At 33.9% G+C, this 226,472-nt stretch overlaps 4 protein-coding genes, 3 long non-coding RNA genes and 2 pseudogenes across 13 annotated transcripts; 2 read left to right on the top strand and 7 right to left on the bottom strand.

The window, feature by feature from the left end:
- Nucleotides 1-32,477: 32,477 nt before the first annotated feature.
- Nucleotides 32,478-35,040, bottom strand: LOC147909541 (uncharacterized). The gene is made up of 3 exons (XR_015545410.1): nt 34,916-35,040; nt 32,901-32,955; nt 32,478-32,810 (listed from the first exon to the last, which is right to left on the bottom strand). It is a non-coding gene; the product is annotated as an uncharacterized LOC147909541 (long non-coding RNA).
- An 11-nt stretch (nt 35,041-35,051) lies between these two features.
- LOC105155090 (uncharacterized) lies at nt 35,052-37,189 on the bottom strand. The gene is made up of 4 exons (XM_087407104.1): nt 37,052-37,189; nt 35,969-36,169; nt 35,635-35,774; nt 35,052-35,110 (listed from the first exon to the last, which is right to left on the bottom strand). The coding sequence occupies exons 2-4, from the start codon at nt 36,090-36,092 to the stop codon at nt 35,072-35,074; spliced, it is 303 nt and encodes a 100-aa protein (XP_087263230.1). The 5' UTR covers nt 36,093-36,169; nt 37,052-37,189; the 3' UTR covers nt 35,052-35,071.
- Nucleotides 37,190-42,771: 5,582 nt separating this feature from the next.
- On the top strand, nt 42,772-43,671 carry LOC147909542 (uncharacterized). Its single transcript, XM_087406820.1, has one exon. It carries the CDS (start codon nt 42,772-42,774, stop codon nt 43,669-43,671), a length of 900 nt encoding a protein of 299 aa, XP_087262946.1.
- Nucleotides 43,672-50,260: 6,589 nt separating this feature from the next.
- On the bottom strand, nt 50,261-61,142 carry LOC105155092 (uncharacterized). The gene is made up of 2 exons (XM_087407077.1): nt 55,169-61,142; nt 50,261-55,104 (listed from the first exon to the last, which is right to left on the bottom strand). Exon 2 carries the CDS (start codon nt 53,262-53,264, stop codon nt 52,890-52,892), a length of 375 nt encoding a protein of 124 aa, XP_087263203.1. The 5' UTR covers nt 53,265-55,104; nt 55,169-61,142; the 3' UTR covers nt 50,261-52,889.
- A 15,162-nt stretch (nt 61,143-76,304) lies between these two features.
- LOC105151378 (uncharacterized) lies at nt 76,305-88,825 on the bottom strand. Of its 4 annotated transcripts, none has more exons than XR_015545327.1 (5): nt 87,648-88,825; nt 78,714-87,033; nt 77,910-78,074; nt 77,043-77,820; nt 76,305-76,893 (listed from the first exon to the last, which is right to left on the bottom strand). It is a non-coding gene; the product is annotated as an uncharacterized LOC105151378 (long non-coding RNA). The 4 variants fall into 4 exon arrangements; XR_015545325.1 differs by lacking the exon at nt 87,648-88,825 and having other exon boundaries at nt 77,043-77,649; nt 77,731-77,820; nt 78,714-79,600; XR_015545326.1 differs by lacking the exon at nt 87,648-88,825 and having other exon boundaries at nt 77,043-77,649; nt 77,731-77,847; nt 78,714-79,600.
- Nucleotides 88,826-90,382: 1,557 nt separating this feature from the next.
- LOC105148814 (uncharacterized) lies at nt 90,383-206,518 on the bottom strand. Of its 4 annotated transcripts, none has more exons than XM_087407254.1 (4): nt 206,264-206,518; nt 201,034-201,192; nt 171,649-171,809; nt 100,065-109,647 (listed from the first exon to the last, which is right to left on the bottom strand). In XM_087407254.1, exons 1-4 carry the CDS (start codon nt 206,322-206,324, stop codon nt 109,612-109,614), a joined length of 417 nt encoding a protein of 138 aa, XP_087263380.1. In that variant the 5' UTR covers nt 206,325-206,518; the 3' UTR covers nt 100,065-109,611. The 4 variants fall into 4 exon arrangements, with proteins under 4 accessions (XP_087263379.1, XP_087263380.1, XP_087263378.1 ...); XM_087407255.1 differs by lacking the exon at nt 100,065-109,647 and adding an exon at nt 170,996-171,046; XM_087407253.1 differs by lacking the exons at nt 100,065-109,647; nt 171,649-171,809 and adding an exon at nt 90,383-91,154 and having other exon boundaries at nt 206,264-206,513.
- Nucleotides 172,613-176,176, bottom strand: LOC105151376 (uncharacterized). The gene is made up of 2 exons (XR_846825.2): nt 175,512-176,176; nt 172,613-174,526 (listed from the first exon to the last, which is right to left on the bottom strand). It is a non-coding gene; the product is annotated as an uncharacterized LOC105151376 (long non-coding RNA).
- An 8,722-nt stretch (nt 206,519-215,240) lies between the features above and the next one.
- On the bottom strand, nt 215,241-217,148 carry LOC147909543 (uncharacterized; annotated as a pseudogene).
- Nucleotides 217,149-225,408: 8,260 nt separating this feature from the next.
- Nucleotides 225,409-225,977, top strand: LOC147909544 (uncharacterized; annotated as a pseudogene).
- The last annotated feature ends 495 nt before the right edge of the window (nt 225,978-226,472 follow it).

Consider the following 226,472-nt stretch of genomic DNA (forward strand, 5'->3'; position numbering starts at 1 on the left):
GTAAAAATAGAACCTTTTTTTTGCCAATAGGCAAATTCCTAATGAAAAACATGCGTAAACCATTTTGAATGCCATTCTCGTTGTATTTGTAAGTATGATACTTAAATGCAGATTGTTACATTATCGTGCATAATTCATGGATAATAGATGAATGTGTGATGACCTAAAAAATATATTTCTGTTCGATTATATTCGAAAAATTATCAATAAGAATATGAATGAAGTCCTTAACAAAAAAAGAAGAGACTTAATCTGTCCTATAATTGCTCAGTAACTCAATCTTACAATATTCTCTTGATCTTTGATGATTTAAAATCATGTAATATCGATTTCTGTTTAACTTTGGAATTCAATCCTTTGCTCTTCCTTCTTCGCAATTCTTTCTTTACTTGAAATAACAGAAAAAATACGTGATATACATAGCTGGCAAAACATTAAACAAAATTAAATCTAAAGAGCATTTAAGAGTTAATCGCAATAAGATTTAAATATAAAAAATAACGGAAGAAACATGTGATATACTTAGCTAGCAAACTTCTAGTGTCTCATTTCGGTTTGAGATGCGCGCGCACATTTTACTCCGTTTTTAGTTGGCTATGTCTGTGTTTCCAGTTTCAAGATCTAACTTTCCCTATGATCTCAACTGAGTTATAATACTTAAGAGGATGCTGGAGCGATGACAAAACTTCATCAAAGTCAATATTATAGGTTTTCATTTTCAATGTATAAGATACTTACGCCCTCTGAGTTAATATGATCATGCAGGAAATTTGATCGATTCATTATCGATATTTTTTTCCGTTTCCTACATTACCATTTCAACAGGGACGAAAACATGTATTAGGTTCGGTTCCATAAATGTAAGATTTATTTTATTTTGGAAAATTGTCCAATTTTAAAATTGAAAAAAAAATAAACCGGAATTGAAGTTAATCTTATATTTGTAGAATCGAACCTTAGAAATACAATTGTATTATGTACACATGCAATGTAGGCCGCGTTCCAATATATACCAATACTAAAAATCTGTAATATACATAAAATACAGATTTTTAACTATTAGTTATATTGATACGAAGCCGTAGTAGCACTTTTTCCTTACGTCCAATACTATTTTAGGTTGCAATAATATATTATCAATAAATGAATACGACATTGCACTACATAATGTAACTCTTTTTGCTCTGTCTAATAAAAAGAGATAGACACTTACAGTACTTATATTACTAACATGTCGACTTATATATCTAATATAGAAAATTGTATGTATATTATACTATAAGAACACACACATATATGCACACATTATATAAACAAATAAAAGTTACTCATGTTGAAATAATCATGCAGATATTATCTATTTATATGCAATATTAGAATTTTATGTACATACATTGTATAACGTGTGTATTCACATCGCACAAATATAACATTTATAACGTATAAAAAGAGGAGCATAAAAAACCACCGCACAAGTTATAGTTTGTGACATTTAATTATCATTACATTAATAAAAACATTAGACGTTTCGGCCACAATCTGGCCATTCTCAGTAAATTCACAATATTCTTAAAACGCAGAGTTACATATAGCTGACGTTAAATTCAACCATCATATGATATAATTATGTATAAACGTGTTCTTTCATATGTGAAAGTGCCCCGTACAATAATGTTACACCACTAATTGACATATCACGAAAAGTGTAGAACGAGAATTTCCAGATTATAATTTAACAAATTAACGTATCATTAATATCTTCTAATTGAAATGTGTGAGAATAGAATCGTTACTTGTTTTACAGCAAAAAAATAATGATGAATCTTAAGTACATCCTTTGCACAGATGGAAATTTGTCGTGACATTGTGTGTTATTATTTGTCATATCATATATGTGGCCACTACTTATATGTATAACTCAAAAGTTTAGAAAGTTCTAGAATTATTTATTAAGTGTGAGAGAGATCTTTCTTAAGAAGAGGCAGATAAACATCAGGTAAACCTTCAGTGTCACTTTGCTTATTGATATTTAGCCTTTATATATTTGGCCTTTAATGTATATCATTTCAGAAATTCTTCTTTTCATTAATGATTGTTCTGTGTCTAAAATTCTTATGTTATCCCAATCCAATTCATGCATCTCATTCAACTGGTGATGTGAAACCACTGACATCTCAAAAGTGGATCTTCTTATGTCAGCCTTATGTTCTTTTATCCGAGTTTTTAATTTCCTTTTTGTTTGATCTACATAAGAAGATTCACAATTTAAACAATTTATTTTGTAGACTACTCCACGATGGTCCTCTTTAAACAAAGGATCTTTTCCAGTTTTTATAAATATATTCATTTTATTCATGGGTTTATAAGCGATATTAAAGCCATGAATATATGAAAGTTTTTTTAAATTTTTCAGATACTTTGCTTAAATATGGTATTGTGAAAAACTTTTTCTTTGAATTAGAATTAGAGTCACTTTCGTTATTATTGTCCTCACGATTTTGATCTAAATTAGTTCTACTTTCCAAAGTTTTTATACTATTTTTTATTGTTGAAAATATGAATTTAAGAGGATAATCATTCATTAAAAGAGTGTGAATTAAATCAGAGATGTTCTTTTCTTGAAATTTTGGATGGGATTAAAGCAAAATTCTATCTAATTGCCCGATGATTACGCCCCTTTTATGTACTAATGGATGATTCGAAAAATAATTTAAATATCTCCCAGAATTAGTAGGTTTTTTGTAAATATCGAAGATGATTCTTCCTTCTTGTCTCATTAATTTTATGTCTAAAAAATTTATGCCGTTTTCATCGCCAAAGTCAACAGTGAATCTAAGCCTTTCATGATATGAGTTAAACAATTCCAGAACCCCCTCAACCTTGTCTTTATGCAATAAAGGAAATTAAAAACTCGGATAAAAGAACATAAGACTGACATAAGAAGACCCACTTCTGAGATGTCAGTGGTTTCACGTCACCAGTTGAATGAGATGCATGAATTGAATTGGAATAACATAAGAATTTTAGACACAGAACAATCATTAATGAAAAGAAGAATTTCTGAAATGATATACATTAAAGGCCAAATAAGTGATATCAATAAGCAAAGTGACACTGAAGGTTTACCTGATGTTTATCTGCCTCTTCTTAAGAAAGATCTCTCTCACACTTAATAAATAATTCTAGAACTTTCTAAACTTTTGAGTTATACATATAAGTAGTGGCCACATATATGACATGACAAATAATAACACACAATGTCACGACAAATGTTCATCTGTGCAAAGGATGTACTTAAGATTCATCATTATTTTTTTGCTGTAAAACAAGTAACAATTCTATTCTCACACATTTCGATTAGAAGATATTAATGATACGTTAATTTGTTAAATTATAATCTGGAAATTCTCGTTCTACACTTTTCATGATATGTCAATTAGTGGTGTAACATTATTGTACGGGACACTTTCACATATGTATGAAAGAACACGTTTATACATAATTATATCATATGATGGTTGAATTTAACGTCATATGTAACTCTGCGTTTTAAGAATATTGTGAATTTACTGAGAATGGTCAGATTGTGGCCGAAATGTCTAATGTTTTTATTAAATGATAATTAAATATCACAAACTATAACTTGTGCGGTGATTTTTTATGCTCTTCTTTTCATACGTTTCGAATTATAAACCATGTTCGTTTTTATGATGTATAACATTTATAATTCTAACATTGTTGTAACATATATAAAAAAACATTATTAGTGAATATAAATTATAATTATCTGTATTATTTATAATGTACATATACGCATTAATGTATCCAAAAATACAATTTTAATATTGCATATATCATTAATTCATTAACATGTCTATATGCAATAATAAAATAATATTTTGTGTCATTGTGTGTGTACATTATAATATACATAAAATGTAATTGTAATTCGTATTCATGAATGTAATATGTAACATGTATTAGCTATATATAGATATATTACATATATAATATACATAACTACTCCATTTTTTGCTATGTTTAATGAAAAGAGAGAAAAAGTAGAAGTTACTCATGTTAAAATATACAGATATTAGTGGTGCGTGTACTTAAATATAACATATAGGTAATATTATAGTAATAATGTAGTACATATATATACTATAATGTATGAATATACACACGTTACAGATAGAAATTAATGCTAAGCTATTTATGCATTCTCTATGTTTAAATATGTAATATTAAAATTATGTGTGTGTGTGTGTGTGTGTATGTATATATATATATATATATATAAAATATAATGTATATATATGTACACATAACATTTAATTGCAACGTTTTATATAAATAAATATAGAAAATATCTGTATGAATACCTCAGTATAAATTACTTCTAGCTCTAATTTCTATAGATATTCACACATCATAATCACACACATGCAATAGTTTATATTGAAAAAAACAATTGTTATATAACTTTAAATCTATAAAATATATGTATAACTAACATAAATCAAGGCTAATGAGACAATATAGATATATAACGAAAAACTCATATACCCAAAAAGATTGTGTTACTTACAAATTGCCAAAGATGAAGTGATGTAAAATTTTAATAGATAGATTTGTATAAATGTAATTTTGTGATCGATTATGTATCAAAACTTCTTTGCAGAAATTTCTCTCTCTAGCTATTAAAATTTTACATCACTTCATCTTTGGCAATTTGCGAGTGACGATCTTTTTGTATTTGTGAACTTTTCGTAATATATCTGTATTGCTGAAGAGGACTTCAAAGTGAGTTGAAATGTACAAAGTAAAGAAGGTATTATTTATCAGAGGATTCGTAATTTGATTTTTTTTCGTAAGATGTTACGTCTAATTATCTGCGTTTGATTCTCATTAGCTTTAATTTATGTTAGTTGTATGTATATTGTGATATTGAAAATATAAAAGCATAAATCACTAATATCCGTATATTTGATCATAAAAAACATATCTCTTTTTATTAAGTATAGAAAAAAGAGGTCATTAGTATACTTTTTTTGTTATATGTAACAAAAATAGACGAAGTAGCTACATACGTATGTGAATATGAATTAGAAATATATTTTATGTTTTTCGTAATGTGTGTATATCATAATGCACGTAAAATATAATTTTAATATTCACTATTGTGTTTATATCGTATCATGAAAAGCCAAGTATGAGTAACTTCTCTTCTTATTATGGGTCTTCTATAATAAGCTATTAGTCATAAATTAGAAATCAGAAGCTAAAGCTTGACCAATGACAGTAGTCAATTTTTAGCGTCTGACTTCTAATTTATGACTGATTTATGGCTTATTGTAAAAGGCCCATTAAACATAATAACAAGAGATAGAATAGCTATATATGTGCAATGTATTTATGTATTGATAATATATGTTACATTCTAAGTTAAAATGGCATTGCGTACTAGGAAAAAGTGCCATTACGTTACACGTGTATACACGTATTTCAAATACATGTTTGCATTCGAAGATATACCTATGTCACAGTCAGAGTGTTCATTTAGTAAAAATATACTTATTGTAACTTGCTGTTAGTCAACATTGACCTAGAAGTGTATACATTTACTAAAACACTTTGAATATGATGTACTTATATAAATTTCATAAACGTACAGCGTCATATGAAAATTATGCATATAACTATTGTGTAATGTATGTTATATATATGTATAGCACATATATATGTATAACATATATATTATAGCATGTCCAAAAAGATCCCTTTATGAGCTGAACATAAAGGTGACTATAACTAATTATGAAGGAATGTCAATTGTACTTGTATCGGCATACATAGTACACCAAAATATAATGCAATGACCTATGACTACGATTCACGTTCTACGACTCAATTACGGCCATCCTTGTGCTATAAAGCCCTTACATAACGTTTTTAGAAAAAACGCTTCAGACAAAAATTGTAAGGTTTCAAAGAAGCTATTTACTGATATTCAGTTAGACTTTGGATGGTGTATACAAGGTCAGATCAAGGTCTCATCTATGTTTTTTTAATGACATGCTATTTTTATTCTATACTCTAATGTTTTCAACACATTTATTATTGATATGTTGATTTATACGGAGGATATAAGTTCGAAAAGTTCTCGATCTAATACAGAAATGATCCCATAAATATCAAACTGTTATAATTTTAGAAAAGTTTGATCCTTTACAGGATTAGGACTGTTAAAATTTCAGACAGATGTGATCATTAGTTTCTTGTTTTGGTCGTGTCAAGTAATCAGCTTTTGATTCCATTATCTATTCATATTTCTTAAATTGCAGATGCAAAATTCTACAAATTGATTCCGCAATCATATTTTACCAAATTTGATAATCGAAATGCCTCTGATATTTATCTATAACTAGCCAAAGCATGATTTATGACTTTGGCATTTTGTTATAGCTCGCCAGCCCACGATTAATGTCTCTAGCAATAAATTAAAAATAGTCAGTCCACGATGAACGCCTCTGACATTGGATTATTATATAATTAGCCAAAGAACAATTTATTGTTATAACATTTAACCATATCACTTGTATGATAAATAAAAGTGATATTTTCACGAATGATATAGAGATACTAACTTTTCCCATTCTGGCTTTAAAGGCCTTCTAATAAGAAACACATATCACAATAACCTTTTAATCAATTTTGGCTTTATAGAGTGCCTTCCAACAAGAGATACGGTGTGTTAAAACTGTAATGATGCATCGTGTCATACGGTATGACACGGTGCATCATTACAGTTTTGTTGTTCGCCAATACAAGGATGAGATAATCATTGTGTTGTACTGAGTGAGTCGTTTGTTAGAAAGCACCCATAATCTTCTCTTATCAAAGACAGATAATTTTCTACTATATTTTTTCTATTTTGTGGACACACAACACTACACTACACACACACACACACACACACACACACACACACACACATACACACACGTGCGCGCGCGCGCGCGTTCGCTATACTAAACAGAATTGACAGGTACTATTGCGGTTGTACTATTGCGCGGCAACGATATTGTGAACGCGGATCATACTGATTGATTCGTATAACGCCGTTGTTTTCTACACATACAGCGTCACGCAAAACGATATATGTGTACATATACGTATACACACATACATATAAAAAATTTTAACTTTTCACTCTAAGAAAAAAGATACATAATCGATATCATGGTCATATTATCTTCTTCTTATGAAGATTAATTTCTTCTTACTAATTAAGAAAAGGCGTTCATCGTATCTGGATCCACGTTATTAAAAACTCTCTATTATCATTGAAGTTCTATTATTGATACGTCATTTAAGTGCAGGTTTATTCCACTAAAAAAGATACAAGCAGATGGCCAGATATATGACGCGGTAAAGTAAAATTCTATATTATATTCTGTGGCACAAAAGTGTGATCAGTAGCTCTTTGAAAGAAATCAAATGTATCATAAAAATAACAAAGTAATATTTTAAAACAATAAGATAGGAAACAAGACCATTTATGTTAATAATAAATAACATTACTTTTAAATACGAAGCGCCACTACGGTCTGAGTGTTGAGATGTTGAAATAAGATATATATTTTCAAATAAATAAATTGATGAATTAATTTCAGAAATGATAATTACGTGCCGATATGGTTGTCAGACTTTCAACGCAATCAATCTGAAATATTAATAATCCCCCCAAATTTCCCAAATTAATCTTAAAAAACTGTAATAAACTTATTGCGGAAAAATATTACCTCGGCCGGGAGTCGAACCCGGATCTCTTGCATTCTGTGCGAGCGTCCTGAGCCTTTAGACTACCGAAACCTTAGCAATAATTCTTCGCAATAATCAATATGTATAGAGAATTACGTATTTTTTCAGCGCGCATGTACAGGGTGGGCCATCTATTGGTACGTTTTTAAAAATGCGATCAAATGAGCATACATTGATATTTTTTATTAATTTTTTTTTTGTTGTGAAGCTAAAAGTATCCGCGTCAAGAATGAAAAACGATTTCGTTCATGTGGCTCCCTCTACTGGCCTTACAGTATGCCATTCGGTCACCCCAATTATTAATGACATTTTGGACTACCTCGGCGCCAATTTCACTCAAAACAGTCATATAATGTCATCCACTAACATCCCTTTCTCACGAACTTTCCTCACCAATTTGCGTATAGCTCCTTCGGTGGGTGCTCTATCACGACCCATATTTCTTTTCAAAATTCGTACAGTTTCGGCGACACAGCACTGACTTTGAAAATAAGTTTTTAAAATTTCAAAACGCTCTTCAAGAGAAAACATGTTGTTTCGTGCCGCGGACGGTATGACTAATAAACTGTCAAAATTTCGGGTCTGTAGCTCGTTCGGTGTTGCCATACGACGAAATTCAAAAACGTAGCAATAGATGGCCCACCCTGTATAAACAATAAGATAGGAAATAAGACCGTTTATGTTAAATAACATTACTTTTAAATATGAAGCGCCACTACGGCCTGAGTGTTGAGATGTTGAACTAATATATATATTTTCAAATAAATGAATTGATGAATTAATTTCAGAAATGATAATTACGTGATGATATATTAATCTTAAAAAATTGTAATAAACTTATTGCGAAAAAATATTGTCTATTTATTTGGGAAATTTGGGAGGATTATTAATATTTCAGATTGATTGAGTTGAAAGTTTGACAACCATATCGGCACTCAATTATCATTTTTTAAATTAATTCATCAATTCATTTATTTGAAAATATATATTAGTTAATATATATTAGTAATATAAATATTAGTTATATATATTAGTTACTATATATTAGTAAATAACTTTATCATGTCTTTACTCGTATTCTGGCAATGCACGGCTCAAACGAATCAATTGTAGCCGATACCGATCGCCCGTAATAGAATCGCTAGGTTTCAGCAGCTCATAGTAAACAACACCCTTTTGGTCCCACCAAATACAGAGCATGATCTTCGAATCATGAATGTTCGGCTTTGGTGTTGATGTTGAAGTCGATGGCAACGATTGATCGGACTTAGCGTAATATTTTTTCTTCTTGGGATTGTAAAATATCCACTTCTCATCTCCAGTCACAATCCGATGCAAAAAAACTTTTCTTTGTTGTCTTTGAATCAGCTGTTCGCAAGTGAAAAATCGTCTTTCAACGTCTCTCGATTTCAGTTCATAAAGCACCCAATTTCCTTGTTTTTGAATTATTCCCATGGCTATCAATCGTGCAGAAACGGCTTGTTGAGTTACTCCCAATGATTCTGCAAGCTCCTCTTGCGTTTGGCTCTGATTTTCGAGTAATGCCTCTAATTCTTTGTCTTCGAATTTTTTTGGCTGTCCAGAGCGAGGCTTGTTTTCAACGCTGAAATCTCCATCTTTGAACCATTCTCTACATAATTTATCAGTTGGAGCAGTGTCACCATAAACTTCGACAAGCATTCGATGGACTTCAGCTGCACTTTTCTTCCAATTAAAGCAGAAAATTAGAACCTCCCACACATGCTGCTTGGTTAACACAAAATTCAACGTTTCAAACATAGTAAAAATCAAGATTTTTGTATGAAACTCAAAGCGATATAAACTGAATATTATTAGCAGATGTCTAACCTCTCTGAAAACGCCAAAATCAGCTGTTACTATGAACCATTCGCAACAGCCGGAGCCATCTTTTGGAAAACAGACCGAACTAATTTGTACTAATTTGTACTCCCAATATATATATGTTATTTTATATATGCATCAATAATTTACTAAATAAAATGTATGTAAAAGAACAGTGCAATTAAAATAACTATCTTGTATTCATATGTAAATAATATGTACGTTTCTTGTTTATGAAGAAATTATTTCAACAAAATTGAAATAACTAATATCATATTTATTTTATTATTATTTTTCCTCTCAAAAGAAAAAAATTTCGATCAGCACATGCAAGAAAGTTTTTTGATATGGTCTGAGTAGGTCGATAATTCAGATCATTTCTATGATTCAACGACGCACTTTTCATGACAGCGTCGCTGTCAGAATATCGAGGAACTAAAATACTACTCGGTTTCATAGCTTCACGTCAATTTCATTGGTAATATACAAACGAAATTTTCGGCGACTCTTTTCTCTTATACTAAAGCTCCTATCTCTAAAAGCGTTTCTAAAAGCATAGGATTGTTCTTTCAGGTTTTCTGCAATTCGCCAGCTACTTTTTATAAACATGCAAGGTCTGAAACTCTTATATGCAGCACATATTGTGATGTGTTGACTACAGAAGCCGATAATAAAACTATAAGTCTTCAATTTTCTTTCATTTTTCGTATTCAATTGTAGCTGGCGAATTGCATTATTGTCGATACTTTAATAGTGGAGAAGAACTTTTCAATCTATAAACACAATTAAGAGAAAAGAGTCTTTAATAATTAATGGTAAAACAGGACAGCATCCCATTAAGGGGATGCTGGAGCAAAGGCCGAAGTTAATCAAGGTCTATATTACAGGTTTTCATTTCCAATGTATAAGATGCTTACGCCCTCTGAGTTAATATGATCATGCAGGAAATTCAATCGATTAATTATCGGTATTTTTATTCCGTTTCCTACATTACCATCTTAACAGGGACGTGTATTAGGGTCGGTTCCACAAATGTAAGATTTATTTTGGAAAATTTTCCAATTTTAGAATTGAGAAAAAAATAAACAAAATTGAAGTTAATCTTATATTTGTAGAATCGGACCTTAGAAATACAGTTGTATTATGTACACATGCAGTGTAGGCCGTGTTCCAATATATATCACCAGTATTAAAAATCTATAATATACATAAAGTACAGTTTTTAATTTTAATAGCTATATCGATACGAAGCCGTAGTAGCACTTTTTCCTTATGTCAATGTCATTTTAAGTAATAATAATATAATATTAATAAATGAATACGACATTGCACATACATAATATAATTCTTTTTCATGAATATCCATATATATATATATATATATATATATATATATATATATATATATATATAATGCATATATACGTACACATAAAATGAGAATTTATCAGAGAATTCGTAATTTGATTATCTTTTTAAGATGTTACGTCTGATCATCTGTGTTTGACTGTCGTTAGCTTTGATTTATGTTAGTTGTATGTCTATTCTGGTATTGAAAATATAAAAGTATGTATCACTAATATCTGTATATTTGACCATAAAAAAATATATCTCTTTTATTGAACGTAGAAAAAAGAGGACATCAGTACACCTTTTTGTTACACGTATCAAAAAGAGATGAAGTAGCTACACACGTATGTGAATATGAATTAGAAATATATTTTATGTAATGTGTGTACAACATAATGCACATAAAATATAATTCTAATATTCATTAATGTGTCTATATTATATCTGCATGAAAAGCTAAATATGAGTAACTTCTATCTCTCTTTTATGGGCCTTCTACAATAAGCCATTAGTTATAAATCAGAAGTCAGAAGCTAAAAATTGATTAATCACAGCCAATTTTTAGCGTCTGACTTCTTATTTATGGCTGATTTATGACTTATAATTATAAAAGGCCCATTAAACATAATAAAAAGAGATGGAATAGCTACATATGTATATGCAATGTATTTACGTACTGACAATATATGTTACATCCTAAGTTAAAATGACATTGGGAATAAAGAAAAAAGTGCTATTACATTATACGTGTATACATGTATTTCAAATACATGGTTACATCCGAAGATATGTCTAAGTCACAGTCAGAGTGTATTTAGTAAAAATATACTTATTGTAACTTGCTGTTAGTTAACGTACACATTGATCTATAAGTGTATACATTTGCTAAAACATTTTGGCTACTTATATACATTTCATAAACGTACAGCATCGTACGAAAATTATGCATGTGACTATTGACTGTATAATGTATGTTATATATATGTATAATGTATATATTATATAGGGTGTCCAAAAAGACCCCGGATTTAAGAGCTGAACATAAAGGTGACTATAACTATAATCGTAAAGGAATGTGAATTATACTTGTATCAGCATGCATAGTGCACGCCAAAATATAATATGTTGACCTATGATTCACGTTCTCTTCTATGATTGAATTACGACCATTCTTGTGCTATAAGGCCATTATATAACGTTTTTAGAAAAAACGTTTCAGACAAAAGTTATAAGGTTTCAAAGAAGCTGTTTACTGATATTCAGTCTTTTTTTTCCTTCATTAGTTTCTTCTTCCATTATGTCAAGCAATCAGCTTTTGATTCCATCATGACAATGAAATTCACATTTCTTTAATTGCAGATGCAAAATTCTACAAGTTCATTCCGTAATTGTATTTCACCAAATTTGATAATCGAATGCCTCTGCCAGTAAATTAAAAATAGTCAGTCCACGATGAAGGTCTCATTTATCTATAACTAGCCAAAGCACGATTTACGGCTATGACATTTTGTTATAGCTAGCCAGCTCACGATTAACGCCTCTGACAGTAAATTAAAAATAGTCAGCCCACGATGAACGCCTCTGACATTTGTCTATAACTAGCCAAAGCACGATTTACTGTGGCATTTTGTTATAGCTAGCCAGCTCACGATTAACGCCTCTGGCAGTAAATTAAAAATAGTCAGCCCACGATGAACGCCTCTAACATTGGATCTAATTAAACAAAGCGCAAATTATTGTTATAACTATTTCACTTGTATGATAAATAAAAGTGATATTTTCACGAATGACATAAAGATGCTAACCTTTTCCATGCTGGCTTTATAGGATGCCTTCCAACAAGAAACACACATCACAATAAGCAATTTTGACTTTCTAGAATGCCATCCAACAAGAGACACAGTGTGATACAGTGCATCATTACAATCTTGTTCGCCAATACGAGAATGAGATACTGTATTGTACTGAGTCGCTTATTAGAAAGCATCCATAACCTTCTCTTACCAAAGGCAGACAATATTCTGCTACTACATTTTTTTTTATTTTGTGGACACAAAACACTATATAAATACACACACACACACACACACACACACACACACACACACACACACATATATATATGGTTATAAAACACTACTACACTACACTGAATTGACAGTTCTGTTGCGCGGCAACGATATTGTGAACGCGGGTCAGCTGATTGACTCGTATAACGCCGTTGTTTTCTGACACATACAGCGTCACGCAAAACGATATATGTATGCATATATATATATATATATATATATATATATATATATATATACACATACATACAAAAAATTTTTATTTTTCATTCTAAGAAAAAAGATACATAATCGATATTATGGTCAAATTATCTTCTTCTTAGCGACTAATTAAGAAAAGGCGTTCACCGTATCTAAATCTACGTTATTGTAAAAACTCTCTATTATCTTTGAAGTTCTATTATTGATACATCATTTAAGTGCATTCTCCAGGTTTATTCCACTAAAAAAAAATACAAATAGATGGCCAGATATATGACGCGGTAAACTAAAATTCTACATTACATTCTGTGGCGCAAAAATGTGATCAGTAACCCTTTGAAACTGAATGTATCATAAAAATAATAAAATAATATTTTAAAAATACATTACATTCAGTAAAATGCATTAAGTTATTATATTGTTCAATCACCATTATTAAGAAAATACAATATTATGTAGAAAGGAAAATATTTTATTTTATTTTATTTTATTTTCATGACAATTTGCTAGAAGGTATGGTTGGCAGCATATTGTTTCTTATACTGTGACGTTCTTGAGATGCACGTCCGCGCGTGAACGGTTCGACTGTCAAGCGTCAAGCGGTTGTGAAGAAAAAATAGGCAGCATTTCAGAAATCGGCTCGAAATGCGCAACTAATTTCGAGCACATTGAAGTACACGTATATAATTTCTGTAATTTTATAAAAAGTATATTTGGAATAATAGGTTTATTAATAACGTTATTTATTAAAAAAAAAATTATGAAAAAAGGAAAAAGCAGGATCGAACATAAGATCTTCAATATTCTGATCTTGCACCCAACGCCCGAGACCACACTGAGTTTTTGCGGATAACCTCGACGAACACGGTACATATAGCGTACGGAAAGTCTTAAACTATTGTATATCTCATCAATGTTTATGTTTTGAAATCATTTTTACATTTGCATTTTTGCTACGTTAATGAGAAAGATATATGATTAATATAATTTAATAAAAAGAAAATGGAAGAATTTTAATTCACAAACACGGTTGCCAGCTCTCCGTTTTTTTTTTGCCAGACTTCGGTTGCTTGGACTAATATTTAATATTGCAGCAGACGACAAAATTTGGAGATTTTCACATCTGCTGGAGTATTGAATATTAGTCCAAGAAACCGAAGTCTGTCAAAAAAAAAACGGAGAACTGGCAACCGTGTTCGTGATTTAAAATTCTTTCAATTTCTGTTATTTCGATAGAGCGAGACAGAGAAAAAACAAAAACAGATAGAAGCTCCGATTGTAATCGGTGAGTCTCCGCGCGGACATGCTGAACTGGGTTCGTCTAGCAAAACAATGAGTCTGTCTCTGTCTTTCTCTCTGTGGTCGCTTGTTTCTAGCGACCGAAAATATTTTCTCGACGATTTCGGCCGCTTGGCGTGTATCATAAGGAGGAAAGAGACATTCTAGATAATATATAATTTTTATTAAATTATGTTAATCCTTTGCCCTACGATTTAAGTTACGATGGCGTGTGCCATAATTAACAGCCTGGAACATGTTGTTTATGTTTGGCCCGATAGACGTACCACGGCTCTCATCAATGATACTTATGTTTGGCCCGATTTCTTTACCACGAGTCCCACATGATATTATAAGTGAAAGAGTTAACATCATATACCTTTCTCATTAATATATAATAGCTAAAATGATTTCAAAACGTGATAGTTAACGAGATATAGTTTACGATTTTCCGTGTATTTTATGTATCACGTTTATAGAGGCGGTCTGCAAAAACTCATCGTGGTCTCGGGCGTTAGGTACGAGATCAGAATGTTGAGTCCTATGTTCAATCCTGCTTTTTCATTTTTTTCTTAATTTTTTTTTTAAACAAATAACGTTATTAATGAACATATTACTCCAAATATATTTTTATAAAATTATAAAAATTATATGTGTACTTCAGTGTGCTCAGAACTAGTTATACATTTCGAGCCAATTTCTGAAGTGCTGCCTATTTTTCCTTTACAACCGCTCAACAGTCGACGGCTGAACCACTGGATCGCGCGCGGATATGCATCTCAGGAGCATCACAGTATAAGAAACATGCTGCTATCATACCTTCCAACATGAAAATTATCATGACAACATTTTAGCATGAAAATTATTCATAAAATAAATTTTCCTTCCTACATAATTGTTATTTTCTTAATAATAGTGATTGAACATTAATAAGTATGTACATTTTACTAAATATTATGTACTTTTAAAATATTTATTTTATTATTTTTATACATTACATTGATACATTCGGTTTTCTTTCAAAGAGCTACTGACCACGCTTATGTGTCACAAAATGTAATATCTTTTAATATAGAATACTGATAATATCAATTTAAGACTAATAAGAGTCGATACAGAACGAGATGCGTAATTTTAAACTTCAATAACTCCGTGATGTCTCCTTTATTCAACATGTGAATAAAGAAGGTATATTGAATAAAAAAGACATCACAGAAGACTAAGGAAAGTAAAGGATTAATAATTTGCTATAAGGTACGGAGCATATTTCTTAGTGCAACGCTCCTGAGATACACATCCGCGCGCAATCCGGTGCAGCTCAACCGTCGAGCATTGAGCGGCGGCGGCGGGGGGAAAGAAGGCGATGCTTCAAAAGTCGACCCAAAATTTAACATGTATTCCAATAACTATAGGAAGAATACCGAATCACTTTAATAGATAAATAAAAAATTATTTGTATATTGCATATAAAGGTACATATAAAGGCTTTTTGATTTGTTAATTGTAAAATTATATTGACATCATCCTTATAATTATATTAATCGCACTTTTGCGATTTGATTGATTATCAGAATTTTCATTCGGATGATAATTATAAAAAAAACATTTCACAGAAATTACTGATCGACATGTAACATTATTACAGAAACATGATTTTTTTTTGGATTTTTTCTAAAGATAAATTAAAACTTTTAGAAATACACATATAATTTCAATAATTAAATAAAAATATATTTAGCCTGTAATATATGTTTGTTAATAATGTCACTTATTTAAAAAAAAAAGAATTATGAAAAGAAAAAAAAGGAATTGATCATGAGATCTCTAACATTCAGATCTCGCATCTTACGCGTGAGACCACGCCGAGATCTTGCAAATCATTTCTATAAACATGGTACCGCTCATGGAAAATCATAGAAATATCAATGTCTCGTAAATTATCGTGTTTTGAAATTATTTTTGCTATTATACATAAATTGGAGGGATATAGGATTAGCATAATTTATTAAAACTTATATGTTATCTATAATGTTCCTTCTCCTCTTAATTATACATATTGAGCGGCCGAAATTTTCCAGAAAGCATTTTCGGTCGCTAGAAACAAGCGACCATATATACAGGTATGTATTGTGTATATTATACAGGGTGGGCCATCTATTGGTACGTTTTTGAATTTCGTCGTATGGCAACACCGAACGAGCTACAGACCCGAAATTTTGACAGTTTATTAGTCATACCGTCCGCGGCACGAAACAACATGTTTTCTCTTGAAGAGCGTTTTGAAATTTTAAAAACTTATTTTCAAAGTCAGTGCTGTGTCGCCGAAACTGTACGAATTTTGAAAAGAAATATGGGTCGTGATAGAGCACCCACCGAAGGAGCTATACGCAAATTGGTGAGGAAAGTTCGTGAGAAAGGGATGTTAGTGGATGACATTATATTACGACTGTTTTGAGTGAAATTGGCGCCGAGGTAGTCCAAAATGTCATTAATAATTGGGGTGACCGAATGGCATACTGTAAGGCCAGTAGAGGGAGCCACATGAACGAAATCGTTTTTCATTCTTGACGCGGATACTTTTAGCTTCACAACAAAAAAAAAATTAATAAAAAATATCAATGTATGCTCATTTGATCGCATTTTTAAAAACGTACCAATAGATGGCCCACCCTGTATGTATTATGCTATTATGTATTACTATTGTATTTTACACTTTTTTTTTACATTTATACAAGTATTATTATTTTTTTTTATGTATTACGATTATTGTACTTTCATATAATACATATCACATGTTTTTAACATTTATATACGTATTATATACTAGTATTCTAATTTACTTTACTTACTTTATGTGTCTCATGTTTTTTTTTGTATACTCCAAAACGAAGATGATGATGATGAATGGGAAGTAATAAAAAACGTTTATATTGATATATTTTATATACTTATATTGATATATTTTTTATATGTAGAAAAAAATACACGAAAAAATTTTATCAAATGACATTGTTTTTGTGTATCCAAGAATTGTGCAATCCATTGAATCCCAACTACTTGACGTACACCTTGTCTCCCTTCCTGCGCAGTACTTTCTCCACGAGATACACGTCCGGATGAGTAGCGTGATGCAACTCGTGCTCGTAGAACGCACCAGCGACGGATTGTCCGCGATAGTCTTCGAGTAGATAGGTTATGGGATTGGTACGCTGCATATCAACGATCGTAAATACCTCGGTGGTTCAATTTGGCGTGTAACCCTTCTCAAAAATCGTCTTGTACTTGCTCACGCGTAACGAATCGCCCACTTTGAATTTTGCTGAACCAGCGATTTTTATCACGCTGTACCGTGTCCAAGAGTCTTTCGGCGATCGCGGGAGTTACGTTGGCGAGTCGCATGCCGATAGTGCGATGCTTGCGCGCGTTGTAATCTGATACGAGATGCAGCTCGTCGATTCACTTGTAATTGCCGTTGAGCGTAAACATCTTCCACATGTCGCTTTTGAGCGTACGATTGAATCGTTCGACTATCGACGCTTTCAACGTCGAATACGTGGAATAGTGATTAACGTCGTGGTTTTTCAAGATTTTTTGCACATCGACATTGTAAAACTCCTTCCCCATATCCGTTTGTAAATTTTTAGGACATCTTCCGCTTGCTCGAATTATCTCAACAATAGCATCAGCCGTCGCTTCCACTCTTGCTCTTGAGCGGTACGGCCCACGCGTACTTGCTCAACACATCGGTGAGTATGTAGTGGTGGCCTCTGTTGAAGCTCGAATACGGACGCATCTCGACGATATCAGCCTGCCATAAATCGTCGTATCCTCGAACTATGACGCGTCTTCGTGGAAAATTTCTTCTCGCCGGAGCGTGCAATTCCTCGACGAGTCGACGTCTCTCGGAGCTAATTTTTCTCTTTTCGCTGGATTTCTTTTTCATGATTCGATGTGTAATACAAAGGACAAAAGTATTTTTTTTTTTCGCTGACACCACTTGACTGACTCGTTTCGTCGATACGCAATTTAATTTATAATAAGACCGGCTTCGCGAAGTTCTTTGATAATCGACAGCATCTCGTGACAGCATCTTGTCGTGAGCGTTGTTGCCTGCTCGGTGCGAAACATCGAGCAATCGTAGACGATCCACCAGCTCGTTGGAATCGTCCCAGTGCACGTAATCAATCGCGTTGTCATTTAATGTCATTGCGTGAGGTAATTCCTTTCCAGATTTCTTCTTCTGTTTCTTGGGTGTGATCGACATCAACGATGCGATTACGTATTTGTACTTGTATTCCCTGTTGCTCAATAATCGGTCCTGCGAATGATGCTTGTGTTTGTGCGCATTCGTCGCCAGCAGCATGCTTTTGTACTTGTTCATATCGTCTTCCGTGTAAAGGAGATCGTCGGAAATTCTCTTGAAAATTAACTCGTAAAAACTGGGTGAATCGGCATATCGTACGCCGTCGATAATTATGTTGTCAGCATCATCTACGTCGAAACGTTTATTGCCAAACATCAATCCATCCTTGTGTAGGTAAACGCCATATACATAATCTATACCACTCTTCTGTTTATCTCGCGCTCCCCTCAGGACAGCTCGACGTACTTTTGACTCAGTGGACCCAAGCCGTCTTGCAATGCCTCTCGACCTTTCGACGTTTGCAACTGATTTTGAATCTTTGTTGCTAGCGAGTCGTCCGTCGTTTCGAAAACGTTATTCAACGATTCTATCGTCGGTACGATCATCGTACGCGGAGTGGAGGTTATCGGCTGTACACGATCGTGCGATCGATCATCGGATTTATCTGGAATCGCGGAACGCTCGAACGTTTCACTCTCTTTCTCTCCCTCTTCCTCCTCCTCCTTCTCTTCTTCTTCCTTCCTCTCGCGCTTGGAGGCAGACTCTGCGCCATCGTCGCGCGACTGTCTCTTTATCGCGTGCACATCGGAGCTGTCAATAATTTGTCGCAGCAGTTTGATAATAGGCTTGAAATGTCTGTCCAATGCCATGTCTTCCTCGATTCTACCGGTTTTCAGAGCGCGATGTTTCTTACGGATCGACTCGCTCGTTTTCTCGATCTCTCTCGCGATTTTTTCACGCTTGCGCACATCAGCCATGTTCGTCTCTGGCGCAGTATTAACAACGACTAGTCACGTTACAGTATTGCGAACTCATTAAATCCCTTTCTGTATGTCCCGTCTTTAAGCGCACTATCCTTGTCTATTACTAAAAATCCATATTTTTATGTCAACAGTCGCGGCACAACGTGCAAAATTCTTCGTAGGACATGTCGGTGTTCACGTGATCATTGTAAACGTGTTTCAAGTTGGTACAATCCTGTTTCAATAGGATCAGCAAGTTCGCATTGTTGCGTATCAGATGTTTAGGTATCCTTGCATCTGACAAAGATAGAAGCAGTCAACGTTCGCGTGGCGATCCATCGAAAAGTATTCTCTCACCGCATCCTGCTTGTCGCATGCCACGTCATCAAAGATAAAAATAGAATTTGGATGCGCCTCGTTCGGTGGAACAATGTCGCTATTGTTGGAAAACGTAAAGTAGCCGATTTCATCGATAGATGTAAATAAATTTTCGAGATATCAATACTTTGGCTGTTGCAGTGATTTTGAGTAGACGTACACATACTCGAAACGTACGCCATTTGGACTCTCGAGCAAATTTATGAGAACGTTGGTTTTACCACAATTCGACGGGTTGCAAATGATCGCGCGTGTAGTACTCGGCAGCATTTCGCCGTGATTGCGGTTCTCCGCACTGCCTCCCATCATTTGTGATTTCACGTCACAATTTGTGACACGTATCGTCAGCGGTTGCACCACGAATTTCATGCTCACACTAAAGACTACGCGCTCTCGAACGATTATTTAAAGGCGCGCGAATCCGCGAATCGTGCAGTAGCAAAATGTATCTAGCGCTGTGTCATTCTTCCAATATTCGAGATTTGAGCATCGAGCAGTTACAATATATACCGAAGGTCGTACTCTTACGCGTGAACGGTGAATACATCGAACACATCTGGGACAAGCTTCCGGAACACGTGAAGGCAGATTCGGAGGTTCAAACTTATCGTCGCTGCGAGGAACACTACAATCAGCCGTGGCAGCGGACGCATACGGCCCCACACCGAAGATAAAGGATTGTAGCGAATGTCGGCGTCGCGCGGCAGTCTGCTAAATCGAGCGATAAACTTCCTTTCGAGTTACATATTCCGGGTTACCAGTTTTGCGGTCCGGGCACTCGACTTACGAAACGATTAACCAGAGGTGACGCAGGCATAATCCGTTGGACGCGGCGTGCCGAACACGACATTGCGTATTTTCGAAGCAACGATCTCATCGATAGACACACGGCGGATAAGGTACTCGCCGATAAAGCGCTAGGACGCTCGTCGCGAGAGATTCGGCTCTGAGCGAGAGAGCCGCCGCAGCTGCCGTCTGGGCAGCGATGAAAGCCAAGACCAAGATCGGCATGGGCATGAAACCGAAGAAGAAGACGACGAAGAAAAAGGTGACGAAAAAGCGGATACTTCCGACGGCGAAACGAGGTGGTGCGTTACCGTTTCTACCAATGTTGGGTGCACTCGAGTCCTTGATCGGTGGAGCAGCCACCGTGGCGAAAGCGGTAAACGATAGCAAAACCGCGCGACGTCAGCTCGAAGAGCTGCAACGTCACGATCGCGCGATGGAACAGGGTCGCAGATTGTATTTCGCTCCGTACAAATATGGACGCGGACTGTATCTCGATCCATATAAACATGGACAGGGCGTAGCTGCAAAGAAAAAAAAAACGTCAAAAAGACGATAAAAATGCCGTCTGGCGCAACTACCAATGTACAATTGAGCTCGCGAGATGTATGCGTGTATCATACTTTAGAGGCGTTTTCATGCGTAACACGTTACCGACGAGCGTGCGCCGAAACGAAAGCGGTATCGTGAATCTGGACGATGCGACGGGGCTTGGTATTCACTGGGTAGCGAAGAGGAACAATCGCGTCGTGTATTTTGACAGTTTCGACAATCTTCGACTGCCTAAGGAACTGGCGATATTTCGAGAACGGTGCTACGACGATAGAGTACAATCGCACGTCCTATCAGACATACGATCAAAGTTTCTGCGGACAGATGTGTCTGCGGTTTCTACAAACGGTAGACGCGCGTGAATTTAAAAAGCTCGACGAGGTGCTGTGAAATCTTAGTATTAGTCGAACGCTTTTTTCCGTTATGTCGTTGACGCTTACGCTGAGCGGAAAGAGCATCGTCCTCGCGGCGAATTACTTCCCCGCCACAGATTTGAGTGACGGAGATTACGAGCTCGTTTGGCGATTTTTGAGACTTATCACACGATACCGAACGCGAACGAATCGAACAACAAATTTTATTTCATCAAAGACGACGCAGAAATTACAATTCCCGAGGATTTGTACGAAGTGCGAGATATAAATGAATTTCTGAAACGCGCGATTTTACGAAAACATCCGCACCGCGACGCACTTGAAACCGTTGATGTAGTGGGTGGTGACAATAACAATAACACTGATGATGATGATGATGATAATGATGAGGATGGAGAATACCCGATTACGTTCCGCGCAAACTACAACACGATGAAATGTGAGATTAGATGTGCGTACAGAATAAATTTTGACAAGTCCAACAGCATTGGATTGCTGCTGAGGTTCTCGTCGAAGCGTATACTGCAGCCGCGAAGATGGCACGAATCGGACGTGTCGATCAACATAATGAATGTAAACGTTATCCGCGTAGAGTGTAACGTGACCGCGGGTACATACAGCAACGGCAAAAGCGCGCACACGATACATGAATTTTCGCCGAGTGTGGCGCCAGGATATAAGATATCGGAGAGGCCGACGCAAATCATTTACCTGTCGATTATCGCATGGAGCATTACAGATCTAACGATACGCATCGTCGATCAGAACGGACTATTGTTCGATTTTTGAAGAGAAGAGATAACCGTTAGATTGCACGTACGACGGCGACAGTAATAACGTGAGCATGAGATGCTCGTGCTGAATGGAACGGAGCGTACGCAGAGAGATAACGTATCCTTTATAAGGTCGGTGACGCCACAGCTCGACAACACTCGCTCATCTAGCTGCATCAGGAAGAAGAAGAAACTCAGCGCGACGAACGTTACATTTTTAAAGTCTTTGGGATTCACGGTGCGCAACATTTGAGATGACTGATATCTTAAACATTAAAGACGAGCCGATCTTCGACGATCACATCGTCAAGATTGAGACTCACACGTACAGCCCGTTCGCCAACACCACGTTTGGCAACAGCGACGAAATAAGAATACCCATACAGCAACAGGATCTGTACACACTACCGTACGAAAGTTTTCTATATGTCGAGGGAAAACTGACGAAGAACAAAGTGGTCCAGGGTGCTCATGTGGCATTGGGAAATAATTGCGTCGCGTTGATATTCGATGAGATTCGATATGAACTCAATGGTGTGGAAATTGACCGTAATAGAAATGTGGGTATAATTAGCACGATGTCAAAAACTATGTAACAGTGTCATCCGACAGATGCGTGATTCTACGGAATGCCGGCTGCGCAGACTACTGCAGCCGGATATTTTAATTTCTGTGTACCGCTCTACGTACTGCTGGGATTTTGCGAAGATTACAAACGCGTGGTGATCAACGCTCGTCACGAGTTGATTTTAATACGAGCGCGCAACGACAACAATTGTCTGACGGGAGATCCGGCGATAGAGCCAATGCTCGAATTATTCAAAGTACAGTGGCGAATGCCGCACGTGTTATTGAGCGAGATAAATAAGCTGTCGATGCTGCGCGCTTTGGAGAGCAGATGATATCTGAGCATGGTTTTTCACTCGTGGGATCTGTACGAATTTCCGCTCTTGCAGAGCACAACCAAACATTCGTGGGCCATCAAGACGGCTACTCAGCTCGAGAAGCCGCACTACGTTATTTTCGCTATGCAAACAGGTCGAAAAAATGTCATGTCCGAGGATGTAAGTCGATTCGACGACAAATTAACCAATGCGAAACTTTATGAATTCGGAATGTTATTCGTACGATGACTTGAATCTGGATTTTGACAAAAACAGATGTGCGATTCTGTACGACTTGTACGCGCGTTTCTGCAAGGGCTACTACGGATACGAGTATCTCGAGCTGAGTCTCATCTTTACAACTTTTTTACGTAATGGTCCATTCGTGATCATCGATTCTCGACAGAACGAATCAGTCAATAGTGGCACCGTGGACATGCGATTAGACTTTGAATGTAAAGAGGATGTACCCGCAAATACAACAGCCTATTGTCTCATCATACACGCGTGGTTCAGTATAATCCATTGACCAATGTTGTGCGCAAAATCACCTAAGATGCACCTCTAACACGATATAAGATTTACGATACGTTGCAATCGACCGCAGTCTTCTCGACAACATGCTCGTGCCAACGTTCGTGCAAGGATCTGCAAGGATTCATCGTTAACAAGAAATTTATCGTGAAGGAAGTGGCGGTGCTGAAACAGAGGATCGTTCTCACATATTACATTTTTACGAATTCCGTGCCATGGAAATTTTTGACAAGATCCGACAGGTTTTGCGCTTCCTGGTTGACTGCTTATCATCATGGATTGCGATGGGAGGACGGGATGGTCTCGTACAACAAGGCGAAACGTCTTATCACAGCAGCTGTATTTGAAGATGATGCTATCGTGTACGTTAAGGGACGCGAAAAACGAACGTGGCTGTGGAACTTGCTTTTGGACGATGAGCGAGAACGCATGTGCATCGAGACCTTGGATGTAGTTTACGAAGATCTGGAATCTTGAACCAAGCTGGATGTTGCTAATACTATGCGATGTGGACAACATGTTCAGAATTGCGCGTTACAAAATGTATCGAAAATATATAACTGGTGGTTGCAAAAGAATTTTTTAAATAAAAATACGTTAACGTATTTATTACGTATTTCTTTTTTTCTCTTCCTTAATACATGTACTCGTATGAATGAACGTATATGTATGAACGTATATGTATGAACATATATGTATGAACACATGTACGTATGTATATATCCAAAAACGTCAACGCTTCTGTTAAATGTGTCGCGACATGTCCGATCTGATAGTACATATATGCAATGCATACAGACAGTATATTAGACTTTTTTCATTCAATCGTAAGCTTCAGTTACGAGAGTTAAGACATGGACCGAATAAAAAAATATACGTCGAAAATCAATCGAGCGAAAGGTACTGTCCATTGTCGCCAAGTCCGTCAAGTCCACCGCCTTCGAAGGAAAAAGCGAGATATTGGGAATATCCTGGAAAAAAGGCATCAAAGTCACCAACGTCATCGATGCCATCGAAATATAAATCATAAAGTATAAGCATTGATAAACTCGCGAACAAAAAATAAAAAAATTAAAAAAACGTAGAAAGACTCGGTAAAACGTGTTGCGACAGGTTAGCAATTCTTAGAAAAAGAGGGGAGAGTTACCCCCTCTTCGATTCTAGAAGTTTTATATATATCGCAATTTACGCGGGTGCAATTAGTCTTGCGATACTCGCTTGTACGAACGGTTGAAAAAAAAAATGTACTTCGCTGAAGACAGCAACACATCGTACGAAACGAAGAAGAATTGCAATAACATGTAAGTTTTAACATTCTATATACAAAAGAAACGTTTTTAACATTATGTATATACACAGCATGGAGCATCGCAAGATGCGTTTATTGGGCAGACGTTACGATCTGACTACGGGCTACACATTTTTGGAAATTAGAATCAACGTTGGTCCACCGAGTTACGTGGAGATCGCCCTGGGAGATCATCGCGGACATGAACTGCTGCTGTCTCTCAAAACGTGGAAGGGTCTCTACGAGCAGCGATGGAATGTTTACAAGATGCTGCGAAACGAATACAAGGACACTTTTATAAGTGTTGGACCGCTGTCAGCATTTGCATGCTGGACGATGCTACGCTCGTACGTCTCAATTCTTCGTCCGTACGCATGATAATGACCGAAACGACGCTACGACGTATGTTTGAGTTTGACGAATGTATCGATGTAACGTTCGAACGATTAACCCGACTCGTCGATACGGTTGATGTCAAGTATATGCGATTCTCCAACATCGTCCAAAAACGCTATACGCGATAGTGATATCTTTAACAAACATCAGCTCGTCGATTGTGTTATTGGCTTTAGTTTTTGATACGTAAAAAAAAAGAAATGATATAATAATATGTGAATAAAAAATTTTTTTTGTTCATATCATTATATATATGTACTTTCTTTACTTCCCATTCTTTACTATCCATCCATCCATCCATTCATCCTATATCTCGACGCTATAGCGATAACTTTTTGTGACAGTACTTATGATCTAAAGTGTTTTATATACAACTGCCCCCCTAGATCCTAGGCAGGCTCACTTCTCAACGGCGAAGATCGATTCTCAACGTCAGTCTTTGTCTTGCTTTGTCCGCGCGTAAGACGTGTTAAGACGTGAGTGATATTTTTTTTTCCCCAACGTGCAACAATATTCTACCATTTAGCGTTAATGATAGAATATTGTTGCACATTTTCTGTGATTAAGTGAAGTGATAATTTTTTTATTGTGCAGCTATAACATGCAAAAAGAACAAAAAGTTGAGGAGACTGCCTCCTCCTCCTCCTCCTTCTCCTCTTTCTTAGAGGAGATTCAGAATAATATCATAGTTGATCTCACTCAATTAAATGTAGATCAATTAGGACTGTTCCATCGCCTCATCGAAATTGCCGATAAGGTGGATGATCTCAGGCATGTGCGCATTAATAGAATTGCGTTCAAACACCTCTTCGACAATCTCGATGAGGCTGTGGAAGAAGAAGAGGAAGTGGAACAAGAAGAGGAAGTGGAAGAGGAAGTGGAAGAAGAAGAAGTTGAAAAGGAGAGCGTCTTCTCTTCCTCTTTCTCAGAGGAGATTCAGAGTGATATCATAATTGATCTCACTCAATTAGACATAGATCAATTAGGACTATTCCATCGCCTCATCGAGATTGCCGATGAGGTGGACAATCTCAGGCATGTGCGCATTAATAGAATTGCGCTCAAACATCTCTTCGACAATCTCGATGAGGTTGTGGAACAAGAAGAAGAGGAAGTGGAAAAGGAAGTGGAAGAGGAAGTGGAAAAGGAAGTGGAAGAGGAAGTGGAAGAGGAAGTGGAAGAGGAAGTGGAAGAGGAAGAAGAAGAAACTGACGAGGAGAGCGTCTCCTCCTATTTCGCAGAGGAGATTCATGATAATATCATAATTGATCTCACTCGATTACGCATAGATGAATTAGGACTGTTCTATCGCCTCATCGAGATTGCCGATGAGACGGACGATCTCAAGCATGTGAGCATTAATAGAATTGCATTCAATTGTCTCATCTACAATTTCGACGAGGGTTTCGAGGAAGAGGAAGAGGAATAAGAATTCAGCGGAAGATGAGCAGGAGGAGGAGGAAGAGGAGGAGGAGGAAGAAGAGGAGGAAGAAGAGGAGGAGGAAGAAGAGGAGGAGGAGAAGGCGGTGGAGGAAGAAGAAGAGGAAGAGGAAGAGGACTAAGAATTCAGCGGAGGATGAGGAGGACGGATAGGGAGAGGGTGTGGAGAAGGTAGAATATTTTTTTTTTATTATATAGTTTTTTCTTTCTTTTTTTCTTTAATATTTCTTGTTCGCGTTATGATACTATCACGCATTTAGGGAGTGGACTCCGCAGTGGCTGTCTGAAACGCATTTTTTTTTTAAGGATAGACGCGAGGTCTACGATGGTGGCCCGAAACGCACTTTAGGATGGACGCGGGATCTGCGGCGGCGGCGGAGGCGCTGGCGCCTGCGGCGGGGTATGGGGTGACGGCGATGACGCCGACGCTGATAGAATTGCGTTCAACCATCTCATCGACAATCTCGATGAGGCTGTGGAGGAAGAGAAATAAGAATTCAGCGGAAGATGGGGAGGAGAAGGAGGAGGACGGAAAGGGAGAGGATGTGGAGAAAGTAAGAATATTTTTTTTTATTATATAGTTTTTTTCTTTCTTTTTTCTTTAATACTTGTTGTTCGCGTTATAATATTGCCATACATTTAGGGAATGGACTCCGCAGTGACTGTCTGAAACGCATTTTTTGGGATAGACGCGAGGTCTGCGGTGATGGCCCGAAACGCACTTCAGGATGGACATGGGGTCTGCGGCGGCGGCGGTCCCAATAATACGTGACACCACAACATGGCGATACGTATCATCATATCAGTAAACACCGATAGCGCCGGAACTTCCCGCGCCTCCCCTCTCTTCCCCGCGCCTACCAGTACTCCTCGCGCCTATGAGTATCCCCCACGCCCCGCGCCCCCCTCAGAGGACCTGGGTTAGAACTGCCACTATTATACTACTATACCACTATTATACTAAGGTCCTGCGCAGTAATAGTTACAATTCTAATTTGGAAAAAATTTTTTCTAATTTAGAAGAAAAATTTTTGAGCCTCTTGACACCAGAAGCTGGAATGTGGATTGATTTTTGCAGCATCGAATACAAATATTATTGTATATGTTTTATTACTATTTATCTTTCTGCTTTTTAGATAATATGTTTACAATGTTTTGTTTTGTTTTAATATAGATTAATCGTGGAACTGTAGAACCTAAAAAAATTGAACGTAACAAAGATAATGCCTTGTCGTAAAGATTCATTATCAAATTTCGTATTCACATCGGAGTCGATAAGCACGCGTCGCAAGACGAAAGAGAACCGCCGCGGGGTGAGCGGCATCTGCGTGCTCTGGATTAAGTAACCGTGTGTCTTCGTTTCCGGAACAGTCAGCGCCGTAATTGAAATTAGAATACTAGTATATCTGTTGATTGATCAATAGATGTCGGTACTGACTCGAATTCTAGTTACCTCCTGTATATACTGCTTGACAAGAATAAATTTCTTACAGGTATATCAAAAAATACAGAGGACATAGAAAATAATCTAACGTGATACCAAATATTGTGATAAAAAGCAAACATAAGTCAAAGTATAAGTTTAATAATGTTGTAAAAAGGCAATATAATGATATTAACTTTATAATATGTTCTCAATACATAGAAAAGGCAGATAAACATCGAGCAAACCTTCAGTGTCACTTTGCTTATTGATACTACTGATTTGACTTTTTATGTATATCATTTCAGAAATTTTTCTTTTCAATAATGATTGTTCTGTATCTAAAATTCTAATTATCTGAATCCAATTCGTGCAGCTCATTCAATTGGTGACGTGAAACCATTGACATCTCCGAGGTGGATCTTCTTATGTCAGCCTCTTCTTGGATCTTCTTATGTTTTTTTATTCGAATTTTTAATTTCCTTTTTGTTTAGCCAACATAAGAAGACTCATAATTTAAACAATTTATTTTATAAACCATTCCACAATGGTCATCTTTACACAAAGGATCTTTTCTAATTTTAATCTATCAAATAAATCTATTCAATTTATTTATAGATTTGTAAGCAATATTAAAGCCCTGACTATGTGATAATTTTTTTAAAATTTTTCCAATACTTTATTTAAATATGATATTATAAAAAATTTTTTCTTTAAATTAGAATTATAATCACTTTCATTATTGTTACACTCACTATTTTTATCTAAATTCGTTCTATTTTCTAAAGTTTTAATTCTGTTTCTTATTGAAAAGATGAATTCAAGAGGGTAACCATTCATTAACAGAGTGTAAATTAAGTCAGAGATGTTTTTTTCTTGAAATTTTGGATGGGATAAAAATAATATATTTTATCTAATTGCCCGATGACACCTCTTTTATGTACTAACAGATGATTCGAAAAATAATTTAAATATCTTCCTGAATTAGTAGGTTTTTTTATAAATATCGAAGATGATTCTTCCTTCTTGTCTCATTAGTTTAACATCTAAAAAATTAATGCCGTTTTTGTCGCCAAAGTCAACTGTAAATCTTAACCTTTCATGATATGAATTAAACAATTCCAGAACATTCTCTACTTTGTCTTTATGCACGGACAATACAATGTCATCAACATAACAGAAATAAAAAGATGAAATAATATTATTAATCGTAATAATTTCTTGTTCTAAGTCTTGTAGAATATTCGCTAATATAGGGGACAATGGAGAGCCCATTGGCATACCAAAAATCTGTCTAAATATTTTTTTGTCAAATTTAAAAAATGTATAGTTAATTATAATCATATTGCTTTAACAAACTCATGGAAAGGAATCGAAATCTTGTTTTCAATCAAGTTCCACCTACATTCAATACTCTTTAATACTAAATCGATCGGAATGTTTGTGTACATCGAAACCACGTCGAATGATATAATACTGAAATTCTTATCGATTACTCTTCCATTGAGCTTATTCACAATATCAAAACTGTTTTTGACATAACTGAAATTCTTTTTGTTATTATTGTCTATAATATCTTTTAAGAAGGTCACCAATGGATAAAAAACACTGTTTATGCAAGTAACTATTAATCTCAGCGGATGACCTTCCTTATGAATTTTTGGCAGTCCATAAGAACATAGTTTACACTCTTAATGAATGGTTATCCTCTTGAATTCATCTTTTCAACAATAAAAAACAGAATTAAAACTTTAGAAAATAGAACGAATTTAGATAAAAATAGTGAGTGTAATAATAATGAAAGCGATTATAATTCTATTATAATTTAAAGAAAAAGTTTTTTATAATACCATATTTAAGTAAAGTATCGGAAAATATTAAAAAATTATCACGTAGTCAGGACTTTAATCATTTACAAACCTATAAACAAATTGAATAGATTTATTAAAATTGGAAATGATCCTTTATGTAAAGAGGACCATTGTGGAGTGGTTTATAAAATAAGTTGTTTAAATTGTGAGTCTTCTTATGTTGGTCAAACAAAAAGGAAATTAAAAACTCGAATAAAAGAACATAAAGCTGACATAAGAAAATCCACCTCGGAGATGTTAGTGGTTTCACGTCACCAGTTGAATGAGACGCACGATTGGGATAATATTAGAATTTTAGATACAGAACAATCATTGAAAAGAAGAATTTCTGAAATGATATACAAAAAGCCAAATAAGTAGTATCAATAATCAAAGTGACACTGAAGTTTTGTCCGATGTTTATCTACACTTAATAAATAATTCTAGAACAATTTAAACTTTTGATCTATATATATCATAAATAGTGATAACATATATGATATGACAAACAATAATACACAATGTCACGACGAATTTCCATCTGTGTAAAGGAAGTGCTTAAGATTCATCATTTTTTCTGTAAAACAGGTAATGATTCAATTCTCATACAATTCGATTATGAGATATTAATGATAGGTTAATTGTTTTAAATTACAATCTGGAAATTCTTGTTCTACATAATTCGCAGTATGACAATTGGCGCTGCAACATTGTTGTACCATGCACCTTCATAAGATGAAAGAACACGTTTATACATAGTTATATTACACGACGGTTGAATTTAATGTCAGATATATGTAATTTTGCATTTTAAAAATATTTGTGAATTTACTGAAGATAGCCAGATTGTGGCTGAAATGTCTAATGTTTTATTAATGTAATGATAATTATAAATATCAAACAATATCTGGTGCTGTGGTTTTATGCTCTTCTTTTCATAAGTTATAAAAAATTATATAAAAAATGTATACGATTATCTTTTCCTTTTTAATTCATAAAATATTAACAAATGATGGTTTGACATGTCGTGCATTTTGATTGTACTCGTATGGTTCATTTCTTTCCAAGTCAATTTCATCGAGATAAATATCAGGATTCGGTACGTTGAAATGTATAGCGTAGTTATGCAACACATAAACAGCATTCACTATTAAAGCTGTAAGAAATGAAAATATATGTAATACTAAAAATCCGCTGATCTATGAATAATTATATTAGTAACAAAAGCGCTTATCTACATTTCATTGTCCAGTTTATACTGAATATTATATATACATATATATATATATAATATATATATATATATATATATATATATATATATATATATAATATTATATATTCTCTGTAGTTTGTCAATTTTTTAATTATTTGGATCATATTACCAATTCTCACTTCTTTAAACAAATGTTCAGAATCAACAAAAAAATTGATTGGTTGCGACAGAAAAATTTAAAATTATCTAAATCTAAAAAAATTAGATCGATTTCCTAATGACACAAATAATTATTCTTCTAATATTCAAATTGATGTTGATAAATTCTCACACAATATCCAATCTAAATTTGAAAGAATAGATATTAATCCGGATAATTTTAATGAGGCGCCTCCTTTGGCTACTCTGATGATGATAATTAGTTCATCAACTTGAGTGGCATTGACATTCCTTTAGAGGTTCAATACTTGTTACAACTCGGGGAAAAATTTGGGCTTTCTATCGACAAATATAATAAAGACGGTACATTGATTGAATTTATTAAACATATCGAGAACAATATAATTGATCATCCTAACAATGTTATTAACTTTGTTAGGAATAATTCCTTTCCATTACTCAACAGATTTTACAACAATTTTTCTTCTCCTACATTTACTGACAAACTGGTTTTTAAATGGTTACGTACAACCAAAAGATTTGTTGATAACCATCCCAATATTTTTATCACGAACGCCGATAAGGGTAATGTTACTGTTGCTCTAGACAAGGACGCATATCAAAAATGGAGGAGATTCTCTCAGACACTAACACTTATGCTTCTGTTAATAAAGATCCAAGTAGAAAATTGACTCAGGACTTACGCATTTTCTTGATGAGATGGAAGCGGGATCATTTTATTGACGAACAAACATATCGTAAATTATTTATTACTGATGGTGTTATACCTAGAGCTTACGGTTTGAAAATAAAATACATAAAGATGATAACCTGTTGAGAGTAATTGTTTCATCTGTCAACAGTCCATTATATTATTTTTCTCTTTTTTTACATAAATTGATTAGTGATAGTATACCAAAAGCTCCCAGTTAGATTAAAGACAGTCTCTATTTGGTTAAGCAATTAAATAGTACTGTTTTTGATCCTGAACCTGTATTGGCTTCGTTGGATGTAATATCCCTTTTTACTAATATTCCTGTTGAGCTAGCATTAAATAGCATTGATAGGAAATGGGTTCACATCTCGGCTAAGACAAGCATCCCAAAAAACGAATTTATTATTGCTGTTAAATTTATTTTAGATTCCAACCTTTTTTACCTTCAATAATATAACTTACAGACAGGTATTCGGCACCGTTATCTCCGATAATCGCCGACATTGTAATGTAAGATCTAGAAGAAACAGCACTTAAAAAATTGTCAGTACAACCTTTGTTTTATTTTAGATATGTGGACGATATTCTTCTTGCGCTTCCATCTGATGCTATCAATGATACTTTAAATATTTTTAACTCTTTATATACGAGATTACAGTTTACGTTAGAAGTTGGTACAAATAGCATTAAGTTTTCTTGATACAATGCTTGTTATAGATAATCAGAGAATTATATTTGACATTTATCATAAAAAGACCGGAAGATTCCTTAATTTCCATTCATCCTCTTTGCCATAAAAAAGGCACTATCAGTTTCATTGATAAAATTATCCTATTATCACATCCACGGGTCCAACAAAAAAATTTGATTGAGGTTATTCATACTTTTTTAAACAACTTTTATCCTCTTTCCTTTATTTTCTCTACAATTGAAAGTAGATTAAAATTTCATATACATAATAAGGATATTACACATTATTAACGTGAGAAAGACAAATATTTTCCTTATGTCAAATCTATTTCTGAAAGTTTCCTTCCTATTTCTAGTATGTTTCATTGTAAATTAACCTTTTCTATTCTCAATACATTAAAAAGCTTTATAAAGAGAGGAAAAGATAAGCTTGATTTCCTATCCAATCAGAATGTTGTTTATAAGATCTCCTGCGATGATTGTGAGGCGAGTTATGTTGGTCAGACAAAAAGAAAATTGAGTACGAGACTACGCGAACATATCTCTGACATTAGAAAAAATACGGGTTCTCCTACTGTCATAACTGATCATCGAATTAATTGTAATCATAATTTTAAATGAAACGATGTGAAAATTCTAGATTGCAAATCTTCTTATAATAAGAGATTGGTGTCTGAAATGATTCATATTAAAAAACAGAAACAGGATCTGAATAGACAAAAATGACACCGAATCTTTACCTGAAACCTACTCACAGATCATCCAATCTCTTTCTCCTTTTTAATTGCTTTCCTTCTTTTGTCTATCTTTTTCTCTCCCTACTTTCTCTCCCCTCTACTTTATTTTCTCCTTCTTATGTTCCTCTTCTTTTTTAGTTTTCCATTTCAACCTTCCTGTCTTTATATGTCACATTTCACTTTATCTTTTAGCTTCCTAGAGAGATGATCAATTTTGATTCCCATCGCATTGTCTAATTGATAATATACCATTTTGACACACATACATAAGGTATTTATTCTTATTTTATTGTACTTAACTCATTATACATATACAACGAATAATGGTTTTTTACTCTTTTTCTATCGACATTAATAATTCTTTTGTACATGTCTCATAATATCAAAAATAACTTTCGCCTCTTTCTATTAATTTAATTTTATTAATTGCGATCTTGTTTGTACCTTTTCTTTATTATTTGGTATTTTCGATTGTACTTTTCTTATTATTTTTATTTATTCCGTTTGTTAATTTATTATTACAATTTGTACTTGCTAACAGAAACATGTTCGTCCTTTTGCACACGCACAGTTCGGAGGAACACATTGGTATCAACTACAATCGTTTATTTGATTTTCTCTCAATTTGGAGCGAGTTTTATAGTTGATATTGTGTCCGTATGTGAATTTTATTTAATTTATATATATCTTATCTACGTCATATCCATTTTTATCTTGTCTTCACATTGAAAATGATCCAACAGGGATCGAAACGTTTGTTCTTGTTCACTTACTGTTTACTTTACTATTGTTAAATTATATTTCACGTTTTTTTTAATTTCATGACATTGTTTATTTTATTTTTTAACCGTTTAATGTAGATTGTTATTTTGTTGTTTGATTTTTAGGCTCGTAGCCCTTTATTCTTTCATTTATTCATATTAAAGAATTTTACAACAGTTGCAAAACTGCTTTCTCTGCTGAACGCAGCCAATGTTTCCGTAACTTTTGAGTGATTGTGTTCAAATCGTAACGTGATCAATTAGAATTTTTCCAAAAATAAATATCTACCTGCAAACTCTGATTGGTAATGTAGTGCTCATTCTTTTCGCAGACATCGTCATTGTCCTTTTAATTCTCCTATGCATCTTTCAATCCTATTTCGAATTGACACGTGCGCCTGTGTGTATCGTACAGATGCTCCAGATTCTTCATTTAACTTCAGTGTCAACAAGTACGTATATAATATAGGATATGCTGAATCACCTAGAATAATAAATTATTTTGTTAAAATTTGTTTTTTGTTTAAACTATACCTATATACACTATTACTGTATATTCTGCTTTTTTCATATTCTATAACTTTCAATAATATATTATATGTATATGTATACAAATTAACTGTAAGTTTATTGTGTAATATATAATATGAAACAGAATATAATTTAAGAATTTTATATGTGAATGAAGGAGAAATATTTAGATGAAATTGTTGCTTCTTAGATAATAACTTTAAATGGTGTAAAAAAATAACATTATATTCATACCAACCATGTACTAGTTTCACCATTTAAGAAACGTTCTTCCAAATAGACCGATAGTAAGAATGTATTCTAAATCCTAGTCATGAGTACCATATGGACAGGATTCATTAATAAATACATATGCATAAATAGAAATATAAATAGAAATATATATATATATATATATATATATATATATATATTTGTAAATAATACATCAAATTAATCTGTATGTCTATTCATGGATATACAAAATGATATACTAACAGAACATATCAATATAACATTCAAAGAATGGTACAGTTTTCTGTTTATGAACAGATATTCTCTTTCTGTGGTGATCATATCACTATATGTGTACCATCTATTGTACCAATGAGCCAGGAAATTTGGTATTGTCCCAAAATCTAACAAAAATTATTAAAATCAATATCATTGAAAACATGATAAAAATTAAGAAAAAACGTTATCTCATAATCTACCCAAAATAGAGCGCTTATAATATATTTACAATTGAAATTACTGAATTAAAAGGTTCACAAATAACATGATAATCATTTCTGTAACTGTATATTATATATAATATTAAATAAATAATTACATTTTTTAACATACTGCCGTTTTATTTTTTCTATTTCTTCTCTTTGGATAGCAAATTTAATCCACTGCGGCATATGGTTGTTCAATGCATTCACCACAGAATGCAAAGCTGATGTTTGGTTCATGCAGGTAAAAAATTTTGTCCAACCTGTCTTTGATAAGATCCAAATGTCATAAAATTCAATGCACACACATATATAACCTAAAATTTAATTAATTAAGATTTAATTAATTTTATTAACTTTAAAACTTTGTATACTTGCAAATAAACTAATTCCATGTAATGAAATATATAAATAAGAATATTCATTTTTTCAGTTCCATAGGAATTGCAGTTGATCGCACTCAAGGCTAAATTCTTTCAGATTTTCACAGAGGACTCGTGTTATTTTTCTTGATAATCTATGTAAATGTACATGTAAATGTACATGTAAATGTTTTAAACATAAAACAAATATTAATAATTAAATAACTTAATCTATATAAATAATGGAACCTCCATTATCCCTTTCAGGCAGATTAAAAAGATCACTAACGTCACGTAAATGTTTTCTTAATATGTGAAGCATATTAAGGCTTTCATCTGACAACTGCATGCTCTTCCTTTTCATTCGCAGCATTTATGGCAAAAAAACCACGCAATATCCATTTAAAATTTTCATAAAGTTCGAGAAACAAGTTAGTTTACATCTATTTACTAAAAAAATAACCTCATTTTAGGCACCTTGTTAATTGCCGAAAATTTTCCCGTGAATTCACGTTTTATAACAACCAAAAGTTACTTAATCATCCATTTATTACATTCACGTGAATTTTTTGTGTATTCGTTCCTAGAGGAAACCTTATATAATCGATATCCTGCACATCTATATTTAGTAATTCCTCAACATACTTCATAGATAAAAAATTGCATGGGAGCTTCTCGCTTCGAGCGAATTAATATGTCTTCAGACAATTCTATATTTTAATCATTATTCAGAAAATTGCGTAGATTTTTAAGATATGATGAATCATAAGATGACATACATAAAGACGAGCTTCCGTTCATTATCACAGGGATTGAGAACAGTAATTGACAACTTACAAATATTGTCCAGAAATTATTCCACAATTTCTGAGTAGCGCTTGATTTTGTCCTTCCATCACTATCTATAATCACAACATTAATACAGAGACTGGATTCACACAATTTTATCAAATCGAACAAAAATTCTTTTATTGTGTTAGGACAGAAAGAATTGGATGTAATGTGATAAACAACAGTTTGTTTCCAACGACTTGATAAACCATCTAACATGAACACTAATGCATGAGTGGCCAATTTGTCCATTTGTCCAGTCGTTGCGTTTGGTATGGTTGGTCGTCCGATAATAATATCAGAACATATATCAAAAGCGAGCGATGGCGTGAGTGCCATCTCGTCGATCATTAATACTGCCTCACGTTCATATTTATTCATATGTACAATCTACAAGAAATAATACTAATATATAATATATTGTATAAAATGTAATATATTTGTTATAATGTAATAATGCATAATTTATCCAACGTCAAATATTTGCACATAAAAAAATAAAAATAGAAAATACTTACTTTTCCTTCTAAAGCATCTGTGAAATTCGGTACACCAGGCCGCATTTTAATATTTTATAACTTTTTTTCTGAAGAGTACGTCACATAAAAAGGGGAATCCCTTAATGTGAAATAGTCTATATTTCCATAAATATTTCTCAATTTAAGAGTATTCTACAAATACTCTATGCTGATCCTTTTACGCTTTCACCAGATATTTTAATTAACCATCATTAAAAAATGATTTAATGGTAGATAGCCTTTTTTCTGTTTCAAGCCTTTTAATTTTTTTCTGTTGTAATTGTCTTTCAAAATAAATTTTGTTTTTCTTCAAATAATTGTTTTTCAGCCTCAAATAATTGTTTTTCAGTTTTAAATACACCGGTGTTCTGACCTGGTGATTCTATAATACCATTTAAAGTAACAAAATATTAAATAAAATTAGAAAAATTCAGATATTAATTAATTAAAAATTAGTAATTTTACTAATATTAATATTTTATAATATTACTTTAAAATTCGAAGCACCACTACGGTTTGAGTGTTGAGATGTAGAACTAATATATATATATATATATATTCAAATAAATGAATTAATTTCAGAAATGATAATTACGTGCCGATATGGTTGTCGGCTTTCAATGCAATCAATCTTAATAATCCCCCCAAATTTCCTAAATTAATCTTAAAAAACTGTAATAAACTTATTGCGAAAAATATTGCCTCGGCTGGGAGTCGAACCCGGATCTCTTGCATTCCGTGCGAATTCAATATGTGAATAAAGAAGGCATCATGGAATTATTGGAGTTAAGTCACCATTCCACATTAAAATTAAGCACTTCGTCCTATGTCGACTCTTATTAGCCTTAAATTATATTGTTATTATTTTAAGTAGTCTTATCTCTAGTATTATTTTAAGAGAGTCCGATTAAGATTTTCAATTTTATTATTTTAATATAGAATTTAATATAAAATTTTTCTTTACCGCGTCATATATTTGATCATCAGTTTATATTATTTTTTAGTGAAATAAACCTGGAAAATGCACTTAAAAGACGCATCAATAATAGAGTTGCAAAGATAATAGAGTTTTTTCAATAATGTAGATCCAGATACAGTGAACGTCAAGTCACATTATCCTTTTCTTAAATAGTCGCTAAGAAGAAGGTAACGTGACAATGGTATCAGTTATGTATCATTTTCCTTACGGCGAAAACGTGAAAAGTAAAAATTTTTTATATGTATGTGTGTACATGTACATGCATACATACATAAAAAAATTTTTCACTTTTCACGTTTTCGCTCTAGAGAAAAAGTTATTTGATCGATACCCTTAGCGTTTACCATATCTGGATAAACGGTATTGCAAAAACTCCTTAATATTTAAAGTTATTGTTTATTATAATTATCGTATTGTATTATTATCAATTATATTATAAAATGTATATATATGGGACCGAAAGTCTCATAGAAATCGGTCTTATCGACGATAGAGGAAGGCAGGAGAAAAAAGGAGATTGAGAAGATAGAAAGGAGAGAACTTTTTTTAGGATAACGCAAAAAATACGGACTAGATTGTAACTTACTGAGTAAAACTTGTTATCATAATAAATCATGTATTCGTTTCTACAATTTTGGAACTCAGCCGAAATATGAAAAAGTATAAGGAAAACTACTGCAAAAACGAAAAGACGACATTGGTAAAAATTCCAGAGAATATGACAACGATGGAAGTTTTTCTAAAAGGCGCCATTAAACCTGTGTTAACGAAGGAAACGATACGAATACGACAATGGCAATATATCCAGTAAAAGGTGGGAATTCAAATATTAATCATACAACGATGGAAAAGCTTGAACAAATTAAAATTATGGTAAGTAATCTCAAAACAAAAACTTGCTCTGCAAAGGCGATTAAAGCTCTGCATAAACTCATCTTTGAATAAGAAGGTGATAGAGGCAACAGAAAACGGTTGCGTGAATTTAGAGATTTCCTATTCGCTGGCAATTCAGATGAGTATAAATCGAAAGTAGCATTTGTAGAAACTAATCTTGGTTGGGGAGATCTAGTCACTGCATGTAATATTCTGGCGATCGATTATCCGGAAACAAAAAAAGAGTTGAGCCAACGTATATGTAATCTTTTAATAGATCTCGATTCCCTTAATAACGCCAGTGAATCTGGTGAAGGAGAAGACGCAGGACAATGAGCAAGAAGGGAAATCAGATAAGAACGAAAAGGAAGACGTAAGACGACGAAGAAGACGTACTGAAAATGAAGATATAAGACGACGAGAAAGGTTAAAAGAAAATGAAGTAACCACAACAGAAGACGAAAGAGAAAAAGACGAAGAGGAAGATGATGAGCAAGCAAGTGAGATAGACCTGAGGATGACTCGCACCAAATTTTCTATGACCTTTAGAGATGTTGAAGATTCCATCAGGCATTTTGACAGAGACGAAAAATACCCGATTGTCCGAACGTTGGATAATGGACATCGAAGAGTCTGTTGAATTATTCGGTTGGACAGACATTCAGAAGCTTATATTCGCAAAAAAGTCGTTGAAAAGTTTGGCAAAATTATTTATGCAAGGAGAAAGAGGCATAACCTCTTGGAAGAAATTAAAGAAATAAGTAAAAGTAAAAAGGGCTACGAGCCTAAAACATAAATTGACAAACTGTATGAGTAGTTAAAAAAGTTTTTTTGAAATAAAACTATGTCATAAATTAAAAACGTAAAATATAATTTGACAATCAGAAGTTGAACAAACGTTTCGATCCTGGTTGGATCATTTTCAATGTGACAAATAAATTAGTGTGACAAAATAAATTAACAACGGTAATAAAAGATCAAGTAAAATTCGCATTCGGACGCAAATTAACTGTAAAACTCGCTCCAAATTAAGAGGAAATCAAATAAATGATTATAGTTGACAAAAATGTGCTCCTCCGAACCGTATGTGTGTATAAGGACGAACATGTTTCTGTTAGCAAGTATAAATTGTAATAATAAATTAACGGTAGAAGTAAATAAAAATAAAAATAAAAATAATAAGAACAATAAGAAAAGTACGAATCGAGTGGCAAACAGTAAAAAGGAAAGTACAAATAAGTCGTAAATAATAAGTCAAATTTAAAGAAAGAGGCAAAAATTATCTTTGATATTATAAGGCAAGCACATAAGAAAAAAGAGTGATCGCCAACATGCATTGCATATGTATGATAAGTTTAGAACAAATAAATTCACAATAAATACCTTATGTGTGTGTCGAAATGATGTATTATAGATTAGGCAATGCGAATGGAATCGAAATTGATCGTCTCTCTGAGAAGCTAAGATATAAAGTACGACATATAAAGACAAGAAGGTTGAAATGGAAAACTAGAAAGGGAAGGGGGAAAAAAATAATAAGAAGGAAAGAATAAAGTGGAAGGGAGAGAAAGTAGGGAGAGAAGAGAAGGATGAGGAAGGGAAAGCAATCAAGAGGGAGAAAGAGACTGGATGATCTGTGAATAAGTATCGGGTAAAGATTCGGTATCGTTCTGTCTATTAAGGCCTTGTTTCTGTCTTTTAATATGAATCATTTCAGATACCAATCTCTTATTGTAAGAAGATTCGCAGTCCAAAATTCTCACATCGTTCCATTTGAAATTATGATCAAAATTGATTCGATGATCAGTTATGACAGTAGGAGAACCTGTATTCTTTTTGATGTCAGAGATATGTTCGTGTAGTCTCGTGCTCAATTTTCTCTTTGTCTGACCAACATAACTCGCCTCACAATCATCACATGAGATCTTGTAGACAACATTCTGACTGGATAGGAGGCTAAGTTCGTCCTTTCCTCTCTTTATGAAGCTTTTTAACGTGTTGGGAATAGAAAAGGCCAATTTACAATGAAACATACTAGAGATTGGAAGGAAACTTTCGGAAATGGATTTAACATAAGGAATATAATCGTAAAATATTTGTCTTTATTGCGTGAACAGTGTGTAGTATCTTTGTTGTATTTATGAAACTTTAATCTGCGTTCTATTGTAGAAAAAATAAAGGGAAGAGGATAACAGGATAACTTTTTTAACTACTCATACAGTTTGTCAATTCATGTTTTAGGCTCGTAGCCCTTTTTACTTTTACTTATTTTGATTTATTGAGCCTTATTATTTTATAATTTAATTTACGCGGGCGAAATTATGCGTTCTCAACATAAATACTTTCCGTTCACCTTCGCTTTCATAAAAAACCGATTTGGTTGTCACATTTGTAACTTACTAAAACAATTATGCAATCTCGTCAAATTGAGTGTAAATATTGAGACTCGTATAAAATTTATTAATTCATGCTTGAAATTAGAGTTAATTCCGCCGCATCTATATAAGTTTTCCAAATCCAACGGAATTTTGTTACACAACAATACTTGTTACAAAAGACTCGAAAAGATACAACGTAGCAATGTAAAGGCAATCATGCGATTGGAGTTGAGGGACGCTTACTGCCATTTGCACTCAACTAGAAATAACATCTTTTTACTTTACAACACAATTTTCCATAACTTACCATTCCTTGTATCTGGTCAATTTTTTAAATATTTAGATAAAATTAACGGTTTCCATTTTTCTAAACAAATGTTTAAAATAAATAAAAAAATAAATTGGCTAGGACAGAAAAAATTAAAATCATTAAACTCAAAAATTAAACCTATTTCTTACAACGTTACCGAAGACACTAATTATCCTCATAGTGTTCAACTTGTTGTTGATGGGCGATCGTACAATGAACAATCCATTTCCGAGAGAATTAATATTGCTCCCGACGGTTTTGATGGGGCTTCTCCTTTAGACACGTTACGAGAAAAATGGTTTGTCAATTTGAGCGACATTGACGTTCCCTTAGAGGTTCGTTACCTCTTGCAACTTGGCGAAAAATTCGGACTTCCTATCAACAAGTACAACAAAGACAGTTACCTTAATTGAATTTATCAAATATATAGAAAGTAATATCACTGGTCGTCCGAATAACATTATTAATTCTGTCAGACATAATTCCCTTCCAATCCTTAATAGAAATTCCAAAATAATTTTCCTTCTCCTACATCCACTGACAAATTAATTTTGAACTGGTTGCGCACTACAAAGAGGTTTATTAATGACCACCCCAATATACTAATTACTAACGCCGATAAGGGTAACGTCACTGTTGCTCTGAACAAAGACTCCTACGTTTCGAGGATGGAGGAGATTCTCTCGGATACGAGTACCTACGCCTTAGTGGATAAAGATCCCAGTAAGAAATTAACGCGAGACTTACGCGCTTTTTTGGTGGGATGGAGGCGAGATCAATTTATCGACGAGTTGACATACCGTAGGCTGCTTACTTCTGATGGTGTTACACCTAGAGCGTACGGCCTAACTAAGATACATAAAGAAGGTTACCCATTGAGAGTTATCGTTTCTTGTATTAACAGTCCATTATATAACTTTTCACTTTTTTTACACAATATAATCAGTGACAGTATTCCAAAAGCTCCCAGCTATATTAAAGACAGTTTCCATTTAGTTGAGCAGTTAAATGGTTCTGTGTTTGATTCTAATTATGTTTTGGCTTCGTTGGATGTAATATCCCTTTTTACTAACATTCCTGTTGAACGAGCATTGAATAGCATCGACAGGAGATGGGATTACATCTCGGCGAAGACAAGCATATCAAAAAATGAGTTCATTATGGCTGTCAGATTCATTTTAAATTCAACCTTTTTTAACAATAAAACTTACAGACAGGTGTTCGGCACTCCAATGGGTTCACCTTTATCTCCAATAATCGCGGACATTGTAATGCAGGATTTAGAAAAAGTAGTACTGGAAAAACTGTCAACACAACCCTTGTTCTATTTTAGATATGTTGATGATATTTTGCTCGCGCTTCCATCTGACATTGTCAATGACACTTTGAACATTTTCAATTCCTTACATACGAGATTACAATTCACCTTGGAGGTTGGTGCAAATGGCAGATTGAGTTTTCTCGATACAATACTGATTATAGATAACCAAAAAATTATATTCGACATTTACCATAAAAAGACATTTTCTGGAAGGTTCCTTAATTTCAAATCATCCTTTGTGCCATAAAAAAGGCACCATCATCAGTTTTATTGACAAAATCATCTTATTATCACATCCACGATTCCAACAAAAAAATTTGATAGATGCTATTCATATTTTCTTAAATAACTGTTATCCTCTTCCCTTTATTTTTTCTACAATAGAACGCAGATTAAAGTTTCATAAATACAACAAAGATACTACACACTGTTCACGCAATAAAGACAAATATTTTACGATTATATTCCTTATGTTAAATCCATTTCCGAAAGTTTCCTTCCAATCTCTAGTATGTTTCATTGTAAATTGGCCTTTTCTATTCCCAACACGTTAAAAAGCTTCATAAAGAGAGGAAAGGACGAACTTACCCTCCTATCCAGTCAGAATGTTGTCTACAAGATCTCATGTGATGATTGTGAGGCGAGTTATGTTGGTCAGACAAAGAGAAAATTGAGCACGAGACTACACGAACATATCTCTGACATCAAAAAGAATACAGGTTCTCCTACTGTCATAACTGATCATCGAATCAATTTTGATCATAATTTCAAATGGAACGATGTGAGAATTTTGGACTGCGAATCTTCTTACAATAAGAGATTGGTATCTGAAATGATTCATATTAAAAGACAGAAACAAGGCCTTAATAGACAGAACGATACCGAATCTTTACCCGATACTTATTCACAGATCATCCAGTCTCTTTCTCCCTCTTGATTGCTTTCCCTTCCTCATCCTTCTCTTCTCTCCCTACTTTCTCTCCCTTCCACTTTATTCTTTCCTTCTTATTATTTTTTTCCCCCTTCCCTTTCTAGTTTTCCATTTCAACCTTCTTGTCTTTATATGTCGTACTTTATATCTTAGCTTCTCAGAGAGACGATCAATTTCGATTCCATTCGCATTGCCTAATCTATAATACATCATTTCGACACACACATAAGGTATTTATTGTGAATTTATTTGTTCTAAACTTATCATACATATGCAATGCATGTTGGCGATCACTCTTTTTTCTTATGTGCTTGCCTTATAATATCAAAGATAATTTTTGCCTCTTTCTTTAAATTTGACTTATTATTTACGACTTATTTGTACTTTCCTTTTTACTGTTTGCCACTCGATTCGTACTTTTCTTATTGTTCTTATTATTTTTATTTTTATTTTTATTTACTTCTACCGTTAATTTATTATTACAATTTATACTTGCTAACAGAAACATGTTCGTCCTTATACACACATACGGTTCGGAGGAGCACATTTTTGTCAACTATAATCGTTTATTTGATTTCCTCTCAATTTGGAGCGAGTTTTACAGTTAATTTGCGTCCGAATGCGAATTTTACTTGATCTTTTATTACCGTTGTTAATTTATTTTGTCACACTAATTTATTTGTCACATTGAAAATGATCCAACCAGGATCGAAACGTTTGTTCAACTTCTGATTGTCAAATTATATTTTACGTTTTTAATTTATGACATAGTTTTATTTCAAAAAAACTTTTTTAACTACTCATACAGTTTGTCAATTTATGTTTTAGGCTCGTAGTCCTTTTTACTTTTACTTATTTTGATTTATTGAGCCTTATTATTTTATAAATTAAAGAAAGATGAATTCAGTCATAAAATGAATAGTGCTGAGCTGCACAATTATTGAGTAAGAGAAAGATCGAAAAAGATGAATCAGTACAAGAATATTTCTTAATCATTAAGGAAATAACTATTAGAGGAGAAATCGAAGATGAGGCACTGTTCCATTACGTTATCGATGGTATAGACGAATAAAAGTATTTTATACGGAGCAAAGAATATAAAAGAGTTCAAAGAGAAGATAAAGATATATAGAAGAATGAAAACGAAGGTATCAAATTCCAATAAATCTTTGAATGTAATTATAAATAAGAAAACAAATCAAAAGAAGAGGTCCGCTATAATTGTGGCATGATGAGCCACAGACGAGTGTAATTCTAAAAGTAAAGGCATGAAGTGCTTCAATTGCAACGAGTTCGGTCAAAGTACCCGAGTGCAAAAAGGAAAAATCTAAAAAGAAAAAAGAAGAATAAGTGTCAACGAAGGTTGAAGCAGTTTGAAACTATTAAGAAGTATGTATAAAACGATCAAGATACACGACAAGGAATTCAATGCACTTATAGACATCGATAGTCAATTCAACATCGTCAGGAAGGATACCTATAAGAAAATAAGATCGCCGGTTTTATCCAAGTCAACTCTGCGATTTTCAAGCTTCGGAAGGAATGAAGTAAAGCCTATTGGCTACTTCGAAGATAAAATCGAAATCGATGGTGAATATTTTCACGTGACTGTCTACGTGGGATCTAATGACGTCATGACGATAGACATTGTAATTGGGAATGAGTTGCTATCGTAAGCCGAGCTCAAGATTATAAAAGGTGATATCACTATTAAGAAAATGCACACTTCAGATATGATGCATCTGCCAAACTATGTGATAGAAGAAAGTATACAAGACGCCGCATCTATCATTACTTGCAAGGAAAGAAAGGAAAAAATAGAACACCTGCTGAAGAACTATAAGCCCTTGAAAACGAAGAATGCTAATAGAAATGACGATATCAATGAGAACCAGAAGATTGCCACTAGACCGAGACGCTTACATTTTCCGAAAAGAAAAATCGTGGATAATCAAGTTGAGCAATGGATTAAAGAAGGAGTTGTGGAACCCTGCTCCTTCGAGTATGCTGGCCAGATAGTAGTGGTAAAGAAATGAGATGGAACACCAAGAGTTTGCGTGGATTTTTGAGCACTGAAATATGAACAGAATAATAATCAAAGACCATTTTCCACTTTCACTAATTGAAGACATATTCTGGACAGGCTACAAATTCACGAATGTTCAGCTCTATTGACCTTAAAAACGGATTCTTTCATGTAAAGGGTGTCTCAAAATGACCTGACATTTTAATGTATTATAATAAAACATATTATTTATTTGAAAAGTATACATGTTTTTAGTTTAATATAAAGTACAAACATGGAGGTTATATGTGGAACACAATATCCGATAAATGGCCGCCTCGACTCTGTTTGCAAACGTTCATTCTTTTGACAAAATTTTCAATGACATTTTGGCATAATTACGGACTAATTTCATTAATGGTACGTCTAATTTCTTCCTTCAACTCCGGAATGGTCTGTGGATCATTGGCATACACTTTTCCTTTCAGAAAACCCCAAAGAAAGAAGTCCAATGGCGTCAAATCGCACGATCTTGGTGGCCAATTCACATCACCGCGGCGCGAAATAACACGACCATGAAACACAATTTGAAACACAATCACAATTTCTATGCGTTGCTCGATCGTGTAATTCTCCATGACTAAACCTCAATACTTCCTGATACCAGTTGTTAAAGGTTAGTACGTTACGTTCGCTGCAAAAAAAATGGCGCGCAATTTAAAATGTCAGATCATTTTGAGACACCCTTTACAAAGACAGTCGGAAGTATACATCCATTGTGACGCATAATAGCCAGTAGCAATTTCTAAAAGTGCCGTTTGATTTATGCAATTCACTGGTAGTATTCCAATGATTTATAAATGTAATTTTTCAAGAAATGGCCGCGAAAAATATAGCTTTGCCATACGTGGATGACTTAATAATACCAGGTGAAAAGGATGCTATCAAGAAACTTGAATTGGTACTCGAACAAGCAAAAGAGTACGGTCTCGAAATTAATAAAAAGAAGTGTAAATTGTTACAAAGACGTATCGAATTTCTGGGGCATATCATCGAGGACGGTAAACTATATCTCTCATTCGATAAAACAAAAGCGATGTTGAAGTTTTCTAAACCAAGAACGATGAAAGAGGTACAAAGTTTTTTAGGACTTACCGGATACTTTAGAAAATTTATTCCCAGCTATCCAAGATCGCCAAATCCCTAAGCGACATTTTGAAAAAGAATTCGACATTTCAATTCGAAGAGTCAGAAAAGAATGCCTTTAAAAAGGGGATGCTTGTCATAAGAATCAATTTTAAATATACAACCGAGATTATGAGATACTGAGGTCTATACGATGCCACAGGTACGGATGGGATGATCAGATTCGAGCCGATCCAGACTATCCGCCCGAGACGAAATAGCGCAAAGCGAATGCTAATGCCAAAATCATCGTAATCGCCCCGGACCCAAGCGTTGCTGTTCGCATATCGGCACCCCACTGTCCACATGAGTTATGATTTATTTTTAATAAATACATTAATAGTATAAATAAAGTTTATTATAAATTTCGCGTTGTTTTCTTTTTCAAGAGCGCATACTTATGAAAACTAGAGAGCTTATAATAAGAGAGTTGCCAATTCATCACGTGATCTGAATCGTGCTCTGATTGGCTCGCGGCGCATAGGCTCGAAAAGGTTAAACGATAATGACAAGAAGACAAAAGCCGCAACTTGTGTCACTGTCATTCTAACCTTTTCTGAGCGCCATTCGCCTCAAGCCACTTGAATAGTCGTGAACAATCTGGCATCACACATTGCAATCGTTTCGCTCAACCAACCTTGATCATTGATCTCCACTTGTCAGTCGACACACTTGACACTCTCGCTCTCTATTTTATCGACTTTTGTTAACAACCGTTAAACTGTTTCAATAGTATGGACAAAAATAAAGGAAGTTCTAAAGCCAAAGGAGGTGTTGAGAAAGAAAGGGAGAGAAAAAAGCGAAGAATAATGAATGAAGCAAAATCATGTAAAATATTAACAAATATGTTTTCTAAATCCCCAATATCTGAAAATGAGAAAAACGATTTTCCTTTGATCTGAAAGCCTTAGAATCCTTAAATACTGCTAGAGTTGAGAAAAACAAAGAAGCTAACGAGGAAATAAAACCTACTGGTATTAATAATTCTTTTAAAGAAATAAGTTCTGATAGCGAAAAAGGAAAAGAAGTTTCGGAGAAAGTAGAAAAAACTCTACATGAGCCAGATTTAGATGACTACAACTTTTTTAAAAGACTGGATTCTACGGAACTGAATATGTTTTTTAGTCATCATCCTATAGTTCCAAAAAGTCAAAAAGGATTGCTTTTCAAAATTGATAAAGCATGCAAATGAGAAAATACAAACGAGAAAATAAAAGTAATAGGATATGGTTAACTTACAGTTTCTCAAAAAAAGCTTTATTCTGTTCGGTGTGTTTGGCATTTGAGAACAGAGAAACAAGCAGCTTTAGGCTAATTCTATAATATGCTCTTTATTTCCTGTTTTTTGTCTCTGTTTGTCTCTTGCCTTTTTGGTCAATAAGATAAGAAACAAACAGCAAGAAACAGAAAACAAAACACATTATAAAATTAGTCTTAATTCTAAATGTGGCATGAAGGATTGGAAACATGTGTATCAGAGAATCTATGAACACGAACAAACAACGATATACGGAAATAATTATGATTCATATTATGCATTTTAAAAATAGGATACGTTATTATTTAATCAGTATGCCTATAAGCGCAATCAACAAGTTACGAACAAATATTAGATATTATTATTAACGTCATCAAATTCATTGATAAGACAGGTCTTTCTTACAGAGGAAATTTAAATAAGGCTGCATATTCAATAGAAAATGAAAATATAGACCATGGAAATTTCCTAGAAATTATCTTGTTATTATCTAAATATGATACAATTTAAAAAAAAATCTGGATGTAATCATCAAACGTAGCAAAAAAACACATAAAAAAGAGAATATACAACGAACTGACAATTTTTTAACATTTCTATCAAAAACAACATTAAATTCAATAATTTCTATTAACGAAAATGGTGAAAAAAAAAATGTCAGCAGAAATATTAGAAGCCAGAATGTTCTCCATTGAAATAGATTCTACGCAAGATATTTCTACAAGAGAGCAATGTTCGATTGTGATAAGATAATGCAGTGAAATATATTATATATCATTTAAAATGTATTATATATTATTGTAATATTCAAATTCCATTTATTTAATTTATTGCAGATATGTGTATATGGGAAATATTATCGAATGATTATTTTCTGTGGTTCAATGTGTCGATACAACTGGAAAAGGTTTCGAAACTACCATATAAATGTACTACAAAGCAATGGTTTGTATGTAAATCCCTAAAATTGTATTGCAAATTCAACAGATGGTGCGGCCAATATGTAAGACGAATACAATGGCTTTTCTACGAAAATGCAAATTCACAAGATCATGTATATTTATAGTCATATTTTAAACCTAGTGCTTTGTGATATGCCGAAAGCAAACATCAAGGCTGCTTCACTTTTTTCATTATTAAATTCGATATCCTCCTTTTTTAAAAAATCATATCAACGCAACATTTGAGAGTCCAGTTTTATTAATCTCAAACATAGGAAGGAGTATTGGCGCAACTTGTTGGTGGACCAAGGAAACAGCGTTAAAAAAATGTTTGGAGAGTTTAATGAATCCGAAAATAGTTTATATGTTGATGTCATTGACGCTTTACAAAGAATTGAAAATAACACTAAAATTAATCCTGAAACCAGAACTGTAGCTAAAGATGGTCTGAAATACGAGAATATAATAACAGCGCAAACATTTTTAAAAATTCTTAGTATAGAATTTTTTCTAGTCCTCTATCAAGATATTTGCAGACCAAAGATTTAGACCTACTTAAATCTAATCATATGATTAAGACTGCTATTAAGCAACTTAGGTCTATCTAGAGAGACTTTATCTCTATCCGAGAGGCAACAAAAGATTTATAGAGTAGGCTAAATCAAAATTCTATTCAAGAAATATAGATGCAAACATTTAGGAACAATTCTTTGAAGTGCGTCGAAGAAGTGTAGTAAAAAAATTTTTTGACGAAAAAGCATCTGACGATCGATCACAAACTGCAAAAGAAAAATTTAAAATATCTACATTCAATGTATTAATGAATACTGCCATTGAAGCTACGAGCAAAAGATTTTTGAAAAATATAGATATATGCAGGGATCTAGCAATATTAAACGCTAATCATTTTGAAAAAATACGCAATAAGAAAAATCTACCAGATAATTGCATGAATTATTTGTCCGCAAAAATAATAAAATACAATTCTTCAAAGTTAAAAGAGGAACTTGTAAATTTTGTAACTGTTTGAGATCATTAATTCGTAGAAAAGTAATAATTCCTTTGTTTAATTAATATTAATTGTTGTTGGACGTGTGTATAAAATAAATCTGTAAATTCATCTCTAGCACGATCTTAATTCTCACTAGAGCTACTAATTTGTTGTTTTTTTCCATAAATTAATTCATTACACACACACACACACACACACACACACACACACAACGGCAACGGACTATCGAAGGTTCGAGAACGATTCAATCACGTGCGCGAGCGCCGCGCTCCGACGAACACATCACGCGCGACTACCAATCCCACGCGCGGATTTTTTGTCGTGCATGACTGTTACGTCGAAAGTCGATAGAAAAGAATCCAAGGCGCCAATCAATCTTATACAACGAATGCCACGTAAAAATTACAATTGTGGCAAAATTTCATTGGACTTTATCAAGAGGAGATCCGGGCCACGAAGGCAATATATGCGCCGCTCTCTCTTTTTCTCTTAGTGTTCAGAGTCTCGCTATTGCATCATGTAAGAAAATCACCATGTAGAACCGCTGAAGATTCCTAAGGAAGATTCCTTCAAGAACCGCCGAGAAAATCGCCGCGATTTTCTATTGCTACTGAGTAAGAATTCGAAAAAGGGGATTGTGTGTAATACTTTGCGATAATTTTCAATTTGTGCTGAATTTGTTATTGTAAGAAATAAAGTGAATCTTTTATTATAATAAACTACAAAGAAACGTAATTCTTTTCACTTTTGTGCGTTGTATCAGCCATGTGACGTCCTTTCGCTTCATTCTTTCGCACGGTGCATTCGCACACATTTTCTGGTCCTTCGAGCCGGATAACCGCAGTGTCGGCTGCGTCGCGTTCAGTTTGTTAATGTTAATAAAGAAGAGTGAGGTGAGTGAGTGATGAGTGAAGATCTGCAAACTTTGCTGATGGCTCAGAGCGACATTCACGGTCGTATGGCTCGGTCAGTGTCGAATCTGAAAAAGCTCGGCACAGCGAGCATCACGCTGCCGAAACTAGCATCGTTCTTCCAGATCGATAAATCAAAAGAATAGAAATACATAATAGTAATACGCATAAATAAAAGAAAAAAAAGGATTACATTAAGTGTAAATTAAAATACTAGTAGTATATAATACGTATATAAATATTAAAAACATATGATATGTATTATATGAAAGTACAATAATCGTAATATATAATAAATGCTATTACATAAAACATACTAATAATACTTGTATAAATGTAAAAAAAGTGTAAATTACGATAATAATACATAATAGCAGTATATACATATAATACATATAATACATATATTATAAATATATTAGGTGTACAAATAAGTTTCCGCCGTTTGACAAAAGACGGCGCCACTAGCAAGCCATTATGGTTAAAATTGTCTGATGTAAAACATTATGTCGTAAGGTTGGACATCTGTCAACAACATAATCTTGAAATACTAGCGATTTTGTATCAGTATCATATATTTTTTTTTGTGCGAAAATGCCGAGTTTTGAGCTGAATAAGCGTCATTTGCGGGAACTTTTGATTTACTTCTTTAATTTGAAGAAATCTGCAGCTGAGGCTCATCGATTGCTTGTAGAAGCATATGATGAGGCTGCCTTAAGTGAGAGAAGTTGTGAATGGTTTCAAAAATTTAAGAACGGTGAATTTGACGTCGAAGACAAAGAACGTAGCGGAAGGCCGAAAGCCGAAAGTGTACGAAGACGCGGAATTGGAAGCATTATTGAATGAAGATTCGTGCCAAACGCAAAAAATAGTGGCTAGCGATGGACAATACTTTCAATAAAACATTATGTATCGTTTTTTCACAATAAATGCTTAATTTTTTATTAAAAACAGCGGAAACTTATTTGTACACCTAATATTATATTACAAAGGTATCCACCAATGCCCCCACGATAACGTCTCCGTTGAGTCTGGTACGATATATCGTTTATTATCATATGGTCTCAGAGCAAATTTCGATTCGGATATCGTGTACACCTCGTGTAATTTAGATCGTATACACGATTGACGGCGAGTCATTTCGATCTCTTCGTTCAAACACGTGTAATCGTCGAATGTTATCATTAGCGCTACGATGTTATTCTTTACGCCTTTCGCTTTTTTAGTGTCCTTCTTGTCCTCGCACCGCGTACATCTTCGCTTTGAATCCAACGAATTCGGTCATTATCATATCGTTCTTCTCATCCTTTATCAGGCCGGCTACTTTTTTGTTCGCGAGAGGCATACCGTACATATTATCTGCCGGATAATCAGTCGTGTCGAATTTAACGATATCGCGTTTCATAGTCTCGTAAACATTGTCGCATTCTATATAGTAAATGAGACTGTCCGTGTCGGTGTACATGATCTTGCATTTGTTACAATACATCAATGACATGTACTCGTGGTGAAATTCGTTCAAGCAGGCTTTAGATATGTCGAGTATGCACATACCTACGTAAATCGGCTTGTTGAACTTCACCTCGAGTTTGCGCATTTCAACGGCGATCAAATTTTCCGCTGTGGCTGTGGAGATTCGGTTTCGCGATTATTACCTCCGCGCTGTACCGTCCGTCCCATTTTGTTATTAATTTGACATCAACGTAGTTGCGCACATTCTTCATGGTCTTACCGAATACCGCGTTGTTCATTAGTTTATACAAATTATTTTCGAAATCGTTTTTCGCGAGCGTTCTAAATTTGAATTCAATGTAATCGCAGAGCCATGAAGATTGAGCGAATTGTAGCACCCGATGGATCTTTATTACGCGACGGTGACGAGTACATTGCTGCAGGTTGCGGTAATAGATGACGTAATGCTGCTTATCGTACAACGTCGCTAGAAGTTTATTTTCGCGCTTGCCGGGCGGTTTATCGCGCGTTGTGCAGTGTGTCGGTCGTGTAGATGCTGCGGATATACTCGAGATCGATCTCGAGAATATAACTGGTAGGTGAATCTAGAGCGATCGCACTCACAAAAAAAAAGTCAAAGTTCGCAACGTCTTCGACTCATCGAAATTCGGCGTATAATAAAGGTTGACACATCGCCCATCTGTACAGATTATTCACATCATAGTACATCAAGTACGACGATTCGTCGATTTCGATGGATCGAACATATGTACTTGTTATTAGTCTGCGCGTATCTGCCGAAGCATTGACTGAGGCCGCGCTCGATGAACATGACCATATTAATGTCAGTGAACAACTCGCATCTTACGCGCGTATGTTTGAGCATGGCGTCCCACGTGAAACCTGGCGATGTATAATAATACGCGGGATCGAGACAATAACTCGCGACGCAACTATTGCAGAAATTTTTAAAAATATCGGCTAATAACAAGACATCAGTTTTCAAGTACAGATTACTGTATTTGTTGTTGAGCGTTCGGATGGAGAATCGCTTCCAGATGTTCGCGGCGTAATCGCTCTTGGATACTGTATCGCCTGTCAACAAATTAAAAATAATAAATAACCTGAAAAATAATTTGCGCGTGTCCTGCAATTTTTCGACGAAATCAATCGGACACCTTTTCGTGTGAGTAATTCAAATTCTTCTAATAATATTGGAAATTCGAAACGTACAATTTTTAATTTATCTTTATCAAGATACGACGTCAATTTATCGAGGCTTGCATTTAAAAATTTGAAAGAATCAATGAATCTTAATTTTACGCAATTTTTCTGAAAATTCTTTTCATTTTTATCTTTGGTGCTATCGACATGTTTAGTGAATGAAATATATTTTTCTTTGGTTAGTACATCGGTAGTACATCGTACGCGATTGCAATTTCCTTAATTATAAAATGCGCGTCGTAGCCTGATAAATTGTGAAATACGACTGGAATATAAAACGAATTTTTATAATTTAAATTACAATTCTCAAATGCGTTGGATCGCGATATCTACCAGTGAGATGACAATGATCGCGGACCCGCATATCATCCGGCGCGAACGGTTTCTCGCAGATGTGACAACGCGTCGCGTTACAGTATGCCTCTCATTGCTATTTAGATAAATATGTTTTCATGGACACGTTGGCGGATAAATATTTTTCACGCGATGCGCCAAATCGTTGTCGCGCGAACTACGCTATACAGTCTTCACGACGGAAGTGATACGACGATAACGCGTATGCACATCGTACGTAGTAGCCTATGCTAAACGCATCATGCTGTTGATACGCATACGACGATGAACGGCACTCGTTCCCGGTTATTATAGTTGCTGAATTCGAACCACTTATCGACCTCGACAATTGAATGGCACAGTCGTTGATCTTCTGACAATCCACTTCGTGCGACTGCAATTTTTCGCACGATCTGAAGTAATGGAGGCTATAAATAGAGAAATCATTTTTTTTGTCTATTTCTTTTTTATTGGCTTTTTTATCATACTTACCGGTCGCAGAAATATTTCTTGTTCTTTTTTCCACTAATCTGCGAGCTCACGAGATGCGACAGGTTCTTGGTCCACGCAAAGTGTCTAATGTTGTCGTTGCGTGAATCTTGTAGCTACAGGAAATTGACATGTTTGTCCCTCTTGTCTCCTGTGTGCCGTAGAGGAAGAACCTGTTTATCTTCGATGCTGTACACATTGATCGATATGTTGTTGAGATTTTCGAATTTCGGAATGTCTTTGAACGATATCGGAATTTCGATATCTGCGAGATTTAACACTGTCGTATAATGCAGATACGACGATTTTCTAACCACATGACTTTTAACCGGGTATAGAGCGGCTACCACCGATCACGCGAAGAATGCATTATCCATCGAATGCACGTTGATCACCGCTTTCTTAAGTATAATTTCTCGCGGCACTTCGAAGTGATATCCCTCGCGCAGGGGATTTGTCCACATTAACTAATTGAGAATTCGCGACAATGCCCACCCGCTGTCACGTTTCTGGAACTCTTCGAGCGATGCTAGGATAGGCTCGACGACGTGTTGCTCGTACCACTCGCGCATATTGGCACAACGATATATTCTGCTGTTCTTTGTAATTATGCTCTTATTAGCACGTTTATCCTTCATGAACTCGCCGTTGAACGCGGTGTTCACTTTTACACTACCATGTTTTTCTACAATGCCTCATTCGAGCATTACATCGGCAGCGTCTTCTAAAAACCATTGCGACTCAATGTGATTAGAGTTTATCACCACACCTGTTAATATATGATTCTCGAACGCGGCGTCGGTCTCTCCCCAGACAAGAGATCATTCGCCACTCGCGTACTCACCATCAATGTGCACGAAACGTCGCTCCAATTGTGACTTTGCACCCGCGAGTCGCGCGACCACGGTCTGTGTCCAATGGCGAGGCGCTGACGCTTGGCACAAAGTTCTTCGAGCTTCTCAATGCACTCATCATTGTAGCCACGCGAAACACTCTATCAGAGTAGCGACCTGGCCGCACTATTCCAGCAGTTCCACTCGCTCGTGGTTTTCCATGTTTTTTTCACAGTCTTTAGATCACATTCTTACACGGAGCACTTGACTTGTTCACATACGTTGCAGCATCGCTTTATATCTAGAATGTCATAACGTTTTATCACCTTGGTATTATGTTCGTCTACTAAAGTGCATTTTTTACAGGGGGTAGCATAATTTACGAGGGCAAGTCAATAAGTTCTTAGAAAATCTGTCAGAGGGCACTCGCAGTGTCATGTCACATTACTTTTTGACAGTAGCATCTTTCAGCTGATTACTGTCAAATTTTGAGCGGAATTCATCACGTGGTTTGATTTCTGTAGACAATTAAAGCAACCTTTTGTATTTTTCTGTATTTTTTGCAAAATGGAAAAAAACGAGTTTCGTGCAGTGATTAAATATCTACATATGAAAGGTTTAACGCCGAAAGAAATCAAAGCCGAGTTGGATAATATTCAAAGCACATCTGCACCAGTTTGTGACTGTATACAATTGGGTGAATGAATTTAAACGTGCATCCACATGTGATGCACCTCATTCGGGACGTCCAATTGAGACTGCTACGCTAGAAATCGATAAAGTTCACAATATTGTTTTGACTGATCGACGAGTGAAAGTGCGCGAGCTTGTTGAGGCCATAGGCATATGGCACAGTATTTCAATTTTGCACGAACAATTATGAAAAAGCTATCGGCAAGATGAGTTTGCTCACTGTGGACCATAAGCGCGACCGTGTGATGATTTCAAAACAATGTTTGGAGATGTTTCAACGAAATCCAGATGAATTTCTGCGTCGATTCATTACTATGGACGAAACATGGATCCATTACTTCACATCCGAGATGAAGTAACAGTCAAAACAATGGACTTCATCGAGTGAACCAGCTCCGAAGAAAGCGAAGACCGTGAAATCGGCCGGAAAGGTGACCACAGTTTTTTGGGATGCACGCGGTATAATTTATTTCAATTATCTTTCGTCGAAGCAAAACGATCAATGGCGATTACTACGCAGCCTTATTGAACCGTTTCAACGACATTTTAAAGAAAAAACGTCCCCATTGACAAAAAAGAAAGTGCTGTTTCATCAAGACAATGCACGGGTTCACACATGCCCGGCACCGATGGCCAAATTCAACGAATTCCGCTACGAATTGTTTCCCCATCCAGCATATTCGTCAGATTTAGCCCCCTGCGACTATTTCCTGTTTCCAAACCTGAAGAAATAGTTCGGAGGAAAGAGATTCACCATCAGAGAGCAGCTCATAGCCGAAACAGATACTTATTTTGAAGGGTTGGACAAATCATATTATTCGGACGGCTTGAAAAAGTTGAAGAATCGTTGGGTCAAGTGTATCGAGTTGAAAGGAGACTATATTGAGAAATAAAAATGAATCGATCAAAAAAAATGTTTTCTAAAAATTTATTGATTTGCTCTCGTACTTATTATACAGAGGTCACGAAACACTTTTTTAGCAGGATTCTCCTCGCGGTCGTAGTATGGCATCACTAATCTATTTGTTATCATCACTTCAACGCACTTCTCACCACCCGCGGGAATCTTAATACACCTGCAGCTATATTGAATCTTTTCTTCACTTTTCATTGAGTGATAACACTGTTCTTTTTTAAACAGAAAGCTTTTTGTAAAAAATCTCTCTTCGAAGTCTCTCTTCGAATGTGCATCGTTTCATCTCCTAACCGTCCGAACCAATATTCTTTTTTATCGTTATCGTCATTGATGATGACTCCCTGTTTCGCACCACGTGTACCTATTTCTTGACCGCATAGGAACTGCACCGGCGATGTTCGTGCATCTTTGTCTCTCCTCCGCGGATCACAGTCTTCAGGCACTTTTTTCGCACTCATTTTTGTTTAATGTGTGCAATGTGGGCACATGCTGCACGAGAATATAATGTACAAAGGCACTCTGCAATTCGTGCACGATCTGCCGTCTAGACTACCGAAAGAACCGATCTTATGCTCCCTGACGTGATACATTCCTTCATCGTTAATGTCAACTATACGAATGAAGCATACGGTTAAAGCACCCGTTGTATAATAATTGTGGATTACATAGTGCTTAGGACGAGCGTACGAATTTCTGAAGACGACACGAATTTTTCTACGCGATCCATTTCATACTCGCTCATGTCACTAGCACATCCACTATCGTCGGACAACATTTCTTCGTATGACTCTTGGTCCATTATATTTTCAAAGTCTACTTCCATTTCATCAAATACTTCAAACACTTCGTCTCTAATATTCGCGAAGTATTCCTCATCCACATTTCTAATATATTCTGCTATGTCGATTTTGTCCTCAATATTTCAGATATTTTCGAATTCTACATCGTCCATTATGTCCTCAAATTCTATTTCCATTGCTTCAAATAATTTGTCTGCATTTACAACATCCATGTTCTCAACGTCTATACGATGGTCAGCCGTACTTTTCGCATTACACTTATTACTTGCGATCGATTCGGTAATCTTTAAAAGCAACTGAGGTGCCGCGCGCTTATGACCCATTATATATTCCATTTGCGACTTCTTTGTCCCTTTGTCTACCCTTCCTATTGGGTCACAGGATCGACGACGTGTCACTGACCACTTCTTAGAAAAAAATATCGTTATCGGCGTCTCTCTCTCTCTCTCTCTCTTAACGTGTCGCGACGTGTCACCGATCTTGCGGTTCTTCCTAGATAAATATCATTATCGACGCTTATGACCTTAAAAGAAAGAATTGTGAGAACACAGTTATGATTTCATCTACCCCTCACTGATTTATGTAGCAGCACATCGATGATATGCCACCGATTTTTTAGACGAAAGTCCACGTTATAGTACCGCGACGCATTTTGAGGTCAGTGTGAGGTCCGCGACGGCGGCCCGAAACGCACTTTGAGGTGAACGCAGGATCCGCAACGGCGGTGGCGGCGATAGCGGGGTGTGAGGTGGCGGAATGGCGGCGGTGACGGTAGCGGCGGTGGGGTGTGGGATGGCGACGATGGCGGCAGTCCCTAATGATACGTCACAACATGGCGGCATGTATCATCATATCGGTAAACACCGATAGCGCCGGGTATGCCTCGCGCCTTCTTTTAGTCCCATGGGACCCGCCTTGTAAGCGAAAAAGTTAATCATATACCTTTCTCATTAACAGCAAAAATGATTTTAAAATGTGATAGTTGATGAAATATTTACGATTTTCCGTGTATTTTATGCACCGCGTTCGTAGAGATGATTCGCAAAAACTCAGCGTGGTCTCGAGCGTTAGCTGCGAGATCAGAATGTTGAATTCTATGTTTGATCCTGCTTTTTTCTTTTTCGTAATTTTTTAAAAAAATAAATAACGTTATTAATGAACATATTACTCCAAACATATTTTTATAAAATTATAGAAATTATATGTGTACTTCAGTGTGCTCGGAATTGCACATTTCGGGCTAATTTCACATACACACACACACACACACACACACACACACACACACACACACACGTACGCACGCACGCACGCACGCACGCACGCACGCACGCACGCACGCACGCACACACACACGCACACGCATACCTTCATAATGTATTAAGTATATGTATAAATTTCTTATTCTTATGTAAACAAAAAGGGGTTTACTATGTGTAAAAATTTTAAATATTCCTTCTTTTTTATTATTAATAAATGTAACTTAGTATATTTCCCTAGCTGTCTTTTATTGATATCATCTCTCGCATTCACTTCCCTCTAATACCTGAGATTGCACGAGGTTCAGTCCCGGGTCAAAAGGATTAAGTTCCTTGACCCAAAAAGTAGGACCGACTGTCGCACTGTCCATCGGAACAGGTGTCATAGCGTCCCTTCGGATGTTAACCCATATTCCGGGACCTAAAAGGTACGTACGATTCACAGGTGTTCGCTTCTGCGCGTATACCTGTGAGATTGAGTCTAACCGTCCTTCCATACTCCCTCCATTCTTCCTCATTGTCTCCTTGACCAAATTTCCAAAGTTTTGGACATAACACTATCATAATTCTGAACAACATTCAAAAGATTTTAAATAGGACACCATTGGATAATGCTAATGCTTATAGTATTGTAACTGTCAAGTCTTATAACTCGAAACTTCATGAATAAATATTTTATTATAGTGTTTCGAGAAGCTCTTGAGGTAAACTACAAGCATATGAAATAAAAAATGAAATTCCATTTAACAAATTCAAAGTGATCTTTCACTTTGACAATGTCCAAAGTCAAATCAATGATACTGTTTTATGCCTCCCTTGAAGTTACAAAACTTTTGAACATTTTTCCCTAAAATGCACTGTTTAAGAAATTTGAGATCATCATTTAAAATGAGACATTCTTATACCCAGTTAAAAGTTTGAAAACAATTTTAATTTTTTTGCACTTCACGAAAAGTTATATCTCGATGAAAAAAGTTATAGAGAAGTATACAACCATGCATTTAAAATGCAAAGATACAACATGAAATCTGTGTTTGAATTCTTTTCTGCGATATTTTGTTCCTAAATTATATAAAATTAAAAATTGATATTTTTTGCAATAATTTTATTTTACTTTAAAGCGTTACAATTTGATCAAACATCAGATAAAATTTCATATAAATGTGTTTTAAAGTACACTTTCTAATCTTTAGGATGCTTTTCGAAAAAATCTAGTATAATGATTTTTGGAAAGATATCAAATTTCTTTTATTGTAACTATTATATTGTCAGATACAACTATTGTATTTCTACGTTGAATAGGATCCAAACCTAGAATTAAAGCATCTATTAAATATACACATGAAGACACAGTATTGGTTTATATTGATTTTATTTCTTTATAGTTTCAGTTATATTTGAAGTTTATTCTTTGGTGCTTTACTCAATTCTATTGTTCCAATGTATAAACCTCTTTTTTTTTTAATTGACACTCAAAGTGTTTAAATAATTTTGAAAAAAATTATATAAATGAAGCACAATATAATAAATATTTTTTTCTTTTTTGTTCGTATTCCATAAACTTTTTAGTTTCAAAGTTAAATATATTTTACAAAAAGTTTTTAGTAGGTATATAGGCCGGTTCTAACTCGGGTCCTCCGAGGGGTTAATGAGGGGAAGGGGGGTAGCGTGGGGGGATCCGCGAGGAGAAGAGCGGGTGACGTCATTAGGCGAGGAGATGACGTCACAGGGGTAGCGGGGAAAAAAAAAGGATGCAGTCCGTACGCTATACTTACCATGTATACTTACCATTTTTCCTCTTATGCGTCGTCATCTTATTCTTCTAGCACACGGAATATTTTATTTATTTATTTATTTATTACGTTATATTATATTATATTACATTTTATTTTATTTTAACGATTCGGAGAATGCGAACACACTATGCAATAAGTGCGATTTGTCGTACAAGATGTCGCGCGATACGTAGAGATAAGGTGGAAAAAAGAATGGAAAGAAGGAAAGAATAATTGTGGACATTGAAATATTTTTATTTTTATTTAGTTTTCATATAATGCATTATATACGAGTACAGCGTACTTTGTCAATTCGCATTCAATATATGAATTTTTATCATAAATCTTACGCAAAATATTTGTAGCATCATATTTGTTATTTATGCAGTTTTAACGTAAATAAGTCACGAAATATTTAAACTTTTCACTCATACCATTCATATATTGGCATAGTTCAATATATGTATTCTACACATTATTCAAGTTCGAGCATAAAGAGCATGGTCAATGGTTTCATATACAAACACTTATTACAATGATAATTTTACATTATCCACATCGCGTAATTTGATAAATTCAATTTGAGGCTCCTGAATCATTAACGATGATGAAATAGTCGACTGTACGTTCGATATTCGTTCGACTTTTTAGCATCCGAATAGCGTCCACATAACTTGAGGCAGGACGATGCGGTTGTCAATGGCATTTCCACGTAGGAAATAAGTCCCACGGCGATTCCAATTTCTAGAAATTTGTACGCTGTCGATGTCAATGTGAATATTCTTCTCCAAAGTACGAGGAGATGCGCTATAATAAAGAAGAACAAATAAATAAGCAATATATAGAGAAAAATTTTTCACAAACAAATATAATTGAAATATAATTATTTGCTCGACGATGTTGGACGTATGAATCCATAGCATTGGAGATCACTGCAAAACGAAACCAAGCAGTAAAAATCTCTGATGTTATACAATCCCTTTCTCAATATAACCTTTATGCCCATCACATAGCATCGGGCAAGAAGTATTAGTGCCAGGTCACACATTGTGGAAACCGAGTTCCCGATTGCTAATTAAATGCGGGAGCGATTACGGTCAGCCATTTTACACAAACTGACTTTCTGCAAAAATCCTCGCGGATATTTATATAATCATTTCCAATCAATGATATCAAAAATATAAACGTCAGATTTTATAACAAAAGATTTTTAGGTACATAATGACATTAATGTAATCTAACATCGCAAATTGCAGTGTCAGCAAATTTGTAAGTTCCAATGCGATCTTGTTAGCGTAATATAAGAAATTTTTTTCAAGGATATTTAACATGTTTCGCAATGACAATGATTAATGTAATATGATACAAATGCGACGTTGCCAAATAATAATAATACACATAATGTGATATAATTGAGATGCGACATTGCCAAATAGTACAATATCTGTTAATATATAGCTGCTTGTTAGCGTAATTTAAGATTTTTTTCAAGAATGAAGATCATTAATGTAATACAATATGATATACATGTAAATGCGATGTTGCCAAATAATATATTATGTGATATAATTGAAATGCGATGTTGCCAAATAGTGCAACATTTGCTAATATATAGCTGCATAATTTAAGATTTTTTTAAGAATGACAATCATGTAATTCAAGATTTTATATTTCAGCCAACATCTATATGGGGCTTGTTGGACTAATATCTCATAAGTAACCTTATAAACTCAACTGCTTAATTGAAATCTGTCTTTATCAATATTTTTATTTTGTGTTAATGATTATACATATTTTACGTTTAATTATTATTATAAAGAATTAAGATTTTAATTTTTTTGATTTTGTTAATTAAAGCATTTTAAAGAGTATTACAAATTATTATATTTAAGATGAAAGTAATAAAAACTTGATTAACATACATATGATCCTTTCTACGGATATAAGAAAGTAAGGATACAGTGTAAAGGATAAACAAAATGGCGACGAGAGTGAAGCCGAAAATCCGGAGAGGGAACATGCTCATTACCCTCACGAGTAACGCGATTTATCAGTGCCATTACTATATATCCAACTACACTTTATTGAGAAAAAAGATTTTGTGATCATATGAGGGCAAGTCAATAAGTTTTTAGAAAAACATAGTAAAACACATTTTTTTGATCAATTAATTTTTATTTCTCAACATAGACTCCTTTCAGCTCGATACACTTGATCCAACGATTCTCCAACTTTTTCAAGCCGTCCGAATAATATGATTTGTTCAACCCTTTAAAATAAACCTTTGTTTCGGCGATGAGCTGCTCTTTGGTGCTGAATCTCTTTCCTCTGAACCATTTCTTTAGGTTTGGAAACAGGAAATAGTCGCAGGGGGCTAAATCTGGTGAATATGCTGGATGGAGAAGCAATTCATAGCGGAATTCGTTGAATTTGATCATCGGTGCCGGGCATGTGTGAATCCGTGCATTGTCTTGATGGAACAGCACTTTCTTTTTTTGCCAATGGGGACGTTTTTTCTTTAAAATGTCGTTGAAACGGTTCAATAAGGCTGCGTAGTAATCACCATTGATCGTTTTGCTTCGACGGAAGATAATCGAAATGAATTATTCCGCGTGCATCCCAAAAAACTGTGACCATCACTTTTTCGGTCGACTTCATGATCTTCGCCTTCTTCGGAACTGGTTCACTCAGTGAAGTCCATTGTTTTGACTGTTCCTTTGTCTCGGTGAAGTAATGGATCCATGTTTCGTCCACAGTAATGAATCGACGCAGAAATTCAGGATTACGTTGAAACATCTCCAAACATTGTTTTGAAATAGTCACCCAGTCGCGTTTATAGTCCACAGTGAGCAAACACGACCCATCTGATAGCTTTTTCATATCCAATTGTTCGTGCAAAATTGAAATTACTGTGCCATGATATACCTGTGGCTTCAACAAGCTCACGCACTTTCACTCGTCGAGCAATCAAATATTTCTGGCGTAGCAGTCTCAATTGGATGTCCCGAACGAGGTACATCACATGTAGATGTACGATCACGTTTAAATTCATTCACTCAATTGTATACAGTCGCAAATGCTGGTGCAAATGTGCTATGAATATTATCCAACTCGGCTTTGATTTCTTTTGGCATTAAACTTTTCATATGTAGATATTTGATCACTGCACGAACTCATTTTTTTCCATTTTGCAAGAAATACAAAGATTGTTTGCTTTAATCATCTATAAAAAATGAAACTATGCTATGAATACCGCTCAAAATTTGACAGTAATCAGCTGAAAGATACTACTTGTCAAAAAGTAATGTAACATGACAGTGCCCTCTGAGAGATTTTCTAAGAACTTATTGACTTTCAAAATTATGAAAAGAAGAGCATAAGGAACCACAGCACAAGTTATAGTTTGTGATATTTAATTATTATTGCATCAAAAATTGATTATTATAATAAAACATTAAACGTTTCGGCTACAATCTGGTCATCTTCAGTAAAATTAATAATATCCTTAAGACGCAGAGTTACATCAAATTGGAATAAAATTCAACCGTCGTGTGTTATAATTGTAAAAAACGTATTTACTTCTATGCGACGCTGCTTCGTATAATAATGTTAGAACGTCAGAAGTCATATCATGAAAAGTGTAGAATGAGAATTTCCAGATTCTAATTTAAAATAATTTATTATATCATTAATATCTTTTAATCGGAGTATAATACAATAGAATCGTTACCTGTTTTACAGCAAAAATTATAACGATGAATCTCAAGTATAACCATTGCACAGATAGAAATTTGTCGTGACATTATGTGTTGGTCATATCATATATTTTAACGCTATTTATATCCATGAGTCAAACAGTTTGGAAAGTTCTAGAATTATTTATTAAGTACGAGAGAGATCTTTCTTTAGAAGAGAAAGATAAACATCAGGCAAACCTTCCGTATCACTTTGTTTATTGATACCACTTGTTTGGTCTTTTATATGTATCATTTCTGAAATTCTTCGTTTCATTAATGATTGTTCTGTATCTAAAATTCTTATGTTATCCCAATCCAATTCATGCATCTCATTCAAACGGTGACGTGAAATCACTGATATCTCAGAAGTAGATTTCTTTATATCAGTCTTATGTTCTTTTATACGAGTTTTTAATTTCCTCTTAGTTTGGCCAACATACGACGATTCGCAGTTTAAACAATTAATTTTATAAACAACTCCACAATAGTCATCCTTAAGCAAGGGATCTTTTCCTGTTTTTATAATTGTATTCAATTTATTCATAGGTTTATAAGCTATATCAAAACCATGAATATATGCAAGTTTTTTGAATTTTTCAGAAACCTTGCTCAAGTATGGCATCGTGAAAAATTTTTTCTTATTGGACTCATATTCATTATTATTTTCTTCGCGATTTTGATCTGGATTAGTTCTATTTTCCAAAATTTTTATTCTATTGTTAATTGTTGAAAATATGAATTTAAGAGGATAGCCATTATTTAGAAGAGTGTGAATTAATTCAGAAATGTTTTTTTCATGAAATTTGGAATGGGACAACAGTAAAATTCTATCAAGCTGCCAATGATTACTCCTCTTTTATGAGCTAATGGATGATTCGAAAAATAATTTAAATATCTCCCCGAATTGGTAGGTTTTTTATACATATCGAAAATGATACTTCCTTCTTGAATCATTAATTTGACGTCTAGAAAATTAATGCCGTTTTCATCGCCAAAGTCAACCGTAAATCTAAGTCTATCGTGATATGAGTTAAATAATTCTAGAACTTCTTCAATCTTTTCTTTATGTACAGCTAACACAATGTCATCAACATAACGCAAATAGAATGGCAAGATGATATTATTTGTTAGTAATAATTTCTTGTTTTAAGTCTTGTAAAACTATATTCGCTAGGGGATAAAGGAGAGCCTATTGGCATGCCAAAAATCTGTTTAAATATTTTTTTATCAAATCTAAAAAATGTGAAGTTAATTATAATTATAACTGCCTTAATAAACTCCTATAAAGGAATCGAAGTCTTATTTTCAATCCAGTTCCATCTACGTTCGATGCTTTTTAATACTAAATCCGTCGGAATATTAGTATACATGGAGACCACGTCAAATGATATAATACTAAAATTTCTTTCGATTACCTTTCCATTAAGTTTATTTACTAAATTATGACTATTTTTTACGTAACTAAAATTATTATTATTACAATTGTCTATAATTTCTTTTAAGAAGGTCGCCAGTGGATAAAAAGCGCTGTTAATGAAACTAACTATTAATCTTAACCTTCCTTGTGAATTTTTGGCAGTCCATAAGATCTCGGAAGTTCACCATCAGATACATATAATTTTTTGTATTATATATGTTTGGGTCAATATATCCCTTGTTTTTCCAATTTTTTAATGAGTTACTAATCTCCAAAGTTATTAGGTGTTGGAATTAATTCGTAGCGTTTTACAAGTGATGGGAAGTACTTTCATTAATGTATTTTTTAATGCTCATGTGAAATAAATAACATTCTTTCATTAAAAAACGCTACGAATTAATTCCAACACCTAATATTTTATTCGTAGCATCCTTCTTTATTAATTTATATGTAGTCTGATCATTAAGAATCTCGTACATCTTCTCTCGATAATTTTCCCGATTCATAATTACCGTGGTATTTCCTTTATCCGCTTTCGTGATTAGAATATCTGGATTCTCTGAGATGAATCGTTTAACCTCCCTTACACCATGTATAATTTTATTTTCAACAGATTTAGTATCACAATTGTTAATTGACTTAAGAATTTGGCATGTTTCATTCCTGACAGATTTACAAATTTCCTCGTCAGCTTTGAACAGATTGTGTTCGACGTGTTTTATAAATTCACGTATAATTCTTTCTTTGCTGGTCAATTTATTGGGTAAATTAAATTGTTGACCTAATTGCAACACTACTTTGGCTTTATTTGAAATATCAACATTACTAAGATTTATGAGCCATTTTTCGTTATTTGAAATGTCAAAATTTGTGTTAAAGCTATTAGGATCAATATTATAACTTCAATGTGTTTTATTTGATATCATATTTTTATTAGATACTTTTTTTGAAATCAAAAGTGCACTAGAGATATCGCCATTCATCTCAGAGTCCGACCGTTGTATTATATTGTAATTGATGTTCTTAATATTTGATAGGACTTCCGGTTTGAGCAGGTGAGTGGAATACACGCGTGCTTTGGAGCGCGGAAGCTTTTCTTAATTTTTGAGAGGATACTGTAGAGAATCTCCCTTCGGGGTTTGTCTTATAGCAGACGCGAGTCTTTAAAATCGAGAGCTGGGCAAAAAAAACAGCTCGCGAAGCACATCTGACGCGAGCTGAATAAAAAACAAAAGGAACGAGGAAACATAACCTTAATCCAGCCAGCTGCCTGTACTATCCGTCAAGCTGAAGGGCAGGAGGTTCCTGTCCGAGGAGGGGGATAGGAATCCGAAGAAAATCCTCTGGAACATCGGTTTCACACATCTCCGAACATCTGGAGATCCAAGGTAACAAACATCGGCTGCCATCCCGAATTTTACAGCTTGATATCGAAGTAAGAGGCAGCGTTAGAGAGCACGTGCGAAAGTACGGTCTTCTGCGCAAACGCGGGAGGAAGTGAAAATTGACCAGTGCCGTGCATCAAAACTGGTGTAACCAGGAGAGAGAGAGAGAGAGAGAGAGAGAGAGAGAGAGAGAGAGAGAGAGAGAGAGAGAGAGAGAGAGAGAGAGAGAGAGAGAGAGAGAGAGAGAGAGAGAGAGAGAGAGAGAGAGAGAGAGAGAGAGAGAGAGAGAGAGAGAGATGTTAGTCAAAATAGCGACAAAGAGAATAATTGGAAAGACTGGTGCGCGAGGCGGACGGGAAGAGGGAATGAGTGAGAGGAAGGAGGACAAAGTAGAAAAAGAAGAGGAATTCCTAGCGCCGCTGGAAGTGGAAAGCAATAGAGTCAAGAAGTGGATTGAAGGAGGCGACAAGTGGGGACAAGACTTTGAAAAGTGGAACAGAGTTGACACGAAGCAAGAGAGAGGGACGGAGAAAAGAAAACCGGGAAGACCAACGAAGGCAGAGAGTCTCGGGAAGAGTAGAAGGGACAGCACGAGTAGCATTATATCGCTGCTGTCGAAGACGGGAAGAACGAGTGACTCTGACAGTGGGAAGGAAGACGACAGTGGAACAACGCAGAGTGTGAAGCGAGTGAAAGAAAGCCAGTCGAGATAAGCCGTTATAGGTGACGGTATGAATATGGAGAAGATAGAGAAAATGATGGATAAGCAGAGAGAGGAGATTGTAAGAGAAATAAAGTCGATGCTGTCAACACAGAGAGAGGAGATTGTGAAAGAGTTAAAAAAGGAGCTAATGGAAGAAATAAGAAAGGAGGTAAAGAAGGAGATGGAAAAAGAAATAGAAAAAATTAGAGAAGAAGGAAGATATGCCCGAAAGAATTTGGAAAGCGAGTTAGAGAAAATGAGAAGGATTGTACAAGACTCGGAGAAGAGAACGGTGGAGCAAGAGAGAAGAGAAAGAAGATTAAATATAGTAGTAAGGGGGGAAAAAGTAGAGGGGGGAAGAGCGTTGGATGCGGTGATGAATGTGTTTGAGAAAATGGGGGTAAAGGACAGGGGGATTAAAATAAAAGATGTATTTAAATTAAGAAATAGGGGGATGACAGTTTAATTTTAGTAAAATTATATAGGATGAGAAAAGAATGATAATGGAAAAAAAGAATAAACTGAAAGGAACAACAATATATGTTGATGATGACCTGACAAAGAATGAAAAAGAGAGACAGAGTGTGATGAGAGTTTGGGCAAAGAGAGAGAGAGAGAAAGGTATGAGCGTGAAAGTAGGGTATGGAAGAGCATGGATGAATGGAAGAGAGTATGCATGGAACGAGGAAAGAAAATATATGTATGAAAAGAATTTTTAAGAAGAGCCCTCACAATAAGCGAAAGGAATATCAACAGAAGATGCAAAACAGAAAATAGAAGGAAGGAGAGAAATGAGAGAGAAAGAATGGTGAGAGGGATGATATGGAATGTGGCAGGGTTAAAAAGAAAAGAAGAGGACTTCTGGGAAATTCTTAAAAGAATTCGAAATAATTGGGTTGACAGAAACATGGGTAGACGAAGGGGAGTGGGGGAAATTAAAAGAGAAGATGCCAGAGGGGTGGAAGTGGAGATGCCAGCCGGCAAGTAAAGAATGTGCGAAAGGGAGAGCGAAAGGGGGAATTATAACTGGAGTGAGAGTGGAGTTGGAGGAGATAGACACTGAGCGTGAAGAAGAAGAGGGGTTTCAAGAAAGAGCGGTGAAGGTGGACTGAAAGAAGTGGAGAGTAGTAACAGTATACAATAGAGATGGAAATAAAGAACTGCTGGATAAGGTAAAGGAGTGGATTAAAGAGGGGGAAGAAGAGATTTTAGTGATAGCAGGAGATTTTAATGCAAGAATAGGAAAAAACGGAGGGTGGGAGAATAATGAGGGAGGGGACGGTGAAGAGAGGGAGTCAAAGGACGAAATTTTAAATGAGCAAGGGAGGGATTTAGTAGACTTAATAGAAGAAAGAGGATGGATAGTACTGAATGGGGGGAAATATGGGGATGAGGAGGGAGAGTGGACGTATGAAAAGGCGGGTAAGAAGTCAGTCATTGACTATGGAATAGTGAATTGGGAAGGATGGCAAAGAGTGGTCAAGTTTGAAGTAGGATGTAGAGTGGAATCAGATCATCAGCCGCTGATACTAGAAGTGAGGAACCAGTACGCAAGAAAAGAGGATAAAAGGGAAGAAGAGGGAAGAGTGCAAGATTAGTCGGAGGAGGGAATAAGAGAGTATAGGAAGAGGATGAAAGAAGTGAAATGGAAAGAGGATGACAAAGGGGTAACGGAGGAATGGGAAGAGTTGGAAAGAGAAATGATGAAGGCGGTGAAAATCAAGAGAAAAGGGAAGAGGAGAGGGATAGGGTGGTGCCCTTGATGGGATAAAGAGTGCAGAGAGAAAAAGAGAGAGGTGAATAGAGCGAGAAGATATAGAAGAGAAAGGGAAGAGGGATACCAAGAATTTATAAGATGCAGAAGAGAATATAGGAATTTGTGTGTGGAAAAAAAAGAGGAATATAAGAAAAGAGAAGAAATAGAGATAGAAAACATCAAGACAGAAGCAGAGGCATGGAATTTTATAAACAGAGGGAGGAAGAAGAAGGAGGGGGTGTGCAAAGAAATTAATATAGAGGAATGGGAAAAGCATTTTAAGGAGGTTTTGGGGGGAGTAGAGGAAAAGAAGGAAAATCAACAGAGAAATAACAGGAGAAAGAAGGAAGGAGAGGGGATAAGTCAAGAAGAGGTAATTAGGGAAATAAATAGGCTAAAAAAGGGAAAGGCGGCAGGAGTGGATGGAATAAGAAATGAGGCATGGAAAGAAGGGGGAGAAAAGATTAGTAGTAAGATAAGTGGATTAATAAAAAGAGTGTGGGAAGGGGACGGCTTCCCAGAGAAATGGAGAGTGGGGGTGGTGGTGCCAATCTGGAAGAGAGGAGACAGGAAAGAAACAGGAAATTACAGAGGAGTGATACTTACAAGTACTGGGTATAAAATTTATGCAAATATTTGCGTCATTAGCTCGTTGCCCTTCTTTTATACTACCTTTTGCTTATTACTACAGAGCCTTTTATATTACTTTTAATTTTATGCAAATATACTGAATAAGAGGTTGGTGAAAGATATAGACGAAAAAGGAGGATGGTGTAGATCGCAAGCGGGATTCAGAAAGGGAAGAGGAACAGTGGAAAATATAAAAATATTGAAGTACATGATAGGAAAAGGGATGAAGAAGAAAGAAAAAGTATATGCCTTGTTCGTGAATCTAAAGGCGGCCTTTGACAGATTGGATAGGAAAGTTCTGTGGGAAATGATGATGAAACGGAAGGTAAATGAAGACCTGATAGAGAGAGTGGAGGAAATATACGAGGAGACGCGATGCGTAGTAAGAGTAGGAGAGGAAATGTCGAAGGAATTTTGAGTGGAGAAAGGAGTGAGGCAAGAATGCCCGTTAAGTCCGACCCTATTTAATATATACTTGGCGGATATAGAGGAAGAGTTGAAAAAGGGAAGGGGAGGAGTCAAAATAGGGAACGATAGGGTGTGGTCGATTGAATATGCGGATGACATTGTGCTGGTATCAGACAGAGAGGAGGGACTAAGAGATATGATCAGGAGGTGTAAAAAATACATGGAAGGTAAAAAGTTAGAAATTAGTATAGAAAAATCGAAGGTCATGGTATTTAAGAACAGAGGTGGAAAGGAAAAAGAGAGATTTTGGTGGTGGGGAAAGGACAGACTGGAAGAGGTAAAAAAATATAAGTACCTGGGATACATAATGACAAGGAGTGGAGAAGATTATGAGCACATTAGGGAGAGAATAAGAAAGGCAAGAGTGGCAATGAGCTGGGTTTGGAGTTACGAAGAGAGGAAATTCAAGGGGGATGTGAGATGGAGGCTAAAGCTGTTTGACAGTATAGTTAAAGGAATATTATACTATGGGGTGGAGATATGGGGATACAAAGAGTGGAAAGAGATAGAAGTCATACAAGAAAAATATTTGAAATGGGTATTAGGACTGGAAAGGACAACACCAGGCTATGTTGTCAGGGAAGAACTAAAGAGAAATAAGCTCAGAGTGGAGACGAGTTGGCGGGCGGGGAGATGGGAAGAAAGGATAGAGAAAGGAGAAGGAGGAGAGATTGGGAAACGGTTTATGTTGGAGAGGAGGAAGGAGGAAAGGAAAAGTGAGATGATAGACGAGAGAGAGTCTAGAGAGAAGAGATTATCTATGGAAGGGAGGCGTTAGTGAGGAAAGTTTAAATGGATGGGGGGAGAATAAATGGGAGAGAGTGAGAGAGAGAGATATTGAGGTGGATGAGCAAGAGAGAGGGGAAAAGGTAAAGAGATCAAGATCGTGTAAGAACTATGAAAGAGTCCATGGTATACCTGAGTATATTCGAAAGTGCGGGAGGAAAGAAGGGAAAAAGATGGTAAAAATAGCAAAATGGAGGTGTGGAAATGAAGAGAGAGGAAACAAGTACTGGATGAAAGAAGAGGACAGGAAATGCAGACTGTGCGGAAAAGAAAGAGAAGATGTGGAGCATCTGAAGAAAAACTGTGAATACGTAAAGGAAAAAGGGGGAAGCAATCTGAGGGTTTTAAATGAGGATGGAAGGGGGTATGATTGGATGATGAGAATAGAACGATTAAGAGAAGAGAAAAATAGAAAAATAGAAAGATAGACAGAAAAGAGAAAATGGAAAATGTTGTGGATATTTTGAGTGTGTCGAGGGTAGGAGTGTATGAAATATATGAATGAATATGAGATGGAAGGAGGTGGGTGTGTGAGTAGGTGAGTGCGGGGGGAGAATACGGATGTGTATGAAAAGAGAGAGAGAGAGAGAGAGAGAGAGAGAGAGAGAGAGAGAGAGAGAGAGAAGGTATAAGAGAGTATGAATGAAAAGAAATTGTCAAGTAGGAGAGAAAGCGGAGGAAATGCAAAATGTGAAGTAAAATGTAAAACGAGAGAGAGGAATAAGATAGGGAAAGGAATGTAATAGAAATTAAGAAGCTAAGTTTAAAGTGTGATTTAATTTTTGGAAGTCTTTGTAATCACTTTGTGTGAAGGCAAATAAATACTACTATTACTACTACTACTTCTTAATATTTGATATTTCTCTAGAAATGTATTTCATAGGTAATGATTTTCTTATTAATTCTGTTGTGTTCTTTCCGCCATAAAATGTTAAAATTAATTTCTTGTCTTCGGAAGAAGGAATTAGCAATGTTGTTTGGTAAAATTTTTTCCAATTGTCTACATATACTAAACAATTCGGATTTAATTTGCTTCAGATGTTTATAAGCGTCTTGTAATTCAACCTGCAAATATTTAAAGATGAAATTGTGTTTAAGTCTGTTAATTCTTTCTTCCGAAGAGTGGAACAATTTATTGCTATCTTTGCGTGTAAAATTATACATATGTATAGGAATAAGACGTTCTTTTAGACACGTTTTTAAGAAATATATTTTTACTCGTTAATATTCGTTTTATGAGTTTTAATAAATTTCTTGTAAAACAGGTAACGATTCTATTGTTTTATACTCCGATTAAAAGATATTAATGATATAATAAATTATTTTAGAATTAGAATCTGAAAATTCTCGTTCTACACTTTTCATGATATGACTTCTGACGTTCTAACATTATTATACGAAGCAGCGTCGGATAGAAGTAAACACGTTTTTTATAATTATAACACACGACGGTTGAATTTTATTCCAACTTAATGTAATTCTGCGTCTTAAGAATATTATTAATTTTACTGAAGATGGCCAGATTGTGGCCGAAACGTTTAATGTTTTATTGTAATAATCAATTTTTGATGCAATAATAATTAAATATCACAAACTATAACTTGTGCTGTTGGTATAACTTATGCTCTTCTTTTCATAATTTTGAATTTATAACCACATTTGTTTTTTACGTTTATTGACTTTCCCTCATAATAAAAGTTTAGTTGAAATGTACTCAAAAATATCTTTTAATTTTTACAAAGAAATATTGCAGAAGAAAAATTATTTTTTGTAAGAACAACTAATTTTTTCTTATTAATTAACAAAGGATGATTTAATTGTTCTTACTAATTATTATTTTTCTACTGACATATTTCTTTGTAAAAATTACAATAATTTATTGATTGTATTTCAACCAATCCTTTATCACAAAATTTTTTTCTTGATGTAAATTTCGTCCTAAAATAAATTTAACATTTTTATATTAAGCCGACGAATTATATATTATCTCAGATATTAATTTTACTAAAAATAATACTTTAAAATATATAGAAAAGTAAATATGTAAGTTAAAACATAAAGTCTTATGAATAAGATAATTATAGATAATAATAAGATAATAATAAATAAATATTTATATATAATAAAAATAATAAACAAATGAAAATACATGAAATATTTATTTTCCTTTAAACAGTACAAGTTAATTGTAAATATGTCTATTGGAACATTAAATTGTTTAAAAATATGAAACACATGAACTTTAATATATTTTTGAGCAATTGCTCTTAATAGATGCATATAATGATTATCCATTGCGCATCATACATATGATCGCCTAAATTTTAAAAAATTGTATTTTTATCAATAAATTCATGTAACACTTTATTTGTCAAGAATATTTCGTCGTATTTTTTAGCCAATACTTTGCCACCACTTTTAAAGCGTATTTAATTATTATATCTTTTCGCAGACTTTACAGATGTTTATTACATTTTATATAGATAAATAGATAGATTAATCCTCTACTTTTAGTTGCAATCAAAATGTAATTAATTGATTTACGTCTATCTGGTGCAAGTTAAATTCATTTATACAATTCTCACATTCTAACTTATTCAATGAGTTTTTTTATAAATCTTGCAATATACAATACAATAATATTTGAAAATTGCGTTATTTGATCGAGAATCCGGAATATACGAATGCATATTGACAATATTAGAGATAGAAGAATCACAATTTAATATTGCATTGCGCGTAGAATTGTTAATAATTGTTATTGATGAGGTGTAAAATGCAATATTGAAATATGCTCTAATGGTATGCAGTTGCCTAATTTTCCGTCTCTTAATTCGGTATGGACGAGAATTTTTTTCATTGCTGTTTTAAATTGTTTGGCAGTAGAATTATTATTGCCTCCACCATGCGCTCGAATGGAACAAAATAAAAGTTCGATATGATCTTAACTTACTTTACACATAGGCAAATATGATAGTAACTTATTATCTACGCATGTTTTGTACGTATCCTTTAAACTGGCAATACATCTAAAAAACCGAAAAATCCATTCCGTTTTCGACAATCAAGAGTAGAGTGATCATTCACTAGTTTTAAATTTGAAATATAATTTTCACACTGTGTAAATTTTAAAAATATTTCGGATTTGTTTTCTTCATTTATTTAGGTTATTTAAAACTATGCTGTTTCATTGCTTGTATTCTTACTATTGAATATATCAAATAAATTATTAAATATATTGATAAATTCTATAGCCTTACAATTATCAAATTCTTTTATATTTAATTGATGTGAGCAAATTTCAAGAGAGTCTGCAACTGATTTGCTAAATGTTCGCTAATCGAACTTTCATTTTTTGTTTTACATAATTTATGTGCGCTGTTCGAAGTTTATTGGCAAGATGTAATCTCTCTTTTTTTTAAATTTCGTGTAGCTTTTCCAAAAATTTTCATGGTATAGTTTCGCTTGATCCGTTCATAAGCTACTTTAAGACTCCAAAAGAATTATGAACAAGTTTAATCATGTGGCTCCAAATATATGTAAATGTTACTATTTGTTTGTGGATTACGAAACCATGACTGCAATGTAATTAAATTATTAAAATTATAACCAAGCTCTTTAGCCATTTTTACATTTGAAGAAGTTCCATCAAAGATTAATGAAATTATTCGCATGCCATTATCATGCAAGAAAAAAAGACAATTTTTAACTTGACTTTTTGAGATTAACTTTTTGATCACTAGTTATGCCATTAATAAAAAAATAAGCTACAGAAATTTTCCACCATTAACACAATTAATTAAAAACTAGAGCATCATTAGCGACAGATAAACTGTTATCTTTATCCATTTCATTAAAACTACCCATATATCTATGTAGCCACTACATTTTTTTCCGTCATATTCGTCATATTCAAGATGTTGACGAATAGACATTTCATCAATAATTAATGGTCTGGGTAATGAGTAATTAGATTATAACTTTTTCCTTGATACAATTTAATGCTTCTTTATTAAAACCAGGTTCAGCACGCACGGATTGATATCACTTAGAAATTATAACAGGATACGATAGATAATTATGTAATTTGTTACGAACATAAGTATAAGCTTTGGGAGAATAATAGTGTAAAGTAAGTGCAAACGATCGTAGTTCTGGAGTATACGCCTTTGGAATAGATTTTTTTAAAGATTTTTTCAACAATCTTTTGAAAAGATCTTCAGATTACATTTACCTATATTCTCGATTATGTTCAATTCATTTTCTTGTAAATAATATTTATTTATCTTCAATAATTTTAATGGCTCGTTTAAATTTATGATCTTTTGTTTATATCTTCTTTCTTTTTGTTGCAGAATTTTTATTTTTCGTTTGTATTTTTCTATTTTCATATTTGCTTCTTTTCTTATTTGCGCATTCCGTAGTGTATCATAATTTGTACGTGATGACAATTGAACAGCAATATATTTTCTTCTGGACTCTTCACATCATCAATTGAATTCGATATTCTTTGTGGGTTCATTGCACAAACGATTAATAAATCGTTGTTCAGTAGTATTATCGGAAATGTCTAATAAATAAAAAAAGATAAATGAAAATATTACTTTATACTATATAAAGATTATGCATAATCTTTATATAGAAAGCACCCGTGGAAGTCTCAAGAATGTTATTATTTTATACTATCAGAAATGCTAACTTATATTTTAAAAAACTTACTTTCATGATTATGTTTATTGCCTTCTGTTAAATTGATGTTAATACATCTTTTTTCACCTTTTAAATTGAATTTTGAATCTAATGTATCAGATTCTTCTATATCTAACTTTCTTTTCGAAGCTTTTATTAAAACCTATATATATTAATGGAATGGGTTTATTCACATAGCAAACTTTTTCTTATAAATAAAAACTCCTGACTAATAGTTGTTAGGCCTGATTGCATTAACATTATTTTGGTTTTAAGCAATACAAATGCATATTTGTTTTTATTTATTTAGAAAGAAAGATAAAGATAGATACATATTTAAATCTTGCTTTAAATCGAAATAACGTTGGTGCAATTGAGCTTCAGTATATGTACATATACTGGGAAAAGTCCCGGACTCCTTAAATATTTTGAAAAGTAATTATTTTGGAGAAAAATGTTTTATATACAAAAGTTTGTAGGGTTGAAAATGATCTATTTACTGACCTTATCAATTTGATCTTGAATGGCGCCATTAAAATCAAGTCAAGATCAAATCAATTTTTTTAAACGAAACACCTTATTTTTGATTTTAGAATCTAATAACTGAGGTCGGGAGTTTTCCAAAACTCCCTTTACACTATAATAAAGCCTTTTTTTAATCAGTACTTTTTAAGTTATAAGAGTTGAAAGTATAGAACCGCCGCGGCATTAGCATTACCTAAGCTAAGGTGCTCGTATTCCTTTTAATGATGCGAGGATGAAATAGTCATAAGATGTCTTACGCAAGCGACAAGACTTTTCAATCAATCTTTTAGAAATAAAGACAATAGTATATCTAAATCAATTGTCATTCGTTTGAGCATTTGTCATTCCTTTAACCCAGCTCGCTTTACCTACCAGTTTTTAGTTACTTTCTCGGCTAGACTCCCATCAGGATCTGGAACTTCGTCAAGTTATATCGTTTAATAAATCGATAAATCTTTTTTCGACGGTGAATCCTTGCACATTCACAAATATTGGTATTGTTTGTGTGTTACAGCCCCGCATCGATAAATGGCCGAACTATAAGCGTAGAAAAGTGACGTTTTGACTACAAAATTTATGTTGCATGTCATTTTTAAATAAAGATAATTTGGATGAAACGAAATGACGAGATTACTTTAAAACACTTGTAAAAATCGATGAAAACCGTGTCATTCCTCGCTTTTGACATCACGATTCCAATATGGCCGCCGCGACTAGTTAGGAGCCTTAAGAATTAAGAAATAATAATAGGATCGACATCAATTCAATTTTTTTTATTTAAAATTTTTGTTATTCCTTTCTATTAAAATTTAAAAAATAGTTTTTATAGTTTTGCAACTCTTTTTAAATGAAAGAAATATATTTTTTATATGTAACAAAAAAAATTTTCTTAATTAAAAATAATTTTTTTATATAATAAAAAAATTACTGATGTATCAAGAAATAATTTTTTGTTATTATTACTTTTATTTTTTCAGGTAATTTATTATTTACTGTTTCGCATATCTATGTTCTGTCTTATTAATTACAATTAATTATTGAAAAACGCATCACACCGTTGCCAAAATTTAAACGACTTATGATTCCTAGAACGGTAGTCTAATACATTTATGCTGAACTAATCGTATGTTTGTGATCGCGTCAATGTTACTCATATATATATACATATATACATACCTTCTACTATAACCATTCTTAATTTCATGTCTCTGACAGTTTAATATTATTAATATTTGAGGAAATTACATAGAAACGAAATAATACGCTGGTATTTATTAATTTAGCAAATGATAATGACAAAATGATTGTCCTCAGTCTCGAGAAATCGTTCGACCGTGGCAGAAGTGGCGAACGTATCTCGTCTTGCTATGATCTAATAGCGTTTTCTGTTGGCTGCACTATCTCCCACTAGTGCAACACTCAGACAGTATACCGTGTTTCCATGGCTGGTGGTAAGCGAACTCATTCGGTGTACCGTGTTTCCATGACTACGGTGTAGTGCAAATTTTATGCGTGAAGTGGGATTTTACTACACCGTCTCAAAGGGATAGTGTAGAGCCAGTATGACATTTAAAATTTGAAAATGGAAATCAAGCGGAAATATATTTTAGCGCAATAATGATGTAGTATACCATTCTGGTATAGTGTAGCTGAGTGTAGTGCTTACATGCAACTGGTGCAATGCGAGGGCTGCACTCAGTGTATCCCAAGAGAAAACGCTATAAGTGTTGTTTTATTTTTGAGCATAAGTATGGCCGTGTTTGTGTTTATGTTCTAGTGTTTTCCTTCTCCAGTCTATTGCATCCTTGTTGCCATTCTTCCCGTTGAGAAGTGATTGTCCTCGGCTGCGGCACGACTAACAGATTTTTTAACCTGAATAATCGTACCTGTAATCCTTGATAAAAATTTCTTTGTCAATATCACGATTGTCATGATACTGACTAGTGCCACCGCTTCGTTACCGCTTCGTCACCGCTTTGTTACGCCATAACCTCTTTTAAAAAATCTGACATGGTCCATAAAAAGTTTAATCTTGCGCATGATACAGACTTGATATGGAAATAACTTAGCATACTTACTATCTACAGGGTTGGCCATATTCGACGGAAAGATGTTTTTTTTTTCAATCATGGGAAACGTCGTTACTCGATCTAACATCTCTTTCCCATGATTGAAAAAAAAACATCTTTCCGTCGAATATGGCCAACCCTGTATATTGGTTCAACAAAGTCGGCCAATAAATCGCGACTGTATATTTATCTATTATGATAAAAAAGAATCCGATAAGAAATGAAATATTATTAGATATCATTTACTCCATAAGTGGGTATTGTTCTCACATAGTAGAGGAAAGTTATCGATACTGACATAGGTTTCCTAAAGCGACCCTTATTTCTCAGAAACTAACTATTGCACTTTATTAATACTAATAAAATCATGATCTGTTTAGCTAATTAAAGAAGTACAAACTCGTAATTTGTATATTTGTGATTTGTTTCTATACCAAATTAACTACAAACGAATTCTACGAATGCAAAAATAAAATTTTTACTATTTTCTTTTGCAAATTGCATAGCTTAAATAATGACTGTATTATTGATAATATCACGTTGTTTTAAATGCTTGTAGTTTCCTAAATCAGTTTTATTTATATTATTTTTTCTCTTATATTATTTTTTTTATTACAATATTTTATATAATTTTTTCATAATAAGATTTTAAATTAAAAATTGGGGTACAGAGTAAACCGCCACACCTGTAAAATAGACCATGAGCTAACTTAATCTTTATAATGTTGCTTTATTGCTCTGTCAAATAGCTCTATTGGAATTGAAGGCAATCGTGCATATATGAAAAAGCTCTTGAAAAACTATTGTGTTACATATTTGCATCTTTCAGAACAGCATAAAATAAATATGCATATAATTTAATAAAAATGTTTTATAACAAAGTGAAAAGATTATGGAAAAAATCTTACATGCGTTCATTTGTAGATACTTTACACAGATAATTTCTGTATACGAAAAAAAAATAGGAATATTATAACATAGCATTATAATATAGCATTATTGCCTACTGTGTCAGTTTTGCAATCCATTTTGTCAGACGCTCATTTTTGCTTATCTTATGAAAAAATTGATTTTATAAAATTATAAACAATATTATAAAAACTGCTTATATTATCTAAAAGACATTTTTCAATTTATTTTATGTTTTTGAAATTTTATTTTTACCTTTTGTTTAAGAAATATTGTCTAAAAGCAAAATGGTATGTCGGTGACTTTCTTCTATGTTATTTTACTTCTTATATTGTATATACGGTTTTTTAATCACGATTATAAAACGCGAATACGTGAACGCGGGCTAGAAAGTGTTCCAAGAATAATTTCCTTTTAAGCCTTATTCGTAGAACTTTTTTATAAATAATTCTTCAATTTTTAGACATTGTGTTACTTGGTTATGACAAGTAATTCAGTAAAATTAGAGTTTTTTCGCGCAAAAATTGTAAGTTAACATTTCTCTTGATGAAAATCTTCAGAAGGCCATCAGAAAAGAAATGTATATATTTGGGACTCGCAACTCGTGTGGAAAATATGCGAAAAAAATTCGAATAGCAGGTTTTTTCGCTTATAAAACAAAAGATGTCGATTGCATGGAAAAAGGTTCCTTATAAAAAATGTAGGTATTCGAAATATCTACAAAATGAGACGTGGAATATTAAGATCAGTCTATTCATTAAATAGAAAAAAAAATAAAAATCATCTCAAAAGACCTTCTTTCACTCGTTCTCTGTTCATCGAAATTGAAACGCAAAGCTTTGAAATTTTCGTAAAATGTAGCTTTTGTGATAACGATCTAGCTCTAAACGAGCCTGAAATGTTCATTAATTTTTACAAAAAGACATTTGTTCAGTAAAAATCTGTCTGCGGAAAACTTAATTTCTTCATCTTTTAGCAATCGCATAGCAATTTACAGGGATGATTTTTTTCTTCAAAAGTTGCACTATCACGTACACTTAGTAACAAAACTATTTTTTACAATTAAACTATTTTAAAACAAATTTGAATAGTGGGTATTTTTTTTCGTATAAAAAAATAGAATAATTCCGTTAATTCATCATATCAATAGCCATATGAAGCATTCGAGAACTGACATTTTTCTACGAATTTAAAAAAAAGTTACTCTCCGATTATCAGGAGATAACAATTTTTTTCAAAAAATCACTGTGGCTCTAATTGTTAAGATTAAGAGTTCCATCTGGTAACAATTTGTCAAATAAGAATTGAATTTGCTGTTAAATAATTCTCGAATTTTTTACTATGGGAAAAGATTGTTTAAAACTATTAGAAAGTTGAAGATCGCGAGGCTCGCACCGACTTCCCCCACTCCGCTCGGCATGCTGCTTTGCTCGCGTTTCTCAACTTTCTAATAGTTTTTAACAAATTTTTTCCGCAGTAAAAAATTCGAGAATTATTTAACAGCAAATTAAATTCTTCTATTACAAATTGTTATCAGACGGAACTCTTAATCTTAACAATTAGAGTCATAGTGATTAAAAAAATTGTTATCTTGGCTCCTAATAATTGGAAGGTAACTTTTTTTTTAAATTCACAGCAAATTCAATTCTTCCTTGATAAATTGATGCCAGACATTTTTTTTTAAATTCCGTTCAAAGTTACCGCTCAAAATCTTTCCCCGCTCGAAGGGAGTTGGTAACAGTGCGCGGTATTTGAGCGGAATAAAGCGAGAACTTCTATGCTTGCTTTTCTTTCTTTCTGTCTACATGTGTTAATTCTCGTTCGTGTTCCTTGTTATGCTTTGTTAGCTTACTTTTATGTATTGTGCTGTAGCTAATGCATAACGCCTCCATCCGAAAAACTTTGTTTCCTTTTATGAGAGATGATACAGCGTCGAATGATACAATCATTACGTGGCCACAGTAAGATAACCTCTTGCGTATCCGAGATCCGTGCCTCACGAGCACATGTTCGACGCAACATTCTTAAGGCCTTCGTAGCACCTCGGATAGCATATAGCAATAGTATCCTCCTTTCAAGTAAATCATCGAGGATACTAATCACTTTTTGTACACATATGAATAGTAATCTTCCCTCCAAGTTCCTCAACGAGGATGCTATTCGCTAATTACATGTTATATTAGGTGTTGGAATTAATTCGTAGCGTTTTACAAGTGATGGGAAGTACTTTCATTAATGTATTTTTTAATGCTCATGTGAAATAAATAACATTCTTTCATTAAAAACGCTACGAATTAATTCCAACACCTAATATATATTAGTGTCATAATAAGGTTATATCTATGTTATCTTTCATTCGATAAGCCGGTAAATATTATCTATATCAATAGAATGTGAATTAATTAACATATTCCTGTTTTGGAAACCTGTATCCTTCTTTGCGTTCATATTGTTATAAGTTTGTACATTTTATTTCACAGATTAAATAAAGATTATATAAATTCATAGAAAAATATAGCTATCGAATGCTTACGATCGAATACGGCTATTTGATATGATGCATATTAACGGAATTATTCCATTTTTTTATACGAAAAAAAGATACCCACTTTTCAAAATCATTTTAAAATAATACAATTGCAAAAAATTGTTTTGTTACTAAGTGTACGTGATAGTGTAACTCTTGAAGAAGAAAAATCACCCATATAAATTGTTATGCGACTGTTCAAAGAAGAAGAAATTGAGTTTTCTGCAGACAGGTTTTTACTGAACAAATATTTTTTTGCAAAAACTAATGTACATTTTAGGCTCGTTCAAGACTAGATTTTTTCGTCACGAGAGCTACATTTTAGAGAATTTTAAAGCTTTGTGTTTAAATCTCGATGAGAGTGAGTGAAAAAAAGCCTTTTTTGAGATAGTTTTTATTTTATTTTATTTTATTTTTTAACCAACAGACCGATTTTAATATTCCATGTCTCATTTTGTAGGTATTTAGAGTACCTACATTTTTCATTTGGAACTTTTTTTTCATTCAATTGACATCTTTCGTTTTATAAGCAAAAAACCTGCTTTTTACAATTATTCGAATTTTTTTCATATTTCCCATGCGAGTTGCGAGTCTCAAACATATACATTTCTGTCCTGATGGCCTTTCGAAAATTTTCATCAAGAGAAATGTTAACTTATTACAATTTTTGCGTGAAACAGGTCTTTTTAAGTCTAATTCTACTAGATTAAAGTATATAATTGTGTGTGTAAAGAGAATTAAGATACGTGTAAAATATGTGAATCTAAATAAGAGTAAGTGAAAGAAAATGATACGAAAGATATAATACTTGTATTAGGTGTTGGAATTAATTCGTAGCGTTTTACAAGTGATGGGAAGTACTTTCATTAATGTATTTTTTAATGCTCATGTGAAATAAATAACATTCTTTCATTAAAAAACGCTACGAATTAATTCCAACACCTAATATATATACAATACATATATAGAGGCGTGCGCGCGCGTTTGTGTATGTGTAGTACATAGTTGGTGAAAAATATGCTTAAAACATGCTTTACCTATGTTTCGAACATATTTTAAGCATGTTATTTTTAAAATCTATTTCATAATTACACGTAAGCATAGTTGTAAGTTATTATTACGTCCTGACGACTCCATGACTCTTTTCTTTCGTAGAGAAAAACTATTTCCTTTTTCTCTCTTTAATTACGAATAATTTGCGATATTTCTAGGAGAGTTAACAACACGGTTGATTGAATATTGATTTTCAGATGAATTAACTAATTATCACCGTATGCAACAAATTCTCATATATTGGGTCATCTAAAAAGTATCCGCGGTACTTTGTCACTAGATATATGACCATCAACACACATCTAGTGACAAAAAACCGCGGATACTTTTTAGATAACCCAATATAATTCTTTTCCTCTTTTCTCCTCTACTTATGCCGTTCTCTCTGATTCCCCAGGATTCCATTCTCGGATCCTTACTCTTTAATATTTTTGTCTCTGATTTGTCTAATGTTTCTCTGTCCTTCGAGCTCTTCATGTATGCAGATGACGTAATTCTTCTTAAATCCTTTTACCCATTCGATGCTTTAGCAACCTATTTTGCTTTGAATACAGATTTAAAATCTATTGCCGAATGGTCCACTAATAATGCCCTGCATCTAAATCCTTTTAAATAATGCTTGCTTGTCATCAACTTAAATGTTTAAATCATGATTGTCGGTTCTTCAACATTGTTATTCCGTATTCAGTCCTTCGACATTTCTCTTAATTCTATTCAAATTCCTCGCTCTTCTTCTATTAAGATACTTGGTGTCTATGTTGACTCTTTATGGTCTTTCGAGTCACATGTGGTCGTCAAGTATCGGGCTGCTTATGCTCGTTTACGTCTTCCTTACCTCCTTCGTCACATCTTTTTCTACTCTCAAAAACTTCTCAATTTGTTATTTTTTTATTTGATTATGCTGATGTCGTCTATGTTCCAGCTCTTAACCAACATCTGCTAAATCGTGTACAGCGTATCCAAAATTCTTGTCTCCGCTTCTTTTATTGCATTCATAAAATACGACCATATATCTCCCTATTACCAGAAATCTAGGCAAATTTGGTAACGTTTTATTCTCCACATGTGCTGTCTTGTATTTTCTCTCCTTTGCTCCAATACTCCTCTATATCTGCGACATCTCCTTCAATTGAACTCTAAACATCATTCCCCTTTTAACCTTCTTGTCATCAGATACTAAGATTATCCTTCCTCATATATCGTTCCACTATTCCGTACCGCTTTCTCCTATATCTCTGTCAAATATTTTAATTCCCTTCCTGATTCAATTAAAATCTCTCCTTCTCTGTCCTCCTTTTGTTCCGCTGCCTCGCATTTTATCGCGTCACTCACAGTATTTAAAGAGACTGATGAAATTGATATGGTTGCAGGTGTATGCGCGTGAGTGTATGAGTGTGTATATAATTTCAGCTATTGGTTTACCTGTTATTGCATTGTTGTTTTATTTCGGTTTTGTTACTGATAGGCTTTATAACACCAATTTTGCTAACGGCTAACCATTTACAAGCTACTATTGTCTATTGTATTTATGTTTATATTAACTATAGTATATTGTATTATATTTTATGTCTATTATTCTATGACTATTATGTCTATTATGTTAAAATATAGTCTTTTTCATAAAGCTTTGCAATAAACTAAATTAAATTAAATTAAATTATCATAAATAATTGCATCATAAAAATTATATTAATTGTCAATATTTGATCGAGAGTGCATGTGCATGTCTAGTGGCCCTGTGATTCATAGATAAGACTAATTACTTTTCCAGTTCATACACAAACGACTCTAACAATTTCTATTTTTAGAAAATTTTTTCTAATAGTCCAAACAAATTTCATTAATCACTCCTATTATATATTTTGACATCCTAAAAAAATGAATCATCATAAACAAATTAAAATGAATTATTATCAAATCAAGATCAAATACCGAAAAACAATGCACCGCGTTCACGGTATATAAGACCCCTTCGCAAGGGCACTACAGCTCATTATATATAGAATCAAAGAGTGATCAAGTATACGCTGCTGTCTGTTCGATTAACTAATTGTAAATGAGGAGTTCTCGGTCGATGCGATTCAGGAATCGGCAAGTTATGAAGATCCTCCAGCTAGTTCCACGAATCCTGTGATTTTACTAAACTATCATCGAGGTTTTCCACAGTTATTCGCATCACATCTAACAGTAAGAAACATTTTCTTGTTAATTATTTGAAATTTCTCTTGACCATCAGTATTCCCTCATTTTTCTTGAGATTCTCAAAAACAGTGACACTCCAATCCATCCTATTCTGCTTCGAATTACTTAAACGGTAAAACGTTTCAGGTAATTCACCTCTTTTCTCTACTTCGAATTACTTAAAACGCTTCAAGTAGGAGAAACCGGGTTTATTCAGGACACTTTTTTTTCTTTTACGTCTTCTGAGTCCTGTAGTCATAAAAAAAATTATTGGATGGTTTGAAAGGTTGAACTTTACCCTTCACGATGTTGTTATAGATTAAACATGGAATAGTTCTTACTTCGAATTACATATAAAAATGTCGACCAATGCAACGTGTCCTGAATACTAGGCCCTAACACTTGTCCATTAAAACCCTTTTTTAATGTTATTTAATTTTAATGTTTTTAGTTGTTTTAATGTTTTTAATTGTTTTTTGTTTTCATAAATTTTTTTATTCAGATTTTTACTGCGAAACACAAACAGAATTTAATTGAAGTACATTCTTATGTCCTGGTCATGTGATAGAAATATTTTCTGTAGAAACATTTTCATCTGCCACATTCTGGCAATGACAGTGCGATGATGAGCGAGGTACGTTGAAGTGCATGGCAGCTTGTCTTAACATTATTTGTCTTTATTTCACATAGACAATGGCCTCCTTTAAATTTTCTTCGTCTATCTTTTTTTCTTGCATAATGTTGCACCATTTTGATCCTACAAAAATAACAATGTTAATAATTTATGTTGTCATAATAAAATTACAAAAATTCATAACAATTCCTGTACAGCACAGACCTTCAAGGAATATCCTAAAGATAGATCCCAGAGGACTTCTTACGTCCCAAGAATATTCTCAGGACATCCCTCGAATAAAGTGTAGCTGTATGGGTTTTGATAGATTAAAATTAAGATTAATATTTGAAGTTATCGCAGCACAACAATTTTGATCATGTTCAAGCTACAGATCATTTGTTATTTATATTTCGCGTAATTACATCTAATCTTTAATTTTAATTTTTAACACATTGAGATTATCTCAACATTTTAGGGCTACGTTCCAAAATTCACTGCCAACGCTGAAAATCTACAATTTATGTTACGTATACTATACATTTTCAGCATTGGTGAAATTTGGAACACAGCCTCGGTGTCCACAATAAATCCTATTTTTTGTGTCCTGAATAATCCCATCGACAACTTTACACATTATTGCATATAATCCACAAAAATAGATGTCACACAGCAAAAAATAGACACAATTTGTTTCAAATACATTTCAGTAGACACGATACATACACAGTTTTTCAAGGGAAACGTATTTCTCTTACCTGAATTTTTAAAAAACGATGAGTATCGGAAATTACTTTGAAGGCCGGAAACGGCAGATTTTATTTTGTCTCACTACTATGATTATAATATGGCGTTATCGCCAACGAAACTTTGGCAGCACCGTTGCTGCATTGTGGCGTATTCATAGTACTTAAGGTGAATTTTTAACATTACTGTACTGGAATTATCGTTATTTCAAATATATTCTCGGTAATAAGTAAACAGCTCATAGACACTGAACCGTTCCCGTTCAATCACGCCTGCGGCCGACATTTCGTTCAAAACATGAGTATATCTCGCTCCTGTTCTAATTACGCTATCTATCTCAGATGGCACGCGACCCCTCTTATCTGACACTCGAAAAGTTGACTATCACGCACACGTTCCACGTGCGAAAGTTCAGTTCGCTTCCCTATCAATATCATCTAACGATATTCGTGCTTAATGCATCTTATCCCGAATATTCAGAGCGAAGTTTCATCGCGTATCAACGCTGTATTGTATCACGTAACGTTACCGATATACGCGTACCGCGAGGGCATTTAATGCGCGAGAATTACTTGAGTTTCCGGCGAGATTTGCCGTTGTTGCTCGCAATACGAATTCTTTCTAATGGCTACGAGAAATTATTCAACGTCGTACTAAGTGCGAGTTACATGTCCACACATCTAACAGGACGCATCAATTATCGGATTACGAGCATTGCCTTTCGCCTATCGCCCGCTTCGAATAAATCTTAAGTTAACTCAACAATAAAGTTTAAATCATTACAAACAAAGTCGTTGTTTTTACATGCCGCCTTGGCAAGCGAGCCTTTCATATAAGGTAACACCAGCATCATACACAAACATGTATCATTATAAAGATATTACCAATATCCTGAATAGCCTCGTGTCCTCCATAACATCTCTCCTAATTCTCCCGGTTTTTTACTTTAATTTATTTAAGTGATATATCGCTTCAAGTAATTTACCTTTTCTTTTCTACTCTGAATTGTTTAAGCAGTAAAACGCTTTAAGTAATTCACCTCTTTTTCTACTTTGAATTGCTTAAGCGGTAAAACGCTTCGAGTAATTCTCCATCACTCCCCCTCCCCTCCCTTGAAATTTTCACCACCTTCTGTTTTCCTTTAATCACTATGATCTTACTAACGAGAGAAATTTTTAAATAGATGTTCTGACGTAATAGTCATCAAGCGAGACGCAAAAAGCGAGCTAAGATTGAGAGATTGCGGGAAGCCCAGATCCCAATTGTTGGACGCTTTCAGAGCTGGAATATTTCTCTTCCCCGAAGTCCGACGACAACCGGGAGCTTATTTAAGACAAAAATTAAGAGATCATACTATCGATGTCCCAGTCGTGGATCTCACACTAGCGGACGATACGTCGATTGATAATAATTCCTGTTTATCATCTTTAGAATTTGAATTTTCCTTCCTCTCTTATTCTCCTGGAAGATTTCCAAAATCCCGAATTTCCCTCTTCTTCTTACTTACCCGTTATTCCTGAAGATAATAGAACTATTGACGAACTCTTTTTATCCATAAAAAAGCAATCCACATATCCCACTTCCTCATTCAACACACACAAACTCATGCCCATACGGTAATTGTTACCAACATAAATAGCACATAAATAATTAAATGTAAATATTTATACTAATCGATCACATAAGGGTTTATATATATATATATATATATATATATATATATAATTTATATATGTATTTTATACACATGTACATATATATATTCAAATAAATATATATATATATATATATATATATATATATATAATGAAATAAATAGTCTAATATTCATTCAGCACCCTTCTGATTCATTCCACTTCCCAAGGATCATACGGGTCCGATCCCTGGTCACAATAATTAATTTTCTTGATCAAAATAAGGGACCAATGGTTGCATTCTCTCGGCCGGTGTAATAGTACTTCGTATTTGCGTTTAGCCACGTTTCTCGAATCATCATTATCGAAGGCTTGCTCGACTTGTGGCACGCGTCCACAGAAGCTCACAAGAGAATGATATGAGTTACGTCCTTCCTTGTCTCCTCCTAATTTTCGTTTTCTATGAGATAAAGAATCTTCGGGTTTGGATATAATATTGTTGTAGTCATAAAAATTAGTCGAATATTTTCCTCAAATTCGAGTGTAGTTGATCAATTCTTACAACTTATACAACCACTTACAACTACGTTTACACTTTTGTAGAATGGGCTTTATACTATTTAAAACAAGTTCAGAACATTAAAAATATGTTTAAAGAGAAAAAGTACAAAATTATATTTAAAAAAAAAACATTTTCTTTTTATAACCCTAATATAGTAAATGTCTGTTAACACCGCTAATTCTTTGAGAAAAATTTATCCATTATTTTAATTACTACACTGGACGGATATCTGATAAGCTCTCTCTAATAATTTACTATTATTTACTTAAAGTATTCTTATGGCAAAAAAAAAATAAAGAATAATAAAAAAAAACATCGAAATATCTTAAAACGAAATATCAAGCGTAAAATCAATAATGAAAATGAAATTTAAAGATGCTGGATCCAAATCGTTCTATAATATATGGCATATTTATTACATGCAACGATTTATCGAGTGCGCAGAAATAGTACATAAGGTTGAGTTATTTCAATTATCCATTATATAATTCAAACTTATAGCTCGTTAATTTTAAAACATTTTTGAAAGAAAAATCGAGTCTACACATAATTATGTTAAGTCTTTTATTTTGTACTTACAGCAATTCGATTGAATTAATATAAAGTTTGTGTGCTTTCTCGTTTGTAATTTTCGTTTTGCAATATTGAATTGCTCTTGAAATAGGAAAAAATTATCCGAGGCTTTTTTTAGCCGCACTTTTTATACATTTTTCGAATCACCATTGAGTCGGGAAACAACACGTTTGTTTCACGCAGTGAAAGTTTGTTAGTCATAGATTTATAACATTAAGCAAGCCTGTCCAATTTGAGCTTCAGAACCAAAACGCAAAGCCATTGACGCAAAAAAATTCACTCATGTGGATAAGATTTTAGGGATTGTAAAGTGTTGATCCGAGTGACGCTTATCAACATTTTATAGTCTCTAAATCTTATTTATATTGAATTTTTTTATGTTGATTTTTTACGGCTTTGCGTTTTGACTCCGGAGCTCAAATTAGACGAGCCTAACATTAATTCGTAGATATCGCTCAGATTGCTCTTCTTTCTCTTATCTTTTATCAACTACAGATTATTATAAAGTTAAAGAAAATATTTCGACTGGTGAAAAGTATAGGCAAGAAATATTATGACGGTGGTGTAAAGCAATCTCATCGCGGAGATGGTCGTTGCGGAATTGCATAAATCGCTGCTGCAGATGTGGCAAGATTCGATTACATCACGTCCTGGTTGTGTCATGGAATTGCCGCATTGGCCATCGATGACGTCAATTTCGTCATGATATGGAGTGGAACATTGGCGTATGACAATCCGTTCGCCGTATTCTGAAAACATAGATTAATTATTTACCAAAAAAATCAGAGTTTTCACGTAAGCACGCTTCGTATGTCGGGATAGAACTTTATTTCTAATTTCATATGCAATATACATAAGCAAATATTTCTGACGTGAAACATTAGCGTCATTTCTCGTCTATTTTTTTTTTATTTCGTGAGAATATAAGAATAAACGCGTGTAACTGCATATACTGTTTTAGACCAGGAGGCCACTGTAATTTTATTACTCATTTCGACAAGTATGGGAAGTGGCTAATCTTTTATTTCATGTAAAACATTAAAAAATGAAATATATATAAAGACGATCCTTGAAAGGGAAGTGGGCTTTCCAAAATACTGTAGATTTTAAGTATTTTCACTGAAAACGTTAAAGTTGATTGTTGTTGCAATCGATAGTTAACCCTTATTCCAAGACGGGTAGAAATTTCTATACCTCTCAGAAAGATATAAAGGGTCGCCATACTGGATCAAAGTGATAAAGTTCTATTGAAAAAAAAATAGCGATAAAAGTAAATTTTTTGTCTACTATTTAATTTTGATATCAATTGTTAAGAAATATTCCCATGTCATTTAGATGATTACAAAGGTAGCCGTATCTACCCGTATAATTTTCTTATTATGTAAAATTGTTGATGTTCGAGTAAGTACGACTACTTAGTAACCATCCACAAGGTATCGAGAAATATTTCTCGACAAGTGATAAGTAAGGACATAGTAACGGTTCTGGACTATCTGTAGGCGAGGGGGGCGCGAGTGCGAGGGGTAGTCGTAGGCGCTGGGAATGCCGGGGAGAGGGGAGAGGATGGGGGATCATGAATACAGCAACAAGCAGGTGGCGTACGCGTTGCGGGGATGACGTCACGGGGATAAGCGCGGGGGGTAGATGTTGGAGAAGAGAGGGGGCCGCGCGGAAAAGGTCCCCTGTTCACGGTTTCGATGTTTACATAAACATTGATATATGTTTACATAAACATCAATATTATTGATACATGCCGCCATGCGTCACGTATCATTGGGGCCCTGCCGTCGCTGTCGTCATCACAACCGCCGCCGATCTCACACGGGATCGATAGTATCAGTAGTGGTCGTCGCCGCCATTACAGCTGAGTTTTCTAGACCACATTGACAATGATATTTTTTCTAGGAAAAACAATGACACGTCATCGATACTACGACTCAATAGGAGTTAGAGAAAGGGACAAAGAAGTCGCAAATGAAATATATAACGGGTTGTAACGTGGCACCTTAGTTGGTGCCTTGGCAAAGGAAAGGTCTTGGAAAGGTTTACTGAATCCGTCGCAATAAGAGTAACGTAAAAAAGTATGGCTGACTATCGCGCAAACGTCGAGGACATGAACGGTGTAAATACAGACAAGTTGTTTAAAGTAAGTGCAATGTAAGTAGAATTTGAGGACATAAAGGACCAAGAATCGTCCAACAAAGAAGTCAATATCAACAATTCGATAATACTGGAGGTGTTAGTAATTTGAACGAATACAACACGGTTCACGCAGAGAAATTTGTGCAGTCTTCGGGAATGCCGTGCGTTGAACATTTGTACTAAACACTGCATAATCTGCTGTTATTATACAATGGATACAGCGGATGGTATTTTAGTCGTATGTGCATTATGTATGATTGATTTGTCGAACATTGGCATTGAAGGAACGTACCTCATCAGGAAGCACAAAGATTGTTCTTTCAATATACTACAATGGACAGCAGGTAGTCGTGCTGTAATTGTGAAAAGCCGATGTACTTTATATTCCCGTGCAGCATGTGCCCACTCTGCATACATTGAAAAACTATTAAGTGCTCCGTATAAGATTTAAAGACTGTGAAAAAAACATAGAAAACCATGAGTGAATAGAACGTGAACTGTTCGAGCAGTGCGGCCAGATTGCTACTCTGGTGAAGTGTTTTGCGTGGTTGCGACGAGTGCATCGATCAGTTCGAAGAACTTTGTCGCCAAGCGTCTGCGTTTCGCCGTTGGACACAGACAATCGGTAGCGAAGATTGCGCGATTCGTGGGTGCAAAAACACAATTGGTGCACGGTTCATGCACGTTGGTGGCGAGTACGCGAGTAGCAACGAAAGACCTTTCATCTGGCGAGAGATCGATGCCGCGTTCGAGAATCATGTTCTTACCAGTGCGATGGTCAACGCGAACTACATCGAGCCGTGGCAGTTTTCAGAAGACTTTAGCAATGTAATGTTCGAGCGAGTGCGAGACGCTGTAGAAAGACACGGTAGTGTAAAAGTAAACTCTGCATTCAACGGTGAGTTTACGAACGATAAACGAACCATCAAGAGCATAAACACAAAGAACACGATAGATATATTAGAACAAGATAGATTAGATATATCGATGCACCGATTTGCGCGAGTGGTACGAGCGGCACGTCATCGAGCCCATGTTGACGTCGCTCGAAGAGTTCCAGCAACGCGACAGTGAGTGGGGATTGTAACCTATATTGAATTTAATTATCAACATAAACAAACTATATCCTATGTATGCGGGATGCCATATCGAAGTACGGAAATAGCAATGAAACGAGTGGTGATCAATGTTCGACTGACAATGCGTGCTTTGTGTGGTCGGTCGTCTCCATTCTATACCCCGCAGAAAGAAATGTGAATTGAGAATCATTCGTATTACAAGACAGTGTTGAATCTCACGAACATTGAGTTTCCAATGACTTTAAAAGACATTTTCAGATTTGAACATTTGACGTGTCAATCAATATATACGACATCGAGAATAAACAGATCTTTCCTCTCACGATTCACAGGAGACAAGAAGGAAAAGGAGAAGCACGTCAACGTACTGTACATGCAAGATTCTTGTAACAACAGTCTTAGCCACTTTGCGTGAATAAAAAAATTTATCACGTCTCGTGAGATCACAATTCATCAGAGAATGGAGCACAAAAAAATTTTTTGTAATCGATAAGTACACATGAAAAAATTATAATTTTTTTGAAATTACAATAATAATAGTAATAATAATTTTTGTTTTTGTCAGATGTCTTTATAATTTTAGTTCACTGGTGACAAGAAGGAGAAACACGTGAACATGCTGTATCTGCAAAATTATCCTTACAGTAACGGTGTCGGCCATTTTGTGTGGATCAAGAATCTATTCCGTCTCATGAGATCACTACAATGGAGTACAAAAAATTTTTTGCAATCGGTAAATACACATGAAAAAAATATAATTTTCTTAAAATAATAATAATAATAGTAATAATTTTTGTTTTTTCAGATGTCTTCATTACTTCAATATGGGCGAAAAATTACAGTCATACGCAGTGGATTGCAGCAAAATGAATGACTGCGCTATCCAATTGCCGAACGAGGACGATAAGTGGCTCGAGTTTCGGAATCACTGCAATAAGAAACGAGTGCCATTCATTGTCTACGCCGACCTGGAGTGCGTAGGGGAGATCAGGGCACCATGAGTCACAAAAATTCGAACTTTTAAAAGTGCATCTAAATATAACAATTTTTGTATCATTTTTTAAAAATAATTAAAGTGCAATGTATATTTCAAATTTGATAAGTACATTTAGTATATATTTATTAGTTTTTAAGTAAAAAATGAAAACATTTTTTAAGAAATGACTCATGGTGCCTCATGCCCAGGGTATCATGGGTCACACTCAAAATGATAGGATTATGCAAGAAATAACGGTGATGAAAGTTAAAAAGTATTTCAAATTAACTTATATATTCTTAGCATAATCACTAATACAATAAAGTATAATTATAACTAATAATTATTGAATAATGAAATAGAAAGTTATAAGAAAACAAATGAAAAATAATCATTAATATAAGATAAAAAATATATTACGATAAAATAAAATTAATTGCTTAGAAGTATAAACTGTCCTTTTAATATATTTTCTATATTGTCCCGTTTCATCATGAATATTTAATGTATGACCCATGGTATCCCAATATACATATAATTATATAATTTAATAGAAAACTACAAAAATAAATGTTAGATTATTAGTTGTAACGTAGTAAGTTGAGAAAAGGCGCAAAAACTTGTACCTTATTTTCATACATGTATTTTTTATTACAAAAATAATATTAAAACGTTTTTATGCGGTTAAAAAGTTACTTTTGCATCACAAAAACTATTAATGATAGATGCTTTTCGATATAACGAAATTTAATCACTGCCACCTAGATAAATGAGCAACGAAGTAACAGTCATATTGTACTAGCAGTATTAATTCAACATTCTAGATTATATTAAACAATTGATGACTCATGTTGCCCCGATTTCCCCTACTGCAGAAGACGGAACCCAACAAGGAAAACGCGTCGTCATACGCATGTCAACAGTACAAAGTGATTAGTATAGGATACTACATGCGATGTTCGCATAACGACGCATATCGTCGTATCGATTGCGTCGCAATAAGGATTGTGTTGCGTGGTTCGTGCGACAACTCCAAGACTTGGCGTATCGCATGAAGAATATCTTATTCGTTAACATGACTATGGTAACATTGCCGAAAAAACAATGGGAGGCGTACCGTAACGCCACGCGTTGTCACATTTACAAGAAACTGTTCACGCCGGACGACACGCGAGTACGCAATCATTGTCATCTCACCGGTAGATACTGTGGTCCAGCGCATGCAAATTGTAACGTAAATTATAATTGTATTTATACTTATACGTATATTGTAATTATATTTGTTGTATATTCCAGTTGTATTTCACAATTTATCGGGCTACAACGCACATTTTATAATTAAAGAAATTGTAACCGTACGATGGACATATAAATCTTCTTCCAATAACGAAAGAAAATTACATTTCATTCACTAAACATGTCGATAGTACCAAAGACAAAAATGAAAATAAATTTCAGAAAAATTGCATAAAATTAAGGTTCATCGATTTGTATCTTCGATTAGTTCCTAAGTACGAGCCTCGATAAATTGGCGTCGTATCTCGATAAAGAAAAACGAAAAATTACACGGTCAGAATTTTGCAAACTCACCGAGGAGGATTTCAATCTTCTCACATATAAAAGCGTCTTTCTGTACGAGTACGTTGATAGCGTCAAAAAATTGCAGGCTACCACTGTGTTAACTATTTTTGAGTTCATTGACGGGCGATACCGTATCCGAGAGCGAAGACACTCACGCGGCGAACGTATGGTGATTCTCTATTCAAACTTACGGCATGAGTATAGTGATCTATAATAGAAAACCAATGTCTTGTTATTAGCCGACATTTTCGAAAATTTCCGTGAAAGTTGTGTCGCGAGTTACAATTTCGATCCCGCGCATTATTAAATCTTATCAGGTTTCACGTGAGACGCTGTGGTGAAACGTACGCGCGTAAGATTTGAGTTGTTCACCGACATCGATATGGTCATGTTCATCGAACGCGGTATACGCGGTGGCATCAGTAAATGTTCAGACAGATACGCGCAGGCTAATAAGTACATGCGTTCGTACGATACGTCGAAATCATCGTCGCATTTAATGTACTATGACGTAAATAATTTGTACGGATAGGCGATGTGTCAACTGCTGCTCTGCGCTAACTTTTGATAAGCCAAAGACGCTGCGAATTTTGATGCGAGCGCAAGCATTATATTTTTGACCGCCATATTCTTGAGGTTGATCTCGAGTATCCGTCTGCACAACCGCACTATCTTTCTGCCTGACGCACGATAAGCCGCCCGGAAAGCGTGAGGCTAAACTTCTAGCGATACTATATGATAAACAGCGTTATGTCATTCATTATTGTAACTTGCAGCAACGTACTCGTCATGCCGAAACGAAAGCGATATCGTGAATCTGGACAATGCGAGGTGGCCGGTACTCATTGGGTAGCATACGCGAAAAGGAACAACTGCGTCGTGTACTTTGATAGTTTTGGCAATCTTCGACTACCCAAGGAATTGGTGCGATATTTCGGGAACGATTATTACGACGAAGAGAACAATCACACATACGATAAGAGCTTCTGCGGATAGATGTGTCTGCGGTTTCTACAAACGGTCGACGCGCGTGAATTTAAAAAGCTCGACGAGATGTCGTGAAGTCTGAATATTAATCGAATGCTTTTTTTTGGCATGTTGCTGACACTTCCCGCTGAGCGGGAAGAGCACCGTTCTCGCGGCAAATTATTTTCCTGCTATAGATTTGAAGGCGATTACGAGTTCGGTCTGACGATTTTTGAGACATATCATACGATATCGAATGTGAACAAATTGAACAACAAATTTTATTTCGTCAAAAACGACGCGGAAATTACAATTCCCAAGAATTCGTACGAAATGCGAGATATAAATGAATGTTTTAATCGTGCGATTTTACAAAAATGTTTGCGTCGCGACGCGCCTGATGCCGGTGATGTAGCGCACAGCGACAACAACAACAACAACAGGAATAACAATGACGATGGAGAATACCGATGATGGAAGGATAACGTTCCGCGCAAACTACAACATAAGATGCAAGATTAGATGTGCCTACAGAATAAACTTTGGCAAGCCCAATAACATTGGATGGGATTCTCGTCGAAGCGTATACAGCAGCCGCGAAGATGATACGAATCGGACGTGTCGATCAACATAATGAACGTAAACATTATTTGCGTAGAGTGTAACATGATCGTGGGCGCGTACAACAATGGCAAAAGCGTGCACATGCTACACGAATTTTCACTGAGCGTACCGGGTAACTGGAATATAATATATCGAAACGGCCGGCGCAGATCATATACGTTCATCCAATTATACGGAGCATTATGGATCTAATGATACGCGTTGTTGACCAGAATGGACGATTGCTTGATTTTTGAAGAAAAGAGATCGCCATTAGATAATACGTATGACGGCGACAGTGATAACGCGAGCGCGAGATGTTCGTGCTGGACGCATTCTTTACAAGGTCGATGACATCATAGCTTGATAACATTCGCTCATCTAGCTACATCAAGAAGTTCAGCGCGTCGAACGTTACATTTTTTAAGTTAATGGTATTCTTGGTGCGCAACATTTAAAATGACTGATATCCTAAACATTAAGGATGAACCGATATTCGACGATCGCATCGTCAAGTTTGAGACTTACACGTACAACCCATTCGCCAACACAACGTGTACTGTGACGAGATAAGAATGCCTACACAGCAACAGGATCTGTACACACTGTACGAAAGCTTTCTATATGTCGAGAGAAAACTGACGAAAAACAAAATGGATGCTAACGTGGTATTGGGAAATAATTGCGTTGCATTTATATTCAATGAGATTCAATACTTAACGGTGTGGAGATTGATCGTAACAGAAATGTGATCATAATTAGCACCCTCAAAAATTATGTAATAGTGTCGTCCGACAGAAGCGTGATTCTGCGGAATACTGTCTGAGATGCACAGACTATTGCGGTCGGATACTTTAATTTTTGTGTATTGCTCTACATATAGTTTGGATTCTGCGTAGATTACAAACGCGTGGTGATCAATGCTCGTCACGATTTTGATACGAGCGCGCAACGATAATAATGGTTTGACGGGAGATCCGGCGATAGAACCGACGCTCGAATTATTCAAAGTACAATGGCGAATGCCACACGTGTTATTGAGCGAGATAAATAAACGAGTCGATGCTACTGTGGAGAGCGGACGATATCTCAACACTTTTCGTGGGATCTGTAAGAGTTTTCGCTCTTGCTCGACCAAACATTCATGGGCCATCAAGACAGCTACTCAGCTCGAAAAGCCGTGCTACGTGATCTTCGCTCTGCAAACAGATCGGAAAAACGTTATGTCTGAGGATATAAATCGATTCGAAGACTGCAACTTAACCAAAACTTAATGCAAAACTCTATCTGAACTCGGAATGTCATCCGTACGATGACTTGAATCTGGATTTTGATAAAAACAGGTGTGCGATTGTGTACAACTTGTATTCGCGTTTCTGCAAGGGCTACTACGGATACGAGTATTTCGAGTCGAATATCACCTTTACGATTTTTGTACATAATGATCCGTTCGTGATTATCAATTGCTCTCGACAGAACGAATTGGTTAAAAGTGGCACCGTGGATACGATTAGATTTGAATGTAAGGAGAACGTGCCTGCAAATATTACAGCTTATTGCTCATCATACACGATCGCGTCCATTATAATCCGTTGACTTAACGTTATGCGCAAAATCATTTAAATGCATCCTCCGATACAATATAAAATCTACGATATGTTGCAATCGATTGCAGTATTCTTCTTCTCGACAACATGTTCATGCCAACGCTCGTGGATCTGTAAGGATTCATCATTAACAAGAAATTTATCGTGAAGGAAATCTCATCACGACGTTTTTGAAGATAATGCTATCGTATACGTCAAGGCTTGCAAGGAACGAACGTAGCTGCAGAACTTGTTTCTGGACGATGAGTGAGAACGAATGTACATCGAGATCTTGGATGCAGTTTATATAACATGGAATATTTAATTAATCTAGATGTTACTAATACTATACGATGTGGACATGTTGTCCACATCGCATAGTAGTAAGAACTGCGCGTTACAAAATGTATTGAAAATATATAATTGGTGGTTGTAAAAGAATTTTTTTAAAATACGTTAACGCATTTATTACATATTTCTTTTTTTCCTTCTTTTGTAATAGGCATGTATGTATGTAAGCATGTATGAATGTATGTATGTACGTATGTATGTACGTACGTATGTATTTATGTACAGTACCAGCAAAAATTATATCACTATTTTGGTTTTTTGAGTATAACTTTCGTCAAAGAGTATCAAATACGCTCAAAATTTTACAGTAGATACCTGATGGTAGATGCACTTTGTACATGAAGTGTAATGAAATTTGACAATGTTATGCCATGATTTTTGAATTTTTTATTGATTTTGGCAAAATCGCACTTTTGTGTTTTCTTTGTTTTTCATGTCGCAGCCATTGTTCTTACAGTCTTAACCTAATTTTGGCAGTAAATTTAGTGTTTCACATTATGGCAAAAACCCATGATGCTCGAGATATAGACGAGCGACAGCAGAATGCTATCATAGAAGGCCGCAAATAAGGAACGCACGAAGAGCTCGCATAACAGTTTGGCATTTCTGAATCGGCGGTAACCAAATTGCTGAAGCATTGGAAGGCCCAGGGAGATTATGTCAAGAAGAAGAAACGGACGACCGCGTTGTACTTTTTCTGTCATTGATCGCAATATCTTCCGCATATCCCGCAGCAAACGTTTCACGGCATCAGATATTGTCAAAGAAATATTAATTTTTGGTGAGTCTGGTCTAACTATACGAATCATACGTTATCGTCTGCAGGTCGCAGGACTACATGGACGACGATCGTAAAGAAGCCATTTATTTCCAAGAACCGGAAGGTGCGAATGCAATGGGCGAAAGCTCATTTTAATTGGACACCTCAGCAGTGGTCCTCTGTCGTTTGGAGCGACGAAAGTAAGTTTTTGTTATTTAATACTGATGGAATAACATGGATTCGTCGTCCTAAAGGCAAGCGCTTCGATCCCAAGTACCAACTTCCTACAATGAAATACGAAGGTGGTTCGGTCATGGTGGGGTGCTTTCTCTGCAAAGGGAATGGGTCTCCTTCATAGGATCGACGGCAAAATGGATCAAAAAGTATACATAGACATCCTCGAGAATGTGATGCTTCCGTACGCAAAGCATTTCCTTGGTCGTGGCTTTATATCAGCAAGACAATGATCCATCGCGCGACTAAAGTGTGGAAGTGGTTTCGGCAGCATAGAGTAATTCTAAAGTGGCCAAGCAAATCGCCCGACCTAAATATCATCGAACCGTTGTGGGATGAACTCGAAGAGACGTTTAGTCAGTAAGCGAGCTACAAATACGACCGAAAAATTCGCCCAATTGAAGGCAGAGTGGAAGATCTCTCAGTTCACAATTGACGCACTTATTGATTCCATGCCCAGATGCTGCCAAGCTGTAATCGATGCCAAGAGTTTTGCTACAAAATATTAGAGTTGTACAATCTTAATTATGAATTTTTTGTTCGGTTTGGAGACATTTATTTTCGTTATGATAATTAAAAATTTATTATGAAATTTGACATATTTTAGAGTTATTAAATAAAATTACTTTTTCACAAGTTGTTGTTTTTATTTGATGAAAATTTATTTGTTTAGTAAACTATATCTATTATTAAAACGTATTACAATTTGATAGAGATCTATATAGTTTAAAAAAAATTATGCTTAAAAAACCAAAAGGTGATATAATTTTTGCCATACTATATATATATATGTATACATTACCCGCGGAAATTAAAGCATCACTTCTCACCGCCTTCGAAAAATTGATAAACTTTAAATGAGTATAACTTCTACAAAAATTTTTAAATTATTAAATGATTAAATTATTAAAAATTTATTCTTTATTCACACATATACACACCCATGGCTACTCCCACTCCCACGCACGCACACACGCGCGCACGCCAAGAAGCGTAAATCTGTGCAACCTCTATATACGCTTCGGATAACGCTAATGTGGTGATGCAATATTAAGATTAGTACATTCAGTACAGCGAATGCCGTTTTCAAAATTGTAACTTTGAACATGAAGAACATTAGTTTAAAAATATCACAATTGTTTTGGTTTCAAATCAGTAGACTCTAAAGTGTATAACTACATTAACATCATAAGATTTCTCTATCTTTTAAACCGGAATAGATCGAGTTGAATAGAAACGGATAATTGTTTCAGTTTGTAACTTCATCTTTCATTAAAGTTTTTACATAAAAAGATTATATGTCTAAACAATGATAAAAGTATCTTAAAGAGGAAACTTTAAACTTTTTTTCAGTTTCTTAATGAATGCTGTACGTTCGTCTGTTATGAGCAGTCAAAGTCAAAAGAAACCATTTTTACTTCAATGTTTAATAACTAAGTAAAAAAAATCCTACAGAGGTCAGTAAAAAAACAAATTAAAGATGAAGATTCACGTTTTTGAAAGATGTGAATTGTATTTGTGTCCCACTTCTCATTTACGGCATGAAACTGTCTCAAAAAATTTTGACTTATTTTCTTTTGTAATCATGTAGATCCTTAAATATCATTTTAAGTACAAATTTCAAAAGTAGAGATTTTATGTTGCAAAATACTTTAAACGTTTCATTTTGGCCATTTTTGTAGAAGTTACACTCATTTAAAGTTTAATTTTTAGAAGGCGTGAGAGGTGATGCTTTGATTTCCGCGGTGTATGTCTGAACATTGGTGCTTCTCTTACATACGTCGCGTCATCGATCTGACAGTGTATAAGTAGTATATATATATATATATACACACACGTAGTGTATGAAACTTTTTTCATTCAATCGTAATTTTCAGTTACAGGTGGGAATAAAAAAAAAATAATATATATATCGAAAATCAATCGAGCCAAAGGAATACCGTCCCTTCAAGTCCACTAAGTCCCTCACCATCGAGAGAAAAAGCTAGATATTGGGAAAAAATCATCAAAGTCATCAATGTCATCAAAATATAAGCCATAAAGTATACATATAAATATTGATACATTTGTGAACAAAAAAAAAATACATAGAAAGCCGCGATAAAACGTGTCACGACACGTTTGCAATTCTTAAAAAGAGGAGGAGAGGTTACTCCCTTTTTAGAAGTATTACCATATATGTCAAGATTATGCAATCAATCTTGCAATACCCGCTTTTACGAACGGTTCAAGAATGTACTTTGCCAAAGGGAGTAGTGCATCGTACGAAGGACTGTAGTAACACGTAAGTTTCAACGTTCTATACACCAAAAAATGAAATACACGTTTTTAAACATTACATACGTACACAACATGGAGCATCGCGCGATGTATTTAGCAGACGGCACGACCTGACGGCTATGGGCTACAAGTTTTTGGAAATTGGAATCAACGTTGGTTCACCGAGTTACGTGGAGATATCTCTGGGAGATTATCGCGAACAGGAACTGTCGTTGTCTTTCGAAATGTAAAGAGGTCTACAATCCGAAGCGCCACTACGGTCTAAGTATTAAGATGTTGAACTAATATATATATTATTCAAACGAATGAATTAATTTCAGAAATAATAATTACGTGTCGATATGGTTGTCGACATTAACGCAATTAATCTGAAATGTAATAATCCCCCCAAAATTTCCCAAATTAATCTTAAAAAACTGTAATAAACTTATTGCGAAAAAATATTGCCTCGGCCGGGAGTCGAACCCGGATCTCTTGCATTCCGTGCGAGCGTCCTGAGCCTTTAGACTACCGAGACCTTAGCAATAATTTTTTGCAATAACCGATATGTATCGAGAGTAACGCATTATTTCAGCGCGCGTTTATAAACAATAAGATAGGAAACAAGACCGTTTATATTAAATAACATTACAATCCGAAGCGCCAGGTCTCGGTAGTCTAAAGGCTCAGGACGCTCGCACGGAATGCAAGAGATCCGGGTTCGACTCCCGGCCGAGACAATATTTTTTCGCAATAAGTTTATTACAGTTTTTTAAGATTAATTTGGGGAATTTTGGGGGGATTATTACATTTCAGATTAATTGCGTTAATGTCGACAACCATATCGACACGTAATTATTATTTCTGAAATTAATTCATTCGTTTGAATAATATATATTAGTTCAACATCTTAATACTTAGACCGTAGTGGCGCTTCGGATTGTAATGTTATTTAATATAAACGGTCTTGTTTCCTATCTTATTGTAAAGAGGTCTCTAAGAGCAGCGATGAAATATTTACAAGATGCTTCAAAACGAATACAAAATTTTATAAATGTTGGGCGGCTAATCGTCAGAGTTTGTATACTGAACGATGCTACGCTCGTACATTTCAATTCTTCATCCATACGCGCGATGACGATCGAAACGACGTTACGATTTGAGTTTGACGGGTGTATATTGTCAATATAACACTTGAATGATTAGTTAGACTAGTACATGGTCGATTCTCTAATATCGCATCCTAGAACGCTATACGCGATAGCGATATATTCGACAAGCATCAACTCGTCGATTGCAAGTTATTAACTTTAGTTTTTAATACGTGTGAAAAATAATAATGTAATAAAATGTGAATAAAAATTTTTTCATTTATATCACTATATATGTACTGTCTTTACTTCTCATCCATCATATCTTATGCTTCGAATGGAACGCTATCGCACTCCGTTTATATAAATAGTCTGCGCTTCTCTTACCGTTTCGCGAATCACGTACGCCTGTACCTATCCGCATAAGAAAAAGAACGAATAACAGATGCGAAAATAAACGCATGCAATTCTGGGATTAAAATTGATGTTTTCATTTTATATCATTATGTGCACTACTTGGCAACGTCGCAATGTATCTTGATCTTTAACTTTTATATTATACATATTATTTGGCAACGTAGCAATTGTATCACAATTACATTGATGATATCATCATCCGAACATGCCGTGTCATGTTATGATTTTGTAAAATGCAGAGAGATAGGAAAAGATGGCGATGCATCGAGAGAGGTAAATATATGAGATAGCGCGCATGGCGGCAGCGGCGGTGACGGTGGCAGGATTCCAATGATACATGATGCATGGCGGCACGTATCAATAATGTTAATGTTTTACATGTATGTAAACATTAACATTATTGAACATTAATGCCATCGATTCTGGGACCTTTCCCCTCCTTTTTCCCGAGCGTGCAAATATCCTTCGCGCCTTCCTCCCTCGCCAACAAGTATCCCCCGTGTCCATGACGTCATCCTCCCTCCACGCCCGTGACATGTCCCGACAGCGGCGGTAGGATCCTAGTGATACGTGATGCATGGTGACACGTATCAATAATATTAATGTTTATGTAAATAGGTATCAATATTTATGTAAACACTGATATCGCCGACTCCGCGCTTACGAGTACCTCCCGCGCCTGCGCCTACAGTTCCTACAGAACTGCTACTACATTTCTATTGTGATATTATAATTAAACAGTAGACAATAATACAAACTTGCTGCTATCGATTTTTTTTTCAGAAAAAAATTTATCACTTTGACCCATTATGGCGACAACTTGCATTCTTCTGAGGAGTATAGGAGTTTCCGCTTGTCTTGGAATAAAGGTATTAACTATTGACATTGCTACAACATTCAATTTTGACGCTTTTAGTAAAATCGTCCAAAATCTGTAACATTTTGGAAAACCCACTTCCCCTTCAAGGAACCGCAACAGTTGCTTAAATATATATTCGTATTTTTTAAACAAATATTTTACATGTACACTACTCAAGAAATTGAAGAATCATTTAATTTCTTCCATAAACAGGTAATATTCAACAGAGTGTAACTTCGTCAAAAATTATCGAAACAAGAAAGACTTTTAAAAAAGCATTTTAAGGCTTGAAATCTTTGCTTTTAACAGAGTTGTCACAGAAAATGAATTTTAAAATTCTCTGACTTTTCCAAGTTTTTCAAATAAAAACAAGAGATTTCCATTATCAATACAGAATATATAAAAATTTTAACATAATAAAATATGTAAAAAATTTTAACATTTAGAATCAAAGATTGTAAGAAAGCTAGCTTACATTATTAGAAACGCAAAAAGATTTAGTAGAATTATAAGAACTTAATAGCATTATACAATTTTGAGGGCAAATTCAAGTCAACAAAAAATAAATTAGTATTGAAAAAAAGAATACAGTTATGACGAAAAAGAGTGTTCAAATAAAATTACTAAATAAAATATAAATTTTAATTATTTTTTTAAAATCATTTAAAGTACACGAATTTTGAACGTATTACGAGTATAAATGTCACATATAATATTTAAAAGAATTATAAACATTATTTGAAATATAGGAGCAGTTTAAGGAAATTGTGAGTAAAGTTCAAAATTTTAGTCTCTTTTATATTTTCCTTTAATTTTTCCCGGTTTTCTATGATCAATTTCAATTTCCCTGACTTTTCTCGGTATTCCGAGTCTGTGACAATTCTGTTTCAAGATCAATAATCGGTATTTAAATCTGATTGATTTTACAATATATAAAGTTATAGAAATATAAATGAACATCCGTTAAATCTAAAAATTTCTACAAAATTTACAAAGTCTTAGACCTGAAGCAAAAATTGCAAACAATTTTTATTTACAGCGTTAAAAGAGAGAACCTTCACCTTTAATTTGCTTTTTTTGCTGTTGTATGATTTTTTTCGTATTGTTATTCAATATTAAAACAAAAACGACTCCTTTTACTTCAATGTTGAATAACTTGGTAAAAAAAATCATACAACGATCAAAGAAAAAAGCAAATTAAAGGTAAAGATTCAATCTTTCGAAAGCTGTAAATCGAATGTGTTTGCGATTTTTTATCAAAAGCTTGATTAGAGTTGCGAAGGAGGAAAAGAACCGGAAAAGAACCCGGGAAAAATTCGGGAACGAACAGGAACGAAAAATGTTTCTTCCCACTCTTTGAAGGAAAGAACCTGTAGGTATCATATTTTCTTTACATATGACGACATTGACAACAAAGATGATACTATCAGTTAATATCAACGTGTATCAGTTATTTTAACTATCTATAGTATCTATATTTATATGTAGGGCCTATGGTTGTAACATATCTTCAAATATTAACTAAAATTTTATTCTTAATTCCTCATTTATTTTATATTGCTTTTTGTTCTATACAAACTTGATGTATATACATATTATGTTAAAAGAAAGTTTTTTATAATTTTATTTAATATAACAACTTGTTTCTTTAATTTAACCTAATTAAGAGACACTGGTAATGTCTCGATGCTAAGATACGCGCAGCAACACTATCGTGACTAATTTACGCGTGATCGTGAGTTGTGGAGGATTGAGATTATTAGATCTCAATAACGGTTAAACCGATCAGGCTCTATATACGCTCAATCGGCAGCGTCCACTCAAATTGTGTAATAAAAGTGCTTTTATTTTTTTCTTACGTGCCCTACGAGCGGAGATATTATGACGCAAAATCTCGATGTGAAACTTTTCACATATTATAGATAGAATTAAGATACATCGTCGTCGTCATTATTGTTATTGACGATCAGCCAGATGTACTGTTGCACGTTTCGGCGCGAAAGTGCGCTAATGTATGATTGATGCAATGTAATGCAATAAGCGCTGGCAGTGCACAGTGCATGGTAAATGAAATTATACTACCTGGGCTGAAAAGTCCCGGGATTTTTCAATAGGTGGTGCCACTAGAAAATGAACATGATTCATTTCGAGAGATTCATCTGTCACTAGTTTATGTATGAAGTTTCATGACATTTCGTTCATTCGTTTACAAGCTACAGTCGTTTAAGTGGCCTTACTTTCGCCTTCGTAAAAAAAATGGAAAAACAGGAATATCGCATCTTGATCAAACATTGTTTTTTGATGGAAAAAACTTCTGAACAATCATTGAAATGGTTGCAGAAATGTTATCCCACATCTGCTCCTTCGAGAACAACAGTTTATCGGTGATTTAGTGAATTTAAAATGGGTCGTACAAGCACTGAAGACACACCTCGCTCTGGAAGGCCAAAAGAGCCACGAATGCGGAAATCGCAAAGCAAGTGCATCGAATCGTTTTGAGTGATCGTAAAGTGAAGTTGCGCGAGTTAACTGAGGCCGTAGGCATCTCAAAAGAATGCGCGGGATACATTTTGCACGATGTTTTGGAGATGGAAAAGCTATCGGCACGATGGGTGCCGCGTTTGCTGACCATCGACCAAAAACAGCAGCGCGTTGATGATTCAACGGTCGGTTTGGCGTTGTTGCAGCGTAATCGAGCGGACTTTTTTCGACGTTTTGTGACGATGGATGAAACGTGGGTCCATTATCATACGCCTGAGTCCAATAGGCAGTCTGCAGAGTGGCTGAAAAGCCACGAAAGCCGACCAAAGCGGCCAAAAGACCAACGCTCGGCCGGGAAGGTTATGGCCTCTGTTTTTTGAGATGCGCATGGCAGTCTTCCTCGATTACCTGCAAAAGGGAAGAACAATTACGGGAGAATATTATGCAGCGTTATTGGACAAACTGAACGATGAAATAAAGAAAAAACGGCCCCATATGGCGAAGAAATAGTTCTGTACCATCACGATAACGCACCGTCACACACGTCCTTGAAAGCGATGATCAAATTGGACCAATTACGATTCGAATTGGTTGCTTACCCACCGTATTCTCCAGACTTGGCCCCCAGCAACTATTATCTGTTCCCAAACCTCAAGCGGTGGCTCCAGGGAAAGAGATTCACATCGAATGAGGAAGTCATCGCGGAAACCGAGGCGTATTTCGAAGGCTTGGACGTTTCGTACTACAGAAAGCATCGAAATGTTGGAAAATCGCTATACCAAGTGTATCGCCCTCGAAGGCAACTATGTTGAGGAATAAATATAATTTTGCACAAAAAATGCTTGTTTTAATTAAAAATCCCGGGACTTTTCAGCCCATGTAGTACACTGGTATTTGTTAATAATTTTTGTTAATAACTCAGGTAATGATAATGAAAAATCATCTAGTTCTTTTTGTTTTTAATTAATTATAAATATTTATAATAACAAAAAGAAATCGAAATGGAAATTACACGCTGGTAATTGTTAACTAAGCTAAGGAAATGATAATGAACAAGTGATTTATTCGTCATTGAACTCTATTTGTTTATAATTAATTAATATTTAACAAAAGAAGATCGAGCGGAAATAAAATTATACCTTGTTTATTAACTGAGGACCATAGTACACAAAAAACTTAATGCAACAAAACGTAAGCAATAAAGCTTCAAGATTGATTCGTATTTGAAGTTATCCGGATATCCGTTTATCTAAATTATGAATGAATGTGATGCTTCAAATTCGGATTATCCGGAAATTCGAATTTCTTAAGATATTCGAATCTGAGATCCGATTAATAAAAGTCAAACCAGATTCGGTTCTCAGATTCGGTTCCGTATTCGTAGCAAACTTATAACGAATTCAGTTGGATGCATTAGTGCGGATTGAGTGTATATTAAAATCGTATATTATACACTTATTTAATCTGAGTGTAAAAGTGAAATACAAATATTTCTCTTATTAATCTTGTACAACTTTGTTATTACTATTGTATTTTAAGATTGAAAGTTTGTTCTAAACATTTATAAACATTATTAAATCTTATAGGATGTATATGTGAGAAACACAATCTATAGAAATAAATGCCTTAAAGGAGGGGAGGTTCAAAATTTATGTATTCTTTACCAATTTTTTTCATAAGGAAAGGAAAAAAATCAAAATAATGCTTTTAATATTATATTCTTTAACATATTTCAACATATAAAAAATTTTTTATTTTTAGAAATGTAAAAAATTGCGGCTGTAGTTTATGGGTGCATTAGAGCGTGCAGTACGAACATGGTCAATTGGCGGGAAATCTCGACTGTCGACAGTTTATCTAAAACGAATGAATCAATATAATTATATTATTAAAATATATTAAATTTAAAATATATTAAATATATAAAACTTTAAAATTTACAGAATGGCAGCCATTTGAAATTAAGTGTCAATTTTCATGAACTTTTTTTTACTTTCAACCTGTTCAAAGAAATAATTATTTTGAAAAATTTATTTTTAGGTTCATGGTCTCATAAAAATTATCTATTTTTCATAGGAAAAAACTTCATGTCAATCAGATGATTAGTTGAATCTGTACATGTCAGTTTGAAAAACATGAATTTGAAACAAATGCGTTTTACTTTATGATAACTTTTTGTTAACAATATGCAACTATTTTGCAACTTAATTTAATCAGTGATTTCTGGCCTATAAGTCAATTTCTCCTTCTGTTCGAAGAACAAATTTTGCTGCATTTGAGCTCTTCTTTTTTCGATTCTTGCACTTTTATGCGTAATACCGTTGACTTCACTCGATTTTCGATCGATATAAAATCCAGTTCAACAAGTCATAAACTGCTTTAAAATTTTGAATATTGCAAAATTTTACAAGTAAATCATTTTACACTTTATAAATGCAAAAAATGTAAAAAAAATCGATTTTTTGACCCTCCAAAGTAGAATTTCCCCTTAAGTTGGTTCTAACTCGATTATATTAGGTGTACAAATAAGTTTCCGCCGTTTGACAAAAGACGGCGCCACTAGCAAGCCACAAAGGTTTAAATCGTCTGATGTAAAACATTATATCGTAAGGTTGGACATCTGTCAACAACATAATCTTGAAATACTAGCGATTTTGTATCAGCATCATATATTTTTTTTTGTGCGAAAATGTTGAGTTTTGAGCCGAATAAGCATCATTTGCGGGAACTTTTGATTTACTTCTTTAATTTGAAGAAATCTGCAGCTGAGGCTCATCGATTGCTTGTAGAACCATATGATGAAGCTGCCTTAAGTGAGAGAAGTTGTGAATGGTTTCAAAAATTTAAGAACGGTGAATTTGACGTCGAAGACAAAGAACGTAGCGGAAGGCCGAAAGTGTACGAAGACGCGGAATTGGAAGCATTATTGAATGAAGATTCGTGCCAAACGCAAAAAGAACTTGCACTTACATTAGGAGCGACTCAATAAGCAATTTCACATTGTTTGAAATCATTGGGAATGATTCAAAAGCAAGGGAATTGGGTTCCATATGAACTGAAGCCGACAAACGTTGAACACTGATTTTCCATATGTGAAATGCTGCTTGTCAGGCATAAACGAAAGGGTTTTTTACATCGTATAGTCACTGGTGATGAAAAATGGATCCACTACGATAACTCAAAGAAGAGGAAATCATGGGGATCACCTGGCCATGCTTCAACATCGACAGCCAAGCCGAATATTCATAGAAAAAAATTCATGTTGTGTATTTGGTGGGATCAGCTTGGTGTCGTGTATTATGAGTTGCTCAAACCGAACGAAACCGTTACTGGGGCTCTCTACTGAATATAATTGATGAGATTGAGCCGAGCACTCAAGGAAAAACGCGCTCACTACTACTCCAGGCATGACAAAATTATTCTCCTGCATGATAATGCTCGACCACATATTGCGGCGCCGGTCAAAACCTACATGGAAACATTCAATTGGGAAGTTCTACCCCAACCGCCGTATCGATCGATGGCACATAGCCTGTCTGAGCAGCACTTCACATCATATGAAGATATCAAAAATTGGATCGATAATTGGCCTCAAAAGATGAAGCGTTCTTCCAACGCGGTATCCGTATGCTACCAGAAAGATGGGAAAAAGTAGTGGCTAGCGATGGACAATACTTTCAATAAAACATTATGTATCGTTTTTTCACAATAAATGCTTAATTTTTTATTAAAAACAGCGGAAACTTATTTGTACATCTAATATTAGTCAAGCTGCCATCTTTAATAAAAAGATTGATCATCAGTGTATCACAAAATTTAAAACTTGTTTTTTATTACACTCTTTATTACACTCTTTTTAATAATTGAATTCAATAAAATTAAAATAATAATAAATACAGAAACACTAGTTTTATCGGCGTAAAAAACCGAGAGATGTGACAACGTTGCATGTTTACTCTCGATTCGTGATCCCGTGGTTTGCTAGGTTAGTAGAAGGTAAATATTTGTTATAATATCCAGTAGTACGCATATAACTATTTTTAATGTTCTATTATATATTATTTGGAAGTAGTAAGCATATGACTATTTTTAATGTTCTATTACATATTATTTGGAAGAAATTATGCGATGTTATAACTTATGCAGAATTGCTAACGTTCGAAAAGCAACGTTGTCTACAAGCTCGAATATAAATCGTTGAAAAACAGCCAAATTATGTTTTTTATTCAATTATAGTATTTTAATACTATACTATTCGAGACCATTATCTTTGCGGCAATATAATTAAACAGATAGTAAATTTTAATTTTTCTTAAATTTTGAAATCGATCTGTTTTATTATTAGCTTTCGATGTAGAGATGTGCAAACGCATCTCGGCCGCCATAAGCGCAATGTTAAACATTGAGCGAAAAGATAATTTTCTGACTGATTATACTCAATAACTATATGAAATCGATTCCAAACTTCATATAGACATTTATTAATACTTAAATTAGTTTTATATAAATTTTAAAGATATTTTGTATTTGGATAAATCACGTTAAACGGTTTAATTGGATTTTAAGTGCTTGTATAATTCTGTATGAATCTATATTTATGTTTTTTTAATTTTTCTTCAATTATATGTATAGTATGAATCAAAATTCAATTTTTTATTTAAAAATAACTTATATTATTATAAAATTCATTAAATACATCGATGTTTCTTTTTTTCTGAACATAAATTTAAATCGAATCGGAATTGATTTCGAATATCTGAATATCTGAATATTCGAATACTTAGGCCGATATTCATAATCGATTCTTATATCAAGACCGTCTTCAAACGCTAATGTAGCGCCCTTCTGATTAGTTCATGACTTCTTAAGACCGTACTTAAGACGGTCTTGAATATAAGATCTAATTATGAATACCGGTTTTAGAAGCCTTAGTGAATAATAAGGAAATAACAGTTAAATTGGCTAATGCTTACGTTATGATCTTAAGAATTCTACTGTGATTGATTAATACGAGGGGTATCCAGAAAATAAGTTCCGTTTGTATTATACGTTTAGTAAGGTCGATGTATGAGCGAGCTGGCAACACAGCATTGAAGAGGGGAAGCTACCGAATAGAATGAGCGGTGTTCGGCGTCAGTAGCTCGTGAAACACGGTCAGGAGAGGTTATCAAAATGGAGTCCTCCACTTCGCGTCCCGCCACCTCCATTCCGATTCCTTCTCGAGTTGTTTTGCGCGGCATCATTCAGTTTCTTTTTGCTCAAGATTTTAAATCGGTTGATATTCACAAACAGCTTGTTTCTGTATATGGAGAGAGTGTGATGAGTGAATCTATGGTGCGGAGATGGGTCCGAGAATTTAAGGCAGGAAGACATTCGCTTGAAGACGAAAGTGGGAGAGGCAGACCCTCCCTTATCACGGATGAGTTGACGACAAAAATTGAAAATGCGATTCGCAATGATCGTCGTTTAACTTTAGATGAACTCCACAACCTTTTTCCAGAGATATCCCGAAGTCTTATCCATGAGATCGTTTCAGAAAAACGCTGCTTCAACAACTGCACTTTTGAATCAGTTTAGTTGGGATGTTTTGACCCACCCACCGTATAGCCCGGATCTAGCACCATCGGACTACCATCTTTTTACGAAACTGAAGGAGTCCTTGGCCGGAAAACGCTTCCGAAGCGACGAGGAAGTTCAGACAGCTGTAACTAACTGGACTAAAGAACTGGCGGGAAGTTTCTATGCAGAAGGGATTTCGAAGCTTGTTTCCAGATATACAAAATGTATTGAGATTGACGGGAATTATGTAGAAAAAGACTAGAAGTTGTCAAGTATTATCCATGTAAATTTTAGATTTTTTCAATAAAAACTTTATTTGTAAAAAAAAAACGGAACTTATTTTATGGATACCCCTCGTAATTCGCTTACGTTTTATTGCTCAAGTTCTTTTATGTGCCATGACCTAAGTTATACAGATAGATATTACTTTGTGTGGAAAGTAGCCTCTTAGGAGAGGAAATAGGATGGACCCAGTAGTGCCAGATTTTGGCTTGAGTTATCTTACTTGGTAATGCGTGGGGGGGGAGGAAGTGGGGGTAGTTGCTGATTGTAGTACTTCATAGTACTATGGCAACTATTCCCATTCTTTTCCTATCACGCGTTATCAAGTGCATGGTGGAAAGAAATAAGGTGAGCCACTGCACAACGGACTGAAAAGAAGGAAATTAAATTCAAGCGTCTGGTCACAAAAAAATGGATTTGAAATATGGCTTTGGAAAAGCACTGTACGGAAGAATTCGAACGCTCCTATCGGAGAAAACTGTCACTTAGAGGATTTGATAAATATTTTTCCTATTTTCCTGAAATTCTGTAAATTAATGTATTTTCATGCGTAGAATATATTTTAAGAAGAAAAGTTGTCGTTTGAGTCCCATTTTATTCTTTTTATTTCAAAATTTTTTGATGTCGGTAAGATAAAAAACAATAATTTAATGATAATTTATGACTATGCATAAATGTATGTATTTTTCAATAAATTGATGCATTTATTATTTAATCAAATAAAATTAAATTTTATACAAATAGGAATTTCCACATTAAAAATAAAGCCATGCATACATATGTATTCCATACGCATTATTATGTGGTATATACTTCTAACTTTTCCCGCAACGGCACTAAAATCGTCCGGCACTAAATCGTTCCGATTTTCTATGCGTTTTTCGATACCGTGTTTCGAACCCATTTTTAGAACTTATAGTAATCGAAAGGGAATAGCCTCTTCAATCAATGAGTGGAAAGTGTGAGCAAAACTGAGAGACAGAAGATGTATATTTCTGTCTTGCTAAGAAACTTTTCTTCTTTCTGCGCATGTGTCAAAAGAAGATAGAAGAGGATAGAAAAATATTTCTGGCCTACTAAGTAACTTTTCTTCTTTCTGCACATGTGCCAAAAAAGGATAGAAGAGGATAGTAAGATATTTCTGTCTTTTAGATCTTGCTCAGTCTTTTAGATAGCTCGACGTCCGTATTCCTTTTCCATTACTATGATTTTTATCCTTGAGTTTGATCTCTTTCTTTTTATTCCGTGCATTGCACATAATGGCGAAAGGTGAGGAGACATGACTTGTCAATCAATCATGGGAGGCCCATTTTATACGTGCAGATTTCAAGTGTTCACAGACAATTATTAATAAAAAGTATTGGAAGTTAAAATAATCAGTACAAACTTATCTTTTTAAAAAAGGTAAAAAAAGGCAATGAGAATATACGTGCTTCTTGAATAAAATCTAAGTGTTTAACTCAATTAATAATAGTTTTAATTCTTCTTCAAGCATATTCTTATATAAGGTAACTATTTATAGGAAGACATTCTCTACAAAATGCGTGATATCAGTACAAAATTACCTTTTTAAAAATAGTAAAAAAAGGCGCTAAGAAAATGTGCTGCTCGAATAAAACTTAACAAGTAAATTTTCAGAAATGTAAGACGCCGATTTTCCTCAAAATTTTTACAGTGGTTTCTTATGACACAATAACAAGAAATTTGTCATTAATTTTAGCCTAAATTGTCTGTCTATTGAAAAAAAAATTTTTTATTTTTATAAATCTCGTTTTCCTTATTTTCATCTTTCCTCCTTCTGCTTGATCTTTTCCTTTTCCTCTAATTCTCCGTACTTTCTCTCCATTCCCTGCTTTTTTCTCTCCTGTATTTCTATTCCTCTATCCTTGAAGAATTGTTCCCCTCTTTCTCCCATTTTGACATCTCTCTTCCTCCTACCGCCCTATCTCTTATTTTCTTCCTATATGTCTGCGCTAATTCGCTTCTCTTTCCCATATCCAATCTTTCCTCCTCCCCGCTCTGCTTCTTATCATTTTACTCTGCATTTTTCCTCTTATTAAATACTCCGCCGTTTTTCCTTCTATCCCAAGCACCCATCTTAAGAACTTTTCCTATATTCTTTCTATTCTCTCCCTTTCTTTCTAACCTCATATCTCATCATTGTCTATACTAATATGTCAAACACCCTTCTTCTCCAATTCCTTCCAAATTTCCTTTTCCCTATACCCCACATCATATATTATTATATATAATATTCTTGTTTTTTTAATATTTTGTGAATCTCTTTTTATATTTGTACATATTTGTTATATTTTTTTCATTTTTCATATTTTTAGTCTTTTTTTCTTATGAACGTACGAATGTTTAAGAAAATGTATTGACATCATATTTGCGAAAATATGTCGAATAATATATTGTCAAACAATTGTTCAATAATATGTCATTCGACATACTTTTCACAAATGACAGATCGAATGATATTGTGATTAGCACATAAATGAAGTTTGCAAGAATTGCACCTATTAAATGAAACATCTTCACAATTATAAATTTCATATGTATTGTATATTTCTCAAAATTTAAACAAAATTGTGAAAATGTTTGGAATGTAGCTGATGGTTTTTTTTTATATACCAGCTTTATACCATGTGTAATTTCTTAAAGGTCTGAAACGAGGTAATGATATTTAATTCCAAACAAAGTCATTTAATTTAAGGACATCATTACGAGTATATATAACAAAATCTAACTTGTCTGCAGTAACGGTATCCTCAATTTTTCGCAAATAATTTTTGAATAGCCTGAAAATATGTACATCCAAAGATTGATGTAATGCGATACATTTTGGAGGGATTTGGAGAATTTGTGCTGAAATTTTATCAATTGAAGTGCCTGCTAGAATAGTGTCTTTATTATTATAGGTTGACCACAAATCAACCAACAATAATGATTTAGTATTATGAGCCAAGTTGGAATAATAACAATTTTTCAAAAATGCTACAAGCTCCAATTTTCCCATCTTTACAGATTTTTTCGCAGTAAAATATAAAACTTTAGGAGAATATAATTTATTTAAAATTCTTTCACTTAATGATCATTTAGATTCTTACAAAACTATAAAGATTGATTTCAAAATATCATCATTTTTATTGATAATCGGCAGTATGAGAATGAGTTATAGAGTGTAAAGACTGCGACGTTGCTTCAACATTTCTTTCACCCTGAAAAATTAATGAATTTCTCTTTAAATTCTAGTTTGATTACCATTAAAAATAAAAATATCAGAAAAATTATTAGTCGATATCGATTCCTCAACAGTAGTTAAAAATTCTTGAAACCTATTTGAATAATATCATTCTCATTTTGTGAAAATTTTGGAGAACATATTTCAGAGATTTTCCGACTTACTATTTTCACTTTTTTTTTTAAACGCAGTATTCATAAATCAGACGCTGCAAACTGGTTTAATCCAATTTTTCTGGCTTTATGTAATGCCTATTTTTTAATATCAAAATCGTGGATTATTTTTTTGGCCGCTCTTTTGATCTTCAAATTTTTTAAACAATTTTTCAAAATTCCAAATTTTATGTAATTTATTTCTTCGTGATCGATATTTTATTATTTGATTTTCCCATCTGTACAAAGCACGTTTATTAGGAATATATTTATATTTATGAAGCATTTGAGAAAAGGGTCTGCACTTCTTTTTCTTGTGAGATCTCCAATATGATATTATTTTGACCTTTTTGTTGTATTCAATATACACTTCCGATTTTTTAGGATCCAAATAATGTGACCAATCTATATCTTCTTCAAAACACGCTTAACAATAAGATCCGATAAACGATGAAATTTCATCAGGATCTAATTCCGCGTAATTATCTTCAAAATCTAATGTTCCAGTAATTAACAATACGTGCTTCTTGAATAAAACCTAAGTATCTAATCTAATTAATAGTAGTTTTAATTTTTCTTTAAGGATATTTTTATTGAAAGTCTTCTTATCCCAACCTCTAAATAATGGCAACTTTAATTTTCTGTCAAAAATTATTACTCTTCGAAAAAAATTAATGTATCGAATGAAAAATTAAAACCCAGATGCTACAATCTTAACTCAGTCAAGTCAAATTCTATCAAATTAAAAAATAAAACACAAATGATATTGTCTCTTGTTATTTACTTAACTTTAATGATATCATTATTGTATAAAAGATTTGATATTAACAAAATTGGCGCCAAGTGAAATTTCTCAAAATTTTATAATAGTATAAAGATTATGCGTTTCGCGGGTTTCCTCCAGATCCATTCTTGGAATGCCAACATTTCGTGAATCTTGTAGTCACCTTCATTTTAAAGGAAGAGGCTAAAGAAATCGAGAGTTGTCAATGACGCCGCGGAAAGAGGTATCAAACTGTTTACTGAATGCAACTGACAGATTAAGAATATTATTACAAAAATTAAAAACAATTCATTATCAAATTATCAACAAAATATAAAAAAATGTATCCAAATTTAAATAAAAGTACTTTTCTTAAACCGCTTCTACAAGAAACTTAACTTGCATAACTAACAGGGCTTTTTGAAATTATATGAGACTAAAATCTGAAACATTTCGTAAAATTTGGTTAACCTTATAATATTCGATACAATAAATAAATTTATTATTACTTATATATTTTTTATTCAAACAGTCAACTATCATAGTAACACTGTCAATTATCTTTGAAAACTTTATTTTCATAAAGTTTACAAAAATATCGATAGCTATCAGCTATCAAAGGACTGTTTAAAAAAAAATTCCCATTAAAAATCAATACTAAATTTGAAAACCCAGCGCAGTAAGTGTAAAAATTTGACAGACGCTCTAATTCTTAATCAATATAAAAATTTTTTTTTACTTTGCTCGAAATTGAATGCGCTGTAAACCCATTCTGCGTAAATTTTGATTACGTTCCAAATTAAAAATTACCATTTTAATATTCGTTATCGTGTAATTTTGCTTTTGTCTGCTCACTTTATTGGATCGGCAATTTTTACTTCGGACGTGATCAAAATTTACGTGATAAAAAATTTAGAATGGGCTTATAAGTTATTAAATTTCGAGTAAATTAAAAAAAACTTTAAAATTAATTAAAAACTAAAGCATAGGCCGAATTTTGTGTCCACAAGTTTCTTTCCACCTACCTGTAGCCCGATAGCACGGGTTAAAATTGTTCAAAAAATCTGGAAAAATATGGTGTTATTTTTTCGAGATATTGATCACTAAGGGATATCCCAATTAAATTTCAAAAATTGTTAAAATAATGACTATATGTAGGTCCCAGAACAATCTTTGTTCTTAAAATATGTATTCCTGACATAATTTTAAGACAATTTTTCCTTTGCCAAAATTTTATGCATAGCTTAGTTTTTGAATTATAAAATAGTGAGCAAGTTACGGATCGCGTACGGAAGGCAGGGGCTGCGCAACGCACCATCCGACGCGGGCGCTCAGTTCCGATCAACTATTTGCTACACGTGAAACGCATGACACAATGATACGCGTACGTATAGAAAAGAATTGTAAAATTAGTTTTTATTCGAGTAGTGCCGATCTCTGTTCTAGATATACCAGTTATCGACATAGAAATTATCTGATCGATATCCTTTATTTGTTGCGTACGGATTTCTCATGTACATGCTCCCATATTCGGTGGCTATGTATCAGACTCGAGAATATCGCGCACTGTAGGTGACGTGCGACTTGCTTTGCGCTTTAAATTTAATAACTTCTAAACAAATGATCGGAAATTAATTTTCCAAAAACGAATTTGAACTAAAACCGTGTACAGTTATAAGTATAAATTGTCAGATATTTATTTATAATTTTTTCGAATTATTTGATTTTATATTTCAAAGTATGCCAATTTCTTCCGGTTTTTTATGATTTTTCTAAAATTTATTTGTTTGCGAAAAAAAAGTTTTTGTGATTATTTAATAAATGGAGAGTGAAAAAAACGGACATTGTCGTTGTTTTCAGTTGATCAGAATCATACGGAGACATCTCTCAAAGTTCGAAGCACACGAAGACCCCTCCTAAATTTTGTTGGCATAATTGCATGTATAATTAATACTTACTAATGTGTTTATTATAATAATTCTTTATGATTAATGTTATTCGAATCTTTTTTAAGCTTTCAATTTTTAAAATGTTTTTATTTAATACCTAAGATTTAATTTTTATTTTGTTTTATTTCATACTTTGAAAGCGACATATATATGTGTGTGAACTTCTATGCTATATACAGAAACATTTTTATGTAGTAAAAAGTTTAATTTTTTATCTTTAGTCTCTATTTAAAAAATGTATAATTTTTTAAGTTATTTGTCTTCATTAGTTTTCGTTTCTGAGTTTTCAAAATTATATTTATTTTATTTTATAAAGTATTTTTAATCATATTTTTTTATTTTTAATGCTAATTTTTTACAGTTTTTAATATTTAATTTTTTTTTAAGATTTTTATCTATGTTGTATCTTATTTTTGGTAGCAGTGACACATGTTCGAGCGAACATTTTTTTTTAAATACATATTTTTAAGCTTCTACTTTTAAAAAATTTTGTTTGTTTTTTAATAGATATTTAAGTTTTTAATTTTTAATTAATAGTTTAATTTTTTAAGATTTTTATCTGTATTGTAACTTATTTTTGCAACAGTCGGGAATATATATTTTTTTTAAACAAATGTTTTTAAGCTTTTATTTTCTTTAAACTTCTTTTAATTTTTAACAGATTTTTAAGTTTTTATTTAACAGATTTTTAAGCTTTTAATTTTTTTAGTTGATACTTTATTTTTTTTAAAGTTGTTCGATAGCAAAAGAGAGAGAGAGAAAGAGAGAGAGAGAGAGAGAGAGAGAGAGAGAGAGAGAATTTGAGCGGGGAGACGTTTTTGAGTGAAAATTCAACGCGAATGTTCACGTAACAGATCACAATTCTATTTTCAACAATTCACAGAGGTGATAATTTCGCAAAAATGTGTAACAAATTTAAAATGATGATGTTGGAACAAATTTAAAATGATGAATTTAATACAGCACAAATAAACGCGGATGGAAATCAACGTTTCCTTTTTACAAGCGAACACCCTTTCGGATTTCTATAACGAATCGAACGCGGCGGTTTTCTTTCGGCGGAGCGTCTCAGAGAAGATTGATTTAAATTGCGAAGCGTTATTGCGACTAAAAAAGAAAAAGAGGAGATCACTGCTCAATTCGGCCTTTTATTGATTTGATCGAACAAAGGCTCCTTTCGTCAATCGCCTATGAGATTCTCCAAAATTATGAATTTTGAGATGACCCCATGATTCAGGCAGCGATTGGCAAATTTTAATAACGAGTGCCAAGCGGTACGTTATTGCCATGCGCGCCCGCAAAATCAGCGGTTATGATTGAGATGTTAGCGAATTACGCGTTTCATGTCACGCAAGTGCGCGTGTGCTGTAATCGAATTTTAATTGCCGTTTTTAACAATTAGTTTTTGTGTATGTACAACATGCAATTTTGATTACATTCTTGATTTCAAAGGAAGGTGATTGTCAAGTTCAATTGGAAGCTTCTAGAACAATTTTAAATAATATAACGTTTCTAGACGTTTCCAAATCACATGCCGCACATACACTAATTCCATAAAATCTTTACGGATACTAATCTCGAACAAAGGTTATTGTTTGTATTGTATTTAACTTATTTAATTTTTATTTTTTGCAACTTAATTTTTCAGAATTTTTTTTTACATTTTTATTTTTAATATTACTTTTTTACAGTTTTTAATATTTATTGCAACTTATCTTTTCAAATTTCTTTTTGCTTTTTCATTTTTAATGTTAATCTTTTATAGTTCTTAATTAACTTTTTTTAAGATTTTTGTCTATATTTCCTGCTTAAAAAAGTTGATCGAAAATGATAAAAAAAATTTTATCCAAACTTCGTGTTTTTGATTCGTGCTTTCCATAAGTGATTTAATATATTATCAATATAAGTTTAATGTAAATTTGATATATTATATATATTGGGAAAAAATTTCGTGGCGGTTTTTTTTTCGGTTGGCGCTTCCTCTCAATTGCTTGTTGTAATCTCTCCAGTTGTTCACAGTAGAGTTCGGAATTAATTGTTTGATCGGGCGATAACAGCTCATGGTGAATGATTCCCTTCCAATCCCACACACACAATATCACCTTCTTCGTCGTCAATCCAGGTTTTGCGAATGCTTGTACTTTCTCTCCTTCCTTTATCCACGATCTTTTGCGAATTCGATTGTCGTGATCCATTTTTCATCACTAGTTATCATTCTCTTCAGAAATGGCTCAATTTCATTTCGTTTCAGTAGCGTATCGTAAATGTTAATTCGGTCCATCATGTTCTTAACACTCAACTCGTAAGGAACCCAAACATCGAGCTTCTTTTTGTATCGAGCTTTGTGTAAATGATTTAAAATTATTTTGTGATCGATACCTAGTTCCTTGGCAATCTCCACAGTGCTCACATGCTTATCACGCTCGACTTTTTCCATGATTTCATCGGACTTTTCAGTGATTGGTCGACCAGAGCGAGGTTCATCTTTCACATCGAAATTTTCAGTACGAAAACGAGTGAACCATTTCCATGCTGCTGATTTTGATAGAGTATCTTCACCGTAAATAGCACAAATTTTTTCATAAGTCTGTGCAGCGTTTTTGCCTATATCGTAATAATACTGCAAAATATAGTGAATTTTTTCCTTATTTATTTCCATTTTCAAAATAAAATAACTTTTGATCCACTTCACCGATTTCAATCTTTTTCGGCTCAAAACAAAGGTGAAATGCACTTTTTAAACGCACGTCTAGCGTTGTCGATGCGATTAGTAGTTATCGACTGCTGAGCATTTAATGCCATCTAGTGGAAAAAACACTACGAACTTTTTCCCACACCCAATATATTCCACATACCTTGCAAATGAAAATCAATAAGCGTTTTACAAAACATTATATATCGAATGTTATGGAAGTGTCACGAATAAGAATTGCGATCGCATTCACGAGCGTAGTGCAACTTCGTCGTACGTTTGGATTAATACCGTTTTCACAAGTAATCGTAATTCCATATCACAATACATCAGATGATCTTACAAATTTCAAATGCTCTAACTCTCAATACTGATAATTGGGCACCAGGAACGAGTGAGCGAAACTTCCAAAGTTTTATTCAAAATATATAGATATCTACAGAATCGCAAACGCTGACGGCGCGGATAACCGACTGCTCAGCCACGGGAATGGTAGAGTAAGCGGTTCGTGGCCAGGAGGATACTTCAGAGAACGAGCAGGGCAATAAAGTATACAGAATTTGTAACAATAAAATGATAAAAATGATAAATATATTCTCTCTCACTTGTTTACACTCTGGCTGACAAATTAACGATGCATTATACAAAGTGTTAATAGGGCGTTATTGCCCCTCCGAACAATGTTCTTCACATGATAATAGAAGATAATAGTGGTAATGATAAGTTTAGTTTGAATTGTCGCCTTGAGAGTGCTACTGCGTAACAGTTGATGTGAGAAGAGAGTGCTGCTGCATAATGGTTGAAGAAGAGGGCGCGTGCTCAGAAGAAGAATGTAATCGCGGATCCTCGTGCATTTGTAAACGTTTGTAATAGACCATTTTTTCGCAAGTAGTTTTCATCCTTTCGCATCCCGTACATCCAGTACGTTACTATACATTCACAACAAAATTTGGCGCTCAATGTAGGGCTCGAGAAAGCCACTAGCAGAGATTGCAAGGGTATATTCTTGTTAGTATCGGTTGTCGAAAGTGTAATCTCAAAAAGTGTAAACACAACGGCAGGAAGCATGGCAGATATACGGAAATTGAAAGTAAAACGAGCAAATCTAAAGAGTCAGTTGACAACAATTTTCTGTCGCAAGAGCAAAATATGACGTACGCCCAGGCAGAAGCACGTTGTACGAAATTAGTAAAAGTCATCAAGGACATCATTTAATGAAAACCAAACACAATTAGAGACGTTACGAATGACAGAGGACGAACAGTTAGATGGAATAATGCAAGAAGACGAGGATAAAAAGATAGTTTTCGAGCCCCTTTATTCCAAGCATCTGATAAGGTACGTTTCATTATGACTAATATGCAGCAGCAAGCGAATGTAAACGCTCAGCGATTTATAAATAGGGAGACTACATCAGTTGCCAGGTATCGATCGATATCAAATTACCTACATTAACATTCCCGATATTTAGCGGAGAATACGACAAATAAATGCTTTTTAAAGACGCTTCCATACATGATAATCGTAAGTTATTGCAAGTCCAACAATTTCAATATTTAAGAAGTTCATTAAAAGACGAAGCTTTACAAGCAATTTAAACACATCGATAGAAAATAAGATAATTTGGGACCTACTAAAAGGTCATTACGAAAATAAGCGGTTGATGAACAATTATTTGTAGCAATTATTAGATTTTCCAGATATTATAATATAAAGAACAATAAATCATTGAAATAATTCATTATACATTTACGCATTTAAAGGCTTTAAAAGTGTTACGACAATCTGTGAATCATTAGAATGTTATTAGGTGTATGACTTTGCTTATACCTTTTTCGTATAGATGGCTTTAGCGGTAAGTGGTGATCGAAATAAATAGATCATAGACGTCACACAATAAACTTGGGCATCTGTCAACATAATCCCATAGAAACATTAGTCGATTTGTGTCTGCATCATAAAGTTATTCTCGATTGAAAATGTCAGTTTACGAGCCAAATTCTCGTTAATTGCGGGAGGTTTTAATTTTCTGCTTCAATATGAAGAAATCTGCGGCTGAGGCTCATCGAATGCTCTCAAATACTTATGGTGAGGTCACTATTAGTGAAAGAACGTGTCGTGAATGGTTTCAACGCTTCAAGAACGGTAATTTTGACATCGAAGACCGGCATAGCGATGGAAGAGAGAAGGTTTTCGAAGATGCAGAATTGGAGGCATTACTTGATCAAGACTCGTATCATAATCAAAAAGAAGATTGGCACGATCATTGGAAGTGACTCAACCAGCCATTTCAAAACGCTTCAAAGCCATGGGAATAATTCAGAAGCAAAATTGAGTGCCGTACGAGTTGAAGCCGAGAGATGTGAACGGCGTTTGTTTGCTTGTGAACAGCTGCTTGAAAGGCAAAGACGGAAGGGATTTCTGCATCGCATTGTGACTGGGGACGAAAAATGAGTTCATTACGATAACACCAAGCGCAGAAAATCATCGGGAGTTCCCGGCTATGCTTTCACGTCGACGGCCAAACCGAATATTCACGGCTCCAAGGTCATGCTGTATTTGGTGGAATCAGTTCGGCGTAGTGTATTATGAGCTGTTAAAATCGACTGAAACAATCTCAGACGATCGGTATCGAACGCAATTGATGCGTTTGAGCCGAGCATTGAAAGACAAACGGCCGCAATACAACGAGAGACACGATAAAGTGATTTTGCATGCTCGACCCCATGTTGCGAAAGTGGTCAAGACATACTTGGAAACGTTGAAATGGGAAGTCCTACCCCATCCGCCGTATTCTCCAGACGTTGCTCCCTCTGACTATCACTTGTTTCGATCAATGGCACACGACCTGGCTGACCAGCACTTCCGGTTTTATGAAGAAGTAAAAAATTGGATCGATTCGTGGATCGCCTCAAAAGATGATCAGTTTTTTCGACCCGGGATTCGTATGCTGCCCGAAAGATGGGAGAAAGTAGTGGCCAGCGATGGACAATACTTTGAATCATAAATGTATAACCAGTTTTTTACAATAAAACCTCGAATTTCGGAAAAAAATGGTATAAGCAAAGTCATACGCCTCGAAGTAAACTAGATTATCATTCGCAGCGTGGGAGGAAGTCGTAGGACAGCAGGAACAGGATCATATCCCTCAGTGAAGGAGTTCTTTAAATTCTTGAATGAGAGATATCGCATATTCGAAATGCTAAAGGTTAATAAGGTCAAGCAAAAGGCTACGCAGCCCGCTAGCACCAGTAAAAAGACTAATAAGCGAATTATATTGACTGCTACTTCGCAGACATGTGATCCCATCTATAAGAGTAATCACTACATTTATAATTGCGCTGTGTTTTTAGAAAAGTCTATTCCAGATCGGCATGCGGAAGTAAAAAAAACACAGTTATGTATTAATTGTTTGAAATTTGGTCACTACTGTAAGGGAAATTTTAAATATTTAGTTCTGAGAATGTAAGATATAAAAGAGAAATATCAGGATATTAGTATTAAGGAAAATTACTCTAGGAAAAGTATTCTAAAGATTACTATTTTAGCGAGATTTTCTTATTCTATGCAAATTCTGAAAATACCGGAAATTAACGGTATGGAATAAAGTATTACTTGAATAAACAGTCACGTTCTTCCAACGGTCACTGACTTTATTCAGTTACTGATACAATGCGATCACGATTATCACAAATCGAACGAAGTGATGTAATCAGAAAATCGATTACAAATTTTTACGAGCAAATTATAAAGATGCAAGAACGACGTTTCCTTAAGCTTCTATTTCGAGCAATGGCGAACGAATCGTATCCTGGTTATCGTACTTGATATGTTGCGTGCCGGCATGAGCGTCGCGTGCATATCGGAGAGCGTATTAGAATCGATACAATCGATTTTAGTTCCCTAGTATACTGAGTGTTACGTCCTATAGACGCCACGATTCTTTTCTTTCGAAAGAATCGGCTCCACGTCGCGACTATGGTCTGTGAAATTCGAGTGGAGTCTTCTGATAACGGTCTGACAGAACTGAAAAGAGGGACCGGACAAATTCCGCGAAAACTCGTAAACGCCAATCAACCAGGAAGGAATAACAACTTTAATGCAGGCCTGAAAAATGATAAGATTGCAAAAGACATTATAAATGCATCGAAGTCACGCAGTAAAAATCCAAGCTTTGTCATCTCAGACTGATCAACACCTTAAGAAAACAGGCGCCACATCGCGCTTAAAAAAATCATAAAACGCATGGGATGATTTCCCACGTTATCTAAGATCGGACTCGCGACTGACAATGGTTGCCCTGCACGCAAAACTAGTTGTGCACGATAACCGTCTGTTTACCTAGCCATATTTTCCGCGAGGATAAAAGAATTCATCCGTCTGGGGCAATCTTGCCTCTTTAAAAAAAAACGTAAATCATTTCTTTTTTTCTCGAAATTCCTCTAACGATGCATTTTAGATTAACAATGATAGGACGCTATAAAATCGTAAATCTCGCGTAATATTGCAACTAACTATTGCATTCTAGACAAAGGGTACTACGCCTTCTTTTCGGAGTATAAATAGAGATCCCGCAGAAGCACAGAGTGTCAATACGGAAATCAGACTATCTTAGTTCACGTTAGTCAGTACGGAAATCAGGCTACCTCAGTTCACGTCAGTGAAAACCTGTATTAGTTCACGCCAGTTTGCGTATTTTCACGCAAGTGAATAAAAATTATGGGCAACAATTATTGGGATCACCCAGTGATGATCACTGGCTACTGCGACTGCCTTCCTGGCGCTCTTCTGTGGACAACGAGCCTACACCAATATCTATCCGAGATGGATATATCTCGTGGACCAAGCAGCTAAATAATAAGTCGGTCTGCCATTCCATATGGTTACACACACATCGTATAAAGAATCCCGTATAAAAATACACACACACACACACACACACACACACACACACACACACACACACACACACATACATACACACACACACACACACACATATGTGTGTGTATACACTCAAACGCGAGTAACTGACATACATATATTTTTTTTATCCTTCCGTTCGATTATAGTGCGCGCTCACATCAATTAAAAAACGGAGACGAACCCCTTACGTCAGAAGAAGTGGGCAGAACCATCCACATAATCAAACCGTACTATCACAATCGACCGATGACAGTAATCTCGATATCTCGCCAGTTTAGACCAAACACAACCGCTAGACCTTAGCTCTCATCGATCCCGCTATCCAAGAAATCTTGGACTATTTCCCTCCTCCTGTCGAAGAACGATTCCCTCCCCTGCCTCCTCTCGAAGAATGATTCCCTCTCCCTCCTCTCTTAAAGCTCCCGTGGTGATCCTCCGTATCAATCAGATCTCGTGCCGATCGACTGAAATCAACTTTTTATACTGTATTCTTCCTTCTCTAATGAAGGGGATAGAATAGTTACAGTCTACATTTCTGGAAACCCTATCCCTTATACCATCTTATATAAACACCTCATTCCAATGTGCTCCTGCACCACCTTCCTCGCCTCCAATACTCAATAACCTTATTTCCTCTCCTCACACACACACACACACACACACACACACACACACACACACACACACACACACACGCACCTCCATAACTAAATCTTAACTCTTTTACCATAAACAAATCAATTGTAATTACATGAATAATGATAAGTTTTTTTTTCTTATATATTTATATAAATATGTATATATATTCTCTATAACCTTAATTTTTTTTTTAAATAAATGTCAGTCATTTATATTATAAATGAAGATTGCCAGCTTCTATTTATTTGAATCACCACTCGTATTCCTTTCCCCTTGAGATCGAGTCCCAGGTCAAAAGAATTAAATTCCTTGATCCAAAAAGTAGGACCGACATTCGTACTGTCCATCGGAATAGGTGTCATAGCATCCCTTCGGGATGTTGACCCATATTTCGGGACCGAAAAGATGCGTACGACTCACAGATGTTTGCCTCTGCATGTATACCTATGAGATTGAGTCTAGTTGTCCTCCTATACCTTCTCCATTCTCACTCATTGTCTCTTTGACCAAATTTCTAAGGGTTTGGATGTAACATTAGCGAGGAAAAGATATTGGGGGTAGGGAAGAGTGACAAATTTTATTAATATCTTACAGTTCGGTCATACTGACGACTCATTCGTCCTCGAATGATTTGTTTTTTTTTTGTATAATACAGATAACTGCGTTGTAAATGAGAGATATAAATATATAATGCTTAAAATATGTACACTAGAACAAGATAACTAAAATGAATTGGCAATTTTACAATGATGCTCGGTTATTGCATTGGGCGAATCCAAGGTTTTATCTTATTCGATGAAAGGATTGCTTTGTAAGAATTTTGAGTTATGTTAAATCTTAGTACATCAGTTACAATGTAATTATTAGATAGAAATTCGGCAATCATGTAAGGACCTTTATAGGGTGGTTGAATTTTCTCTTGGTTTGCCACGATGAGTCCATATTATTTTGGAATAACTGTTTACGAATGACTGAAATTCCGAAGATGTGAATGCAGTTCCTCTGTAGGAGATTATCTCAGCTGGAGAACCGAAAATGTCAAAGAGAGTTTTTAGACATGAATCCACTTCTTTAATGTTAATGGGCTTTGTAGGGAAAAACCAGGTGAAACGTGTGAATGAGTCTACTACTATGAAAATATGACGATAGCCATCCGCGGTCTGCTGAAATGGATCAAAATAATCAATATGTAAATATACAAAATCTTAAACGAATCTCTCGACATCAATTTTATCTGCATCTCACCTTCGTTTGAGTGGGAAGAAAAGTTGGACATACAGGTTAAACAATTATCGATATGTTCAACCTTCTTTCTCATTCCCGGAAACCAATACGAGCTTGCGATACCTTGTATCATCTTCTCAATATCGTAGTGTGCCATTTCGTCGTGGTATACGCGAATTAAATTCGTGATCATTGATTCTGGTATCACGAATCTGGGACAATCAGTGTCTTTCCGGTATATTAATCCATCAATTAATTCGAATTTGTCGTTATCTGAGAACTCCAGGTCATGTGCTATTGTTTGAAGATGCGGATCATTCAACTGCCTAAGCTCGAGTTCTCTCTCTAGGGGGAGAGCGTCGACGTAGTTAATAGCGCGACTTAAGGCGTCGGCGTGCGCCATACGCTCACCCGCTCGATGTTTCACGTCGAACGTGTAATTTTGCAAAGCAAGCGTCCATCGTGCGATCCTTGGGTTTAAGTTGGCCTTTGTAACAGCATATACGAGAGCGTTACAGTCAGTTATAACCGTAAAATTTAAACTGTATAGATATATATGGAATTGTTCGATAGCGCGTACTATCGCTAACATTTCTAGCTCGAAGCTGTGATAATTCTTCTCGGTTTGGTTAATCGCTTGACTGAAATATGCCACCGGTTTCAATCATTGGTTGACTGTTTTTGGAGCAAAATTCCTCCTAAACCATTGATACTGGCATCTGTATGCAATTGTGTCTCTGTGCTCGAATTGTACAAGGTCAAAACCGAGAAGCCGTTAATTCTTTTTCCAAGCCTTCGAAATGCCGTAATATAATGTTTGTCAAAATCGAAATCAGCTGTTTTGCGTAAGAGACCTCTCTAAGTGATTTAGTTTTGATGGAGAAATCTCTGATAAATTTTCTAAAGTAATTGGCCAAACTTAAAAATTTTTGGACTTCAATAACATTTTGCGGACGCGGAAATTGCCTGATCGCGTCGATATGACAAGGGCCAATTGAAATTTCGTTGTGCGCAATAATGTATCCTAAATATTATACTTTGACAAAGGAATTGGCATTTAATGAGATTGAGTTCAAAACCATCTTTCTTCAATGTCAACAAGACGTTTTTCAAAATATTTAGGTTCGTTTCTGAGGCAATCATAATATCGTCAATGTACACTATAACTTTATTGTCAATGTACACTATAATTCTATTTACTCCTCTATAAACGGTTGAAGAACATTTATGAGCTTCTTCTGAAATTCAGAGCTTTCGCAAAAACCAAATGGAAGACGATTATATTCAAACTGTTCGTCGGGCGTTGCAAACGCAAAATATTTTATGCTTTATTCATCAACCTTGATGGAATTCATCTCGTAAATCAAGAAAAGTGAACACTCGCTTATTCCCGAGAAGTGCGATGTAGTCTTCGATGATTGGGAACGGAAATTTTTGTTTAATCACGCGTTGATTAAGTGGGCGTAAGTCTACAAGCGCATGCGACCATGTTTCTTCTTAACGGGAACGACCCACGCGCAGTACGGAGAATTACTTCTCTTTATAATGCCTCATTACAAAAGGTCATTTGTAATTTCACGCATTTGCAACTTTTCTGTATAGGCGAAACGACATAGTGTAAACCTGAAAATTGTCTTTCAAATAAACTTTAACTTTATAGTCATCGTTGACGGGGTCGACGTGTGCATTATCGATTTCAAACAGCAAGCCTGTAAGCTGATTGGTGATCTCGTTATCGAAATCCATTATAATTTTATTATAATTCATTGTATCAATCTGCATTGATCTGCAAGTTTCTGCGCACGCAAGAACTTGCAATGAGAACGCGCGCGGCAGTTCGTTTACTTTTTCAGTTGGGTGATAAATAACCGTTATACCATGAGAATCAAGGAAATCGTAGCCCAAAATAAGATCTGTAGCCAAATTATCATTCTTTAATACGTGTAAGTTTAATTCTAATATCTGATTTTTTAAATCTGATCAAGAATGATCGTAGAATCAATCCGAAATGATCCCGAAAATGAGAACAAGCTTGTTATTTACATTATTTGCCGCATTGTACATTATTTTCGGTGTCGTTTTGATATTTTTTTTGGAAAAGATTACGGAATATCGACGGCCGAATAAACGAGATTGGACTTCCTGTGTTCATTAACGCTGATAATATATAGTCGATATCGTTGAGTTGAATTAATCTTTATTACAAGATTATGAAAATATTTTTATCTTCGAATTGAATGAGTGCCACAGTGTGATTCTCCATAGTTAACTCTGACGGAGACGACGTTGACAGCGGCGTCGAGGCGGGCGTTATCAAGGAAGCAGCTATAACTGTAGATAGTGCCTGGCCTTTTTCTCTCCGTCGTTTGAAACATCTCTCGATAGTGTATCCAAGTATCTTACAGTACTCACATACTGTCTCTTTCTTCCTAGTGACCTTCGTTGCCTGATTAGCCTTGTCGGTCGTTTTTTGCATAGACTCTTTATTCTTCTATTGTTTAGTATTGTGAGGGGAACGTCTGTCCGGTTCTGCCGTAACCGACGTGATTTAGTGCATGAGTCCAAGAATGCATCGATAGTTTGCGTATTGAGCAACGCTGTTTCTTTGAGTGAACGATTGTGGATGCCACTAATTAATAAATGGATCGAATCTTCTTGTGATAGATTCAGATCATATATCAGAGTCAGTTTTTCCATCGCGTACTCCAAAAATGTTTCCTTGAAGGAGTTCCATTTACGAGATTCTATCTTTTGCAATACCACAGTATAAAACTTGGCGAGTGAATCGTTCAGATAGAGTCCTTGAATCCTTGCCAAGATTCGAGCATTAAATCGATCCTGCGTCGTACATTTTTTTGCGATTTTCGTTAACTTATTTGACACGCTATAAGCGTGAAATCGGTAGGTACTTTGTGTATACTTGCTCGACTCCTCTTATCCATAATTGTACGTTTTCTGTTTCGTGCCCTCCACATTCTGAGATCTGCGTAGCCAACCAAGTGATGGCTTGTAGTGATGACACCGAGCCCAACATGGAATGTTGCGAGGACGGCAATGATCCTTGACTGCAGGGCGAAACTGCCTCCTGCACCGGCTGTACGAGTGTATGCTCCGATAATCTGTTCGGTGATAGTGCGTTGAGTGCGGTAAGTGCTTGTAACATTTGTTGCAAAACTTCTTGTTAAGTCTTTTAACTCTTAATAATTTTCTGTTGCATTTGATGCAAAGGATTTACTATGGCTGAGATTAATGAGGTTATATCTGTCGAAACTGACCAGGTCTGTAATGTCGTTGCGCCGGATATTTCCATGTTTGTGGATGAACTTGAGGTCGACGGTAAAATAATAGCCGCTTCCTTCTGCTTGCTGGTAGTTTTTATGATGAAATCCGATGGTGCTTGCGTGATTGAATCAATCAACACCGCTCCAAATGCATGATTGAATCAATCAATGTATTGCGGTTTTCAGTAAGTAAACGGTATATTGTATCGTGCTTCTTCTTGGAGTTGATTCAATCGGAATTTGTTCAATTGAAAACGATTTATTTTGAAGATTTATTCGAATTCTTGAAACGATAGATTTTCGATTAACGATAGATTTTCGAAAGATCTGGGGAAGTCACGAAATTAACGCGAATATTTGCGGTAAAAATACGAAATTGAATCCCACTTCTGAGATTGTAAGGGGAAAATTTTTAATTTAGTTCTGAGAATGTAAGATATAAAAGAAAGATATCAGGAGTATTAATATTAAGGAAAATTACTCTAAGTTAAAGAGGACTATTTTAGCGAGATTTCATTATTCTATGCAAATTCTAGAAATATCAAAAATTAAATATGGAATAAAATATTACTCGAATAAATAGTTCTTCCAACGATCACTGACTTTATTCAGTTACTAATACACTACGATCACGATTATCACAAATCGGACGAAGTAATTAATGTAGTCGGAAAATCGATTACAAGTTTTTATGAGCGAATTTTAAAGATGCAAGGACGATGTTTCCATAAGCTTCTATTTAGAGCAACGGCGAACGAATCATGTCCTAGTTATCGTGCTCCGGCTTTTTGACATGTTGCGTGCCTGCATGAACGCCGCATGCATATCGGAGAGCGTATTAGGATCGATATAATCGATCCTAGTTCCTTAGTATACTAGTGAGGAAAAGATGTTGCAAGCTGCTGGGGGTAGGGACGAGAGTGACAAATTTTATTAAAACAAGATAATCAATAGGCTCTAAAGAAAAATCTAAAACATAATAAATAAAATATCAATTTGAGCCAACACTAGTTATTCGTGTGTATTTTATATCATTTATTCAAAGTGAATATTATAATGTATACGTATTTCAACCTACGGTCAAAGTCCTTTTCAGAGAAATTTACTTAAACTATTAATTAAAAATTATATAATGATAGCGCATACGAGTATAAATTAATAATTATAATGATTCCTATGTTCACTTATGCGCGTTTTAAGGCATCTGCTTGTTTGTCCAACATACGACGCGTCGTAACAAACAAGCAGATGCCTTAAAACGCATATAAGTGAATATAGGAATCATATTAACAGAAACACGATCCAATTCGGTTATCACATCGTATGGGCTCATTTCATGAATTTGATTGGGATAACGTACATATTTTAGACAAAGAGCAAATTTTACATAAAAGATTATTATCAGAGATGATATTAAAAAACAAAAACTAGGCCTGAATCTACAAAATAATACACTTTCTTTTGATCCGTTATATATCTATTTTCAGAGACGTAATGCTTCCAATCTATAAGTATATCGTTTATCCTTGATTATATTATTTATTATTTATACTTATTGTCATCACTTTGTAAGTACATGTTCTGTTGTCCACTGTTTCTCTTAATTTTCATTTTACATTCGTCTACCAAACAGTTAGATCGTGTATAATAACTCTTAATTTGTTTCATGTAAGTGAACTAAAGTTTGATTTTAATTATTATTTATATTAACTTTTTAATTTATATTCATAATTGTACTACACAGTAAATGGAACATGTACAACATATCTTAATGAAACAGTTCAATCTTAGTCATGTAAGTTTATTTTACCATATTTTTTGCGAATAACTTCGTGTTAACAATTTGAAATATTTTTTATTTCCTTTTGGTCGCTCGATACAAAAGAATCTCTTTCTTTTCTTTTTTAGTAAACTTAGTAATTTGATGATCAAGGTTAACTCAGATATCATGACTACAGTTTTTTCGTATTTTATACGTTAATAGTTTATACTTGTATGCGTTATTATTATGTAATTTTATAATTAATAGTTTAAGTAAATTTCTCTATACTGTGAAGAGGACCTTGATCGTAGGTCGAAATATAACATATACGTTATAATATTCACTTTAAATAAATAAAATACACACTAATAACCAGTGTTGGCTCAAATTGGCATTTTATTCATTATTTTTTAAATTTTATTAATATCTTACACTACATTAAGGATTGCAAATTGTCGTAAATGTACCTGGGCACATAATATTTTATTGTATTGTGAGTCTGCAGGACATAAGGGAGAACAAGATAATAGTCAAAAGACGCTGCGGGTAGAAAATTCGGACAATTCCGTTAGCGCACGTTGTAATGTTAATTCTGATAAAAAGGCGAGCGGTTCGGAAAGGATGGATGTAAATCAAGTTTCGAATAATTGTAGTTTAAGACTTCGTTCTACTTCGTTGGTCCTTTTAGCCGGTGCAGATTTACATTCGGGACATACATGATAATCGGCAAATATGTAGAGTGTCATTGGATCCAGGATCCCAGTCACATTTGATTACGAATGAATTGATTTATAATTGCTACAAATTCCATGCAAAAAAGAAAAACAGATTCTTAATAGTGTTACGGAAAATGCTGCGAATGTCAAATATTCTGCGAACATATGCTGAATCATGCCAGACCAACTTTAAAACTAACTTAGATTGTTTAGTGCTCCCTATAATCATGGAACAGTTACTACAGGTTAAGCTATGCAGAAAGGATATCAAATTCCCAGAAGATTACAAAATAACTGATCATTTGACAAGCCAGGACTCATTTGACCTGCTTATTGGAGCGGGATTGTTTTGGAAACTACTGTGCGTTGGACAAATCAAAGGAGGACGTGGGAATCTAATCTGGCAGAAAATCTTGCTAGGATGAATAGCGGGAAGTGAGCTAATAAATCCGAGCTGCAATATAACCTCTACGGCACTTGATAATCAATCATGGATAACAAATCAAGATTTACAAAATCAGTTTGAAGAATTTAGAAAACAAGAGAAAATAAACGAACCTCGGCAATATAGCACCCAAGAGCCCTATTACGAAGAATATTTCGCTAGAACTTATTCTAGATATTCAGATGGAAGATTCATAGTACGACTGTTAAATACTACTCATATTGTCCTTGAGCAATCAAACTAGTTAAGAAGATTTTTGGCCCTGGAGAAGAGACTTAAGCGACAATCCGACCTGCAAGAACAATACATATGCTTTATGGGAAATTATAAAGAGAAACAGCACATGAGTTTGATGAATCTGCAAGATATTAGACGAATTGTCATATTTTTTGCCACATCAGCCTATTTTTAAGCCAGACAACCTAAACACGAAGCTCAGAGTTGTTTTCGACGTTTCGATAAAGTCAGACAATGAAAGATCATTAAATGAAACGCTATTCGGACCAAACTTGTAGAATTTTTATACATTAGGCTGCGCTTCCAAGTATTTATACCTTCTGATGGCTGACATTGCGATGATGTTTAACAAAATTGTGTTCCAAGGGGAGATCGCAACAGTTAATATTTTGGAGGAAGACAGAAGACGATTCAATAGGGATCTATTCATTGAATACAGTTACATACGGCACCGCATGCGCACCGTACCTTTAAAGTGTTTGCAGCAATTGGGAAAAGAAGACGGCAGCCTTTCACATTTCTTATGGTATTAAAGGCACTTCAACTTGACTTCTATATGAATGACGTGCTTACAGGATCAGATGACATGGAGGACTATCACTCTACAGAAACAATTGATGGCTCTTCTATCAAAGGGTCAGTTTTCCCTAAAAAAAGTAAAGATTCAACGATGAAAGGATATTGCACCATTTAAGGGGAAAAATACTTTTACAACCTTCAAAAAATGCATTTTTTTTGCAAAATATTAGTACAACATATGAAGAATAAACTGACAAAATTTTAAATCGAAATTCGAAGAATTGACGAAGTTATTATCTGTTCGTAACGTGCCAGAGCGCGCCACAGGTATAATCATGCGTTCGGAGCAAAGAGATCCGTCTATTGTGATCCTCTCAAATAACAAAAAAGTCATCGGTGGAAATTTTGAACATCCTGCCTCACTGCATCCTGATGTTCAAAAACATATCCTGCCAACGAAGATATATCCAAGAAAGATTTACTTCAAAGATGTTTAGGTGCACACCTAGAATGTGAATGAAAGTTTTAACTCAATTGTATGGCACCTCGCTCCAAAGCACTTATCAAATGTACAAGTATAAAATGCGGATTTTTTTCAAAAAAAAAAAAACACGTTAAATTCGGAAGATAAAAAGTGGTTTATTCAAAGTATGCTCCATTGCTAGTTACACATTTTTCCCATCTTTCGGGTAATTTGTGGATACCACGCCAGTAAAAATCTTCCCCTTTTGCCGCGAACCATTCATCGAGGCATTTTTTCACATCTTCGTACGAACCAAAGTGCTGCTCAGCAAGTGTGTGACCCATCGATGCAAACAAGTGGTAATCGGAAGGAGAAGTCTGGTGAGTAAGCCGCATGGGCTAGGACTTCCCTGAGTTGAGTGCTTCGAATGTGTCGCGAACCGGTTTTGCCATATGTGATGGAGCATTGTCATGGAGAAAAATGATCTTGTGTTGCTTTTTTCGATATTCTGGTCGTTTTTCGAGTAGCGAACGATTCAAATCGATCAATTGTTGTTTGTAGCGTTTGGTATTAACCGTTTCAGCAGGCTTTAACAGCTCATAATAGACTACACCTTCTGATTCCACCAAACACAGAGCATCGTCTTCCTGCCAAAGCGATTCGATCTTGCGGTCGATGTGGATGGTGCGCTTGAGTCTACCCATGATTTTTTGCGCTTGGGATTCTCAAAATATATATTCACTTTTCATCCCCAATAACAATACAAGAACGACTTTCTTTTGTATCGTTCGAGCAAAATTTCACATGTGTTTTTGCGCCTCTCCATCTGCCTCTCGTTCAACTCATGTGGTATCCATCTGCCGACCTTCTGAATCTTTCCCATCTCTCGTAGGCGATTGGAAACAGCTTCTTGACTAACGCTTAATTGCTCTGCGAGTTGTTTTTGTGTTTGTGAATCGTCTTCGTCCAACAATGCTTGCAATTTTATATCTTCGTATCTTTTTGACGGTTTTCCGTGTTCCTTATCTGCAACATCGAAATCACCACTTTTGAAACGCCGAAACCATCATTCACACGTATCTTGCGATGGAGTATGTTCACCATAAGCTTCTCGAAGTAATCGATATGATTCAGCAGCAGTTTTCTTCAAATGAAAACAAAAAATTAATGCTATCCGCGAATGCTCTTTATTTGGCACAAATTTCGACATATTGAACACAGCAAAACAATACTATGCAAACACTTTTTCAATTTATCACTTATGCGCATTTGACACTTATTGATGGCACAATAAAATGGCATATACGTCAAATCTTTATACTACACACTGCATTGGTGCACCATCTGTTGTCTCAAATCCGCACTTCATACTTGTACACCTGGTACATTGTGGGTTAAAAATTATTGAGATTGCAGCGTACTTGGCTGCTAGAGTATTCAACGAAGGTCATTCGTTCATTCTGCACATCATGAATATGCTGGATATCATAATAGGCAGGCAAAGTAAATCGTACGCCTACGATAATGATAACCGGCGAGTAGCTCGGTAGGAGCTTGCTGGAGACAAAAGAAGCTCGTAAAGCCCGTCGAGAACAACTTTTAATGGAAAACAAGCTTTACAAGGAAACTGAAGGGCTGTTATATGGTCTTGGGATCGCAGTCTAATCAATAAGTCAATGAAATCATATAGTTTATGTCTTTCAAAATTTTGAACACGTTTTTCTCAAAATGTCATTTTCAAAATTGATGTACAAGATAGCTAAAAAACTAACGATCTTAAACGATCCTCTTCAAATTGAACATATTATACAACTAAACTATATAATAATTACCTTCTATGTGAACCTAAATGTTTATAAAAATTATTTTAAAAGTACTTTTTTATTGTAAAATTCAACAAAAATTTTATGAAAAGTTCAAATTTTTTTCAAATATGCGTCATTATTTCAATTTTCATTTTTTGTTCACTTTTTTAGATTCACATAGTGTGTATACATCTTATTAAATTAAAAAATTTTTTTTGTCTGTTTTAGATCAATACAACATACATGTCCCACCGATTGGCAATTCACATCGTCACCACTATTATTTGCAGCGCTGCAGCTTCAGTATTTTTTAATATTTTGTAATAAAAAAAATCTATGTACTCAAAAGATAGACAAAGTGGCATAAAAAAATTTGAAATAATTAGCCAAATACTTTCTATTTAAAAAATTCTGAAAAATTGCCATTTGTTTTAATCTTCTAAAGGTATTTCCTTCCCTAACAAATTTGATGAATTGTTGATACTTAACAAAGATGAACCTTTGAAAACGCTCTGGTTACTGTGGAACCAGAAGACTGATCATTTGCAATATGATATAAAGGGCACAGAATTTAATAGGATTATTAAGCGCGTCGTATTATCCGATATTTCGAAGGTCTACGAACCATTAGGCCTTCTTAGATCGATAATCATAATGCCTAAGATAATCATGCAGCAATTATATCCTTGAACATAGCATAGGACGAAAGTTTACCGCAGGAGATCTACCAGGTGTAGAAGTATGAAACCGGAATTTTTTTGTAAAAATTACACGTCTGTTGTTTGAAAATGATAAAAAATTTTTTATTCAAAATAATCTCCATTGCTATTTATACACATTTTTCCCACCTCTCCGGCAATGTATGAATGCCACGCTAAAAAAACAGTTCTTCTTTTGAAGCGAACCAATTATCGAGCCATTTTCGTACATTTTCATACGAATTGAAGTGTTGTTCAGCGAGAGCATATTCCAGTGATGCGAATAGATGATAATCGGACGGAGCCAAGTCTGGAGAATAAGTCGCATGCGCTAATATTTCCCAACTGAACGCCTCGATCGTTTCCCTGACGTTTTGCTGTGTGTGATGGAGCATTATCATGAAGAAAAATGACTTTATGTTGCCTTTTTCCATATTCCGGTCGTTTTTCACGTAATGCTCTATTTAAATCGATCATTTGCTGTCGGTAGCGATTAGTGTTAACGGTTTCACCAGGTTTTAGCAGCTCATAATAGATTACACCCTTCTGATCCCACCAAACACAGAGCATTGTCTTCTTTCCAAAGCGATTTGGTCTTGCAGTGGATGTCGATGGTTCGCCTGGATTCACCCATGATTTACGACGCTTAGGATTTTCAAAATATATCCATTTTTCATCACCTGTGACGATTCGATGGAGAAATGACTTTCTTTTGTATCTGTCGAGCAGCATTTCACAAGTGGTTTTTCGATTTTCTTGCTGTCTTTCATTCAGATCATGCGGAACCCATTTTCCCACTTTCTGAATCTTGCCCATAGCTTTCAAACGAATGGAGATGGCTTTCTGCGTTACATTCAATTGATCCGCGAGTTCTTGTTGAGTTTGAGTATCATTTTCATCCAATAAGGCTTGCAATTCGTTGTCTGTGAACTTTTTCGGTGGTTTCCCATGCTCTTCGTTTCTCACGTCAAAATCACCACTTTTGAATTTTTTGAACTACTCGAAACACTGTGTTTTACCAAGAGCATGTTCACCGTAAGCTTCGACAAGCATTCGATGCGATTCTGCAGCAGTTTTCTTCAAATAATAACAGAAAACCAATGCTGTCCGCAAATCGTAGTTCGTAGGCACAAAACTCGACATGTTTAAGGTTAGAAAAAAATATACCGGTGTATGGAACTTGGGTTGTTGTATGTTGGAAATCTTCGTCAGCTTAGAGAGAGATGATGGCGCTGCAGATGCGGTCTTGTGGTCCTTAAACTGATAGCTAGTGCCATATATAGGGAAATTTCGGTTTCATACTTCTACACCTGGTACATTCAATGGAAAAACTATCGGACTTCATTAAATGAATTTAAAAAAATTAAAGTCCCTCGTTGTATTAAGAATTTAGATTCGATTGGATCCCTTGAGTTGTATGGATTTGAAGACGCCTCCGAAAAGACTTATGGAGCGTTGTATCTACGCTGTCACAAAAAAAAACAAGGACGGTATTTCACAATCTCCACTCCTTTGTTAAGTCAAAAGTGGCACTCTGAAGATGATAACGATTGCTAAATTGGAGTTGTATGCAGTTTTTCTGTTGGCCAAACTCTACCGTAGTAGACTAAGGCTTTAGCAGAGAGAGAATAAGTAGCACACAACTATGAAATGACTCTACAGAAGAGTATGGAGTTTAACGCGATACCTGCAGTTAGCTTAACTCATACGGCCCCCATGGGAATGGGATTGGAATACGTCCGATTAGCGCGTCACGGCTATGCCGAGACTCTCAGTTGCGCTCGCGGGATGTAGGTCTCAACAACTCACTGGTTAGGACGAGCGACTATTCACGCTCTATTAGCTATGCAGGCATTCCCGAGCATATTCGCAGCTCACCCATCGGGGCCAGAGGCTCCTAGTCAACATGTAGCTATCAACCGCTACCCCCGCGAATTCTACCCATGACTACCCATGGCGCGGGCAATTACTACAATCCCCGCGGTACAAACCTAGATCATCGGTTGGATCTTCGTATCCTAGGCTACTTCCAGTTTGCGTCGCCTATACACGCGACACTGGTCGGCCAGCGCTTCGGGAGTCACTGAGACGATACTCCCCAGGGACGCTCCACAGGAATCGCTCAACAATCCGACCTCGACCTAGCCCCGAGGCAGGGCGCTGAGCTTTCAACCTGATGAGCCTCCTCTCTGTGCAGGCTAAAAAGCATATTGGCTTATCCATGATCTTGAAGCAATCAAGTGATTAGATAGCCTCGAGCCTTATAGGAACAAGCTAACATTATGTGGGGCGCCGGTAAAACTCGAACTCGGTAAGTTACAAATTGAAATGCACAAGGCGTTAAACCAGTAACGCCCGAGAAGTGACTCTACAATTGTCATTGGCTGGATCAATGCCTAGTAACTAGGGCTCGAACATGCCCTAGTAATTTGAAGATCTTTGTAGTAAACGGGGTGTCAAATACAGTAGCTCACATCGCCAGATTCATGGTATCATGTTTCATCCTGGGAGAAACCCGCGGATATCATTTTGAAAAAGATTACTACCGAAGATTTAAGGAATAACAGCTTATGATGGCATGATCTTGAGTGGCTTATAAAAGATGGAAATCGATCAAAGCAATCTAAGAACATAACGAAACTGCCGAAGAGGAAAGCTAGTAGCCAATGTAGCAGCAGCCTCTTCGTTCAATCCTTCCAGATGTATTCTCATTCGAATGTCTTATAAGAATCATAGTATATTGCATCATAGTGTATAGCAGATTTAAAGAGAACCGGGCACCTACTATGGAAATGTTCGGAATGGAAATGATCGGAATTATTTCGTTTATTCTTAGATATTCTTAGATGAGTTATTGTGGACAATACAAACATTCCGATTATATCCGAGTCGATTGGAAAAGTTTCCAGCACTTCAGCACGTTTTTAAAACAAAGAATTTGTGTTTTTAATGCAGAAAATTTATTTTTATAGCAGAAAATTTGTGTTTATAGAATTTATATAACCCTCTATGCCATCAATGTGACAGATTTCCTGAATATCTGTCAACTTTAACAATTATCTTTGTTCGCGAGGCAAAGCGACACTTTGTTTGACAGATTCGTTCATTTCGGGCAAAAATGCGTCGAATATGCTTAATTTTAATGATTTTTGCTGTAGCTAAATGCTGATTTTCCCGATCGGAAACGCGACATTCCGATTTGTGAGTTTCCGACTGCGATTCCGTTCATGCGTTTTTGCTATTATAGTTTAACGGAACAAACATAAGCGAAAAAAGAGGGATAGGAGAAATGGATTAATAACGACTAAATAATGACGCAGCAAAAATAACTAAATTCAATAAAATGTCCATTTGCATTGGCATGATAGTTAAACACGTGTTAAAGTTGTAGCACAAACTTTTAATGTATAAAGCATAGTGCATAAGCGAATCGTCTAATCAAAATCTTTCTTTTCCTCCTATTCCATAGAAAAAAAGAATTTTGATTCATTGATTTTCTTAAGCACTATGCATTATGTGTTATGTAAAAATCTGCTGCGGCCATTAAGATACATCAATATAAACTTGCATAGCTGTATAAACGTATGCATAAAGAAAATTATTAAATCACATTTTACAAGGTTTTATAAGGGAAATGAGATTGAACAAGAAAATGTTTATTTTCTTTGTTATTTTTAATTTATTTTTTATTTGGCCCTTATTATATTTATATGGCATGTAATAAGGCCCAATATCAGAGTTTAATAAATTTTTCTATTTTTTGTTCATTTATACATATTCTATTAGGTGTACAAATAAGTTTCCGCTGTTTTTAATCAAAAATTAAGCATTTATTATGAAAGAACGATACATAATGTTTTATTAGTAAAAAGTATTGTCCATCGCTAGTCACTACTTTTTGCGTTTGGCACGAATCTTCATTCAATAATGCTTCCAATTCCGCGTCTTCGTACATTTTCGGCTTTCCGCTACGTTCTTTGTCTTCGACGTCAAATTCACCGTTCTTAAATTTTTGAAACCATTCACAACTTCTCTCACTTAAGGTAGTCTCACCATATGCTTCTACAAGCAATCGATGAGCCTCAGCTGCAGATTTCTTCAAATTAAAGAAGTAAATCAAAAGTTCCCGCAAATGACGCTTATTCGGCTCAAAACTCGGCATTTTCGCACAAAAAAAAATACATGATGCTGATACAAAATCGCTAGTATTTCAAGATTATGTTATTGACAGATGTCCAACCTTACGATATAATGTTTTACATTAGACAATTTTAGCTTGCTAGTGCACCATCTTTTGTCAAACGGCGGAAACTTATTTGTACACCTAATATATAAACAATATATTTTATTTAATAGCCCTTCTTGTTTATTATTGTTAATTTATAATAAAGTAAAATATTTCACCAGTCAGCGTTAACAATAGTAATTGCATTTTAAACGCGATAAACGTAATTTTGTAAGACATTACGGCAACGTAGTTAGAGTACCAGAGTCTGGACAATCTTTTGAAAAAAGTTTTGAAAAATGGCGTCTATGATCTTGTGCAACACTGAATAGTTCAATCGGGTACTGCGTAAAAATTGATCTAAAATTAATATTTAAGATTATAAACAGGTAAGCCTATATATTAATAATTTTGATCATAATTTTAAATGAAACGATGTGAAAATTTTAGACTGTGAATCTTCTTATAATAAGAGATTGGTATTTGAAATAATTCATATTAAATAGAAACAGGGTCTTAATAAACAAAATGATCGAATCTTTACCTGAAACTTATTCACAGATCATTCAATCTCTTTCTCCTTAACTGCATTCTTTTCCTATCCATTTCTTCTCTCTCCTTTCTCTTCCTTCTACTTTATTTTCTCCTTTTTTATGTTCCTCTTCCTTTTTAGTTTACTATTTCAACCTTCCTATTTTTATATGTGTATTTTACTTTATCTTTTAGCTTCCTAGAGAGATGATCACTTTTAATTCTTATCGCATTGTCTAATCGATAACATATCATTTTGACACACATAATAAGATATTTATTCTCAACTTATCTGTACTAAACTCAATATATATATAATGAATGACGGCATTTTACACTTTCTCTATCGACATTAATAACTTTAATGTACATGTCTTATAATATCAAAAATAATTTTTGCCTCTTTTTTTAAATTTTAATTTTATTACTTGTTTTGTACCTTTCTTTTTATTATTTGCGACTCGATTTGTACTTTTTTTATTATGTTTATTTTTATTCCTGTTGTAATTTATTATTATATTTTGTACTTGCTAACAGAAACATGTTCGTCCTTATTCTACATACACAATCCGGAGGAACACATTGTTGTCAACTATAACTTTTGTATAATTTTCATTTTATTTTGGAGCGATATTTATAGTTGATACTGCGTCCGACAGCGAATTTTTAATTAATTTTTATATATTTTGTTTGAGATCGGTAATTCGAAAGAAAAGCAAGAATTCTTTCAGTCGACCGACAGTAATTGTCATTGAACGCACGCATAAAGTGAGCTCGTGATTTCATCTCGAGCATGATCTTAATCCTCATTAAAAATCAGCGATTTGGCGTTCTTTGTTCTTTTAAAACAATTCGGTACACGCAAACAGGCACCGGTAACGGACACTCGAAAGTTCTAGAACAATTCAATTCGCGAGCGCCGCGCTCCGACGAATACGTCACGCGCTGTCACCAATCCCACGTACGGATTTTCTGTCGCGCATGACTGTTACGTTGAACGTCGTTAGAAAAGAATCCAAAGCGCCAATCAATTTTGTACACCTAATGCCACGTAATAATGACGATTGTGGCAAAATTTTATTGGATTTTTCCCAAGAAGAAAGCCCAGGCCGAAAGCAATAAATGCTTCGATCTCGCCGTCCTCTTTCTTAGAGTCCTTAGAGTTTTAGACTTCTTAGAGTTCTTAGAGTCATAGTCTCGCTTTATAAAACCGCCGTGCTAACCGCTTAATGAAGACCGCTATAAAACGAATCTTTTCGAGAAGAGCCGAGAAATCGCCGAGATTTTCCATCACCGTGATTCCAAATTGTATTTGGAAAAGGTGACCGCATTTAATATTCTGTTAATCTAATATTTAATTAATTATATTTCTTGAATTTGTAACTGTGCATATTAAAAAAAATTCTTTTGTTAAATTACAAAAAAAACGGAGTTCTCTTTACTGTCGTGTATCATATCAACCGTGTGCCGTTCTCTCACTCGAATCTTTCCGCGCGGTGCATTCCCGCACATATTTTATCTATGTAACATTTCCATTGTTATTTTTGCGTTGCATTGAAAATGATCCAACAGGGATCGAAACGTTTGTGTTGTTTACTTGACGGTCAAATTAAATTTCATGTTTTTAAATTCATGACATGTTTTATTTTATTTTTTAACTATTTAATACAAATTTGTTAATTTATGATGATTGTTTCAGGCTCGTAGCCTTTTGTTTTTTTATTAACCTATATATTATGATCTTATTAAAAATATAAACAGAAAATAATATACAATAGATAATATAATATATAATAGATAATAATATATAATAGATAATAATATATAATAGATAATATAATATATAATAGATAATAATATATAATATATAATAGAAAATAATATATAATAGAAAATAATATATTGTGCGGTATGAAAATGACATTCTAATCTTTTTATAAATCATTTCGACTGTTATTTTTTTCTCAGAAAAAATTACTGGTTGTTGTATGTGTGTGGACTTGTTGTTTTGTATGTACATATTTTGTATGGACATATTTTTTATATAATTACTAGGGCAAGTCAATAAGTTTTTAGAAAATCTGTCAAAGAGCATTCGCAGTGTCATGTCACATTACTTTTTGACAAGTAGCATCTTTCAGCTGATTACTGTCAAATTTTGAGTGGAATTCTTGGTTCATTTCTGTAGACGATTAAAGCGAACAACCTTTGAATTTTTTGCAGAAAAAAAAAAACGAGTTTCGTGCAGTGATCAAACATCTACATATGAAAAGTTTAATGCCGAAAGAAATTAAAATCAAGTTGGATAATACATAGTACAGCTGGATAATTCAAAGTACATCTGCACCAGCGTTTTCGACTGTATACAATTGGGTGAATGAATTTAAACGTAATCGTACATCCACATGTGATGTACGATCACTCGTTCGGGACGTCTAATTTAGGTTGCTACATCAGAAATCATCAAAAAAGTCCACGATATTGTTTTGACTGATTAACGAGTAAAAGTGCACGAGTTTGTTGAGACAACAAGCATATCATATGGCACAGTGATTATAATTTTGCACGAACAATTAGGTATGAAAAAGTTATTAGCAAGATGAGTATCGCTCACTGTGAACTATAAGCGCGATCGTGTGACGATTTCAAAACAATATTTGGAGGTGTAACGTCCAAATGAATTTCTGTGTCGATTCATTACTGTGGACGAAACATGGATCCATTATTTCACACCCAAGACGAAGGAACAGTCACAACAATGGACTTCATCGAGTGAACCAATTCCGAAGAAGGCGAAGACCGTGAAGTCGGCCGGAAAAGTGCTGGCCATAGTTTTTTGAGATGCACGCGATATAATTCATACCGATTACCTTCCGTCGAAGCAAACGGCGATTACTATGATTACTATTGGACCGTTTCAACAACATTTTAAAGAAAAAACATCCCCACTTGGCGAAGAAGAAAGTGCTCTTCCATCAAGACAATGCACAGATTCACATATGCCTGGCACAGATGGCCAAATTCAACGAATTCCACTACGAATTGCTTCCTCATCCAGCATATTCGCCATATTTAGCCTCCTGCGACTATTTTCTGTTTCCAAACCTGAAGAAATGATTCGGACGAAAGAGATTCACCATCAGAGAGCAGCTTATCGCCAAAACAGAGGCTTATTTTTGTCCAAGGATTGGACAAATCATATTATTCGGATGGCTTGAAAAAGTTGGAGAATCATTGGATCAAGTGTATCGAGCTGAAAGGAGACTATGTTGAGAAATAAAAATAAATTGATTAAAAAAAATGTGTTTTACTATGTTTTTCTAAAAACTTATTGACTTGCTTACATATGTACATATTTGTGTATTTTATACAAATTTATCTAAGTTTGTATATATAATATATATATATATATTAGGTATAGTAAAAATAATGGATTTCTTTTTACTATACCTAATATATATATATATATATATGGTATATATATTTGTATGTATTTATAAAAAACTTTTTATCGCAAACATAAATTTATTCTCACAATTACCATTTATCTTAAATCTAAATCTTACCGCACTAATTGTACTCGAAGTGGGGATATAATAGCATTGATGATTCCGCCATTGTAGTTCAAAGTCAATAAAAACTTTTATAAGATCGTCCAAATTCTGATATAGAGACTCTAGACGTAATTACATACTCGTTACATTATTGTTGTAATTTATTTTTTTACTTCAAATAAATTTTTCTAAAGTAACAGTACTACGAGAGAAGCAATTTTATGTAATTTCCACAAACATGCACTTTTATACTGAAAAAAAGATTGGCTGCTGGAACAATGGTCAAATATGGCATAACATTTTTTATTGGCTGTAACAGTCAATAAAAACATGCTATACCATATTTAATTATCTTCTTTAAATATATAGTATAAGAATAAACGATTGATATATTATTGGTGATTGATTTTCATTAATTCATTACGATCGGAATCGACATTTTGACAGCTCGAGAGGTGTCGGAAACTTTCTGATAGATTTGGGAACAATCCGACTGTCCATAATAACTCATCTAGGGATAAACGGAATAATTCCGATCGGTAAACTTATATACTACATGTCTATCAATTTGTTCTGATCTTGCTTGTTTCGGATTGCTATTAGGAAAAAATGTTCAATAAAGTTCCACTTTCAACTCATTATTTACAGCTATGTGTTGTTTTCACCGTATAAGTATTAAACATTTTGAATCAATCTATTTTTCTTATAGACTTACATTGTGATTTGTCATAAAAATTCATTTTCCCATGCCTCTCGTTCGGTTCATTCCAGATCTAGAGAAAGAAGTGGAAAGCTCATTTTGCTCGAAAATTATAATAGCAAAAACACATAAACGGGGAATCACGATCAGAAACTCGCCAGTCGGAATATAGCGTTTTCTATCGGAATCGCAAAATTTTCATGGTAGATGCCTTGTTGTCGTAAACAGCAGTTTGGAGGTCTTACTGTTGGCGAACTAGAAGACATTGAGATTATGATAGTAAGAGTGCAAGAAGAATTTCTTTCTGCAGATCTTAGCTTTCTCCGGAAGGAACAGCCAATGAAAGGGACCATCAAGCTGACAGCATTGGATCTATATATGGATGAAAGAGGATTAATGCGCGTAGGAGTTTGCGCTATTTCAGCCTTTCTGAAGAAACGAAACATTCCATAATTTTACTCTCTAGGCATTGAGTAACAAAACTTATCTTGAGAAAGAAACATTTAAGGCTATATCATTGTAAGACGGAGTAGTTGTTAACAACAATTAGATAAAAGTATTGGGTTTTGTCCGAAAGAAGACAAGCCCGCAAGGTAATCCGTTCCTGCTTAAATTGTTTCCGTCTACATCCACAACTTATCGACAACTGTAAAATTGAGCGACTTGCCCAAGGAAAGAGTGACTTTACCATCAGTAGCGTAGATTACACAGGTCTGCTACTTGTCAAAGGACGAATTCTCTAAAGCATATATTGCATTATTTGCCTAAAAACAAAGGTAAGAGCATTTAGAGCTGGTTACGAGCTCTAGAGAACTAAAAGCGTTTATGACAGCTCTCAGGCGCTTTACAGGCAAGAGGCATATGTTCTCGCCAGTTTTCAAATAATGTCATTAACTTTGTGGGTACCTCCAAGAAACTAAAAGACTTGTACGAGTTTTTAAAAAAAGAAGAAAAAATATATACGCGCGCAGTTTAATGGCAGTATAACTGGCAGTATAATGGCTAGTCAGACATCAAATAGTCTTTTATCCCTCTGCGAGCACCAAATTTTGGCAGATTATGAGAGTCGGCGTGAAAATTGTAAAGCGGCATTTATACGCAGTAACAAAGGGACTTGCTCTTACCTTTGAGAATGCTATACCCTCCTTGTTGAAATCGAAGCAGTTAATTTGAGATCTATCAGTTTATCTCTATATTTCAATGATTTGCAAGATCTATCAGTTCTAACTTTTGTCCACTTTATTGTCGAAGATTTACTGTTGCAGCCCCCTCAGAGAGATTATCTTAACACTTCCGATAGATATTTAAGTTGCTGGCAGCATCTTCAGAAGGTACTTTAAGATTTTTGGAAGCGCTGGCAGAAAGAATAGAATAACATCGCCGTTATAAAGGGAACGATCAACCCGCAAGGTGGCGAATTGGTGTTACTCAAAAACGATCGCTTGTCGCCTTTCCAATGGGCAATCGGAAGGATACTCGAAGATTTTCCCGAAAAAGGTAATGTGATTCGAGTAGTTACAGTAAAGATGATGCAAGGATTATTTAGCGCGGAGCGTCTGTCTATTGCCCATGAAAGATACGATATCTGCATAATAGTATAAGATTGATTGTATGTATTTATGTCTTTAATAATAGTTTAAGTTTAAGGTATCTTTAATTCATAATATGTATTCTCATAACAGAAAATTGCACTTTGCATGCGTTATCTCTCACTACTTAGTTACGTTTAATTGAAAGGGAGCCTTTCAAAAGGGGCGGGAATGATAAGTTTAGTTTAAATTGCCGCCCTGAGAGTTGTGCGACGGTTGATGTGAGAAGAGAGAGTTGCTGCGCGACGCTAATAATAAACCATTTTTTCACAAGTAGTTTTCATTCTTTTGCATCCCGTTACAGTACGTTACATCCTCAACAAAATCGAAGATTTTTCTTTCGACGGTAGAAGCGCCGAGTGACTCACTGCTCAATGCGATTGACTCGTGACTATGGATTCGAGTTTGATTCTACATGCGTCCCATATACGCGATTTTTCGCGTTCATCATTTGGATTCGACTGTTAAACTGTAGGTCTCCTCGAGTAATAACAAATTCTAAGGAATAAGAATGCAAACTACTATCAAACGCAAAAACATAAGCGAGCCTCTGCTTTCTGAAGAGGCTTTAAAGCTAAATCGATGCGCATGGTATCGTGATCTCTCAAAAATGAGGTCGAAAAACCAAACTCAAGGAATAAACTAAGAAAAAAAAAAGAAGAAGGAACTCTTGATGATACGAACTCAAAAATTGAAAGCAATTCTATTAGCAATTGATATCGTAATTAAGGAAATTAGTTATAGTGCGATGTGATTCACAGTGGTAATCGAATGTGTTTCACGTGTAAACAAATTTAACCTCGAGTTTGACTGCGAGAATAACGAGAACTGCTACGGAAAATTTTCGAAATTCTAGAACATGCGAGAACGTTAAATAAAATCTAATAATCTCGATATTAAGATGCAATACCAAAATATGACGCAACAATGCAACACAAAATGACTTAGCTATGGCCGCGGCGGACGTGTAAATAGTTGACTCGAAATTAATGGAATTAATATCGAGCAAAAGTGGTATGATCATTGTGCAAATGTGACGCAGTTACTTAACTCTACTCACAAAAGTACCAGATTCAACGAATCTAATCGATATAATTGCGGATACATACGATTCCTCTAAAAATCGATGATTTTACAATACAATATGTTACGCTCATCTCATCACGGGATCCTTCTAGCTCGACTCGTAACAGTTTTGGTCTCTTTGTGAAATGTAAATAATATCCTGCGTTCTGTATCCTTTCGCACGTCCGTCTTTAGAGCTCGCCACAAGTGTTAGAATCGAAGTTTTTTCGGGGGCACTGTGATAAGCTTTATCACGTCCGATTGACTGCAAGCCATCTTGCGAGTCTCACGAGTCATGATAGCGCACCCTGTATCCTTGCAAAGCGCGAGATATGGCTTTTGGTTGGCATCCTTGTTGGCTGCACATCAGACTCCCCTTTGAATGATCTTTATAAGAGTGTCCTTAGGATTCGATGGACTCCTTTCTTAGACGATCTCCGCTTCCGAATACGTATTATTGGGAACTTCCACCGCCGCCATCGCCGCCGTCGCGGGCCGCAGCCGTCGCCGCCGCCGCCCTCGCGGACCCCGCGTCCACCTCAAAATGCGTTTCCGCCACCACCTCGCACCCACTCTCAAATGCGTCGCGGTACTATAACGCGGACAAGATATTTTGTTTAGGAAATCGGTGACACTTCATCGATGTGCCAGCTGTTAGACAAAGCGCCATCAATGAGAAATAGATGATGAAGTCATAGTGCATTTTCACAGTTCTTTCTTTCAAGATCAGATAACAATATTTTTTCTAAAAAGAGATCGATGACACGTCATCGATACCCAATAGGCAAGATAGATAAAGGGACAAAGAAGTCGCAAATTGAATATATAATGGGTCATAAGCGCGCGGCACTTCAGTTAACGCCTTTTAAGATTACCGAATCGATTGCAATAAGTATAATGCGAAAAGTATGGCTGATCATCGTGGACGTTGAGAAAATGGATGATATAAATACAGACAAGTTATTTGAAGCAATGGAAGTAGAATTTGAGGACATAATGGATGAGACGATTCGAGAATATCAGAAACATTGAGGACAGAGTCGACGTAGCCGAGTATATTAGAAATGTGGATGAAGTTCGCGAATATTAGAGACGAAGTGTTCGAAGTGTTTGATGAAATGGAAGTAGACTTTGAATATATAATGGACCAGAATCGTCTGACGAAGAAATGCTATCCGATGATACCGAATGTGCTAATGATATGAGCGAGTATGAAATGGATCGCGAAAAATTAGTGTCGTCTCCAGAAATCCATACGTTAAACGCTCGTACTACTACTGTGTGATCCACAGTTATTATAGAACGAGTGATGCTTTAACCATATGCACATGCATGATTCGTACAGCTGACATTGACGATGGAGAAATGTGTCTCGTCAGGAAGCATGAGACAGGTTCTTTTCGTAGGCTAGACGGTAGGTCGTGTACGAATTGCGCCTTTATACATTATATTCTCGTGCAGCATGTGCCCACTCTGTACACATTAAAAAAAGAACTATTGTGAATGATGTTATGAGCGAGACGTAGAAAATATGTGGGAAGACTGTAATGTAGATAATGTGCTGTATGTTTTCGGTAATCCGCAAAAGAGAGATAGGTGTACGAATCGCCGGTGCAATTCCTACGCGATCGAGAATTAGATATACGTGGTGAGAAACATGAAACAGTTATCAAAGAGCCCGTTTCTGATTGGTCTTTACTCGCGCGACAGAAAGTGTACCCACAGTTACGAGACAAATGTTACGAAGATGATGAGTACGAAAAGAGACATTGATGGAATAGAAATGTTAATGTAATAAAAGACGATTATTATTGGGTGAAGAAAATTGCAGATTAGAGTCAGCATTGGTGCATGTGCATTAAGATTCCCGTGGGTAGTAAAAAGTGCATCGAACTGATTATTGATAATATATGAATGGAATTTCATGATAAAAATCTTTCATTAAAACTGTTTTTTCGATAGATACGACGATCTATGCTTTGAGTGTGAATAGTACACTTTCACATACAAACATAATGACAAGGTGTTAGAACGTTATGACATTTTAGATATATCGCGGTGCTGCAATGCGAACGAGTCACGTGCAAATGCTCCGTAGAAAAGGGCGACTCGTGATCTAAAAAAAAAATAATAATAATAAAGATATGGAAAATCTTGAGCGAGTGGAACGCGAACTGCTGGAGCAGTGCGGCCAGGTCGCTACTTTGGTGGCTGCAATGATGCGACGAGTGCATCGAGCAACTTTGTGCCAAACGTCCGCACCTCGCCGTTGGACATAGACAATCAATGGCGAGGATCGTGCGACTCGCGAGTACAAAATCGCAATTAGAGCGACGTTTCACATTAATGGCGAGAACGCGAGTGACAACGAATGATCTCTTGTCTGGCGAGAAATCGACGATGTGTTCGAGAGTCATATATTGACAGGTGATAAACTCTAATTATATCAAGTCGCGGCGGTTTTTAGAAAACGCTGCGGCAATGTTGTTCTAGAGCGAGTGCGAGACATTGTAGAAAGACACGATAGTGTAAAAGTGAATACCGTGTTCAATGGCGAGTTCGCGACGAAGAATAAACGTGCTAATAAGAGCATTACAAAGAACAACAGCAAGACATATCGATGCACCGATATGCGCGAGTAGTACGAGTGACATGCCGAGTCTATCCTAACATTGCTCGAAAAGTTACAGGAAGTTGACAGCGGGTGGGCATTGTCGCGAATTCTCGAATTTGACGGTTAATGTGAATAAGCACAACCCAATACGCGCGGGATATTACTTCGAAGTGTCACGAGAAATTATACTTAAGAAAGCGGTGATAGCGGTGATGATCGGTGATAGCCGTTCTATACCCGGCAAAAGGTCATGTGGATAGAAAATTGTATCCGCATTATACGACAATGTTGAATCTCGCGGATATTGAATTTCCGATAACGTTCAAAGACATTTCGAAATTCGAAAATTTCAACAATATATCGATCAACGTACAATATCAAAGATGAGCAGATCCTTCCTCTACGGTTCACCGATGACAAGAAGGAGAAGCACGTCAACGTGTTGTATCTGCAAATCCACTCAACAACGGTGTCGACCATTTTGCGTGGATCAAGAATCTGTCTCGTGAGCTCGCAGATTAGTAGGAAAAAGAATAAGAAATATTTCTGCGACCGATAAGTATAATAAGAAAAGCTAATAAAAAGAAATAGCAAAAAAAAAGATTTTTCTATTTACAGGTGCCTTCATTACTTCAGCTAGTACGAAAAATTGCAGTCGCACGAAGTGGTCAGAAGATCAAAGACTGCGCCATCCGACTGTCGAACGAGGACGACAGGTGGCTCGAATTCGATAACTATAACAACCGGGAACAAATGCCGTTCGTCTACGTCGATCTGGAGTATGTTATACAAGACGGAGCCCAACAGGGAAGACGCGTCGTCATATGCGTATCAACAACACGAGGTATATAGTATAGGCTATTGCGATGCGCGTACGACGACACATTATCGTCATATCATTTTCGTCGCGATGAAGACTGTATAGCGTGGTTCGCGCGACAATTCAACGAGGCGATTTGACGCATCGCGTGAAAAATCTCGTATTCGCCATCGTGCCCATGGAAATGTTGTCTAAACAGCAATGGGAAACGTAGTACGACTCATCACATCTGCGAGAAACCGTACGCGCCGGACGATATGCGGGTCCACGATCATTATCATCTCACCAGTAGATCCAGCACATTCGAATTGTAACTTAAAAATTTTTAAAATTCGTTTTACATTCTGATCGTTTTTCACAATTTATCTACTACGACACGCATTTTATAATTAAAGAAATTGCTCACGAATGATGGACATGTAGATGTACTACCGATAACCAATAAAAAATATATTTTATTCACTAAACATGTCGATAGCACCAAAGACAAAAATGAAAAAAATTTTCAGAAAAATTGTGTAAAATGAAGGTTCATTGATTCTTTCAAATTTCTAAATGCTCAATAAAATGACGTTGTATCTCGACGAAGATAAATTAAAAATTGTACGTTCCGAATTTTGCAAGCTCCGCGCAGAGGATTTTAATCTTCCCGCACGAAAAGATGTTTCCGTACGAGTACATTGACTGCGTCGAAAAATTGCAGGACACGCGCTTACCATCGCGCAAATCATTTTATAATTCATTGAAAAGCGATACCGTATCCGAGAGCGATTATGCTCACGTGAACATATAGCAGCGATTCTCCATTCGCATGCTCGACGAGTACATACAGTGATCTATACTTGAAAATCGATGTTTTATTATTAACCGACATTTTCGAAAATTTTTGCAATAGTTGCGTCGCGAGTTATTGTTCCGATCCCGCGCATTATTACATCGCCAGATTTCACGTGGGACGCCATGCTGAAATATACGCGCATAAAATTTGAGTTGCTCACCGACATTGATATGGTCATGTTCATCGAATGCAGTATACGCGACGGCCTCAGTCAATGTTCAGACAAATACGCGCAGACTAACAATAAATACATGAGTTCGTACGACTCATCGAAACCGTCGTCGTACCTTATGTACTACGATGTGAATAATCTGTACGGATGGTACGATCTGTCAACCTTTGCTATACGCCGAATTTCGATAGGTTGAAGACACTGCGAACTTTGACGTGAGCACGATTCATTCATCGATTATATTCTTGAGATGGATTTTAAGTATCCGCAGCATCTACATCGAGACACTGATCTATCTTTCTGCCTAATGCGCAATAAGCCACCGGTAAGCGCGAAGATAAACTTCTAGCGACAATAAGCAGCGTAAGCCAGACAGCACACAATATCCATTGGACGGCCAAATCTGGTTTTTATTTAGTTCGAACGTTCATGGACTTAGAACGAATGTTTTAAAAACATATGTTATTCAACGTACAAAATATGTTCACATTTGAACATTTAAAAAATGCTCATCTTATGCAAAAAATGTTCTAAATCTGCTCGCGACGTGTTGTTTTCACTGACTTGACAAGTGAAAATTTTTTTAAGACCGAGGAGTTTCATTTTTGTTAGTATGGACATCTTTTGAACGTCTCATGGACGTCTTTAGGATATCTGTGCTGTTGAAAATTTTCAACGATAAAAAAATCTATACTGTATACTGTTTAAGTACATTATACATAACCCGTATCAATATGGCATACTATTACAGGAGACAGGAGAGAAACTGAGGAAATCTTTAGTCGAAGACGATATACATGATAACTGGTACTGTGAAAGTACAGCGTATGATTTCCTAATCTGAAAATAGTCGTTGTAACATTAAGATTAAATATTAGACAGTAACTGATTGGATGTTCAGAAATGCACAAATTTCTATCAAGACTACAATATATTGAAAAGATATATCATAACTATATATCCATGATTATATAGGTATTCGTGGATCATTGAAGTACAGTAGTTTTTATATGATTTCAGAAATCAAGGATAATGGATGGCGGTATGCAACCGGATGGATGACCGTTTCGAAGCACTATAAAATTAATTTCAAAATTTAGGGAAGAACTTTTTTTTATAATAATTTTATTACGTGTATTTTGAAATAAAATATTAATCAATAATAATACTCATATAAAAATCATTTTGCCTTGGTCTAAAATTTGTTTAATATATTAATTTAATCCAGTTTTAGTTCATTAGGACTTAAAATGGATGTTTTTAAAAAATCCAAAATGGTAACACTAGATGTCTTTAAAACGGTTTTAAAATTTCCATGGATCTAATCTGGATGTTTTCAATGTCCAAAACGTCCAACATGTACATTTTAAATATATTTTTAAAACGTTACTATGCTGTCTGGATATGTCATCTACTACCGCAACCTGCAGCAATGTACTCGTCACGGTCTTTGCGCAACAAAGAACCGCTGTTACAATTCACTCAATCTCTATGGCTCCGCGATTATATTGAACTTAATACACAATTTAGTATGTGCGCGAAAAACGATTTCAAAAAAAATTTGTATAAAGCAATGAACAACGCGATATCCAGCAAGACCATGGAGAATGTGCGCAATCATGTCGATGTAAAATTAATAATAACATGACACGGACGATACGGCGCGGAGGCAATAATCGCGAAACCGAATTTCCATAGCCGCAGTGTCTTTGCGGAAAATTTAATCACCGTCAAAATGCGCAAACTCGAGATGAAATTCAACAAGCCGATTTACGTGGGTATGTGCACATTGGACATATCGAAAGTCTGTTTATACGAATTTCATCACGTATACATTACCGATGTATCGCAAGATCATGTACACCGATATGGACAGTCTTATTTACCATATAAAATGCGACGATACTTACGAGACTATGACACGATATCGCTAGATTCAACACAAATGATTATCCAGCGGATAACGTGTACGATATGCCTCTCGCGAATAAAAAATATCCGGCGATGAAGGAGGAGAATAACGTGCGATAATGACCGAATTCGTTGGACTCAGAGTGAAGATGTACGCGGTGAGGGTAGATGGTAAGAAGGACACTAAAAAGGCGAAAAGCGTAAAGAATAACGTCATAACACGAACGATAACGTTCGATTATTACACGCAGTGTTTGAACGAAGAGATCGAAATGACTCGCCGTCAATCGTGTATACGATCTATATTACACGAGGTATATACGATATCCGAATCGAAAATCTCTCTGAATCTACACGACGGCAAATGATACGTCGTATCATTCGACGGAGACGTTACCGTCAGGACATGGACGGATATCTTTGTAATATATGCATTATATGTATTATATGTACTATATATAATTGCTATTATGTACTATATATGTTGCTATTATGTATTACTATTGAAATTTACACTTTTTTTACATTTATACAAGTATTATTAGTATGTTTTATGCATTACGATTATTGTACTTTCATATAATACATATCGTATGTTTCTAATATTTATATATGTATTATATACTACTAGTATTTTAATTTACACTTTACGTATATTTTTTACATTTATATAAGTATTACTATTATGTATTATTACCTATATATGTATTCCGTTCCATACATAAGTTGTTACAAATAATTATGTATTTTGTATACTCCGAAGATGATGAATGGAGAGTAATAAAAATATACTTATATCGATATATATTTTTTTATATGTAGAAATAAAATACACGAATCAAAATTTTATCATATGGTGTTGTTTTTGCGTATCCATGAATTGATGCATCGGATTCTAACCACTTGACATACACCTTCCTCTCTCTTCCTGCGCAATACTTTCTCCGCAAGATACACGTCCGGATGAGTAGAGCGATTCGTGTTCGTACTCCAACGACGGATTTTGATAGTCCTATGAGAGTCCTATGATAGTCCTAGGAGATAGGTTATGGGATTGGTTATACCTTAATGATTGTAAACACCTCGGTGGTCTAATTTGGCGTATAACTCTTCCCGAAAACCATCTTGTACTTGCTTACGCGTACCGAGTCACCTATTTTGAATTTTGCCGGACCAACGATTTTTATCATGCTGTACACCGTGTCCAAGAATCTTTCGGCGATCGCGGGAGTTACGTCGACGGGTTGCATGCCAATAGTGCGATGCTTGCGCGCGTTATAATCTGATACGCGACAGCTCGATCCACTTGTAATTGCCGTTGAGTAAATATCTTCCACATATCGTTTTTGAGCGTGCGATTGAACCGCTCGACCACTGACGCTTTCGACGTCGAATACGTGGAATATTGATTAACATCATGTTTTTTCAAGAATTTCTGCACATCGACGTGGTAAAACTCCTTCCTCATATCCGTTTGTAAATTTTTTGGAATCTTCCACTCGCTCGAATTATCTCAGCGATAGCATCAGCTTCCACCCTTGCTCTTGAGCGGCTCACGCGTACTTGTTCAACACATCGGTGAATATGTAATGGTAGCCTCTATTGAAACTCAAGTATGGGCGCATCTCAATGATATCAGCCTGTCACAGATCATCGTATCCTCGAAATATGATGCGCCTTCGTGGAAAATTTCTTCTCGCCGGAGTGTACAATTCCTCGACGAGTTAACGTATCTCAGAGCTAATTTTTCTCTTTTCTGGATCTCTTTTTCATGATTCGACGCGTAATACACAGAGCAAAAGTATTTTTTCTCACTGACGCCACTCGACTGACTCATTTCGTCGACACGCGGTTTAATTTATAATAACACTGGCTTCGCGAAATTCCTCGATGATCGATAGCATCGTTGTCGTGAGCATTGTTGCCCGCTCGGTGTGAAGCGTTGAGCAATTGTAGACGATCCACCAGCTCGTCGGGATCGTTCCAGTGCACGTAATTGATCGCGTTATCGTTCAATGTCATTGCGTAAGGTAATCCCTTTCCAGATTTCTTCTTTTGTTTCTTGGGTGTGATCAATGACGCGATTACGTATTTGTATCGTATCCCTTGTTGCTTAATAATCGGCCCTGCGAATGATGCTTGAATGGTGTTTGTGCGCATTCGTCACCATGTTATACTTGTTCATATCATCTTCCGTGTACAGGAAATCGTCGGAAATTCTGTTGAAAATTAAATCGTAAATATCGAGTATACCGGCGTATCGTACGCCATCGATAATTATGTTGTCAGCATCATCCACGTCGTTATTGTCAAATATCAATCCTTGTGTAGGTAAACGCCGTACACATAATCAATACCGCTCTTCTGTTTATCTCGCGCTCCCCTCAGGACCTGCTCCTCTTCTTTCCTCTCGCGCTTAGAGGTAAACATCATCGTGCGACTGTCTCTTATCGCACGCACGCCGGGACTATCAACGATCTGTCGCAGCGGTTTAATAATAGGCTTAAAATGCTTGTCTAATGACATGTCCTCCTCGATTCTACCGATCTTTAGAGCACGATGTTTCTTGCGGATCGACTTACTCATCTTCTCGATCTCCCTCGCGATTTTTTCACGCTCGCGCACATCAGCTACGTTCGTCTCTGGCGAAGTATCGACAACGACATCATCCACGTTACGGTATCGCAAACTCGTTAAATCCCTTTCTGTATCTCCCGTCTTTAAGCGCACTTGTCTATCACTAGAAATCCATATTTTTTTTCCAACAGTCACGACACAATAAACAAAATTCGTATGACATATCGATATTCACGTGATCGTTGTTTCAAGTTAGTACAATTCCGTTTGAACAGGATCAGCAGATTCGCGTTGTCGCATATCAGATGTTTAGATATCCTCGCGTATGTCTGACAGAGATAGAAGCAGTCAACGTTCGCGGCCCATCGAGAAATATTCTCTCGCATCCTGCTTGTCGCACGTCACGTCATTAGAGATAAAAATAGAATTTGGGCGCGCCTTGCTCGATGGAACGACGCTGTTGTTAGAGAACGTAAAGTAGTCAATTTTGTCGATAGACGCAAATAAATTTTCGAGATATCGATATTTTGACTGTTACAGCGATTTTGAGTAGACGTACACGTTCTTGAAACATATGCCGTTCGGACTCTCGAGCTTATAATTACGTTGGTTTTACGTAATTTGACTGGCCACAAATGATCGCGCATATAATACTTGGTAGCATTTCGCTTGTGCTTCTCCGCGCTGCCTCCCATCATTCATTCGATTTCGCGTTACAGTTTGTGACGCGTTTCGTCAACGGTTACGAATTTCATGCTCGCACTAAAGGCTACGTTCTCTCGAACGATTATTCAAAGGCGCGCGAACCTGCGAGTCGCGCAATAGCAAAATGTATCTCGCGCTGTGTCATCCTTTCGATATTCGAGACTTGAGCGATGAGCAGTTGATATATATACCAATGGTCGTACTCTTACGTGTGTTACGGCGATTATATCGACGTCTGGAACAAACTTCCGGAACACGTGAAGACAGATTCGGAGGTTCGAACTTATCGTCGTTGCGACGAGCACTACAATCAGCCGTGACAGCGGACGCATATTGACGGTCCTGCACCAAAGATAAAAGACTGTAGCGAATGTCGGCGTGGTGATTTGCTGAATCGAGCGACAAACAGTCTAGTTACATTCCGGGCTATCAGTTTTGCAGCCCGAGCACTCGGCTTACGAAGCAATTAATCAGAGGTGACGCAGGCATAAATCCGCTGGATACGGCGTGCCGAGAACACGACATTGCGTATTCTCGGAGCAACGATCTCACCGATAGACATGCAGCGCACAGGTACTCGCCGATAAAGCGCCAGGACACGTCGTCGCGAGAGATTCGGCTCTGAGCGAGAGAGCCTCCGTTGCTGGGCAGCGATGAAAGCCATGATCTAGATCGGTATGGGCATGAAATCGAAGAAGAAAACAACGACGAAAAAGGCGACGAAAAGGCAGATATTTCCGACGACAAAACGAGGCGTTATCATTTCTGCCAATATTGGGCGAGCTCAAGTCCTTGATCAGCGGAGCGATCAGCGAAAACTGTAAACGACAGCAAAATCGCGCGATGGAACAGAGCCGCGAACTGTATTTTGTTCCGTACAAATACGGACGCGGACTGTATCTCGGCCCGTACAACGTGGACAGGACATAGCTGCAAAGAAAAAAAAACGCCAAACAGACGATAAAAATGCCGTCTGGCGCAACTATCAATGTGCAATTGAACGAGTCTGCGAGACGTATGCGCGTACCATACTTTAGAGGCGTTTTCATGCGTAACACGTTACCGACGAGCGGCACGCGCCGAAACGTATCGTAATCTGAACGATGCGACGGGGCCTGGTACTCACTGGATAGCATACGCGAAGAGGAACAACCGCGTCGTGTATTTTAACAGTTTCAATAATCTTCGACCGCCCAAGGAACTGGTGCGATATTTCGGGAACGATGCTACAACGATAGAGTACAATCGCACATCCTATCAGACATACAATCAGAGCTTCTGCGGATAGATATGTCTACGGTTTCTACAAATGGTAGACGCGCGTGAATTTAAAAAGCTCGACGAGGTGCTGTGAAATCTTAGTATTAATCGAACGCTTTATCGTTGATGCTTACGCTGAGCAGGAAGAGCACCGTCCTCGCGAACTATTTTTCTGCTATAGATTTGAGTGATGGAGATTACGACCTCGATCTGGCAATTTTTGAGACTTATCACACGGTACCGAATACGAATGAATCGAACAATAAATTTTATTTCGCCAAAGACGACTCGGAAATTACAATTCTCGAGGATTCGTACGAAGGGCGAGACATAAATGAATTTTTGAAACGCACGATTTTACAAAAACGTCCGCGCGCGACGCGCTTGAAACAGTTGACATAGTGCGTGGTGACAATAACAACAATGACACCTATGACAATGATGGCGAGGGTGGAGAATACCCGATTACGCTCCGCGCAAACTATAACACGATGAGATACGAGATTAGATGTGTATACGGAATAAACTTTGGCAAGCCCAACAGAATTAAATTGCTGCTGGAATTCTCGTCGAAGTGTATACTGCGGCCGCGAAGATGGCATGAATCGAACGTGTCGATCAACATAATGAACGTAAACGTTATCCGCGTAGAATTTAACGTGACCACAGGCGCATACAGCAACAACTAAAGCGCACACACGATATACGAATTTTCGCCGAGCGTGCCGCCAAAATATAAGATATCGGAGAGGCCGGCGCAGATCATTTTTGGCCTGCCAATCATCACACGAAGCATTACGGATCTAACGATATGCATTGTCAATCAGAATGGACGATTGCTCGATTTTCGAGGAGAAGAGATCACCGTTAGATTGTACGATGGCGACAGTGATAACGTGACCGTGAGATGCTCGTGCTGAACGGAACGGAGCGCACGCAGAGAGATAACGCATTTTTTACAAGGCCAGTGATGTCACAGCTCGATAACACTCGCTCATCTAACTGCATCAGGAAGAAGAAGAAACTCAGCGCGTCGAACGTTAAATTTTTAAAGTCTTTGGGATTCGCGATGCGCAATATTTAAGATGACTGATATCCTAAACATTAAAGACGAGCTTATCTTCGACGATCGCATCTTCAAGATTAATACTCACACGTACATTAATACTCACCCGTTCGCCAACACAACGTTCGGATACAGTGACGAGATAAGAATACCCATATAGCAATAGGATCTGTACACACTGCCATACGAAAACTTTCTATACGTCGAGGGAAAACTAACGAAGAACAAAGTGGTGCTCACGTGACATTGGGAAATAATGGCGTCGCGTTCATATTCGATGAGATTCGATATGAACTCAATGATGTGGAGATTGATCGTAATAGAAACGTGGACATAACTAGCACGTTCAGAAATTATGTAACAGTGTCATTCCACAGAAGCATGATTCTGCGGAATGCCGGCTGGGATGCGCGGACTACTGCGGCCGGATACTTTAATTTCTGCGTATTGCTCTACGTATTGCTGGGATTTTAAACACGAAGATTATAAACGCGTGATGATCAACGCTCATTACGAGTTGATTTTAATATGAGCGCACAACAATTGTCTGACGGGAGATCCGGCGACAGAGCCAACGCTCGAATTATTCAAAGTACAGTGCATGTGCGAATGCATGTGTTATTGAGCAAGATAAATAAACTATCGATGCTGCGCGTTTCGGTCAATATCTGAGCATGGCTTTGTGCTTGTGGGATCTGTAATGAGTTTCCGTTCTTGTAAAGCCAAGCATTCGTGGGCCATCAAGATGGCTACGAGAAGCCGCACTATGTCATTTTCGCCATGTAAACATATCGAAAAAACGATATGTCATAGAATATAAGTCGATTCAACGACTGCAAATTAACCAATGCGAAACTGTACCTGAATTCGGAATATTATCTGTACGATAACTTGAATCTGGATTTTGACAAAAACAGATGTGCGATTGTGTACGACTTGTATGCGCGTTTCTGCAAGGGCTGCTACGGATATGGTTATCTCGAATCTCACCTTTATAACTTTTTTACGTAATGGCTCGTTCGTGATCATCGATTGCTCTCGATAGAATGAATCGGTCAAGAATGCCACTATGGCATGACGTGCAATTAGACTTTGAATGTAAGAAGAACGTATCCGCAAATCCGACAACAGCTTATTGTCTCATCATACATGATCGCATGATTTAGTATAATCCATTGACCAATGTTATACGCCAAATCATCTAAGTGAACCTCCGACACGGTATAAAATCTACGATACTCCGCAATCGACTGTAGTCTTCTCGACAACATGCCCGTGCCAACGTGGATCTGCAAGGATTCATTGTTAACAAGAAATTTATCGTGAAAGAAGTGGCGATGTTGAAACAGGATCATTCTCACGCATTACGTTTTTACGAGTCCCGTGCCATGGAAATTTTTGACAAGATCCGATAGGTCTTTTGTTTCCTGGTTGAGTGCTTATTATCATGGATTGCGATGGGAGCACGGGATGGTCTCGTTCAACGAGGCGAAACGCCTGTATTTGAAGATGATCACGGCGGCTGTATTTGAAGATGATGCTATCGTATACGTTAAGGGATGCGAGAAACGAACGTAGGTATGAAATTTACTTCTGGACGATGAGCGAGAATGCATGTACATCGAGATCTTGGATGCAGTTACGAAGACATGAAATCTTTAACTAATCTGGATGTTGCTAATCTATGCGATGTGGACAACATGTTAAGAATTGCGCGTTACAAAATGTATTGAAAATACATAACTAATGATTGCAAAAGAATTTTTTAAATAAAAATACGTTAACGTACATATTTCTTTTTCTCTTCCTTTATAATACATGTACTCGTATATATAAACGTATGTATAAACGTATGAATGTATGATATGAATGTATGATATGTATGTATGTACATATGTACGTATGTATGGATGTACGTATGTACATACGTATGTATGTATGTATGTATCCGAAAATATCGACGCTTCTGTTAAACGCATCACAACATGTCCGATCTGACAGTACATATATGCAATATATATAGATAGTGCATAAGGCGTTTTTCATTCAATCATAAGCTTCAGTTACGAGCGTTCAGACATGAATCGAGTAAAAGAATATATACGCCGAAAATTGATCGAACGAAAGGGGTACTATCGCTTGTCGCCAAGTCCGCCAAGTTCACCGCTATTGAAGTAAAAAGCGAGATATTGTGAATTTCATGGGAAAAAAGCATCAAAGTCGCCAACGTGCTCATCATCAACGTCATCAATACCATCGAAATATAAACCATAAAGTATAAATATTGATAAACTCGCGAACAAAGAAAATACATAGAAAGACGTGATACAAAATCGCAATTTTTGAAAAGAGGGGAGAGGTTACCTTCTTTTCGATTCTAAAAGTTTTACCATTTACATCGCAATTTACGCAGATGCAATCAGTCTTGCGATACCCGCTTGTACGAACGGTTGCAAATGTACATAATACTTTGCTAAAAACAACAACGCATCGTACGAAACGAAGAAGGACTGCAGTAACATGTGAGTTTCAACATTCTATACACAAAAGAAACATTTTTTAAATATTATGTACGTACACAATATGGAACATCGCGCGGTGCGTTTACTGAGCAGACGTTATGATCTGATGGTTATGGGCTACAAGTATTTGGATATTGGAATCAACGTTGGTCCACCGAGTTACGTGGAGATCGCTCTGGGAGATCATCGCAGACATGAATTGTCGCTGTCTTTCGAAACGTGAAAGAGCCTTTACGAGCAACGATGGAATATTTACAAGATATTTCGAAACGAATACAAGGATAATTTTATAAGCGTTGTATCGTAACCGTCAGAATTTGCACGCTGAACGATGCTACGTTCGTATGTCTCGATTCCATATGCATTACAATGATCGAAATGACATATGTTAACGTTTGACGGATATATCGATGTAACGTTCGAATGTTACAGATCGTTATTAAATCGACTTGTCGATACGGTCGATTCTCCAACATCGAGTCCGAAGATGCAATACACGATAGCGACATCTTTAACAAGCATCAGCTCGTCGATTGCGAGCTATTGTTTTTAATATGTTCAAAAAAGAAACGATGTAACAACATGTGAATAAAAAATTTCTTGTTCGCATCACTATATATGTACTTTCTTTACTTCCCATTCATCCATTCATCCTATATCTCGACGCACTATCGCACTCTGTTTAGATAAACAACAGCTAACGCTTCTTTTTTTTGCCGTGTCATGAACGTATGTACGCATGCACGCATGTATGTACGAACGTATGTACCTGTATATAAACGTATGTACCTGTCCGCATAAGAAAAAAGAAATAACAGGTGTGAAAATAAACGTGCAACGTGAACTTTCAGCAATTCGATGTGCCGCAAATAATCGCGGTTACATTATAAAGCGTGCTGCAACGATATAAGCGATAACTTTTCTCGTGACGACACTTATGATCTAAATTGTTTTCTATACAACTGCCGCCTATAGATAAATCCCAGACAGGCTCACTGTGGCGAAGGTTGATTCTCAGCGTCAGTCTTTATCCTGCTTTATCCACGCGCGAGACATATTGCAACGGATTTTTTTTTCAATGTGCAAAAGTATGATTAATGCTAAATGATAGAATATATAATACTCTTGCACATTTCTATGATTACGTGAAGTGATAATTTTTTTACAGCTGTATTATCTATAAATTGATAATATGAGTAATAAAGAACAACAAAAAGTTGAGGAGATTGCCTTCTCCTCCTCTTCCTCGGTTCAACTGAATGATACTATTATAATTGATCTCACTCAATTACATATCAATCATATAGAGTTATTCCATCGCCTCATTGAGATTGCCGATGAGGTGGATGATCTCACTCGAGTATGTAAAATTGAGTTCAACCACCTCATCGAGGATTTCGATGAGGCGGTGGAGGAAAAGGAAGTGAAAGAGGAAGAAGAAGAAAAAGAAGAAATTGAAGAAAAGAGCGTTTCTTCTGGAGGAGAGCGTCTCCGCTGGAGTCCTGAAATAGAGCGTCTTCGCTGGAGTCTTGGAGGATCTCTCCCCTCCTCCCCCTCTGGAATATCCTGCTAAGGAGATTCACAATTATTCAATAAAATAAATGAATTAAACTTGGGTATCCACTTCCTTAGCGCCCTGACGATCAGGCAGGAGGAGAAGGAGGAGGAGAAAAAATAAGAATGTGTTCAGCGGAGGAAGAAGGTGAGGTGGAGGGCGTGGAGGAGGTAAGAATATTTTATTATATATATATATTTTTTTTCTTTCTTTAAAATATCTTATCCGCGTTGTAGTACCGCGACACATTTGGGGTGGACGCGGGGTCCGCGGCGACGGCTGCGGCGGTGGTAGCGGCGGTGACGGTATCAATGATACGTGACGTCACAACATGGCGGCATGTATCATTATATCGATAAACATCAATAGTGCCGGGGTCTTACCGCGCCTTCCTCCTCCCTTCCCCCGCGCCTACGAGTATCCCCTGCGCCCCGCGCCACCCCTTTAGCTCCATGGCTAGAAGCCTAGTATATCTACTCTCGTGGTTCCAATATAAGTCTTCTATCTTCTTCCTCGCCAATTGAAGTGGTAAGACGATTCCTCATACAATAAATTATATACCGCTGATTATCCTAAATAAACTCGTAAGCAATAATAACATATTTCGTGAAACATAACGATCAAAGCCACTCGGAAATCGCAGTAAGTGTTGACACGCCCGCCCTTCACATCGGGAGTACACAGGACAGTAATGCTGCGTCATTTCGGTCAGGTCGAATGATCCTTGTGACAGACGGTAATAAATATCACGTTACAGAATATATCGTTTCCTATGTCAATGTATCGTACTATCGTTCTTTTTGTGAAATGTTTTTTGAATAAAATTCTATGAAAACTAGTCGTATTTTTGTTTCGTTTTTATAAGTGACTTAACATATTATCAATATAAATTTAATATTGATTTATTGATATATTCCACATACCTTACAAATGAAAATCAATAAGCATTTTACGAAATATTGAATATCGAATGTTATGTAAATGTAGCAAATAATAAGATATCATTTTTATATATCTATATTGTTTCTTACGACAAAAAAAATATTAGGTCTTATATCGTTTTTTATATGAAATTACTTTCTGATCCAATACAGATATTTATGATGAACGAATGTATATGCGAATCAATCAGGCACTAAACTATTCTTATTCTACACATATAGTATAGTTCCTATAGTATTTTCAACATAATTCTATCATCCTCTATGCGAAATAGACTTCCATTACAGATACTCGCTGATTAAATAAGTATGCGAACAGATGGTATCAAACAGATGGTCTTATTCTTATTCTAACGCTTTCTGTCAAGCTTACAACGTATTCTTACTATTACATGCTGTAAGAAAAAACACGAGAAAATATCAGAGTATTTAAGAGATTCGAACCGAGGCCTGGTTTCCGAGTTTTCTATCCATCACTAAGCTGCGACTCTGCCATTGAACCACATATCCTGAACGCGGACACCTTCTTCTGTGTTATACTTACGTATAATACAAAGTAATTGTTGAGAAGGGATCGCGACGCAGGGAAGACTCGAACTGTTATTGTTTTTATTATGCATACAAAAGATGAACATCCCGGTGGTAGAAACGCCATCTGTGGTCAGCGATAGCGTATCGTTAAAAAGGTTTCTCAATACTTCCCCTCGATACGCGATCGAACTAAAAGAGAACTATTACTCATGCTTCTCCGAGACCAATCAAACTCCGGCACTTATCGTGCTTAGGTCTCGATAATCCTTTCGTTAGGACGTCTGCAGCCATTTCTTCCGTTGAGACGTGACGCAGCTGAAAGGATCCGTTATTTATAGCTTCACGAACAAAATGGTGTCGTATGTCGATATGCTTTGTCCTAGCGTGGAAGACCGGATTCTCGGCTAGTTTCAGCGCTCCTTGATTGTCACTGAAAACGATGACCTCTGGGGTGTCCTCTGAATTGAGAAATTTCAGCAGTCCTTTTAGATGAATGGCTTCTTTAGAGGCTTCGGTGAGAGCCATATATTCGGCTTCTGTCGAAGATAAAGCCACTGTCCTTTGCTTCCTCGACTCCCAGGATACAGCACCTCCGTTGTACATGAATATATATCCGGTGTACGACCGTCTGTCTGTGAGGCAGTTTCCCCAGTCAGAATCTGAGAAACCGATGATTGAGTTTTCGCCACATCCGTAGGTAATCCCGATGTCCGGTGTCCCTCTCAAGTAACGTAAAACACGTTTTGCAGCGGTCCAGTGTTCTTGTCTGTAGTTGGTTAGGAACTGGCTCAGGAAACTCACGGCATGTGCAATATCGGGCCTCGTTGCAGTGGCCAAATACATCAAAGCACCCACCAGTTCACGGTAGGGCAACTCGGCATATTTCTTCTCCATGGCGCCCTCAGGGTGAGTCAGTTTAACTCCAATGTCCATAGGCGTTGACACAGATTTCGAGTCGGCCATCCCGAATTTTTTTAGGATGTCTAAGAATCCGTTGATATTCCGTTTTGAATCTTGCGGTGTAAAGTCAGTCTACACTCCGATCGCGCATTTCCCTCGAGATAATAAAGTCCGTCGATACGTTTTGCGACGAATTTCGTATTTCCGTCTTCGTCTATTATAAATGCGGAGTTTCTGTTAAATGTTACACTATATCCCTTTTCGGTTATTTTACCGACTGAAAGCAAATTTGTGCGCAAGTCGGGGACGTGGAGTGTGTCGCTTAGCACCACGTTTGTTTCACGTCCGTCTGAATTCGCTACAATATTCACGACTCCTTTCGCATTGATTTTTGTAGAGGCATTGCTCGCTAAGTTGAGTTGTCCGATTTCGCACGCCCTCATCTCAGTGAATTCATGGGCGTCTTTGCATATGTGCGACGTGCAGCCGCTGTCGAGGCACCATAGTTCATTACGAGTTGCGGTTAACGCGTGCGTCGACTTATTATTCTCGCTGCGGTTCGCTACAGTCGCGCCTTCGGCGTCCTTCGGGAAACTTCGGATACTGTCGTCGAGTGGCCCCGCTCGCTGCGATCTGCATTCTCCGTCTTCGGCGATCGGGAAACTTCGCCTTCGGTTATCTTCGCGAGTCTTCGGCGCGCCTCGTGCGCTTCGTCCGTTTCGAGCGGCTTCGTCGCGAGTGTCGTAAAGAATCCTATATCTTCGGCCGTTTTGGCTAATTGTTTGTCTCGATACCAGCAGTCGGCCGCCTTGTGCCCAATTTTTCTGCAACTGTGGCATTTAAGTTTAGATTTTTCTTTGTCCTCGTTTTTCGATGTCGCCTTCTTTTTGTTCTTCCAATTTTTATTTGCGTAAGGCTTGATCGCCATAGCATTTTGCACAAGAACGTTGTCCTTTTTTCGGGCGTCGCTCTCTTCAATTATTTTAATTCGTAGTGCTTCCGGTGTAGGTAATTCATCGCGCGACTCGATGGCACATCGGAAGTTTTCATATTGCGACGGTAGACTGTATAATAATAAAATCGCGAGCAGATCGGGATTTATGATCACTTCCATTTCGGTCAGTTTATCCACTGCGTCGAAGAATGTACGAATATGTTCGCGCACGTCTTCCCTGTCCGCCATTTTTTGTAATGCGAGACGTTTCAGCAGCGTTGCTTTTCGGGCAGGACCCTTGGATTGATATATCCCTTCCAATCTCAGCCAAATTTCTCGAGATGATGTGCAGCCTTTGATCTGCTTCAATTCGCTCGGGTGAATTGAAAGGATGAGATCTGACATTGCCTTATTATCGTTGTCGTCCCATTCCGCACGAGCTTGGGCAGATATCCCATCGTCGCCGGCAACTAGTTCCGTTTTCACGTCGGTTCCATTCACATATTTCCATGCGTTGTTCTTCACCAATATTGCTTGCATCTGCATTTTCCAGGTGTCGTAATTGTCTTTATTGAGCGTTTCAATACGGCTCACAGCGGACACATTCATTGTGAATGTCGTTTTCTTTGATACACTTGATCACTGAGAATCTCACTCACTTTTTCACTTTAATACGAACACTTATTGCGAATCGTTGCCTGGGCCCATAACCTGTTGAGAAGGGATCGCGACGCAGGGAAGACTCGAACTGTTATTGTTTTTATTATGCATACAAAAGATGAACATCCCGGTGGTAGAAACGCCATCTGTGGTCAGCGATAGCGTATCGTTAAAACGATTTCTCAATAGTAATGCTATACGAAATGCTTTCTTTTTACAATATGGAATTTCTGTAAACGAATATGTATATGAACCGATCAGACACTACTCAATTCTTATATTATCACGTTCTACCAAAACTTCATAACTCTATCATTCTCTATTCGTATAGAAAATTGTTAGGGGTAGTCCTATGTAACATGAGGCCTTGATCATTATTTATTAGGGATGCCATAAAAAAATTTTCTTATTTTAATCTAATAAAGTCCCGAACATAATTTATTAGGGATGTCATAAGTAAGGCTTCCATATTTATATCTGATAAGACCTTCATCGGGATTTAATAGGAATGCATCAACTTTATAAATATACTTATTTATTAGGGCTAACTTATAAGGGTCTGAAAAGGACTTATTAGGGATGTCAAGCAGTAGAGTGTATATATATATATATATATATAAAATATATATATATATATATGTTATATATGACAGATTTCCTAACCTATAAACAGTTGTTAACTTTAAGTTAAGTTAAATATCTCGTAGGGTACAGCGATATTTTTTTCTGCCAGATTCTTTCATTTTTTATAAAAGCGCATCTACTGAACATAATTTTGATTATTGGCGTTGAGGATATTAAATTGAATAATTATTTAACTAATTTTACTCACAAGGGAACACAACCAAGTGAATCTCTCCGATTTAAATGAGCCTTTAATATGTTGTTCTATGGAGACACGTATTTTTTTATACGTGCTGAGTTGCGTTAAGGGGATGAAATCCTTCCTTGAAAAAAATCGATTTTTTTCTTTCAGAGTAAATATCGTCGAAACTGTAAAAAGTAAAAATATTTGCAGAATAAAAATTGAATGGCATTAAGAACTTTAGAACAATAAAAAATTTTTTTTCTTTATAAATAAATAATTTTTATTATAAATAAATAATAATAAAATTATAAAGATAATGCGTTTATTATTATAAAATTATGCGTTTCGCGGGTTTCTTCCGTGTTCAGATCCATTCTTGGAATGCCAATGTTTCGTGAACCTCGCAATTCACTTCATCAGGGCGAGGAGCAGCCTGATAGTGTTTCTTCTGTTCCTTTTAGATTACGCTACTTGTTGGAGTGGTGGGGGGGGAAAGAAGAGAATTGTAGGTGGGGGGGGGGGAGATGGGGAAAATTGGTCAGTCTTCAATAACCGAAGAATTATTTTCCATATTTTATTTATATTGTAGCCATTATCTCTATTTAGATTGTTAGAGTGTTTTTATATTTCTATGGCTTCTCTATACTTTTTTGGAAATGATGTAATGTTGGCTATTGTGATCATTTTGTCAAACAGTATTTGATATCCTGTTTCAATGTTATGTTCTGATAATAAAAGGATTAGTTTCGATGTTCTGATAACAAAAAATTGGATGAAGACGAGAATTACCTATCCAACATTTTGCGAACTATATTTATTATAAGACATCGACCAAATTGTTCACAACTTATTGAAGATGGTTTGAAGCAAACCGAAAGCAAATTTTGTATCGACATGGTAGTACAATACATTATGTGAATTAGTTGAAATTCTTGTTATAATTGCGCACTAATTTCCGTGCTATATTGACGCTCTTATTATCCATATATTTTTGTTTTGTATTTTTATTTTGAGAGCCCTATATATATTTTTTTAAATGCTTTTATATTACCTAATTATGATAGATTTCCTTTCGATAAGAAAACTGCATCGCATTGGCTAGATAGATTATGCAATTTTATCGATGCAGTTTTTCGAAAATGTTTATAATATTTTATCATTATCGAGCTTTTTAAGCAGGATAGTTATAGCAGAATACTTTCTTTTAGCAAGTATTTGGGAGTACATTTTTCTTTTAAACACATTTTTAAGTTTTTTATTATTTATTATTTATTATTATCAGTTAATTATTTGAATACTGTATTACATATATACTTTAATGTACACTTTATTTTTTATTACACAGCCAAATTTGTATAATGGCCGCAACATAGACTTTTGCATAATGCATAGTGCATAAGGGAATCAATCAATCGAAATTCTTCTTTTCTATGGAATGGGAGGAAAAGAAAGATTCTGATTAGTTGATTCGCTTATGCACTATGCGTTATGTAAAAGTTTGTGCTGCGGCCTTAAAGTAAATATAATGTTGCTATTATTACAAATTTAAAGCATTGAATAATTATTTAGAGACTAAATAACTCCCTCCTTTCCTATTAAAAATTAAAAAAAAAAAGTATAATCATTCGACGCGTTTTCATTCAAAATGAAAGAATCTGGTAGAAAAACACGACGGTTAGCCTCGTAAATCGAGTTATTAAACATTAAAATTAGAAACTTTAGAAGAATAAGATATCTGTCATTCCGACTCGATACAGTGCTATGTATACGTTCTGTTTTAATAACACAAATTCATTGCTTTATGTACACAAACTCACACACTATTTTAAAAACACATTCTGTTAATGTAATACATGTTTATTACACAGTTTATTTTTATTTAAAATATAGGGATTTAAGTTCTATAAACATTCGAAAACAAATTTAACCTCAACAAACTACTCGCCAACGATTGCGTTCAGCAGAAGGTGCGTTTACTTTTTGCGTTTATGCTATTTTTAATCGTTAATTTCCGTTTCTCACGTTGTAAATACTTATGTGATATGAAATAATATCATTCACTTTGTAAGCGGTTATAAGTATAATAATAATGAATAAATAAGAATTTAAAAACGCGGAAATAAGAATTTATTCTATTATTTGTATAAGTGTCAATTCTTCTGTCAATGGACGATAACAAAAAGGATTATGATCTTCATATTAAAAATACCAAAATGTGTATGTAGGGTAACTCGAATATATACGCCGCACCTCTCAAAAACTTAATTCATAAGTATTATTTACATAAGTATTATGTTTAAAATAAATAAATCAGTAGAAACTTTGTATTGTCTACTGCTATGAAAAAAATATTAAAAATCCGAAATATTTATTTTTATATTAAAAAATAAACTTTTTGAAACTTTTGCATTTTTGCCGTACATCCCATAAGGGTGGGATATACGACTACTCATAGGCAGAAGGGAGTATGTATAACTCATGAAAAATTTACAAACAATGCATATAAATAAGACGTAAAATGACACAATAACTTATAAAATGTGTTTATAAAGTTTTATTAAGGAATAAGAATGATAAATACGTAAATGAAGCAATAAATAATAATTATATAAATATTAATTATAAATAATAATTAAATTGAAATCATCACAGTACTAATAACATAAAGGTATGTAATAGAAGGGTGCGTTCCTTTTTACGCTCACGCGCTTTAAGCACTTATAAGCATTGCTTATATCATTCATTTTTTTCATTGTAAGCTCTCACAGAAAGGCAGAGAAACATTTATGACGTCATCTTGACGTCATAGATACTGCTCATAAACGCTTCATCCATCGAGGTAGGGCAGCAAAAGCGTGAATGCTTATAGTCAAAGGTAAATGCAATAAACGCGTGGTCTAACCTAAAAATAAAAAATGGCTAGTAAACGTGATATTGGTTTAGTTTCCAGTGATATAACGATACCCGTAAATTTATAAGATGCAGAGACTCAACAAATATACTCAATATTTATAAACTGCTGAACAAGCAGAAGGCAAAAACCGGTAAATTTATTATATAAAGCACATTGATATATTTTGATGTTTGTTATTATTATTATTTATATACGAGCTAATTGTAAAGCTGACTTAGTTCCTTTCTATTTATTTCTTTGAATTTTTCTTTATTTTCAGATCGAGTTTATGCTAACGAGATACTTAAAACGATTAAATATGGTAAGTTTAATAGAATTGTGAGAGTTATTTTTCTATATATTTTATAATTAGCAAAAATAGTTAACATCCTGAACATCCGTCAACATTATCTTTATTGTCTACATTGCGCAAAATACATTAAAAAATGTTTAAGGAATTTAAGGAATTTATGTTGTAATGAATTTATTTTTATATTATTTTAATGTAGGAGGAAAGTTCAATACGAGTATAATAGTAATTGAGTCAATAGAAAGTGACGAAAAAACAACAAATGAAGAAGGAGGAAGTTAATAATTCTATTTGTAATTTACTTAATGCCTAAATCTGATTTTAAATAAATTTATTTTTGACAGCATATAAATGGCTATAAGAGGCTATTCTCTTACTGATAGAAGAATTACTACAAGAACAATTACGACAGAACGACTTTACAAGTGGAAAGATGTCTCAAAAGAAAATATGATTATTAATTGCAGAAGAGATGGTTTCCTTGTTACTGGACTACAATGTTTATCAAAATTTTCTGGATTAAAGAGAACATACAAAATCATCAAGGATCATAATAAAAAAATCTGGGAGTGGAACATGGCATTATCTTTCTGTAAATTGTTATTTTAAAATTAAAATTAAATATTGTATATATACATCGAATATAAACTTTAAATGCCTTTTTTTAGCTTATGGATGACTTACTTGGCACAAAACCATTTATGTCGCCTTGTAAATACTGTATCCATAACCAGTAAAAGGTCGCAAGCGGAATCTGAGCAGTCGGACTGTAGTCAGACATCCTCCAATGAAGACAAAGAGAACTCAATGCCTAGTAAGTTAATAATTTTATATAAATAAGATTGTCCAATCATAGAGTTACTTCACTATTCACTAGAGTTACTTTTATTATTTGCAATTGATTTTTTACAATAGCTTTTACTAATTAATTCAACTAAGATGTGTAAATAAAATAGTCTAATTCTCGCTAACTTTAATAATATTTTTTAAATGTAAAATATTTCTAACATTTTATAATTTTAATAAATTGTTAAGAATTATGTATCCTAAGATTGCAATATTGGAACATTAACTTATAAAAATGTATTAATTAATATATTATATGCAATAATGTATTTATTTGTGATATTTAAAGAGAAAAGGACAAATATCTTCTACAATACAAATGATAGAAGATTTAAAAAATGATAGAAAAACTGCAGAAACAGCGCTGAAAAGAAGACAATAATGAAAATGAAAAGCAACGCGGCATATTTATTCAAAGCTTTAAAGAAATGATAGATATTTTGAAAGAAAAAAATAACTTTTACTATAATCATCCTATATTGTATATATTTAATTAATATATTTTATATTTAACTATATTCTATATTTCATATATATATATATATATATATATATATATATATTACTATAATATTTATAATACTTTGTTACTGTATAACCATATAACAATATAACCATAAAACACTTATTTTTTAATAATTATTAAAACACTTATAATAATTATTATACGTGCAATTATTATACTTATAACAAGCTTTATTTATACCAAATATATATTTTAATTTTAGTTATGTTATATTAATGTAAGTGTAAATATTGCAAAAATAAATTCTTATTTTCTTATTATTAAATTCTCACAAATTATATTCCGTTTTCTCTGTTCTTCTTTATTTCTTCTTTTAGTTATTCCTATGAGTTCTCTTTGTCTTCATTGGAGGATGTCTGACTACAGTCCGACTGCTCAGATTCCGCTTGCGACCTTTTACCGGTTATGGATACAATATTTACAAGGCGACATAAATGGTTTTGTGCCAAGTAAATCATCCATAAGCTAAAAAAAGGCATTTAAAGTTTATATTCGAAAAAATATTGTATTTCATTAAAATATTGTATATAATTTTAATTTTAAAATAACATTATATCTATTAGTATTTCAATATCATTATTTCTTAATTCTTCAATTAAAATATTATCTTCAATTAAAATATTATCATTCTGCAGTAGATATATGTTGTGCAGAATACAAGCAATAATAAATTTTGGGATTAAATCAGTACGTTCCATGTCCAAAACTGTAAACTTCGAAATATTCCTTTGAGGAGAGCAAATGCTTGCTCGATTTTAATTCGAGCGGATGAATGACAAAAATTATAATTTTTTTGTCTATCTGTAAGGTGTCTGTTGTCACGAAACGGTGTCATTAGATGCTCGTAAAGAATGTATGCGACATCAACCACTAAATGACTATTATTCTAATACGCGTATTAGAAAATGAATAATAATGTAGCATGACAATGTTAAAATTTATTTAATTAAAAATTGCTGTTTTCAATGCTGGGAACAACAATTTTTAAATAATAAATTTAACACTGCTATGCTGTTTTTTTTTGTTATATAAAGAAATAGACACCTTTTTGGAAAATATATAATAATAAATTATATATTAATATAATTATATATTATATATATTAGGTGTTGGAATTAATTCATAGCGTTTTTTAATGAAAGAATGTTATTTATTTCATATGAGCATTAAAAAATACATTAATGAAAGTACTTCCCATCACTTGCAAAACGCTACGAATTAATTCCAACACCTAATATAATTTATTATATTTTATTAATTTATTATATTTTAATATAATTATAGATGGATTCGGAATAAAATTATTTTTAATTTTTATTTATAGAAAAAATTAATAGATCAATTCTAAGCAAAATCGTAACTTATTCTCGTAAAATTCGTAAGACCTTATAATCAGTATTTTAATTTTATGTGTATCGTAAGACATAAGATTATTCTTAAATATTTACGATTTCTCGTAAATCTTATGGCTAGTAAAAAGTTGTCCATAAAAATATCGTATAAAGGTATAAACACTTCAAAATTCTTATAAATCTTACGAGAATATGTTACGAATCTTACAATTTTGTTTATAATTTAGGCATAAATAGGCATAAATGTCAAAGAAATAATAGCTTGTAATATGTATATATATATATATATATCTTAAAAATATTATATATATATATATATATATAGAAAATTTAAACACATATACATATGTATATATATTGTATATAAAATTTAAACCCATAAAGCATATAGAAAACTATACAAATTTTACTTAAGATATCTTTTCAAGTTTTCATATATTTTACTGTTCCGAGGACAATTACTTACGCATATGAGCATGGATTACGTATATATGGAAGCGTTAAGGGGATGCTGGAGCGAAGGCTGAAGTTAATCAAAGTCGATATTACAGGTTTTTATTTCCAATGTATAAAATGCTTATGCCCTCTGAGTTAATATGATCATGTAGGAAATTCGATTAATTATCGATATTTTTATTCCGTTTCTTACATTACCATCTTAGCAGGGACGTGTATTAGGGTCGGTTCCACAAATGTAAAATTTATTTTGGAAAATTTTCCAATTTTAGAATTGAGAAAAAATAAACCATAATTGAAGTTAATCTTATATTTGTAGAATCGGACCTTAGAAATACAATTGTACACATGCAGTGTAGGCCGTGTTCCAATATATACACCAGTATTAAAAATCTGTAATATACATAAAGTACAGATTTTTAACTTTAATAGTTAACTTTTATAGTTAGTATCGATACGAAGCCGTAGTAGCATTTTTTCCTTACGTCCAATGTCATTTTATGTAATAATAATATAGTATTAATAAATGAATACGACATTGCACATACATAATGTAATTCTTTTTCATGAATATCCATATATATATATATATATATATATATATATACACACAGGGTGTCTCTTAAGATGGGTCGGGGCCACATTGGAGGCGGAGAATGAATCAAAGGAAATAAAAAATTCTTATACTATTTAGAGGCTATTTACTGGCTGGTAGTTTTCAAATTAGAAAAGGAAACGTCTAAGCCAATATGCGATCAAGCCACGCCGCGTCGTAGGACGGCCCACACTCGAGCAGCGGCGGCGACGGCGGCGCGTAGGGAGGGGGAAGTAGCGCTTCGTCGCTTGGCACAGTCTGGCATGGCGGTCCTGTGTTTCGCCGTATCGCGTCTACACTATCCAAAATGTTATTTTAGCTGAAGTTTTCCTTACACATTTCTTATCATTATAAATCATATTATTTAGCACGATTAAATACAGGGTGCGTCACCAAAATCCGGACAAATCGAACAATTCCTTGTCGTGGCAGCCTCAGAGAGCCTCTTTAATGTGTACGATTTGTATCGAAGGTCCTCCTCGGCAATTCGACGCATTGTTGGCTCGCTTACATCAACAATCGATGCTAATTTTCGCAACGATTGCCTTGGGTCATCCGAAATCAGCGTTTGAACCCTTTCAACGACTGCAGGGATCCTCGCGGTGCGTTCTTTCGAGTGACTCTTCCTCGCTGGCATACTGGAACCTTCGTTGGACTGTTCTAAAGCCGTATATTTTGCCACAACGTCATAAACAGTGGATCTCGGGTATCCAAAGAACCGAATTATTTCCGTTGCTGAGCGCCCGGCGCGAAGGTCTTCGATGATCGCGGCTCTTCGATTATACTCCGCACTTGGTTTCAACATCGCGGCCATTTTGAGAATATGACTGTTTACTAGAAGCATTAGGCTTTCTTGGACGCCAATAACAATCTCTGGCGGAGGCACAGTATAGCGGAAAATTTGAATTGAAATTTGTCCGGATTTTGGTGACGCACGTCACCCTGTACGTTTTAACACAATTATAGATATGTTAAGCTAATTAATGTAATTAATTAGAGCACTACGCAAAGCATATGTTGATAGTCGCGATATCTTTTCGCTTGCTTTATTATAGGATGTTTTTATTTAATTACGCTAATTAATGTTTTTATTTAATTAAAATTATTTTAAAAAAATTTTTTAAATAATTTTTTATAATAAAAGTTATTTTTTTATAAAGAAAAAATTTTTCTCTTTCGAAGCAAATGTCGCTGGAATTGTAAGAGATAGAAAAAAATTTCAAGAATGGCTTTAAAAGTACCTTAGAATTATAGTAAAAAAATTTTTTGTTTATAAAAAAGTAACTTTTATTATAAAAAATTATATAAATTAACAATTAATACTTAGACCGTAGTGGCGCTTCGGATTGTAATGTTATTTAATATAAACGGTCTTGTTTCCTATCTTATTGTTTATAAACGCGTGCTGAAATAATGCGTTACTCTCGATACATATCGGTTATTGCGAAATATTATTGCTAAGGTCTCGGTAGTCTAAAGGCTCAGGACGCTCGCACGGAATGCAAGAGATCCGGCTTCGACTCCCGGCCGAGGCAATATTTTTTCGCAATAAGTTTATGATTAATTTGGGGAATTTTGGGGGGATTATTAACATTTCAGATCAATTGCGTTAATGTCGACAACCATATCGACACGTAATTATTATTTCTGAAATTAATTCATTCGTTTGAATAATATATATATTAGTTCAACATCTTAATACTTAGACCGTAGTGGCGCTTCGGATTGTAATATTATTTTATATAAATTAAATTACATTAATTAGCTTAGATATGTTAAGTATATATAATGTGTATATATGTACACATAAAATGAGAATTTATCAGAGAATTCGTAATTTGATTATCTTTTTAAGATGTTACGTCTGATCATCCGCGTTTGATTCTCGTTAGCTTTGATTTATGTTAGTTGTATGTATATTCTGATATTGAAAATATAAAAGGATATATCACTAATATCTGTATATTTGACCATAAAAAAACATATCTCTTTTTATTTTTTCAACGTAGAAAAAAGAAGATCAGTACACCTTTTTGTTACACGTAACAAAAAGAGATGAAGTAGCTACACACGTATGTGAATATGAATTAGAAATATATTTTATGTTTTGTAATGTGAGTACATCATAATGCACATAAAATATAATTCTAATATTCACTAATGTATCTATATTATATCTGCATGAAAAGTTAAGTATGAGTAACTTCTATCTCTCTTTTATGGGCCTTCTACAATAAGCTATTAGTTACAAATCAGAAGTCAGAAGCTAAAAATTGATCAATCACAGTCAATTTTTCTGACTTCTTATTTATGGCTGATTTATGGCTTATAATTGTAAAAGGCCCATTAAACATAATAAAAAGAGATGGAATAGCTACATATGTATGTGCAATGTATTTACGTACTGACAATACATGTTACATCCTAAATTAAAATGGTATTGAGAATAAAGGAAAAAGTGCTATTACATTACACGTGTATATATGTATTTCAAATACATGGTTATATCCGAAGATATATCTAAGTCACAGTCAGAATGTATTTAGTAAAAATATACTTATTGTACCTTGCTGTTAGTCAACGTACACATTGATCTATAAGTGTATACATTTGCTAAAACATTTTGCTTTGAATATGATATACTTATATACATTTCATAAACGTACAGCATCGTACGAAAATTATGCATATGACTATTGACTGTGTAATGTATGTTACATATATACTGTAATGTATAACATATATATTATATAGGGTGTCCAAAAAGACTCCGGCTTTAGGAGCTGAACATAAAGGTGACTATAACTATAATCGTAAAGGAATGTGAATTATACTTGTATCGGCATGCATAATACGCCAAAATATAATATGTTGACCTATGATTCACGTTCTCTTCTATGATTGAATTACGGCCTTTCTTGTGTTATAAGGCCATTACATAACGTTCTTAGAAAAAACATTTCAGACAAAAGTTAAAGATTTCAAAGAAGCTGTTTACTGATATTCAGTCTTTTTTTTTCTTCATTAGTTTCTTTGTTTCCATCATGTCAAGCAATCAGCTTTTGATTCCATCATGACGATGCTATTCACGATGCATTTCTTTAATTGCGAGAGACGCAAAATTCTCCAAATTGATTCCGTAATTGTATTTCACCAAATTTGATAATCGAATGCTTCTGCCAGTAAATTAAAAATAATCAGTCCACGACGAACGTCTCTGACATTTATCTATAACTAGCCAAAGCACGATTTACAGCTGTCGCATTTTGTTATACCTAGCCAGCTCACGATTAACGCCTCTGACATTTATCTATAACTAGCCAAAGCACGATTAACGTCTCTGGCAGTAAATTAAAAATAGCCAGCCCACGATGAACGCCTCTGACATTGGATCTAATTAAACAAAGCGCAAATTATTGTTATAACATTTAACTATATCACTTGTATGATAAATAAAAGTGATATTTTCACGAATGACATAAAGATGCTAACCTTTCTCATGCTGGCTTTCTAGGGTGCCTTCCAACAAGAAACACACATCACAATAACCAATTTTGATCTTCTAGAGTGCCTTCCAACAAGAGACACAGTGTGACACGGTGCATCATTACAATCTTGTTCGCCAATACAAGGATGAGATACTGTATTGTACTGAGTCGCTTAGAAAGCACCCATAACCTTCTCTTACCAAAGGCAGACAATATTCTGCTACTATATTTTTTTCTATTTTGTGGACACAAAACACTATATAAATACACACACACACACACACACACATATATATATATATATATATACACGCGCGCGCGCGCGCGCATATATATATGGTTGTGTGTAAAACACTACTACACTACACTGAATTGACAGTTCTGTTGAACGGCAACGATACTGTGAACGCGGGTCATACTGGTTACAGCTGATTGACTCGTATAACGCTGTTGTTTTCTGACACATACAGCATCACGCAAAATGATATATGTATGCATATATATATACACACACATTCATACAAAAAATTTTTATTTTTCACTCTAAGAAAAAAGATACATAATCGATATGATGGTCACATTATCTTCTGCTTAGCGACTAATTAAGAAAAGGCGTTCACCGTATCTAAATCTACGTTATTGTAAAAACTCTCTATTATCTTTGAAGTTCTATTATTGATACGTCATTTACGTGCATTCTCCAGGTTTATTCCAAAAAAAAAAAAATACAAATACATGACCAGGTATTTGACGCGGTATAGTAAAATTCTATATTACATTCTGTGGCACAAAAATGTGATCAGTAGCCCTTTGAAACTGAATATATCATAAAAATAATAAAGTAATATTTTAAAAATACATTACATTCAGTAAAATGCATTAAGTTATTATGATGTTCAATCACCATTATTAAGAAAATACAATATTATGTAGAAAGGAAAATATTTTCAAGACAATTTGCTGGAAGCAAACTAGAGCATACTGTTCCTTATACTGTGACGTTCTTGAGATGCACGCACGCGCGTGAGCGGTCCGGGCGTCAAGCGTCAAGTGGTTGTGAAGGAAAAGTAGGCAGAATTTCAGAAATCGGCCCGAAATGCGCAACTAATTTCGAGCACATTGAAGTACACGTATATAATTTCTATAATTTTATAAAAAGTATATTTGGAGTAATAGGTTTATTAATAACGTTATTTATTAAAAAAAAATTATGAAAAAAGGAAAAAGCAGGATCGAACATCTTCAATATTCTGATTTTGCACCCAATGCACGAGACCACGCTGAGTTCTTGCGAATCACCTCGACGAACGCGGTACATACACACATACACAGTACACGCAAAGTCGTAAACTATTATATATCTCATCAATGTTTATGTTTTGAAATCATTTTTGTTATTATACGTTAAAGAGAAAGATATATGAATATAATTTAATAAAAAGAAAATGAAAGAATTTTAATTCACAAATACGGTTGCCAGTTCTCCGTTTTTTTTTTGCCAGAACTTGGTTGCTAATATTTAATATTCCAGCAGACGACAAAAATTGGAGATTTTCACATCTGTAAAAAAAAAACGGAGAACTGGCAACCGTGTTTGTGATTTAAAATTTTTTCAATTTCTGTTATTTCGATAGAGCAAGACAGAGAAAAAACAAAAACAGATAGAAGCTCCGATTGTAATCGGTGAGTTTCCACGCGGACACGCCGAACTGGGCTCGTATAGCAAAACAATGAGTCTGTCTCTGTCCTTCTCTCTGTGGTCGCTTGTTTCTAGCGACCGAAAATATTTTCTCGGCGATCTCGGTCGCTTGGCGTGTATCATAAGGGGGAAAGAGACATTCTAGATAATACATAATTTTTATTAAATTATATTAATCCTTTGCCCGATTTAAGTTACGATGGCGCGTGCCATAATTAACAGCCTGGAACATGTTGTTTATGTATGGCCCGATAGACGTACCATGGCTCTCAATGATATTTATGTTTGGCCCGATTTCTTTACCACGAGTCTCACACGATATTATAAGTGAAAGAGTTAATCATATACCTTTCTCATTGATATACAATAGCAAAAATGATTTCAAAACGTGATAGTTAATGAGATATAGTTTACGATTTTCCGTGTATTTTATGTATCACGTTCATAGAAGCGGTCTGCAAAAACTCAACGTGGTCTCGGGCGTTAGGTGTGAGATCAGATTGTTGAGGATCCTATGTTCAATCCTGCTTTCTCCTTTTTTTCATAATTTTTTTTTAAACAAATAACGTTATTAATGAATATATTACTCCAAATATATTTTTATAAAATTATAGAAATTATATGTGTACTTTAGTGTGCTCAGTCACTAGTTACACATTTCGAGCCAATTTCTGAAGTGCTGCCTATTTTTCCTTTACAACTGCTCAACAATCGACGGCTGAACCGCTGGATCGCGCGCGGACTTGCATCTCAGGAGCGTCACATAAGAAACATGCTGCTATCATATCTTCCAACATGAAAATTGTCATTACAACATTTTAGCATGAAAATTATCATAAAAATATTTTCCTTCATACATAATTGTTATTTTCTTAATAATAGTGATTGAACATCATATTAATAAGTATATACATTTTGAACATTACTAAATATTATGTACTTTTAAAATATTTACTTTATTATTTTTATACACTACATTGATACATTTGGTTTTCTTTCAAAGAGCTACTGATCACGCTTATGTGCCACAAAATGTAATATCTTTTACTATAGAATACTGATAATATCAATTTAAGACTAATAAGAGTCGATACAGAACGAGATGCGTAATTTTAAACTGGAATGATTCAACTTCAATAACTCCGTTATATCTTCTTTATTCAACATGTGAATAAAGAAGGCATGTTGAATAAAGAAGACATCACAGAAGACTAAGGAAAGTAAAGGATTGATAATTTGCTGGAAGGTATGGAGCATATTTCTTAGTGCAACGCTCCTGAGATAAACATCCGCGCGCGATCCGGTGCGGCTCAGCATTGAGCGGTGGCGGCGGGGGGAAAGAAGGTGACGCTTCAAAAGTCGACCCAAAATTTAACATGTACTCCAATAACTATAGGAAGAATACAGAATCACTTTATAGATAAATAAAAAATTATTTGTATATTGGATATAAAGGCACATATAATGGTTTTTTGATTTGTTAATTATAAAATTATATTGACATCATCCTTATAATTATATTAATCATCGCACTTTTGCGATTTGATTGATTATCAGAATTTTCATTCGGATGATGATTATAAAAAAAACATTTTACAGAAAGTAACTGATCGACGTAATATTATTACAGAAACATGATTTTTTTTGGGATTTTTTTTAAAGGTAAATTAAAACTTTTAGAAATACATATATAATTTCAATAATTAAATAAAAATATATTTAGCTTGTAATATATGTTTATTAACAATGTCACTTATTTAAAAAAAAAATTATGAAAAAAGAAAAAAGGAATTGATCATGAGATCTCTAACATTCTCGCATCTTACGCGTGAGACCACGCCGAGGTCTTGCAAATCAACTTCTATGAACGTGGTATATAACGCTCATGGAAAATCATGGAAATATTAATATCTCGTAAATTATCGTATTTTGAAATTATTTTTGCTATTATACATAAATTGGAGGGATATAGGATTAGCATAATTTATTAAAACTTATATGTTATCTATAATGTTCCTTCTCCTCTTAATTATACACATTGAGCGGCCGAAATTTCCCAGAAAGCATTTTCAGTCGCTAGAAACAAGCGATCATATATATTAGGTGTTGGAATTAATTCGTAGCGTTTTACAAGTGATGGGAAGTACTTTCATTAATGTATTTTTTAATGCTCATGTGAAATAAATAACATTCTTTCATTAAAAAACGCTACGAATTAATTCCAACACCTAATATATATATATATATATATATATATATATATATATATATATATAGAGAGAGAGAGAGAGAGAGAGAGAGAGAGAGAAAGAGAGAGAGAGAGAGGGAGAGAGAAGGATAGACTCGCTGTTTCGTTCGACGAGCCCAGCTCGGCGTGCGGAGTCTCATCGATTACAATCGGAGTTTCTATCCTTTTTTGTTTTTGCTCTGTCTCACTCTGTCATACTTCTGTTTCAATAATTCGTTCTGCAATTCAAGAATATGATTTCCATTAATTCTGGCATCATCGCCGATGCAGCAAGGACGCATGATTCCTTTTTTAAACAACGATTCTGATATATATTTCTATATATACAAAAATATATTATTATTATAGCGTTTCCAACCGATAATATATTGCTGGTTTATACAATGATTCAATCCATTTCTGTAATTAAATAGCGGTACTTCACTTGTGCGCGATAAGAGGAATGGCGCTTCTTACTAAGTCGACACCCGAGTCGAATAAAAAATGTGCTATATACAATAATTTCAGACCTTGCACGTTTAAAATAAGTAGCTGACGATTTACAGAAAACCTCAGAAAATCTCAAAGAACAATACTATGCTTGTAGAAATGAGTTACGAGCTTTAGTATAAGAGCAATGAATATTCGAAAAAATTTCATTTATATGCTACGTCTGCTACGAGATTACCGCTTGTCGTTCCGACATCCGAGCAGAAAGGAAGCTCAACCACACGAAACACATCGCGTTCCGAACCTTGATATATGCATGTGTAAATAATTCAGTAAATAAAGTTTAGATATGTGTTGTATATATGTACACACACACGCGCGCACGCGCGCACGCGCGCGCGCACACGCATACATACGCACACGCGTGTATTTATGCTATTATTTATATATATATATATATATATATATATATATATATATTAATATATACACACACACACATACATATATACATATACACACACACATATATATAATATATATATATATATGTTATTTTATATATATGCATCAATAATTTACTAAATAAAATGTATGTAAAAGACAGAACAGTGTAATTAAAATAATTATTTTCATTTGTATTCATATGTAAATAATATGGTATGTTTCTTGTTTAGGAAGAAATTATTTCAACAAAATTGAAATAACTAATATCATATTTATTTTATTATTATTCTTCCTCTCAAAAGAAAAAACTTTGACCAGGGCACGTTTATTGATATGGGCCTCGGTAGGTTGATAATTCAGATCATTTCTATGGTTCAGCGACGCACTTTTCAGCGCCGCTGTCAGAATATCGCGAAACTAAAATACTGCTCAGTTTCATAGCTTCACGTCAATTTCACTCGTAATATACAAACGAAGTTTTCGGATGCACCTTTCTCTTAAACTAAAACTCCTACCGCGTTTCTAAAAGCATGGGATTGTTCGTTTAGGTTTTCCGCAATTCGCCAGCTACTTTTCATGAACGTGCAAGATCTGAAACTCTTATATGCAACACATATTGTGATGTGTTGACTACAGAAGCCGATAACAAAACTGTAAGTCTTTAATTTTCTTTCGTTTTTCGTATTCAAATGTAGCTGGCGAATTGCGTTGTTGTCAATACTTTAATTGTGGAGAAGGATTTTTCAATCCATAAACACAGTTACGAGAAAAGAGTTTTTAATATTTAATGATAAAACAGGACACTCCAGTATCCCAGTATAATAATTAATTCTCTAAAATGATATGTTGTAATACAATATAATACATATTGAATTCGTAAAAAAATAATCTTTGATTTGGTAAAAAAAAATTTGAAAATTTAAGAAAATGAGTGGAGGTATTTTGTTAAACAAAAAATAAACAAAATTTTGTTATCTATAACTTTAAAGTACTCTTGAAACCGTACAACTTTTGTTTAAAAAATTCTTTTCTATCTTTTATACTTCTGTCGATATTCGCTTTGAAAGAAAAATACCGTCTTTTTTTAAAGGAGTGTTTCACCCCTCAAACATAAGTTAGCGCACATATAAAAAAATATGTGTCTCTTAGATTTTCGTGTTTAACAATATATCTCATGGAGAATCAAATCGATTCCGGACAATTGTGAACCTTCCCTTGTAAGGATCTTCTAAGGATCTTCATAAGTAAAAGATCCTATAGGAACTATTATTCTCTGTCACTGGATATATTATTTCTGAAAGAAGGAACAGATTGTTTCGTAAAAATGTAAAACTTTTAAGTTTTTTGAATAAAAATTACAAACTTATAATCCAAAAAGATTGTATTCTACAAAACTTCTCTTTTATATGTTTTAATTTAAAAAAAAGTGTATTCTAAAGAAGTTTATACGCATATATATATGTACAAATAAAGAAATAAAGGAGAAGAAATTTTAATTTCATTTAAATTTTTTATTTACTTTAATTATTTTTCAATAGTCTAATAAAAAAAGAAAACAGCTTTAATTGAACGAATATAAATCGATTAATTGATTATCTCAAAATCATAATCGATTTGAGTTTGCAATATAATCGATTTAATCGATTTCGCAGACTAATTGATTATGCCCACCACTAGTAAGCGATGGTTATCAGAAACACGTAAAAAGTAAAGATTACTTTCAATATTCACTACCATAGAAAACTGTTTGAAATGCTTAATGCGGTTGGTTCCTGCTCTTATTCTTCACTGGACTAAATGTAGAAACCAATCATAACAAAGAATCACTGAATGTTCGCTGAGCTACTCTTTTTCTGAACGCAGTTTATGACATGTGCTAACTACTAAAAGTCATTAAAGTTTCCTTCTGACAATACATCTCATTGGTTAATCGATTTAGTTTCTAGATGTAGCCGATATCCAATCAAAGAACGTGCATACAACGAGAACTCATTTCTAACCAATCGAAAACTCATGTTAACGAAAGTACTTTCATTAACAATACAGTTAATGATAATTATTAATGCGATCAGTTGCTGCTACGAATGCCTTGAAACATTTTTTGATTGATTAATTAGTAAAATTCTTTCTTCCGATTGGTTAATCAAATGCTTTGAAGCATTAGTAATTCGATCACATCCTATGTGCTATAAACCAAGCTTGTTCAATAAGAGGTCTGTAGCCAAAAGTAAGAATATACATTGTAGTTATGAATATTATCGATGAGTACCGATTCGCCTCGGTGAAACGCATACTGCTTACGTTTTTTGCCAATCTTCGGTTGGCAGCAGTCAGTCGTAAAAATAGTACATATAATATAAACTATAGATTAACAGTAGAGTCAACTACACTTAATTATCAACTTAACTTACACTTAATTATCAAATAATTATTTTGATATGAATTAACTTCAAAAAAAGAGACCGTGAGTAATTAATATTCATTGAGGACCACACATTAACAAAATGACACGCTATTGTTTAAATTTGCATAAATTAAAATGTATACAAATAAAATGTTAAATAAAATGTTAAATAGCAAATAACACACTCAATTATTCGTATGATAATATTCTTAAGTTTAAAAAAAATGAGGAAGTAGGTAATTAAATGTTAGAGCACGGTAAAAAAATTTTCATACAGAATATGTATAAATATACATAAATATTCATAAATATGTATAATTTTATATAAAATATGTCCATATATGTTCATACATACTTCTTCCTTTTGTAAAATTATTTTTTAGTGTAGAAGTAATAATAGAAGTAACAATAGTAATGTGAAAACATTAAAAAGATAATTTTAATTAGAAAGATAATTTTCACACTATTTATTTATTTAAAGAAAAATCAATTTTGGAGAAATTAAAAAAATATTATTTATGTATAATTAAATATAAATATAGTATTCGCTATAAGAATTAATTATTTACAGATTTTAATATGTCATTCAACATTATTAAGATTGTTTCAAAGATGCGAATAAGCATCAAAAAATTTGTTAAATTGCTAGTCAATTTAACTCGTGATATCACTGCAGTAGTTTAGTAGAGTTAGCATTTCAAGAGCGCGTGAAAAAATCATTTCAGCGCGTTTCTAAGGATTACATATGTAGAATATAAATTCAAATAAGAATCATACAAGCATTAAGATCCAGCTAGATCGTTTAAGGCTTTGATTTCTATAGTTTATTATTACATTATTACTTACGTTTATTATTACATTTATTATTATGTTTGTTATTACATATACGGTTCTATAATATATTATATTGTATAATTAAATATAAAATTATGCATAATTGTGTATGAGCAATTTTTTTTAACATTTTTCCAAACTTATTTTTTTTAAAACGAACAATGCAAAAATTATTCCTTTTATTATTTTTTGTTTTCACACTTTTTTCATATTATTATTGTTTTTTTCTATTACACTAAAAAATAATTTTACAAAAGAAAAAGGAATGTATAGACATATTTCATATATGATTATACGTGTTTGTGAATATTTATGTATATTTATACATATTTATACATATTAATGTATGAAAAATATTTTATCGGGAATGTACTTAAGAAACATGTCAAAATACTTGAAAGTAAAAATAATAAGTGCTGGCTATAATAAGTGCGTTATAATAAGTGCTGGCTATTGAGTATTGGCAGAGTAGCTCTATGGTGCTACGGCGAGCTACTAAACAAATAATTCCATAAGTAATCATTAGGATTCGCTATATATGATATCCAGTAAGTTTTGACAAATCGTTCCTGTGTAGATAGAACGAACTAAACTGAATCGAAAAGTCCTCTACTATTTTGTAATTTTTGCAATAGTTAACAAGATATTAATAATAATTATTAAAAATCGCTGAATATTGGTTTTCAACAATTTTTTATTTAAATACTATCAACTTTACAGAAAAACAGCGAAAAATTGTTTATTGCCTTCTCTTTATAAAATTCTGAGAATTTTTTCAGAATTTTAAAATAATTTTTACCATATTTTCTCATGTTGATAAAAACAGTTGTCAATAAGAAAATGCATTAGGTACTAAAAAATTGATTAAAAATTTTGAAAAAGTTTTTAGAATTCTATGAGAAGAAAATAAACAATTTTTGTCTCTTGCAGTTTTTCTGTACAATTGATAATATTATATTTGAGAAAAAAAAATGATTGAAGACCAATATTTAATAAGTTTTAGTAATTATATTTTGTTAAATATTGCGAAAATTGTAAAATGGTAGAGGACTTTTCGGATCAGTTTAGTTCATTCTATCTACATATAAGTGCTTTGTTAAAATTTACCGAACACTTTGTATAATATCGAATATTAAGAAAGGCCATAATATCTACACTGATCACTTTTTCCTCTACATTCTACACATTTTGAAACAATCAATTTCAAATTTACGAAAAAAAAATTTCGGCTAACAATGTTAGAGCCTTTTTAAGGTATTCTTCATATTTATGAAGGATGAAATAGAGAACAGTGGACCATGAAAGGAAAATTAATTTCTTGGAAAATATTAGAATATCTTTAAAAAAGCACACGCGCGCGCACGCATATGTGTGTGTATGTAGTGTCCAATTAGAATGTGTCATTTTTTATGGATATTCATAGACAGAGCTATGAAAAGTTGTTTTGCTTTTTGGTTTTCCTTTTTTGTGAGTTTCTCAATTAATGAGAAAATTATTTAATAAGGATTCGTAAATAAGCGTGCATCCATGCAAGACAGTGACAAAATATTGATATATTTATTGTTATTAGATACGCACTCCTCCCAATACCTCGCTGTGCCCGTAATAATTGCAATTATTTTATGATGCTGAGTTATTCTTTTATTAATCTGTTTTTCATTAAAAAACTTATAAAATACGTGCATATAATAAAAAATATATATTAATATAAATAAGTAATATAAATATAGTAATATAAATTATAAATATATACAGGATGTCCGTCTATAAATGCCCGAGCAAATATCTCACAACTGGTTGAAATTACAAGAAAGTTTAATAAGAAAAATTTATACGACTTCGAGTCAGCTACAAAACGTAAAAAATATTTTTCTACTCTTGGCTTTTTTTTAGTTATATAGGTTAACATAGTTTTTTTATGAGTCCCTATCATTTTTTTTGCATACTTGTAGGGAGCACTTACAATCAAAATCATGCATCGTTTACAAGATAATCGACATCATAAGTATTGAATCTTAAGAAGTTGATTTCCATGTCACAATTTAAAAAACAATATTCAGACTAATATTTTGAATTATTTACGCAATCTTCCAAAACCATTATCAATCTTTCAAAACATTATTTTTTAATAAGATGGGGCTTCACCTACTGTAGCCAATTTTTTAAATGATAGGTTCCCTAATTATTGAATAGACTAATGGCCCTATACGATAACCACCGAGATCTGCAGATTTGACCTTGCAATTTTTTCTTTTGGGGATATATTAAAGAACGACAAATTACTTGCAATATTAATATTTGCTCTGATAATTTTAAAACAAATTTTGCAATAATGAATATAAATGAACAATGGCTAATAAATTTTAGTGATACGAAGATATCAGAAAAAGCCAAAGTCGTATTGCAATTAAGTCAGCAGTTTAATTTAATAATGTCATCAGTAAAGAAAAAAGTATGCTTGAGTTTATTAAACATATTGAATGTAACTTTTTCAAAACTGATGATGAAATTTGTAAAACGGTAAAGAATGAACCAATTCAAATCTTAAAATCAATAGATAACTACGATATTAAATCTGCATGAAAATGATATCATACAAGAAGGTGTAAGGGAGATAAAACGATTCATCTCAGAGAATCCTGAAATTCTAGTTACCAGAGCGGATAAAGGTAACACAACTGTAATTATAAATCGCGAATGTTACAGAAGTAAAATGTATGAAATTCTTAATGACCAGAGCACATACATTTTAGTACATAAAGATCTCACTAACAAAATTACAACAGAAATTAGCAATTTATTAAAAACTTGGAAAAACAAGAGATGATCTAAATATGTATAAAAAAATTGTATGTATTGGACGGCGAACTCCCCCGAATGCCTATGAACTGCCAAAAATTCATAAGGAAGGTCATTCGCTGAGAATAATAGTTAGTTGCATAAACTGTGCCTTTCATCCATTAGCGACTTTCTTAAAAGATATTATAGATAATAGTAACAAAAAGAATTTTATGTCAAAAACAGTTTTATTGTGAATAAGCTTATCAATAATAATTTTAGCATTATATCTCTTGATTTCGATATACACGAACATTCGGACCGATTTAGTATTAAAGAGTATTGAACGAAGGTAGAATCTGATTGAAAACAAGACTTCGATATCTATCCATGAGTTTGTAAAAGCAATTATGATTATAATTAACTCTACATTTTTTAAATTTGACAAAAAAATTTTTTAAATAGATTTTTGTCATGTCAATGGGCTCTCCATTGTCCCCTATATTAGCGAATATTGTTTTACAAGACTTAGAACAAGAAATTATTACGACCAATAATATTATTTCGTCTTTTTATTTCCGTTATGTTGATGACATTGTATTGTCAATGCATAAAGATAAAGTTGAGAATGTTCTGGAATTGTTTAATTCGTATCATGAAAGGATAAGATTTATAGTAGACTTGGCGACGAAAATGGCATTAATTTTTTAGATGTTAAATTAATGAGACAAGAAAGAAGAATTATCTTCGATATTTTTAAAAAACCTATTAATTCAGAGAGATATTTGAATTATTATTCGAATCATCCATTAGTGCATAAAAAGGGTGTAATCATTGAATAATTAGACAGAATATTGTTCTTATCTCATCCAAAATTTCAGGAAAAAAATATTTCAGACTTAATTCACACTCTGTTAATGAATGGTTATCCTCTTAAATTCATTTTTTCAACAATAAAAAACAGAATAAAAACTTTAGAATATAGAACTAATTTAGATAAAAATAGTGAGTGTAATAATAATGAAAACGATTCTAATTCCAATTTAAAGAAAAAGTTTTTTGTAATACTATAATATATTTAAGTAAAGTATCGGAAAAATTTTAAAAATTATCACATAGCCAGGGCTTTAATATTGCTTACAAACCTATAAATAAATTTAATAGATTTATTAAAACTGGAAAAGATCGTGTATGCAAAGAGAACTATTGTGGAGTGGTTTACAAGATAAATTGTCTGGATTGTGAGTCTTCTTATGTTGGCCAAATAAAAAGGAAATTCAAAAACTCGAATCAAAGAACATAAGAAAAAATAGTATACAAGAAGGGCAAAGAGCCAATAACGTATAAAAGAATTTTAATTTAAATAAGCAAAAATAATACAAAACAATTATAATAAATAAACAAACGTTTCAATTCCTATCGAGTCATTTTCAATGTAATCTTAAAATATATAAACATCGTTCTAAATTAAAAATATGCACATGGTCTTACAATATTATTATAATTTCTTAATATCAAATTTTTCATTTTGTGTAGTACGCTGCGAGTCATTTTTACCAAGAATTAACAAAGTCATAAGAAAATTCTGGAAAAGTAACCGTGAATAAAAAGAATTAATATTAATTACATAAAAATTAATAATATGATAATGTACCTTAGTAAATATGTTAAGAGTCCATTAATAAACAAAGAGAAAAAAACGCATGTAGATTATAGTTCATTTCGTGATACAATATAATAGTCTTTTTATTCAATAAATTATTTTAAGCAAATTTGCAAAGGTAACAAGCATCTAACTTGCACGATGTCAAATAATGAAATATCAAGAAGAAAAACATTATCGAGAACGGAAAAATAGGGGGGAAAAAAGGAGAGAAGATATTAGGAAGGAGAAAGAGAATGTATAATGTCAGAATACAATTCTGGCAAAAACTCCGTCTATTTATGTTTCTGTTTTTTAATAAGGACCATTTCAAATATCAACCTTTTATTATATGAAGGTTCTACATCTAATATGTCCACTTTATCCCATTTAAAGTTTAATTGTAAATTGGCTTTTTCCTTACACATTAAGAAGTTTTATAAAGAGAGGAAAGAATGATTTGGAATACATTCAGAATCAAAATGTAATCTACATAATATCTTTCAAAGATTGTGATGTTAGTTATGTTGGTCAAACAAAAAAACAACTAAAGACCAGATTGTATGAACATGTTTCTGATATCAATATAAGTTCAAAATCTCCATCAGTATTTCCAACCATCGTATTGAGGAGAATCATAACTTTAAATGGGATAAAGTGGACATTAGATGTAGAACCTTCATATAATAAAAGATTGATATCTGAAATGGTCCATATTAAAAAACAGAAACATGGAATAAATAGACAAAATGACACGAAGTCTTTGCCGGAAAATTGTATTCTGACAATCTCTTTCTCCTTCCTAATATCTTCTCTCCTTTTTTCCCCCCTATTTTGCTGTTTCCGTTCTCGATAATGTTTTTCTTTTTGATATTTCGTTATTTGACATCATGCAAGTCAGATGCTTGTTACCTTTGCAAATTTGCTTAAAATAATTTATTGAATAAAAAGACTATTATATTGTACCACGAAATGGACTATAATCTATGTGCGTTTTTTTTCTCTTTGTTTATTAATGGACTCTTAACATATTTACTAAGGTACATTATCATATTACTAATTTTTATGTAATTAATATTAATTCTTTTTATTCACGGTTACTTTTCCAGAAATTTTCTTATGACTTTAATTCTTGATAAAAATGACTCACAGCGTAACACTACACAAAATGAAAAATTTGATATTAAGGAATTATAATAATATTGTAAGACCATGTACATATTTGTAAATTAGATGTTTATATATTTTAAGATTACATTAAAAATGACTCGATTAGAGTTGAAACATTTGTTTATTATAATTGTTTTATATTATTTTTGCTTATTTAAATTAAAATTCTTGTATACGTTATTGGCTTTTTGCCCTACTTGTATACTACTTTTTGTTATAAGTATAGAGCCTTATTAATATTTTTTAAAGAACATAAAGTTGACATAAGAAGATCCACCTTTGAAATATCAGGGGTTTCACGCCACCGAGTGAATAAGATGCACGAATTGGATTGGGATAATATTAGAATTTTAGATACAGAACAATCATTATTTAAAAGAAGAATTTCTGAAATGATATATATAAAAAGTCAAATAAGTAATATTAATAAGCAAAGTGACTGAAGGTTTGCCTGACGTTTATCTGCCTTTTCTAAAGAAAGATCTCTCTCACACTTAAAAATAATTCTAGACAATCTAAACTTTTGACATACATATAAATAGCGGTAACATATGACGATATGACAAATAATAATATACAATGTCACGACGAATTTCCTTCTGCGTGAGGAAAGTGTTTAAGATTCATCATTTTGTCTGTAAAACAGGTAACGATTTGTTAATCCTCATAAAATTGACTAGAAGATATTAATGGTAGTTAATTTTTTAAATTAGAATCTGGAAATTCTTGTTCTACATAACTTGCAATATGATAATTGGCGCTGCAACCATGTTGTATGATGCACCTTCACAAGATGAATACGTTTATACATATTTATAATTTTGACGGCTGAATTTAATGTCAGATATATGTAAATTCTGCGTTTTACTGATATTTGTGAGTTTACTGAAGATGGCCAGATTGTGGCCGAAACGTCTAAAGATTTTTTATTAATGTAATGAATTATTAAATTTCACAAACAACATCCAGTGCTGTAGTTTCATGCTCCTCTTTTTATATGTTTTGATTTATAAACCACGTTTGTTATAATTATTTATATATTAAAGACATTGTCTACGCAACTGTTTCTGAAAATGAAGAAGATTTACGACATAAAATCACAAGAGGTGAAGGTATTACAGTAGAAATGCTATATTCGACAATGAGAAACATCCTAGATAATATGCATGTTGCATAAGATATCTAAAAGACATCTTTTAGATATAAGACATCTAAGAGACATTTTTTAGATATCTTATGCAACATAAATGTTATTTGGAATTTTAAAACGCATTGAATGTTGAACATGATGTTCAAAATTCTGAACAATTAATTTAGTAATATGGGTTAATAAATGTTCCATAAAAAATATTGTTCGTTTTCTTCTTCGACCTCTTTTTGCCATTTAAAACTTACTTCCAAAATTACTTAGAATCCAATTTACTACTTAAGATTATCCCGTAAACGATGCATAGTAGCAATTTTTTATTACATATGAGTTTGATTGTAAATGCTTTCTATTATGCAAATATGCAAAAAAATTATAGGTGTCCATTTAAAATAGCTATGTTAACCTACATAACTCGAAAAAGAATAGAAAAAAAATGTTTACTTTGTAGCCGACTCGGAGTCGTACAAATTTCTCTTATTAAACTTTCTTGTAACTTTAGCCAGTTGTGAAATATTTGCTCGAACGGATACCTAGTGTATATATTATAAGTTTATTTAATATTTATATATATTAAAATTGTGTAACATATTTATTAATAATAATTAATATTCATACATATATACAATGAATGCAAAAAGTATTCATACAAAGACAATATTTTTTAAAAAAAACTTTATTTTTAAAAAGTAAATATTATCTAGCGAAAAACTTTATAAAAACTTTTTAAAAAGTAAATATTATCTAGCGAGAAATGAATTATCGAATCGATATAAATACGATGATTTCAACATCAATTTGACGTCGATTCGACATTTAATTGATGATCATTTCTTGTTGGATAATTAACAATTTATTCATAAAGAATAAAATAGACTATATTTTTTTAAAAATTATATATACCAAAAAGATGTGTATTAATTATACAAAATCATTTGAAAAATAAGCGAAAATTAAAAATTGTATTGTTTGAATGCTGAAAAAGTATTCGTACAGACGAGAAATTTAACTTCTAAAATCATGAATATGCGAAGCTCGTTTGTTTATGTAAGAAGAAAATGTATTCATTGTATAAAATTGTTAATTAATGTTTATTTTCTACAAATAAGGTTTTTTTTATAATAAATTCTTTTCTTATATGAATACTTTTTGCTCTCACTGTACATACTTATCAAAGTAATAACATCTAAAGTAATAAACAGAATACTATTGTAAATTCTGTGAATTTAGGTCATCTGAAGTTCAGATTTATAATTAGAAATTTATAATTATAAAAAGAAATCGTAATCGCGATTGACAAAATACCTTTGTGACATATATTCTTTTTATGTATTTTGTTCTATATAAGGAAACAACGAGATTGACGACAATTTCTTAGAAAATCCTTCAATAGCGTCCAATTGGGGTCATCCTTTCTTGTACACTGACAAGCGCAAATCCAATGTTGATTTAATAGCATTATTATTGCCGCTTACGTAACTTTGCATTTATTTGGCGGCCGTGCTCGCTATTTCACGCATGCTGCCTCGTCATGCTAGAATTCCGTCGAATTGACGGAATTCAATGTGCGGTTAGTACATTCGATTTACTGTGAACATGCAATGACAGATTCAACAACGCAATGATAACGCGTGCGCGCGCGCGAGGGAGAGAGAGGGGGGAGGGGGAGGGAGAGAGAGAGAGAGAGAGAGAGAGAGAAAGAGAGAGAGATGTATATTATCCTGGCACCGAAATTAATCATAATCTCGTGGCAGCATAATGATATATTTTTTTTCATTTTCCACGTAGGTGTGGCACCGGCCTTGTTTTAATGTTCAATTATCATCGTTATTTCTATGCGCGCTGGCATGACTCAATCGCGACGCGTATTACCGTGTACGTCGTCACAGTTTCGAAGGAAAAGGATGCAACGCATTAAAAAGATACTAGTTCACAATGCGTCATCCTCCTAACAAACGAACATGTTGGTATATCTCGTGCTTGGAGAGCAGAATTTTTTGCCGTCAAGATCACGCGATAGATTTATTCTGCGCTATAATACACGTAAACGATTGAAAAACATATAAGACAGGCGCATGCTAAAATGCGAAGAAAACATGTGTTACTTTAAAGTGTTTAAATATTATCGATATCCACGTTTCATTAAATTTAACATATGTTGTATAAGTATTATGTTATATAATTAGAAAGATATTGAAATTTCCATGTCTAGACAGCATAGACAATCCAAAAAATAACTTTTTAAATCCTCGAATTATGAAAACTATTCTTTTTTTGTTCCATTTTTTATTCAAAAACATACAAGAATTCCAAAAGGTTTTACTTTTATGTCATCAATCATTCTGAGCTCTTTTTCAGAAACAAAAAATCTTTTTATAATCAACTATCAGAAATTTCTAATGAAATTGAAATATAATAACTTTTACCAAACACAAACAACAAACGCATAGTTTTTAGTTGAATTAGTGTCCTAAATTAATTTTTTGAAGTATTAATTTTTTGAAACGAAATTGTACTGTCAAAATACAATCTCATTTAGAAAATACAGTTCATATCACATATATTATAGATTTTCTATATTGACAGTGTAGTGGAGATTGGGAACAGTTGTAACACTTTTTAGAAATGTAGGTACATATATTTCTTTATTTATGACATATATGCTTATTTTTTAATGCGTTTAATGCAACAATTATTTAGATTGGCCTATTTGCAAAAAAATGTAATTTTAAACAGTTTATAAATAAAATATCAAAATCCGAATTAGTACATCTTGCTTCGATTTGAGGGCAAAATGAAACAAAGCTAGGAAAAGTTGTAACATTGTTATAAAAACAAATTATGTGTTCTAAAACATAAATTCAGTGTTTTAAAAATAAATTATCTGTTCTAAAACAAAAATCTTCTTAAATTTTTTTTTTATCAGTCAATTTACTATTAAAAAGCAGTGAATATGTGTTTGTAAAGCAGTGAATAATATCTATTACAATACAATAAAAAGTGCTTACAACGCATTTGCGGCCATTAAGCATGAAAATGATGATCTCAGCGCGTGTTTGCATCGCAGTATTTCGTGGCTGTGACAGATTTCCTAACCTGAATAGTCATCAATTAAAAATATCTCAGTTCACGAAGCAGTGCGACACTTTTCTTGTCAATCTTTATTTTTATGTAAAAACTCGTCGATTTAGTGTATTTTTAAATTTAAGGTGAGCGGGCTTTTCTTAATATTTACTGTTAATTGTAATAGTGTTACAATGTACCTTGGCGATGCGGTACTTTTAAGCCGAAATCGATGTTGTTAAAATTTATATAAATATTTGAAATCACTTAAAAATATCACAAAAAGACATGAACATAGCTTGAAAAAATGTAATTTAGAGAATTAATAAAATGAAAACATTATAAAAAGTACTTTATTTGAAAGTTTAAAACAAAAAGGTACAACATCGTTACACTTACATGACTTATCTGAGCACCTTACATATAACTTGTTTTACATGCGGCGCACGCGCGATTGATGTCATGAGGCAAACACAGATATCGATATCAACTATTTTTGTTCTTTATATGATCATTTTATCTCTTATAATTTAAAAGATATACGCATTACAACTAATCTCCATTACAACTGTCCCCAGTCTCCTTTACATCAGAACATGATCTTTAAAGTTTCATTATAGAAGCCCCCTTTTATCTTCAAAAAAATTATTTCATCAGAATACAGGTAAAAGATATAATATCATAATGCTACACACATTTCTCATTCTATTATATATTCTACCTATATATTTTATATGTATAGGTCTTATCAGAAATTTTGAATTTTGTTGTCTCCATCTATCGACAGCGCTGTATATTATTCACAAATGAGTGATTTTTTTAAAAACAGATTACACTAATTTATAAATAATGTAAGAAGGTGAATCCTTTTTAGAATTCATAACAATCTGTGCCATATAGATACTCGATAAATATTGGGTCATCTAAAAAGTATCCGCGATTTTTTGTCACTAGATGGTGTTGATGGTCATATATCTAGTGACAAAGTACCGCGGATACTTTTTAGATGACCCAATATATTGGGATATTTTTATAAATGAGAATTTACACAGTGTTATGGACAAATAAGTAGGCAATTTTACCTCGTTTGACGATTTTGCGACAAATGGGTTTTGAAGAGCCGTAGGGACCTGGGTCACAAGTTCTTATATGAAATGCAGCTTGATGATCTGTAGTATTCATCGGGTCATTACACATGACATTTACATTGGATGAACACACCCAACATCGTAAAGCGGAACCTGTTAAGCACATAATGAAAACTTTATAAAATGATTTTATGATTTAAGTGTCGAAACAATATAAATGTGTTTAAACATAAAAAGTAATAGATTACATATTCTTTTCACCACATTTTGACATAGAGTTATTCATATAGAATTATAAAAAAAATACATTCAAAATGTAAACATCTTTATTTTATAACATTATAATTACAATACGTATTCTTTTTTAACAAATGCGAAGAAGTGAGTTTTTAAATGTAATTATTTTTTTCAAAATTTTACTGATCAATAGATACGGCAGTGTCTCGCGTCAAGTGGATGCGCAGCGCGAAACCATGTCTTCATTTACGCGAGACAGCGAGCAATATACAAATAATAGACTTTTAAAAACAAATAATATAGCAAGGACAGGCCAATGAGAATGCAAACGCAGGTCGTGACGCCCAATAAAAAATACTTCTAAAACAATTATAATTATAAGTAGAGTCCGACCGAAACTTTTGTTGAAACTAAACCAAAACACTCGGCTACATGTCAATTTCAACTGAAACCGAAATCATAATTAAAAAACAGGAATCCCCCCTATAAAGGCCATATATATAGATATGCTCATATATCTTTTCTTCATAAATATCATAATTTATTGAAACAATAATTAAATTTCGGTCAAAATCAAAAATCGAAATTTCAATTGTGTCAATTTTGGCCAAAGAATGTAAGTACTTCTTCTTTATAAATTTTTTAATTTAATTATTGAAACAATAATTATACATATTAAAATTAATATTTATGAAGAAGAGCTAAGGTAACTCCGACAAATATGCCGCGCTGGAATTTACATCGCAGAAGTCAGAAAAAATAGGAGTGGGGTTAATTTTCCCGTAACTACTTTTTTACATGCCTTTATGCTATATTAGTGTTGTACTATAATTTCAGTTTTTTACTGTTAATGTTAATTAAATTATTGTGAGTTGAATCGATTTGTCACTGTAATAAGTAGTGCCATCATAAATTATAATTTACATAAAATGATTACTATTGAGCGCGTAAAAGACTAGTGTTATTTCGTGATATATGTAGAGGAATAGTAAAGTTGTATAGCAAAATACAAATGCTTTACTCTTATATTCTTTGTTTAGTTTGTTGTCTTATATATCCCAATCATTTGGGGTATACAGCATTTTTAATGGGCAGGATTTATGTCCAAAGCATACAAAGTGCATAGATTTAATGTACTAAATGCAATAAATACATTACATGAAATATGTACCTCATTTAATAACATTTGTAATGTATGCAGGAGAGAGAGTGAGTGAGAGAGAGAGAGAGAGAGAGAGGGAGAGAGAGATTGTAATTAATATCTATTTCTTCATATACATATTTATCATTCTTATTTTTTAGTAAAACTTTGTAAACATATTTTCTAGGTTATTTTATCTCTTATTTATAAGCATTATTTATAAATTTTTTATGAGCCGTACATATCCCCCCCCTTCTCCTATAAGTAGTCATATATCTCATCTCTATGGGACATACGCCAAAAATGCAATGTTTCAAAAAGTTCTGTTTTTAATACGAAAAATAAGTATGTCGTATTTCTAATATTTTTTAGCAGACAATACAAAATTTTTAGTGATATAATTCATTTTCTTGAAAATAGTAAATAATACTTAATAAATAAAGTTTTTCTTAGGTGCGACACATATACCAAAGTAATCTTATATCCCAAGTAGAACAACAACGTTTATAAGATATTTAGAAATGGTTATTTTTATTTTAAAACCGTTTAAGGTTACGTTTTAAAAATGTTTTTTTTTTTAGGAATCGATTAAATAATCATGCTGTATTGTACAAACGTTTTAAAATCGTTGTTTTTTAAGATAAAATATAAATGAATGAATAAATAAATAGTGAAGAATCACATTGAATTATATATTATTTTAATGAAACGAAGATGTGAATTTGTCAATTTACAATGCCTGGCTGTGTAGCAGATTACTGCACAAACTCATTTCTGGTTTTGCCTCATTCGCGCTCTGTCTGTATTAGCTCTTACTTGAGGTGTTCTGAGGTGGCCGTTATTTGAGCGTTTTTGTTATACGATAAATGTGCAGGACAGAGTAATCCTCGGATCTTTCTATCTTATAATCAACAGGCTTGAAAAATTTATCGTACGACAGAAATGCATAAATGAAATAGTGTACTTCTAGTATACTCTGTATTTGCAGCTACGCGCTCTAATTATAATATTTATAATACTCTTTGAGAGAGACCAATTAGATTTATATCAACCTGGCATAAAGAACCGACTTAAAGAAAATGATTTGTTTTAATATCTAGGCATTAAATTAAATTCGATTTATACCAATTTTCTTTTCGTTTGTACCTCAAGGGTTTTAAAAATATAAAAGGTTAAAAAAAATGCCAGCGTCCCACTTTGAGATATTTGAAATCTCTAAAAACGGGTACTGTTTTGGGATAATTTGTACCCATTTGTACCACCATCGATTTCGTTTGTACCCTTAATGGCGAAATTGACTTTCACCCCTGTTTTAAAAATAAGATGTAATGAACTTCTTAAAGGTACAAACAAAATCAATGATGGTACAAACAATCTCGAAACAACATTCGTTTACAGATTTAGAATATCTTAAAAAATGACGAACGTGGCTCTCAAAGAACTTTTCTCGTCCCTAGCTCTTTACATCAAAATTTTCAATTATATTTAGGTAATTTTCCGATCACATATACAATACATGTAACTTCCATATAAAATTACGTGCATTTTTTTCAATGAACGGACGTCCAGGACCTGTTATAAAACTGGGTTATAGATATAATATATAGATGTTGTAAAAACATTAGATAAATTTGTTGGTAAACATTTTACAATAGTTTTGTTACAGTAAAAAAATAACGTTTTATAAGTTGTTATATTGGTTTCATAAACATTTAATTGATATTATTTCTAACATTTCCTACATGAACATTTATAACGTATTAAAAATGTTTACTTATAATCATTACTGACGTTTTTTCAACAGTTTTTTAACGTTTTTGTTCTACTTGGAATGATTTCAATCGAATCTGATACGTAATGAGTGCTTGTTCTTAGTTTTAGTAAAAGTTTCGGTCGGACTCTAATTATAAGGTTGAAGTTATAATTATAAAATACCGCATTCGATTTAAGTTTTCATACTTTTCGACTCACTTTGGAGTCATCCTCAACGAACAGATCGAATAACAATTTACATTCCTCATAAAATAATTAAATGGTTAGTCACTCGTAGATTGTATGATCCAAAGAAGAATCCAATAAAGTAATGTCGATATCAATATCTATATAGCAATTAAATTATGTATAAGGTAACTCTTTAAATGAAATAATGTATGTATAAGGGTGATTTACCAAACTGCACGAGGAACATGTCGATAAAAGAACAAAAATACGGATAAAACACGAACAACTGCATTCATCGATAATGTAGAACGAAAGCGTTGAATGTATTATCAGTTCAGAATTTAAATTGATTCTGTTCTTAATATCATAAGGATTAAATTATAAATCTATACAATGAAGTATAGTGACAACGGAAGTCCTAAAGCTCTCAACGCTTTGATTTTAAGCTCTTAAAAACTAGGTCTGCAATGGACGAGAGAGAAAAGCTCATTGAAGTGTTGAATTTCTACTATACAATTATCAAATTTGAAAAAAGTGGATTTCAGAACTAGAGATGTAAACAATGAAAAAATACTAGAATTTTAGGATAAAAAACTCGGAAATTTATGGTTTTTTCCTTCGACTTTTTTACAGTTTTTTACTCGGATATTTTTTTAGATCATTTAGGTCTGTCGCATTGCTTGAAATTTTTCAAAATTTTTGCGCTTAAAGTGATATAATTAGAAAAATAGATTTGGGCGTTGAAAAAAGAGAAAGCACAGATGCTGAATGCAAAAAGTGCAAGCAACGCAAATAGATCTATTAACCTATTATCTCATCAACAATTGCAACAATACATATTTTCGTTTCGATTTCCGATATAAAATTATAAAGACAAAAGTATTAAAAAGTATCGAAATAACAAGAAAAATGAATTGTATTTCTTCTTTTATATATTTAACATGAATTCAATATTTTTCATGTAATTTGGTTAAAAATACCAGTTTTTTACTTGATACTTTTCTTCGAAACGAAAAATACCATTTTTTTACATCTCTATTTAGAACCAATATAATATGACATTAATGAATTCATTCTTGAAGGGAAACATTTACCCTCAATATAATTCCACCTAGAAATGCTCTGGACCGTTAAATCAATTAGAACATTAGCAAAAAATGACTTGATATTCAGTGAAATCAAAGAATAATTATTATCAACGTGTAAGCATTTTAATTTCTTGATCAGTTGAAAACTATTGTTTATGGTGCTAAATGGTTTAAGAACATTGATTTGGTTTTATTAGTTACAATATTATACAAAAAGTCAGCCAAAGAATATAAAGAACTATCAATACAATTATATACATATATACATATATAATTATATGTGAAACTGCAATTATATAATATAGCCATACATATTTATACATCCTTCTTTCTTTTGTAAAATTATTTTCAGTGTAATAAAAATCCCAAGAGTACAAACTTACATTTAAAAAAAAAAGGTAAAAAAGGACGCTAAGAATATGGTTTTTGAGTAGAACCCTAAGTGATGTGTGTGTGTCTGTGTGTGTGTGTGTTATGTGTTCACACACACACACACACACACACACACACACACATACACACACATGTATATATGCCTGTAAAACTTTCTTTACATAATATAATTTTGAACAAGATGTATGTGTAACATAAAATTACTTAATGTAAAATTCACTCAACAAAAAAGGAAAAAAGATAACATTTAAAAAACATTTTTAAAAAATATATCTACAAACAAAATAAATCAAGTTTACGGCAGAACGACCTCATCTATAGACTTACGACTGTCTAAAATAAGCAATTTTTGTCACCTTTCTAAATCTTTGCTTTATAAGAAGAATTTTTCAATGTTTTATTTATTAAATTAGCGCAAACTCACCTGAAGCTACGAAAAGGGATAACCCCAAGATGATTATCGCTGAGCGCTCAGTAGAAATCATTTTTTTATATTGATCCAAAACTGTAAGTTTTCGACTCTGCTACGTAGAAGGTTTCGTGAAAAAAATCCTTTCTCAATTAAAACGTTCTGAAAAGCGACTTGCGTTGGCGAACAATCTGGACGGTAAATGACTACTGATGCTAAACGTGTCCAGCGCAATACTGAGGGACCAACACCTTCTTCGCCAAGAGCACTCCTCTCTCTCTCTCTCTCTCTCTCTCTCTCTCTCTCTCTCTCTTTCTGTTTCTTTCTATCTCCTTCTTCCGCACTATTCGCTAATGGCGAAGTTTCTCCTTTTTGCCTAACATGCGATTCCTTGAATACATGCATATCAAGTATAAATATATAAAGTATATTGTTTAGCACTTTCTTATTTATGTACCCTTGAGTTTATTTGGAATAAATTCTTTCTTTGATGAAGATACGATATACATAACGAAACTAACGAAAGTATAAATAAATATATTATTAGAAGAAATTCTCTTTTTTTTATTATTCTTTTTACATTTTTCTAAACAATTTGTAAAATATTAAAGTTAACATGGTAAAGTGTGTCTTACCGATTCATTAAGAGAGGTCAAGGAAGCGTTTAACCCTACTGAACGTTACCAACTTGACTCTGGTATTTGACCTGGCCCTCCTGATAATTGTTTCCGCGCTGTTCATTCATGTACCTAATGTACATACATGCGCCTTAAACACGAAATTGGAGTTTATTGTAAGCATTACCGAGGAGAATATTGCATACTTTTAGAAGTTTGTAGCTCATTTGGTAATTAAATTTCAACAACTAGCTATTTTGTTATCGAAATATTTGACCTTATAATGAATCAAAAACATGCTTTTTCATATATATATAAATATAGAATTAACAAACGTAGATTATACATACAAATTATACGCACAAATTATACACACTCATTTGATATTTATATACAAGGTAAGTGATAAATAATGATAAATCTCGCATAAGGATAGAGCGGACTAAACTGAATCGAAGAGTCCTCTATCATTTTACAATTTTCGCAATAGTTAACAAAATATTAATTACTAAAAATCGCCGATTATTGGTTTTCAATAATTTTTTACTTAAGTACTATAAGTACTATAAACTTTATAGAAAAACAATAAATAACAAAAATTGTTTATTTTCTTCTCATAGAGTTCTGAGAATATTTTCATGTTGGCAAAAATAGTTGCCAATAAAAAAATGCAGTACTAAAAAGTCGATAAAAAATTCTAAAAAAATTCTTAGAGCTCTGCGAGAAAGAAATAAATAATTTTTGTCTCTTGCTATTTTTTTCAAAGTTGATGATACTTGAATAAAAAGTTATTGAGAATCAATATTCGGTGATTTTTAGTAATTGATATCTTGTTAACTATTGCGAAATTTGTAAAATAATAGAGGACTTTTCGACTCAATCCGTTCATATGATTTATAAAAGAGATCTCATTTGTAAATGTTTACAAAATACTATTATACAAATGGTATAATCAATGTCTTTAAAATGTCTTTAAAATGTCTATCGTTATACAATTAACTTACACTATACGCTTTTACAACTAAAATATTATACGATTGATAAACATATTTTATTATTTATTAGGTGAACAAATAAGTTTCCGCCATTTGACAAAAGACGGCGTCACTAGCAAGCTATGGTTAAAATTGTCTGATGTAAAACATTATATCGTAAGGTTGGACATCTGTCAACAACATAACCTTGAAATACTAGCGATTTTGTATCAGCATCATATATTTTTTTTTGTGCGAAAATGCCGAGTTTTGAGCCGAATAAGCGTCATTTGCGGGAACTTTTGATTTACTTCTTTAATTTGAAGAAATCTGCAACTGAGGCTCATCGATTGTTTGTAGAAGCATATAGTGAGGCTGCCTTAAGTGAGAGAAGTTGTCGTGAATGGTTTCAAAAATTTAAGAACGGTGAATTTGACGTCGAAGACAAAGAACGTAGTGGAAGGCCGAAAGTGTACGAAGAAGCGTAATTAGAAGCATTATTGAATGAAGATTCGTGCCAAACGCAAAAAGAACTTGCACTTACATTTTGACTTACATCAATAAAACATTATGTATCGTTCTTTCACAATAAATGCTTAATTTTTGATAAAAAACGGCAGATACTTATTTGTACACCTAATATATTTAACCCATATCGTGCTAAATAGAAATACGTTTTCAACGTTTACAAGTATAATAATTAGACATACTTCTTTTTATAAACATATTAAAATATTTGTATTATTATAAGATATTTATTCATTCCGATAACGCAACATCTCAAAGTCGAGATCGTACCTACCTCTCGTATGTATGCCCGTGGTGCGCACGCAAGTTGTACACAGACATACCGCATTATACAAGTATTCATAATACATCTGATATATATTTTGACTCTAGTATTTAATGATTTTGTCCAATAATCAATGATATACAGGGTTGGCCATATTCGACGGAAAGATGTTTTTTTTCAATCATGGGAAACGTCGTTACTCGATCTAACATCTCTGTCAAAAGTTACAGTGTTGCCAGATCTTTCCGTCGAATATGGCCAACCCTGTATTGCCCAATAATCACATATTATGGTTTATTAAATGTATATGTGATATAAAATGGATACGTTACGTATTTTTTATTATTTCAACTTAAGTAATAGCATAGTTTTAATTCTTCTTCAAAAATATTTTTATTGAAGGTCTCGTTATTTCAAATTATAGCAGCTTCAATTCTCTGATAAAACTTCTCGAAATAAAACTGTACTACAATTAAAAATTAGAACCCAAATTATATGGTTTTAATTAACCAAGAAATTCTATCTAAATTAAAGTAAAACCTAGATGATACTTTTTTTTGCTTACTCTAATGATATATGTCATTCGTATAAAAGATTTGGTATCAACAACCGACATCAAATAAAATTTCACAAAATTTTATGTATTATTCGTAAAAAAGATTTGATATCAACAACTGGCGCAAAGTTAAATCCCATACCAACCATATTAAATTAAATAAAGAATATAATCAAAAAGTGGTATTATATCTTTAACTTTTGTACAATAAAACATAAGTATACATCTTTGTATTCCTATTGAAGGATTTCCCTATTCCGATCTGAATGGCTTTAATTTTCTTATATGAAACTTTTATATCGTAATTCAGTTCAAATACATTTATTTTGCCAACCAAAGTAGTAATTATATAATTCCTCCTTCAAAATATTATTCTAAACGTTGTCATAAAATTGTGTTACTTTGTCCATTTAAGTGTTAAAAAATTAAACAAGTAAACACTTGGTGCTAGATCGAATAAAAAAAAACTCAATAAGAACAAGATTGTACAATATACATGCTTATTAAATGTAAGTACAGTATAAAACTAGTATAGGTATATGACGTATATAAGCTAAACTATTCTTATATAATATAATATGCGTGAGTAATGTGATATGATTAAAATCCAGATATGATCAAATTAAATGATCATACTTAGATTTTAATCATATTCCGCAAACATTTTTTAAATGTTTTTCATTTCAAAAATAAAATATGTTTTCAACAAACCTTAAATTAATTACGCCTGATATATCAAGTAGAAAATACGTTTATTATTCAAACATCGTCGATGAAAGCGTATAAATCTAATTTTCAATTTTATATATGCAAGAAAAATTTTGATATTTCAAAATTCATACGGATTTCTGTTATAATTTTTGTAAATATCATAGTGGACATTATTTCTGTTGCTTGTTGTCTTAAATTACTGGCACCGAAAAGAAAAGAAAAAAAAGATGAATAGATATTTTCTGCTTAATCCGTCATTAATTGCATTGACATTGATGAGACGTTTTGTGCTTGTGTGAGACGTTTTGTGGATTTATGCATCGACAACCTTTTCTCAGTGAGAAATAACAATAGAATCGATATCGAATCAACATCGATCCGATGTCAATTTCATTGTCATTTCTTACTGGGTTGGGACCAACAATTATTTACCAGTGTGACAAAGAACAGGAGAAAGATCTGTATTTTATTTTATTTACAAAACTTCAGAATATCAATTACATTATAATGGTTGTATTCAGCAGAAATTGGAGCTGAACAACTGATGTAAAATTCTTCATTATCAATGGATTATACGAGTACATTCAGATTCAAGAAAGTCTAAGAGCCAATTATAGTAAGAATAAAAACATATAAAAAATAAGAGCATAAAAAACCACAGCACAAGTTATAGTTTGTGATATTTAATTATTATTACATTAATTAAAACATTAAACGTTTCGGTCACAATCTGGCCATCTTCAGTAATTCAATAATATTCTTAAAAACGCAGAGTTACATCTAGTTGACATTAAATTCAACAGTCGGGAGTTGTAATTAAATAAACATGTTCTTTTCTATGTGAAGATGCTTCATACAATAATGTTACAACGCCAGTTATCATATCAAGAAAAGTATAGAACAAGAATTTCCAGATTCTGTTTTACAGCAAAAAACTAAACGATGAATCTCAAGTACTTTTTTTGCACAATTAGAATTTTATCGTGACATTATGTGTTATTTTTTAAATACAGCAAAAAAACTAAACGATGAATCTCAAGTACTTCTTTTGCACAATTAGAATTTTGTCATGACATTATGTGTTGTTATTTTTTAAATAAAATTTAAATTTTATTTTTTTTTTTTAAATCAAATTTAAATTTTATTTAAAAAATAACAACACATAATGTCACGACAAAATTCTAATTGTGCAAAAGAAGTACTTGAGATTCATCGTTTAGTTTTTTTGCTGTAAAACAGAATCTGGAAATTCTTGTTCTACACTTTTCTTGATATGACAACTGGCATTGTAACATTATTGTATGAAGCATCTTCACATAGAAAAGAACATGTTTATTTAATTACAACTCCCGACTGTTGAATTTAATGTCAACTAGATGTAACTCTGCGTTTTTAAGAATATTATTGAATTACTGAAGATGGCCAGATTGTGGCCGAAACGTTTAATGTTTAATTAATGTAATAATAATTAAATATCACAAATTATAACTTGTGCTGTGGTTTTTTATGCTCTTATTTTTTATATGTTTTAATATTATAACCACGTTAGTTTTCAAGGTATATTTTATATTAAGAATCTTACAATGATTGCAGATTTGCTTTTTCTGCTAAACGTAATCTTTGTTAAATTATTTCGTTTACTTCATTTCGATAAATATTCGAGGCAAACAGTTGTTGCAAAATTAATAGGAAGTGTGATATTAATTAGCGATTTAGTAATGTTAAAATTTTTTAAAAGACTTGTAAAATTGATTTGTTAAAGATTTTTAAAGAAACGTGTGAAGAAAAATTAAAATGGCAAACTAAAAACGTAATGCTTAGATTATTTATTGTACAGCTCTTTGTATGAAATATGATTTTATAAAGAATATGGCAGAAACTACTTCTATTTGTTGTTGCAATTCGTGTAGTTATTATTAATACTAATATTTTTCTTTCAATTTCCAGTAACAAGAAGAAAAGTTATAATCTTGATGATTTTATAAAATCTACATTTTCATCACATTGATGTCAGTTTCATAAATTATGTGAATGTATCGAAGAATCGATATATTATATACCATAAAGGTGAATTAGTTCTGACAAAACAAAACTTATTATTATTTTCTTAATATTATTTTCTTCAGATAATGGTAAATTAAAGATACTATCCAAATTTAGTTTACGTGCTGTCCCGACAATAAAAACAATAATAGCTGGACAGACATATAAAGTTATGAGTGTTATATTTCATTACGATTCGTGTATCGACGAGGGTTATTATATAAGTATGTGTAGAGAAGGAACATCTTGGATTGATATCAATAATGCGCAAGTTATAAAAAGACAATGGCTTAAAGGTGCTAAAGATATTTTCATATTATTTTTACAGAAAAATGTTACCAAAAATATATAATATAATAAGCAACCAGAGACTCGGACCAGACCGAAACCGATAACTGGACTATAACAATTATTTTTGTCGGACCGAAATCGATAACAGGACCGAAATATTGTATAGGCTAATGGACCGAAACCGTAAACGGATCGAAAATGTTTTTCGGTTCGGTTTTGATCCAATTTTTGGTTTGAATTTTTAATTTCTTCGGTACGATCGTCGAGTCGACGATTGTAACACAACTCATGCTTGTGTGTGTTGATACTGGTCGCGTTAGACCGTCGATCATGTAAAATGTCATTCTGTGTAATTGTAAATTCGTATTATTATAGTTTCTGTGAAACGAACAAAAAAGAAGCAACTGAAATAATGATACATTGAAAAAAAGATTGGTTGCTGTAATAATTTAGATAGTAAAATATGATATAGCATTTTTATATGATTGCAGCAACCTGTTTTTGACAAATTTTTAGTTGCGTTAGCTCATCGAAATCATATACTGACATGATTACGGATAGGCTAACACAACTAAAAATTTACTGCTACAACCAAAAATTGGTTTTTTGTCATATTATAAAAATTCCATATTTTACTACCTAAATTGTTACAGCAATTAATCTTTTTTTTCAGTGTAGGTAGGCCCATACAGCACAGAAACTTGCAGTAACATTATAGAAATGTTACAATATTGCAGATTGCGCTGTAATATCGTTGTAACATTATAGGTATTAGGAATTATAATACATACATATTACGGCGCAAGATTTTACAAATTTTGCAGCATTGTTAGAGACATTAAAGAACATTAAAAAACATTTTAACTTTTGAATAATGAATCGCTGTTACATGTAGAAGCACATGTCAGTTATACGTTATATGATTGCTTATTATTTTCATTAATTTATGGTTGTTACACACTAAATGCTTACCGCGCGGCAAAATGCGATAATCAATAAACATGTTAGGAGCTGTAACTTATTGGTTACCGTGTCACATTTCGTCGCGCGGCAAGTGTTGCGGAAGCCATTAGGTATTATAATGTTCGTTGAAACATTTGTTATCGCCGCCGCGCGAAAAAATTTTTCAAACTTTACAATTCTTATAATTTTGTGAAATATTTGGATTAAAAAAATTCTTTGTATATGGCAAAGAAAATGAAATAGAATGCGTGGAGTTTCTTATTATTTCAATTTCACTAGTCAAGAATATGTATAAAATAAGTGTACCTTTATAAAATGTAAAATATAGTAATATAGTATAACGGGTTCTAAGCCATGGAGTTAGAAGGGGGTACTTATAGGCGCGAAGGAGAGGAAACGCGAGAGATATTCATAGACGCGGGGAAAGGAGGGGAAGGTACGGGAAGATCCCGGCGATCGATATTTACGTAAACACCAGAAGAACCAATGATATATGCCGCCATGTTGACGTCACGTCATTGACCGTAGGCCGCCGCCACCACCGCCGCCACCTCGCACCCACCTCAATATGCGTTGCGAACTGCAGCCGCCACCGTGCGCGCTATCTAATATACTTGCCATCTTTCTCTTGTTACGTAATGTTGCTATTGAGATTTTCTCCGTTTTTTGAGTCAATGTATTTAAACAATTTACTCGGGAATCGGAGATTAAGTTGTGCAGTTAAGAATGGGTTAAGAATGCGGTTCATTGGGAAGTATGATAATTTATAGGAAGGGTAATCTCGAATCCGGTGCCAAAAAGATCACGAAGTTTATAGGCGAATCTACGTGGATCCCTTTTAGAATGTTTTTGTAACTAGGAAACGTGAGATTGACCTCTAATTTCTTTAGAGTATAAACGCGTTCGCGGGATGAGTCTACCGATGTTTTGATCTAACAATTGCGTTAGTTTTTGAAAATAGGGGAAAGGGTTTGAAATAAGGGCCGATTTAATTTGGAACCTTAATCTCTTTTCTCTTTTTTCGTCCGCCTTTAGTAGACATGGAGGTAATGCAAAAGAATTAATAATGTTCTGGAGAACCGCCGTAAGACGCGGACCACGCTATTGGCAGCGACAGTCGCAACAGCCCCTTGGATACCTATATACATATATATATATATATATATATATATAATATATATATATATATATATATACTTGTATGTAACTGAAGATCAGAGATTTAGGTTTCGTCCGATTCAATATTTTATTAAAAAAAACAATGCGAAAAGAAAAATATGGAAGTGTGGTTCTGATGAAGCGCGAGGATAGTTCTCCCCTTGATTCGACTATACTGGATAGGTTTCTACTTATGGTTTGCAAATGAATGACTGAATGAATGTAAGTAAGGCTGAACGTATAACTGAACTTATGTAATGACTGAATGTGTATCTAAATTTATAACTATAACTGACCTATTATATAACTGATTGTTTCTGCTTTTGGCAGCTCCTTTATACTTTGAAAATGAATGTGGGAGTGTTCTTTCAGGACCAATCAATACTCCGCAAAATTTGGTGGAACTACACTTGCGCTTTTCTTGAGATAAGGCAGCAAGGCTCCGCGTAAGCCCTACTCCCCACTCTACAAGTTTATTCTTAATAAATTATTCTTAATAAATAATAGTTGAGTTTTAATAATTTGTAATAAAAATTCGGTTTTTCTTAATATTCTTTATGCGAGGCGAATCCACTATTCATATGTTTAAAATTAATTTAATTTTATTAGAAGAAGAAAAAAGGAAGAAAAAGATATTCGTCCTCGCATTTGGGAAGATTTTTATTTTACTGCTAATTACTTAATTGTTAAACGTTAATATAATATACACTATTACTAATGTTAATACGCTTTTATTTATAATAATGTTAATATACGTTTTTATATTTGTTATTTTATAGATGGACTTCTTTGAGAAAGATCGTGGAATATTCTTAGACATTCTTTAGAATAATCTGTAGATAATTTGTATGACACATAAAAGTATATAACGTGATCTATCTGTTGGTTTGAATGTTTAAATAAGGAACTAAATATACCCTTCTAAAAGAGAATTTTTGGTTTTGAAATAAAGTAAAATAGAGACGAAATATCAAGATTAAGATGAAATACTAATCTAGGGATAAGATAAAAATAAATATATATCGTATATCTACAATAAAGAATGAGAAGATTTTATCGGGATGTAACATCTCCCTCTTTAAGTCATGCGTGATGCACTTAATGTGCGCCACGCATGATTATATATAAAATAACAGTAAACATATGTATATAGAGTATGCCAATTATAGAAAAGAAATGCTTACAATTGTGAATATATTCTAACGTCTTCTTGTTCAATAGAGATCTCGGTACTTTCTTCTCGATTCGTGATATTCTTGGGCAGATTTGGATTTTCTTCTGATGTAATTAATTTTTCCGCTGCTTTCTCTTGAGGTGCTTCTCTCTCCTTGAGTTTTTGGAAGAGATGTATGATTAAATTTGTAACTGAGTCCCAAAGGGCCCCAATCAGATGTAATGACCAGCCATAGATTGTGTATAGCATATCCATGTATTATAGTGTCTATAAATAGCACGAGTTTCATAGACAAGTTTCACGACTCTGATGCAGAAATAGATTCTGATTATTCCAGCACTTGCGTTGTCGAAGGAAATAAAATTTCCCCAGATTTTTTTCCATATATTCTCTGTAATTTTCTGAATTGAATTCTTACCTAAAAGATACGAAAGAGAGATTCCTTGGAGGGAAACTATGAGTTCGCCTTTAGCTCCTCGTGCCATAGTATTTAAAATTCCTTTTTTCAGCTAGGAATATTATGGGATCCTGCAGGTTTTCGAGATCCTTGTCACTGTATATGCCGCTTGCTGCTAGCGATTTAGGATTTGTATAGTGCCATGTAGATTTTGTCATGGGTTTTATAATTGTTGGAGGTAAAGACTGTTTGGGAGTTGGTGTCATATGATACTATCCATCATTTAAAAAGAACATTGGAGGTATGACACGATTGCAGGAAATTTGCGTGCCTGTTTTAATTAATGCGTTTATGAGGATAAAAGGTATGTCTCGTTATCTTTCTGAACTGGCAGTTCTGAATAACATGCTTTAACATGTTGAACTTTGACATCTACTGGAATGCATTTAATGATATGCACTACTTCTCCAGAAACGATGGTCATGTATCCGGGTCCTTTCATAATCTGGTATGCGAATTCGTCTGATGAATTTATATCGAGGCTAAGTGTGCCTTTTAAAATTTGTCGAACGTCGTAATGATTAAATTTACAATGATTCATTGGTAAGGTTTTCCAGAAAGTATGTCCTCCATCAATATCAATACAAATGATGTCAGTATATGGACAGATTGTCTATATGCTCGATCTTAGACGAACTTGACTTGTTTCCTGATTTATAGCAGTTTGGTAAGAAATTAGTGTGGTCGTTGTTCCTCGTACAATGACGTTATCCCAAATGTCGTATGGATCAGAATATTGTGCACCTGAACATCGTCCGTCTGAGCTCGTAGAACGAAAATAGTTGATCGAGTTGTGGTTTGGTTTATTTTCAAACCATATATGAAATTATTGGTGCTAATGGAAAATACTCCAGTTAAATGCATCTTTCTATATTTGTCTGCAGTTATTTCCAGGATTCTGCTTGTGCATTCATTACCGTTGAAATGTGAGAGTGCATTCCACAATAGTACATAAATCGATTAATAGACACCTTGCATTGAATTACATCTATGGATTCGAAATTTGATAATTGAAGTAATTGAATACGTTTTTTCAATTTGCTGTTGAATTAGAGGAGCTTTGAGTTATTGCAGCTTTCAACATCTAAGAGAGATAAAGTTGTGACATTCAGATATGGTAATCCGCAATCATATCCGATGATTCCGTTAATTTGAGGGATGTAGAGAATCCACATGAGCACGGCAAATAACAGTAGATTCGGCATCTTTTCGTTTTTCCTAAAAATACATTTTAAAAAGGAAAAAGAAACAACTATACATAAAATTATTCACAAGATACAATACATGAATACATTATATACAAAATACAGTACTTATTACTAATTGCACGCGTACTTATATAATTTGTTTTATGTATATATATATATATAAAGATTTGGATTATTACGCGGCACGATTCAAATATTTTTCCGTCTCATCCTTTTTCTAAATGAATATAAGACACCTTCAATTTATTAGGATAAACAATTTTTTATTTTTCTTTTACAAGGAGTTTTATGTTACCATTAGGTAATGTATACAATATTGTGTGAGGCCCGGAGTATTGATTACCGAGTTTGTCATTCTTGGGTTCACATAATAAAAAACTTCATCCTTGAAAATGTTGAGGATTGATTTTTCGATCATAATATCTCTTGGATTTTATTTTGGAAGTTATAATATTTTCTCGTGCTAATTTTTGTATATTATATATATCCGTTATGAGCTGTGTTAAATAAGATGTTTTTAATTTTTCTATATTATTAACGATTTCTATATTATTAACTTGGATAGAAACCTAGCTAATTTACCAAATACTAACTCATATGGAGTGTATCCGATAGCGCGCGTGCTTGTATTATATGAAAAAGTAGCGTATCGTACTAATTTATCCTATTCTGTGAATCTGTCTACAAACTGCTTCAAAAATTCTACTAAAACTAAGTGAGACCATTCTAAACCTTCATTAGCTTGTGGATAGAAAGCGGTTGTTTTGAATTGTTTAATTTTAAATTTTTTTACAAATCTTTTCATCATGTTGCTCATAAAATTACTATCTCTGTCCATTAATATTGATTTAAGAGCTCCAAACGTACAGATAAAAAATTCTAGAAAGGCGTCAGCGACACTTACGGCTGTAGAGGATTTTAAAGGGATAGCGAGGGAGAATTTCGTTAAATGATCTTGAATAGTTAATATATAGGAATTTTGTTGATAATAGACCGATTATGTCCATTGATACCTTTTCGAATGCAGAATATCTGTTATCGGAGTATCTGTTATCAACATAGATTGTTTTGTTTTAATATGAACCAATTTTTTATTTGGCATTGTAGGCAACGATTAATGTAATCTTGTATGTCGGATTTTAAATTATTCCAATAAAAGTTTTGTCTAATGCGATTGTATGTTTTGGTTATGCCCTTATGGTCACCAACTACTGAGGAATGTAATTCTTCTATAATAAAGTTTCATTTCTTCTGATTTCTGGTATTTGTACTAGTCTATAACAGATAACTAGCTTAATTGAAAATCCTATATATCCCCTTAATGATTTGCGAATATAACCAAAAATTGTGCTCCATTTAAAATCATTAATTTCTGTTGTTTTCGCTACGCTTAATATCTCTATTGGAGTATTATTTAGTGTTTCGTGAAGTGAAATTGATAATTGATCCAACATTTTCTTTGTTACTTTATCGTATATTTTATTTTTGCAAATCAAAATAAAATGAGATTTATTTCTCCTTTTTTTTAATAAGTGTTATTTTCTCTATTTGACTATTATTTGTGGAATTAATTAATGTTCTTGAAGGCTTTTAGATCCAAAAGGATCTAAATTCTTTCTAAAATCTTTTATCACAAGGTTCGCCGTCTGCTCATAAAATATAAATAATTTTCTTTGTGCATAAATATTTGATCTTGATTATTTGTAATACTATGTATTTGTGATCGTGTTACGATTTGTGGATCGTTAAGATCTTTGATTTTATTCGGATCAAATAATATTATCATTAATATTTTCATTATTATTGTTACAAATTTCACTGTTTTTAACCATCTTACGGTTATGAGTAATATCGTCCTGTTCGTCCTCATCGTCTGTATTATTAAACGAATCGTGATTTTTATTATGATCGTCTAAGTCTTTTGTCAGATCATTTATGATCTGTAATAGGTTGGGTGGAATGATTGAAATTATAATATCTATAATATTTAATTGCGTTAATGTCGACAACCATATCTACACGTAATTATTATTTCTGAAATTAATTCATTCGTTTGAATAATATATATATTAGTTCAACATCTTAATACTTAGACCGTAGTGGCGCTTCGGATTGTAATGTTATATAATATTTAGACCGATTCTTGGTGCAGGATTTATACTTTCTTCCTTAGGAGAAGGGGAAGGAGAGGAGGGATTTGTATCGTTCAGATTTTTCACAATCTGAACCTCGTCTTTTAGTTCTTGGTGTATCTCTGCTTTTACAATATTTTATGTGAAGGATGTTCTTGTAATTTTCTTCGGGTGAATGGTACGCTTTCCTCTTCTGTTGAGATTGTTTTACGGGTTTGCATTGTTGGTTTACATTCAGGCTTTGATTCCTCTATCATTGTTCTTCTTCGGATTGATGACGGGAGAGGTCATGGATTTGCTTTTTTATTTCTAATATGGGCTTCTTCATCTTCCGAACATTTTTCGATTTCGTTAAATGAAGGTTGTATCGTACTTATTTGTACAGGATTCCTCGATAATGTGTCGGCGTTCACATTTGTTTTTTTCGGCATTGTAAACAATTCCATAGTCGTACTCGGCTAATTTAATTTTCCAACGTGCTAGTCACGAAGTAGGATCTTTTGCTTTGTGAAGCCAAGTCAGCGGTTTATGGTCGGTAACCAAAATAAATTTTTTACCATAAAGATAAGGTCGAAAATGTATCCTACTGCTTAAACTATTGCCAATAATTCTTTTTCGATCGTGGAATAATTTTTTTCAGCGCCGTTTAATACACGAGAAGCGTAACTTATGGGTCGATCTCTTCCTATTGGTCCTTGACTTAAGATAGCGCCTATGGCTGACGCATCCGTTACGATGAATGGCTTAGAAAAATCAGAATATTGCAACACCGGTTCTTTATATAATATATTTTTCAATGTGCTGAAAGAATCTTGTTCTTTCTGATTTCATAAATTTCACTCCGTTTTTTAATAAATTTGTCAGGGGTTTCGCAAACTTTTTTATAAACCTGCGATAATAACCTGCTAACGAGAAATTGCTTTATATTCTTTTGATTTTTAGGTACAGAGAAATTTTTTATCACTTCTATTTCCTTCGGATCGGGATGTATATCGTTTCCGTTTATCACGTATCCTAAGTAGATAACTTCTTTTCGAAGGAATTCACACTTTTCCGGTTGCAGTTTCAGGTTTGCTTCACGCAATTTGTTTATTAATTTTTTTTTTTGAAATTTAATTTCGTGTTCTCTTAATGAACTTGCATACAAAACGATGTCGTCTAAATAAACGAATATTTCCGTCCTTGCATTCCAGTTAGTATCCTATTCACTAATCTTTGAAATGTGGCCGGAGCATTTTTTAGGCCAAATGGCATTCGGTCGAACTCGTAATGGCCATGAGGAGTTGAAAAGGCTGTCATCCGGGTGCATCTTAATCTGATGAAAAGCAGAAGCTAAGTCAAAAATTGAAAAGTATTTGGCTCTTCCTAATTGATCGAGAATGTCTATTATATTGGGAAGTGGATATGCGTCGCCGATGGTTTTTTTCATATAGTGAGCGGAAATCTAACACTATCCTCCACTCCTTTCCTTGCCGTTCGAATTGGCCTTTTTTTGGGACAATTCAAACTGGAGTGTTATATGGAGATTCTAATGGTTTTATAATATTTTGGTCTAGTAAATCTTTTACTTGACGATCGACTTCTTCTTTATGCGCCAGAGGGGGGGGGGGAATTGGTACTGTCTTATGTGTATTGGGACGTTATCATTTGTATAAATGTGATGTTGCAGAACATTAGTGAATCCGAGAGACTCTTCTGGCAAATAAAAGCAATCTGCATTTTGTTCTATTGATTTTTCAACAGCCATATGTTCTTCATTATTCAAATGATTGAGTTTGATAAGTTCCTTTATTTTATTATACCGAAAAATTTTGTTTGTTTCTACACAAGATATTCCATTTGATTCTGAGCTTGAAAAAATGGTATTGAGTTTTGAAGTTGGTTCAGATTTTAAATTTAAGTTGGAGTTAGTATTAGAATTTCGATTTGAATTTGAGTTTGATATTGAATTTGAATCTGGATCTGAATTAAGAATAGAGTTCGAAATTGAGATTGATTTTAATCCTAAATTTTGAATGTGATGTTGAATTTGTACTTAAATTAGAATTACAAATTGTATTTAAATCGATTTTTGAATTAGAATCAGAATTCGAATTTGAATTTATATTAGAATTAGAATTAGAATTTGAGATTGATTTTGATTTTGATTCTAATTTTGATGTTGAATTTGTACTTGAATTAGAATTGCAATTTGTATTTGAATCGATTTTTGAATTAGAATTCAAATTTGAATTAGAATTAGAGTTAGAATTAAGTTTAGGATCAGTTAATTTATTGAATTCGAATATTTGTATAGTATAAATAGATAGGCATAAATAGATCATAATCTTCTTCGATCGTATTTATTACCCGTAAGTGTGCCTTTCCATCTCGTACGGTGACCAGCGCATTACCTAAGTAAACGCCTTCGCTAAATTTAGTTTAGGGACATATCTTTCTTTTAATCCTGGATTATCGATTTGAATCGATTTGATTACGGATTTTATAATTGCAAATTTGCCTTTGCAGGAATAGTTAGAATTTTCTTAGGTTCGAATTTGTGCTATTCTTAATATCATCTCATTTCAGATAATTTGTCTTGTAGTTTACATTGGCTTTGCATTGATTGAAGAAATCGGAGCCTATTCCATCCTGTTCACTCTCGATGCGTTGCTCTTCTCTTATCTCCTTTTTTTCTTTTCGCACCTAAAATTATTTAAAAAGTCACATGTTCTGATATCATCAATGTAATTTTGATACAATTACAACGTTGCCAAGTACACTGATATAAATGTTAAAGATCGCGATCCATTGCGATCTTTTGCCAAGTAGTGCGCATAATGAAATAAAATAAAAAGATCAATTTTAACTTCCAAATTGTACACGTTTATTTTCATACTTGTTATTCATTCTTTTTTTTTTACAATGGATGGATACATATGGCATAGGATAGGTCGAATGGAAAATAAATAAAGTACAAATATATAATGAGGTGAACGAAATATTTTTAATTCACATGTTATTACATCATTTTTTTCGTACATATTAAAAACTAAAGTTAATAGCTCGCAATCGAGCTGATATTCATTGAAGATGACGCTATCGCGCAAACGCGATGTTGGAGAATCACATATACTTGACCGTATCGATGAGTCAAACTAATCGTTCAAATCGAGTTCAAACGTTACATTGATACACTCGTTAAACTCAAATATACGGCGTAGCATCGTTTTGATCATACGTATGGACAAAGAATCGAGACGTACGAACGTAACATCGTTCAGCGTGTAAACTTTGACGATACAACGCTTATAAAATTGTCCTTATATTCGTTTCGAAGCATCTTGTAAATATTCCATCGTTGCTCGTAGAGGCTTTTCTATGTTTCGAAAGACAGTGACAGTTCTTGTCCGTGATGATCTTCCAGGGCGATCTCTACGTAACTTCATTTTTCCAATTCTAATTCCAATTTCTAAATACTTGTAGCCCGCAGCCGTCAGATTGTAACGTCTGCTCAGTAAACGCACCGCGCGATGCTCTGTATTGTGTATGTACGTAATGTTAAAAACGTTTCTTTTTATAGAATAGAACGTATAGAACGTTGAAATTTACATATTACTGGAATCTTTCGTACGATGCTCCGCTCTAAATTAAAATGTCAAAGCTTTTTAAAAAACGAGCATATATGGTTAACTAATAAAACTCGTCTTTTATTACATTCTTATAACGCTATAAATTTTAACGTATCGACTTACAAAGTCTTCATCAGTGATTATAAAGAAAACGTACTTATATAACCCCATTCAATGTCAAACTAACATATGATATATAATCAAAATTATCGCTCTAGGCTAATCTTATTTAGTTATTCCTGCGTTAAGATATTACGGATCAAAAAAATAAATATCAAGTCAGAAGTTAATTGTAATGTTGCGATGCCTCTTATATTGGACAAACGAAGAGACAACTCCGAACTAGAATTAAAGAGTATCGAAACAATGTAAGATTAGATCAACCCAAACACTCAATAGCCATAAAATACATTATTAGCTCCAATCATAACTTTGACTGAAAAATGTTAAAATTTTATATTATGAGACAAATTTCCGGAAAAGAAACATTTCCGAAATGATTTACATAAAGGGGCAAAAAAACGGTATAAATTTAATGAAAGATACTGAGTTATTAGATAAATCTTATTTTTACATACTTGACATACATGAGCTTATTTTTTAATATTTTAGAACATACTTGTTTATTTCGTGACACATCAGTATGTACTTTCTGACCTACAATATCAGTTCATTCCAAATCGTCTGACAATCAATAGCGTTTTATTATAATACATAATTTGAAATTGATTCAATTGACTATTTTACATAAATTAAAGTAAGTGAAAAATAAATTCTCAATACTGAATTAAATATAATAATTTTTTAATCAGAAATTGACATTTAATTGTACTGAATATAGTAGGATAGTCGTTGAAGAAATCCTTGTTCGGAATGTACGTTTTATATGAAATTGTTAACTGACGGGAAAGGAGATTAGGCAAATCAAAAATTCAAAAAAATTCTGAAACTTGATGTGCAAGTAGAGTAGTTCATCTGTAACACAAAATTATTTTTTGTTTCTGCGGAATCTCAGTTTTAGAAGGTGATACACCTCTTTGAAAAAAATCGATTTTTTTTTCTTTCGAAGCGAATATCATCAAAATTGTAAGGGATAGAAAAAAATTCCAAATTAAAAATTGAATCACTTCATAAATACTACAGAATTGCAATAAAAATTTTTTGTTAATTATTTATTGTGTACCCCCACCACCACCCCTATTTTCAAAAATTTGTTAACGTTTATGTAACTAAAATTAAAGAGCATTTTACGTTGAAAATGGCGATGTATATGATAATTATGTTCCGAAAATTTATTTTTCAAATATAAACAAAATTTCTCTATTTGCGCGCCCTGTACGTATTGATTTTATACCGCGTTGGCTGCGCGAAGTAGCGTGAAAGGCAAATACAATACAATCCATCAGTACAGTATCAGCACAGTAGCTATTGAAATAAGAGTTTTTATGTAACAACAATAACAATAATAGTAATAATAATTTGTCAAACTGCTTGCAAAACCAGTCTCAAATATTTTTATAGTGTATAAAGGTATGCGCAAAACACTTTGGCAAAACAATTAAAAACAAAGCATGAATAAAGAAATTATTATTTTTATAAAATATCATGCATTTAATTTTGGTCTTAAGAACAGCTACTTGCAACATAATGAAAAAAAAGATACTGTATCAACAGTAATTCCGCACGAATAAAAAATAGTTTTGTGTTCTAGATGAACTATTCCACGTAATGCTTCAGAATTTTCTGAATTTTTAACTTGCTTAACTTCCCTGTTAAGTGCCTGGGCGTACGTCATGTTATCATGGTAGAAAAAAATCGGAATCAGTAATGTCCATGATAACGAAACCTCTGGAATTCTGAAAGGAAATAAATATGAATCATTGAAATAGTGGATCAAACATTTATTATTTTATTAAAAATAATTTTATTGATTCAATAACACTATTAATAAAACAATTATTAATTAATAATGACACTATTAATAATAATCATTTCTGCATTTCTGCATTTAAAGAAATTCTTGTTTAAAGTAACCAAGTCATTGAATTTATAAAGTCAGTTTTACTACGTTTAATTATTAAAATAGTTCATAAAGCGATATATACTTACAATTAATTATTATTAATATACATTTGATTTGCAAATCGCATGATGAATAAGATGTTGCATAGAACTTCATTTTTTAACGTTAAATGAACACAGTATCACATTGATAATCTTGATTATTTTACAAACCACACAATAAATAAAAGATATATAGTGTTTTGTAGGGCATTGGACTATTAACGGAATAAGATGATGCAATTAATAATCTATTTGTGTAACATCTATTCGTAAATAAGTTTATGTAATCGTATATTTTGATTCATATAAATATTCGAGGAAGTACTATTCTCAGTTTCATTTGTAACAACAATCAGTCACCATTCTGTTAATAATAATTGCTTGACAGAATTCTCTTTAAAATGACGTCATTTAATTTTACGAATAATTAAATTTAATTTTAACATAATAAATATGTTAGCAACTACATTTCAAATTGCAAGTATAACACAAACATCTATAACACCGTTTGAAATTGAAATACATAATGAAATTCATGACATTCTACAAATTGTTCAAAATACTCATTCAGTATTATTACAATATTAGAACGTGATTACGTATTGGATTTTGATCCATCAGAACCACGTGGACCACAAGTTGTAGAGTATATTACGAGTGCAGAAAAAGAAGAAGATGAAGACAGTTTTGAACCTGAAGAATACATTATTGATAATGAAAGTGATAAAATCGACTTCAGTTATAAGAGAAAAGCTATTCAATTTTGGAAGGATGGAAAAAAGGCCTATCGAGGTTTAACTATTGTATAGTCCAAGTTTAGCAAGGTTAAATCCTTAAATCAACTATACAGGTGGAAGACAAGTATAGAGAAAGGTGGAACAAATGCAGATAAACTCGCATTTATTACGGAATACGTATTGCAAAAGTTTGAAGAAGATTGTGATAGTATCTATTATTGCTTGTATGCTTTCGACTAAACTAGTATTATTAAAAATGTAAATCAGAATGTTCAATAAGTTTATCAATATTACTCTCAATTTAATATTAAAATAGAGTTCTACACACTATCTTATTGTGCGGTTTGTAAAGTAGTTAAATAAAATAACAAATAGTGTATGTATATGTAGGATATCCGACGACATCCAGAGAATGGAATGTTCGGTGAGCCAGTATCGCTGGCCGACGGTTTAGCAGAGAGACTCTTTGTTTTTCACCTCAACTCTTCGTCGTGTCGCGTACGTGCCTCGCTGTTGTTAGATTGTGTCTTTGTTTTCGCCTTCCTCTACCTTTCGGTCTTGCGCAGGCGCGCTGATACTCTAGCACATATCGTCAAAATCGGAAACACACGAACTAAATAAGAATTCGTAAACACAGTATGTCTTTTTCCTACACTCGGCTATTCTGCACAATCGTGCGTCCCGCACGACGCTAGCTGTTAGATTGACATTACATCTTACAGAATAATATTATCG

Source organism: Acromyrmex echinatior, chromosome 6, assembly GCF_024713525.1.
Source record: "Acromyrmex echinatior isolate Ae372 chromosome 6, ASM2471352v2, whole genome shotgun sequence".
Classification (NCBI taxonomy): Eukaryota; Metazoa; Arthropoda; class Insecta; order Hymenoptera; family Formicidae; genus Acromyrmex; species Acromyrmex echinatior.

Bases quoted from the DNA above. Each gene is read 5' to 3' on its own strand.
- LOC105155090 (XM_087407104.1), bottom strand. From the start codon at position 36,092: ATGAACCAAACATCAGCTTTGCATTCTGTGGTGAATGCATTGAACAAC. The intron at 35,775-35,968 runs GTAATTATTTAT...AATTTTTGTTAG, and splicing joins ACGGCAGTATGTTAAAAAAT to ATTTTGGGACAATACCAAAT. The intron at 35,111-35,634 runs GTTAGTATATCA...TTATTATTCTAG, and splicing joins ATGTTATATTGATATGTTCT to GTGATTCAGCATATCCTATA.
- LOC105148814 (XM_087407252.1), bottom strand. From the start codon at position 170,765: ATGAATGTGTCCGCTGTGAGCCGTATTGAAACGCTCAATAAAGACAAT.
- LOC105155092 (XM_087407077.1), bottom strand. From the start codon at position 53,264: ATGCGCAAACTCGAGGTGAAGTTCAACAAGCCGATTTACGTAGGTATG.
- LOC147909542 (XM_087406820.1), top strand. From the start codon at position 42,772: ATGGAGGAGATTCTCTCGGATACGAGTACCTACGCCTTAGTGGATAAA.